Below are 281,908 nucleotides of genomic sequence, written 5' to 3'. Positions count from 1 at the left end.
CATCTGCCAGTATGCTTCCTGGGAGGTCATTCCATCTCACCATCTGACACCTGGGCAGCGGCAGGTAATTTGGAGAACAGACATATTCGGACAGGCCACAGAGCAAAAGCTCGGCCGTTGATTGAGGATCCCTTTAGCCATGTCTCCCTAAGTTACTGAGGTCCAGAAAAATTCCACCCTCAGCTCTTATAGAGAGGTCCTTGGCCGATCGTGGCCGATCAGGGTCGGGGGTGGGGGGACTGCACACTGCCTCACCTTTTCACTGCTTTCTACAGCGGTAATGCTTTTGCAGAAGGGGCCTGTACAAGTGATTTTGTCTGCGCTGTGGGAAAGTGACATTTATCCACTGACATTAACCAAATTACTTGCGCTGTTCAACGCACATACATGCATAGAAATCATGTTATGTTTTTTGGGGAAGGTCTAGAGGGTCCTGCTGATGATTTATTAAGCTGTCTGCTACTCTTGCTTTTACATAGTCTTCCCTGCCCAGGCATGTTTAAGGCATACTGCATGTCCCTCCATTACAATGAAAACTCTGTTGAAAGCACAGAGGTACATAGGAATGGATCTGTTAAGAACTGAAACAAAAAGCCTGGAAAAATGTCGAAACGCGTAGGATTTGGACTTACAATTAACTGACTCACATTCAGATGTGCTATCCCTTGCCCCCCTGACCCCCTTTCCTTTTGTGTAATCCTTTTGTTCTCAGTAGGGTTTTCCAAAGTGGCTTTCAAATAAAAGATCATAGACCTGCATTTTGTGGCACACATGCCTCATATCCCGTTGCTCTTGATAAACTCACATCATCTCCCACCAATACAAGCTGTAAAAGATTTTCAGGGCTTAGCCAAGCAAACTAGACGCGGGTCGAAGGTTGAGCAATCCTTTAATCAGCAGCAAAGTTAACATTGAAATAAGCCTCAGAATCTCTTAAAGGATGGTCCAACATCTGTTGCTGGCAGTGCGCAATGGGGCAGCCTGGGTCCTGACACCTTAAGCCATCTCCTATTCTTGCCTTGTCCTTGATCCAGCCATGGGCCCACATGCACTCAGAGGTACAGAGTGTTTCTCATGTCTCTGGGTCTGCTGTGATGCTCTCACTCTTGCATCACCCAGCCATCGTGATGGGGAGAGGGGTGTCGATTTGCAAGCACCGTTGAGCATGAATCTTTTTATCTTTAAATATAATTGGCATTAAACCAAACCCTTTAGGACCAGATCAATAAAGCAGCAAAGAATGCTGATGTATTGCTGTTTGCCGCTTAATTCCATACCATCCGACATCTAAATGGTGTTTGGTCAAACGTTTGCCATATCAAATGTCCTTATGTTAAAGAGCAGAAAGTCCAGAGGTCCTAATCAATGGTTTGGTTGGCTCTCCCTTTGCGCTTGCCTTAAGGCGTCAGCCCGATTGCGCCCTGCAAGCAACCAGTGTTGGCCCATCCTTTAAGAGATTCTGAAGCTGATTTCAATGTTATTTTTGCAGCTGATTTAAGGATTGCTCAACCTTCGGCCCACGTCTAATTTCCTTGGCTATGCCCTTGACATCTTTTACAGCTTGTATTGGTGGGAGATGATGTGAGTTTATCAAGAGCAACGGGATATGAGGCATGTGGGCCATAAAAAACATGTCTAGGATCTTTTTTTATAAGAAAGTCTCTTTAAGTAGGGAACTTTGGACAACACTGCTGAGAGCAAAAGGATTACACAAAAGGTAAGCGGGTCAGTGGGTCAAGGGATAGCACATCTGACTGTGAGTCCGTTTATTGTAAGTCCAAATCCTACCTGTTTCAACATTTTTCCAGGCTTTTGGTTTCATTTCTTAACAGATCCATTCCTATGTACCTCAGCAAAACATGTACTAATATTGGAATGAAAATGGGAAAATAGAATTGGCCCCTGCTTCAAAGGATGACACGCACATTCGTAAAGCATTCACTATTTTTGGCACACGACGGGACAGAAACTTTCTTAATCTGCAAGTATTTATTTTTTAATACATCTTTTTTTAATGAAGATTGAAATTGTATTTTCATACATAATACACGACAACACAATACATTTTGGGCCAAATTCAACACTAATGCCTCGGGAGACTTTTACTTGTGAGTCCTATTGAATGAATGAACAGCCCCATCTCCTTCAATTTCTTGACTTGTACTTTTAGAAGTGGCACGCTGCTTTTGTTTTTTATCCCATTCTACCAAACTCAGTATTATCACTTTTCCTCTTGTTGTGCACTCCAGCGTCAACTGCTTTAAGGAGCTATTTGCAAACATCGCTCTGAACTACAGCTTTACTTGCTTCTAGGCCTTAATCTTTAATTGTGGCTTAGCAGTGTACTCCGGATTTGGCTGCTTTTAGTTGGTTAATTCTTTTTTTATTTCTGTAACTTTCAAACAGTCCCATTGTGAAATACCATTGTCACAATGTGCTGCAGTGCAGGAAAACTTAAAATGAATGGTAGGGAGGGGGGGGGTTATGGGGGATGGGAAGGAGGGAGGGAGGGAGGGAGGAGAGAGAGACAGAGAGAGAGAAAACAAAGAAAATATGGTTTTCGGTGGCTATGTGTTTGCATGGAAAAGATTTTAGGCTTTTAATCATGTGGAAAGGGGCTCTGTGGCTGGCATGGCAGCCTGTTGATGCTTTGTTGAGTTGCTTGGAACATGCAAGGAAGGAGACCTGAAGCACTCCCGACCAGGTCGCATGTCTCCAAGTTACTGAAATCCCACAGACCTTCTCCCCGTGCCACAAAGTTCTGGGAGATGAGCTCTGCAGTTGTTCCCCACAAGTCGCCAAGCTCCCCAGATTTACTTTCTCAGAGTTGCTAGTTACTGCTACCCTACCTCGACCACTATATTTTGCCCAGATACTTGCTACTGTGGAGTAAGCAGGGGTAAGAAAGAGAGCGAGGGGGTTTGCCTATGCAAATCATCTGCCAGGATCCTACCTGGGAGGTCATTCCATCTCACCAGCTGACACCTGGGCAGCGGCAGGTAATTTGGAGAACAGATATATACGGACAGGCCACAAAGCAAAGGCTGAGCTGTTGATTGAGGATCCCTTTTGCCATGTCTCCCTAAGTTACAGAGGTCCAGAAAATTCCACCCTCAGCTCTCATAGAGAGGTCCTTGGCCGATCGTGGCCGATCAGAGGAGGGAAGTGTCGGAGGTGACTGCACACTGCCTCACCTTCACTGCTTTCTACAGTGGTAATGCTTTTGCAGAAGGGGCCTGTACAAGTGATTTTGTTCTGCGCTGTGGGAAAGTGACATTTATCCACTGACATTAACCAAACTACTTGCGCTGTTCAACGCACATGCATGCAGAGAAATAATGTTATGTTTTTTGGGGAAGGTCTAGAGGGTCCTGCTGATGATTCTTTTAAGCTGTCTGCTACTCTTGCTTTTACATAGAGTCTTCCCTGCCCAGGAATGTTTAAGGTATACTGTATGTCCCTCCCTTACAATGAAAACTCTGTTGAAAGCACAGAGGTACATAGGAATGGATCTGTTAAGAAATGAGACAAAAAGCCTGGAAAATGTAGAAACAGGTAGTATTTGGACTTAGCACATTTGACTGTGAGTTAGTTTATTGTATCAGTTGACCCACTGACCCCCTTACCTTTTGTGTAATACTTTTGCTCTCAGTGGGGTTGCCCAAAGTTCCCTTCTTAAAGCGGCTTTCTTATAAAAAAATCCTAGACCTGCTTTTTGTGGCACACATGCCTCATATCCCGTTGCAGTTGATAAAGTCACATCATCTCCCACCAGTACAAGCTGTAAAAGATTTCCAGGGCTTATCCAAGCAAACTAGACGTGGGTCGAAGGTTGAGCAATCCTTAAATCAGCAGCAAAGTTAAAATTGAAATCAGCCTCAGAATCCTTTATAGGATGGTCCAACATCTGTTGCTTACAGGGCTCAATCGGACAGCCTCTGGTGCTGACTCCTTAAGCCACCTCCTGTTTTTGCCTTGTCCTTGATACAGCCATGGGCCCACATACACTCAGAGGTACCGAGTTTTTCTCATGTCTATTGGGTCTATTGTGATGCTCTCAGGCTTGTATGACCCAGCCATTGTGATGGGGAGGGGGTTTTCATTTTGCAAGCACCCTGGACCATTAATCTTTATATCTTTAAATATAATTGGCATTAAACTAAAACCCTTTAGGGCCAGATCAATACAGCAGCAAAGAATGCTTATTCGTTGTTGTTTGCCTCTTCATTTCATACCACCCGATATCTAAATGGTGTTTGGACTTTCTGCCCTCTGAAATAAGGACATTTGGTATGGCAAACCTTTGACCAGAGGTCCTAATCAATGGTTTGATTGACTCTCCCTTTGCGCTTGCTTCTGCAACACATGTACTAATATTGGAATGATAATGGGAAATTTAAATCGGCCCCTGCTCTAAAGGATGACACGCACATTCGTAAAGCATTCACTATTTTTGGAACATGACTGGACAGAAACTTTCTTAATTTGCAAGTGTTGATTTTTTAATAGATCTTTCTTTATTGAAGATTGAAATTGTATGTTCATTCATATTACACGACAACACAATGCATTTTGCGCCAAATTCAACACTAATGCCTCAGGAGCCTTTTACTTGTGAGTCCTCTTGACTGAATGAACAGCCCCGTCCCCTTCAATTTCTTGACTTGTACTTTTACAAGTGGCACGCTTCTTTTGTTTTTTTTTATCCCATTCTACCAAACTCAGTATTATCACTTTCCCCCTTGTTGTGCACTCCAGCGTAAACTGCTTTAAGGTGCTATTTGCAAATATCGCTCTGAACTACAGCTTTACTTGCTTCTGGGCCTTAATCTTTAAATGGGGCTGAGCAGAGTACTCCGGGTTTGGCTGCTTTTAGTTGGTTGATTTCTTTTTTGATTTCTGTAACTTTCAAACAGTCCCATTGTGAAATACCATTGCCACAATGTGCTGCAGTGCATGAAAACTTAAAATTAATGGTAGGGAGAGGGAGAGGGGCTGGGGGGAAGAGAGAGTGCGGGAGGGTGGGAGGGAGCGAGGGAAGGAGACAGGGAGGAGAGAGAGAGAAAACAAAGAAAATATGGTATTTGGGGGCTATGTATTTGCATGGAAAAGATTTTAGCCTTTTAATCAAGTGGAAAGGGGCTCTGTGGTTGGTATCTCAGCCTGTTGATGCTTTGTTGAGTTGCTTGGAACATGCAAGGAAGGAGACCTGAAGCACTCCCGACCAGGTTGCATGTCTCCAAGTTACTGAAATCCAACAGACCTCCTCCCTGTGCCACAAACTTCTGGGCACTGAGCTCTGCAGTTGTTCCCCACAGGTCGCCAAGTGTCCCAGATTTACTTTCTCAGAGTTGCTAGTTACTGCTACCCCACCTCGACCACTATATTTTGCCCAGATACTTGCTACTGTGGAGTAAGCAGGGGTAAGAAAGAGAGCGAGGGGGTTTGCCTATGCAAATCATCTGCCAGGATCCTACCTGGGAGGTCATTCCATCTCACCAGCTGACACCTGGGCAGCGGCAGGTAATTTGGAGAACAGATATATACGGACAGGCCACAAAGCAAAGGCTGAGCTGTTGATTGAGGATCCCTTTTGCCATGTCTCCCCAAGTTACAGAGGTCCAGAAAATTCCACCCTCAGCTCTCATAGAGAGGTCCTTGGCCGATCGTGGCCGATCAGAGGAGGGAAGTGTCGGAGGTGACTGCACACTGCCTCACCTTCACTGCTTTCTACAGTGGTAATGCTTTTGCAGAAGGGGCCTGTACAAGTGATTTTGTTCTGCGCTGTGGGAAAGTGACATTTATCCACTGACATTAACCAAACTACTTGCGCTGTTCAACGCACATGCATGCAGAGAAATAATGTTATGTTTTTTGGGGAAGATCTAGAGGGTCCTGCTGATGATTCTTTTAAGCTGTCTGCTACTCTTGCTTTTACATAGAGTCTTCCCTGCCCAGGAATGTTTAAGGTATACTGTATGTCCCTCTCTTACAATGAAAACTCTGTTGAAAGCACAGAGGTACATAGGAATGGATCTGTTAAGAAATGAGACAAAAAGCCTGGAAAATGTAGAAACAGGTAGTATTTGGATTTAGCACATTTGACTGTGAGTTAGTTTATTGTATCAGTTGACCCACTGACCCCCTTACCTTTTGTGTAATACTTTTGCTCTCAGTGGGGTTGCCCAAAGTTCCCTTCTTAAAGCGGCTTTCTTATAAAAAAATCCTAGACCTGCTTTTTGTGGCACACATGCCTCATATCCCGTTGCAGTTGATAAAGTCACATCATCTCCCACCAGTACAAGCTGTAAAAGATTTCCAGGGCTTATCCAAGCAAACTAGACGTGGGTCGAAGGTTGAGCAATCCTTAAATCAGCAGCAAAGTTAAAATTGAAATCAGCCTCAGAATCCTTTATAGGATGGTCCAACATCTGTTGCTTACAGGGCTCAATCGGACAGCCTCTGGTGCTGACTCCTTAAGCCACCTCCTGTTTTTGCCTTGTCCTTGATACAGCCATGGGCCCACATACACTCAGAGGTACCGAGTTTTTCTCATGTCTATTGGGTCTATTGTGATGCTCTCAGGCTTGTATGACCCAGCCATTGTGATGGGGAGGGGGTTTTCATTTTGCAAGCACCCTGGACCATTAATCTTTATATCTTTAAATATAATTGGCATTAAACTAAAACCCTTTAGGGCCAGATCAATACAGCAGCAAAGAATGCTTATTCGTTGTTGTTTGCCTCTTCATTTCATACCACCCGATATCTAAATGGTGTTTGGACTTTCTGCCCTCTGAAATAAGGACATTTGGTATGGCAAACCTTTGACCAGAGGTCCTAATCAATGGTTTGATTGACTCTCCCTTTGCGCTTGCTTCTGCAACACATGTACTAATATTGGAATGATAATGGGAAATTTAAATCGGCCCCTGCTCTAAAGGATGACACGCACATTCGTAAAGCATTCACTATTTTTGGAACATGACTGGACAGAAACTTTCTTAATTTGCAAGTGTTGATTTTTTAATAGATCTTTCTTTATTGAAGATTGAAATTGTATGTTCATTCATATTACACGACAACACAATGCATTTTGCGCCAAATTCAACACTAATGCCTCAGGAGCCTTTTACTTGTGAGTCCTCTTGACTGAATGAACAGCCCCGTCCCCTTCAATTTCTTGACTTGTACTTTTACAAGTGGCACGCTTCTTTTGTTTTTTTTTATCCCATTCTACCAAACTCAGTATTATCACTTTCCCCCTTGTTGTGCACTCCAGCGTAAACTGCTTTAAGGTGCTATTTGCAAATATCGCTCTGAACTACAGCTTTACTTGCTTCTGGGCCTTAATCTTTAAATGGGGCTGAGCAGAGTACTCCGGGTTTGGCTGCTTTTAGTTGGTTGATTTCTTTTTTGATTTCTGTAACTTTCAAACAGTCCCATTGTGAAATACCATTGCCACAATGTGCTGCAGTGCATGAAAACTTAAAATTAATGGTAGGGAGAGGGAGAGGGGCTGGGGGGAAGAGAGAGTGCGGGAGGGTGGGAGGGAGCGAGGGAAGGAGACAGGGAGGAGAGAGAGAGAAAACAAAGAAAATATGGTATTTGGGGGCTATGTATTTGCATGGAAAAGATTTTAGCCTTTTAATCAAGTGGAAAGGGGCTCTGTGGTTGGTATCTCAGCCTGTTGATGCTTTGTTGAGTTGCTTGGAACATGCAAGGAAGGAGACCTGAAGCACTCCCGACCAGGTTGCATGTCTCCAAGTTACTGAAATCCAACAGACCTCCTCCCTGTGCCACAAACTTCTGGGCACTGAGCTCTGCAGTTGTTCCCCACAGGTCGCCAAGTGTCCCAGATTTACTTTCTCAGAGTTGCTAGTTACTGCTACCCCACCTCGACCACTATATTTTCCCCAGATACTTGCTACTGTGGAGTAAGCAGGGCTAAGAGAGAGGGAGAGGGGGTGTGCCTATGCAAATCATCTGCCAGTATGCTTCCTGGGAGGTCATTCCATCTCACCATCTGACACCTGGGCAGCGGCAGGTAATTTGGAGAACAGACATATTCGGACAGGCCACAGAGCAAAAGCTCGGCCGTTGATTGAGGATCCCTTTAGCCATGTCTCCCTAAGTTACTGAGGTCCAGAAAAATTCCACCCTCAGCTCTTATAGAGAGGTCCTTGGCCGATCGTGGCCGATCAGGGTCGGGGGTGGGGGGACTGCACACTGCCTCACCTTTTCACTGCTTTCTACAGCGGTAATGCTTTTGCAGAAGGGGCCTGTACAAGTGATTTTGTCTGCGCTGTGGGAAAGTGACATTTATCCACTGACATTAACCAAATTACTTGCGCTGTTCAACGCACATACATGCATAGAAATCATGTTATGTTTTTTGGGGAAGGTCTAGAGGGTCCTGCTGATGATTTATTAAGCTGTCTGCTACTCTTGCTTTTACATAGTCTTCCCTGCCCAGGCATGTTTAAGGCATACTGCATGTCCCTCCATTACAATGAAAACTCTGTTGAAAGCACAGAGGTACATAGGAATGGATCTGTTAAGAACTGAAACAAAAAGCCTGGAAAAATGTCGAAACGCGTAGGATTTGGACTTACAATTAACTGACTCACATTCAGATGTGCTATCCCTTGCCCCCCTGACCCCCTTTCCTTTTGTGTAATCCTTTTGTTCTCAGTAGGGTTTTCCAAAGTGGCTTTCAAATAAAAGATCATAGACCTGCATTTTGTGGCACACATGCCTCATATCCCGTTGCTCTTGATAAACTCACATCATCTCCCACCAATACAAGCTGTAAAAGATTTTCAGGGCTTAGCCAAGCAAACTAGACGCGGGTCGAAGGTTGAGCAATCCTTTAATCAGCAGCAAAGTTAACATTGAAATAAGCCTCAGAATCTCTTAAAGGATGGTCCAACATCTGTTGCTGGCAGTGCGCAATGGGGCAGCCTGGGTCCTGACACCTTAAGCCATCTCCTATTCTTGCCTTGTCCTTGATCCAGCCATGGGCCCACATGCACTCAGAGGTACAGAGTGTTTCTCATGTCTCTGGGTCTGCTGTGATGCTCTCACTCTTGCATCACCCAGCCATCGTGATGGGGAGAGGGGTGTCGATTTGCAAGCACCGTTGAGCATGAATCTTTTTATCTTTAAATATAATTGGCATTAAACCAAACCCTTTAGGACCAGATCAATAAAGCAGCAAAGAATGCTGATGTATTGCTGTTTGCCGCTTAATTCCATACCATCCGACATCTAAATGGTGTTTGGTCAAACGTTTGCCATATCAAATGTCCTTATGTTAAAGAGCAGAAAGTCCAGAGGTCCTAATCAATGGTTTGGTTGGCTCTCCCTTTGCGCTTGCCTTAAGGCGTCAGCCCGATTGCGCCCTGCAAGCAACCAGTGTTGGCCCATCCTTTAAGAGATTCTGAAGCTGATTTCAATGTTATTTTTGCAGCTGATTTAAGGATTGCTCAACCTTCGGCCCACGTCTAATTTCCTTGGCTATGCCCTTGACATCTTTTACAGCTTGTATTGGTGGGAGATGATGTGAGTTTATCAAGAGCAACGGGATATGAGGCATGTGGGCCATAAAAAACATGTCTAGGATCTTTTTTTATAAGAAAGTCTCTTTAAGTAGGGAACTTTGGACAACACTGCTGAGAGCAAAAGGATTACACAAAAGGTAAGCGGGTCAGTGGGTCAAGGGATAGCACATCTGACTGTGAGTCCGTTTATTGTAAGTCCAAATCCTACCTGTTTCAACATTTTTCCAGGCTTTTGGTTTCATTTCTTAACAGATCCATTCCTATGTACCTCAGCAAAACATGTACTAATATTGGAATGAAAATGGGAAAATAGAATTGGCCCCTGCTTCAAAGGATGACACGCACATTCGTAAAGCATTCACTATTTTTGGCACACGACGGGACAGAAACTTTCTTAATCTGCAAGTATTTATTTTTTAATACATCTTTTTTTAATGAAGATTGAAATTGTATTTTCATACATAATACACGACAACACAATACATTTTGGGCCAAATTCAACACTAATGCCTCGGGAGACTTTTACTTGTGAGTCCTATTGACTGAATGAACAGCCCCATCTCCTTCAATTTCTTGACTTGTACTTTTAGAAGTGGCACGCTGCTTTTGTTTTTTATCCCATTCTACCAAACTCAGTATTATCACTTTTCCTCTTGTTGTGCACTCCAGCGTCAACTGCTTTAAGGAGCTATTTGCAAACATCGCTCTGAACTACAGCTTTACTTGCTTCTAGGCCTTAATCTTTAATTGTGGCTTAGCAGTGTACTCCGGATTTGGCTGCTTTTAGTTGGTTAATTCTTTTTTTATTTCTGTAACTTTCAAACAGTCCCATTGTGAAATACCATTGTCACAATGTGCTGCAGTGCAGGAAAACTTAAAATGAATGGTAGGGAGGGGGGGGTTATGGGGGATGGGAAGGAGGGAGGGAGGGAGGGAGGAGAGAGAGACAGAGAGAGAGAAAACAAAGAAAATATGGTTTTCGGTGGCTATGTGTTTGCATGGAAAAGATTTTAGGCTTTTAATCATGTGGAAAGGGGCTCTGTGGCTGGCATGGCAGCCTGTTGATGCTTTGTTGAGTTGCTTGGAACATGCAAGGAAGGAGACCTGAAGCACTCCCGACCAGGTCGCATGTCTCCAAGTTACTGAAATCCCACAGACCTTCTCCCCGTGCCACAAAGTTCTGGGAGATGAGCTCTGCAGTTGTTCCCCACAAGTCGCCAAGCTCCCCAGATTTACTTTCTCAGAGTTGCTAGTTACTGCTACCCTACCTCGACCACTATATTTTGCCCAGATACTTGCTACTGTGGAGTAAGCAGGGGTAAGAAAGAGAGCGAGGGGGTTTGCCTATGCAAATCATCTGCCAGGATCCTACCTGGGAGGTCATTCCATCTCACCAGCTGACACCTGGGCAGCGGCAGGTAATTTGGAGAACAGATATATACGGACAGGCCACAAAGCAAAGGCTGAGCTGTTGATTGAGGATCCCTTTTGCCATGTCTCCCTAAGTTACAGAGGTCCAGAAAATTCCACCCTCAGCTCTCATAGAGAGGTCCTTGGCCGATCGTGGCCGATCAGAGGAGGGAAGTGTCGGAGGTGACTGCACACTGCCTCACCTTCACTGCTTTCTACAGTGGTAATGCTTTTGCAGAAGGGGCCTGTACAAGTGATTTTGTTCTGCGCTGTGGGAAAGTGACATTTATCCACTGACATTAACCAAACTACTTGCGCTGTTCAACGCACATGCATGCAGAGAAATAATGTTATGTTTTTTGGGGAAGGTCTAGAGGGTCCTGCTGATGATTCTTTTAAGCTGTCTGCTACTCTTGCTTTTACATAGAGTCTTCCCTGCCCAGGAATGTTTAAGGTATACTGTATGTCCCTCCCTTACAATGAAAACTCTGTTGAAAGCACAGAGGTACATAGGAATGGATCTGTTAAGAAATGAGACAAAAAGCCTGGAAAATGTAGAAACAGGTAGTATTTGGACTTAGCACATTTGACTGTGAGTTAGTTTATTGTATCAGTTGACCCACTGACCCCCTTACCTTTTGTGTAATACTTTTGCTCTCAGTGGGGTTGCCCAAAGTTCCCTTCTTAAAGCGGCTTTCTTATAAAAAAATCCTAGACCTGCTTTTTGTGGCACACATGCCTCATATCCCGTTGCAGTTGATAAAGTCACATCATCTCCCACCAGTACAAGCTGTAAAAGATTTCCAGGGCTTATCCAAGCAAACTAGACGTGGGTCGAAGGTTGAGCAATCCTTAAATCAGCAGCAAAGTTAAAATTGAAATCAGCCTCAGAATCCTTTATAGGATGGTCCAACATCTGTTGCTTACAGGGCTCAATCGGACAGCCTCTGGTGCTGACTCCTTAAGCCACCTCCTGTTTTTGCCTTGTCCTTGATACAGCCATGGGCCCACATACACTCAGAGGTACCAAGTTTTTCTCATGTCTATTGGGTCTATTGTGATGCTCTCAGGCTTGTATGACCCAGCCATTGTGATGGGGAGGGGGTTTTCATTTTGCAAGCACCCTGGACCATTAATCTTTATATCTTTAAATATAATTGGCATTAAACTAAAACCCTTTAGGGCCAGATCAATACAGCAGCAAAGAATGCTTATTCGTTGTTGTTTGCCTCTTCATTTCATACCACCCGATATCTAAATGGTGTTTGGACTTTCTGCCCTCTGAAATAAGGACATTTGGTATGGCAAACCTTTGACCAGAGGTCCTAATCAATGGTTTGATTGACTCTCCCTTTGCGCTTGCTTCTGCAACACATGTACTAATATTGGAATGATAATGGGAAATTTAAATCGGCCCCTGCTCTAAAGGATGACACGCACATTCGTAAAGCATTCACTATTTTTGGAACATGACTGGACAGAAACTTTCTTAATTTGCAAGTGTTGATTTTTTAATAGATCTTTCTTTATTGAAGATTGAAATTGTATGTTCATTCATATTACACGACAACACAATGCATTTTGCGCCAAATTCAACACTAATGCCTCAGGAGCCTTTTACTTGTGAGTCCTCTTGACTGAATGAACAGCCCCGTCCCCTTCAATTTCTTGACTTGTACTTTTACAAGTGGCACGCTTCTTTTGTTTTTTTTTATCCCATTCTACCAAACTCAGTATTATCACTTTCCCCCTTGTTGTGCACTCCAGCGTAAACTGCTTTAAGGTGCTATTTGCAAATATCGCTCTGAACTACAGCTTTACTTGCTTCTGGGCCTTAATCTTTAAATGGGGCTGAGCAGAGTACTCCGGGTTTGGCTGCTTTTAGTTGGTTGATTTCTTTTTTGATTTCTGTAACTTTCAAACAGTCCCATTGTGAAATACCATTGCCACAATGTGCTGCAGTGCATGAAAACTTAAAATTAATGGTAGGGAGAGGGAGAGGGGCTGGGGGGAAGAGAGAGTGCGGGAGGGTGGGAGGGAGCGAGGGAAGGAGACAGGGAGGAGAGAGAGAGAGAAAACAAAGAAAATATGGTATTTGGGGGCTATGTATTTGCATGGAAAAGATTTTAGCCTTTTAATCAAGTGGAAAGGGGCTCTGTGGTTGGTATCTCAGCCTGTTGATGCTTTGTTGAGTTGCTTGGAACATGCAAGGAAGGAGACCTGAAGCACTCCCGACCAGGTTGCATGTCTCCAAGTTACTGAAATCCAACAGACCTCCTCCCTGTGCCACAAACTTCTGGGCACTGAGCTCTGCAGTTGTTCCCCACAGGTCGCCAAGTGTCCCAGATTTACTTTCTCAGAGTTGCTAGTTACTGCTACCCCACCTCGACCACTATATTTTCCCCAGATACTTGCTACTGTGGAGTAAGCAGGGCTAAGAGAGAGGGAGAGGGGGTGTGCCTATGCAAATCATCTGCCAGTATGCTTCCTGGGAGGTCATTCCATCTCACCATCTGACACCTGGGCAGCGGCAGGTAATTTGGAGAACAGACATATTCGGACAGGCCACAGAGCAAAAGCTGGGCCGTTGATTGAGGATCCCTTTAGCCATGTCTCCCTAAGTTACTGAGGTCCAGAAAAATTCCACCCTCAGCTCTTATAGAGAGGTCCTTGGCCGATCGTGGCCGATCAGGGTCGGGGGTGGGGGGACTGCACACTGCCTCACCTTTTCACTGCTTTCTACAGCGGTAATGCTTTTGCAGAAGGGGCCTGTACAAGTGATTTTGTCTGCGCTGTGGGAAAGTGACATTTATCCACTGACATTAACCAAATTACTTGCGCTGTTCAACGCACATACATGCATAGAAATCATGTTATGTTTTTTGGGGAAGGTCTAGAGGGTCCTGCTGATGATTTATTAAGCTGTCTGCTACTCTTGCTTTTACATAGTCTTCCCTGCCCAGGCATGTTTAAGGCATACTGCATGTCCCTCCATTACAATGAAAACTCTGTTGAAAGCACAGAGGTACATAGGAATGGATCTGTTAAGAACTGAAACAAAAAGCCTGGAAAAATGTCGAAACGCGTAGGATTTGGACTTACAATTAACTGACTCACATTCAGATGTGCTATCCCTTGCCCCCCTGACCCCCTTTCCTTTTGTGTAATCCTTTTGTTCTCAGTAGGGTTTTCCAAAGTGGCTTTCAAATAAAAGATCATAGACCTGCATTTTGTGGCACACATGCCTCATATCCCGTTGCTCTTGATAAACTCACATCATCTCCCACCAATACAAGCTGTAAAAGATTTTCAGGGCTTAGCCAAGCAAACTAGATGCGGGTCGAAGGTTGAGCAATCCTTTAATCAGCAGCAAAGTTAACATTGAAATAAGCCTCAGAATCTCTTAAAGGATGGTCCAACATCTGTTGCTGGCAGTGCGCAATGGGGCAGCCTGGGTCCTGACACCTTAAGCCATCTCCTATTCTTGCCTTGTCCTTGATCCAGCCATGGGCCCACATGCACTCAGAGGTACAGAGTGTTTCTCATGTCTCTGGGTCTGCTGTGATGCTCTCACTCTTGCATCACCCAGCCATCGTGATGGGGAGAGGGGTGTCGATTTGCAAGCACCGTTGAGCATGAATCTTTTTATCTTTAAATATAATTGGCATTAAACCAAACCCTTTAGGACCAGATCAATAAAGCAGCAAAGAATGCTGATGTATTGCTGTTTGCCGCTTAATTCCATACCATCCGACATCTAAATGGTGTTTGGTCAAACGTTTGCCATATCAAATGTCCTTATGTTAAAGAGCAGAAAGTCCAGAGGTCCTAATCAATGGTTTGGTTGGCTCTCCCTTTGCGCTTGCCTTAAGGCGTCAGCCCGATTGCGCCCTGCAAGCAACCAGTGTTGGCCCATCCTTTAAGAGATTCTGAAGCTGATTTCAATGTTATTTTTGCTGCTGATTTAAGGATTGCTCAACCTTCGGCCCACGTCTAATTTCCTTGGCTATGCCCTTGACATCTTTTACAGCTTGTATTGGTGGGAGATGATGTGAGTTTATCAAGAGCAACGGGATATGAGGCATGTGGGCCATAAAAAACATGTCTAGGATCTTTTTTTATAAGAAAGTCTCTTTAAGTAGGGAACTTTGGACAACACTGCTGAGAGCAAAAGGATTACACAAAAGGTAAGCGGGTCAGTGGGTCAAGGGATAGCACATCTGACTGTGAGTCCGTTTATTGTAAGTCCAAATCCTACCTGTTTCAACATTTTTCCAGGCTTTTGGTTTCATTTCTTAACAGATCCATTCCTATGTACCTCAGCAAAACATGTACTAATATTGGAATGAAAATGGGAAAATAGAATTGGCCCCTGCTTCAAAGGATGACACGCACATTCGTAAAGCATTCACTATTTTTGGCACACGACGGGACAGAAACTTTCTTAATCTGCAAGTATTTATTTTTTAATACATCTTTTTTTAATGAAGATTGAAATTGTATTTTCATACATAATACACGACAACACAATACATTTTGGGCCAAATTCAACACTAATGCCTCGGGAGACTTTTACTTGTGAGTCCTATTGACTGAATGAACAGCCCCATCTCCTTCAATTTCTTGACTTGTACTTTTAGAAGTGGCACGCTGCTTTTGTTTTTTATCCCATTCTACCAAACTCAGTATTATCACTTTTCCTCTTGTTGTGCACTCCAGCGTCAACTGCTTTAAGGAGCTATTTGCAAACATCGCTCTGAACTACAGCTTTACTTGCTTCTAGGCCTTAATCTTTAATTGTGGCTTAGCAGTGTACTCCGGATTTGGCTGCTTTTAGTTGGTTAATTCTTTTTTTATTTCTGTAACTTTCAAACAGTCCCATTGTGAAATACCATTGTCACAATGTGCTGCAGTGCAGGAAAACTTAAAATGAATGGTAGGGAGGGGGGGGGGGTTATGGGGGATGGGAAGGAGGGAGGGAGGGAGGGAGGAGAGAGAGACAGAGAGAGAGAAAACAAAGAAAATATGGTTTTCGGTGGCTATGTGTTTGCATGGAAAAGATTTTAGGCTTTTAATCATGTGGAAAGGGGCTCTGTGGCTGGCATGGCAGCCTGTTGATGCTTTGTTGAGTTGCTTGGAACATGCAAGGAAGGAGACCTGAAGCACTCCCGACCAGGTCGCATGTCTCCAAGTTACTGAAATCCCACAGACCTTCTCCCCGTGCCACAAAGTTCTGGGAGATGAGCTCTGCAGTTGTTCCCCACAAGTCGCCAAGCTCCCCAGATTTACTTTCTCAGAGTTGCTAGTTACTGCTACCCTACCTCGACCACTATATTTTGCCCAGATACTTGCTACTGTGGAGTAAGCAGGGGTAAGAAAGAGAGCGAGGGGGTTTGCCTATGCAAATCATCTGCCAGGATCCTACCTGGGAGGTCATTCCATCTCACCAGCTGACACCTGGGCAGCGGCAGGTAATTTGGAGAACAGATATATACGGACAGGCCACAAAGCAAAGGCTGAGCTGTTGATTGAGGATCCCTTTTGCCATGTCTCCCCAAGTTACAGAGGTCCAGAAAATTCCACCCTCAGCTCTCATAGAGAGGTCCTTGGCCGATCGTGGCCGATCAGAGGAGGGAAGTGTCGGAGGTGACTGCACACTGCCTCACCTTCACTGCTTTCTACAGTGGTAATGCTTTTGCAGAAGGGGCCTGTACAAGTGATTTTGTTCTGCGCTGTGGGAAAGTGACATTTATCCACTGACATTAACCAAACTACTTGCGCTGTTCAACGCACATGCATGCAGAGAAATAATGTTATGTTTTTTGGGGAAGGTCTAGAGGGTCCTGCTGATGATTCTTTTAAGCTGTCTGCTACTCTTGCTTTTACATAGAGTCTTCCCTGCCCAGGAATGTTTAAGGTATACTGTATGTCCCTCCCTTACAATGAAAACTCTGTTGAAAGCACAGAGGTACATAGGAATGGATCTGTTAAGAAATGAGACAAAAAGCCTGGAAAATGTAGAAACAGGTAGTATTTGGACTTAGCACATTTGACTGTGAGTTAGTTTATTGTATCAGTTGACCCACTGACCCCCTTACCTTTTGTGTAATACTTTTGCTCTCAGTGGGGTTGCCCAAAGTTCCCTTCTTAAAGCGGCTTTCTTATAAAAAAATCCTAGACCTGCTTTTTGTGGCACACATGCCTCATATCCCGTTGCAGTTGATAAAGTCACATCATCTCCCACCAGTACAAGCTGTAAAAGATTTCCAGGGCTTATCCAAGCAAACTAGACGTGGGTCGAAGGTTGAGCAATCCTTAAATCAGCAGCAAAGTTAAAATTGAAATCAGCCTCAGAATCCTTTATAGGATGGTCCAACATCTGTTGCTTACAGGGCTCAATCGGACAGCCTCTGGTGCTGACTCCTTAAGCCACCTCCTGTTTTTGCCTTGTCCTTGATACAGCCATGGGCCCACATACACTCAGAGGTACCGAGTTTTTCTCATGTCTATTGGGTCTATTGTGATGCTCTCAGGCTTGTATGACCCAGCCATTGTGATGGGGAGGGGGTTTTCATTTTGCAAGCACCCTGGACCATTAATCTTTATATCTTTAAATATAATTGGCATTAAACTAAAACCCTTTAGGGCCAGATCAATACAGCAGCAAAGAATGCTTATTCGTTGTTGTTTGCCTCTTCATTTCATACCACCCGATATCTAAATGGTGTTTGGACTTTCTGCCCTCTGAAATAAGGACATTTGGTATGGCAAACCTTTGACCAGAGGTCCTAATCAATGGTTTGATTGACTCTCCCTTTGCGCTTGCTTCTGCAACACATGTACTAATATTGGAATGATAATGGGAAATTTAAATCGGCCCCTGCTCTAAAGGATGACACGCACATTCGTAAAGCATTCACTATTTTTGGAACATGACTGGACAGAAACTTTCTTAATTTGCAAGTGTTGATTTTTTAATAGATCTTTCTTTATTGAAGATTGAAATTGTATGTTCATTCATATTACACGACAACACAATGCATTTTGCGCCAAATTCAACACTAATGCCTCAGGAGCCTTTTACTTGTGAGTCCTCTTGACTGAATGAACAGCCCCGTCCCCTTCAATTTCTTGACTTGTACTTTTACAAGTGGCACGCTTCTTTTGTTTTTTTTTATCCCATTCTACCAAACTCAGTATTATCACTTTCCCCCTTGTTGTGCACTCCAGCGTAAACTGCTTTAAGGTGCTATTTGCAAATATCGCTCTGAACTACAGCTTTACTTGCTTCTGGGCCTTAATCTTTAAATGGGGCTGAGCAGAGTACTCCGGGTTTGGCTGCTTTTAGTTGGTTGATTTCTTTTTTGATTTCTGTAACTTTCAAACAGTCCCATTGTGAAATACCATTGCCACAATGTGCTGCAGTGCATGAAAACCTAAAATTAATGGTAGGGAGAGGGAGAGGGGCTGGGGGGAAGAGAGAGTGCGGGAGGGTGGGAGGGAGCGAGGGAAGGAGACAGGGAGGAGAGAGAGAGAAAACAAAGAAAATATGGTATTTGGGGGCTATGTATTTGCATGGAAAAGATTTTAGCCTTTTAATCAAGTGGAAAGGGGCTCTGTGGTTGGTATCTCAGCCTGTTGATGCTTTGTTGAGTTGCTTGGAACATGCAAGGAAGGAGACCTGAAGCACTCCCGACCAGGTTGCATGTCTCCAAGTTACTGAAATCCAACAGACCTCCTCCCTGTGCCACAAACTTCTGGGCACTGAGCTCTGCAGTTGTTCCCCACAGGTCGCCAAGTGTCCCAGATTTACTTTCTCAGAGTTGCTAGTTACTGCTACCCCACCTCGACCACTATATTTTCCCCAGATACTTGCTACTGTGGAGTAAGCAGGGCTAAGAGAGAGGGAGAGGGGGTGTGCCTATGCAAATCATCTGCCAGTATGCTTCCTGGGAGGTCATTCCATCTCACCATCTGACACCTGGGCAGCGGCAGGTAATTTGGAGAACAGACATATTCGGACAGGCCACAGAGCAAAAGCTGGGCCGTTGATTGAGGATCCCTTTAGCCATGTCTCCCTAAGTTACTGAGGTCCAGAAAAATTCCACCCTCAGCTCTTATAGAGAGGTCCTTGGCCGATCGTGGCCGATCAGGGTCGGGGGTGGGGGGACTGCACACTGCCTCACCTTTTCACTGCTTTCTACAGCGGTAATGCTTTTGCAGAAGGGGCCTGTACAAGTGATTTTGTCTGCGCTGTGGGAAAGTGACATTTATCCACTGACATTAACCAAATTACTTGCGCTGTTCAACGCACATACATGCATAGAAATCATGTTATGTTTTTTGGGGAAGGTCTAGAGGGTCCTGCTGATGATTTATTAAGCTGTCTGCTACTCTTGCTTTTACATAGTCTTCCCTGCCCAGGCATGTTTAAGGCATACTGCATGTCCCTCCATTACAATGAAAACTCTGTTGAAAGCACAGAGGTACATAGGAATGGATCTGTTAAGAAATGAGACAAAAAGCCTGGAAAATGTAGAAACAGGTAGTATTTGGACTTAGCACATTTGACTGTGAGTTAGTTTATTGTATCAGTTGACCCACTGACCCCCTTACCTTTTGTGTAATACTTTTGCTCTCAGTGGGGTTGCCCAAAGTTCCCTTCTTAAAGCGGCTTTCTTATAAAAAAATCCTAGACCTGCTTTTTGTGGCACACATGCCTCATATCCCGTTGCAGTTGATAAAGTCACATCATCTCCCACCAGTACAAGCTGTAAAAGATTTCCAGGGCTTATCCAAGCAAACTAGACGTGGGTCGAAGGTTGAGCAATCCTTAAATCAGCAGCAAAGTTAAAATTGAAATCAGCCTCAGAATCCTTTATAGGATGGTCCAACATCTGTTGCTTACAGGGCTCAATCGGACAGCCTCTGGTGCTGACTCCTTAAGCCACCTCCTGTTTTTGCCTTGTCCTTGATACAGCCATGGGCCCACATACACTCAGAGGTACCGAGTTTTTCTCATGTCTATTGGGTCTATTGTGATGCTCTCAGGCTTGTATGACCCAGCCATTGTGATGGGGAGGGGGTTTTCATTTTGCAAGCACCCTGGACCATTAATCTTTATATCTTTAAATATAATTGGCATTAAACTAAAACCCTTTAGGGCCAGATCAATACAGCAGCAAAGAATGCTTATTCGTTGTTGTTTGCCTCTTCATTTCATACCACCCGATATCTAAATGGTGTTTGGACTTTCTGCCCTCTGAAATAAGGACATTTGGTATGGCAAACCTTTGACCAGAGGTCCTAATCAATGGTTTGATTGACTCTCCCTTTGCGCTTGCTTCTGCAACACATGTACTAATATTGGAATGATAATGGGAAATTTAAATCGGCCCCTGCTCTAAAGGATGACACGCACATTCGTAAAGCATTCACTATTTTTGGAACATGACTGGACAGAAACTTTCTTAATTTGCAAGTGTTGATTTTTTAATAGATCTTTCTTTATTGAAGATTGAAATTGTATGTTCATTCATATTACACGACAACACAATGCATTTTGCGCCAAATTCAACACTAATGCCTCAGGAGCCTTTTACTTGTGAGTCCTCTTGACTGAATGAACAGCCCCGTCCCCTTCAATTTCTTGACTTGTACTTTTACAAGTGGCACGCTTCTTTTGTTTTTTTTTATCCCATTCTACCAAACTCAGTATTATCACTTTCCCCCTTGTTGTGCACTCCAGCGTAAACTGCTTTAAGGTGCTATTTGCAAATATCGCTCTGAACTACAGCTTTACTTGCTTCTGGGCCTTAATCTTTAAATGGGGCTGAGCAGAGTACTCCGGGTTTGGCTGCTTTTAGTTGGTTGATTTCTTTTTTGATTTCTGTAACTTTCAAACAGTCCCATTGTGAAATACCATTGCCACAATGTGCTGCAGTGCATGAAAACTTAAAATTAATGGTAGGGAGAGGGAGAGGGGCTGGGGGGAAGAGAGAGTGCGGGAGGGTGGGAGGGAGCGAGGGAAGGAGACAGGGAGGAGAGAGAGAGAAAACAAAGAAAATATGGTATTTGGGGGCTATGTATTTGCATGGAAAAGATTTTAGCCTTTTAATCAAGTGGAAAGGGGCTCTGTGGTTGGTATCTCAGCATGTTGATGCTTTGTTGAGTTGCTTGGAACATGCAAGGAAGGAGACCTGAAGCACTCCCGACCAGGTTGCATGTCTCCAAGTTACTGAAATCCAACAGACCTCCTCCCTGTGCCACAAACTTCTGGGCACTGAGCTCTGCAGTTGTTCCCCACAGGTCGCCAAGTGTCCCAGATTTACTTTCTCAGAGTTGCTAGTTACTGCTACCCCACCTCGACCACTATATTTTCCCCAGATACTTGCTACTGTGGAGTAAGCAGGGCTAAGAGAGAGGGGGTGTGCCTATGCAAATCATCTGCCAGTATGCTTCCTGGGAGGTCATTCCATCTCACCATCTGACACCTGGGCAGCGGCAGGTAATTTGGAGAACAGACATATTCGGACAGGCCACAGAGCAAAAGCTGGGCCGTTGATTGAGGATCCCTTTAGCCATGTCTCCCTAAGTTACTGAGGTCCAGAAAAATTCCACCCTCAGCTCTTATAGAGAGGTCCTTGGCCGATCGTGGCCGATCAGGGTCGGGGGTGGGGGGACTGCACACTGCCTCACCTTTTCACTGCTTTCTACAGCGGTAATGCTTTTGCAGAAGGGGCCTGTACAAGTGATTTTGTCTGCGCTGTGGGAAAGTGACATTTATCCACTGACATTAACCAAATTACTTGCGCTGTTCAACGCACATACATGCATAGAAATCATGTTATGTTTTTTGGGGAAGGTCTAGAGGGTCCTGCTGATGATTTATTAAGCTGTCTGCTACTCTTGCTTTTACATAGTCTTCCCTGCCCAGGCATGTTTAAGGCATACTGCATGTCCCTCCATTACAATGAAAACTCTGTTGAAAGCACAGAGGTACATAGGAATGGATCTGTTAAGAAATGAGACAAAAAGCCTGGAAAATGTAGAAACAGGTAGTATTTGGACTTAGCACATTTGACTGTGAGTTAGTTTATTGTATCAGTTGACCCACTGACCCCCTTACCTTTTGTGTAATACTTTTGCTCTCAGTGGGGTTGCCCAAAGTTCCCTTCTTAAAGCGGCTTTCTTATAAAAAAATCCTAGACCTGCTTTTTGTGGCACACATGCCTCATATCCCGTTGCAGTTGATAAAGTCACATCATCTCCCACCAGTACAAGCTGTAAAAGATTTCCAGGGCTTATCCAAGCAAACTAGACGTGGGTCGAAGGTTGAGCAATCCTTAAATCAGCAGCAAAGTTAAAATTGAAATCAGCCTCAGAATCCTTTATAGGATGGTCCAACATCTGTTGCTTACAGGGCTCAATCGGACAGCCTCTGGTGCTGACTCCTTAAGCCACCTCCTGTTTTTGCCTTGTCCTTGATACAGCCATGGGCCCACATACACTCAGAGGTACCGAGTTTTTCTCATGTCTATTGGGTCTATTGTGATGCTCTCAGGCTTGTATGACCCAGCCATTGTGATGGGGAGGGGGTTTTCATTTTGCAAGCACCCTGGACCATTAATCTTTATATCTTTAAATATAATTGGCATTAAACTAAAACCCTTTAGGGCCAGATCAATACAGCAGCAAAGAATGCTTATTCGTTGTTGTTTGCCTCTTCATTTCATACCACCCGATATCTAAATGGTGTTTGGACTTTCTGCCCTCTGAAATAAGGACATTTGGTATGGCAAACCTTTGACCAGAGGTCCTAATCAATGGTTTGATTGACTCTCCCTTTGCGCTTGCTTCTGCAACACATGTACTAATATTGGAATGATAATGGGAAATTTAAATCGGCCCCTGCTCTAAAGGATGACACGCACATTCGTAAAGCATTCACTATTTTTGGAACATGACTGGACAGAAACTTTCTTAATTTGCAAGTGTTGATTTTTTAATAGATCTTTCTTTATTGAAGATTGAAATTGTATGTTCATTCATATTACACGACAACACAATGCATTTTGCGCCAAATTCAACACTAATGCCTCAGGAGCCTTTTACTTGTGAGTCCTCTTGACTGAATGAACAGCCCCGTCCCCTTCAATTTCTTGACTTGTACTTTTACAAGTGGCACGCTTCTTTTGTTTTTTTTTATCCCATTCTACCAAACTCAGTATTATCACTTTCCCCCTTGTTGTGCACTCCAGCGTAAACTGCTTTAAGGTGCTATTTGCAAATATCGCTCTGAACTACAGCTTTACTTGCTTCTGGGCCTTAATCTTTAAATGGGGCTGAGCAGAGTACTCCGGGTTTGGCTGCTTTTAGTTGGTTGATTTCTTTTTTGATTTCTGTAACTTTCAAACAGTCCCATTGTGAAATACCATTGCCACAATGTGCTGCAGTGCATGAAAACTTAAAATTAATGGTAGGGAGAGGGAGAGGGGCTGGGGGGAAGAGAGAGTGCGGGAGGGTGGGAGGGAGCGAGGGAAGGAGACAGGGAGGAGAGAGAGAGAAAACAAAGAAAATATGGTATTTGGGGGCTATGTATTTGCATGGAAAAGATTTTAGCCTTTTAATCAAGTGGAAAGGGGCTCTGTGGTTGGTATCTCAGCCTGTTGATGCTTTGTTGAGTTGCTTGGAACATGCAAGGAAGGAGACCTGAAGCACTCCCGACCAGGTTGCATGTCTCCAAGTTACTGAAATCCAACAGACCTCCTCCCTGTGCCACAAACTTCTGGGCACTGAGCTCTGCAGTTGTTCCCCACAGGTCGCCAAGTGTCCCAGATTTACTTTCTCAGAGTTGCTAGTTACTGCTACCCCACCTCGACCACTATATTTTCCCCAGATACTTGCTACTGTGGAGTAAGCAGGGCTAAGAGAGAGGGAGAGGGGGTGTGCCTATGCAAATCATCTGCCAGTATGCTTCCTGGGAGGTCATTCCATCTCACCATCTGACACCTGGGCAGCGGCAGGTAATTTGGAGAACAGACATATTCGGACAGGCCACAGAGCAAAAGCTGGGCCGTTGATTGAGGATCCCTTTAGCCATGTCTCCCTAAGTTACTGAGGTCCAGAAAAATTCCACCCTCAGCTCTTATAGAGAGGTCCTTGGCCGATCGTGGCCGATCAGGGTCGGGGGTGGGGGGACTGCACACTGCCTCATCTTTTCACTGCTTTCTACAGCGGTAATGATTTTGCAGAAGGGGCCTGTACAAGTGATTTTGTCTGCGCTGTGGGAAAGTGACATTTATCCACTGACATTAACCAAATTACTTGCGCTGTTCAACGCACATATATGCATAGAAATCATGTTATGTTTTTTGGGGAAGGTCTAGAGGGTCCTGCTGATGATTTATTAAGCTGTCTGCTACTCTTGCTTTTACATAGTCTTCCCTGCCCAGGCATGTTTAAGGCATACTGCATGTCCCTCCATTACAATGAAAACTCTGTTGAAAGCACAGAGGTACATAGGAATGGATCTGTTAAGAACTGAAACAAAAAGCCTGGAAAAATGTCGAAACGCGTAGGATTTGGACTTACAATTAACTGACTCACATTCAGATGTGCTATCCCTTGCCCCCCTGACCCCCTTTCCTTTTGTGTAATCCTTTTGTTCTCAGTAGGGTTTTCCAAAGTGGCTTTCAAATAAAAGATCATAGACCTGCATTTTGTGGCACACATGCCTCATATCCCGTTGCTCTTGATAAACTCACATCATCTCCCACCAATACAAGCTGTAAAAGATTTTCAGGGCTTAGCCAAGCAAACTAGACGCGGGTCGAAGGTTGAGCAATCCTTTAATCAGCAGCAAAGTTAACATTGAAATAAGCCTCAGAATCTCTTAAAGGATGGTCCAACATCTGTTGCTGGCAGTGCGCAATGGGGCAGCCTGGGTCCTGACACCTTAAGCCATCTCCTATTCTTGCCTTGTCCTTGATCCAGCCATGGGCCCACATGCACTCAGAGGTATAGAGTGTTTCTCATGTCTCTGGGTCTGCTGTGATGCTCTCACTCTTGCATCACCCAGCCATCGTGATGGGGAGAGGGGTGTCGATTTGCAAGCACCGTTGAGCATGAATCTTTTTATCTTTAAATATAATTGGCATTAAACCAAACCCTTTAGGACCAGATCAATAAAGCAGCAAAGAATGCTGATGTATTGCTGTTTGCCGCTTAATTCCATACCATCCGACATCTAAATGGTGTTTGGTCAAACGTTTGCTATATCAAATGTCCTTATGTTAAAGAGCAGAAAGTCCAGAGGTCCTAATCAATGGTTTGGTTGGCTCTCCCTTTGCGCTTGCCTTAAGGCGTCAGCCCGATTGCGCCCTGCAAGCAACCAGTGTTGGCCCATCCTTTAAGAGATTCTGAAGCTGATTTCAATGTTATTTTTGCTGCTGATTTAAGGATTGCTCAACCTTCGGCCCACGTCTAATTTCCTTGGCTATGCCCTTGACATCTTTTACAGCTTGTATTGGTGGGAGATGATGTGAGTTTATCAAGAGCAACGGGATATGAGGCATGTGGGCCATAAAAAACATGTCTAAGATCTTTTTTTATAAGAAAGTCTCTTTAAGTAGGGAACTTTGGACAACACTGCTGAGAGCAAAAGGATTACACAAAAGGTAAGCGGGTCAGTGGGTCAAGGGATAGCACATCTGACTGTGAGTCCGTTTATTGTAAGTCCAAATCCTACCTGTTTCAACATTTTTCCAGGCTTTTGGTTTCATTTCTTAACAGATCCATTCCTATGTACCTCAGCAAAACATGTACTAATATTGGAATGAAAATGGGAAAATAGAATTGGCCCCTGCTTCAAAGGATGACACGCACATTCGTAAAGCATTCACTATTTTTGGCACACGACGGGACAGAAACTTTCTTAATCTGCAAGTATTTATTTTTTAATACATCTTTTTTTAATGAAGATTGAAATTGTATTTTCATACATAATACACGACAACACAATACATTTTGGGCCAAATTCAACACTAATGCCTCGGGAGACTTTTACTTGTGAGTCCTATTGACTGAATGAACAGCCCCATCTCCTTCAATTTCTTGACTTGTACTTTTAGAAGTGGCACGCTGCTTTTGTTTTTTATCCCATTCTACCAAACTCAGTATTATCACTTTTCCTCTTGTTGTGCACTCCAGCGTCAACTGCTTTAAGGAGCTATTTGCAAACATCGCTCTGAACTACAGCTTTACTTGCTTCTAGGCCTTAATCTTTAATTGTGGCTTAGCAGTGTACTCCGGATTTGGCTGCTTTTAGTTGGTTAATTCTTTTTTTATTTCTGTAACTTTCAAACAGTCCCATTGTGAAATACCATTGTCACAATGTGCTGCAGTGCAGGAAAACTTAAAATGAATGGTAGGGAGGGGGGGGGGTTATGGGGGATGGGAAGGAGGGAGGGAGGGAGGGAGGAGAGAGAGACAGAGAGAGAGAAAACAAAGAAAATATGGTTTTCGGTGGCTATGTGTTTGCATGGAAAAGATTTTAGGCTTTTAATCATGTGGAAAGGGGCTCTGTGGCTGGCATGGCAGCCTGTTGATGCTTTGTTGAGTTGCTTGGAACATGCAAGGAAGGAGACCTGAAGCACTCCCGACCAGGTCGCATGTCTCCAAGTTACTGAAATCCCACAGACCTTCTCCCCGTGCCACAAAGTTCTGGGAGATGAGCTCTGCAGTTGTTCCCCACAAGTCGCCAAGCTCCCCAGATTTACTTTCTCAGAGTTGCTAGTTACTGCTACCCTACCTCGACCACTATATTTTGCCCAGATACTTGCTACTGTGGAGTAAGCAGGGGTAAGAAAGAGAGCGAGGGGGTTTGCCTATGCAAATCATCTGCCAGGATCCTACCTGGGAGGTCATTCCATCTCACCAGCTGACACCTGGGCAGCGGCAGGTAATTTGGAGAACAGATATATACGGACAGGCCACAAAGCAAAGGCTGAGCTGTTGATTGAGGATCCCTTTTGCCATGTCTCCCTAAGTTACAGAGGTCCAGAAAATTCCACCCTCAGCTCTCATAGAGAGGTCCTTGGCCGATCGTGGCCGATCAGAGGAGGGAAGTGTCGGAGGTGACTGCACACTGCCTCACCTTCACTGCTTTCTACAGTGGTAATGCTTTTGCAGAAGGGGCCTGTACAAGTGATTTTGTTCTGCGCTGTGGGAAAGTGACATTTATCCACTGACATTAACCAAACTACTTGCGCTGTTCAACGCACATGCATGCAGAGAAATAATGTTATGTTTTTTGGGGAAGGTCTAGAGGGTCCTGCTGATGATTCTTTTAAGCTGTCTGCTACTCTTGCTTTTACATAGAGTCTTCCCTGCCCAGGAATGTTTAAGGTATACTGTATGTCCCTCCCTTACAATGAAAACTCTGTTGAAAGCACAGAGGTACATAGGAATGGATCTGTTAAGAAATGAGACAAAAAGCCTGGAAAATGTAGAAACAGGTAGTATTTGGACTTAGCACATTTGACTGTGAGTTAGTTTATTGTATCAGTTGACCCACTGACCCCCTTACCTTTTGTGTAATACTTTTGCTCTCAGTGGGGTTGCCCAAAGTTCCCTTCTTAAAGCGGCTTTCTTATAAAAAAATCCTAGACCTGCTTTTTGTGGCACACATGCCTCATATCCCGTTGCAGTTGATAAAGTCACATCATCTCCCACCAGTACAAGCTGTAAAAGATTTCCAGGGCTTATCCAAGCAAACTAGACGTGGGTCGAAGGTTGAGCAATCCTTAAATCAGCAGCAAAGTTAAAATTGAAATCAGCCTCAGAATCCTTTATAGGATGGTCCAACATCTGTTGCTTACAGGGCTCAATCGGACAGCCTCTGGTGCTGACTCCTTAAGCCACCTCCTGTTTTTGCCTTGTCCTTGATACAGCCATGGGCCCACATACACTCAGAGGTACCGAGTTTTTCTCATGTCTATTGGGTCTATTGTGATGCTCTCAGGCTTGTATGACCCAGCCATTGTGATGGGGAGGGGGTTTTCATTTTGCAAGCACCCTGGACCATTAATCTTTATATCTTTAAATATAATTGGCATTAAACTAAAACCCTTTAGGGCCAGATCAATACAGCAGCAAAGAATGCTTATTCGTTGTTGTTTGCCTCTTCATTTCATACCACCCGATATCTAAATGGTGTTTGGACTTTCTGCCCTCTGAAATAAGGACATTTGGTATGGCAAACCTTTGACCAGAGGTCCTAATCAATGGTTTGATTGACTCTCCCTTTGCGCTTGCTTCTGCAACACATGTACTAATATTGGAATGATAATGGGAAATTTAAATCGGCCCCTGCTCTAAAGGATGACACGCACATTCGTAAAGCATTCACTATTTTTGGAACATGACTGGACAGAAACTTTCTTAATTTGCAAGTGTTGATTTTTTAATAGATCTTTCTTTATTGAAGATTGAAATTGTATGTTCATTCATATTACACGACAACACAATGCATTTTGCGCCAAATTCAACACTAATGCCTCAGGAGCCTTTTACTTGTGAGTCCTCTTGACTGAATGAACAGCCCCGTCCCCTTCAATTTCTTGACTTGTACTTTTACAAGTGGCACGCTTCTTTTGTTTTTTTTTATCCCATTCTACCAAACTCAGTATTATCACTTTCCCCCTTGTTGTGCACTCCAGCGTAAACTGCTTTAAGGTGCTATTTGCAAATATCGCTCTGAACTACAGCTTTACTTGCTTCTGGGCCTTAATCTTTAAATGGGGCTGAGCAGAGTACTCCGGGTTTGGCTGCTTTTAGTTGGTTGATTTCTTTTTTGATTTCTGTAACTTTCAAACAGTCCCATTGTGAAATACCATTGCCACAATGTGCTGCAGTGCATGAAAACTTAAAATTAATGGTAGGGAGAGGGAGAGGGGCTGGGGGGAAGAGAGAGTGCGGGAGGGTGGGAGGGAGCGAGGGAAGGAGACAGGGAGGAGAGAGAGAGAAAACAAAGAAAATATGGTATTTGGGGGCTATGTATTTGCATGGAAAAGATTTTAGCCTTTTAATCAAGTGGAAAGGGGCTCTGTGGTTGGTATCTCAGCCTGTTGATGCTTTGTTGAGTTGCTTGGAACATGCAAGGAAGGAGACCTGAAGCACTCCCGACCAGGTTGCATGTCTCCAAGTTACTGAAATCCAACAGACCTCCTCCCTGTGCCACAAACTTCTGGGCACTGAGCTCTGCAGTTGTTCCCCACAGGTCACCAAGTGTCCCAGATTTACTTTCTCAGAGTTGCTAGTTACTGCTACCCCACCTCGACCACTATATTTTCCCCAGATACTTGCTACTGTGGAGTAAGCAGGGCTAAGAGAGAGGGAGAGGGGGTGTGCCTATGCAAATCATCTGCCAGTATGCTTCCTGGGAGGTCATTCCATCTCACCATCTGACACCTGGGCAGCGGCAGGTAATTTGGAGAACAGACATATTCGGACAGGCCACAGAGCAAAAGCTGGGCCGTTGATTGAGGATCCCTTTAGCCATGTCTCCCTAAGTTACTGAGGTCCAGAAAAATTCCACCCTCAGCTCTTATAGAGAGGTCCTTGGCCGATCGTGGCCGATCAGGGTCGGGGGTGGGGGGACTGCACACTGCCTCACCTTTTCACTGCTTTCTACAGCGGTAATGCTTTTGCAGAAGGGGCCTGTACAAGTGATTTTGTCTGCGCTGTGGGAAAGTGACATTTATCCACTGACATTAACCAAATTACTTGCGCTGTTCAACGCACATACATGCATAGAAATCATGTTATGTTTTTTGGGGAAGGTCTAGAGGGTCCTGCTGATGATTTATTAAGCTGTCTGCTACTCTTGCTTTTACATAGTCTTCCCTGCCCAGGCATGTTTAAGGCATACTGCATGTCCCTCCATTACAATGAAAACTCTGTTGAAAGCACAGAGGTACATAGGAATGGATCTGTTAAGAACTGAAACAAAAAGCCTGGAAAAATGTCGAAACGCGTAGGATTTGGACTTACAATTAACTGACTCACATTCAGATGTGCTATCCCTTGCCCCCCTGACCCCCTTTCCTTTTGTGTAATCCTTTTGTTCTCAGTAGGGTTTTCCAAAGTGGCTTTCAAATAAAAGATCATAGACCTGCATTTTGTGGCACACATGCCTCATATCCCGTTGCTCTTGATAAACTCACATCATCTCCCACCAATACAAGCTGTAAAAGATTTTCAGGGCTTAGCCAAGCAAACTAGACGCGGGTCGAAGGTTGAGCAATCCTTTAATCAGCAGCAAAGTTAACATTGAAATAAGCCTCAGAATCTCTTAAAGGATGGTCCAACATCTGTTGCTGGCAGTGCGCAATGGGGCAGCCTGGGTCCTGACACCTTAAGCCATCTCCTATTCTTGCCTTGTCCTTGATCCAGCCATGGGCCCACATGCACTCAGAGGTACAGAGTGTTTCTCATGTCTCTGGGTCTGCTGTGATGCTCTCACTCTTGCATCACCCAGCCATCGTGATGGGGAGAGGGGTGTCGATTTGCAAGCACCGTTGAGCATGAATCTTTTTATCTTTAAATATAATTGGCATTAAACCAAACCCTTTAGGACCAGATCAATAAAGCAGCAAAGAATGCTGATGTATTGCTGTTTGCCGCTTAATTCCATACCATCCGACATCTAAATGGTGTTTGGTCAAACGTTTGCCATATCAAATGTCCTTATGTTAAAGAGCAGAAAGTCCAGAGGTCCTAATCAATGGTTTGGTTGGCTCTCCCTTTGCGCTTGCCTTAAGGCGTCAGCCCGATTGCGCCCTGCAAGCAACCAGTGTTGGCCCATCCTTTAAGAGATTCTGAAGCTGATTTCAATGTTATTTTTGCTGCTGATTTAAGGATTGCTCAACCTTCGGCCCACGTCTAATTTCCTTGGCTATGCCCTTGACATCTTTTACAGCTTGTATTGGTGGGAGATGATGTGAGTTTATCAAGAGCAACGGGATATGAGGCATGTGGGCCATAAAAAACATGTCTAGGATCTTTTTTTATAAGAAAGTCTCTTTAAGTAGGGAACTTTGGACAACACTGCTGAGAGCAAAAGGATTACACAAAAGGTAAGCGGGTCAGTGGGTCAAGGGATAGCACATCTGACTGTGAGTCCGTTTATTGTAAGTCCAAATCCTACCTGTTTCAACATTTTTCCAGGCTTTTGGTTTCATTTCTTAACAGATCCATTCCTATGTACCTCAGCAAAACATGTACTAATATTGGAATGAAAATGGGAAAATAGAATTGGCCCCTGCTTCAAAGGATGACACGCACATTCGTAAAGCATTCACTATTTTTGGCACACGACAGGACAGAAACTTTCTTAATCTGCAAGTATTTATTTTTTAATACATCTTTTTTTAATGAAGATTGAAATTGTATTTTCATACATAATACACGACAACACAATACATTTTGGGCCAAATTCAACACTAATGCCTCGGGAGACTTTTACTTGTGAGTCCTATTGACTGAATGAACAGCCCCATCTCCTTCAATTTCTTGACTTGTACTTTTAGAAGTGGCACGCTGCTTTTGTTTTTTATCCCATTCTACCAAACTCAGTATTATCACTTTTCCTCTTGTTGTGCACTCCAGCGTCAACTGCTTTAAGGAGCTATTTGCAAACATCGCTCTGAACTACAGCTTTACTTGCTTCTAGGCCTTAATCTTTAATTGTGGCTTAGCAGTGTACTCCGGATTTGGCTGCTTTTAGTTGGTTAATTCTTTTTTTATTTCTGTAACTTTCAAACAGTCCCATTGTGAAATACCATTGTCACAATGTGCTGCAGTGCAGGAAAACTTAAAATGAATGGTAGGGAGGGGGGGGTTATGGGGGAGGGAGGGAGGAGAGAGAGACAGAGAGAGAGAAAACAAAGAAAATATGGTTTTCGGTGGCTATGTGTTTGCATGGAAAAGATTTTAGGCTTTTAATCATGTGGAAAGGGGCTCTGTGGCTGGCATGGCAGCCTGTTGATGCTTTGTTGAGTTGCTTGGAACATGCAAGGAAGGAGACCTGAAGCACTCCCGACCAGGTCGCATGTCTCCAAGTTACTGAAATCCCACAGACCTTCTCCCCGTGCCACAAAGTTCTGGGAGATGAGCTCTGCAGTTGTTCCCCACAAGTCGCCAAGCTCCCCAGATTTACTTTCTCAGAGTTGCTAGTTACTGCTACCCTACCTCGACCACTATATTTTGCCCAGATACTTGCTACTGTGGAGTAAGCAGGGGTAAGAAAGAGAGCGAGGGGGTTTGCCTATGCAAATCATCTGCCAGGATCCTACCTGGGAGGTCATTCCATCTCACCAGCTGACACCTGGGCAGCGGCAGGTAATTTGGAGAACAGATATATACGGACAGGCCACAAAGCAAAGGCTGAGCTGTTGATTGAGGATCCCTTTTGCCATGTCTCCCTAAGTTACAGAGGTCCAGAAAATTCCACCCTCAGCTCTCATAGAGAGGTCCTTGGCCGATCGTGGCCGATCAGAGGAGGGAAGTGTCGGAGGTGACTGCACACTGCCTCACCTTCACTGCTTTCTACAGTGGTAATGCTTTTGCAGAAGGGGCCTGTACAAGTGATTTTGTTCTGCGCTGTGGGAAAGTGACATTTATCCACTGACATTAACCAAACTACTTGCGCTGTTCAACGCACATGCATGCAGAGAAATAATGTTATGTTTTTTGGGGAAGGTCTAGAGGGTCCTGCTGATGATTCTTTTAAGCTGTCTGCTACTCTTGCTTTTACATAGAGTCTTCCCTGCCCAGGAATGTTTAAGGTATACTGTATGTCCCTCCCTTACAATGAAAACTCTGTTGAAAGCACAGAGGTACATAGGAATGGATCTGTTAAGAAATGAGACAAAAAGCCTGGAAAATGTAGAAACAGGTAGTATTTGGACTTAGCACATTTGACTGTGAGTTAGTTTATTGTATCAGTTGACCCACTGACCCCCTTACCTTTTGTGTAATACTTTTGCTCTCAGTGGGGTTGCCCAAAGTTCCCTTCTTAAAGCGGCTTTCTTATAAAAAAATCCTAGACCTGCTTTTTGTGGCACACATGCCTCATATCCCGTTGCAGTTGATAAAGTCACATCATCTCCCACCAGTACAAGCTGTAAAAGATTTCCAGGGCTTATCCAAGCAAACTAGACGTGGGTCGAAGGTTGAGCAATCCTTAAATCAGCAGCAAAGTTAAAATTGAAATCAGCCTCAGAATCCTTTATAGGATGGTCCAACATCTGTTGCTTACAGGGCTCAATCGGACAGCCTCTGGTGCTGACTCCTTAAGCCACCTCCTGTTTTTGCCTTGTCCTTGATACAGCCATGGGCCCACATACACTCAGAGGTACCGAGTTTTTCTCATGTCTATTGGGTCTATTGTGATGCTCTCAGGCTTGTATGACCCAGCCATTGTGATGGGGAGGGGGTTTTCATTTTGCAAGCACCCTGGACCATTAATCTTTATATCTTTAAATATAATTGGCATTAAACTAAAACCCTTTAGGGCCAGATCAATACAGCAGCAAAGAATGCTTATTCGTTGTTGTTTGCCTCTTCATTTCATACCACCCGATATCTAAATGGTGTTTGGACTTTCTGCCCTCTGAAATAAGGACATTTGGTATGGCAAACCTTTGACCAGAGGTCCTAATCAATGGTTTGATTGACTCTCCCTTTGCGCTTGCTTCTGCAACACATGTACTAATATTGGAATGATAATGGGAAATTTAAATCGGCCCCTGCTCTAAAGGATGACACGCACATTCGTAAAGCATTCACTATTTTTGGAACATGACTGGACAGAAACTTTCTTAATTTGCAAGTGTTGATTTTTTAATAGATCTTTCTTTATTGAAGATTGAAATTGTATGTTCATTCATATTACACGACAACACAATGCATTTTGCGCCAAATTCAACACTAATGCCTCAGGAGCCTTTTACTTGTGAGTCCTCTTGACTGAATGAACAGCCCCGTCCCCTTCAATTTCTTGACTTGTACTTTTACAAGTGGCACGCTTCTTTTGTTTTTTTTTATCCCATTCTACCAAACTCAGTATTATCACTTTCCCCCTTGTTGTGCACTCCAGCGTAAACTGCTTTAAGGTGCTATTTGCAAATATCGCTCTGAACTACAGCTTTACTTGCTTCTGGGCCTTAATCTTTAAATGGGGCTGAGCAGAGTACTCCGGGTTTGGCTGCTTTTAGTTGGTTGATTTCTTTTTTGATTTCTGTAACTTTCAAACAGTCCCATTGTGAAATACCATTGCCACAATGTGCTGCAGTGCATGAAAACCTAAAATTAATGGTAGGGAGAGGGAGAGGGGCTGGGGGGAAGAGAGAGTGCGGGAGGGTGGGAGGGAGCGAGGGAAGGAGACAGAGAGGAGAGAGAGAGAAAACAAAGAAAATATGGTATTTGGGGGCTATGTATTTGCATGGAAAAGATTTTAGCCTTTTAATCAAGTGGAAAGGGGCTCTGTGGTTGGTATCTCAGCCTGTTGATGCTTTGTTGAGTTGCTTGGAACATGCAAGGAAGGAGACCTGAAGCACTCCCGACCAGGTTGCATGTCTCCAAGTTACTGAAATCCAACAGACCTCCTCCCTGTGCCACAAACTTCTGGGCACTGAGCTCTGCAGTTGTTCCCCACAGGTCGCCAAGTGTCCCAGATTTACTTTCTCAGAGTTGCTAGTTACTGCTACCCCACCTCGACCACTATATTTTCCCCAGATACTTGCTACTGTGGAGTAAGCAGGGCTAAGAGAGAGGGGGTGTGCCTATGCAAATCATCTGCCAGTATGCTTCCTGGGAGGTCATTCCATCTCACCATCTGACACCTGGGCAGCGGCAGGTAATTTGGAGAACAGACATATTCGGACAGGCCACAGAGCAAAAGCTGGGCCGTTGATTGAGGATCCCTTTAGCCATGTCTCCCTAAGTTACTGAGGTCCAGAAAAATTCCACCCTCAGCTCTTATAGAGAGGTCCTTGGCCGATCGTGGCCGATCAGGGTCGGGGGTGGGGGGACTGCACACTGCCTCACCTTTTCACTGCTTTCTACAGCGGTAATGCTTTTGCAGAAGGGGCCTGTACAAGTGATTTTGTCTGCGCTGTGGGAAAGTGACATTTATCCACTGACATTAACCAAATTACTTGCGCTGTTCAACGCACATACATGCATAGAAATCATGTTATGTTTTTTGGGGAAGGTCTAGAGGGTCCTGCTGATGATTTATTAAGCTGTCTGCTACTCTTGCTTTTACATAGTCTTCCCTGCCCAGGCATGTTTAAGGCATACTGCATGTCCCTCCATTACAATGAAAACTCTGTTGAAAGCACAGAGGTACATAGGAATGGATCTGTTAAGAAATGAGACAAAAAGCCTGGAAAATGTAGAAACAGGTAGTATTTGGACTTAGCACATTTGACTGTGAGTTAGTTTATTGTATCAGTTGACCCACTGACCCCCTTACCTTTTGTGTAATACTTTTGCTCTCAGTGGGGTTGCCCAAAGTTCCCTTCTTAAAGCGGCTTTCTTATAAAAAAATCCTAGACCTGCTTTTTGTGGCACACATGCCTCATATCCCGTTGCAGTTGATAAAGTCACATCATCTCCCACCAGTACAAGCTGTAAAAGATTTCCAGGGCTTATCCAAGCAAACTAGACGTGGGTCGAAGGTTGAGCAATCCTTAAATCAGCAGCAAAGTTAAAATTGAAATCAGCCTCAGAATCCTTTATAGGATGGTCCAACATCTGTTGCTTACAGGGCTCAATCGGACAGCCTCTGGTGCTGACTCCTTAAGCCACCTCCTGTTTTTGCCTTGTCCTTGATACAGCCATGGGCCCACATACACTCAGAGGTACCGAGTTTTTCTCATGTCTATTGGGTCTATTGTGATGCTCTCAGGCTTGTATGACCCAGCCATTGTGATGGGGAGGGGGTTTTCATTTTGCAAGCACCCTGGACCATTAATCTTTATATCTTTAAATATAATTGGCATTAAACTAAAACCCTTTAGGGCCAGATCAATACAGCAGCAAAGAATGCTTATTCGTTGTTGTTTGCCTCTTCATTTCATACCACCCGATATCTAAATGGTGTTTGGACTTTCTGCCCTCTGAAATAAGGACATTTGGTATGGCAAACCTTTGACCAGAGGTCCTAATCAATGGTTTGATTGACTCTCCCTTTGCGCTTGCTTCTGCAACACATGTACTAATATTGGAATGATAATGGGAAATTTAAATCGGCCCCTGCTCTAAAGGATGACACGCACATTCGTAAAGCATTCACTATTTTTGGAACATGACTGGACAGAAACTTTCTTAATTTGCAAGTGTTGATTTTTTAATAGATCTTTCTTTATTGAAGATTGAAATTGTATGTTCATTCATATTACACGACAACACAATGCATTTTGCGCCAAATTCAACACTAATGCCTCAGGAGCCTTTTACTTGTGAGTCCTCTTGACTGAATGAACAGCCCCGTCCCCTTCAATTTCTTGACTTGTACTTTTACAAGTGGCACGCTTCTTTTGTTTTTTTTTATCCCATTCTACCAAACTCAGTATTATCACTTTCCCCCTTGTTGTGCACTCCAGCGTAAACTGCTTTAAGGTGCTATTTGCAAATATCGCTCTGAACTACAGCTTTACTTGCTTCTGGGCCTTAATCTTTAAATGGGGCTGAGCAGAGTACTCCGGGTTTGGCTGCTTTTAGTTGGTTGATTTCTTTTTTGATTTCTGTAACTTTCAAACAGTCCCATTGTGAAATACCATTGCCACAATGTGCTGCAGTGCATGAAAACTTAAAATTAATGGTAGGGAGAGGGAGAGGGGCTGGGGGGAAGAGAGAGTGCGGGAGGGTGGGAGGGAGCGAGGGAAGGAGACAGGGAGGAGAGAGAGAGAAAACAAAGAAAATATGGTATTTGGGGGCTATGTATTTGCATGGAAAAGATTTTAGCCTTTTAATCAAGTGGAAAGGGGCTCTGTGGTTGGTATCTCAGCCTGTTGATGCTTTGTTGAGTTGCTTGGAACATGCAAGGAAGGAGACCTGAAGCACTCCCGACCAGGTTGCATGTCTCCAAGTTACTGAAATCCAACAGACCTCCTCCCTGTGCCACAAACTTCTGGGCACTGAGCTCTGCAGTTGTTCCCCACAGGTCGCCAAGTGTCCCAGATTTACTTTCTCAGAGTTGCTAGTTACTGCTACCCCACCTCGACCACTATATTTTCCCCAGATACTTGCTACTGTGGAGTAAGCAGGGCTAAGAGAGAGGGGGTGTGCCTATGCAAATCATCTGCCAGTATGCTTCCTGGGAGGTCATTCCATCTCACCATCTGACACCTGGGCAGCGGCAGGTAATTTGGAGAACAGACATATTCGGACAGGCCACAGAGCAAAAGCTGGGCCGTTGATTGAGGATCCCTTTAGCCATGTCTCCCTAAGTTACTGAGGTCCAGAAAAATTCCACCCTCAGCTCTTATAGAGAGGTCCTTGGCCGATCAGGGTCGGGGGTGGGGGGACTGCACACTGCCTCACCTTTTCACTGCTTTCTACAGCGGTAATGCTTTTGCAGAAGGGGCCTGTACAAGTGATTTTGTCTGCGCTGTGGGAAAGTGACATTTATCCACTGACATTAACCAAATTACTTGCGCTGTTCAACGCACATACATGCATAGAAATCATGTTATGTTTTTTGGGGAAGGTCTAGAGGGTCCTGCTGATGATTTATTAAGCTGTCTGCTACTCTTGCTTTTACATAGTCTTCCCTGCCCAGGCATGTTTAAGGCATACTGCATGTCCCTCCATTACAATGAAAACTCTGTTGAAAGCACAGAGGTACATAGGAATGGATCTGTTAAGAAATGAGACAAAAAGCCTGGAAAATGTAGAAACAGGTAGTATTTGGACTTAGCACATTTGACTGTGAGTTAGTTTATTGTATCAGTTGACCCACTGACCCCCTTACCTTTTGTGTAATACTTTTGCTCTCAGTGGGGTTGCCCAAAGTTCCCTTCTTAAAGCGGCTTTCTTATAAAAAAATCCTAGACCTGCTTTTTGTGGCACACATGCCTCATATCCCGTTGCAGTTGATAAAGTCACATCATCTCCCACCAGTACAAGCTGTAAAAGATTTCCAGGGCTTATCCAAGCAAACTAGACGTGGGTCGAAGGTTGAGCAATCCTTAAATCAGCAGCAAAGTTAAAATTGAAATCAGCCTCAGAATCCTTTATAGGATGGTCCAACATCTGTTGCTTACAGGGCTCAATCGGACAGCCTCTGGTGCTGACTCCTTAAGCCACCTCCTGTTTTTGCCTTGTCCTTGATACAGCCATGGGCCCACATACACTCAGAGGTACCGAGTTTTTCTCATGTCTATTGGGTCTATTGTGATGCTCTCAGGCTTGTATGACCCAGCCATTGTGATGGGGAGGGGGTTTTCATTTTGCAAGCACCCTGGACCATTAATCTTTATATCTTTAAATATAATTGGCATTAAACTAAAACCCTTTAGGGCCAGATCAATACAGCAGCAAAGAATGCTTATTCGTTGTTGTTTGCCTCTTCATTTCATACCACCCGATATCTAAATGGTGTTTGGACTTTCTGCCCTCTGAAATAAGGACATTTGGTATGGCAAACCTTTGACCAGAGGTCCTAATCAATGGTTTGATTGACTCTCCCTTTGCGCTTGCTTCTGCAACACATGTACTAATATTGGAATGATAATGGGAAATTTAAATCGGCCCCTGCTCTAAAGGATGACACGCACATTCGTAAAGCATTCACTATTTTTGGAACATGACTGGACAGAAACTTTCTTAATTTGCAAGTGTTGATTTTTTAATAGATCTTTCTTTATTGAAGATTGAAATTGTATGTTCATTCATATTACACGACAACACAATGCATTTTGCGCCAAATTCAACACTAATGCCTCAGGAGCCTTTTACTTGTGAGTCCTCTTGACTGAATGAACAGCCCCGTCCCCTTCAATTTCTTGACTTGTACTTTTACAAGTGGCACGCTTCTTTTGTTTTTTTTTATCCCATTCTACCAAACTCAGTATTATCACTTTCCCCCTTGTTGTGCACTCCAGCGTAAACTGCTTTAAGGTGCTATTTGCAAATATCGCTCTGAACTACAGCTTTACTTGCTTCTGGGCCTTAATCTTTAAATGGGGCTGAGCAGAGTACTCCGGGTTTGGCTGCTTTTAGTTGGTTGATTTCTTTTTTGATTTCTGTAACTTTCAAACAGTCCCATTGTGAAATACCATTGCCACAATGTGCTGCAGTGCATGAAAACTTAAAATTAATGGTAGGGAGAGGGAGAGGGGCTGGGGGGAAGAGAGAGTGCGGGAGGGTGGGAGGGAGCGAGGGAAGGAGACAGGGAGGAGAGAGAGAGAAAACAAAGAAAATATGGTATTTGGGGGCTATGTATTTGCATGGAAAAGATTTTAGCCTTTTAATCAAGTGGAAAGGGGCTCTGTGGTTGGTATCTCAGCCTGTTGATGCTTTGTTGAGTTGCTTGGAACATGCAAGGAAGGAGACCTGAAGCACTCCCGACCAGGTTGCATGTCTCCAAGTTACTGAAATCCAACAGACCTCCTCCCTGTGCCACAAACTTCTGGGCACTGAGCTCTGCAGTTGTTCCCCACAGGTCGCCAAGTGTCCCAGATTTACTTTCTCAGAGTTGCTAGTTACTGCTACCCCACCTCGACCACTATATTTTCCCCAGATACTTGCTACTGTGGAGTAAGCAGGGCTAAGAGAGAGGGGGTGTGCCTATGCAAATCATCTGCCAGTATGCTTCCTGGGAGGTCATTCCATCTCACCATCTGACACCTGGGCAGCGGCAGGTAATTTGGAGAACAGACATATTCGGACAGGCCACAGAGCAAAAGCTGGGCCGTTGATTGAGGATCCCTTTAGCCATGTCTCCCTAAGTTACTGAGGTCCAGAAAAATTCCACCCTCAGCTCTTATAGAGAGGTCCTTGGCCGATCAGGGTCGGGGGTGGGGGGACTGCACACTGCCTCACCTTTTCACTGCTTTCTACAGCGGTAATGCTTTTGCAGAAGGGGCCTGTACAAGTGATTTTGTCTGCGCTGTGGGAAAGTGACATTTATCCACTGACATTAACCAAATTACTTGCGCTGTTCAACGCACATACATGCATAGAAATCATGTTATGTTTTTTGGGGAAGGTCTAGAGGGTCCTGCTGATGATTTATTAAGCTGTCTGCTACTCTTGCTTTTACATAGTCTTCCCTGCCCAGGCATGTTTAAGGCATACTGCATGTCCCTCCATTACAATGAAAACTCTGTTGAAAGCACAGAGGTACATAGGAATGGATCTGTTAAGAAATGAGACAAAAAGCCTGGAAAATGTAGAAACAGGTAGTATTTGGACTTAGCACATTTGACTGTGAGTTAGTTTATTGTATCAGTTGACCCACTGACCCCCTTACCTTTTGTGTAATACTTTTGCTCTCAGTGGGGTTGCCCAAAGTTCCCTTCTTAAAGCGGCTTTCTTATAAAAAAATCCTAGACCTGCTTTTTGTGGCACACATGCCTCATATCCCGTTGCAGTTGATAAAGTCACATCATCTCCCACCAGTACAAGCTGTAAAAGATTTCCAGGGCTTATCCAAGCAAACTAGACGTGGGTCGAAGGTTGAGCAATCCTTAAATCAGCAGCAAAGTTAAAATTGAAATCAGCCTCAGAATCCTTTATAGGATGGTCCAACATCTGTTGCTTACAGGGCTCAATCGGACAGCCTCTGGTGCTGACTCCTTAAGCCACCTCCTGTTTTTGCCTTGTCCTTGATACAGCCATGGGCCCACATACACTCAGAGGTACCGAGTTTTTCTCATGTCTATTGGGTCTATTGTGATGCTCTCAGGCTTGTATGACCCAGCCATTGTGATGGGGAGGGGGTTTTCATTTTGCAAGCACCCTGGACCATTAATCTTTATATCTTTAAATATAATTGGCATTAAACTAAAACCCTTTAGGGCCAGATCAATACAGCAGCAAAGAATGCTTATTCGTTGTTGTTTGCCTCTTCATTTCATACCACCCGATATCTAAATGGTGTTTGGACTTTCTGCCCTCTGAAATAAGGACATTTGGTATGGCAAACCTTTGACCAGAGGTCCTAATCAATGGTTTGATTGACTCTCCCTTTGCGCTTGCTTCTGCAACACATGTACTAATATTGGAATGATAATGGGAAATTTAAATCGGCCCCTGCTCTAAAGGATGACACGCACATTCGTAAAGCATTCACTATTTTTGGAACATGACTGGACAGAAACTTTCTTAATTTGCAAGTGTTGATTTTTTAATAGATCTTTCTTTATTGAAGATTGAAATTGTATGTTCATTCATATTACACGACAACACAATGCATTTTGCGCCAAATTCAACACTAATGCCTCAGGAGCCTTTTACTTGTGAGTCCTCTTGACTGAATGAACAGCCCCGTCCCCTTCAATTTCTTGACTTGTACTTTTACAAGTGGCACGCTTCTTTTGTTTTTTTTTATCCCATTCTACCAAACTCAGTATTATCACTTTCCCCCTTGTTGTGCACTCCAGCGTAAACTGCTTTAAGGTGCTATTTGCAAATATCGCTCTGAACTACAGCTTTACTTGCTTCTGGGCCTTAATCTTTAAATGGGGCTGAGCAGAGTACTCCGGGTTTGGCTGCTTTTAGTTGGTTGATTTCTTTTTTGATTTCTGTAACTTTCAAACAGTCCCATTGTGAAATACCATTGCCACAATGTGCTGCAGTGCATGAAAACTTAAAATTAATGGTAGGGAGAGGGAGAGGGGCTGGGGGGAAGAGAGAGTGCGGGAGGGTGGGAGGGAGCGAGGGAAGGAGACAGGGAGGAGAGAGAGAGAAAACAAAGAAAATATGGTATTTGGGGGCTATGTATTTGCATGGAAAAGATTTTAGCCTTTTAATCAAGTGGAAAGGGGCTCTGTGGTTGGTATCTCAGCCTGTTGATGCTTTGTTGAGTTGCTTGGAACATGCAAGGAAGGAGACCTGAAGCACTCCCGACCAGGTTGCATGTCTCCAAGTTACTGAAATCCAACAGACCTCCTCCCTGTGCCACAAACTTCTGGGCACTGAGCTCTGCAGTTGTTCCCCACAGGTCGCCAAGTGTCCCAGATTTACTTTCTCAGAGTTGCTAGTTACTGCTACCCCACCTCGACCACTATATTTTCCCCAGATACTTGCTACTGTGGAGTAAGCAGGGCTAAGAGAGAGGGGGTGTGCCTATGCAAATCATCTGCCAGTATGCTTCCTGGGAGGTCATTCCATCTCACCATCTGACACCTGGGCAGCGGCAGGTAATTTGGAGAACAGACATATTCGGACAGGCCACAGAGCAAAAGCTGGGCCGTTGATTGAGGATCCCTTTAGCCATGTCTCCCTAAGTTACTGAGGTCCAGAAAAATTCCACCCTCAGCTCTTATAGAGAGGTCCTTGGCCGATCGTGGCCGATCAGGGTCGGGGGTGGGGGGACTGCACACTGCCTCACCTTTTCACTGCTTTCTACAGCGGTAATGCTTTTGCAGAAGGGGCCTGTACAAGTGATTTTGTCTGCGCTGTGGGAAAGTGACATTTATCCACTGACATTAACCAAATTACTTGCGCTGTTCAACGCACATACATGCATAGAAATCATGTTATGTTTTTTGGGGAAGGTCTAGAGGGTCCTGCTGATGATTTATTAAGCTGTCTGCTACTCTTGCTTTTACATAGTCTTCCCTGCCCAGGCATGTTTAAGGCATACTGCATGTCCCTCCATTACAATGAAAACTCTGTTGAAAGCACAGAGGTACATAGGAATGGATCTGTTAAGAACTGAAACAAAAAGCCTGGAAAAATGTCGAAACGCGTAGGATTTGGACTTACAATTAACTGACTCACATTCAGATGTGCTATCCCTTGCCCCCCTGACCCCCTTTCCTTTTGTGTAATCCTTTTGTTCTCAGTAGGGTTTTCCAAAGTGGCTTTCAAATAAAAGATCATAGACCTGCATTTTGTGGCACACATGCCTCATATCCCGTTGCTCTTGATAAACTCACATCATCTCCCACCAATACAAGCTGTAAAAGATTTTCAGGGCTTAGCCAAGCAAACTAGACGCGGGTCGAAGGTTGAGCAATCCTTTAATCAGCAGCAAAGTTAACATTGAAATAAGCCTCAGAATCTCTTAAAGGATGGTCCAACATCTGTTGCTGGCAGTGCGCAATGGGGCAGCCTGGGTCCTGACACCTTAAGCCATCTCCTATTCTTGCCTTGTCCTTGATCCAGCCATGGGCCCACATGCACTCAGAGGTACAGAGTGTTTCTCATGTCTCTGGGTCTGCTGTGATGCTCTCACTCTTGCATCACCCAGCCATCGTGATGGGGAGAGGGGTGTCGATTTGCAAGCACCGTTGAGCATGAATCTTTTTATCTTTAAATATAATTGGCATTAAACCAAACCCTTTAGGACCAGATCAATAAAGCAGCAAAGAATGCTGATGTATTGCTGTTTGCCGCTTAATTCCATACCATCCGACATCTAAATGGTGTTTGGTCAAACGTTTGCCATATCAAATGTCCTTATGTTAAAGAGCAGAAAGTCCAGAGGTCCTAATCAATGGTTTGGTTGGCTCTCCCTTTGCGCTTGCCTTAAGGCGTCAGCCCGATTGCGCCCTGCAAGCAACCAGTGTTGGCCCATCCTTTAAGAGATTCTGAAGCTGATTTCAATGTTATTTTTGCTGCTGATTTAAGGATTGCTCAACCTTCGGCCCACGTCTAATTTCCTTGGCTATGCCCTTGACATCTTTTACAGCTTGTATTGGTGGGAGATGATGTGAGTTTATCAAGAGCAACGGGATATGAGGCATGTGGGCCATAAAAAACATGTCTAGGATCTTTTTTTATAAGAAAGTCTCTTTAAGTAGGGAACTTTGGACAACACTGCTGAGAGCAAAAGGATTACACAAAAGGTAAGCGGGTCAGTGGGTCAAGGGATAGCACATCTGACTGTGAGTCCGTTTATTGTAAGTCCAAATCCTACCTGTTTCAACATTTTTCCAGGCTTTTGGTTTCATTTCTTAACAGATCCATTCCTATGTACCTCAGCAAAACATGTACTAATATTGGAATGAAAATGGGAAAATAGAATTGGCCCCTGCTTCAAAGGATGACACGCACATTCGTAAAGCATTCACTATTTTTGGCACACGACAGGACAGAAACTTTCTTAATCTGCAAGTATTTATTTTTTAATACATCTTTTTTTAATGAAGATTGAAATTGTATTTTCATACATAATACACGACAACACAATACATTTTGGGCCAAATTCAACACTAATGCCTCGGGAGACTTTTACTTGTGAGTCCTATTGACTGAATGAACAGCCCCATCTCCTTCAATTTCTTGACTTGTACTTTTAGAAGTGGCACGCTGCTTTTGTTTTTTATCCCATTCTACCAAACTCAGTATTATCACTTTTCCTCTTGTTGTGCACTCCAGCGTCAACTGCTTTAAGGAGCTATTTGCAAACATCGCTCTGAACTACAGCTTTACTTGCTTCTAGGCCTTAATCTTTAATTGTGGCTTAGCAGTGTACTCCGGATTTGGCTGCTTTTAGTTGGTTAATTCTTTTTTTATTTCTGTAACTTTCAAACAGTCCCATTGTGAAATACCATTGTCACAATGTGCTGCAGTGCAGGAAAACTTAAAATGAATGGTAGGGAGGGGGGGGTTATGGGGGAGGGAGGGAGGAGAGAGAGACAGAGAGAGAGAAAACAAAGAAAATATGGTTTTCGGTGGCTATGTGTTTGCATGGAAAAGATTTTAGGCTTTTAATCATGTGGAAAGGGGCTCTGTGGCTGGCATGGCAGCCTGTTGATGCTTTGTTGAGTTGCTTGGAACATGCAAGGAAGGAGACCTGAAGCACTCCCGACCAGGTCGCATGTCTCCAAGTTACTGAAATCCCACAGACCTTCTCCCCGTGCCACAAAGTTCTGGGAGATGAGCTCTGCAGTTGTTCCCCACAAGTCGCCAAGCTCCCCAGATTTACTTTCTCAGAGTTGCTAGTTACTGCTACCCTACCTCGACCACTATATTTTGCCCAGATACTTGCTACTGTGGAGTAAGCAGGGGTAAGAAAGAGAGCGAGGGGGTTTGCCTATGCAAATCATCTGCCAGGATCCTACCTGGGAGGTCATTCCATCTCACCAGCTGACACCTGGGCAGCGGCAGGTAATTTGGAGAACAGATATATACGGACAGGCCACAAAGCAAAGGCTGAGCTGTTGATTGAGGATCCCTTTTGCCATGTCTCCCTAAGTTACAGAGGTCCAGAAAATTCCACCCTCAGCTCTCATAGAGAGGTCCTTGGCCGATCGTGGCCGATCAGAGGAGGGAAGTGTCGGAGGTGACTGCACACTGCCTCACCTTCACTGCTTTCTACAGTGGTAATGCTTTTGCAGAAGGGGCCTGTACAAGTGATTTTGTTCTGCGCTGTGGGAAAGTGACATTTATCCACTGACATTAACCAAACTACTTGCGCTGTTCAACGCACATGCATGCAGAGAAATAATGTTATGTTTTTTGGGGAAGGTCTAGAGGGTCCTGCTGATGATTCTTTTAAGCTGTCTGCTACTCTTGCTTTTACATAGAGTCTTCCCTGCCCAGGAATGTTTAAGGTATACTGTATGTCCCTCCCTTACAATGAAAACTCTGTTGAAAGCACAGAGGTACATAGGAATGGATCTGTTAAGAAATGAGACAAAAAGCCTGGAAAATGTAGAAACAGGTAGTATTTGGACTTAGCACATTTGACTGTGAGTTAGTTTATTGTATCAGTTGACCCACTGACCCCCTTACCTTTTGTGTAATACTTTTGCTCTCAGTGGGGTTGCCCAAAGTTCCCTTCTTAAAGCGGCTTTCTTATAAAAAAATCCTAGACCTGCTTTTTGTGGCACACATGCCTCATATCCCGTTGCAGTTGATAAAGTCACATCATCTCCCACCAGTACAAGCTGTAAAAGATTTCCAGGGCTTATCCAAGCAAACTAGACGTGGGTCGAAGGTTGAGCAATCCTTAAATCAGCAGCAAAGTTAAAATTGAAATCAGCCTCAGAATCCTTTATAGGATGGTCCAACATCTGTTGCTTACAGGGCTCAATCGGACAGCCTCTGGTGCTGACTCCTTAAGCCACCTCCTGTTTTTGCCTTGTCCTTGATACAGCCATGGGCCCACATACACTCAGAGGTACCGAGTTTTTCTCATGTCTATTGGGTCTATTGTGATGCTCTCAGGCTTGTATGACCCAGCCATTGTGATGGGGAGGGGGTTTTCATTTTGCAAGCACCCTGGACCATTAATCTTTATATCTTTAAATATAATTGGCATTAAACTAAAACCCTTTAGGGCCAGATCAATACAGCAGCAAAGAATGCTTATTCGTTGTTGTTTGCCTCTTCATTTCATACCACCCGATATCTAAATGGTGTTTGGACTTTCTGCCCTCTGAAATAAGGACATTTGGTATGGCAAACCTTTGACCAGAGGTCCTAATCAATGGTTTGATTGACTCTCCCTTTGCGCTTGCTTCTGCAACACATGTACTAATATTGGAATGATAATGGGAAATTTAAATCGGCCCCTGCTCTAAAGGATGACACGCACATTCGTAAAGCATTCACTATTTTTGGAACATGACTGGACAGAAACTTTCTTAATTTGCAAGTGTTGATTTTTTAATAGATCTTTCTTTATTGAAGATTGAAATTGTATGTTCATTCATATTACACGACAACACAATGCATTTTGCGCCAAATTCAACACTAATGCCTCAGGAGCCTTTTACTTGTGAGTCCTCTTGACTGAATGAACAGCCCCGTCCCCTTCAATTTCTTGACTTGTACTTTTACAAGTGGCACGCTTCTTTTGTTTTTTTTTATCCCATTCTACCAAACTCAGTATTATCACTTTCCCCCTTGTTGTGCACTCCAGCGTAAACTGCTTTAAGGTGCTATTTGCAAATATCGCTCTGAACTACAGCTTTACTTGCTTCTGGGCCTTAATCTTTAAATGGGGCTGAGCAGAGTACTCCGGGTTTGGCTGCTTTTAGTTGGTTGATTTCTTTTTTGATTTCTGTAACTTTCAAACAGTCCCATTGTGAAATACCATTGCCACAATGTGCTGCAGTGCATGAAAACTTAAAATTAATGGTAGGGAGAGGGAGAGGGGCTGGGGGGAAGAGAGAGTGCGGGAGGGTGGGAGGGAGCGAGGGAAGGAGACAGGGAGGAGAGAGAGAGAAAACAAAGAAAATATGGTATTTGGGGGCTATGTATTTGCATGGAAAAGATTTTAGCCTTTTAATCAAGTGGAAAGGGGCTCTGTGGTTGGTATCTCAGCCTGTTGATGCTTTGTTGAGTTGCTTGGAACATGCAAGGAAGGAGACCTGAAGCACTCCCGACCAGGTTGCATGTCTCCAAGTTACTGAAATCCAACAGACCTCCTCCCTGTGCCACAAACTTCTGGGCACTGAGCTCTGCAGTTGTTCCCCACAGGTCGCCAAGTGTCCCAGATTTACTTTCTCAGAGTTGCTAGTTACTGCTACCCCACCTCGACCACTATATTTTCCCCAGATACTTGCTACTGTGGAGTAAGCAGGGCTAAGAGAGAGGGAGAGGGGGTGTGCCTATGCAAATCATCTGCCAGTATGCTTCCTGGGAGGTCATTCCATCTCACCATCTGACACCTGGGCAGCGGCAGGTAATTTGGAGAACAGACATATTCGGACAGGCCACAGAGCAAAAGCTGGGCCGTTGATTGAGGATCCCTTTAGCCATGTCTCCCTAAGTTACTGAGGTCCAGAAAAATTCCACCCTCAGCTCTTATAGAGAGGTCCTTGGCCGATCAGGGTCGGGGGTGGGGGGACTGCACACTGCCTCACCTTTTCACTGCTTTCTACAGCGGTAATGCTTTTGCAGAAGGGGCCTGTACAAGTGATTTTGTCTGCGCTGTGGGAAAGTGACATTTATCCACTGACATTAACCAAATTACTTGCGCTGTTCAACGCACATACATGCATAGAAATCATGTTATGTTTTTTGGGGAAGGTCTAGAGGGTCCTGCTGATGATTTATTAAGCTGTCTGCTACTCTTGCTTTTACATAGTCTTCCCTGCCCAGGCATGTTTAAGGCATACTGCATGTCCCTCCATTACAATGAAAACTCTGTTGAAAGCACAGAGGTACATAGGAATGGATCTGTTAAGAAATGAGACAAAAAGCCTGGAAAATGTAGAAACAGGTAGTATTTGGACTTAGCACATTTGACTGTGAGTTAGTTTATTGTATCAGTTGACCCACTGACCCCCTTACCTTTTGTGTAATACTTTTGCTCTCAGTGGGGTTGCCCAAAGTTCCCTTCTTAAAGCGGCTTTCTTATAAAAAAATCCTAGACCTGCTTTTTGTGGCACACATGCCTCATATCCCGTTGCAGTTGATAAAGTCACATCATCTCCCACCAGTACAAGCTGTAAAAGATTTCCAGGGCTTATCCAAGCAAACTAGACGTGGGTCGAAGGTTGAGCAATCCTTAAATCAGCAGCAAAGTTAAAATTGAAATCAGCCTCAGAATCCTTTATAGGATGGTCCAACATCTGTTGCTTACAGGGCTCAATCGGACAGCCTCTGGTGCTGACTCCTTAAGCCACCTCCTGTTTTTGCCTTGTCCTTGATACAGCCATGGGCCCACATACACTCAGAGGTACCGAGTTTTTCTCATGTCTATTGGGTCTATTGTGATGCTCTCAGGCTTGTATGACCCAGCCATTGTGATGGGGAGGGGGTTTTCATTTTGCAAGCACCCTGGACCATTAATCTTTATATCTTTAAATATAATTGGCATTAAACTAAAACCCTTTAGGGCCAGATCAATACAGCAGCAAAGAATGCTTATTCGTTGTTGTTTGCCTCTTCATTTCATACCACCCGATATCTAAATGGTGTTTGGACTTTCTGCCCTCTGAAATAAGGACATTTGGTATGGCAAACCTTTGACCAGAGGTCCTAATCAATGGTTTGATTGACTCTCCCTTTGCGCTTGCTTCTGCAACACATGTACTAATATTGGAATGATAATGGGAAATTTAAATCGGCCCCTGCTCTAAAGGATGACACGCACATTCGTAAAGCATTCACTATTTTTGGAACATGACTGGACAGAAACTTTCTTAATTTGCAAGTGTTGATTTTTTAATAGATCTTTCTTTATTGAAGATTGAAATTGTATGTTCATTCATATTACACGACAACACAATGCATTTTGCGCCAAATTCAACACTAATGCCTCAGGAGCCTTTTACTTGTGAGTCCTCTTGACTGAATGAACAGCCCCGTCCCCTTCAATTTCTTGACTTGTACTTTTACAAGTGGCACGCTTCTTTTGTTTTTTTTTATCCCATTCTACCAAACTCAGTATTATCACTTTCCCCCTTGTTGTGCACTCCAGCGTAAACTGCTTTAAGGTGCTATTTGCAAATATCGCTCTGAACTACAGCTTTACTTGCTTCTGGGCCTTAATCTTTAAATGGGGCTGAGCAGAGTACTCCGGGTTTGGCTGCTTTTAGTTGGTTGATTTCTTTTTTGATTTCTGTAACTTTCAAACAGTCCCATTGTGAAATACCATTGCCACAATGTGCTGCAGTGCATGAAAACTTAAAATTAATGGTAGGGAGAGGGAGAGGGGCTGGGGGGAAGAGAGAGTGCGGGAGGGTGGGAGGGAGCGAGGGAAGGAGACAGGGAGGAGAGAGAGAGAAAACAAAGAAAATATGGTATTTGGGGGCTATGTATTTGCATGGAAAAGATTTTAGCCTTTTAATCAAGTGGAAAGGGGCTCTGTGGTTGGTATCTCAGCCTGTTGATGCTTTGTTGAGTTGCTTGGAACATGCAAGGAAGGAGACCTGAAGCACTCCCGACCAGGTTGCATGTCTCCAAGTTACTGAAATCCAACAGACCTCCTCCCTGTGCCACAAACTTCTGGGCACTGAGCTCTGCAGTTGTTCCCCACAGGTCGCCAAGTGTCCCAGATTTACTTTCTCAGAGTTGCTAGTTACTGCTACCCCACCTCGACCACTATATTTTCCCCAGATACTTGCTACTGTGGAGTAAGCAGGGCTAAGAGAGAGGGGGTGTGCCTATGCAAATCATCTGCCAGTATGCTTCCTGGGAGGTCATTCCATCTCACCATCTGACACCTGGGCAGCGGCAGGTAATTTGGAGAACAGACATATTCGGACAGGCCACAGAGCAAAAGCTGGGCCGTTGATTGAGGATCCCTTTAGCCATGTCTCCCTAAGTTACTGAGGTCCAGAAAAATTCCACCCTCAGCTCTTATAGAGAGGTCCTTGGCCGATCGTGGCCGATCAGGGTCGGGGGTGGGGGGACTGCACACTGCCTCACCTTTTCACTGCTTTCTACAGCGGTAATGCTTTTGCAGAAGGGGCCTGTACAAGTGATTTTGTCTGCGCTGTGGGAAAGTGACATTTATCCACTGACATTAACCAAATTACTTGCGCTGTTCAACGCACATACATGCATAGAAATCATGTTATGTTTTTTGGGGAAGGTCTAGAGGGTCCTGCTGATGATTTATTAAGCTGTCTGCTACTCTTGCTTTTACATAGTCTTCCCTGCCCAGGCATGTTTAAGGCATACTGCATGTCCCTCCATTACAATGAAAACTCTGTTGAAAGCACAGAGGTACATAGGAATGGATCTGTTAAGAACTGAAACAAAAAGCCTGGAAAAATGTCGAAACGCGTAGGATTTGGACTTACAATTAACTGACTCACATTCAGATGTGCTATCCCTTGCCCCCCTGACCCCCTTTCCTTTTGTGTAATCCTTTTGTTCTCAGTAGGGTTTTCCAAAGTGGCTTTCAAATAAAAGATCATAGACCTGCATTTTGTGGCACACATGCCTCATATCCCGTTGCTCTTGATAAACTCACATCATCTCCCACCAATACAAGCTGTAAAAGATTTTCAGGGCTTAGCCAAGCAAACTAGACGCGGGTCGAAGGTTGAGCAATCCTTTAATCAGCAGCAAAGTTAACATTGAAATAAGCCTCAGAATCTCTTAAAGGATGGTCCAACATCTGTTGCTGGCAGTGCGCAATGGGGCAGCCTGGGTCCTGACACCTTAAGCCATCTCCTATTCTTGCCTTGTCCTTGATCCAGCCATGGGCCCACATGCACTCAGAGGTACAGAGTGTTTCTCATGTCTCTGGGTCTGCTGTGATGCTCTCACTCTTGCATCACCCAGCCATCGTGATGGGGAGAGGGGTGTCGATTTGCAAGCACCGTTGAGCATGAATCTTTTTATCTTTAAATATAATTGGCATTAAACCAAACCCTTTAGGACCAGATCAATAAAGCAGCAAAGAATGCTGATGTATTGCTGTTTGCCGCTTAATTCCATACCATCCGACATCTAAATGGTGTTTGGTCAAACGTTTGCCATATCAAATGTCCTTATGTTAAAGAGCAGAAAGTCCAGAGGTCCTAATCAATGGTTTGGTTGGCTCTCCCTTTGCGCTTGCCTTAAGGCGTCAGCCCGATTGCGCCCTGCAAGCAACCAGTGTTGGCCCATCCTTTAAGAGATTCTGAAGCTGATTTCAATGTTATTTTTGCTGCTGATTTAAGGATTGCTCAACCTTCGGCCCACGTCTAATTTCCTTGGCTATGCCCTTGACATCTTTTACAGCTTGTATTGGTGGGAGATGATGTGAGTTTATCAAGAGCAACGGGATATGAGGCATGTGGGCCATAAAAAACATGTCTAGGATCTTTTTTTATAAGAAAGTCTCTTTAAGTAGGGAACTTTGGACAACACTGCTGAGAGCAAAAGGATTACACAAAAGGTAAGCGGGTCAGTGGGTCAAGGGATAGCACATCTGACTGTGAGTCCGTTTATTGTAAGTCCAAATCCTACCTGTTTCAACATTTTTCCAGGCTTTTGGTTTCATTTCTTAACAGATCCATTCCTATGTACCTCAGCAAAACATGTACTAATATTGGAATGAAAATGGGAAAATAGAATTGGCCCCTGCTTCAAAGGATGACACGCACATTCGTAAAGCATTCACTATTTTTGGCACACGACAGGACAGAAACTTTCTTAATCTGCAAGTATTTATTTTTTAATACATCTTTTTTTAATGAAGATTGAAATTGTATTTTCATACATAATACACGACAACACAATACATTTTGGGCCAAATTCAACACTAATGCCTCGGGAGACTTTTACTTGTGAGTCCTATTGACTGAATGAACAGCCCCATCTCCTTCAATTTCTTGACTTGTACTTTTAGAAGTGGCACGCTGCTTTTGTTTTTTATCCCATTCTACCAAACTCAGTATTATCACTTTTCCTCTTGTTGTGCACTCCAGCGTCAACTGCTTTAAGGAGCTATTTGCAAACATCGCTCTGAACTACAGCTTTACTTGCTTCTAGGCCTTAATCTTTAATTGTGGCTTAGCAGTGTACTCCGGATTTGGCTGCTTTTAGTTGGTTAATTCTTTTTTTATTTCTGTAACTTTCAAACAGTCCCATTGTGAAATACCATTGTCACAATGTGCTGCAGTGCAGGAAAACTTAAAATGAATGGTAGGGAGGGGGGGGTTATGGGGGAGGGAGGGAGGAGAGAGAGACAGAGAGAGAGAAAACAAAGAAAATATGGTTTTCGGTGGCTATGTGTTTGCATGGAAAAGATTTTAGGCTTTTAATCATGTGGAAAGGGGCTCTGTGGCTGGCATGGCAGCCTGTTGATGCTTTGTTGAGTTGCTTGGAACATGCAAGGAAGGAGACCTGAAGCACTCCCGACCAGGTTGCATGTCTCCAAGTTACTGAAATCCCACAGACCTTCTCCCCGTGCCACAAAGTTCTGGGAGATGAGCTCTGCAGTTGTTCCCCACAAGTCGCCAAGCTCCCCAGATTTACTTTCTCAGAGTTGCTAGTTACTGCTACCCTACCTCGACCACTATATTTTGCCCAGATACTTGCTACTGTGGAGTAAGCAGGGGTAAGAAAGAGAGCGAGGGGGTTTGCCTATGCAAATCATCTGCCAGGATCCTACCTGGGAGGTCATTCCATCTCACCAGCTGACACCTGGGCAGCGGCAGGTAATTTGGAGAACAGATATATACGGACAGGCCACAAAGCAAAGGCTGAGCTGTTGATTGAGGATCCCTTTTGCCATGTCTCCCTAAGTTACAGAGGTCCAGAAAATTCCACCCTCAGCGCTCATAGAGAGGTCCTTGGCCGATCGTGGCCGATCAGAGGAGGGAAGTGTCGGAGGTGACTGCACACTGCCTCACCTTCACTGCTTTCTACAGTGGTAATGCTTTTGCAGAAGGGGCCTGTACAAGTGATTTTGTTCTGCGCTGTGGGAAAGTGACATTTATCCACTGACATTAACCAAACTACTTGCGCTGTTCAACGCACATGCATGCAGAGAAATAATGTTATGTTTTTTGGGGAAGGTCTAGAGGGTCCTGCTGATGATTCTTTTAAGCTGTCTGCTACTCTTGCTTTTACATAGAGTCTTCCCTGCCCAGGAATGTTTAAGGTATACTGTATGTCCCTCCCTTACAATGAAAACTCTGTTGAAAGCACAGAGGTACATAGGAATGGATCTGTTAAGAAATGAGACAAAAAGCCTGGAAAATGTAGAAACAGGTAGTATTTGGACTTAGCACATTTGACTGTGAGTTAGTTTATTGTATCAGTTGACCCACTGACCCCCTTACCTTTTGTGTAATACTTTTGCTCTCAGTGGGGTTGCCCAAAGTTCCCTTCTTAAAGCGGCTTTCTTATAAAAAAATCCTAGACCTGCTTTTTGTGGCACACATGCCTCATATCCCGTTGCAGTTGATAAAGTCACATCATCTCCCACCAGTACAAGCTGTAAAAGATTTCCAGGGCTTATCCAAGCAAACTAGACGTGGGTCGAAGGTTGAGCAATCCTTAAATCAGCAGCAAAGTTAAAATTGAAATCAGCCTCAGAATCCTTTATAGGATGGTCCAACATCTGTTGCTTACAGGGCTCAATCGGACAGCCTCTGGTGCTGACTCCTTAAGCCACCTCCTGTTTTTGCCTTGTCCTTGATACAGCCATGGGCCCACATACACTCAGAGGTACCGAGTTTTTCTCATGTCTATTGGGTCTATTGTGATGCTCTCAGGCTTGTATGACCCAGCCATTGTGATGGGGAGGGGGTTTTCATTTTGCAAGCACCCTGGACCATTAATCTTTATATCTTTAAATATGATTGGCATTAAACTAAAACCCTTTAGGGCCAGATCAATACAGCAGCAAAGAATGCTTATTCGTTGTTGTTTGCCTCTTCATTTCATACCACCCGATATCTAAATGGTGTTTGGACTTTCTGCCCTCTGAAATAAGGACATTTGGTATGGCAAACCTTTGACCAGAGGTCCTAATCAATGGTTTGATTGACTCTCCCTTTGCGCTTGCTTCTGCAACACATGTACTAATATTGGAATGATAATGGGAAATTTAAATCGGCCCCTGCTCTAAAGGATGACACGCACATTCGTAAAGCATTCACTATTTTTGGAACATGACTGGACAGAAACTTTCTTAATTTGCAAGTGTTGATTTTTTAATAGATCTTTCTTTATTGAAGATTGAAATTGTATGTTCATTCATATTACACGACAACACAATGCATTTTGCGCCAAATTCAACACTAATGCCTCAGGAGCCTTTTACTTGTGAGTCCTCTTGACTGAATGAACAGCCCCGTCCCCTTCAATTTCTTGACTTGTACTTTTACAAGTGGCACGCTTCTTTTGTTTTTTTTTATCCCATTCTACCAAACTCAGTATTATCACTTTCCCCCTTGTTGTGCACTCCAGCGTAAACTGCTTTAAGGTGCTATTTGCAAATATCGCTCTGAACTACAGCTTTACTTGCTTCTGGGCCTTAATCTTTAAATGGGGCTGAGCAGAGTACTCCGGGTTTGGCTGCTTTTAGTTGGTTGATTTCTTTTTTGATTTCTGTAACTTTCAAACAGTCCCATTGTGAAATACCATTGCCACAATGTGCTGCAGTGCATGAAAACTTAAAATTAATGGTAGGGAGAGGGAGAGGGGCTGGGGGGAAGAGAGAGTGCGGGAGGGTGGGAGGGAGCGAGGGAAGGAGACAGGGAGGAGAGAGAGAGAAAACAAAGAAAATATGGTATTTGGGGGCTATGTATTTGCATGGAAAAGATTTTAGCCTTTTAATCAAGTGGAAAGGGGCTCTGTGGTTGGTATCTCAGCCTGTTGATGCTTTGTTGAGTTGCTTGGAACATGCAAGGAAGGAGACCTGAAGCACTCCCGACCAGGTTGCATGTCTCCAAGTTACTGAAATCCAACAGACCTCCTCCCTGTGCCACAAACTTCTGGGCACTGAGCTCTGCAGTTGTTCCCCACAGGTCGCCAAGTGTCCCAGATTTACTTTCTCAGAGTTGCTAGTTACTGCTACCCCACCTCGACCACTATATTTTCCCCAGATACTTGCTACTGTGGAGTAAGCAGGGCTAAGAGAGAGGGGGTGTGCCTATGCAAATCATCTGCCAGTATGCTTCCTGGGAGGTCATTCCATCTCACCATCTGACACCTGGGCAGCGGCAGGTAATTTGGAGAACAGACATATTCGGACAGGCCACAGAGCAAAAGCTGGGCCGTTGATTGAGGATCCCTTTAGCCATGTCTCCCTAAGTTACTGAGGTCCAGAAAAATTCCACCCTCAGCTCTTATAGAGAGGTCCTTGGCCGATCGTGGCCGATCAGGGTCGGGGGTGGGGGGACTGCACACTGCCTCACCTTTTCACTGCTTTCTACAGCGGTAATGCTTTTGCAGAAGGGGCCTGTACAAGTGATTTTGTCTGCGCTGTGGGAAAGTGACATTTATCCACTGACATTAACCAAATTACTTGCGCTGTTCAACGCACATACATGCATAGAAATCATGTTATGTTTTTTGGGGAAGGTCTAGAGGGTCCTGCTGATGATTTATTAAGCTGTCTGCTACTCTTGCTTTTACATAGTCTTCCCTGCCCAGGCATGTTTAAGGCATACTGCATGTCCCTCCATTACAATGAAAACTCTGTTGAAAGCACAGAGGTACATAGGAATGGATCTGTTAAGAAATGAGACAAAAAGCCTGGAAAATGTAGAAACAGGTAGTATTTGGACTTAGCACATTTGACTGTGAGTTAGTTTATTGTATCAGTTGACCCACTGACCCCCTTACCTTTTGTGTAATACTTTTGCTCTCAGTGGGGTTGCCCAAAGTTCCCTTCTTAAAGCGGCTTTCTTATAAAAAAATCCTAGACCTGCTTTTTGTGGCACACATGCCTCATATCCCGTTGCAGTTGATAAAGTCACATCATCTCCCACCAGTACAAGCTGTAAAAGATTTCCAGGGCTTATCCAAGCAAACTAGACGTGGGTCGAAGGTTGAGCAATCCTTAAATCAGCAGCAAAGTTAAAATTGAAATCAGCCTCAGAATCCTTTATAGGATGGTCCAACATCTGTTGCTTACAGGGCTCAATCGGACAGCCTCTGGTGCTGACTCCTTAAGCCACCTCCTGTTTTTGCCTTGTCCTTGATACAGCCATGGGCCCACATACACTCAGAGGTACCGAGTTTTTCTCATGTCTATTGGGTCTATTGTGATGCTCTCAGGCTTGTATGACCCAGCCATTGTGATGGGGAGGGGGTTTTCATTTTGCAAGCACCCTGGACCATTAATCTTTATATCTTTAAATATAATTGGCATTAAACTAAAACCCTCTAGGGCCAGATCAATACAGCAGCAAAGAATGCTTATTCGTTGTTGTTTGCCTCTTCATTTCATACCACCCGATATCTAAATGGTGTTTGGACTTTCTGCCCTCTGAAATAAGGACATTTGGTATGGCAAACCTTTGACCAGAGGTCCTAATCAATGGTTTGATTGACTCTCCCTTTGCGCTTGCTTCTGCAACACATGTACTAATATTGGAATGATAATGGGAAATTTAAATCGGCCCCTGCTCTAAAGGATGACACGCACATTCGTAAAGCATTCACTATTTTTGGAACATGACTGGACAGAAACTTTCTTAATTTGCAAGTGTTGATTTTTTAATAGATCTTTCTTTATTGAAGATTGAAATTGTATGTTCATTCATATTACACGACAACACAATGCATTTTGCGCCAAATTCAACACTAATGCCTCAGGAGCCTTTTACTTGTGAGTCCTCTTGACTGAATGAACAGCCCCGTCCCCTTCAATTTCTTGACTTGTACTTTTACAAGTGGCACGCTTCTTTTGTTTTTTTTTATCCCATTCTACCAAACTCAGTATTATCACTTTCCCCCTTGTTGTGCACTCCAGCGTAAACTGCTTTAAGGTGCTATTTGCAAATATCGCTCTGAACTACAGCTTTACTTGCTTCTGGGCCTTAATCTTTAAATGGGGCTGAGCAGAGTACTCCGGGTTTGGCTGCTTTTAGTTGGTTGATTTCTTTTTTGATTTCTGTAACTTTCAAACAGTCCCATTGTGAAATACCATTGCCACAATGTGCTGCAGTGCATGAAAACCTAAAATTAATGGTAGGGAGAGGGAGAGGGGCTGGGGGGAAGAGAGAGTGCGGGAGGGTGGGAGGGAGCGAGGGAAGGAGACAGGGAGGAGAGAGAGAGAAAACAAAGAAAATATGGTATTTGGGGGCTATGTATTTGCATGGAAAAGATTTTAGCCTTTTAATCAAGTGGAAAGGGGCTCTGTGGTTGGTATCTCAGCCTGTTGATGCTTTGTTGAGTTGCTTGGAACATGCAAGGAAGCAGACCTGAAGCACTCCCGACCAGGTTGCATGTCTCCAAGTTACTGAAATCCAACAGACCTCCTCCCTGTGCCACAAACTTCTGGGCACTGAGCTCTGCAGTTGTTCCCCACAGGTCGCCAAGTGTCCCAGATTTACTTTCTCAGAGTTGCTAGTTACTGCTACCCCACCTCGACCACTATATTTTCCCCAGATACTTGCTACTGTGGAGTAAGCAGGGCTAAGAGAGAGGGGGTGTGCCTATGCAAATCATCTGCCAGTATGCTTCCTGGGAGGTCATTCCATCTCACCATCTGACACCTGGGCAGCGGCAGGTAATTTGGAGAACAGACATATTCGGACAGGCCACAGAGCAAAAGCTGGGCCGTTGATTGAGGATCCCTTTAGCCATGTCTCCCTAAGTTACTGAGGTCCAGAAAAATTCCACCCTCAGCTCTTATAGAGAGGTCCTTGGCCGATCGTGGCCGATCAGGGTCGGGGGTGGGGGGACTGCACACTGCCTCACCTTTTCACTGCTTTCTACAGCGGTAATGCTTTTGCAGAAGGGGCCTGTACAAGTGATTTTGTCTGCGCTGTGGGAAAGTGACATTTATCCACTGACATTAACCAAATTACTTGCGCTGTTCAACGCACATACATGCATAGAAATCATGTTATGTTTTTTGGGGAAGGTCTAGAGGGTCCTGCTGATGATTTATTAAGCTGTCTGCTACTCTTGCTTTTACATAGTCTTCCCTGCCCAGGCATGTTTAAGGCATACTGCATGTCCCTCCATTACAATGAAAACTCTGTTGAAAGCACAGAGGTACATAGGAATGGATCTGTTAAGAAATGAGACAAAAAGCCTGGAAAATGTAGAAACAGGTAGTATTTGGACTTAGCACATTTGACTGTGAGTTAGTTTATTGTATCAGTTGACCCACTGACCCCCTTACCTTTTGTGTAATACTTTTGCTCTCAGTGGGGTTGCCCAAAGTTCCCTTCTTAAAGCGGCTTTCTTATAAAAAAATCCTAGACCTGCTTTTTGTGGCACACATGCCTCATATCCCGTTGCAGTTGATAAAGTCACATCATCTCCCACCAGTACAAGCTGTAAAAGATTTCCAGGGCTTATCCAAGCAAACTAGACGTGGGTCGAAGGTTGAGCAATCCTTAAATCAGCAGCAAAGTTAAAATTGAAATCAGCCTCAGAATCCTTTATAGGATGGTCCAACATCTGTTGCTTACAGGGCTCAATCGGACAGCCTCTGGTGCTGACTCCTTAAGCCACCTCCTGTTTTTGCCTTGTCCTTGATACAGCCATGGGCCCACATACACTCAGAGGTACCGAGTTTTTCTCATGTCTATTGGGTCTATTGTGATGCTCTCAGGCTTGTATGACCCAGCCATTGTGATGGGGAGGGGGTTTTCATTTTGCAAGCACCCTGGACCATTAATCTTTATATCTTTAAATATAATTGGCATTAAACTAAAACCCTTTAGGGCCAGATCAATACAGCAGCAAAGAATGCTTATTCGTTGTTGTTTGCCTCTTCATTTCATACCACCCGATATCTAAATGGTGTTTGGACTTTCTGCCCTCTGAAATAAGGACATTTGGTATGGCAAACCTTTGACCAGAGGTCCTAATCAATGGTTTGATTGACTCTCCCTTTGCGCTTGCTTCTGCAACACATGTACTAATATTGGAATGATAATGGGAAATTTAAATCGGCCCCTGCTCTAAAGGATGACACGCACATTCGTAAAGCATTCACTATTTTTGGAACATGACTGGACAGAAACTTTCTTAATTTGCAAGTGTTGATTTTTTAATAGATCTTTCTTTATTGAAGATTGAAATTGTATGTTCATTCATATTACACGACAACACAATGCATTTTGCGCCAAATTCAACACTAATGCCTCAGGAGCCTTTTACTTGTGAGTCCTCTTGACTGAATGAACAGCCCCGTCCCCTTCAATTTCTTGACTTGTACTTTTACAAGTGGCACGCTTCTTTTGTTTTTTTTTATCCCATTCTACCAAACTCAGTATTATCACTTTCCCCCTTGTTGTGCACTCCAGCGTAAACTGCTTTAAGGTGCTATTTGCAAATATCGCTCTGAACTACAGCTTTACTTGCTTCTGGGCCTTAATCTTTAAATGGGGCTGAGCAGAGTACTCCGGGTTTGGCTGCTTTTAGTTGGTTGATTTCTTTTTTGATTTCTGTAACTTTCAAACAGTCCCATTGTGAAATACCATTGCCACAATGTGCTGCAGTGCATGAAAACCTAAAATTAATGGTAGGGAGAGGGAGAGGGGCTGGGGGGAAGAGAGAGTGCGGGAGGGTGGGAGGGAGCGAGGGAAGGAGACAGGGAGGAGAGAGAGAGAAAACAAAGAAAATATGGTATTTGGGGGCTATGTATTTGCATGGAAAAGATTTTAGCCTTTTAATCAAGTGGAAAGGGGCTCTGTGGTTGGTATCTCAGCCTGTTGATGCTTTGTTGAGTTGCTTGGAACATGCAAGGAAGGAGACCTGAAGCACTCCCGACCAGGTTGCATGTCTCCAAGTTACTGAAATCCAACAGACCTCCTCCCTGTGCCACAAACTTCTGGGCACTGAGCTCTGCAGTTGTTCCCCACAGGTCGCCAAGTGTCCCAGATTTACTTTCTCAGAGTTGCTAGTTACTGCTACCCCACCTCGACCACTATATTTTCCCCAGATACTTGCTACTGTGGAGTAAGCAGGGCTAAGAGAGAGGGGGTGTGCCTATGCAAATCATCTGCCAGTATGCTTCCTGGGAGGTCATTCCATCTCACCATCTGACACCTGGGCAGCGGCAGGTAATTTGGAGAACAGACATATTCGGACAGGCCACAGAGCAAAAGCTGGGCCGTTGATTGAGGATCCCTTTAGCCATGTCTCCCTAAGTTACTGAGGTCCAGAAAAATTCCACCCTCAGCTCTTATAGAGAGGTCCTTGGCCGATCGTGGCCGATCAGGGTCGGGGGTGGGGGGACTGCACACTGCCTCACCTTTTCACTGCTTTCTACAGCGGTAATGCTTTTGCAGAAGGGGCCTGTACAAGTGATTTTGTCTGCGCTGTGGGAAAGTGACATTTATCCACTGACATTAACCAAATTACTTGCGCTGTTCAACGCACATACATGCATAGAAATCATGTTATGTTTTTTGGGGAAGGTCTAGAGGGTCCTGCTGATGATTTATTAAGCTGTCTGCTACTCTTGCTTTTACATAGTCTTCCCTGCCCAGGCATGTTTAAGGCATACTGCATGTCCCTCCATTACAATGAAAACTCTGTTGAAAGCACAGAGGTACATAGGAATGGATCTGTTAAGAAATGAGACAAAAAGCCTGGAAAATGTAGAAACAGGTAGTATTTGGACTTAGCACATTTGACTGTGAGTTAGTTTATTGTATCAGTTGACCCACTGACCCCCTTACCTTTTGTGTAATACTTTTGCTCTCAGTGGGGTTGCCCAAAGTTCCCTTCTTAAAGCGGCTTTCTTATAAAAAAATCCTAGACCTGCTTTTTGTGGCACACATGCCTCATATCCCGTTGCAGTTGATAAAGTCACATCATCTCCCACCAGTACAAGCTGTAAAAGATTTCCAGGGCTTATCCAAGCAAACTAGACGTGGGTCGAAGGTTGAGCAATCCTTAAATCAGCAGCAAAGTTAAAATTGAAATCAGCCTCAGAATCCTTTATAGGATGGTCCAACATCTGTTGCTTACAGGGCTCAATCGGACAGCCTCTGGTGCTGACTCCTTAAGCCACCTCCTGTTTTTGCCTTGTCCTTGATACAGCCATGGGCCCACATACACTCAGAGGTACCGAGTTTTTCTCATGTCTATTGGGTCTATTGTGATGCTCTCAGGCTTGTATGACCCAGCCATTGTGATGGGGAGGGGGTTTTCATTTTGCAAGCACCCTGGACCATTAATCTTTATATCTTTAAATATAATTGGCATTAAACTAAAACCCTCTAGGGCCAGATCAATACAGCAGCAAAGAATGCTTATTCGTTGTTGTTTGCCTCTTCATTTCATACCACCCGATATCTAAATGGTGTTTGGACTTTCTGCCCTCTGAAATAAGGACATTTGGTATGGCAAACCTTTGACCAGAGGTCCTAATCAATGGTTTGATTGACTCTCCCTTTGCGCTTGCTTCTGCAACACATGTACTAATATTGGAATGATAATGGGAAATTTAAATCGGCCCCTGCTCTAAAGGATGACACGCACATTCGTAAAGCATTCACTATTTTTGGAACATGACTGGACAGAAACTTTCTTAATTTGCAAGTGTTGATTTTTTAATAGATCTTTCTTTATTGAAGATTGAAATTGTATGTTCATTCATATTACACGACAACACAATGCATTTTGCGCCAAATTCAACACTAATGCCTCAGGAGCCTTTTACTTGTGAGTCCTCTTGACTGAATGAACAGCCCCGTCCCCTTCAATTTCTTGACTTGTACTTTTACAAGTGGCACGCTTCTTTTGTTTTTTTTTATCCCATTCTACCAAACTCAGTATTATCACTTTCCCCCTTGTTGTGCACTCCAGCGTAAACTGCTTTAAGGTGCTATTTGCAAATATCGCTCTGAACTACAGCTTTACTTGCTTCTGGGCCTTAATCTTTAAATGGGGCTGAGCAGAGTACTCCGGGTTTGGCTGCTTTTAGTTGGTTGATTTCTTTTTTGATTTCTGTAACTTTCAAACAGTCCCATTGTGAAATACCATTGCCACAATGTGCTGCAGTGCATGAAAACCTAAAATTAATGGTAGGGAGAGGGAGAGGGGCTGGGGGGAAGAGAGAGTGCGGGAGGGTGGGAGGGAGCGAGGGAAGGAGACAGGGAGGAGAGAGAGAGAAAACAAAGAAAATATGGTATTTGGGGGCTATGTATTTGCATGGAAAAGATTTTAGCCTTTTAATCAAGTGGAAAGGGGCTCTGTGGTTGGTATCTCAGCCTGTTGATGCTTTGTTGAGTTGCTTGGAACATGCAAGGAAGCAGACCTGAAGCACTCCCGACCAGGTTGCATGTCTCCAAGTTACTGAAATCCAACAGACCTCCTCCCTGTGCCACAAACTTCTGGGCACTGAGCTCTGCAGTTGTTCCCCACAGGTCGCCAAGTGTCCCAGATTTACTTTCTCAGAGTTGCTAGTTACTGCTACCCCACCTCGACCACTATATTTTCCCCAGATACTTGCTACTGTGGAGTAAGCAGGGCTAAGAGAGAGGGAGAGGGGGTGTGCCTATGCAAATCATCTGCCAGTATGCTTCCTGGGAGGTCATTCCATCTCACCATCTGACACCTGGGCAGCGGCAGGTAATTTGGAGAACAGACATATTCGGACAGGCCACAGAGCAAAAGCTGGGCCGTTGATTGAGGATCCCTTTAGCCATGTCTCCCTAAGTTACTGAGGTCCAGAAAAATTCCACCCTCAGCTCTTATAGAGAGGTCCTTGGCCGATCGTGGCCGATCAGGGTCGGGGGTGGGGGGACTGCACACTGCCTCACCTTTTCACTGCTTTCTACAGCGGTAATGCTTTTGCAGAAGGGGCCTGTACAAGTGATTTTGTCTGCGCTGTGGGAAAGTGACATTTATCCACTGACATTAACCAAATTACTTGTGCTGTTCAACGCACATACATGCATAGAAATCATGTTATGTTTTTTGGGGAAGGTCTAGAGGGTCCTGCTGATGATTTATTAAGCTGTCTGCTACTCTTGCTTTTACATAGTCTTCCCTGCCCAGGCATGTTTAAGGCATACTGTATGTCCCTCCATTACAATGAAAACTCTGTTGAAAGCACAGAGGTACATAGGAGTGGATCTGTTAAGAACTGAAACAAAAAGCCTGGAAAAATGTCGAAACGCGTAGGATTTGGACTTACAATTAAATGACTCACATTCAGATGTGCTATCCCTTGCCCCCCTGACCCCCTTTCCTTTTGTGTAATCCTTTTGTTCTCAGTAGGGTTTTCCAAAGTGGCTTTCAAATAAAAGATCATAGACCTGCATTTTGTGGCACACATGCCTCATATCCCGTTGCTCTTGATAAACTCACATCATCTCCCACCAATACAAGCTGTAAAAGATTTTCAGGGCTTAGCCAAGCAAACTAGACGCGGGTCGAAGGTTGAGCAATCCTTTAATCAGCAGCAAAGTTAACATTGAAATAAGCCTCAGAATCTCTTAAAGGATGGTCCAACATCTGTTGCTGGCAGTGCGCAATGGGGCAGCCTGGGTGCTGACACCTTAAGCCATCTCCTATTCTTGCCTTGTCCTTGATCCAGCCATGGGCCCACATGCACTCAGAGGTACAGAGTGTTTCTCATGTCTCTGGGTCTGCTGTGATGCTCTCACTCTTGCATCACCCAGCCATCGTGATGGGGAGAGGGGTGTCGATTTGCAAGCACCGTTGAGCATGAATCTTTTTATCTTTAAATATAATTGGCATTAAACCAAACCCTTTAGGACCAGATCAATAAAGCAGCAAAGAATGCTGATGTATTGCTGTTTGCCGCTTAATTCCATACCATCCGACATCTAAATGGTGTTTGGTCAAACGTTTGCCATATCAAATGTCCTTATGTTAAAGAGCAGAAAGTCCAGAGGTCCTAATCAATGGTTTGGTTGGCTCTCCCTTTGCGCTTGCCTTAAGGCGTCAGCCCGATTGCGCCCTGCAAGCAACCAGTGTTGGCCCATCCTTTAAGAGATTCTGAAGCTGATTTCAATGTTATTTTTGCTGCTGATTTAAGGATTGCTCAACCTTCGGCCCACGTCTAATTTCCTTGGCTATGCCCTTGACATCTTTTACAGCTTGTATTGGTGGGAGATGATGTGAGTTTATCAAGAGCAACGGGATATGAGGCATGTGGGCCATAAAAAACATGTCTAGGATCTTTTTTTATAAGAAAGTCTCTTTAAGTAGGGAACTTTGGACAACACTGCTGAGAGCAAAAGGATTACACAAAAGGTAAGCGGGTCAGTGGGTCAAGGGATAGCACATCTGACTGTGAGTCCGTTTATTGTAAGTCCAAATCCTACCTGTTTCAACATTTTTCCAGGCTTTTTGTTTCATTTCTTAACAGATCCATTCCTATGTACCTCAGCAAAACATGTACTAATATTGGAATGAAAATGGGAAAATAGAATTGGCCCCTGCTTCAAAGGAGGACACGCACATTCGTAAAGCATTCACTATTTTTGGCACACGACAGGACAGAAACTTTCTTAATCTGCAAGTATTTATTTTTTAATACATCTTTTTTTAATGAAGATTGAAATTGTATTTTCATACATAATACACGACAACACAATACATTTTGGGCCAAATTCAACACTAATGCCTCGGGAGACTTTTACTTGTGAGTCCTATTGACTGAATGAACAGCCCCATCTCCTTCAATTTCTTGACTTGTACTTTTAGAAGTGGCACGCTGCTTTTGTTTTTTATCCCATTCTACCAAACTGAGTATTATCACTTTTCCTCTTGTTGTGCACTCCAGCGTCAACTGCTTTAAGGAGCTATTTGCAAACATCGCTCTGAACTACAGCTTTACTTGCTTCTAGGCCTTAATCTTTAATTGTGGCTTAGCAGTGTACTCCGGATTTGGCTGCTTTTAGTTGGTTAATTCTTTTTTTATTTCTGTAACTTTCAAACAGTCCGATTGTGAAATACCATTGTCACAATGTGCTGCAGTGCAGGAAAACTTAAAATGAATGGTAGGGAGAGGAAGAGGGAGGGGGGGTTATGGGGGATGGGAAGGAGGGAGGGAGGGAGGGAGGAGAGAGAGACAGAGAGAGAGAAAACAAAGAAAATATGGTTTTCGGTGGCTATGTGTTTGCATGGAAAAGATTTTAGGCTTTTAATCATGTGGAAAGGGGCTCTGTGGCTGGCATGGCAGCCTGTTGATGCTTTGTTGAGTTGCTTGGAACATGCAAGGAAGGAGACCTGAAGCACTCCCGACCAGGTCGCATGTCTCCAAGTTACTGAAATCCCACAGACCTTCTCCCCGTGCCACAAAGTTCTGGGAGATGAGCTCTGCAGTTGTTCCCCACAAGTCGCCAAGCTCCCCAGATTTACTTTCTCAGAGTTGCTAGTTTCTGCTACCCTACCTCGACCACTATATTTTGCCCAGATACTTGCTACTGTGGAGTAAGCAGGGGTAAGAAAGAGAGCGAGGGGGTTTGCCTATGCAAATCATCTGCCAGGATCCTACCTGGGAGGTCATTCCATCTCACCAGCTGACACCTGGGCAGCGGCAGGTAATTTGGAGAACAGATATATACGGACAGGCCACAAAGCAAAGGCTGAGCTGTTGATTGAGGATCCCTTTTGCCATGTCTCCCTAAGTTACAGAGGTCCAGAAAATTCCACCCTCAGCTCTCATAGAGAGGTCCTTGGCCGATCGTGGCCGATCAGAGGAGGGAAGTGTCGGAGGTGACTGCACACTGCCTCACCTTCACTGCTTTCTACAGTGGTAATGCTTTTGCAGAAGGGGCCTGTACAAGTGATTTTGTTCTGCGCTGTGGGAAAGTGACATTTATCCACTGACATTAACCAAACTACTTGCGCTGTTCAACGCACATGCATGCAGAGAAATAATGTTATGTTTTTTGGGGAAGGTCTAGAGGGTCCTGCTGATGATTCTTTTAAGCTGTCTGCTACTCTTGCTTTTACATAGAGTCTTCCCTGCCCAGGAATGTTTAAGGTATACTGTATGTCCCTCCCTTACAATGAAAACTCTGTTGAAAGCACAGAGGTACATAGGAATGGATCTGTTAAGAAATGAGACAAAAAGCCTGGAAAATGTAGAAACAGGTAGTATTTGGACTTAGCACATTTGACTGTGAGTTAGTTTATTGTATCAGTTGACCCACTGACCCCCTTACCTTTTGTGTAATACTTTTGCTCTCAGTGGGGTTGCCCAAAGTTCCCTTCTTAAAGCGGCTTTCTTATAAAAAAATCCTAGACCTGCTTTTTGTGGCACACATGCCTCATATCCCGTTGCAGTTGATAAAGTCACATCATCTCCCACCAGTACAAGCTGTAAAAGATTTCCAGGGCTTATCCAAGCAAACTAGACGTGGGTCGAAGGTTGAGCAATCCTTAAATCAGCAGCAAAGTTAAAATTGAAATCAGCCTCAGAATCCTTTATAGGATGGTCCAACATCTGTTGCTTACAGGGCTCAATCGGACAGCCTCTGGTGCTGACTCCTTAAGCCACCTCCTGTTTTTGCCTTGTCCTTGATACAGCCATGGGCCCACATACACTCAGAGGTACCGAGTTTTTCTCATGTCTATTGGGTCTATTGTGATGCTCTCAGGCTTGTATGACCCAGCCATTGTGATGGGGAGGGGGTTTTCATTTTGCAAGCACCCTGGACCATTAATCTTTATATCTTTAAATATAATTGGCATTAAACTAAAACCCTTTAGGGCCAGATCAATACAGCAGCAAAGAATGCTTATTCGTTGTTGTTTGCCTCTTCATTTCATACCACCCGATATCTAAATGGTGTTTGGACTTTCTGCCCTCTGAAATAAGGACATTTGGTATGGCAAACCTTTGACCAGAGGTCCTAATCAATGGTTTGATTGACTCTCCCTTTGCGCTTGCTTCTGCAACACATGTACTAATATTGGAATGATAATGGGAAATTTAAATCGGCCCCTGCTCTAAAGGATGACACGCACATTCGTAAAGCATTCACTATTTTTGGAACATGACTGGACAGAAACTTTCTTAATTTGCAAGTGTTGATTTTTTAATAGATCTTTCTTTATTGAAGATTGAAATTGTATGTTCATTCATATTACACGACAACACAATGCATTTTGCGCCAAATTCAACACTAATGCCTCAGGAGCCTTTTACTTGTGAGTCCTCTTGACTGAATGAACAGCCCCGTCCCCTTCAATTTCTTGACTTGTACTTTTACAAGTGGCACGCTTCTTTTGTTTTTTTTTATCCCATTCTACCAAACTCAGTATTATCACTTTCCCCCTTGTTGTGCACTCCAGCGTAAACTGCTTTAAGGTGCTATTTGCAAATATCGCTCTGAACTACAGCTTTACTTGCTTCTGGGCCTTAATCTTTAAATGGGGCTGAGCAGAGTACTCCGGGTTTGGCTGCTTTTAGTTGGTTGATTTCTTTTTTGATTTCTGTAACTTTCAAACAGTCCCATTGTGAAATACCATTGCCACAATGTGCTGCAGTGCATGAAAACCTAAAATTAATGGTAGGGAGAGGGAGAGGGGCTGGGGGGAAGAGAGAGTGCGGGAGGGTGGGAGGGAGCGAGGGAAGGAGACAGGGAGGAGAGAGAGAGAAAACAAAGAAAATATGGTATTTGGGGGCTATGTATTTGCATGGAAAAGATTTTAGCCTTTTAATCAAGTGGAAAGGGGCTCTGTGGTTGGTATCTCAGCCTGTTGATGCTTTGTTGAGTTGCTTGGAACATGCAAGGAAGGAGACCTGAAGCACTCCCGACCAGGTTGCATGTCTCCAAGTTACTGAAATCCAACAGACCTCCTCCCTGTGCCACAAACTTCTGGGCACTGAGCTCTGCAGTTGTTCCCCACAGGTCGCCAAGTGTCCCAGATTTACTTTCTCAGAGTTGCTAGTTACTGCTACCCCACCTCGACCACTATATTTTCCCCAGATACTTGCTACTGTGGAGTAAGCAGGGCTAAGAGAGAGGGAGAGGGGGTGTGCCTATGCAAATCATCTGCCAGTATGCTTCCTGGGAGGTCATTCCATCTCACCATCTGACACCTGGGCAGCGGCAGGTAATTTGGAGAACAGACATATTCGGACAGGCCACAGAGCAAAAGCTGGGCCGTTGATTGAGGATCCCTTTAGCCATGTCTCCCTAAGTTACTGAGGTCCAGAAAAATTCCACCCTCAGCTCTTATAGAGAGGTCCTTGGCCGATCGTGGCCGATCAGGGTCGGGGGTGGGGGGACTGCACACTGCCTCACCTTTTCACTGCTTTCTACAGCGGTAATGCTTTTGCAGAAGGGGCCTGTACAAGTGATTTTGTCTGCGCTGTGGGAAAGTGACATTTATCCACTGACATTAACCAAATTACTTGCGCTGTTCAACGCACATACATGCATAGAAATCATGTTATGTTTTTTGGGGAAGGTCTAGAGGGTCCTGCTGATGATTTATTAAGCTGTCTGCTACTCTTGCTTTTACATAGTCTTCCCTGCCCAGGCATGTTTAAGGCATACTGCATGTCCCTCCATTACAATGAAAACTCTGTTGAAAGCACAGAGGTACATAGGAATGGATCTGTTAAGAACTGAAACAAAAAGCCTGGAAAAATGTCGAAACGCGTAGGATTTGGACTTACAATTAACTGACTCACATTCAGATGTGCTATCCCTTGCCCCCCTGACCCCCTTTCCTTTTGTGTAATCCTTTTGTTCTCAGTAGGGTTTTCCAAAGTGGCTTTCAAATAAAAGATCATAGACCTGCATTTTGTGGCACACATGCCTCATATCCCGTTGCTCTTGATAAACTCACATCATCTCCCACCAATACAAGCTGTAAAAGATTTTCAGGGCTTAGCCAAGCAAACTAGACGCGGGTCGAAGGTTGAGCAATCCTTTAATCAGCAGCAAAGTTAACATTGAAATAAGCCTCAGAATCTCTTAAAGGATGGTCCAACATCTGTTGCTGGCAGTGCGCAATGGGGCAGCCTGGGTCCTGACACCTTAAGCCATCTCCTATTCTTGCCTTGTCCTTGATCCAGCCATGGGCCCACATGCACTCAGAGGTACAGAGTGTTTCTCATGTCTCTGGGTCTGCTGTGATGCTCTCACTCTTGCATCACCCAGCCATCGTGATGGGGAGAGGGGTGTCGATTTGCAAGCACCGTTGAGCATGAATCTTTTTATCTTTAAATATAATTGGCATTAAACCAAACCCTTTAGGACCAGATCAATAAAGCAGCAAAGAATGCTGATGTATTGCTGTTTGCCGCTTAATTCCATACCATCCGACATCTAAATGGTGTTTGGTCAAACGTTTGCCATATCAAATGTCCTTATGTTAAAGAGCAGAAAGTCCAGAGGTCCTAATCAATGGTTTGGTTGGCTCTCCCTTTGCGCTTGCCTTAAGGCGTCAGCCCGATTGCGCCCTGCAAGCAACCAGTGTTGGCCCATCCTTTAAGAGATTCTGAAGCTGATTTCAATGTTATTTTTGCTGCTGATTTAAGGATTGCTCAACCTTCGGCCCACGTCTAATTTCCTTGGCTATGCCCTTGACATCTTTTACAGCTTGTATTGGTGGGAGATGATGTGAGTTTATCAAGAGCAACGGGATATGAGGCATGTGGGCCATAAAAAACATGTCTAGGATCTTTTTTTATAAGAAAGTCTCTTTAAGTAGGGAACTTTGGACAACACTGCTGAGAGCAAAAGGATTACACAAAAGGTAAGCGGGTCAGTGGGTCAAGGGATAGCACATCTGACTGTGAGTCCGTTTATTGTAAGTCCAAATCCTACCTGTTTCAACATTTTTCCAGGCTTTTGGTTTCATTTCTTAACAGATCCATTCCTATGTACCTCAGCAAAACATGTACTAATATTGGAATGAAAATGGGAAAATAGAATTGGCCCCTGCTTCAAAGGATGACACGCACATTCGTAAAGCATTCACTATTTTTGGCACACGACAGGACAGAAACTTTCTTAATCTGCAAGTATTTATTTTTTAATACATCTTTTTTTAATGAAGATTGAAATTGTATTTTCATACATAATACACGACAACACAATACATTTTGGGCCAAATTCAACACTAATGCCTCGGGAGACTTTTACTTGTGAGTCCTATTGACTGAATGAACAGCCCCATCTCCTTCAATTTCTTGACTTGTACTTTTAGAAGTGGCACGCTGCTTTTGTTTTTTATCCCATTCTACCAAACTCAGTATTATCACTTTTCCTCTTGTTGTGCACTCCAGCGTCAACTGCTTTAAGGAGCTATTTGCAAACATCGCTCTGAACTACAGCTTTACTTGCTTCTAGGCCTTAATCTTTAATTGTGGCTTAGCAGTGTACTCCGGATTTGGCTGCTTTTAGTTGGTTAATTCTTTTTTTATTTCTGTAACTTTCAAACAGTCCCATTGTGAAATACCATTGTCACAATGTGCTGCAGTGCAGGAAAACTTAAAATGAATGGTAGGGAGGGGGGGGTTATGGGGGAGGGAGGGAGGAGAGAGAGACAGAGAGAGAGAAAACAAAGAAAATATGGTTTTCGGTGGCTATGTGTTTGCATGGAAAAGATTTTAGGCTTTTAATCATGTGGAAAGGGGCTCTGTGGCTGGCATGGCAGCCTGTTGATGCTTTGTTGAGTTGCTTGGAACATGCAAGGAAGGAGACCTGAAGCACTCCCGACCAGGTCGCATGTCTCCAAGTTACTGAAATCCCACAGACCTTCTCCCCGTGCCACAAAGTTCTGGGAGATGAGCTCTGCAGTTGTTCCCCACAAGTCGCCAAGCTCCCCAGATTTACTTTCTCAGAGTTGCTAGTTACTGCTACCCTACCTCGACCACTATATTTTGCCCAGATACTTGCTACTGTGGAGTAAGCAGGGGTAAGAAAGAGAGCGAGGGGGTTTGCCTATGCAAATCATCTGCCAGGATCCTACCTGGGAGGTCATTCCATCTCACCAGCTGACACCTGGGCAGCGGCAGGTAATTTGGAGAACAGATATATACGGACAGGCCACAAAGCAAAGGCTGAGCTGTTGATTGAGGATCCCTTTTGCCATGTCTCCCTAAGTTACAGAGGTCCAGAAAATTCCACCCTCAGCTCTCATAGAGAGGTCCTTGGCCGATCGTGGCCGATCAGAGGAGGGAAGTGTCGGAGGTGACTGCACACTGCCTCACCTTCACTGCTTTCTACAGTGGTAATGCTTTTGCAGAAGGGGCCTGTACAAGTGATTTTGTTCTGCGCTGTGGGAAAGTGACATTTATCCACTGACATTAACCAAACTACTTGCGCTGTTCAACGCACATGCATGCAGAGAAATAATGTTATGTTTTTTGGGGAAGGTCTAGAGGGTCCTGCTGATGATTCTTTTAAGCTGTCTGCTACTCTTGCTTTTACATAGAGTCTTCCCTGCCCAGGAATGTTTAAGGTATACTGTATGTCCCTCCCTTACAATGAAAACTCTGTTGAAAGCACAGAGGTACATAGGAATGGATCTGTTAAGAAATGAGACAAAAAGCCTGGAAAATGTAGAAACAGGTAGTATTTGGACTTAGCACATTTGACTGTGAGTTAGTTTATTGTATCAGTTGACCCACTGACCCCCTTACCTTTTGTGTAATACTTTTGCTCTCAGTGGGGTTGCCCAAAGTTCCCTTCTTAAAGCGGCTTTCTTATAAAAAAATCCTAGACCTGCTTTTTGTGGCACACATGCCTCATATCCCGTTGCAGTTGATAAAGTCACATCATCTCCCACCAGTACAAGCTGTAAAAGATTTCCAGGGCTTATCCAAGCAAACTAGACGTGGGTCGAAGGTTGAGCAATCCTTAAATCAGCAGCAAAGTTAAAATTGAAATCAGCCTCAGAATCCTTTATAGGATGGTCCAACATCTGTTGCTTACAGGGCTCAATCGGACAGCCTCTGGTGCTGACTCCTTAAGCCACCTCCTGTTTTTGCCTTGTCCTTGATACAGCCATGGGCCCACATACACTCAGAGGTACCGAGTTTTTCTCATGTCTATTGGGTCTATTGTGATGCTCTCAGGCTTGTATGACCCAGCCATTGTGATGGGGAGGGGGTTTTCATTTTGCAAGCACCCTGGACCATTAATCTTTATATCTTTAAATATAATTGGCATTAAACTAAAACCCTTTAGGGCCAGATCAATACAGCAGCAAAGAATGCTTATTCGTTGTTGTTTGCCTCTTCATTTCATACCACCCGATATCTAAATGGTGTTTGGACTTTCTGCCCTCTGAAATAAGGACATTTGGTATGGCAAACCTTTGACCAGAGGTCCTAATCAATGGTTTGATTGACTCTCCCTTTGCGCTTGCTTCTGCAACACATGTACTAATATTGGAATGATAATGGGAAATTTAAATCGGCCCCTGCTCTAAAGGATGACACGCACATTCGTAAAGCATTCACTATTTTTGGAACATGACTGGACAGAAACTTTCTTAATTTGCAAGTGTTGATTTTTTAATAGATCTTTCTTTATTGAAGATTGAAATTGTATGTTCATTCATATTACACGACAACACAATGCATTTTGCGCCAAATTCAACACTAATGCCTCAGGAGCCTTTTACTTGTGAGTCCTCTTGACTGAATGAACAGCCCCGTCCCCTTCAATTTCTTGACTTGTACTTTTACAAGTGGCACGCTTCTTTTGTTTTTTTTTATCCCATTCTACCAAACTCAGTATTATCACTTTCCCCCTTGTTGTGCACTCCAGCGTAAACTGCTTTAAGGTGCTATTTGCAAATATCGCTCTGAACTACAGCTTTACTTGCTTCTGGGCCTTAATCTTTAAATGGGGCTGAGCAGAGTACTCCGGGTTTGGCTGCTTTTAGTTGGTTGATTTCTTTTTTGATTTCTGTAACTTTCAAACAGTCCCATTGTGAAATACCATTGCCACAATGTGCTGCAGTGCATGAAAACCTAAAATTAATGGTAGGGAGAGGGAGAGGGGCTGGGGGGAAGAGAGAGTGCGGGAGGGTGGGAGGGAGCGAGGGAAGGAGACAGGGAGGAGAGAGAGAGAAAACAAAGAAAATATGGTATTTGGGGGCTATGTATTTGCATGGAAAAGATTTTAGCCTTTTAATCAAGTGGAAAGGGGCTCTGTGGTTGGTATCTCAGCCTGTTGATGCTTTGTTGAGTTGCTTGGAACATGCAAGGAAGGAGACCTGAAGCACTCCCGACCAGGTTGCATGTCTCCAAGTTACTGAAATCCAACAGACCTCCTCCCTGTGCCACAAACTTCTGGGCACTGAGCTCTGCAGTTGTTCCCCACAGGTCGCCAAGTGTCCCAGATTTACTTTCTCAGAGTTGCTAGTTACTGCTACCCCACCTCGACCACTATATTTTCCCCAGATACTTGCTACTGTGGAGTAAGCAGGGCTAAGAGAGAGGGAGAGGGGGTGTGCCTATGCAAATCATCTGCCAGTATGCTTCCTGGGAGGTCATTCCATCTCACCATCTGACACCTGGGCAGCGGCAGGTAATTTGGAGAACAGACATATTCGGACAGGCCACAGAGCAAAAGCTGGGCCGTTGATTGAGGATCCCTTTAGCCATGTCTCCCTAAGTTACTGAGGTCCAGAAAAATTCCACCCTCAGCTCTTATAGAGAGGTCCTTGGCCGATCGTGGCCGATCAGGGTCGGGGGTGGGGGGACTGCACACTGCCTCACCTTTTCACTGCTTTCTACAGCGGTAATGCTTTTGCAGAAGGGGCCTGTACAAGTGATTTTGTCTGCGCTGTGGGAAAGTGACATTTATCCACTGACATTAACCAAATTACTTGCGCTGTTCAACGCACATACATGCATAGAAATCATGTTATGTTTTTTGGGGAAGGTCTAGAGGGTCCTGCTGATGATTTATTAAGCTGTCTGCTACTCTTGCTTTTACATAGTCTTCCCTGCCCAGGCATGTTTAAGGCATACTGCATGTCCCTCCATTACAATGAAAACTCTGTTGAAAGCACAGAGGTACATAGGAATGGATCTGTTAAGAAATGAGACAAAAAGCCTGGAAAATGTAGAAACAGGTAGTATTTGGACTTAGCACATTTGACTGTGAGTTAGTTTATTGTATCAGTTGACCCACTGACCCCCTTACCTTTTGTGTAATACTTTTGCTCTCAGTGGGGTTGCCCAAAGTTCCCTTCTTAAAGCGGCTTTCTTATAAAAAAATCCTAGACCTGCTTTTTGTGGCACACATGCCTCATATCCCGTTGCAGTTGATAAAGTCACATCATCTCCCACCAGTACAAGCTGTAAAAGATTTCCAGGGCTTATCCAAGCAAACTAGACATGGGTCGAAGGTTGAGCAATCCTTAAATCAGCAGCAAAGTTAAAATTGAAATCAGCCTCAGAATCCTTTATAGGATGGTCCAACATCTGTTGCTTACAGGGCTCAATCGGACAGCCTCTGGTGCTGACTCCTTAAGCCACCTCCTGTTTTTGCCTTGTCCTTGATACAGCCATGGGCCCACATACACTCAGAGGTACCGAGTTTTTCTCATGTCTATTGGGTCTATTGTGATGCTCTCAGGCTTGTATGACCCAGCCATTGTGATGGGGAGGGGGTTTTCATTTTGCAAGCACCCTGGACCATTAATCTTTATATCTTTAAATATAATTGGCATTAAACTAAAACCCTTTAGGGCCAGATCAATACAGCAGCAAAGAATGCTTATTCGTTGTTGTTTGCCTCTTCATTTCATACCACCCGATATCTAAATGGTGTTTGGACTTTCTGCCCTCTGAAATAAGGACATTTGGTATGGCAAACCTTTGACCAGAGGTCCTAATCAATGGTTTGATTGACTCTCCCTTTGCGCTTGCTTCTGCAACACATGTACTAATATTGGAATGATAATGGGAAATTTAAATCGGCCCCTGCTCTAAAGGATGACACGCACATTCGTAAAGCATTCACTATTTTTGGAACATGACTGGACAGAAACTTTCTTAATTTGCAAGTGTTGATTTTTTAATAGATCTTTCTTTATTGAAGATTGAAATTGTATGTTCATTCATATTACACGACAACACAATGCATTTTGCGCCAAATTCAACACTAATGCCTCAGGAGCCTTTTACTTGTGAGTCCTCTTGACTGAATGAACAGCCCCGTCCCCTTCAATTTCTTGACTTGTACTTTTACAAGTGGCACGCTTCTTTTGTTTTTTTTTATCCCATTCTACCAAACTCAGTATTATCACTTTCCCCCTTGTTGTGCACTCCAGCGTAAACTGCTTTAAGGTGCTATTTGCAAATATCGCTCTGAACTACAGCTTTACTTGCTTCTGGGCCTTAATCTTTAAATGGGGCTGAGCAGAGTACTCCGGGTTTGGCTGCTTTTAGTTGGTTGATTTCTTTTTTGATTTCTGTAACTTTCAAACAGTCCCATTGTGAAATACCATTGCCACAATGTGCTGCAGTGCATGAAAACTTAAAATTAATGGTAGGGAGAGGGAGAGGGGCTGGGGGGAAGAGAGAGTGCGGGAGGGTGGGAGGGAGCGAGGGAAGGAGACAGGGAGGAGAGAGAGAGAAAACAAAGAAAATATGGTATTTGGGGGCTATGTATTTGCATGGAAAAGATTTTAGCCTTTTAATCAAGTGGAAAGGGGCTCTGTGGTTGGTATCTCAGCCTGTTGATGCTTTGTTGAGTTGCTTGGAACATGCAAGGAAGGAGACCTGAAGCACTCCCGACCAGGTTGCATGTCTCCAAGTTACTGAAATCCAACAGACCTCCTCCCTGTGCCACAAACTTCTGGGCACTGAGCTCTGCAGTTGTTCCCCACAGGTCGCCAAGTGTCCCAGATTTACTTTCTCAGAGTTGCTAGTTACTGCTACCCCACCTCGACCACTATATTTTCCCCAGATACTTGCTACTGTGGAGTAAGCAGGGCTAAGAGAGAGGGAGAGGGGGTGTGCCTATGCAAATCATCTGCCAGTATGCTTCCTGGGAGGTCATTCCATCTCACCATCTGACACCTGGGCAGCGGCAGGTAATTTGGAGAACAGACATATTCGGACAGGCCACAGAGCAAAAGCTGGGCCGTTGATTGAGGATCCCTTTAGCCATGTCTCCCTAAGTTACTGAGGTCCAGAAAAATTCCACCCTCAGCTCTTATAGAGAGGTCCTTGGCCGATCGTGGCCGATCAGGGTCGGGGGTGGGGGGACTGCACACTGCCTCACCTTTTCACTGCTTTCTACAGCGGTAATGCTTTTGCAGAAGGGGCCTGTACAAGTGATTTTGTCTGCGCTGTGGGAAAGTGACATTTATCCACTGACATTAACCAAATTACTTGCGCTGTTCAACGCACATACATGCATAGAAATCATGTTATGTTTTTTGGGGAAGGTCTAGAGGGTCCTGCTGATGATTTATTAAGCTGTCTGCTACTCTTGCTTTTACATAGTCTTCCCTGCCCAGGCATGTTTAAGGCATACTGCATGTCCCTCCATTACAATGAAAACTCTGTTGAAAGCACAGAGGTACATAGGAATGGATCTGTTAAGAACTGAAACAAAAAGCCTGGAAAAATGTCGAAACGCGTAGGATTTGGACTTACAATTAACTGACTCACATTCAGATGTGCTATCCCTTGCCCCCCTGACCCCCTTTCCTTTTGTGTAATCCTTTTGTTCTCAGTAGGGTTTTCCAAAGTGGCTTTCAAATAAAAGATCATAGACCTGCATTTTGTGGCACACATGCCTCATATCCCGTTGCTCTTGATAAACTCACATCATCTCCCACCAATACAAGCTGTAAAAGATTTTCAGGGCTTAGCCAAGCAAACTAGACGCGGGTCGAAGGTTGAGCAATCCTTTAATCAGCAGCAAAGTTAACATTGAAATAAGCCTCAGAATCTCTTAAAGGATGGTCCAACATCTGTTGCTGGCAGTGCGCAATGGGGCAGCCTGGGTCCTGACACCTTAAGCCATCTCCTATTCTTGCCTTGTCCTTGATCCAGCCATGGGCCCACATGCACTCAGAGGTACAGAGTGTTTCTCATGTCTCTGGGTCTGCTGTGATGCTCTCACTCTTGCATCACCCAGCCATCGTGATGGGGAGAGGGGTGTCGATTTGCAAGCACCGTTGAGCATGAATCTTTTTATCTTTAAATATAATTGGCATTAAACCAAACCCTTTAGGACCAGATCAATAAAGCAGCAAAGAATGCTGATGTATTGCTGTTTGCCGCTTAATTCCATACCATCCGACATCTAAATGGTGTTTGGTCAAACGTTTGCCATATCAAATGTCCTTATGTTAAAGAGCAGAAAGTCCAGAGGTCCTAATCAATGGTTTGGTTGGCTCTCCCTTTGCGCTTGCCTTAAGGCGTCAGCCCGATTGCGCCCTGCAAGCAACCAGTGTTGGCCCATCCTTTAAGAGATTCTGAAGCTGATTTCAATGTTATTTTTGCTGCTGATTTAAGGATTGCTCAACCTTCGGCCCACGTCTAATTTCCTTGGCTATGCCCTTGACATCTTTTACAGCTTGTATTGGTGGGAGATGATGTGAGTTTATCAAGAGCAACGGGATATGAGGCATGTGGGCCATAAAAAACATGTCTAGGATCTTTTTTTATAAGAAAGTCTCTTTAAGTAGGGAACTTTGGACAACACTGCTGAGAGCAAAAGGATTACACAAAAGGTAAGCGGGTCAGTGGGTCAAGGGATAGCACATCTGACTGTGAGTCCGTTTATTGTAAGTCCAAATCCTACCTGTTTCAACATTTTTCCAGGCTTTTGGTTTCATTTCTTAACAGATCCATTCCTATGTACCTCAGCAAAACATGTACTAATATTGGAATGAAAATGGGAAAATAGAATTGGCCCCTGCTTCAAAGGATGACACGCACATTCGTAAAGCATTCACTATTTTTGGCACACGACAGGACAGAAACTTTCTTAATCTGCAAGTATTTATTTTTTAATACATCTTTTTTTAATGAAGATTGAAATTGTATTTTCATACATAATACACGACAACACAATACATTTTGGGCCAAATTCAACACTAATGCCTCGGGAGACTTTTACTTGTGAGTCCTATTGACTGAATGAACAGCCCCATCTCCTTCAATTTCTTGACTTGTACTTTTAGAAGTGGCACGCTGCTTTTGTTTTTTATCCCATTCTACCAAACTCAGTATTATCACTTTTCCTCTTGTTGTGCACTCCAGCGTCAACTGCTTTAAGGAGCTATTTGCAAACATCGCTCTGAACTACAGCTTTACTTGCTTCTAGGCCTTAATCTTTAATTGTGGCTTAGCAGTGTACTCCGGATTTGGCTGCTTTTAGTTGGTTAATTCTTTTTTTATTTCTGTAACTTTCAAACAGTCCCATTGTGAAATACCATTGTCACAATGTGCTGCAGTGCAGGAAAACTTAAAATGAATGGTAGGGAGGGGGGGGGTTATGGGGGAGGGAGGGAGGAGAGAGAGACAGAGAGAGAGAAAACAAAGAAAATATGGTTTTCGGTGGCTATGTGTTTGCATGGAAAAGATTTTAGGCTTTTAATCATGTGGAAAGGGGCTCTGTGGCTGGCATGGCAGCCTGTTGATGCTTTGTTGAGTTGCTTGGAACATGCAAGGAAGGAGACCTGAAGCACTCCCGACCAGGTCGCATGTCTCCAAGTTACTGAAATCCCACAGACCTTCTCCCCGTGCCACAAAGTTCTGGGAGATGAGCTCTGCAGTTGTTCCCCACAAGTCGCCAAGCTCCCCAGATTTACTTTCTCAGAGTTGCTAGTTACTGCTACCCTACCTCGACCACTATATTTTGCCCAGATACTTGCTACTGTGGAGTAAGCAGGGGTAAGAAAGAGAGCGAGGGGGTTTGCCTATGCAAATCATCTGCCAGGATCCTACCTGGGAGGTCATTCCATCTCACCAGCTGACACCTGGGCAGCGGCAGGTAATTTGGAGAACAGATATATACGGACAGGCCACAAAGCAAAGGCTGAGCTGTTGATTGAGGATCCCTTTTGCCATGTCTCCCTAAGTTACAGAGGTCCAGAAAATTCCACCCTCAGCTCTCATAGAGAGGTCCTTGGCCGATCGTGGCCGATCAGAGGAGGGAAGTGTCGGAGGTGACTGCACACTGCCTCACCTTCACTGCTTTCTACAGTGGTAATGCTTTTGCAGAAGGGGCCTGTACAAGTGATTTTGTTCTGCGCTGTGGGAAAGTGACATTTATCCACTGACATTAACCAAACTACTTGCGCTGTTCAACGCACATGCATGCAGAGAAATAATGTTATGTTTTTTGGGGAAGGTCTAGAGGGTCCTGCTGATGATTCTTTTAAGCTGTCTGCTACTCTTGCTTTTACATAGAGTCTTCCCTGCCCAGGAATGTTTAAGGTATACTGTATGTCCCTCCCTTACAATGAAAACTCTGTTGAAAGCACAGAGGTACATAGGAATGGATCTGTTAAGAAATGAGACAAAAAGCCTGGAAAATGTAGAAACAGGTAGTATTTGGACTTAGCACATTTGACTGTGAGTTAGTTTATTGTATCAGTTGACCCACTGACCCCCTTACCTTTTGTGTAATACTTTTGCTCTCAGTGGGGTTGCCCAAAGTTCCCTTCTTAAAGCGGCTTTCTTATAAAAAAATCCTAGACCTGCTTTTTGTGGCACACATGCCTCATATCCCGTTGCAGTTGATAAAGTCACATCATCTCCCACCAGTACAAGCTGTAAAAGATTTCCAGGGCTTATCCAAGCAAACTAGACGTGGGTCGAAGGTTGAGCAATCCTTAAATCAGCAGCAAAGTTAAAATTGAAATCAGCCTCAGAATCCTTTATAGGATGGTCCAACATCTGTTGCTTACAGGGCTCAATCGGACAGCCTCTGGTGCTGACTCCTTAAGCCACCTCCTGTTTTTGCCTTGTCCTTGATACAGCCATGGGCCCACATACACTCAGAGGTACCGAGTTTTTCTCATGTCTATTGGGTCTATTGTGATGCTCTCAGGCTTGTATGACCCAGCCATTGTGATGGGGAGGGGGTTTTCATTTTGCAAGCACCCTGGACCATTAATCTTTATATCTTTAAATATAATTGGCATTAAACTAAAACCCTTTAGGGCCAGATCAATACAGCAGCAAAGAATGCTTATTCGTTGTTGTTTGCCTCTTCATTTCATACCACCCGATATCTAAATGGTGTTTGGACTTTCTGCCCTCTGAAATAAGGACATTTGGTATGGCAAACCTTTGACCAGAGGTCCTAATCAATGGTTTGATTGACTCTCCCTTTGCGCTTGCTTCTGCAACACATGTACTAATATTGGAATGATAATGGGAAATTTAAATCGGCCCCTGCTCTAAAGGATGACACGCACATTCGTAAAGCATTCACTATTTTTGGAACATGACTGGACAGAAACTTTCTTAATTTGCAAGTGTTGATTTTTTAATAGATCTTTCTTTATTGAAGATTGAAATTGTATGTTCATTCATATTACACGACAACACAATGCATTTTGCGCCAAATTCAACACTAATGCCTCAGGAGCCTTTTACTTGTGAGTCCTCTTGACTGAATGAACAGCCCCGTCCCCTTCAATTTCTTGACTTGTACTTTTACAAGTGGCACGCTTCTTTTGTTTTTTTTTATCCCATTCTACCAAACTCAGTATTATCACTTTCCCCCTTGTTGTGCACTCCAGCGTAAACTGCTTTAAGGTGCTATTTGCAAATATCGCTCTGAACTACAGCTTTACTTGCTTCTGGGCCTTAATCTTTAAATGGGGCTGAGCAGAGTACTCCGGGTTTGGCTGCTTTTAGTTGGTTGATTTCTTTTTTGATTTCTGTAACTTTCAAACAGTCCCATTGTGAAATACCATTGCCACAATGTGCTGCAGTGCATGAAAACCTAAAATTAATGGTAGGGAGAGGGAGAGGGGCTGGGGGGAAGAGAGAGTGCGGGAGGGTGGGAGGGAGCGAGGGAAGGAGACAGGGAGGAGAGAGAGAGAAAACAAAGAAAATATGGTATTTGGGGGCTATGTATTTGCATGGAAAAGATTTTAGCCTTTTAATCAAGTGGAAAGGGGCTCTGTGGTTGGTATCTCAGCCTGTTGATGCTTTGTTGAGTTGCTTGGAACATGCAAGGAAGGAGACCTGAAGCACTCCCGACCAGGTTGCATGTCTCCAAGTTACTGAAATCCAACAGACCTCCTCCCTGTGCCACAAACTTCTGGGCACTGAGCTCTGCAGTTGTTCCCCACAGGTCGCCAAGTGTCCCAGATTTACTTTCTCAGAGTTGCTAGTTACTGCTACCCCACCTCGACCACTATATTTTCCCCAGATACTTGCTACTGTGGAGTAAGCAGGGCTAAGAGAGAGGGAGAGGGGGTGTGCCTATGCAAATCATCTGCCAGTATGCTTCCTGGGAGGTCATTCCATCTCACCATCTGACACCTGGGCAGCGGCAGGTAATTTGGAGAACAGACATATTCGGACAGGCCACAGAGCAAAAGCTGGGCCGTTGATTGAGGATCCCTTTAGCCATGTCTCCCTAAGTTACTGAGGTCCAGAAAAATTCCACCCTCAGCTCTTATAGAGAGGTCCTTGGCCGATCGTGGCCGATCAGGGTCGGGGGTGGGGGGACTGCACACTGCCTCACCTTTTCACTGCTTTCTACAGCGGTAATGCTTTTGCAGAAGGGGCCTGTACAAGTGATTTTGTCTGCGCTGTGGGAAAGTGACATTTATCCACTGACATTAACCAAATTACTTGCGCTGTTCAACGCACATACATGCATAGAAATCATGTTATGTTTTTTGGGGAAGGTCTAGAGGGTCCTGCTGATGATTTATTAAGCTGTCTGCTACTCTTGCTTTTACATAGTCTTCCCTGCCCAGGCATGTTTAAGGCATACTGCATGTCCCTCCATTACAATGAAAACTCTGTTGAAAGCACAGAGGTACATAGGAATGGATCTGTTAAGAACTGAAACAAAAAGCCTGGAAAAATGTCGAAACGCGTAGGATTTGGACTTACAATTAACTGACTCACATTCAGATGTGCTATCCCTTGCCCCCCTGACCCCCTTTCCTTTTGTGTAATCCTTTTGTTCTCAGTAGGGTTTTCCAAAGTGGCTTTCAAATAAAAGATCATAGACCTGCATTTTGTGGCACACATGCCTCATATCCCGTTGCTCTTGATAAACTCACATCATCTCCCACCAATACAAGCTGTAAAAGATTTTCAGGGCTTAGCCAAGCAAACTAGACGCGGGTCGAAGGTTGAGCAATCCTTTAATCAGCAGCAAAGTTAACATTGAAATAAGCCTCAGAATCTCTTAAAGGATGGTCCAACATCTGTTGCTGGCAGTGCGCAATGGGGCAGCCTGGGTCCTGACACCTTAAGCCATCTCCTATTCTTGCCTTGTCCTTGATCCAGCCATGGGCCCACATGCACTCAGAGGTACAGAGTGTTTCTCATGTCTCTGGGTCTGCTGTGATGCTCTCACTCTTGCATCACCCAGCCATCGTGATGGGGAGAGGGGTGTCGATTTGCAAGCACCGTTGAGCATGAATCTTTTTATCTTTAAATATAATTGGCATTAAACCAAACCCTTTAGGACCAGATCAATAAAGCAGCAAAGAATGCTGATGTATTGCTGTTTGCCGCTTAATTCCATACCATCCGACATCTAAATGGTGTTTGGTCAAACGTTTGCCATATCAAATGTCCTTATGTTAAAGAGCAGAAAGTCCAGAGGTCCTAATCAATGGTTTGGTTGGCTCTCCCTTTGCGCTTGCCTTAAGGCGTCAGCCCGATTGCGCCCTGCAAGCAACCAGTGTTGGCCCATCCTTTAAGAGATTCTGAAGCTGATTTCAATGTTATTTTTGCTGCTGATTTAAGGATTGCTCAACCTTCGGCCCACGTCTAATTTCCTTGGCTATGCCCTTGACATCTTTTACAGCTTGTATTGGTGGGAGATGATGTGAGTTTATCAAGAGCAACGGGATATGAGGCATGTGGGCCATAAAAAACATGTCTAGGATCTTTTTTTATAAGAAAGTCTCTTTAAGTAGGGAACTTTGGACAACACTGCTGAGAGCAAAAGGATTACACAAAAGGTAAGCGGGTCAGTGGGTCAAGGGATAGCACATCTGACTGTGAGTCCGTTTATTGTAAGTCCAAATCCTACCTGTTTCAACATTTTTCCAGGCTTTTGGTTTCATTTCTTAACAGATCCATTCCTATGTACCTCAGCAAAACATGTACTAATATTGGAATGAAAATGGGAAAATAGAATTGGCCCCTGCTTCAAAGGATGACACGCACATTCGTAAAGCATTCACTATTTTTGGCACACGACAGGACAGAAACTTTCTTAATCTGCAAGTATTTATTTTTTAATACATCTTTTTTTAATGAAGATTGAAATTGTATTTTCATACATAATACACGACAACACAATACATTTTGGGCCAAATTCAACACTAATGCCTCGGGAGACTTTTACTTGTGAGTCCTATTGACTGAATGAACAGCCCCATCTCCTTCAATTTCTTGACTTGTACTTTTAGAAGTGGCACGCTGCTTTTGTTTTTTATCCCATTCTACCAAACTCAGTATTATCACTTTTCCTCTTGTTGTGCACTCCAGCGTCAACTGCTTTAAGGAGCTATTTGCAAACATCGCTCTGAACTACAGCTTTACTTGCTTCTAGGCCTTAATCTTTAATTGTGGCTTAGCAGTGTACTCCGGATTTGGCTGCTTTTAGTTGGTTAATTCTTTTTTTATTTCTGTAACTTTCAAACAGTCCCATTGTGAAATACCATTGTCACAATGTGCTGCAGTGCAGGAAAACTTAAAATGAATGGTAGGGAGGGGGGGGTTATGGGGGAGGGAGGGAGGAGAGAGAGACAGAGAGAGAGAAAACAAAGAAAATATGGTTTTCGGTGGCTATGTGTTTGCATGGAAAAGATTTTAGGCTTTTAATCATGTGGAAAGGGGCTCTGTGGCTGGCATGGCAGCCTGTTGATGCTTTGTTGAGTTGCTTGGAACATGCAAGGAAGGAGACCTGAAGCACTCCCGACCAGGTCGCATGTCTCCAAGTTACTGAAATCCCACAGACCTTCTCCCCGTGCCACAAAGTTCTGGGAGATGAGCTCTGCAGTTGTTCCCCACAAGTCGCCAAGCTCCCCAGATTTACTTTCTCAGAGTTGCTAGTTACTGCTACCCTACCTCGACCACTATATTTTGCCCAGATACTTGCTACTGTGGAGTAAGCAGGGGTAAGAAAGAGAGCGAGGGGGTTTGCCTATGCAAATCATCTGCCAGGATCCTACCTGGGAGGTCATTCCATCTCACCAGCTGACACCTGGGCAGCGGCAGGTAATTTGGAGAACAGATATATACGGACAGGCCACAAAGCAAAGGCTGAGCTGTTGATTGAGGATCCCTTTTGCCATGTCTCCCTAAGTTACAGAGGTCCAGAAAATTCCACCCTCAGCTCTCATAGAGAGGTCCTTGGCCGATCGTGGCCGATCAGAGGAGGGAAGTGTCGGAGGTGACTGCACACTGCCTCACCTTCACTGCTTTCTACAGTGGTAATGCTTTTGCAGAAGGGGCCTGTACAAGTGATTTTGTTCTGCGCTGTGGGAAAGTGACATTTATCCACTGACATTAACCAAACTACTTGCGCTGTTCAACGCACATGCATGCAGAGAAATAATGTTATGTTTTTTGGGGAAGGTCTAGAGGGTCCTGCTGATGATTCTTTTAAGCTGTCTGCTACTCTTGCTTTTACATAGAGTCTTCCCTGCCCAGGAATGTTTAAGGTATACTGTATGTCCCTCCCTTACAATGAAAACTCTGTTGAAAGCACAGAGGTACATAGGAATGGATCTGTTAAGAAATGAGACAAAAAGCCTGGAAAATGTAGAAACAGGTAGTATTTGGACTTAGCACATTTGACTGTGAGTTAGTTTATTGTATCAGTTGACCCACTGACCCCCTTACCTTTTGTGTAATACTTTTGCTCTCAGTGGGGTTGCCCAAAGTTCCCTTCTTAAAGCGGCTTTCTTATAAAAAAATCCTAGACCTGCTTTTTGTGGCACACATGCCTCATATCCCGTTGCAGTTGATAAAGTCACATCATCTCCCACCAGTACAAGCTGTAAAAGATTTCCAGGGCTTATCCAAGCAAACTAGACGTGGGTCGAAGGTTGAGCAATCCTTAAATCAGCAGCAAAGTTAAAATTGAAATCAGCCTCAGAATCCTTTATAGGATGGTCCAACATCTGTTGCTTACAGGGCTCAATCGGACAGCCTCTGGTGCTGACTCCTTAAGCCACCTCCTGTTTTTGCCTTGTCCTTGATACAGCCATGGGCCCACATACACTCAGAGGTACCGAGTTTTTCTCATGTCTATTGGGTCTATTGTGATGCTCTCAGGCTTGTATGACCCAGCCATTGTGATGGGGAGGGGGTTTTCATTTTGCAAGCACCCTGGACCATTAATCTTTATATCTTTAAATATAATTGGCATTAAACTAAAACCCTTTAGGGCCAGATCAATACAGCAGCAAAGAATGCTTATTCGTTGTTGTTTGCCTCTTCATTTCATACCACCCGATATCTAAATGGTGTTTGGACTTTCTGCCCTCTGAAATAAGGACATTTGGTATGGCAAACCTTTGACCAGAGGTCCTAATCAATGGTTTGATTGACTCTCCCTTTGCGCTTGCTTCTGCAACACATGTACTAATATTGGAATGATAATGGGAAATTTAAATCGGCCCCTGCTCTAAAGGATGACACGCACATTCGTAAAGCATTCACTATTTTTGGAACATGACTGGACAGAAACTTTCTTAATTTGCAAGTGTTGATTTTTTAATAGATCTTTCTTTATTGAAGATTGAAATTGTATGTTCATTCATATTACACGACAACACAATGCATTTTGCGCCAAATTCAACACTAATGCCTCAGGAGCCTTTTACTTGTGAGTCCTCTTGACTGAATGAACAGCCCCGTCCCCTTCAATTTCTTGACTTGTACTTTTACAAGTGGCACGCTTCTTTTGTTTTTTTTTATCCCATTCTACCAAACTCAGTATTATCACTTTCCCCCTTGTTGTGCACTCCAGCGTAAACTGCTTTAAGGTGCTATTTGCAAATATCGCTCTGAACTACAGCTTTACTTGCTTCTGGGCCTTAATCTTTAAATGGGGCTGAGCAGAGTACTCCGGGTTTGGCTGCTTTTAGTTGGTTGATTTCTTTTTTGATTTCTGTAACTTTCAAACAGTCCCATTGTGAAATACCATTGCCACAATGTGCTGCAGTGCATGAAAACCTAAAATTAATGGTAGGGAGAGGGAGAGGGGCTGGGGGGAAGAGAGAGTGCGGGAGGGTGGGAGGGAGCGAGGGAAGGAGACAGGGAGGAGAGAGAGAGAAAACAAAGAAAATATGGTATTTGGGGGCTATGTATTTGCATGGAAAAGATTTTAGCCTTTTAATCAAGTGGAAAGGGGCTCTGTGGTTGGTATCTCAGCCTGTTGATGCTTTGTTGAGTTGCTTGGAACATGCAAGGAAGGAGACCTGAAGCACTCCCGACCAGGTTGCATGTCTCCAAGTTACTGAAATCCAACAGACCTCCTCCCTGTGCCACAAACTTCTGGGCACTGAGCTCTGCAGTTGTTCCCCACAGGTCGCCAAGTGTCCCAGATTTACTTTCTCAGAGTTGCTAGTTACTGCTACCCCACCTCGACCACTATATTTTCCCCAGATACTTGCTACTGTGGAGTAAGCAGGGCTAAGAGAGAGGGAGAGGGGGTGTGCCTATGCAAATCATCTGCCAGTATGCTTCCTGGGAGGTCATTCCATCTCACCATCTGACACCTGGGCAGCGGCAGGTAATTTGGAGAACAGACATATTCGGACAGGCCACAGAGCAAAAGCTGGGCCGTTGATTGAGGATCCCTTTAGCCATGTCTCCCTAAGTTACTGAGGTCCAGAAAAATTCCACCCTCAGCTCTTATAGAGAGGTCCTTGGCCGATCGTGGCCGATCAGGGTCGGGGGTGGGGGGACTGCACACTGCCTCACCTTTTCACTGCTTTCTACAGCGGTAATGCTTTTGCAGAAGGGGCCTGTACAAGTGATTTTGTCTGCGCTGTGGGAAAGTGACATTTATCCACTGACATTAACCAAATTACTTGCGCTGTTCAACGCACATACATGCATAGAAATCATGTTATGTTTTTTGGGGAAGGTCTAGAGGGTCCTGCTGATGATTTATTAAGCTGTCTGCTACTCTTGCTTTTACATAGTCTTCCCTGCCCAGGCATGTTTAAGGCATACTGCATGTCCCTCCATTACAATGAAAACTCTGTTGAAAGCACAGAGGTACATAGGAATGGATCTGTTAAGAAATGAGACAAAAAGCCTGGAAAATGTAGAAACAGGTAGTATTTGGACTTAGCACATTTGACTGTGAGTTAGTTTATTGTATCAGTTGACCCACTGACCCCCTTACCTTTTGTGTAATACTTTTGCTCTCAGTGGGGTTGCCCAAAGTTCCCTTCTTAAAGCGGCTTTCTTATAAAAAAATCCTAGACCTGCTTTTTGTGGCACACATGCCTCATATCCCGTTGCAGTTGATAAAGTCACATCATCTCCCACCAGTACAAGCTGTAAAAGATTTCCAGGGCTTATCCAAGCAAACTAGACATGGGTCGAAGGTTGAGCAATCCTTAAATCAGCAGCAAAGTTAAAATTGAAATCAGCCTCAGAATCCTTTATAGGATGGTCCAACATCTGTTGCTTACAGGGCTCAATCGGACAGCCTCTGGTGCTGACTCCTTAAGCCACCTCCTGTTTTTGCCTTGTCCTTGATACAGCCATGGGCCCACATACACTCAGAGGTACCGAGTTTTTCTCATGTCTATTGGGTCTATTGTGATGCTCTCAGGCTTGTATGACCCAGCCATTGTGATGGGGAGGGGGTTTTCATTTTGCAAGCACCCTGGACCATTAATCTTTATATCTTTAAATATAATTGGCATTAAACTAAAACCCTTTAGGGCCAGATCAATACAGCAGCAAAGAATGCTTATTCGTTGTTGTTTGCCTCTTCATTTCATACCACCCGATATCTAAATGGTGTTTGGACTTTCTGCCCTCTGAAATAAGGACATTTGGTATGGCAAACCTTTGACCAGAGGTCCTAATCAATGGTTTGATTGACTCTCCCTTTGCGCTTGCTTCTGCAACACATGTACTAATATTGGAATGATAATGGGAAATTTAAATCGGCCCCTGCTCTAAAGGATGACACGCACATTCGTAAAGCATTCACTATTTTTGGAACATGACTGGACAGAAACTTTCTTAATTTGCAAGTGTTGATTTTTTAATAGATCTTTCTTTATTGAAGATTGAAATTGTATGTTCATTCATATTACACGACAACACAATGCATTTTGCGCCAAATTCAACACTAATGCCTCAGGAGCCTTTTACTTGTGAGTCCTCTTGACTGAATGAACAGCCCCGTCCCCTTCAATTTCTTGACTTGTACTTTTACAAGTGGCACGCTTCTTTTGTTTTTTTTTATCCCATTCTACCAAACTCAGTATTATCACTTTCCCCCTTGTTGTGCACTCCAGCGTAAACTGCTTTAAGGTGCTATTTGCAAATATCGCTCTGAACTACAGCTTTACTTGCTTCTGGGCCTTAATCTTTAAATGGGGCTGAGCAGAGTACTCCGGGTTTGGCTGCTTTTAGTTGGTTGATTTCTTTTTTGATTTCTGTAACTTTCAAACAGTCCCATTGTGAAATACCATTGCCACAATGTGCTGCAGTGCATGAAAACTTAAAATTAATGGTAGGGAGAGGGAGAGGGGCTGGGGGGAAGAGAGAGTGCGGGAGGGTGGGAGGGAGCGAGGGAAGGAGACAGGGAGGAGAGAGAGAGAAAACAAAGAAAATATGGTATTTGGGGGCTATGTATTTGCATGGAAAAGATTTTAGCCTTTTAATCAAGTGGAAAGGGGCTCTGTGGTTGGTATCTCAGCCTGTTGATGCTTTGTTGAGTTGCTTGGAACATGCAAGGAAGGAGACCTGAAGCACTCCCGACCAGGTTGCATGTCTCCAAGTTACTGAAATCCAACAGACCTCCTCCCTGTGCCACAAACTTCTGGGCACTGAGCTCTGCAGTTGTTCCCCACAGGTCGCCAAGTGTCCCAGATTTACTTTCTCAGAGTTGCTAGTTACTGCTACCCCACCTCGACCACTATATTTTCCCCAGATACTTGCTACTGTGGAGTAAGCAGGGCTAAGAGAGAGGGAGAGGGGGTGTGCCTATGCAAATCATCTGCCAGTATGCTTCCTGGGAGGTCATTCCATCTCACCATCTGACACCTGGGCAGCGGCAGGTAATTTGGAGAACAGACATATTCGGACAGGCCACAGAGCAAAAGCTGGGCCGTTGATTGAGGATCCCTTTAGCCATGTCTCCCTAAGTTACTGAGGTCCAGAAAAATTCCACCCTCAGCTCTTATAGAGAGGTCCTTGGCCGATCGTGGCCGATCAGGGTCGGGGGTGGGGGGACTGCACACTGCCTCACCTTTTCACTGCTTTCTACAGCGGTAATGCTTTTGCAGAAGGGGCCTGTACAAGTGATTTTGTCTGCGCTGTGGGAAAGTGACATTTATCCACTGACATTAACCAAATTACTTGCGCTGTTCAACGCACATACATGCATAGAAATCATGTTATGTTTTTTGGGGAAGGTCTAGAGGGTCCTGCTGATGATTTATTAAGCTGTCTGCTACTCTTGCTTTTACATAGTCTTCCCTGCCCAGGCATGTTTAAGGCATACTGCATGTCCCTCCATTACAATGAAAACTCTGTTGAAAGCACAGAGGTACATAGGAATGGATCTGTTAAGAACTGAAACAAAAAGCCTGGAAAAATGTCGAAACGCGTAGGATTTGGACTTACAATTAACTGACTCACATTCAGATGTGCTATCCCTTGCCCCCCTGACCCCCTTTCCTTTTGTGTAATCCTTTTGTTCTCAGTAGGGTTTTCCAAAGTGGCTTTCAAATAAAAGATCATAGACCTGCATTTTGTGGCACACATGCCTCATATCCCGTTGCTCTTGATAAACTCACATCATCTCCCACCAATACAAGCTGTAAAAGATTTTCAGGGCTTAGCCAAGCAAACTAGACGCGGGTCGAAGGTTGAGCAATCCTTTAATCAGCAGCAAAGTTAACATTGAAATAAGCCTCAGAATCTCTTAAAGGATGGTCCAACATCTGTTGCTGGCAGTGCGCAATGGGGCAGCCTGGGTCCTGACACCTTAAGCCATCTCCTATTCTTGCCTTGTCCTTGATCCAGCCATGGGCCCACATGCACTCAGAGGTACAGAGTGTTTCTCATGTCTCTGGGTCTGCTGTGATGCTCTCACTCTTGCATCACCCAGCCATCGTGATGGGGAGAGGGGTGTCGATTTGCAAGCACCGTTGAGCATGAATCTTTTTATCTTTAAATATAATTGGCATTAAACCAAACCCTTTAGGACCAGATCAATAAAGCAGCAAAGAATGCTGATGTATTGCTGTTTGCCGCTTAATTCCATACCATCCGACATCTAAATGGTGTTTGGTCAAACGTTTGCCATATCAAATGTCCTTATGTTAAAGAGCAGAAAGTCCAGAGGTCCTAATCAATGGTTTGGTTGGCTCTCCCTTTGCGCTTGCCTTAAGGCGTCAGCCCGATTGCGCCCTGCAAGCAACCAGTGTTGGCCCATCCTTTAAGAGATTCTGAAGCTGATTTCAATGTTATTTTTGCTGCTGATTTAAGGATTGCTCAACCTTCGGCCCACGTCTAATTTCCTTGGCTATGCCCTTGACATCTTTTACAGCTTGTATTGGTGGGAGATGATGTGAGTTTATCAAGAGCAACGGGATATGAGGCATGTGGGCCATAAAAAACATGTCTAGGATCTTTTTTTATAAGAAAGTCTCTTTAAGTAGGGAACTTTGGACAACACTGCTGAGAGCAAAAGGATTACACAAAAGGTAAGCGGGTCAGTGGGTCAAGGGATAGCACATCTGACTGTGAGTCCGTTTATTGTAAGTCCAAATCCTACCTGTTTCAACATTTTTCCAGGCTTTTGGTTTCATTTCTTAACAGATCCATTCCTATGTACCTCAGCAAAACATGTACTAATATTGGAATGAAAATGGGAAAATAGAATTGGCCCCTGCTTCAAAGGATGACACGCACATTCGTAAAGCATTCACTATTTTTGGCACACGACAGGACAGAAACTTTCTTAATCTGCAAGTATTTATTTTTTAATACATCTTTTTTTAATGAAGATTGAAATTGTATTTTCATACATAATACACGACAACACAATACATTTTGGGCCAAATTCAACACTAATGCCTCGGGAGACTTTTACTTGTGAGTCCTATTGACTGAATGAACAGCCCCATCTCCTTCAATTTCTTGACTTGTACTTTTAGAAGTGGCACGCTGCTTTTGTTTTTTATCCCATTCTACCAAACTCAGTATTATCACTTTTCCTCTTGTTGTGCACTCCAGCGTCAACTGCTTTAAGGAGCTATTTGCAAACATCGCTCTGAACTACAGCTTTACTTGCTTCTAGGCCTTAATCTTTAATTGTGGCTTAGCAGTGTACTCCGGATTTGGCTGCTTTTAGTTGGTTAATTCTTTTTTTATTTCTGTAACTTTCAAACAGTCCCATTGTGAAATACCATTGTCACAATGTGCTGCAGTGCAGGAAAACTTAAAATGAATGGTAGGGAGGGGGGGGGTTATGGGGGAGGGAGGGAGGAGAGAGAGACAGAGAGAGAGAAAACAAAGAAAATATGGTTTTCGGTGGCTATGTGTTTGCATGGAAAAGATTTTAGGCTTTTAATCATGTGGAAAGGGGCTCTGTGGCTGGCATGGCAGCCTGTTGATGCTTTGTTGAGTTGCTTGGAACATGCAAGGAAGGAGACCTGAAGCACTCCCGACCAGGTCGCATGTCTCCAAGTTACTGAAATCCCACAGACCTTCTCCCCGTGCCACAAAGTTCTGGGAGATGAGCTCTGCAGTTGTTCCCCACAAGTCGCCAAGCTCCCCAGATTTACTTTCTCAGAGTTGCTAGTTACTGCTACCCTACCTCGACCACTATATTTTGCCCAGATACTTGCTACTGTGGAGTAAGCAGGGGTAAGAAAGAGAGCGAGGGGGTTTGCCTATGCAAATCATCTGCCAGGATCCTACCTGGGAGGTCATTCCATCTCACCAGCTGACACCTGGGCAGCGGCAGGTAATTTGGAGAACAGATATATACGGACAGGCCACAAAGCAAAGGCTGAGCTGTTGATTGAGGATCCCTTTTGCCATGTCTCCCTAAGTTACAGAGGTCCAGAAAATTCCACCCTCAGCTCTCATAGAGAGGTCCTTGGCCGATCGTGGCCGATCAGAGGAGGGAAGTGTCGGAGGTGACTGCACACTGCCTCACCTTCACTGCTTTCTACAGTGGTAATGCTTTTGCAGAAGGGGCCTGTACAAGTGATTTTGTTCTGCGCTGTGGGAAAGTGACATTTATCCACTGACATTAACCAAACTACTTGCGCTGTTCAACGCACATGCATGCAGAGAAATAATGTTATGTTTTTTGGGGAAGGTCTAGAGGGTCCTGCTGATGATTCTTTTAAGCTGTCTGCTACTCTTGCTTTTACATAGAGTCTTCCCTGCCCAGGAATGTTTAAGGTATACTGTATGTCCCTCCCTTACAATGAAAACTCTGTTGAAAGCACAGAGGTACATAGGAATGGATCTGTTAAGAAATGAGACAAAAAGCCTGGAAAATGTAGAAACAGGTAGTATTTGGACTTAGCACATTTGACTGTGAGTTAGTTTATTGTATCAGTTGACCCACTGACCCCCTTACCTTTTGTGTAATACTTTTGCTCTCAGTGGGGTTGCCCAAAGTTCCCTTCTTAAAGCGGCTTTCTTATAAAAAAATCCTAGACCTGCTTTTTGTGGCACACATGCCTCATATCCCGTTGCAGTTGATAAAGTCACATCATCTCCCACCAGTACAAGCTGTAAAAGATTTCCAGGGCTTATCCAAGCAAACTAGACGTGGGTCGAAGGTTGAGCAATCCTTAAATCAGCAGCAAAGTTAAAATTGAAATCAGCCTCAGAATCCTTTATAGGATGGTCCAACATCTGTTGCTTACAGGGCTCAATCGGACAGCCTCTGGTGCTGACTCCTTAAGCCACCTCCTGTTTTTGCCTTGTCCTTGATACAGCCATGGGCCCACATACACTCAGAGGTACCGAGTTTTTCTCATGTCTATTGGGTCTATTGTGATGCTCTCAGGCTTGTATGACCCAGCCATTGTGATGGGGAGGGGGTTTTCATTTTGCAAGCACCCTGGACCATTAATCTTTATATCTTTAAATATAATTGGCATTAAACTAAAACCCTTTAGGGCCAGATCAATACAGCAGCAAAGAATGCTTATTCGTTGTTGTTTGCCTCTTCATTTCATACCACCCGATATCTAAATGGTGTTTGGACTTTCTGCCCTCTGAAATAAGGACATTTGGTATGGCAAACCTTTGACCAGAGGTCCTAATCAATGGTTTGATTGACTCTCCCTTTGCGCTTGCTTCTGCAACACATGTACTAATATTGGAATGATAATGGGAAATTTAAATCGGCCCCTGCTCTAAAGGATGACACGCACATTCGTAAAGCATTCACTATTTTTGGAACATGACTGGACAGAAACTTTCTTAATTTGCAAGTGTTGATTTTTTAATAGATCTTTCTTTATTGAAGATTGAAATTGTATGTTCATTCATATTACACGACAACACAATGCATTTTGCGCCAAATTCAACACTAATGCCTCAGGAGCCTTTTACTTGTGAGTCCTCTTGACTGAATGAACAGCCCCGTCCCCTTCAATTTCTTGACTTGTACTTTTACAAGTGGCACGCTTCTTTTGTTTTTTTTTATCCCATTCTACCAAACTCAGTATTATCACTTTCCCCCTTGTTGTGCACTCCAGCGTAAACTGCTTTAAGGTGCTATTTGCAAATATCGCTCTGAACTACAGCTTTACTTGCTTCTGGGCCTTAATCTTTAAATGGGGCTGAGCAGAGTACTCCGGGTTTGGCTGCTTTTAGTTGGTTGATTTCTTTTTTGATTTCTGTAACTTTCAAACAGTCCCATTGTGAAATACCATTGCCACAATGTGCTGCAGTGCATGAAAACCTAAAATTAATGGTAGGGAGAGGGAGAGGGGCTGGGGGGAAGAGAGAGTGCGGGAGGGTGGGAGGGAGCGAGGGAAGGAGACAGGGAGGAGAGAGAGAGAAAACAAAGAAAATATGGTATTTGGGGGCTATGTATTTGCATGGAAAAGATTTTAGCCTTTTAATCAAGTGGAAAGGGGCTCTGTGGTTGGTATCTCAGCCTGTTGATGCTTTGTTGAGTTGCTTGGAACATGCAAGGAAGGAGACCTGAAGCACTCCCGACCAGGTTGCATGTCTCCAAGTTACTGAAATCCAACAGACCTCCTCCCTGTGCCACAAACTTCTGGGCACTGAGCTCTGCAGTTGTTCCCCACAGGTCGCCAAGTGTCCCAGATTTACTTTCTCAGAGTTGCTAGTTACTGCTACCCCACCTCGACCACTATATTTTCCCCAGATACTTGCTACTGTGGAGTAAGCAGGGCTAAGAGAGAGGGAGAGGGGGTGTGCCTATGCAAATCATCTGCCAGTATGCTTCCTGGGAGGTCATTCCATCTCACCATCTGACACCTGGGCAGCGGCAGGTAATTTGGAGAACAGACATATTCGGACAGGCCACAGAGCAAAAGCTGGGCCGTTGATTGAGGATCCCTTTAGCCATGTCTCCCTAAGTTACTGAGGTCCAGAAAAATTCCACCCTCAGCTCTTATAGAGAGGTCCTTGGCCGATCGTGGCCGATCAGGGTCGGGGGTGGGGGGACTGCACACTGCCTCACCTTTTCACTGCTTTCTACAGCGGTAATGCTTTTGCAGAAGGGGCCTGTACAAGTGATTTTGTCTGCGCTGTGGGAAAGTGACATTTATCCACTGACATTAACCAAATTACTTGCGCTGTTCAACGCACATACATGCATAGAAATCATGTTATGTTTTTTGGGGAAGGTCTAGAGGGTCCTGCTGATGATTTATTAAGCTGTCTGCTACTCTTGCTTTTACATAGTCTTCCCTGCCCAGGCATGTTTAAGGCATACTGTATGTCCCTCCATTACAATGAAAACTCTGTTGAAAGCACAGAGGTACATAGGAATGGATCTGTTAAGAACTGAAACAAAAAGCCTGGAAAAATGTCGAAACGCGTAGGATTTGGACTTACAATTAACTGACTCACATTCAGATGTGCTATCCCTTGCCCCCCTGACCCCCTTTCCTTTTGTGTAATCCTTTTGTTCTCAGTAGGGTTTTCCAAAGTGGCTTTCAAATAAAAGATCATAGACCTGCATTTTGTGGCACACATGCCTCATATCCCGTTGCTCTTGATAAACTCACATCATCTCCCACCAATACAAGCTGTAAAAGATTTTCAGGGCTTAGCCAAGCAAACTAGACGCGGGTCGAAGGTTGAGCAATCCTTTAATCAGCAGCAAAGTTAACATTGAAATAAGCCTCAGAATCTCTTAAAGGATGGTCCAACATCTGTTGCTGGCAGTGCGCAATGGGGCAGCCTGGGTCCTGACACCTTAAGCCATCTCCTATTCTTGCCTTGTCCTTGATCCAGCCATGGGCCCACATGCACTCAGAGGTACAGAGTGTTTCTCATGTCTCTGGGTCTGCTGTGATGCTCTCACTCTTGCATCACCCAGCCATCGTGATGGGGAGAGGGGTGTCGATTTGCAAGCACCGTTGAGCATGAATCTTTTTATCTTTAAATATAATTGGCATTAAACCAAACCCTTTAGGACCAGATCAATAAAGCAGCAAAGAATGCTGATGTATTGCTGTTTGCCGCTTAATTCCATACCATCCGACATCTAAATGGTGTTTGGTCAAACGTTTGCCATATCAAATGTCCTTATGTTAAAGAGCAGAAAGTCCAGAGGTCCTAATCAATGGTTTGGTTGGCTCTCCCTTTGCGCTTGCCTTAAGGCGTCAGCCCGATTGCGCCCTGCAAGCAACCAGTGTTGGCCCATCCTTTAAGAGATTCTGAAGCTGATTTCAATGTTATTTTTGCTGCTGATTTAAGGATTGCTCAACCTTCGGCCCACGTCTAATTTCCTTGGCTATGCCCTTGACATCTTTTACAGCTTGTATTGGTGGGAGATGATGTGAGTTTATCAAGAGCAACGGGATATGAGGCATGTGGGCCATAAAAAACATGTCTAGGATCTTTTTTTATAAGAAAGTCTCTTTAAGTAGGGAACTTTGGACAACACTGCTGAGAGCAAAAGGATTACACAAAAGGTAAGCGGGTCAGTGGGTCAAGGGATAGCACATCTGACTGTGAGTCCGTTTATTGTAAGTCCAAATCCTACCTGTTTCAACATTTTTCCAGGCTTTTGGTTTCATTTCTTAACAGATCCATTCCTATGTACCTCAGCAAAACATGTACTAATATTGGAATGAAAATGGGAAAATAGAATTGGCCCCTGCTTCAAAGGATGACACGCACATTCGTAAAGCATTCACTATTTTTGGCACACGACAGGACAGAAACTTTCTTAATCTGCAAGTATTTATTTTTTAATACATCTTTTTTTAATGAAGATTGAAATTGTATTTTCATACATAATACACGACAACACAATACATTTTGGGCCAAATTCAACACTAATGCCTCGGGAGACTTTTACTTGTGAGTCCTATTGACTGAATGAACAGCCCCATCTCCTTCAATTTCTTGACTTGTACTTTTAGAAGTGGCACGCTGCTTTTGTTTTTTATCCCATTCTACCAAACTCAGTATTATCACTTTTCCTCTTGTTGTGCACTCCAGCGTCAACTGCTTTAAGGAGCTATTTGCAAACATCGCTCTGAACTACAGCTTTACTTGCTTCTAGGCCTTAATCTTTAATTGTGGCTTAGCAGTGTACTCCGGATTTGGCTGCTTTTAGTTGGTTAATTCTTTTTTTATTTCTGTAACTTTCAAACAGTCCCATTGTGAAATACCATTGTCACAATGTGCTGCAGTGCAGGAAAACTTAAAATGAATGGTAGGGAGGGGGGGGTTATGGGGGAGGGAGGGAGGAGAGAGAGACAGAGAGAGAGAAAACAAAGAAAATATGGTTTTCGGTGGCTATGTGTTTGCATGGAAAAGATTTTAGGCTTTTAATCATGTGGAAAGGGGCTCTGTGGCTGGCATGGCAGCCTGTTGATGCTTTGTTGAGTTGCTTGGAACATGCAAGGAAGGAGACCTGAAGCACTCCCGACCAGGTCGCATGTCTCCAAGTTACTGAAATCCCACAGACCTTCTCCCCGTGCCACAAAGTTCTGGGAGATGAGCTCTGCAGTTGTTCCCCACAAGTCGCCAAGCTCCCCAGATTTACTTTCTCAGAGTTGCTAGTTACTGCTACCCTACCTCGACCACTATATTTTGCCCAGATACTTGCTACTGTGGAGTAAGCAGGGGTAAGAAAGAGAGCGAGGGGGTTTGCCTATGCAAATCATCTGCCAGGATCCTACCTGGGAGGTCATTCCATCTCACCAGCTGACACCTGGGCAGCGGCAGGTAATTTGGAGAACAGATATATACGGACAGGCCACAAAGCAAAGGCTGAGCTGTTGATTGAGGATCCCTTTTGCCATGTCTCCCTAAGTTACAGAGGTCCAGAAAATTCCACCCTCAGCTCTCATAGAGAGGTCCTTGGCCGATCGTGGCCGATCAGAGGAGGGAAGTGTCGGAGGTGACTGCACACTGCCTCACCTTCACTGCTTTCTACAGTGGTAATGCTTTTGCAGAAGGGGCCTGTACAAGTGATTTTGTTCTGCGCTGTGGGAAAGTGACATTTATCCACTGACATTAACCAAACTACTTGCGCTGTTCAACGCACATGCATGCAGAGAAATAATGTTATGTTTTTTGGGGAAGGTCTAGAGGGTCCTGCTGATGATTCTTTTAAGCTGTCTGCTACTCTTGCTTTTACATAGAGTCTTCCCTGCCCAGGAATGTTTAAGGTATACTGTATGTCCCTCCCTTACAATGAAAACTCTGTTGAAAGCACAGAGGTACATAGGAATGGATCTGTTAAGAAATGAGACAAAAAGCCTGGAAAATGTAGAAACAGGTAGTATTTGGACTTAGCACATTTGACTGTGAGTTAGTTTATTGTATCAGTTGACCCACTGACCCCCTTACCTTTTGTGTAATACTTTTGCTCTCAGTGGGGTTGCCCAAAGTTCCCTTCTTAAAGCGGCTTTCTTATAAAAAAATCCTAGACCTGCTTTTTGTGGCACACATGCCTCATATCCCGTTGCAGTTGATAAAGTCACATCATCTCCCACCAGTACAAGCTGTAAAAGATTTCCAGGGCTTATCCAAGCAAACTAGACGTGGGTCGAAGGTTGAGCAATCCTTAAATCAGCAGCAAAGTTAAAATTGAAATCAGCCTCAGAATCCTTTATAGGATGGTCCAACATCTGTTGCTTACAGGGCTCAATCGGACAGCCTCTGGTGCTGACTCCTTAAGCCACCTCCTGTTTTTGCCTTGTCCTTGATACAGCCATGGGCCCACATACACTCAGAGGTACCGAGTTTTTCTCATGTCTATTGGGTCTATTGTGATGCTCTCAGGCTTGTATGACCCAGCCATTGTGATGGGGAGGGGGTTTTCATTTTGCAAGCACCCTGGACCATTAATCTTTATATCTTTAAATATAATTGGCATTAAACTAAAACCCTTTAGGGCCAGATCAATACAGCAGCAAAGAATGCTTATTCGTTGTTGTTTGCCTCTTCATTTCATACCACCCGATATCTAAATGGTGTTTGGACTTTCTGCCCTCTGAAATAAGGACATTTGGTATGGCAAACCTTTGACCAGAGGTCCTAATCAATGGTTTGATTGACTCTCCCTTTGCGCTTGCTTCTGCAACACATGTACTAATATTGGAATGATAATGGGAAATTTAAATCGGCCCCTGCTCTAAAGGATGACACGCACATTCGTAAAGCATTCACTATTTTTGGAACATGACTGGACAGAAACTTTCTTAATTTGCAAGTGTTGATTTTTTAATAGATCTTTCTTTATTGAAGATTGAAATTGTATGTTCATTCATATTACACGACAACACAATGCATTTTGCGCCAAATTCAACACTAATGCCTCAGGAGCCTTTTACTTGTGAGTCCTCTTGACTGAATGAACAGCCCCGTCCCCTTCAATTTCTTGACTTGTACTTTTACAAGTGGCACGCTTCTTTTGTTTTTTTTTATCCCATTCTACCAAACTCAGTATTATCACTTTCCCCCTTGTTGTGCACTCCAGCGTAAACTGCTTTAAGGTGCTATTTGCAAATATCGCTCTGAACTACAGCTTTACTTGCTTCTGGGCCTTAATCTTTAAATGGGGCTGAGCAGAGTACTCCGGGTTTGGCTGCTTTTAGTTGGTTGATTTCTTTTTTGATTTCTGTAACTTTCAAACAGTCCCATTGTGAAATACCATTGCCACAATGTGCTGCAGTGCATGAAAACCTAAAATTAATGGTAGGGAGAGGGAGAGGGGCTGGGGGGAAGAGAGAGTGCGGGAGGGTGGGAGGGAGCGAGGGAAGGAGACAGGGAGGAGAGAGAGAGAAAACAAAGAAAATATGGTATTTGGGGGCTATGTATTTGCATGGAAAAGATTTTAGCCTTTTAATCAAGTGGAAAGGGGCTCTGTGGTTGGTATCTCAGCCTGTTGATGCTTTGTTGAGTTGCTTGGAACATGCAAGGAAGGAGACCTGAAGCACTCCCGACCAGGTTGCATGTCTCCAAGTTACTGAAATCCAACAGACCTCCTCCCTGTGCCACAAACTTCTGGGCACTGAGCTCTGCAGTTGTTCCCCACAGGTCGCCAAGTGTCCCAGATTTACTTTCTCAGAGTTGCTAGTTACTGCTACCCCACCTCGACCACTATATTTTCCCCAGATACTTGCTACTGTGGAGTAAGCAGGGCTAAGAGAGAGGGAGAGGGGGTGTGCCTATGCAAATCATCTGCCAGTATGCTTCCTGGGAGGTCATTCCATCTCACCATCTGACACCTGGGCAGCGGCAGGTAATTTGGAGAACAGACATATTCGGACAGGCCACAGAGCAAAAGCTGGGCCGTTGATTGAGGATCCCTTTAGCCATGTCTCCCTAAGTTACTGAGGTCCAGAAAAATTCCACCCTCAGCTCTTATAGAGAGGTCCTTGGCCGATCGTGGCCGATCAGGGTCGGGGGTGGGGGGACTGCACACTGCCTCACCTTTTCACTGCTTTCTACAGCGGTAATGCTTTTGCAGAAGGGGCCTGTACAAGTGATTTTGTCTGCGCTGTGGGAAAGTGACATTTATCCACTGACATTAACCAAATTACTTGCGCTGTTCAACGCACATACATGCATAGAAATCATGTTATGTTTTTTGGGGAAGGTCTAGAGGGTCCTGCTGATGATTTATTAAGCTGTCTGCTACTCTTGCTTTTACATAGTCTTCCCTGCCCAGGCATGTTTAAGGCATACTGCATGTCCCTCCATTACAATGAAAACTCTGTTGAAAGCACAGAGGTACATAGGAATGGATCTGTTAAGAAATGAGACAAAAAGCCTGGAAAATGTAGAAACAGGTAGTATTTGGACTTAGCACATTTGACTGTGAGTTAGTTTATTGTATCAGTTGACCCACTGACCCCCTTACCTTTTGTGTAATACTTTTGCTCTCAGTGGGGTTGCCCAAAGTTCCCTTCTTAAAGCGGCTTTCTTATAAAAAAATCCTAGACCTGCTTTTTGTGGCACACATGCCTCATATCCCGTTGCAGTTGATAAAGTCACATCATCTCCCACCAGTACAAGCTGTAAAAGATTTCCAGGGCTTATCCAAGCAAACTAGACATGGGTCGAAGGTTGAGCAATCCTTAAATCAGCAGCAAAGTTAAAATTGAAATCAGCCTCAGAATCCTTTATAGGATGGTCCAACATCTGTTGCTTACAGGGCTCAATCGGACAGCCTCTGGTGCTGACTCCTTAAGCCACCTCCTGTTTTTGCCTTGTCCTTGATACAGCCATGGGCCCACATACACTCAGAGGTACCGAGTTTTTCTCATGTCTATTGGGTCTATTGTGATGCTCTCAGGCTTGTATGACCCAGCCATTGTGATGGGGAGGGGGTTTTCATTTTGCAAGCACCCTGGACCATTAATCTTTATATCTTTAAATATAATTGGCATTAAACTAAAACCCTTTAGGGCCAGATCAATACAGCAGCAAAGAATGCTTATTCGTTGTTGTTTGCCTCTTCATTTCATACCACCCGATATCTAAATGGTGTTTGGACTTTCTGCCCTCTGAAATAAGGACATTTGGTATGGCAAACCTTTGACCAGAGGTCCTAATCAATGGTTTGATTGACTCTCCCTTTGCGCTTGCTTCTGCAACACATGTACTAATATTGGAATGATAATGGGAAATTTAAATCGGCCCCTGCTCTAAAGGATGACACGCACATTCGTAAAGCATTCACTATTTTTGGAACATGACTGGACAGAAACTTTCTTAATTTGCAAGTGTTGATTTTTTAATAGATCTTTCTTTATTGAAGATTGAAATTGTATGTTCATTCATATTACACGACAACACAATGCATTTTGCGCCAAATTCAACACTAATGCCTCAGGAGCCTTTTACTTGTGAGTCCTCTTGACTGAATGAACAGCCCCGTCCCCTTCAATTTCTTGACTTGTACTTTTACAAGTGGCACGCTTCTTTTGTTTTTTTTTATCCCATTCTACCAAACTCAGTATTATCACTTTCCCCCTTGTTGTGCACTCCAGCGTAAACTGCTTTAAGGTGCTATTTGCAAATATCGCTCTGAACTACAGCTTTACTTGCTTCTGGGCCTTAATCTTTAAATGGGGCTGAGCAGAGTACTCCGGGTTTGGCTGCTTTTAGTTGGTTGATTTCTTTTTTGATTTCTGTAACTTTCAAACAGTCCCATTGTGAAATACCATTGCCACAATGTGCTGCAGTGCATGAAAACTTAAAATTAATGGTAGGGAGAGGGAGAGGGGCTGGGGGGAAGAGAGAGTGCGGGAGGGTGGGAGGGAGCGAGGGAAGGAGACAGGGAGGAGAGAGAGAGAAAACAAAGAAAATATGGTATTTGGGGGCTATGTATTTGCATGGAAAAGATTTTAGCCTTTTAATCAAGTGGAAAGGGGCTCTGTGGTTGGTATCTCAGCCTGTTGATGCTTTGTTGAGTTGCTTGGAACATGCAAGGAAGGAGACCTGAAGCACTCCCGACCAGGTTGCATGTCTCCAAGTTACTGAAATCCAACAGACCTCCTCCCTGTGCCACAAACTTCTGGGCACTGAGCTCTGCAGTTGTTCCCCACAGGTCGCCAAGTGTCCCAGATTTACTTTCTCAGAGTTGCTAGTTACTGCTACCCCACCTCGACCACTATATTTTCCCCAGATACTTGCTACTGTGGAGTAAGCAGGGCTAAGAGAGAGGGAGAGGGGGTGTGCCTATGCAAATCATCTGCCAGTATGCTTCCTGGGAGGTCATTCCATCTCACCATCTGACACCTGGGCAGCGGCAGGTAATTTGGAGAACAGACATATTCGGACAGGCCACAGAGCAAAAGCTGGGCCGTTGATTGAGGATCCCTTTAGCCATGTCTCCCTAAGTTACTGAGGTCCAGAAAAATTCCACCCTCAGCTCTTATAGAGAGGTCCTTGGCCGATCGTGGCCGATCAGGGTCGGGGGTGGGGGGACTGCACACTGCCTCACCTTTTCACTGCTTTCTACAGCGGTAATGCTTTTGCAGAAGGGGCCTGTACAAGTGATTTTGTCTGCGCTGTGGGAAAGTGACATTTATCCACTGACATTAACCAAATTACTTGCGCTGTTCAACGCACATACATGCATAGAAATCATGTTATGTTTTTTGGGGAAGGTCTAGAGGGTCCTGCTGATGATTTATTAAGCTGTCTGCTACTCTTGCTTTTACATAGTCTTCCCTGCCCAGGCATGTTTAAGGCATACTGCATGTCCCTCCATTACAATGAAAACTCTGTTGAAAGCACAGAGGTACATAGGAATGGATCTGTTAAGAACTGAAACAAAAAGCCTGGAAAAATGTCGAAACGCGTAGGATTTGGACTTACAATTAACTGACTCACATTCAGATGTGCTATCCCTTGCCCCCCTGACCCCCTTTCCTTTTGTGTAATCCTTTTGTTCTCAGTAGGGTTTTCCAAAGTGGCTTTCAAATAAAAGATCATAGACCTGCATTTTGTGGCACACATGCCTCATATCCCGTTGCTCTTGATAAACTCACATCATCTCCCACCAATACAAGCTGTAAAAGATTTTCAGGGCTTAGCCAAGCAAACTAGACGCGGGTCGAAGGTTGAGCAATCCTTTAATCAGCAGCAAAGTTAACATTGAAATAAGCCTCAGAATCTCTTAAAGGATGGTCCAACATCTGTTGCTGGCAGTGCGCAATGGGGCAGCCTGGGTCCTGACACCTTAAGCCATCTCCTATTCTTGCCTTGTCCTTGATCCAGCCATGGGCCCACATGCACTCAGAGGTACAGAGTGTTTCTCATGTCTCTGGGTCTGCTGTGATGCTCTCACTCTTGCATCACCCAGCCATCGTGATGGGGAGAGGGGTGTCGATTTGCAAGCACCGTTGAGCATGAATCTTTTTATCTTTAAATATAATTGGCATTAAACCAAACCCTTTAGGACCAGATCAATAAAGCAGCAAAGAATGCTGATGTATTGCTGTTTGCCGCTTAATTCCATACCATCCGACATCTAAATGGTGTTTGGTCAAACGTTTGCCATATCAAATGTCCTTATGTTAAAGAGCAGAAAGTCCAGAGGTCCTAATCAATGGTTTGGTTGGCTCTCCCTTTGCGCTTGCCTTAAGGCGTCAGCCCGATTGCGCCCTGCAAGCAACCAGTGTTGGCCCATCCTTTAAGAGATTCTGAAGCTGATTTCAATGTTATTTTTGCTGCTGATTTAAGGATTGCTCAACCTTCGGCCCACGTCTAATTTCCTTGGCTATGCCCTTGACATCTTTTACAGCTTGTATTGGTGGGAGATGATGTGAGTTTATCAAGAGCAACGGGATATGAGGCATGTGGGCCATAAAAAACATGTCTAGGATCTTTTTTTATAAGAAAGTCTCTTTAAGTAGGGAACTTTGGACAACACTGCTGAGAGCAAAAGGATTACACAAAAGGTAAGCGGGTCAGTGGGTCAAGGGATAGCACATCTGACTGTGAGTCCGTTTATTGTAAGTCCAAATCCTACCTGTTTCAACATTTTTCCAGGCTTTTGGTTTCATTTCTTAACAGATCCATTCCTATGTACCTCAGCAAAACATGTACTAATATTGGAATGAAAATGGGAAAATAGAATTGGCCCCTGCTTCAAAGGATGACACGCACATTCGTAAAGCATTCACTATTTTTGGCACACGACAGGACAGAAACTTTCTTAATCTGCAAGTATTTATTTTTTAATACATCTTTTTTTAATGAAGATTGAAATTGTATTTTCATACATAATACACGACAACACAATACATTTTGGGCCAAATTCAACACTAATGCCTCGGGAGACTTTTACTTGTGAGTCCTATTGACTGAATGAACAGCCCCATCTCCTTCAATTTCTTGACTTGTACTTTTAGAAGTGGCACGCTGCTTTTGTTTTTTATCCCATTCTACCAAACTCAGTATTATCACTTTTCCTCTTGTTGTGCACTCCAGCGTCAACTGCTTTAAGGAGCTATTTGCAAACATCGCTCTGAACTACAGCTTTACTTGCTTCTAGGCCTTAATCTTTAATTGTGGCTTAGCAGTGTACTCCGGATTTGGCTGCTTTTAGTTGGTTAATTCTTTTTTTATTTCTGTAACTTTCAAACAGTCCCATTGTGAAATACCATTGTCACAATGTGCTGCAGTGCAGGAAAACTTAAAATGAATGGTAGGGAGGGGGGGGTTATGGGGGAGGGAGGGAGGAGAGAGAGACAGAGAGAGAGAAAACAAAGAAAATATGGTTTTCGGTGGCTATGTGTTTGCATGGAAAAGATTTTAGGCTTTTAATCATGTGGAAAGGGGCTCTGTGGCTGGCATGGCAGCCTGTTGATGCTTTGTTGAGTTGCTTGGAACATGCAAGGAAGGAGACCTGAAGCACTCCCGACCAGGTCGCATGTCTCCAAGTTACTGAAATCCCACAGACCTTCTCCCCGTGCCACAAAGTTCTGGGAGATGAGCTCTGCAGTTGTTCCCCACAAGTCGCCAAGCTCCCCAGATTTACTTTCTCAGAGTTGCTAGTTACTGCTACCCTACCTCGACCACTATATTTTGCCCAGATACTTGCTACTGTGGAGTAAGCAGGGGTAAGAAAGAGAGCGAGGGGGTTTGCCTATGCAAATCATCTGCCAGGATCCTACCTGGGAGGTCATTCCATCTCACCAGCTGACACCTGGGCAGCGGCAGGTAATTTGGAGAACAGATATATACGGACAGGCCACAAAGCAAAGGCTGAGCTGTTGATTGAGGATCCCTTTTGCCATGTCTCCCTAAGTTACAGAGGTCCAGAAAATTCCACCCTCAGCTCTCATAGAGAGGTCCTTGGCCGATCGTGGCCGATCAGAGGAGGGAAGTGTCGGAGGTGACTGCACACTGCCTCACCTTCACTGCTTTCTACAGTGGTAATGCTTTTGCAGAAGGGGCCTGTACAAGTGATTTTGTTCTGCGCTGTGGGAAAGTGACATTTATCCACTGACATTAACCAAACTACTTGCGCTGTTCAACGCACATGCATGCAGAGAAATAATGTTATGTTTTTTGGGGAAGGTCTAGAGGGTCCTGCTGATGATTCTTTTAAGCTGTCTGCTACTCTTGCTTTTACATAGAGTCTTCCCTGCCCAGGAATGTTTAAGGTATACTGTATGTCCCTCCCTTACAATGAAAACTCTGTTGAAAGCACAGAGGTACATAGGAATGGATCTGTTAAGAAATGAGACAAAAAGCCTGGAAAATGTAGAAACAGGTAGTATTTGGACTTAGCACATTTGACTGTGAGTTAGTTTATTGTATCAGTTGACCCACTGACCCCCTTACCTTTTGTGTAATACTTTTGCTCTCAGTGGGGTTGCCCAAAGTTCCCTTCTTAAAGCGGCTTTCTTATAAAAAAATCCTAGACCTGCTTTTTGTGGCACACATGCCTCATATCCCGTTGCAGTTGATAAAGTCACATCATCTCCCACCAGTACAAGCTGTAAAAGATTTCCAGGGCTTATCCAAGCAAACTAGACGTGGGTCGAAGGTTGAGCAATCCTTAAATCAGCAGCAAAGTTAAAATTGAAATCAGCCTCAGAATCCTTTATAGGATGGTCCAACATCTGTTGCTTACAGGGCTCAATCGGACAGCCTCTGGTGCTGACTCCTTAAGCCACCTCCTGTTTTTGCCTTGTCCTTGATACAGCCATGGGCCCACATACACTCAGAGGTACCGAGTTTTTCTCATGTCTATTGGGTCTATTGTGATGCTCTCAGGCTTGTATGACCCAGCCATTGTGATGGGGAGGGGGTTTTCATTTTGCAAGCACCCTGGACCATTAATCTTTATATCTTTAAATATAATTGGCATTAAACTAAAACCCTTTAGGGCCAGATCAATACAGCAGCAAAGAATGCTTATTCGTTGTTGTTTGCCTCTTCATTTCATACCACCCGATATCTAAATGGTGTTTGGACTTTCTGCCCTCTGAAATAAGGACATTTGGTATGGCAAACCTTTGACCAGAGGTCCTAATCAATGGTTTGATTGACTCTCCCTTTGCGCTTGCTTCTGCAACACATGTACTAATATTGGAATGATAATGGGAAATTTAAATCGGCCCCTGCTCTAAAGGATGACACGCACATTCGTAAAGCATTCACTATTTTTGGAACATGACTGGACAGAAACTTTCTTAATTTGCAAGTGTTGATTTTTTAATAGATCTTTCTTTATTGAAGATTGAAATTGTATGTTCATTCATATTACACGACAACACAATGCATTTTGCGCCAAATTCAACACTAATGCCTCAGGAGCCTTTTACTTGTGAGTCCTCTTGACTGAATGAACAGCCCCGTCCCCTTCAATTTCTTGACTTGTACTTTTACAAGTGGCACGCTTCTTTTGTTTTTTTTTATCCCATTCTACCAAACTCAGTATTATCACTTTCCCCCTTGTTGTGCACTCCAGCGTAAACTGCTTTAAGGTGCTATTTGCAAATATCGCTCTGAACTACAGCTTTACTTGCTTCTGGGCCTTAATCTTTAAATGGGGCTGAGCAGAGTACTCCGGGTTTGGCTGCTTTTAGTTGGTTGATTTCTTTTTTGATTTCTGTAACTTTCAAACAGTCCCATTGTGAAATACCATTGCCACAATGTGCTGCAGTGCATGAAAACCTAAAATTAATGGTAGGGAGAGGGAGAGGGGCTGGGGGGAAGAGAGAGTGCGGGAGGGTGGGAGGGAGCGAGGGAAGGAGACAGGGAGGAGAGAGAGAGAAAACAAAGAAAATATGGTATTTGGGGGCTATGTATTTGCATGGAAAAGATTTTAGCCTTTTAATCAAGTGGAAAGGGGCTCTGTGGTTGGTATCTCAGCCTGTTGATGCTTTGTTGAGTTGCTTGGAACATGCAAGGAAGGAGACCTGAAGCACTCCCGACCAGGTTGCATGTCTCCAAGTTACTGAAATCCAACAGACCTCCTCCCTGTGCCACAAACTTCTGGGCACTGAGCTCTGCAGTTGTTCCCCACAGGTCGCCAAGTGTCCCAGATTTACTTTCTCAGAGTTGCTAGTTACTGCTACCCCACCTCGACCACTATATTTTCCCCAGATACTTGCTACTGTGGAGTAAGCAGGGCTAAGAGAGAGGGAGAGGGGGTGTGCCTATGCAAATCATCTGCCAGTATGCTTCCTGGGAGGTCATTCCATCTCACCATCTGACACCTGGGCAGCGGCAGGTAATTTGGAGAACAGACATATTCGGACAGGCCACAGAGCAAAAGCTGGGCCGTTGATTGAGGATCCCTTTAGCCATGTCTCCCTAAGTTACTGAGGTCCAGAAAAATTCCACCCTCAGCTCTTATAGAGAGGTCCTTGGCCGATCGTGGCCGATCAGGGTCGGGGGTGGGGGGACTGCACACTGCCTCACCTTTTCACTGCTTTCTACAGCGGTAATGCTTTTGCAGAAGGGGCCTGTACAAGTGATTTTGTCTGCGCTGTGGGAAAGTGACATTTATCCACTGACATTAACCAAATTACTTGCGCTGTTCAACGCACATACATGCATAGAAATCATGTTATGTTTTTTGGGGAAGGTCTAGAGGGTCCTGCTGATGATTTATTAAGCTGTCTGCTACTCTTGCTTTTACATAGTCTTCCCTGCCCAGGCATGTTTAAGGCATACTGCATGTCCCTCCATTACAATGAAAACTCTGTTGAAAGCACAGAGGTACATAGGAATGGATCTGTTAAGAAATGAGACAAAAAGCCTGGAAAATGTAGAAACAGGTAGTATTTGGACTTAGCACATTTGACTGTGAGTTAGTTTATTGTATCAGTTGACCCACTGACCCCCTTACCTTTTGTGTAATACTTTTGCTCTCAGTGGGGTTGCCCAAAGTTCCCTTCTTAAAGCGGCTTTCTTATAAAAAAATCCTAGACCTGCTTTTTGTGGCACACATGCCTCATATCCCGTTGCAGTTGATAAAGTCACATCATCTCCCACCAGTACAAGCTGTAAAAGATTTCCAGGGCTTATCCAAGCAAACTAGACGTGGGTCGAAGGTTGAGCAATCCTTAAATCAGCAGCAAAGTTAAAATTGAAATCAAGCCTCAGAATCCTTTATAGGATGGTCCAACATCTGTTGCTTACAGGGCTCAATCGGACAGCCTCTGGTGCTGACTCCTTAAGCCACCTCCTGTTTTTGCCTTGTCCTTGATACAGCCATGGGCCCACATACACTCAGAGGTACCGAGTTTTTCTCATGTCTATTGGGTCTATTGTGATGCTCTCAGGCTTGTATGACCCAGCCATTGTGATGGGGAGGGGGTTTTCATTTTGCAAGCACCCTGGACCATTAATCTTTATATCTTTAAATATAATTGGCATTAAACTAAAACCCTTTAGGGCCAGATCAATACAGCAGCAAAGAATGCTTATTCGTTGTTGTTTGCCTCTTCATTTCATACCACCCGATATCTAAATGGTGTTTGGACTTTCTGCCCTCTGAAATAAGGACATTTGGTATGGCAAACCTTTGACCAGAGGTCCTAATCAATGGTTTGATTGACTCTCCCTTTGCGCTTGCTTCTGCAACACATGTACTAATATTGGAATGATAATGGGAAATTTAAATCGGCCCCTGCTCTAAAGGATGACACGCACATTCGTAAAGCATTCACTATTTTTGGAACATGACTGGACAGAAACTTTCTTAATTTGCAAGTGTTGATTTTTTAATAGATCTTTCTTTATTGAAGATTGAAATTGTATGTTCATTCATATTACACGACAACACAATGCATTTTGCGCCAAATTCAACACTAATGCCTCAGGAGCCTTTTACTTGTGAGTCCTCTTGACTGAATGAACAGCCCCGTCCCCTTCAATTTCTTGACTTGTACTTTTACAAGTGGCACGCTTCTTTTGTTTTTTTTTTATCCCATTCTACCAAACTCAGTATTATCACTTTCCCCCTTGTTGTGCACTCCAGCGTAAACTGCTTTAAGGTGCTATTTGCAAATATCGCTCTGAACTACAGCTTTACTTGCTTCTGGGCCTTAATCTTTAAATGGGGCTGAGCAGAGTACTCCGGGTTTGGCTGCTTTTAGTTGGTTGATTTCTTTTTTGATTTCTGTAACTTTCAAACAGTCCCATTGTGAAATACCATTGCCACAATGTGCTGCAGTGCATGAAAACTTAAAATTAATGGTAGGGAGAGGGAGAGGGGCTGGGGGGAAGAGAGAGTGCGGGAGGGTGGGAGGGAGCGAGGGAAGGAGACAGGGAGGAGAGAGAGAGAAAACAAAGAAAATATGGTATTTGGGGGCTATGTATTTGCATGGAAAAGATTTTAGCCTTTTAATCAAGTGGAAAGGGGCTCTGTGGTTGGTATCTCAGCCTGTTGATGCTTTGTTGAGTTGCTTGGAACATGCAAGGAAGGAGACCTGAAGCACTCCCGACCAGGTTGCATGTCTCCAAGTTACTGAAATCCAACAGACCTCCTCCCTGTGCCACAAACTTCTGGGCACTGAGCTCTGCAGTTGTTCCCCACAGGTCGCCAAGTGTCCCAGATTTACTTTCTCAGAGTTGCTAGTTACTGCTACCCCACCTCGACCACTATATTTTCCCCAGATACTTGCTACTGTGGAGTAAGCAGGGCTAAGAGAGAGGGGGTGTGCCTATGCAAATCATCTGCCAGTATGCTTCCTGGGAGGTCATTCCATCTCACCATCTGACACCTGGGCAGCGGCAGGTAATTTGGAGAACAGACATATTCGGACAGGCCACAGAGCAAAAGCTGGGCCGTTGATTGAGGATCCCTTTAGCCATGTCTCCCTAAGTTACTGAGGTCCAGAAAAATTCCACCCTCAGCTCTTATAGAGAGGTCCTTGGCCGATCGTGGCCGATCAGGGTCGGGGGTGGGGGGACTGCACACTGCCTCACCTTTTCACTGCTTTCTACAGCGGTAATGCTTTTGCAGAAGGGGCCTGTACAAGTGATTTTGTCTGCGCTGTGGGAAAGTGACATTTATCCACTGACATTAACCAAATTACTTGCGCTGTTCAACGCACATACATGCATAGAAATCATGTTATGTTTTTTGGGGAAGGTCTAGAGGGTCCTGCTGATGATTTATTAAGCTGTCTGCTACTCTTGCTTTTACATAGTCTTCCCTGCCCAGGCATGTTTAAGGCATACTGCATGTCCCTCCATTACAATGAAAACTCTGTTGAAAGCACAGAGGTACATAGGAATGGATCTGTTAAGAAATGAGACAAAAAGCCTGGAAAATGTAGAAACAGGTAGTATTTGGACTTAGCACATTTGACTGTGAGTTAGTTTATTGTATCAGTTGACCCACTGACCCCCTTACCTTTTGTGTAATACTTTTGCTCTCAGTGGGGTTGCCCAAAGTTCCCTTCTTAAAGCGGCTTTCTTATAAAAAAATCCTAGACCTGCTTTTTGTGGCACACATGCCTCATATCCCGTTGCAGTTGATAAAGTCACATCATCTCCCACCAGTACAAGCTGTAAAAGATTTCCAGGGCTTATCCAAGCAAACTAGACGTGGGTCGAAGGTTGAGCAATCCTTAAATCAGCAGCAAAGTTAAAATTGAAATCAGCCTCAGAATCCTTTATAGGATGGTCCAACATCTGTTGCTTACAGGGCTCAATCGGACAGCCTCTGGTGCTGACTCCTTAAGCCACCTCCTGTTTTTGCCTTGTCCTTGATACAGCCATGGGCCCACATACACTCAGAGGTACCGAGTTTTTCTCATGTCTATTGGGTCTATTGTGATGCTCTCAGGCTTGTATGACCCAGCCATTGTGATGGGGAGGGGGTTTTCATTTTGCAAGCACCCTGGACCATTAATCTTTATATCTTTAAATATAATTGGCATTAAACTAAAACCCTTTAGGGCCAGATCAATACAGCAGCAAAGAATGCTTATTCGTTGTTGTTTGCCTCTTCATTTCATACCACCCGATATCTAAATGGTGTTTGGACTTTCTGCCCTCTGAAATAAGGACATTTGGTATGGCAAACCTTTGACCAGAGGTCCTAATCAATGGTTTGATTGACTCTCCCTTTGCGCTTGCTTCTGCAACACATGTACTAATATTGGAATGATAATGGGAAATTTAAATCGGCCCCTGCTCTAAAGGATGACACGCACATTCGTAAAGCATTCACTATTTTTGGAACATGACTGGACAGAAACTTTCTTAATTTGCAAGTGTTGATTTTTTAATAGATCTTTCTTTATTGAAGATTGAAATTGTATGTTCATTCATATTACACGACAACACAATGCATTTTGCGCCAAATTCAACACTAATGCCTCAGGAGCCTTTTACTTGTGAGTCCTCTTGACTGAATGAACAGCCCCGTCCCCTTCAATTTCTTGACTTGTACTTTTACAAGTGGCACGCTTCTTTTGTTTTTTTTTATCCCATTCTACCAAACTCAGTATTATCACTTTCCCCCTTGTTGTGCACTCCAGCGTAAACTGCTTTAAGGTGCTATTTGCAAATATCGCTCTGAACTACAGCTTTACTTGCTTCTGGGCCTTAATCTTTAAATGGGGCTGAGCAGAGTACTCCGGGTTTGGCTGCTTTTAGTTGGTTGATTTCTTTTTTGATTTCTGTAACTTTCAAACAGTCCCATTGTGAAATACCATTGCCACAATGTGCTGCAGTGCATGAAAACTTAAAATTAATGGTAGGGAGAGGGAGAGGGGCTGGGGGGAAGAGAGAGTGCGGGAGGGTGGGAGGGAGCGAGGGAAGGAGACAGGGAGGAGAGAGAGAGAAAACAAAGAAAATATGGTATTTGGGGGCTATGTATTTGCATGGAAAAGATTTTAGCCTTTTAATCAAGTGGAAAGGGGCTCTGTGGTTGGTATCTCAGCCTGTTGATGCTTTGTTGAGTTGCTTGGAACATGCAAGGAAGGAGACCTGAAGCACTCCCGACCAGTTTGCATGTCTCCAAGTTACTGAAATCCAACAGACCTCCTCCCTGTGCCACAAACTTCTGGGCACTGAGCTCTGCAGTTGTTCCCCACAGGTCGCCAAGTGTCCCAGATTTACTTTCTCAGAGTTGCTAGTTACTGCTACCCCACCTCGACCACTATATTTTCCCCAGATACTTGCTACTGTGGAGTAAGCAGGGCTAAGAGAGAGGGGGTGTGCCTATGCAAATCATCTGCCAGTATGCTTCCTGGGAGGTCATTCCATCTCACCATCTGACACCTGGGCAGCGGCAGGTAATTTGGAGAACAGACATATTCGGACAGGCCACAGAGCAAAAGCTGGGCCGTTGATTGAGGATCCCTTTAGCCATGTCTCCCTAAGTTACTGAGGTCCAGAAAAATTCCACCCTCAGCTCTTATAGAGAGGTCCTTGGCCGATCGTGGCCGATCAGGGTCGGGGGTGGGGGGACTGCACACTGCCTCACCTTTTCACTGCTTTCTACAGCGGTAATGCTTTTGCAGAAGGGGCCTGTACAAGTGATTTTGTCTGCGCTGTGGGAAAGTGACATTTATCCACTGACATTAACCAAATTACTTGCGCTGTTCAACGCACATACATGCATAGAAATCATGTTATGTTTTTTGGGGAAGGTCTAGAGGGTCCTGCTGATGATTTATTAAGCTGTCTGCTACTCTTGCTTTTACATAGTCTTCCCTGCCCAGGCATGTTTAAGGCATACTGCATGTCCCTCCATTACAATGAAAACTCTGTTGAAAGCACAGAGGTACATAGGAATGGATCTGTTAAGAACTGAAACAAAAAGCCTGGAAAAATGTCGAAACGCGTAGGATTTGGACTTACAATTAACTGACTCACATTCAGATGTGCTATCCCTTGCCCCCCTGACCCCCTTTCCTTTTGTGTAATCCTTTTGTTCTCAGTAGGGTTTTCCAAAGTGGCTTTCAAATAAAAGATCATAGACCTGCATTTTGTGGCACACATGCCTCATATCCCGTTGCTCTTGATAAACTCACATCATCTCCCACCAATACAAGCTGTAAAAGATTTTCAGGGCTTAGCCAAGCAAACTAGACGCGGGTCGAAGGTTGAGCAATCCTTTAATCAGCAGCAAAGTTAACATTGAAATAAGCCTCAGAATCTCTTAAAGGATGGTCCAACATCTGTTGCTGGCAGTGCGCAATGGGGCAGCCTGGGTCCTGACACCTTAAGCCATCTCCTATTCTTGCCTTGTCCTTGATCCAGCCATGGGCCCACATGCACTCAGAGGTACAGAGTGTTTCTCATGTCTCTGGGTCTGCTGTGATGCTCTCACTCTTGCATCACCCAGCCATCGTGATGGGGAGAGGGGTGTCGATTTGCAAGCACCGTTGAGCATGAATCTTTTTATCTTTAAATATAATTGGCATTAAACCAAACCCTTTAGGACCAGATCAATAAAGCAGCAAAGAATGCTGATGTATTGCTGTTTGCCGCTTAATTCCATACCATCCGACATCTAAATGGTGTTTGGTCAAACGTTTGCCATATCAAATGTCCTTATGTTAAAGAGCAGAAAGTCCAGAGGTCCTAATCAATGGTTTGGTTGGCTCTCCCTTTGCGCTTGCCTTAAGGCGTCAGCCCGATTGCGCCCTGCAAGCAACCAGTGTTGGCCCATCCTTTAAGAGATTCTGAAGCTGATTTCAATGTTATTTTTGCTGCTGATTTAAGGATTGCTCAACCTTCGGCCCACGTCTAATTTCCTTGGCTATGCCCTTGACATCTTTTACAGCTTGTATTGGTGGGAGATGATGTGAGTTTATCAAGAGCAACGGGATATGAGGCATGTGGGCCATAAAAAACATGTCTAGGATCTTTTTTTATAAGAAAGTCTCTTTAAGTAGGGAACTTTGGACAACACTGCTGAGAGCAAAAGGATTACACAAAAGGTAAGCGGGTCAGTGGGTCAAGGGATAGCACATCTGACTGTGAGTCCGTTTATTGTAAGTCCAAATCCTACCTGTTTCAACATTTTTCCAGGCTTTTGGTTTCATTTCTTAACAGATCCATTCCTATGTACCTCAGCAAAACATGTACTAATATTGGAATGAAAATGGGAAAATAGAATTGGCCCCTGCTTCAAAGGATGACACGCACATTCGTAAAGCATTCACTATTTTTGGCACACGACAGGACAGAAACTTTCTTAATCTGCAAGTATTTATTTTTTAATACATCTTTTTTTAATGAAGATTGAAATTGTATTTTCATACATAATACACGACAACACAATACATTTTGGGCCAAATTCAACACTAATGCCTCGGGAGACTTTTACTTGTGAGTCCTATTGACTGAATGAACAGCCCCATCTCCTTCAATTTCTTGACTTGTACTTTTAGAAGTGGCACGCTGCTTTTGTTTTTTATCCCATTCTACCAAACTCAGTATTATCACTTTTCCTCTTGTTGTGCACTCCAGCGTCAACTGCTTTAAGGAGCTATTTGCAAACATCGCTCTGAACTACAGCTTTACTTGCTTCTAGGCCTTAATCTTTAATTGTGGCTTAGCAGTGTACTCCGGATTTGGCTGCTTTTAGTTGGTTAATTCTTTTTTTATTTCTGTAACTTTCAAACAGTCCCATTGTGAAATACCATTGTCACAATGTGCTGCAGTGCAGGAAAACTTAAAATGAATGGTAGGGAGGGGGGGGTTATGGGGGAGGGAGGGAGGAGAGAGAGACAGAGAGAGAGAAAACAAAGAAAATATGGTTTTCGGTGGCTATGTGTTTGCATGGAAAAGATTTTAGGCTTTTAATCATGTGGAAAGGGGCTCTGTGGCTGGCATGGCAGCCTGTTGATGCTTTGTTGAGTTGCTTGGAACATGCAAGGAAGGAGACCTGAAGCACTCCCGACCAGGTCGCATGTCTCCAAGTTACTGAAATCCCACAGACCTTCTCCCCGTGCCACAAAGTTCTGGGAGATGAGCTCTGCAGTTGTTCCCCACAAGTCGCCAAGCTCCCCAGATTTACTTTCTCAGAGTTGCTAGTTACTGCTACCCTACCTCGACCACTATATTTTGCCCAGATACTTGCTACTGTGGAGTAAGCAGGGGTAAGAAAGAGAGCGAGGGGGTTTGCCTATGCAAATCATCTGCCAGGATCCTACCTGGGAGGTCATTCCATCTCACCAGCTGACACCTGGGCAGCGGCAGGTAATTTGGAGAACAGATATATACGGACAGGCCACAAAGCAAAGGCTGAGCTGTTGATTGAGGATCCCTTTTGCCATGTCTCCCTAAGTTACAGAGGTCCAGAAAATTCCACCCTCAGCTCTCATAGAGAGGTCCTTGGCCGATCGTGGCCGATCAGAGGAGGGAAGTGTCGGAGGTGACTGCACACTGCCTCACCTTCACTGCTTTCTACAGTGGTAATGCTTTTGCAGAAGGGGCCTGTACAAGTGATTTTGTTCTGCGCTGTGGGAAAGTGACATTTATCCACTGACATTAACCAAACTACTTGCGCTGTTCAACGCACATGCATGCAGAGAAATAATGTTATGTTTTTTGGGGAAGGTCTAGAGGGTCCTGCTGATGATTCTTTTAAGCTGTCTGCTACTCTTGCTTTTACATAGAGTCTTCCCTGCCCAGGAATGTTTAAGGTATACTGTATGTCCCTCCCTTACAATGAAAACTCTGTTGAAAGCACAGAGGTACATAGGAATGGATCTGTTAAGAAATGAGACAAAAAGCCTGGAAAATGTAGAAACAGGTAGTATTTGGACTTAGCACATTTGACTGTGAGTTAGTTTATTGTATCAGTTGACCCACTGACCCCCTTACCTTTTGTGTAATACTTTTGCTCTCAGTGGGGTTGCCCAAAGTTCCCTTCTTAAAGCGGCTTTCTTATAAAAAAATCCTAGACCTGCTTTTTGTGGCACACATGCCTCATATCCCGTTGCAGTTGATAAAGTCACATCATCTCCCACCAGTACAAGCTGTAAAAGATTTCCAGGGCTTATCCAAGCAAACTAGACGTGGGTCGAAGGTTGAGCAATCCTTAAATCAGCAGCAAAGTTAAAATTGAAATCAGCCTCAGAATCCTTTATAGGATGGTCCAACATCTGTTGCTTACAGGGCTCAATCGGACAGCCTCTGGTGCTGACTCCTTAAGCCACCTCCTGTTTTTGCCTTGTCCTTGATACAGCCATGGGCCCACATACACTCAGAGGTACCGAGTTTTTCTCATGTCTATTGGGTCTATTGTGATGCTCTCAGGCTTGTATGACCCAGCCATTGTGATGGGGAGGGGGTTTTCATTTTGCAAGCACCCTGGACCATTAATCTTTATATCTTTAAATATAATTGGCATTAAACTAAAACCCTTTAGGGCCAGATCAATACAGCAGCAAAGAATGCTTATTCGTTGTTGTTTGCCTCTTCATTTCATACCACCCGATATCTAAATGGTGTTTGGACTTTCTGCCCTCTGAAATAAGGACATTTGGTATGGCAAACCTTTGACCAGAGGTCCTAATCAATGGTTTGATTGACTCTCCCTTTGCGCTTGCTTCTGCAACACATGTACTAATATTGGAATGATAATGGGAAATTTAAATCGGCCCCTGCTCTAAAGGATGACACGCACATTCGTAAAGCATTCACTATTTTTGGAACATGACTGGACAGAAACTTTCTTAATTTGCAAGTGTTGATTTTTTAATAGATCTTTCTTTATTGAAGATTGAAATTGTATGTTCATTCATATTACACGACAACACAATGCATTTTGCGCCAAATTCAACACTAATGCCTCAGGAGCCTTTTACTTGTGAGTCCTCTTGACTGAATGAACAGCCCCGTCCCCTTCAATTTCTTGACTTGTACTTTTACAAGTGGCACGCTTCTTTTGTTTTTTTTTATCCCATTCTACCAAACTCAGTATTATCACTTTCCCCCTTGTTGTGCACTCCAGCGTAAACTGCTTTAAGGTGCTATTTGCAAATATCGCTCTGAACTACAGCTTTACTTGCTTCTGGGCCTTAATCTTTAAATGGGGCTGAGCAGAGTACTCCGGGTTTGGCTGCTTTTAGTTGGTTGATTTCTTTTTTGATTTCTGTAACTTTCAAACAGTCCCATTGTGAAATACCATTGCCACAATGTGCTGCAGTGCATGAAAACCTAAAATTAATGGTAGGGAGAGGGAGAGGGGCTGGGGGGAAGAGAGAGTGCGGGAGGGTGGGAGGGAGCGAGGGAAGGAGACAGGGAGGAGAGAGAGAGAAAACAAAGAAAATATGGTATTTGGGGGCTATGTATTTGCATGGAAAAGATTTTAGCCTTTTAATCAAGTGGAAAGGGGCTCTGTGGTTGGTATCTCAGCCTGTTGATGCTTTGTTGAGTTGCTTGGAACATGCAAGGAAGGAGACCTGAAGCACTCCCGACCAGGTTGCATGTCTCCAAGTTACTGAAATCCAACAGACCTCCTCCCTGTGCCACAAACTTCTGGGCACTGAGCTCTGCAGTTGTTCCCCACAGGTCGCCAAGTGTCCCAGATTTACTTTCTCAGAGTTGCTAGTTACTGCTACCCCACCTCGACCACTATATTTTCCCCAGATACTTGCTACTGTGGAGTAAGCAGGGCTAAGAGAGAGGGAGAGGGGGTGTGCCTATGCAAATCATCTGCCAGTATGCTTCCTGGGAGGTCATTCCATCTCACCATCTGACACCTGGGCAGCGGCAGGTAATTTGGAGAACAGACATATTCGGACAGGCCACAGAGCAAAAGCTGGGCCGTTGATTGAGGATCCCTTTAGCCATGTCTCCCTAAGTTACTGAGGTCCAGAAAAATTCCACCCTCAGCTCTTATAGAGAGGTCCTTGGCCGATCGTGGCCGATCAGGGTCGGGGGTGGGGGGACTGCACACTGCCTCACCTTTTCACTGCTTTCTACAGCGGTAATGCTTTTGCAGAAGGGGCCTGTACAAGTGATTTTGTCTGCGCTGTGGGAAAGTGACATTTATCCACTGACATTAACCAAATTACTTGCGCTGTTCAACGCACATACATGCATAGAAATCATGTTATGTTTTTTGGGGAAGGTCTAGAGGGTCCTGCTGATGATTTATTAAGCTGTCTGCTACTCTTGCTTTTACATAGTCTTCCCTGCCCAGGCATGTTTAAGGCATACTGCATGTCCCTCCATTACAATGAAAACTCTGTTGAAAGCACAGAGGTACATAGGAATGGATCTGTTAAGAAATGAGACAAAAAGCCTGGAAAATGTAGAAACAGGTAGTATTTGGACTTAGCACATTTGACTGTGAGTTAGTTTATTGTATCAGTTGACCCACTGACCCCCTTACCTTTTGTGTAATACTTTTGCTCTCAGTGGGGTTGCCCAAAGTTCCCTTCTTAAAGCGGCTTTCTTATAAAAAAATCCTAGACCTGCTTTTTGTGGCACACATGCCTCATATCCCGTTGCAGTTGATAAAGTCACATCATCTCCCACCAGTACAAGCTGTAAAAGATTTCCAGGGCTTATCCAAGCAAACTAGACGTGGGTCGAAGGTTGAGCAATCCTTAAATCAGCAGCAAAGTTAAAATTGAAATCAGCCTCAGAATCCTTTATAGGATGGTCCAACATCTGTTGCTTACAGGGCTCAATCGGACAGCCTCTGGTGCTGACTCCTTAAGCCACCTCCTGTTTTTGCCTTGTCCTTGATACAGCCATGGGCCCACATACACTCAGAGGTACCGAGTTTTTCTCATGTCTATTGGGTCTATTGTGATGCTCTCAGGCTTGTATGACCCAGCCATTGTGATGGGGAGGGGGTTTTCATTTTGCAAGCACCCTGGACCATTAATCTTTATATCTTTAAATATAATTGGCATTAAACTAAAACCCTTTAGGGCCAGATCAATACAGCAGCAAAGAATGCTTATTCGTTGTTGTTTGCCTCTTCATTTCATACCACCCGATATCTAAATGGTGTTTGGACTTTCTGCCCTCTGAAATAAGGACATTTGGTATGGCAAACCTTTGACCAGAGGTCCTAATCAATGGTTTGATTGACTCTCCCTTTGCGCTTGCTTCTGCAACACATGTACTAATATTGGAATGATAATGGGAAATTTAAATCGGCCCCTGCTCTAAAGGATGACACGCACATTCGTAAAGCATTCACTATTTTTGGAACATGACTGGACAGAAACTTTCTTAATTTGCAAGTGTTGATTTTTTAATAGATCTTTCTTTATTGAAGATTGAAATTGTATGTTCATTCATATTACACGACAACACAATGCATTTTGCGCCAAATTCAACACTAATGCCTCAGGAGCCTTTTACTTGTGAGTCCTCTTGACTGAATGAACAGCCCCGTCCCCTTCAATTTCTTGACTTGTACTTTTACAAGTGGCACGCTTCTTTTGTTTTTTTTTATCCCATTCTACCAAACTCAGTATTATCACTTTCCCCCTTGTTGTGCACTCCAGCGTAAACTGCTTTAAGGTGCTATTTGCAAATATCGCTCTGAACTACAGCTTTACTTGCTTCTGGGCCTTAATCTTTAAATGGGGCTGAGCAGAGTACTCCGGGTTTGGCTGCTTTTAGTTGGTTGATTTCTTTTTTGATTTCTGTAACTTTCAAACAGTCCCATTGTGAAATACCATTGCCACAATGTGCTGCAGTGCATGAAAACTTAAAATTAATGGTAGGGAGAGGGAGAGGGGCTGGGGGGAAGAGAGAGTGCGGGAGGGTGGGAGGGAGCGAGGGAAGGAGACAGGGAGGAGAGAGAGAGAAAACAAAGAAAATATGGTATTTGGGGGCTATGTATTTGCATGGAAAAGATTTTAGCCTTTTAATCAAGTGGAAAGGGGCTCTGTGGTTGGTATCTCAGCCTGTTGATGCTTTGTTGAGTTGCTTGGAACATGCAAGGAAGGAGACCTGAAGCACTCCCGACCAGGTTGCATGTCTCCAAGTTACTGAAATCCAACAGACCTCCTCCCTGTGCCACAAACTTCTGGGCACTGAGCTCTGCAGTTGTTCCCCACAGGTCGCCAAGTGTCCCAGATTTACTTTCTCAGAGTTGCTAGTTACTGCTACCCCACCTCGACCACTATATTTTCCCCAGATACTTGCTACTGTGGAGTAAGCAGGGCTAAGAGAGAGGGGGTGTGCCTATGCAAATCATCTGCCAGTATGCTTCCTGGGAGGTCATTCCATCTCACCATCTGACACCTGGGCAGCGGCAGGTAATTTGGAGAACAGACATATTCGGACAGGCCACAGAGCAAAAGCTGGGCCGTTGATTGAGGATCCATTTAGCCATGTCTCCCTAAGTTACTGAGGTCCAGAAAAATTCCACCCTCAGCTCTTATAGAGAGGTCCTTGGCCGATCGTGGCCGATCAGGGTCGGGGGTGGGGGGACTGCACACTGCCTCACCTTTTCACTGCTTTCTACAGCGGTAATGCTTTTGCAGAAGGGGCCTGTACAAGTGATTTTGTCTGCGCTGTGGGAAAGTGACATTTATCCACTGACATTAACCAAATTACTTGCGCTGTTCAACGCACATACATGCATAGAAATCATGTTATGTTTTTTGGGGAAGGTCTAGAGGGTCCTGCTGATGATTTATTAAGCTGTCTGCTACTCTTGCTTTTACATAGTCTTCCCTGCCCAGGCATGTTTAAGGCATACTGCATGTCCCTCCATTACAATGAAAACTCTGTTGAAAGCACAGAGGTACATAGGAATGGATCTGTTAAGAAATGAGACAAAAAGCCTGGAAAATGTAGAAACAGGTAGTATTTGGACTTAGCACATTTGACTGTGAGTTAGTTTATTGTATCAGTTGACCCACTGACCCCCTTACCTTTTGTGTAATACTTTTGCTCTCAGTGGGGTTGCCCAAAGTTCCCTTCTTAAAGCGGCTTTCTTATAAAAAAATCCTAGACCTGCTTTTTGTGGCACACATGCCTCATATCCCGTTGCAGTTGATAAAGTCACATCATCTCCCACCAGTACAAGCTGTAAAAGATTTCCAGGGCTTATCCAAGCAAACTAGACGTGGGTCGAAGGTTGAGCAATCCTTAAATCAGCAGCAAAGTTAAAATTGAAATCAGCCTCAGAATCCTTTATAGGATGGTCCAACATCTGTTGCTTACAGGGCTCAATCGGACAGCCTCTGGTGCTGACTCCTTAAGCCACCTCCTGTTTTTGCCTTGTCCTTGATACAGCCATGGGCCCACATACACTCAGAGGTACCGAGTTTTTCTCATGTCTATTGGGTCTATTGTGATGCTCTCAGGCTTGTATGACCCAGCCATTGTGATGGGGAGGGGGTTTTCATTTTGCAAGCACCCTGGACCATTAATCTTTATATCTTTAAATATAATTGGCATTAAACTAAAACCCTTTAGGGCCAGATCAATACAGCAGCAAAGAATGCTTATTCGTTGTTGTTTGCCTCTTCATTTCATACCACCCGATATCTAAATGGTGTTTGGACTTTCTGCCCTCTGAAATAAGGACATTTGGTATGGCAAACCTTTGACCAGAGGTCCTAATCAATGGTTTGATTGACTCTCCCTTTGCGCTTGCTTCTGCAACACATGTACTAATATTGGAATGATAATGGGAAATTTAAATCGGCCCCTGCTCTAAAGGATGACACGCACATTCGTAAAGCATTCACTATTTTTGGAACATGACTGGACAGAAACTTTCTTAATTTGCAAGTGTTGATTTTTTAATAGATCTTTCTTTATTGAAGATTGAAATTGTATGTTCATTCATATTACACGACAACACAATGCATTTTGCGCCAAATTCAACACTAATGCCTCAGGAGCCTTTTACTTGTGAGTCCTCTTGACTGAATGAACAGCCCCGTCCCCTTCAATTTCTTGACTTGTACTTTTACAAGTGGCACGCTTCTTTTGTTTTTTTTTATCCCATTCTACCAAACTCAGTATTATCACTTTCCCCCTTGTTGTGCACTCCAGCGTAAACTGCTTTAAGGTGCTATTTGCAAATATCGCTCTGAACTACAGCTTTACTTGCTTCTGGGCCTTAATCTTTAAATGGGGCTGAGCAGAGTACTCCGGGTTTGGCTGCTTTTAGTTGGTTGATTTCTTTTTTGATTTCTGTAACTTTCAAACAGTCCCATTGTGAAATACCATTGCCACAATGTGCTGCAGTGCATGAAAACTTAAAATTAATGGTAGGGAGAGGGAGAGGGGCTGGGGGGAAGAGAGAGTGCGGGAGGGTGGGAGGGAGCGAGGGAAGGAGACAGGGAGGAGAGAGAGAGAAAACAAAGAAAATATGGTATTTGGGGGCTATGTATTTGCATGGAAAAGATTTTAGCCTTTTAATCAAGTGGAAAGGGGCTCTGTGGTTGGTATCTCAGCCTGTTGATGCTTTGTTGAGTTGCTTGGAACATGCAAGGAAGGAGACCTGAAGCACTCCCGACCAGGTTGCATGTCTCCAAGTTACTGAAATCCAACAGACCTCCTCCCTGTGCCACAAACTTCTGGGCACTGAGCTCTGCAGTTGTTCCCCACAGGTCGCCAAGTGTCCCAGATTTACTTTCTCAGAGTTGCTAGTTACTGCTACCCCACCTCGACCACTATATTTTCCCCAGATACTTGCTACTGTGGAGTAAGCAGGGCTAAGAGAGAGGGGGTGTGCCTATGCAAATCATCTGCCAGTATGCTTCCTGGGAGGTCATTCCATCTCACCATCTGACACCTGGGCAGCGGCAGGTAATTTGGAGAACAGACATATTCGGACAGGCCACAGAGCAAAAGCTGGGCCGTTGATTGAGGATCCCTTTAGCCATGTCTCCCTAAGTTACTGAGGTCCAGAAAAATTCCACCCTCAGCTCTTATAGAGAGGTCCTTGGCCGATCGTGGCCGATCAGGGTCGGGGGTGGGGGGACTGCACACTGCCTCACCTTTTCACTGCTTTCTACAGCGGTAATGCTTTTGCAGAAGGGGCCTGTACAAGTGATTTTGTCTGCGCTGTGGGAAAGTGACATTTATCCACTGACATTAACCAAATTACTTGCGCTGTTCAACGCACATACATGCATAGAAATCATGTTATGTTTTTTGGGGAAGGTCTAGAGGGTCCTGCTGATGATTTATTAAGCTGTCTGCTACTCTTGCTTTTACATAGTCTTCCCTGCCCAGGCATGTTTAAGGCATACTGCATGTCCCTCCATTACAATGAAAACTCTGTTGAAAGCACAGAGGTACATAGGAATGGATCTGTTAAGAACTGAAACAAAAAGCCTGGAAAAATGTCGAAACGCGTAGGATTTGGACTTACAATTAACTGACTCACATTCAGATGTGCTATCCCTTGCCCCCCTGACCCCCTTTCCTTTTGTGTAATCCTTTTGTTCTCAGTAGGGTTTTCCAAAGTGGCTTTCAAATAAAAGATCATAGACCTGCATTTTGTGGCACACATGCCTCATATCCCGTTGCTCTTGATAAACTCACATCATCTCCCACCAATACAAGCTGTAAAAGATTTTCAGGGCTTAGCCAAGCAAACTAGACGCGGGTCGAAGGTTGAGCAATCCTTTAATCAGCAGCAAAGTTAACATTGAAATAAGCCTCAGAATCTCTTAAAGGATGGTCCAACATCTGTTGCTGGCAGTGCGCAATGGGGCAGCCTGGGTCCTGACACCTTAAGCCATCTCCTATTCTTGCCTTGTCCTTGATCCAGCCATGGGCCCACATGCACTCAGAGGTACAGAGTGTTTCTCATGTCTCTGGGTCTGCTGTGATGCTCTCACTCTTGCATCACCCAGCCATCGTGATGGGGAGAGGGGTGTCGATTTGCAAGCACCGTTGAGCATGAATCTTTTTATCTTTAAATATAATTGGCATTAAACCAAACCCTTTAGGACCAGATCAATAAAGCAGCAAAGAATGCTGATGTATTGCTGTTTGCCGCTTAATTCCATACCATCCGACATCTAAATGGTGTTTGGTCAAACGTTTGCCATATCAAATGTCCTTATGTTAAAGAGCAGAAAGTCCAGAGGTCCTAATCAATGGTTTGGTTGGCTCTCCCTTTGCGCTTGCCTTAAGGCGTCAGCCCGATTGCGCCCTGCAAGCAACCAGTGTTGGCCCATCCTTTAAGAGATTCTGAAGCTGATTTCAATGTTATTTTTGCTGCTGATTTAAGGATTGCTCAACCTTCGGCCCACGTCTAATTTCCTTGGCTATGCCCTTGACATCTTTTACAGCTTGTATTGGTGGGAGATGATGTGAGTTTATCAAGAGCAACGGGATATGAGGCATGTGGGCCATAAAAAACATGTCTAGGATCTTTTTTTATAAGAAAGTCTCTTTAAGTAGGGAACTTTGGACAACACTGCTGAGAGCAAAAGGATTACACAAAAGGTAAGCGGGTCAGTGGGTCAAGGGATAGCACATCTGACTGTGAGTCCGTTTATTGTAAGTCCAAATCCTACCTGTTTCAACATTTTTCCAGGCTTTTGGTTTCATTTCTTAACAGATCCATTCCTATGTACCTCAGCAAAACATGTACTAATATTGGAATGAAAATGGGAAAATAGAATTGGCCCCTGCTTCAAAGGATGACACGCACATTCGTAAAGCATTCACTATTTTTGGCACACGACAGGACAGAAACTTTCTTAATCTGCAAGTATTTATTTTTTAATACATCTTTTTTTAATGAAGATTGAAATTGTATTTTCATACATAATACACGACAACACAATACATTTTGGGCCAAATTCAACACTAATGCCTCGGGAGACTTTTACTTGTGAGTCCTATTGACTGAATGAACAGCCCCATCTCCTTCAATTTCTTGACTTGTACTTTTAGAAGTGGCACGCTGCTTTTGTTTTTTATCCCATTCTACCAAACTCAGTATTATCACTTTTCCTCTTGTTGTGCACTCCAGCGTCAACTGCTTTAAGGAGCTATTTGCAAACATCGCTCTGAACTACAGCTTTACTTGCTTCTAGGCCTTAATCTTTAATTGTGGCTTAGCAGTGTACTCCGGATTTGGCTGCTTTTAGTTGGTTAATTCTTTTTTTATTTCTGTAACTTTCAAACAGTCCCATTGTGAAATACCATTGTCACAATGTGCTGCAGTGCAGGAAAACTTAAAATGAATGGTAGGGAGGGGGGGGTTATGGGGGAGGGAGGGAGGAGAGAGAGACAGAGAGAGAGAAAACAAAGAAAATATGGTTTTCGGTGGCTATGTGTTTGCATGGAAAAGATTTTAGGCTTTTAATCATGTGGAAAGGGGCTCTGTGGCTGGCATGGCAGCCTGTTGATGCTTTGTTGAGTTGCTTGGAACATGCAAGGAAGGAGACCTGAAGCACTCCCGACCAGGTCGCATGTCTCCAAGTTACTGAAATCCCACAGACCTTCTCCCCGTGCCACAAAGTTCTGGGAGATGAGCTCTGCAGTTGTTCCCCACAAGTCGCCAAGCTCCCCAGATTTACTTTCTCAGAGTTGCTAGTTACTGCTACCCTACCTCGACCACTATATTTTGCCCAGATACTTGCTACTGTGGAGTAAGCAGGGGTAAGAAAGAGAGCGAGGGGGTTTGCCTATGCAAATCATCTGCCAGGATCCTACCTGGGAGGTCATTCCATCTCACCAGCTGACACCTGGGCAGCGGCAGGTAATTTGGAGAACAGATATATACGGACAGGCCACAAAGCAAAGGCTGAGCTGTTGATTGAGGATCCCTTTTGCCATGTCTCCCTAAGTTACAGAGGTCCAGAAAATTCCACCCTCAGCTCTCATAGAGAGGTCCTTGGCCGATCGTGGCCGATCAGAGGAGGGAAGTGTCGGAGGTGACTGCACACTGCCTCACCTTCACTGCTTTCTACAGTGGTAATGCTTTTGCAGAAGGGGCCTGTACAAGTGATTTTGTTCTGCGCTGTGGGAAAGTGACATTTATCCACTGACATTAACCAAACTACTTGCGCTGTTCAACGCACATGCATGCAGAGAAATAATGTTATGTTTTTTGGGGAAGGTCTAGAGGGTCCTGCTGATGATTCTTTTAAGCTGTCTGCTACTCTTGCTTTTACATAGAGTCTTCCCTGCCCAGGAATGTTTAAGGTATACTGTATGTCCCTCCCTTACAATGAAAACTCTGTTGAAAGCACAGAGGTACATAGGAATGGATCTGTTAAGAAATGAGACAAAAAGCCTGGAAAATGTAGAAACAGGTAGTATTTGGACTTAGCACATTTGACTGTGAGTTAGTTTATTGTATCAGTTGACCCACTGACCCCCTTACCTTTTGTGTAATACTTTTGCTCTCAGTGGGGTTGCCCAAAGTTCCCTTCTTAAAGCGGCTTTCTTATAAAAAAATCCTAGACCTGCTTTTTGTGGCACACATGCCTCATATCCCGTTGCAGTTGATAAAGTCACATCATCTCCCACCAGTACAAGCTGTAAAAGATTTCCAGGGCTTATCCAAGCAAACTAGACGTGGGTCGAAGGTTGAGCAATCCTTAAATCAGCAGCAAAGTTAAAATTGAAATCAGCCTCAGAATCCTTTATAGGATGGTCCAACATCTGTTGCTTACAGGGCTCAATCGGACAGCCTCTGGTGCTGACTCCTTAAGCCACCTCCTGTTTTTGCCTTGTCCTTGATACAGCCATGGGCCCACATACACTCAGAGGTACCGAGTTTTTCTCATGTCTATTGGGTCTATTGTGATGCTCTCAGGCTTGTATGACCCAGCCATTGTGATGGGGAGGGGGTTTTCATTTTGCAAGCACCCTGGACCATTAATCTTTATATCTTTAAATATAATTGGCATTAAACTAAAACCCTTTAGGGCCAGATCAATACAGCAGCAAAGAATGCTTATTCGTTGTTGTTTGCCTCTTCATTTCATACCACCCGATATCTAAATGGTGTTTGGACTTTCTGCCCTCTGAAATAAGGACATTTGGTATGGCAAACCTTTGACCAGAGGTCCTAATCAATGGTTTGATTGACTCTCCCTTTGCGCTTGCTTCTGCAACACATGTACTAATATTGGAATGATAATGGGAAATTTAAATCGGCCCCTGCTCTAAAGGATGACACGCACATTCGTAAAGCATTCACTATTTTTGGAACATGACTGGACAGAAACTTTCTTAATTTGCAAGTGTTGATTTTTTAATAGATCTTTCTTTATTGAAGATTGAAATTGTATGTTCATTCATATTACACGACAACACAATGCATTTTGCGCCAAATTCAACACTAATGCCTCAGGAGCCTTTTACTTGTGAGTCCTCTTGACTGAATGAACAGCCCCGTCCCCTTCAATTTCTTGACTTGTACTTTTACAAGTGGCACGCTTCTTTTGTTTTTTTTTATCCCATTCTACCAAACTCAGTATTATCACTTTCCCCCTTGTTGTGCACTCCAGCGTAAACTGCTTTAAGGTGCTATTTGCAAATATCGCTCTGAACTACAGCTTTACTTGCTTCTGGGCCTTAATCTTTAAATGGGGCTGAGCAGAGTACTCCGGGTTTGGCTGCTTTTAGTTGGTTGATTTCTTTTTTGATTTCTGTAACTTTCAAACAGTCCCATTGTGAAATACCATTGCCACAATGTGCTGCAGTGCATGAAAACCTAAAATTAATGGTAGGGAGAGGGAGAGGGGCTGGGGGGAAGAGAGAGTGCGGGAGGGTGGGAGGGAGCGAGGGAAGGAGACAGGGAGGAGAGAGAGAGAAAACAAAGAAAATATGGTATTTGGGGGCTATGTATTTGCATGGAAAAGATTTTAGCCTTTTAATCAAGTGGAAAGGGGCTCTGTGGTTGGTATCTCAGCCTGTTGATGCTTTGTTGAGTTGCTTGGAACATGCAAGGAAGGAGACCTGAAGCACTCCCGACCAGGTTGCATGTCTCCAAGTTACTGAAATCCAACAGACCTCCTCCCTGTGCCACAAACTTCTGGGCACTGAGCTCTGCAGTTGTTCCCCACAGGTCGCCAAGTGTCCCAGATTTACTTTCTCAGAGTTGCTAGTTACTGCTACCCCACCTCGACCACTATATTTTCCCCAGATACTTGCTACTGTGGAGTAAGCAGGGCTAAGAGAGAGGGAGAGGGGGTGTGCCTATGCAAATCATCTGCCAGTATGCTTCCTGGGAGGTCATTCCATCTCACCATCTGACACCTGGGCAGCGGCAGGTAATTTGGAGAACAGACATATTCGGACAGGCCACAGAGCAAAAGCTGGGCCGTTGATTGAGGATCCCTTTAGCCATGTCTCCCTAAGTTACTGAGGTCCAGAAAAATTCCACCCTCAGCTCTTATAGAGAGGTCCTTGGCCGATCGTGGCCGATCAGGGTCGGGGGTGGGGGGACTGCACACTGCCTCACCTTTTCACTGCTTTCTACAGCGGTAATGCTTTTGCAGAAGGGGCCTGTACAAGTGATTTTGTCTGCGCTGTGGGAAAGTGACATTTATCCACTGACATTAACCAAATTACTTGCGCTGTTCAACGCACATACATGCATAGAAATCATGTTATGTTTTTTGGGGAAGGTCTAGAGGGTCCTGCTGATGATTTATTAAGCTGTCTGCTACTCTTGCTTTTACATAGTCTTCCCTGCCCAGGCATGTTTAAGGCATACTGCATGTCCCTCCATTACAATGAAAACTCTGTTGAAAGCACAGAGGTACATAGGAATGGATCTGTTAAGAAATGAGACAAAAAGCCTGGAAAATGTAGAAACAGGTAGTATTTGGACTTAGCACATTTGACTGTGAGTTAGTTTATTGTATCAGTTGACCCACTGACCCCCTTACCTTTTGTGTAATACTTTTGCTCTCAGTGGGGTTGCCCAAAGTTCCCTTCTTAAAGCGGCTTTCTTATAAAAAAATCCTAGACCTGCTTTTTGTGGCACACATGCCTCATATCCCGTTGCAGTTGATAAAGTCACATCATCTCCCACCAGTACAAGCTGTAAAAGATTTCCAGGGCTTATCCAAGCAAACTAGACGTGGGTCGAAGGTTGAGCAATCCTTAAATCAGCAGCAAAGTTAAAATTGAAATCAGCCTCAGAATCCTTTATAGGATGGTCCAACATCTGTTGCTTACAGGGCTCAATCGGACAGCCTCTGGTGCTGACTCCTTAAGCCACCTCCTGTTTTTGCCTTGTCCTTGATACAGCCATGGGCCCACATACACTCAGAGGTACCGAGTTTTTCTCATGTCTATTGGGTCTATTGTGATGCTCTCAGGCTTGTATGACCCAGCCATTGTGATGGGGAGGGGGTTTTCATTTTGCAAGCACCCTGGACCATTAATCTTTATATCTTTAAATATAATTGGCATTAAACTAAAACCCTTTAGGGCCAGATCAATACAGCAGCAAAGAATGCTTATTCGTTGTTGTTTGCCTCTTCATTTCATACCACCCGATATCTAAATGGTGTTTGGACTTTCTGCCCTCTGAAATAAGGACATTTGGTATGGCAAACCTTTGACCAGAGGTCCTAATCAATGGTTTGATTGACTCTCCCTTTGCGCTTGCTTCTGCAACACATGTACTAATATTGGAATGATAATGGGAAATTTAAATCGGCCCCTGCTCTAAAGGATGACACGCACATTCGTAAAGCATTCACTATTTTTGGAACATGACTGGACAGAAACTTTCTTAATTTGCAAGTGTTGATTTTTTAATAGATCTTTCTTTATTGAAGATTGAAATTGTATGTTCATTCATATTACACGACAACACAATGCATTTTGCGCCAAATTCAACACTAATGCCTCAGGAGCCTTTTACTTGTGAGTCCTCTTGACTGAATGAACAGCCCCGTCCCCTTCAATTTCTTGACTTGTACTTTTACAAGTGGCACGCTTCTTTTGTTTTTTTTTATCCCATTCTACCAAACTCAGTATTATCACTTTCCCCCTTGTTGTGCACTCCAGCGTAAACTGCTTTAAGGTGCTATTTGCAAATATCGCTCTGAACTACAGCTTTACTTGCTTCTGGGCCTTAATCTTTAAATGGGGCTGAGCAGAGTACTCCGGGTTTGGCTGCTTTTAGTTGGTTGATTTCTTTTTTGATTTCTGTAACTTTCAAACAGTCCCATTGTGAAATACCATTGCCACAATGTGCTGCAGTGCATGAAAACTTAAAATTAATGGTAGGGAGAGGGAGAGGGGCTGGGGGGAAGAGAGAGTGCGGGAGGGTGGGAGGGAGCGAGGGAAGGAGACAGGGAGGAGAGAGAGAGAAAACAAAGAAAATATGGTATTTGGGGGCTATGTATTTGCATGGAAAAGATTTTAGCCTTTTAATCAAGTGGAAAGGGGCTCTGTGGTTGGTATCTCAGCCTGTTGATGCTTTGTTGAGTTGCTTGGAACATGCAAGGAAGGAGACCTGAAGCACTCCCGACCAGGTTGCATGTCTCCAAGTTACTGAAATCCAACAGACCTCCTCCCTGTGCCACAAACTTCTGGGCACTGAGCTCTGCAGTTGTTCCCCACAGGTCGCCAAGTGTCCCAGATTTACTTTCTCAGAGTTGCTAGTTACTGCTACCCCACCTCGACCACTATATTTTCCCCAGATACTTGCTACTGTGGAGTAAGCAGGGCTAAGAGAGAGGGGGTGTGCCTATGCAAATCATCTGCCAGTATGCTTCCTGGGAGGTCATTCCATCTCACCATCTGACACCTGGGCAGCGGCAGGTAATTTGGAGAACAGACATATTCGGACAGGCCACAGAGCAAAAGCTGGGCCGTTGATTGAGGATCCATTTAGCCATGTCTCCCTAAGTTACTGAGGTCCAGAAAAATTCCACCCTCAGCTCTTATAGAGAGGTCCTTGGCCGATCGTGGCCGATCAGGGTCGGGGGTGGGGGGACTGCACACTGCCTCACCTTTTCACTGCTTTCTACAGCGGTAATGCTTTTGCAGAAGGGGCCTGTACAAGTGATTTTGTCTGCGCTGTGGGAAAGTGACATTTATCCACTGACATTAACCAAATTACTTGCGCTGTTCAACGCACATACATGCATAGAAATCATGTTATGTTTTTTGGGGAAGGTCTAGAGGGTCCTGCTGATGATTTATTAAGCTGTCTGCTACTCTTGCTTTTACATAGTCTTCCCTGCCCAGGCATGTTTAAGGCATACTGCATGTCCCTCCATTACAATGAAAACTCTGTTGAAAGCACAGAGGTACATAGGAATGGATCTGTTAAGAAATGAGACAAAAAGCCTGGAAAATGTAGAAACAGGTAGTATTTGGACTTAGCACATTTGACTGTGAGTTAGTTTATTGTATCAGTTGACCCACTGACCCCCTTACCTTTTGTGTAATACTTTTGCTCTCAGTGGGGTTGCCCAAAGTTCCCTTCTTAAAGCGGCTTTCTTATAAAAAAATCCTAGACCTGCTTTTTGTGGCACACATGCCTCATATCCCGTTGCAGTTGATAAAGTCACATCATCTCCCACCAGTACAAGCTGTAAAAGATTTCCAGGGCTTATCCAAGCAAACTAGACGTGGGTCGAAGGTTGAGCAATCCTTAAATCAGCAGCAAAGTTAAAATTGAAATCAGCCTCAGAATCCTTTATAGGATGGTCCAACATCTGTTGCTTACAGGGCTCAATCGGACAGCCTCTGGTGCTGACTCCTTAAGCCACCTCCTGTTTTTGCCTTGTCCTTGATACAGCCATGGGCCCACATACACTCAGAGGTACCGAGTTTTTCTCATGTCTATTGGGTCTATTGTGATGCTCTCAGGCTTGTATGACCCAGCCATTGTGATGGGGAGGGGGTTTTCATTTTGCAAGCACCCTGGACCATTAATCTTTATATCTTTAAATATAATTGGCATTAAACTAAAACCCTTTAGGGCCAGATCAATACAGCAGCAAAGAATGCTTATTCGTTGTTGTTTGCCTCTTCATTTCATACCACCCGATATCTAAATGGTGTTTGGACTTTCTGCCCTCTGAAATAAGGACATTTGGTATGGCAAACCTTTGACCAGAGGTCCTAATCAATGGTTTGATTGACTCTCCCTTTGCGCTTGCTTCTGCAACACATGTACTAATATTGGAATGATAATGGGAAATTTAAATCGGCCCCTGCTCTAAAGGATGACACGCACATTCGTAAAGCATTCACTATTTTTGGAACATGACTGGACAGAAACTTTCTTAATTTGCAAGTGTTGATTTTTTAATAGATCTTTCTTTATTGAAGATTGAAATTGTATGTTCATTCATATTACACGACAACACAATGCATTTTGCGCCAAATTCAACACTAATGCCTCAGGAGCCTTTTACTTGTGAGTCCTCTTGACTGAATGAACAGCCCCGTCCCCTTCAATTTCTTGACTTGTACTTTTACAAGTGGCACGCTTCTTTTGTTTTTTTTTATCCCATTCTACCAAACTCAGTATTATCACTTTCCCCCTTGTTGTGCACTCCAGCGTAAACTGCTTTAAGGTGCTATTTGCAAATATCGCTCTGAACTACAGCTTTACTTGCTTCTGGGCCTTAATCTTTAAATGGGGCTGAGCAGAGTACTCCGGGTTTGGCTGCTTTTAGTTGGTTGATTTCTTTTTTGATTTCTGTAACTTTCAAACAGTCCCATTGTGAAATACCATTGCCACAATGTGCTGCAGTGCATGAAAACTTAAAATTAATGGTAGGGAGAGGGAGAGGGGCTGGGGGGAAGAGAGAGTGCGGGAGGGTGGGAGGGAGCGAGGGAAGGAGACAGGGAGGAGAGAGAGAGAAAACAAAGAAAATATGGTATTTGGGGGCTATGTATTTGCATGGAAAAGATTTTAGCCTTTTAATCAAGTGGAAAGGGGCTCTGTGGTTGGTATCTCAGCCTGTTGATGCTTTGTTGAGTTGCTTGGAACATGCAAGGAAGGAGACCTGAAGCACTCCCGACCAGGTTGCATGTCTCCAAGTTACTGAAATCCAACAGACCTCCTCCCTGTGCCACAAACTTCTGGGCACTGAGCTCTGCAGTTGTTCCCCACAGGTCGCCAAGTGTCCCAGATTTACTTTCTCAGAGTTGCTAGTTACTGCTACCCCACCTCGACCACTATATTTTCCCCAGATACTTGCTACTGTGGAGTAAGCAGGGCTAAGAGAGAGGGGGTGTGCCTATGCAAATCATCTGCCAGTATGCTTCCTGGGAGGTCATTCCATCTCACCATCTGACACCTGGGCAGCGGCAGGTAATTTGGAGAACAGACATATTCGGACAGGCCACAGAGCAAAAGCTGGGCCGTTGATTGAGGATCCATTTAGCCATGTCTCCCTAAGTTACTGAGGTCCAGAAAAATTCCACCCTCAGCTCTTATAGAGAGGTCCTTGGCCGATCGTGGCCGATCAGGGTCGGGGGTGGGGGGACTGCACACTGCCTCACCTTTTCACTGCTTTCTACAGCGGTAATGCTTTTGCAGAAGGGGCCTGTACAAGTGATTTTGTCTGCGCTGTGGGAAAGTGACATTTATCCACTGACATTAACCAAATTACTTGCGCTGTTCAACGCACATACATGCATAGAAATCATGTTATGTTTTTTGGGGAAGGTCTAGAGGGTCCTGCTGATGATTTATTAAGCTGTCTGCTACTCTTGCTTTTACATAGTCTTCCCTGCCCAGGCATGTTTAAGGCATACTGCATGTCCCTCCATTACAATGAAAACTCTGTTGAAAGCACAGAGGTACATAGGAATGGATCTGTTAAGAAATGAGACAAAAAGCCTGGAAAATGTAGAAACAGGTAGTATTTGGACTTAGCACATTTGACTGTGAGTTAGTTTATTGTATCAGTTGACCCACTGACCCCCTTACCTTTTGTGTAATACTTTTGCTCTCAGTGGGGTTGCCCAAAGTTCCCTTCTTAAAGCGGCTTTCTTATAAAAAAATCCTAGACCTGCTTTTTGTGGCACACATGCCTCATATCCCGTTGCAGTTGATAAAGTCACATCATCTCCCACCAGTACAAGCTGTAAAAGATTTCCAGGGCTTATCCAAGCAAACTAGACGTGGGTCGAAGGTTGAGCAATCCTTAAATCAGCAGCAAAGTTAAAATTGAAATCAGCCTCAGAATCCTTTATAGGATGGTCCAACATCTGTTGCTTACAGGGCTCAATCGGACAGCCTCTGGTGCTGACTCCTTAAGCCACCTCCTGTTTTTGCCTTGTCCTTGATACAGCCATGGGCCCACATACACTCAGAGGTACCGAGTTTTTCTCATGTCTATTGGGTCTATTGTGATGCTCTCAGGCTTGTATGACCCAGCCATTGTGATGGGGAGGGGGTTTTCATTTTGCAAGCACCCTGGACCATTAATCTTTATATCTTTAAATATAATTGGCATTAAACTAAAACCCTTTAGGGCCAGATCAATACAGCAGCAAAGAATGCTTATTCGTTGTTGTTTGCCTCTTCATTTCATACCACCCGATATCTAAATGGTGTTTGGACTTTCTGCCCTCTGAAATAAGGACATTTGGTATGGCAAACCTTTGACCAGAGGTCCTAATCAATGGTTTGATTGACTCTCCCTTTGCGCTTGCTTCTGCAACACATGTACTAATATTGGAATGATAATGGGAAATTTAAATCGGCCCCTGCTCTAAAGGATGACACGCACATTCGTAAAGCATTCACTATTTTTGGAACATGACTGGACAGAAACTTTCTTAATTTGCAAGTGTTGATTTTTTAATAGATCTTTCTTTATTGAAGATTGAAATTGTATGTTCATTCATATTACACGACAACACAATGCATTTTGCGCCAAATTCAACACTAATGCCTCAGGAGCCTTTTACTTGTGAGTCCTCTTGACTGAATGAACAGCCCCGTCCCCTTCAATTTCTTGACTTGTACTTTTACAAGTGGCACGCTTCTTTTGTTTTTTTTTATCCCATTCTACCAAACTCAGTATTATCACTTTCCCCCTTGTTGTGCACTCCAGCGTAAACTGCTTTAAGGTGCTATTTGCAAATATCGCTCTGAACTACAGCTTTACTTGCTTCTGGGCCTTAATCTTTAAATGGGGCTGAGCAGAGTACTCCGGGTTTGGCTGCTTTTAGTTGGTTGATTTCTTTTTTGATTTCTGTAACTTTCAAACAGTCCCATTGTGAAATACCATTGCCACAATGTGCTGCAGTGCATGAAAACTTAAAATTAATGGTAGGGAGAGGGAGAGGGGCTGGGGGGAAGAGAGAGTGCGGGAGGGTGGGAGGGAGCGAGGGAAGGAGACAGGGAGGAGAGAGAGAGAAAACAAAGAAAATATGGTATTTGGGGGCTATGTATTTGCATGGAAAAGATTTTAGCCTTTTAATCAAGTGGAAAGGGGCTCTGTGGTTGGTATCTCAGCCTGTTGATGCTTTGTTGAGTTGCTTGGAACATGCAAGGAAGGAGACCTGAAGCACTCCCGACCAGGTTGCATGTCTCCAAGTTACTGAAATCCAACAGACCTCCTCCCTGTGCCACAAACTTCTGGGCACTGAGCTCTGCAGTTGTTCCCCACAGGTCGCCAAGTGTCCCAGATTTACTTTCTCAGAGTTGCTAGTTACTGCTACCCCACCTCGACCACTATATTTTCCCCAGATACTTGCTACTGTGGAGTAAGCAGGGCTAAGAGAGAGGGGGTGTGCCTATGCAAATCATCTGCCAGTATGCTTCCTGGGAGGTCATTCCATCTCACCATCTGACACCTGGGCAGCGGCAGGTAATTTGGAGAACAGACATATTCGGACAGGCCACAGAGCAAAAGCTGGGCCGTTGATTGAGGATCCCTTTAGCCATGTCTCCCTAAGTTACTGAGGTCCAGAAAAATTCCACCCTCAGCTCTTATAGAGAGGTCCTTGGCCGATCGTGGCCGATCAGGGTCGGGGGTGGGGGGACTGCACACTGCCTCACCTTTTCACTGCTTTCTACAGCGGTAATGCTTTTGCAGAAGGGGCCTGTACAAGTGATTTTGTCTGCGCTGTGGGAAAGTGACATTTATCCACTGACATTAACCAAATTACTTGCGCTGTTCAACGCACATACATGCATAGAAATCATGTTATGTTTTTTGGGGAAGGTCTAGAGGGTCCTGCTGATGATTTATTAAGCTGTCTGCTACTCTTGCTTTTACATAGTCTTCCCTGCCCAGGCATGTTTAAGGCATACTGCATGTCCCTCCATTACAATGAAAACTCTGTTGAAAGCACAGAGGTACATAGGAATGGATCTGTTAAGAACTGAAACAAAAAGCCTGGAAAAATGTCGAAACGCGTAGGATTTGGACTTACAATTAACTGACTCACATTCAGATGTGCTATCCCTTGCCCCCCTGACCCCCTTTCCTTTTGTGTAATCCTTTTGTTCTCAGTAGGGTTTTCCAAAGTGGCTTTCAAATAAAAGATCATAGACCTGCATTTTGTGGCACACATGCCTCATATCCCGTTGCTCTTGATAAACTCACATCATCTCCCACCAATACAAGCTGTAAAAGATTTTCAGGGCTTAGCCAAGCAAACTAGACGCGGGTCGAAGGTTGAGCAATCCTTTAATCAGCAGCAAAGTTAACATTGAAATAAGCCTCAGAATCTCTTAAAGGATGGTCCAACATCTGTTGCTGGCAGTGCGCAATGGGGCAGCCTGGGTCCTGACACCTTAAGCCATCTCCTATTCTTGCCTTGTCCTTGATCCAGCCATGGGCCCACATGCACTCAGAGGTACAGAGTGTTTCTCATGTCTCTGGGTCTGCTGTGATGCTCTCACTCTTGCATCACCCAGCCATCGTGATGGGGAGAGGGGTGTCGATTTGCAAGCACCGTTGAGCATGAATCTTTTTATCTTTAAATATAATTGGCATTAAACCAAACCCTTTAGGACCAGATCAATAAAGCAGCAAAGAATGCTGATGTATTGCTGTTTGCCGCTTAATTCCATACCATCCGACATCTAAATGGTGTTTGGTCAAACGTTTGCCATATCAAATGTCCTTATGTTAAAGAGCAGAAAGTCCAGAGGTCCTAATCAATGGTTTGGTTGGCTCTCCCTTTGCGCTTGCCTTAAGGCGTCAGCCCGATTGCGCCCTGCAAGCAACCAGTGTTGGCCCATCCTTTAAGAGATTCTGAAGCTGATTTCAATGTTATTTTTGCTGCTGATTTAAGGATTGCTCAACCTTCGGCCCACGTCTAATTTCCTTGGCTATGCCCTTGACATCTTTTACAGCTTGTATTGGTGGGAGATGATGTGAGTTTATCAAGAGCAACGGGATATGAGGCATGTGGGCCATAAAAAACATGTCTAGGATCTTTTTTTATAAGAAAGTCTCTTTAAGTAGGGAACTTTGGACAACACTGCTGAGAGCAAAAGGATTACACAAAAGGTAAGCGGGTCAGTGGGTCAAGGGATAGCACATCTGACTGTGAGTCCGTTTATTGTAAGTCCAAATCCTACCTGTTTCAACATTTTTCCAGGCTTTTGGTTTCATTTCTTAACAGATCCATTCCTATGTACCTCAGCAAAACATGTACTAATATTGGAATGAAAATGGGAAAATAGAATTGGCCCCTGCTTCAAAGGATGACACGCACATTCGTAAAGCATTCACTATTTTTGGCACACGACAGGACAGAAACTTTCTTAATCTGCAAGTATTTATTTTTTAATACATCTTTTTTTAATGAAGATTGAAATTGTATTTTCATACATAATACACGACAACACAATACATTTTGGGCCAAATTCAACACTAATGCCTCGGGAGACTTTTACTTGTGAGTCCTATTGACTGAATGAACAGCCCCATCTCCTTCAATTTCTTGACTTGTACTTTTAGAAGTGGCACGCTGCTTTTGTTTTTTATCCCATTCTACCAAACTCAGTATTATCACTTTTCCTCTTGTTGTGCACTCCAGCGTCAACTGCTTTAAGGAGCTATTTGCAAACATCGCTCTGAACTACAGCTTTACTTGCTTCTAGGCCTTAATCTTTAATTGTGGCTTAGCAGTGTACTCCGGATTTGGCTGCTTTTAGTTGGTTAATTCTTTTTTTATTTCTGTAACTTTCAAACAGTCCCATTGTGAAATACCATTGTCACAATGTGCTGCAGTGCAGGAAAACTTAAAATGAATGGTAGGGAGGGGGGGGTTATGGGGGAGGGAGGGAGGAGAGAGAGACAGAGAGAGAGAAAACAAAGAAAATATGGTTTTCGGTGGCTATGTGTTTGCATGGAAAAGATTTTAGGCTTTTAATCATGTGGAAAGGGGCTCTGTGGCTGGCATGGCAGCCTGTTGATGCTTTGTTGAGTTGCTTGGAACATGCAAGGAAGGAGACCTGAAGCACTCCCGACCAGGTCGCATGTCTCCAAGTTACTGAAATCCCACAGACCTTCTCCCCGTGCCACAAAGTTCTGGGAGATGAGCTCTGCAGTTGTTCCCCACAAGTCGCCAAGCTCCCCAGATTTACTTTCTCAGAGTTGCTAGTTACTGCTACCCTACCTCGACCACTATATTTTGCCCAGATACTTGCTACTGTGGAGTAAGCAGGGGTAAGAAAGAGAGCGAGGGGGTTTGCCTATGCAAATCATCTGCCAGGATCCTACCTGGGAGGTCATTCCATCTCACCAGCTGACACCTGGGCAGCGGCAGGTAATTTGGAGAACAGATATATACGGACAGGCCACAAAGCAAAGGCTGAGCTGTTGATTGAGGATCCCTTTTGCCATGTCTCCCTAAGTTACAGAGGTCCAGAAAATTCCACCCTCAGCTCTCACAGAGAGGTCCTTGGCCGATCGTGGCCGATCAGAGGAGGGAAGTGTCGGAGGTGACTGCACACTGCCTCACCTTCACTGCTTTCTACAGTGGTAATGCTTTTGCAGAAGGGGCCTGTACAAGTGATTTTGTTCTGCGCTGTGGGAAAGTGACATTTATCCACTGACATTAACCAAACTACTTGCGCTGTTCAACGCACATGCATGCAGAGAAATAATGTTATGTTTTTTGGGGAAGGTCTAGAGGGTCCTGCTGATGATTCTTTTAAGCTGTCTGCTACTCTTGCTTTTACATAGAGTCTTCCCTGCCCAGGAATGTTTAAGGTATACTGTATGTCCCTCCCTTACAATGAAAACTCTGTTGAAAGCACAGAGGTACATAGGAATGGATCTGTTAAGAAATGAGACAAAAAGCCTGGAAAATGTAGAAACAGGTAGTATTTGGACTTAGCACATTTGACTGTGAGTTAGTTTATTGTATCAGTTGACCCACTGACCCCCTTACCTTTTGTGTAATACTTTTGCTCTCAGTGGGGTTGCCCAAAGTTCCCTTCTTAAAGCGGCTTTCTTATAAAAAAATCCTAGACCTGCTTTTTGTGGCACACATGCCTCATATCCCGTTGCAGTTGATAAAGTCACATCATCTCCCACCAGTACAAGCTGTAAAAGATTTCCAGGGCTTATCCAAGCAAACTAGACGTGGGTCGAAGGTTGAGCAATCCTTAAATCAGCAGCAAAGTTAAAATTGAAATCAGCCTCAGAATCCTTTATAGGATGGTCCAACATCTGTTGCTTACAGGGCTCAATCGGACAGCCTCTGGTGCTGACTCCTTAAGCCACCTCCTGTTTTTGCCTTGTCCTTGATACAGCCATGGGCCCACATACACTCAGAGGTACCGAGTTTTTCTCATGTCTATTGGGTCTATTGTGATGCTCTCAGGCTTGTATGACCCAGCCATTGTGATGGGGAGGGGGTTTTCATTTTGCAAGCACCCTGGACCATTAATCTTTATATCTTTAAATATAATTGGCATTAAACTAAAACCCTTTAGGGCCAGATCAATACAGCAGCAAAGAATGCTTATTTGTTGTTGTTTGCCTCTTCATTTCATACCACCCGATATCTAAATGGTGTTTGGACTTTCTGCCCTCTGAAATAAGGACATTTGGTATGGCAAACCTTTGACCAGAGGTCCTAATCAATGGTTTGATTGACTCTCCCTTTGCGCTTGCTTCTGCAACACATGTACTAATATTGGAATGATAATGGGAAATTTAAATCGGCCCCTGCTCTAAAGGATGACACGCACATTCGTAAAGCATTCACTATTTTTGGAACATGACTGGACAGAAACTTTCTTAATTTGCAAGTGTTGATTTTTTAATAGATCTTTCTTTATTGAAGATTGAAATTGTATGTTCATTCATATTACACGACAACACAATGCATTTTGCGCCAAATTCAACACTAATGCCTCAGGAGCCTTTTACTTGTGAGTCCTCTTGACTGAATGAACAGCCCCGTCCCCTTCAATTTCTTGACTTGTACTTTTACAAGTGGCACGCTTCTTTTGTTTTTTTTTATCCCATTCTACCAAACTCAGTATTATCACTTTCCCCCTTGTTGTGCACTCCAGCGTAAACTGCTTTAAGGTGCTATTTGCAAATATCGCTCTGAACTACAGCTTTACTTGCTTCTGGGCCTTAATCTTTAAATGGGGCTGAGCAGAGTACTCCGGGTTTGGCTGCTTTTAGTTGGTTGATTTCTTTTTTGATTTCTGTAACTTTCAAACAGTCCCATTGTGAAATACCATTGCCACAATGTGCTGCAGTGCATGAAAACCTAAAATTAATGGTAGGGAGAGGGAGAGGGGCTGGGGGGAAGAGAGAGTGCGGGAGGGTGGGAGGGAGCGAGGGAAGGAGACAGGGAGGAGAGAGAGAGAAAACAAAGAAAATATGGTATTTGGGGGCTATGTATTTGCATGGAAAAGATTTTAGCCTTTTAATCAAGTGGAAAGGGGCTCTGTGGTTGGTATCTCAGCCTGTTGATGCTTTGTTGAGTTGCTTGGAACATGCAAGGAAGGAGACCTGAAGCACTCCCGACCAGGTTGCATGTCTCCAAGTTACTGAAATCCAACAGACCTCCTCCCTGTGCCACAAACTTCTGGGCACTGAGCTCTGCAGTTGTTCCCCACAGGTCGCCAAGTGTCCCAGATTTACTTTCTCAGAGTTGCTAGTTACTGCTACCCCACCTCGACCACTATATTTTCCCCAGATACTTGCTACTGTGGAGTAAGCAGGGCTAAGAGAGAGGGAGAGGGGGTGTGCCTATGCAAATCATCTGCCAGTATGCTTCCTGGGAGGTCATTCCATCTCACCATCTGACACCTGGGCAGCGGCAGGTAATTTGGAGAACAGACATATTCGGACAGGCCACAGAGCAAAAGCTGGGCCGTTGATTGAGGATCCCTTTAGCCATGTCTCCCTAAGTTACTGAGGTCCAGAAAAATTCCACCCTCAGCTCTTATAGAGAGGTCCTTGGCCGATCGTGGCCGATCAGGGTCGGGGGTGGGGGGACTGCACACTGCCTCACCTTTTCACTGCTTTCTACAGCGGTAATGCTTTTGCAGAAGGGGCCTGTACAAGTGATTTTGTCTGCGCTGTGGGAAAGTGACATTTATCCACTGACATTAACCAAATTACTTGCGCTGTTCAACGCACATACATGCATAGAAATCATGTTATGTTTTTTGGGGAAGGTCTAGAGGGTCCTGCTGATGATTTATTAAGCTGTCTGCTACTCTTGCTTTTACATAGTCTTCCCTGCCCAGGCATGTTTAAGGCATACTGCATGTCCCTCCATTACAATGAAAACTCTGTTGAAAGCACAGAGGTACATAGGAATGGATCTGTTAAGAAATGAGACAAAAAGCCTGGAAAATGTAGAAACAGGTAGTATTTGGACTTAGCACATTTGACTGTGAGTTAGTTTATTGTATCAGTTGACCCACTGACCCCCTTACCTTTTGTGTAATACTTTTGCTCTCAGTGGGGTTGCCCAAAGTTCCCTTCTTAAAGCGGCTTTCTTATAAAAAAATCCTAGACCTGCTTTTTGTGGCACACATGCCTCATATCCCGTTGCAGTTGATAAAGTCACATCATCTCCCACCAGTACAAGCTGTAAAAGATTTCCAGGGCTTATCCAAGCAAACTAGACGTGGGTCGAAGGTTGAGCAATCCTTAAATCAGCAGCAAAGTTAAAATTGAAATCAGCCTCAGAATCCTTTATAGGATGGTCCAACATCTGTTGCTTACAGGGCTCAATCGGACAGCCTCTGGTGCTGACTCCTTAAGCCACCTCCTGTTTTTGCCTTGTCCTTGATACAGCCATGGGCCCACATACACTCAGAGGTACCGAGTTTTTCTCATGTCTATTGGGTCTATTGTGATGCTCTCAGGCTTGTATGACCCAGCCATTGTGATGGGGAGGGGGTTTTCATTTTGCAAGCACCCTGGACCATTAATCTTTATATCTTTAAATATAATTGGCATTAAACTAAAACCCTTTAGGGCCAGATCAATACAGCAGCAAAGAATGCTTATTCGTTGTTGTTTGCCTCTTCATTTCATACCACCCGATATCTAAATGGTGTTTGGACTTTCTGCCCTCTGAAATAAGGACATTTGGTATGGCAAACCTTTGACCAGAGGTCCTAATCAATGGTTTGATTGACTCTCCCTTTGCGCTTGCTTCTGCAACACATGTACTAATATTGGAATGATAATGGGAAATTTAAATCGGCCCCTGCTCTAAAGGATGACACGCACATTCGTAAAGCATTCACTATTTTTGGAACATGACTGGACAGAAACTTTCTTAATTTGCAAGTGTTGATTTTTTAATAGATCTTTCTTTATTGAAGATTGAAATTGTATGTTCATTCATATTACACGACAACACAATGCATTTTGCGCCAAATTCAACACTAATGCCTCAGGAGCCTTTTACTTGTGAGTCCTCTTGACTGAATGAACAGCCCCGTCCCCTTCAATTTCTTGACTTGTACTTTTACAAGTGGCACGCTTCTTTTGTTTTTTTTTATCCCATTCTACCAAACTCAGTATTATCACTTTCCCCCTTGTTGTGCACTCCAGCGTAAACTGCTTTAAGGTGCTATTTGCAAATATCGCTCTGAACTACAGCTTTACTTGCTTCTGGGCCTTAATCTTTAAATGGGGCTGAGCAGAGTACTCCGGGTTTGGCTGCTTTTAGTTGGTTGATTTCTTTTTTGATTTCTGTAACTTTCAAACAGTCCCATTGTGAAATACCATTGCCACAATGTGCTGCAGTGCATGAAAACTTAAAATTAATGGTAGGGAGAGGGAGAGGGGCTGGGGGGAAGAGAGAGTGCGGGAGGGTGGGAGGGAGCGAGGGAAGGAGACAGGGAGGAGAGAGAGAGAAAACAAAGAAAATATGGTATTTGGGGGCTATGTATTTGCATGGAAAAGATTTTAGCCTTTTAATCAAGTGGAAAGGGGCTCTGTGGTTGGTATCTCAGCCTGTTGATGCTTTGTTGAGTTGCTTGGAACATGCAAGGAAGGAGACCTGAAGCACTCCCGACCAGGTTGCATGTCTCCAAGTTACTGAAATCCAACAGACCTCCTCCCTGTGCCACAAACTTCTGGGCACTGAGCTCTGCAGTTGTTCCCCACAGGTCGCCAAGTGTCCCAGATTTACTTTCTCAGAGTTGCTAGTTACTGCTACCCCACCTCGACCACTATATTTTCCCCAGATACTTGCTACTGTGGAGTAAGCAGGGCTAAGAGAGAGGGGGTGTGCCTATGCAAATCATCTGCCAGTATGCTTCCTGGGAGGTCATTCCATCTCACCATCTGACACCTGGGCAGCGGCAGGTAATTTGGAGAACAGACATATTCGGACAGGCCACAGAGCAAAAGCTGGGCCGTTGATTGAGGATCCCTTTAGCCATGTCTCCCTAAGTTACTGAGGTCCAGAAAAATTCCACCCTCAGCTCTTATAGAGAGGTCCTTGGCCGATCGTGGCCGATCAGGGTCGGGGGTGGGGGGACTGCACACTGCCTCACCTTTTCACTGCTTTCTACAGCGGTAATGCTTTTGCAGAAGGGGCCTGTACAAGTGATTTTGTCTGCGCTGTGGGAAAGTGACATTTATCCACTGACATTAACCAAATTACTTGCGCTGTTCAACGCACATACATGCATAGAAATCATGTTATGTTTTTTGGGGAAGGTCTAGAGGGTCCTGCTGATGATTTATTAAGCTGTCTGCTACTCTTGCTTTTACATAGTCTTCCCTGCCCAGGCATGTTTAAGGCATACTGCATGTCCCTCCATTACAATGAAAACTCTGTTGAAAGCACAGAGGTACATAGGAATGGATCTGTTAAGAACTGAAACAAAAAGCCTGGAAAAATGTCGAAACGCGTAGGATTTGGACTTACAATTAACTGACTCACATTCAGATGTGCTATCCCTTGCCCCCCTGACCCCCTTTCCTTTTGTGTAATCCTTTTGTTCTCAGTAGGGTTTTCCAAAGTGGCTTTCAAATAAAAGATCATAGACCTGCATTTTGTGGCACACATGCCTCATATCCCGTTGCTCTTGATAAACTCACATCATCTCCCACCAATACAAGCTGTAAAAGATTTTCAGGGCTTAGCCAAGCAAACTAGACGCGGGTCGAAGGTTGAGCAATCCTTTAATCAGCAGCAAAGTTAACATTGAAATAAGCCTCAGAATCTCTTAAAGGATGGTCCAACATCTGTTGCTGGCAGTGCGCAATGGGGCAGCCTGGGTCCTGACACCTTAAGCCATCTCCTATTCTTGCCTTGTCCTTGATCCAGCCATGGGCCCACATGCACTCAGAGGTACAGAGTGTTTCTCATGTCTCTGGGTCTGCTGTGATGCTCTCACTCTTGCATCACCCAGCCATCGTGATGGGGAGAGGGGTGTCGATTTGCAAGCACCGTTGAGCATGAATCTTTTTATCTTTAAATATAATTGGCATTAAACCAAACCCTTTAGGACCAGATCAATAAAGCAGCAAAGAATGCTGATGTATTGCTGTTTGCCGCTTAATTCCATACCATCCGACATCTAAATGGTGTTTGGTCAAACGTTTGCCATATCAAATGTCCTTATGTTAAAGAGCAGAAAGTCCAGAGGTCCTAATCAATGGTTTGGTTGGCTCTCCCTTTGCGCTTGCCTTAAGGCGTCAGCCCGATTGCGCCCTGCAAGCAACCAGTGTTGGCCCATCCTTTAAGAGATTCTGAAGCTGATTTCAATGTTATTTTTGCTGCTGATTTAAGGATTGCTCAACCTTCGGCCCACGTCTAATTTCCTTGGCTATGCCCTTGACATCTTTTACAGCTTGTATTGGTGGGAGATGATGTGAGTTTATCAAGAGCAACGGGATATGAGGCATGTGGGCCATAAAAAACATGTCTAGGATCTTTTTTTATAAGAAAGTCTCTTTAAGTAGGGAACTTTGGACAACACTGCTGAGAGCAAAAGGATTACACAAAAGGTAAGCGGGTCAGTGGGTCAAGGGATAGCACATCTGACTGTGAGTCCGTTTATTGTAAGTCCAAATCCTACCTGTTTCAACATTTTTCCAGGCTTTTGGTTTCATTTCTTAACAGATCCATTCCTATGTACCTCAGCAAAACATGTACTAATATTGGAATGAAAATGGGAAAATAGAATTGGCCCCTGCTTCAAAGGATGACACGCACATTCGTAAAGCATTCACTATTTTTGGCACACGACAGGACAGAAACTTTCTTAATCTGCAAGTATTTATTTTTTAATACATCTTTTTTTAATGAAGATTGAAATTGTATTTTCATACATAATACACGACAACACAATACATTTTGGGCCAAATTCAACACTAATGCCTCGGGAGACTTTTACTTGTGAGTCCTATTGACTGAATGAACAGCCCCATCTCCTTCAATTTCTTGACTTGTACTTTTAGAAGTGGCACGCTGCTTTTGTTTTTTATCCCATTCTACCAAACTCAGTATTATCACTTTTCCTCTTGTTGTGCACTCCAGCGTCAACTGCTTTAAGGAGCTATTTGCAAACATCGCTCTGAACTACAGCTTTACTTGCTTCTAGGCCTTAATCTTTAATTGTGGCTTAGCAGTGTACTCCGGATTTGGCTGCTTTTAGTTGGTTAATTCTTTTTTTATTTCTGTAACTTTCAAACAGTCCCATTGTGAAATACCATTGTCACAATGTGCTGCAGTGCAGGAAAACTTAAAATGAATGGTAGGGAGGGGGGGGTTATGGGGGAGGGAGGGAGGAGAGAGAGACAGAGAGAGAGAAAACAAAGAAAATATGGTTTTCGGTGGCTATGTGTTTGCATGGAAAAGATTTTAGGCTTTTAATCATGTGGAAAGGGGCTCTGTGGCTGGCATGGCAGCCTGTTGATGCTTTGTTGAGTTGCTTGGAACATGCAAGGAAGGAGACCTGAAGCACTCCCGACCAGGTCGCATGTCTCCAAGTTACTGAAATCCCACAGACCTTCTCCCCGTGCCACAAAGTTCTGGGAGATGAGCTCTGCAGTTGTTCCCCACAAGTCGCCAAGCTCCCCAGATTTACTTTCTCAGAGTTGCTAGTTACTGCTACCCTACCTCGACCACTATATTTTGCCCAGATACTTGCTACTGTGGAGTAAGCAGGGGTAAGAAAGAGAGCGAGGGGGTTTGCCTATGCAAATCATCTGCCAGGATCCTACCTGGGAGGTCATTCCATCTCACCAGCTGACACCTGGGCAGCGGCAGGTAATTTGGAGAACAGATATATACGGACAGGCCACAAAGCAAAGGCTGAGCTGTTGATTGAGGATCCCTTTTGCCATGTCTCCCTAAGTTACAGAGGTCCAGAAAATTCCACCCTCAGCTCTCATAGAGAGGTCCTTGGCCGATCGTGGCCGATCAGAGGAGGGAAGTGTCGGAGGTGACTGCACACTGCCTCACCTTCACTGCTTTCTACAGTGGTAATGCTTTTGCAGAAGGGGCCTGTACAAGTGATTTTGTTCTGCGCTGTGGGAAAGTGACATTTATCCACTGACATTAACCAAACTACTTGCGCTGTTCAACGCACATGCATGCAGAGAAATAATGTTATGTTTTTTGGGGAAGGTCTAGAGGGTCCTGCTGATGATTCTTTTAAGCTGTCTGCTACTCTTGCTTTTACATAGAGTCTTCCCTGCCCAGGAATGTTTAAGGTATACTGTATGTCCCTCCCTTACAATGAAAACTCTGTTGAAAGCACAGAGGTACATAGGAATGGATCTGTTAAGAAATGAGACAAAAAGCCTGGAAAATGTAGAAACAGGTAGTATTTGGACTTAGCACATTTGACTGTGAGTTAGTTTATTGTATCAGTTGACCCACTGACCCCCTTACCTTTTGTGTAATACTTTTGCTCTCAGTGGGGTTGCCCAAAGTTCCCTTCTTAAAGCGGCTTTCTTATAAAAAAATCCTAGACCTGCTTTTTGTGGCACACATGCCTCATATCCCGTTGCAGTTGATAAAGTCACATCATCTCCCACCAGTACAAGCTGTAAAAGATTTCCAGGGCTTATCCAAGCAAACTAGACGTGGGTCGAAGGTTGAGCAATCCTTAAATCAGCAGCAAAGTTAAAATTGAAATCAGCCTCAGAATCCTTTATAGGATGGTCCAACATCTGTTGCTTACAGGGCTCAATCGGACAGCCTCTGGTGCTGACTCCTTAAGCCACCTCCTGTTTTTGCCTTGTCCTTGATACAGCCATGGGCCCACATACACTCAGAGGTACCGAGTTTTTCTCATGTCTATTGGGTCTATTGTGATGCTCTCAGGCTTGTATGACCCAGCCATTGTGATGGGGAGGGGGTTTTCATTTTGCAAGCACCCTGGACCATTAATCTTTATATCTTTAAATATAATTGGCATTAAACTAAAACCCTTTAGGGCCAGATCAATACAGCAGCAAAGAATGCTTATTCGTTGTTGTTTGCCTCTTCATTTCATACCACCCGATATCTAAATGGTGTTTGGACTTTCTGCCCTCTGAAATAAGGACATTTGGTATGGCAAACCTTTGACCAGAGGTCCTAATCAATGGTTTGATTGACTCTCCCTTTGCGCTTGCTTCTGCAACACATGTACTAATATTGGAATGATAATGGGAAATTTAAATCGGCCCCTGCTCTAAAGGATGACACGCACATTCGTAAAGCATTCACTATTTTTGGAACATGACTGGACAGAAACTTTCTTAATTTGCAAGTGTTGATTTTTTAATAGATCTTTCTTTATTGAAGATTGAAATTGTATGTTCATTCATATTACACGACAACACAATGCATTTTGCGCCAAATTCAACACTAATGCCTCAGGAGCCTTTTACTTGTGAGTCCTCTTGACTGAATGAACAGCCCCGTCCCCTTCAATTTCTTGACTTGTACTTTTACAAGTGGCACGCTTCTTTTGTTTTTTTTTATCCCATTCTACCAAACTCAGTATTATCACTTTCCCCCTTGTTGTGCACTCCAGCGTAAACTGCTTTAAGGTGCTATTTGCAAATATCGCTCTGAACTACAGCTTTACTTGCTTCTGGGCCTTAATCTTTAAATGGGGCTGAGCAGAGTACTCCGGGTTTGGCTGCTTTTAGTTGGTTGATTTCTTTTTTGATTTCTGTAACTTTCAAACAGTCCCATTGTGAAATACCATTGCCACAATGTGCTGCAGTGCATGAAAACCTAAAATTAATGGTAGGGAGAGGGAGAGGGGCTGGGGGGAAGAGAGAGTGCGGGAGGGTGGGAGGGAGCGAGGGAAGGAGACAGGGAGGAGAGAGAGAGAAAACAAAGAAAATATGGTATTTGGGGGCTATGTATTTGCATGGAAAAGATTTTAGCCTTTTAATCAAGTGGAAAGGGGCTCTGTGGTTGGTATCTCAGCCTGTTGATGCTTTGTTGAGTTGCTTGGAACATGCAAGGAAGGAGACCTGAAGCACTCCCGACCAGGTTGCATGTCTCCAAGTTACTGAAATCCAACAGACCTCCTCCCTGTGCCACAAACTTCTGGGCACTGAGCTCTGCAGTTGTTCCCCACAGGTCGCCAAGTGTCCCAGATTTACTTTCTCAGAGTTGCTAGTTACTGCTACCCCACCTCGACCACTATATTTTCCCCAGATACTTGCTACTGTGGAGTAAGCAGGGCTAAGAGAGAGGGAGAGGGGGTGTGCCTATGCAAATCATCTGCCAGTATGCTTCCTGGGAGGTCATTCCATCTCACCATCTGACACCTGGGCAGCGGCAGGTAATTTGGAGAACAGACATATTCGGACAGGCCACAGAGCAAAAGCTGGGCCGTTGATTGAGGATCCCTTTAGCCATGTCTCCCTAAGTTACTGAGGTCCAGAAAAATTCCACCCTCAGCTCTTATAGAGAGGTCCTTGGCCGATCGTGGCCGATCAGGGTCGGGGGTGGGGGGACTGCACACTGCCTCACCTTTTCACTGCTTTCTACAGCGGTAATGCTTTTGCAGAAGGGGCCTGTACAAGTGATTTTGTCTGCGCTGTGGGAAAGTGACATTTATCCACTGACATTAACCAAATTACTTGCGCTGTTCAACGCACATACATGCATAGAAATCATGTTATGTTTTTTGGGGAAGGTCTAGAGGGTCCTGCTGATGATTTATTAAGCTGTCTGCTACTCTTGCTTTTACATAGTCTTCCCTGCCCAGGCATGTTTAAGGCATACTGCATGTCCCTCCATTACAATGAAAACTCTGTTGAAAGCACAGAGGTACATAGGAATGGATCTGTTAAGAAATGAGACAAAAAGCCTGGAAAATGTAGAAACAGGTAGTATTTGGACTTAGCACATTTGACTGTGAGTTAGTTTATTGTATCAGTTGACCCACTGACCCCCTTACCTTTTGTGTAATACTTTTGCTCTCAGTGGGGTTGCCCAAAGTTCCCTTCTTAAAGCGGCTTTCTTATAAAAAAATCCTAGACCTGCTTTTTGTGGCACACATGCCTCATATCCCGTTGCAGTTGATAAAGTCACATCATCTCCCACCAGTACAAGCTGTAAAAGATTTCCAGGGCTTATCCAAGCAAACTAGACGTGGGTCGAAGGTTGAGCAATCCTTAAATCAGCAGCAAAGTTAAAATTGAAATCAGCCTCAGAATCCTTTATAGGATGGTCCAACATCTGTTGCTTACAGGGCTCAATCGGACAGCCTCTGGTGCTGACTCCTTAAGCCACCTCCTGTTTTTGCCTTGTCCTTGATACAGCCATGGGCCCACATACACTCAGAGGTACCGAGTTTTTCTCATGTCTATTGGGTCTATTGTGATGCTCTCAGGCTTGTATGACCCAGCCATTGTGATGGGGAGGGGGTTTTCATTTTGCAAGCACCCTGGACCATTAATCTTTATATCTTTAAATATAATTGGCATTAAACTAAAACCCTTTAGGGCCAGATCAATACAGCAGCAAAGAATGCTTATTCGTTGTTGTTTGCCTCTTCATTTCATACCACCCGATATCTAAATGGTGTTTGGACTTTCTGCCCTCTGAAATAAGGACATTTGGTATGGCAAACCTTTGACCAGAGGTCCTAATCAATGGTTTGATTGACTCTCCCTTTGCGCTTGCTTCTGCAACACATGTACTAATATTGGAATGATAATGGGAAATTTAAATCGGCCCCTGCTCTAAAGGATGACACGCACATTCGTAAAGCATTCACTATTTTTGGAACATGACTGGACAGAAACTTTCTTAATTTGCAAGTGTTGATTTTTTAATAGATCTTTCTTTATTGAAGATTGAAATTGTATGTTCATTCATATTACACGACAACACAATGCATTTTGCGCCAAATTCAACACTAATGCCTCAGGAGCCTTTTACTTGTGAGTCCTCTTGACTGAATGAACAGCCCCGTCCCCTTCAATTTCTTGACTTGTACTTTTACAAGTGGCACGCTTCTTTTGTTTTTTTTTTATCCCATTCTACCAAACTCAGTATTATCACTTTCCCCCTTGTTGTGCACTCCAGCGTAAACTGCTTTAAGGTGCTATTTGCAAATATCGCTCTGAACTACAGCTTTACTTGCTTCTGGGCCTTAATCTTTAAATGGGGCTGAGCAGAGTACTCCGGGTTTGGCTGCTTTTAGTTGGTTGATTTCTTTTTTGATTTCTGTAACTTTCAAACAGTCCCATTGTGAAATACCATTGCCACAATGTGCTGCAGTGCATGAAAACTTAAAATTAATGGTAGGGAGAGGGAGAGGGGCTGGGGGGAAGAGAGAGTGCGGGAGGGTGGGAGGGAGCGAGGGAAGGAGACAGGGAGGAGAGAGAGAGAAAACAAAGAAAATATGGTATTTGGGGGCTATGTATTTGCATGGAAAAGATTTTAGCCTTTTAATCAAGTGGAAAGGGGCTCTGTGGTTGGTATCTCAGCCTGTTGATGCTTTGTTGAGTTGCTTGGAACATGCAAGGAAGGAGACCTGAAGCACTCCCGACCAGGTTGCATGTCTCCAAGTTACTGAAATCCAACAGACCTCCTCCCTGTGCCACAAACTTCTGGGCACTGAGCTCTGCAGTTGTTCCCCACAGGTCGCCAAGTGTCCCAGATTTACTTTCTCAGAGTTGCTAGTTACTGCTACCCCACCTCGACCACTATATTTTCCCCAGATACTTGCTACTGTGGAGTAAGCAGGGCTAAGAGAGAGGGAGAGGGGGTGTGCCTATGCAAATCATCTGCCAGTATGCTTCCTGGGAGGTCATTCCATCTCACCATCTGACACCTGGGCAGCGGCAGGTAATTTGGAGAACAGACATATTCGGACAGGCCACAGAGCAAAAGCTGGGCCGTTGATTGAGGATCCCTTTAGCCATGTCTCCCTAAGTTACTGAGGTCCAGAAAAATTCCACCCTCAGCTCTTATAGAGAGGTCCTTGGCCGATCGTGGCCGATCAGGGTCGGGGGTGGGGGGACTGCACACTGCCTCACCTTTTCACTGCTTTCTACAGCGGTAATGCTTTTGCAGAAGGGGCCTGTACAAGTGATTTTGTCTGCGCTGTGGGAAAGTGACATTTATCCACTGACATTAACCAAATTACTTGCGCTGTTCAACGCACATACATGCATAGAAATCATGTTATGTTTTTTGGGGAAGGTCTAGAGGGTCCTGCTGATGATTTATTAAGCTGTCTGCTACTCTTGCTTTTACATAGTCTTCCCTGCCCAGGCATGTTTAAGGCATACTGCATGTCCCTCCATTACAATGAAAACTCTGTTGAAAGCACAGAGGTACATAGGAATGGATCTGTTAAGAAATGAGACAAAAAGCCTGGAAAATGTAGAAACAGGTAGTATTTGGACTTAGCACATTTGACTGTGAGTTAGTTTATTGTATCAGTTGACCCACTGACCCCCTTACCTTTTGTGTAATACTTTTGCTCTCAGTGGGGTTGCCCAAAGTTCCCTTCTTAAAGCGGCTTTCTTATAAAAAAATCCTAGACCTGCTTTTTGTGGCACACATGCCTCATATCCCGTTGCAGTTGATAAAGTCACATCATCTCCCACCAGTACAAGCTGTAAAAGATTTCCAGGGCTTATCCAAGCAAACTAGACGTGGGTCGAAGGTTGAGCAATCCTTAAATCAGCAGCAAAGTTAAAATTGAAATCAGCCTCAGAATCCTTTATAGGATGGTCCAACATCTGTTGCTTACAGGGCTCAATCGGACAGCCTCTGGTGCTGACTCCTTAAGCCACCTCCTGTTTTTGCCTTGTCCTTGATACAGCCATGGGCCCACATACACTCAGAGGTACCGAGTTTTTCTCATGTCTATTGGGTCTATTGTGATGCTCTCAGGCTTGTATGACCCAGCCATTGTGATGGGGAGGGGGTTTTCATTTTGCAAGCACCCTGGACCATTAATCTTTATATCTTTAAATATAATTGGCATTAAACTAAAACCCTTTAGGGCCAGATCAATACAGCAGCAAAGAATGCTTATTCGTTGTTGTTTGCCTCTTCATTTCATACCACCCGATATCTAAATGGTGTTTGGACTTTCTGCCCTCTGAAATAAGGACATTTGGTATGGCAAACCTTTGACCAGAGGTCCTAATCAATGGTTTGATTGACTCTCCCTTTGCGCTTGCTTCTGCAACACATGTACTAATATTGGAATGATAATGGGAAATTTAAATCGGCCCCTGCTCTAAAGGATGACACGCACATTCGTAAAGCATTCACTATTTTTGGAACATGACTGGACAGAAACTTTCTTAATTTGCAAGTGTTGATTTTTTAATAGATCTTTCTTTATTGAAGATTGAAATTGTATGTTCATTCATATTACACGACAACACAATGCATTTTGCGCCAAATTCAACACTAATGCCTCAGGAGCCTTTTACTTGTGAGTCCTCTTGACTGAATGAACAGCCCCGTCCCCTTCAATTTCTTGACTTGTACTTTTACAAGTGGCACGCTTCTTTTGTTTTTTTTTATCCCATTCTACCAAACTCAGTATTATCACTTTCCCCCTTGTTGTGCACTCCAGCGTAAACTGCTTTAAGGTGCTATTTGCAAATATCGCTCTGAACTACAGCTTTACTTGCTTCTGGGCCTTAATCTTTAAATGGGGCTGAGCAGAGTACTCCGGGTTTGGCTGCTTTTAGTTGGTTGATTTCTTTTTTGATTTCTGTAACTTTCAAACAGTCCCATTGTGAAATACCATTGCCACAATGTGCTGCAGTGCATGAAAACTTAAAATTAATGGTAGGGAGAGGGAGAGGGGCTGGGGGGAAGAGAGAGTGCGGGAGGGTGGGAGGGAGCGAGGGAAGGAGACAGGGAGGAGAGAGAGAGAAAACAAAGAAAATATGGTATTTGGGGGCTATGTATTTGCATGGAAAAGATTTTAGCCTTTTAATCAAGTGGAAAGGGGCTCTGTGGTTGGTATCTCAGCCTGTTGATGCTTTGTTGAGTTGCTTGGAACATGCAAGGAAGGAGACCTGAAGCACTCCCGACCAGGTTGCATGTCTCCAAGTTACTGAAATCCAACAGACCTCCTCCCTGTGCCACAAACTTCTGGGCACTGAGCTCTGCAGTTGTTCCCCACAGGTCGCCAAGTGTCCCAGATTTACTTTCTCAGAGTTGCTAGTTACTGCTACCCCACCTCGACCACTATATTTTCCCCAGATACTTGCTACTGTGGAGTAAGCAGGGCTAAGAGAGAGGGGGTGTGCCTATGCAAATCATCTGCCAGTATGCTTCCTGGGAGGTCATTCCATCTCACCATCTGACACCTGGGCAGCGGCAGGTAATTTGGAGAACAGACATATTCGGACAGGCCACAGAGCAAAAGCTGGGCCGTTGATTGAGGATCCCTTTAGCCATGTCTCCCTAAGTTACTGAGGTCCAGAAAAATTCCACCCTCAGCTCTTATAGAGAGGTCCTTGGCCGATCGTGGCCGATCAGGGTCGGGGGTGGGGGGACTGCACACTGCCTCACCTTTTCACTGCTTTCTACAGCGGTAATGCTTTTGCAGAAGGGGCCTGTACAAGTGATTTTGTCTGCGCTGTGGGAAAGTGACATTTATCCACTGACATTAACCAAATTACTTGCGCTGTTCAACGCACATACATGCATAGAAATCATGTTATGTTTTTTGGGGAAGGTCTAGAGGGTCCTGCTGATGATTTATTAAGCTGTCTGCTACTCTTGCTTTTACATAGTCTTCCCTGCCCAGGCATGTTTAAGGCATACTGCATGTCCCTCCATTACAATGAAAACTCTGTTGAAAGCACAGAGGTACATAGGAATGGATCTGTTAAGAACTGAAACAAAAAGCCTGGAAAAATGTCGAAACGCGTAGGATTTGGACTTACAATTAACTGACTCACATTCAGATGTGCTATCCCTTGCCCCCCTGACCCCCTTTCCTTTTGTGTAATCCTTTTGTTCTCAGTAGGGTTTTCCAAAGTGGCTTTCAAATAAAAGATCATAGACCTGCATTTTGTGGCACACATGCCTCATATCCCGTTGCTCTTGATAAACTCACATCATCTCCCACCAATACAAGCTGTAAAAGATTTTCAGGGCTTAGCCAAGCAAACTAGACGCGGGTCGAAGGTTGAGCAATCCTTTAATCAGCAGCAAAGTTAACATTGAAATAAGCCTCAGAATCTCTTAAAGGATGGTCCAACATCTGTTGCTGGCAGTGCGCAATGGGGCAGCCTGGGTCCTGACACCTTAAGCCATCTCCTATTCTTGCCTTGTCCTTGATCCAGCCATGGGCCCACATGCACTCAGAGGTACAGAGTGTTTCTCATGTCTCTGGGTCTGCTGTGATGCTCTCACTCTTGCATCACCCAGCCATCGTGATGGGGAGAGGGGTGTCGATTTGCAAGCACCGTTGAGCATGAATCTTTTTATCTTTAAATATAATTGGCATTAAACCAAACCCTTTAGGACCAGATCAATAAAGCAGCAAAGAATGCTGATGTATTGCTGTTTGCCGCTTAATTCCATACCATCCGACATCTAAATGGTGTTTGGTCAAACGTTTGCCATATCAAATGTCCTTATGTTAAAGAGCAGAAAGTCCAGAGGTCCTAATCAATGGTTTGGTTGGCTCTCCCTTTGCGCTTGCCTTAAGGCGTCAGCCCGATTGCGCCCTGCAAGCAACCAGTGTTGGCCCATCCTTTAAGAGATTCTGAAGCTGATTTCAATGTTATTTTTGCTGCTGATTTAAGGATTGCTCAACCTTCGGCCCACGTCTAATTTCCTTGGCTATGCCCTTGACATCTTTTACAGCTTGTATTGGTGGGAGATGATGTGAGTTTATCAAGAGCAACGGGATATGAGGCATGTGGGCCATAAAAAACATGTCTAGGATCTTTTTTTATAAGAAAGTCTCTTTAAGTAGGGAACTTTGGACAACACTGCTGAGAGCAAAAGGATTACACAAAAGGTAAGCGGGTCAGTGGGTCAAGGGATAGCACATCTGACTGTGAGTCCGTTTATTGTAAGTCCAAATCCTACCTGTTTCAACATTTTTCCAGGCTTTTGGTTTCATTTCTTAACAGATCCATTCCTATGTACCTCAGCAAAACATGTACTAATATTGGAATGAAAATGGGAAAATAGAATTGGCCCCTGCTTCAAAGGATGACACGCACATTCGTAAAGCATTCACTATTTTTGGCACACGACAGGACAGAAACTTTCTTAATCTGCAAGTATTTATTTTTTAATACATCTTTTTTTAATGAAGATTGAAATTGTATTTTCATACATAATACACGACAACACAATACATTTTGGGCCAAATTCAACACTAATGCCTCGGGAGACTTTTACTTGTGAGTCCTATTGACTGAATGAACAGCCCCATCTCCTTCAATTTCTTGACTTGTACTTTTAGAAGTGGCACGCTGCTTTTGTTTTTTATCCCATTCTACCAAACTCAGTATTATCACTTTTCCTCTTGTTGTGCACTCCAGCGTCAACTGCTTTAAGGAGCTATTTGCAAACATCGCTCTGAACTACAGCTTTACTTGCTTCTAGGCCTTAATCTTTAATTGTGGCTTAGCAGTGTACTCCGGATTTGGCTGCTTTTAGTTGGTTAATTCTTTTTTTATTTCTGTAACTTTCAAACAGTCCCATTGTGAAATACCATTGTCACAATGTGCTGCAGTGCAGGAAAACTTAAAATGAATGGTAGGGAGGGGGGGGTTATGGGGGAGGGAGGGAGGAGAGAGAGACAGAGAGAGAGAAAACAAAGAAAATATGGTTTTCGGTGGCTATGTGTTTGCATGGAAAAGATTTTAGGCTTTTAATCATGTGGAAAGGGGCTCTGTGGCTGGCATGGCAGCCTGTTGATGCTTTGTTGAGTTGCTTGGAACATGCAAGGAAGGAGACCTGAAGCACTCCCGACCAGGTCGCATGTCTCCAAGTTACTGAAATCCCACAGACCTTCTCCCCGTGCCACAAAGTTCTGGGAGATGAGCTCTGCAGTTGTTCCCCACAAGTCGCCAAGCTCCCCAGATTTACTTTCTCAGAGTTGCTAGTTACTGCTACCCTACCTCGACCACTATATTTTGCCCAGATACTTGCTACTGTGGAGTAAGCAGGGGTAAGAAAGAGAGCGAGGGGGTTTGCCTATGCAAATCATCTGCCAGGATCCTACCTGGGAGGTCATTCCATCTCACCAGCTGACACCTGGGCAGCGGCAGGTAATTTGGAGAACAGATATATACGGACAGGCCACAAAGCAAAGGCTGAGCTGTTGATTGAGGATCCCTTTTGCCATGTCTCCCTAAGTTACAGAGGTCCAGAAAATTCCACCCTCAGCTCTCATAGAGAGGTCCTTGGCCGATCGTGGCCGATCAGAGGAGGGAAGTGTCGGAGGTGACTGCACACTGCCTCACCTTCACTGCTTTCTACAGTGGTAATGCTTTTGCAGAAGGGGCCTGTACAAGTGATTTTGTTCTGCGCTGTGGGAAAGTGACATTTATCCACTGACATTAACCAAACTACTTGCGCTGTTCAACGCACATGCATGCAGAGAAATAATGTTATGTTTTTTGGGGAAGGTCTAGAGGGTCCTGCTGATGATTCTTTTAAGCTGTCTGCTACTCTTGCTTTTACATAGAGTCTTCCCTGCCCAGGAATGTTTAAGGTATACTGTATGTCCCTCCCTTACAATGAAAACTCTGTTGAAAGCACAGAGGTACATAGGAATGGATCTGTTAAGAAATGAGACAAAAAGCCTGGAAAATGTAGAAACAGGTAGTATTTGGACTTAGCACATTTGACTGTGAGTTAGTTTATTGTATCAGTTGACCCACTGACCCCCTTACCTTTTGTGTAATACTTTTGCTCTCAGTGGGGTTGCCCAAAGTTCCCTTCTTAAAGCGGCTTTCTTATAAAAAAATCCTAGACCTGCTTTTTGTGGCACACATGCCTCATATCCCGTTGCAGTTGATAAAGTCACATCATCTCCCACCAGTACAAGCTGTAAAAGATTTCCAGGGCTTATCCAAGCAAACTAGACGTGGGTCGAAGGTTGAGCAATCCTTAAATCAGCAGCAAAGTTAAAATTGAAATCAGCCTCAGAATCCTTTATAGGATGGTCCAACATCTGTTGCTTACAGGGCTCAATCGGACAGCCTCTGGTGCTGACTCCTTAAGCCACCTCCTGTTTTTGCCTTGTCCTTGATACAGCCATGGGCCCACATACACTCAGAGGTACCGAGTTTTTCTCATGTCTATTGGGTCTATTGTGATGCTCTCAGGCTTGTATGACCCAGCCATTGTGATGGGGAGGGGGTTTTCATTTTGCAAGCACCCTGGACCATTAATCTTTATATCTTTAAATATAATTGGCATTAAACTAAAACCCTTTAGGGCCAGATCAATACAGCAGCAAAGAATGCTTATTCGTTGTTGTTTGCCTCTTCATTTCATACCACCCGATATCTAAATGGTGTTTGGACTTTCTGCCCTCTGAAATAAGGACATTTGGTATGGCAAACCTTTGACCAGAGGTCCTAATCAATGGTTTGATTGACTCTCCCTTTGCGCTTGCTTCTGCAACACATGTACTAATATTGGAATGATAATGGGAAATTTAAATCGGCCCCTGCTCTAAAGGATGACACGCACATTCGTAAAGCATTCACTATTTTTGGAACATGACTGGACAGAAACTTTCTTAATTTGCAAGTGTTGATTTTTTAATAGATCTTTCTTTATTGAAGATTGAAATTGTATGTTCATTCATATTACACGACAACACAATGCATTTTGCGCCAAATTCAACACTAATGCCTCAGGAGCCTTTTACTTGTGAGTCCTCTTGACTGAATGAACAGCCCCGTCCCCTTCAATTTCTTGACTTGTACTTTTACAAGTGGCACGCTTCTTTTGTTTTTTTTTATCCCATTCTACCAAACTCAGTATTATCACTTTCCCCCTTGTTGTGCACTCCAGCGTAAACTGCTTTAAGGTGCTATTTGCAAATATCGCTCTGAACTACAGCTTTACTTGCTTCTGGGCCTTAATCTTTAAATGGGGCTGAGCAGAGTACTCCGGGTTTGGCTGCTTTTAGTTGGTTGATTTCTTTTTTGATTTCTGTAACTTTCAAACAGTCCCATTGTGAAATACCATTGCCACAATGTGCTGCAGTGCATGAAAACCTAAAATTAATGGTAGGGAGAGGGAGAGGGGCTGGGGGGAAGAGAGAGTGCGGGAGGGTGGGAGGGAGCGAGGGAAGGAGACAGGGAGGAGAGAGAGAGAAAACAAAGAAAATATGGTATTTGGGGGCTATGTATTTGCATGGAAAAGATTTTAGCCTTTTAATCAAGTGGAAAGGGGCTCTGTGGTTGGTATCTCAGCCTGTTGATGCTTTGTTGAGTTGCTTGGAACATGCAAGGAAGGAGACCTGAAGCACTCCCGACCAGGTTGCATGTCTCCAAGTTACTGAAATCCAACAGACCTCCTCCCTGTGCCACAAACTTCTGGGCACTGAGCTCTGCAGTTGTTCCCCACAGGTCGCCAAGTGTCCCAGATTTACTTTCTCAGAGTTGCTAGTTACTGCTACCCCACCTCGACCACTATATTTTCCCCAGATACTTGCTACTGTGGAGTAAGCAGGGCTAAGAGAGAGGGGGTGTGCCTATGCAAATCATCTGCCAGTATGCTTCCTGGGAGGTCATTCCATCTCACCATCTGACACCTGGGCAGCGGCAGGTAATTTGGAGAACAGACATATTCGGACAGGCCACAGAGCAAAAGCTGGGCCGTTGATTGAGGATCCCTTTAGCCATGTCTCCCTAAGTTACTGAGGTCCAGAAAAATTCCACCCTCAGCTCTTATAGAGAGGTCCTTGGCCGATCGTGGCCGATCAGGGTCGGGGGTGGGGGGACTGCACACTGCCTCACCTTTTCACTGCTTTCTACAGCGGTAATGCTTTTGCAGAAGGGGCCTGTACAAGTGATTTTGTCTGCGCTGTGGGAAAGTGACATTTATCCACTGACATTAACCAAATTACTTGCGCTGTTCAACGCACATACATGCATAGAAATCATGTTATGTTTTTTGGGGAAGGTCTAGAGGGTCCTGCTGATGATTTATTAAGCTGTCTGCTACTCTTGCTTTTACATAGTCTTCCCTGCCCAGGCATGTTTAAGGCATACTGCATGTCCCTCCATTACAATGAAAACTCTGTTGAAAGCACAGAGGTACATAGGAATGGATCTGTTAAGAAATGAGACAAAAAGCCTGGAAAATGTAGAAACAGGTAGTATTTGGACTTAGCACATTTGACTGTGAGTTAGTTTATTGTATCAGTTGACCCACTGACCCCCTTACCTTTTGTGTAATACTTTTGCTCTCAGTGGGGTTGCCCAAAGTTCCCTTCTTAAAGCGGCTTTCTTATAAAAAAATCCTAGACCTGCTTTTTGTGGCACACATGCCTCATATCCCGTTGCAGTTGATAAAGTCACATCATCTCCCACCAGTACAAGCTGTAAAAGATTTCCAGGGCTTATCCAAGCAAACTAGACGTGGGTCGAAGGTTGAGCAATCCTTAAATCAGCAGCAAAGTTAAAATTGAAATCAGCCTCAGAATCCTTTATAGGATGGTCCAACATCTGTTGCTTACAGGGCTCAATCGGACAGCCTCTGGTGCTGACTCCTTAAGCCACCTCCTGTTTTTGCCTTGTCCTTGATACAGCCATGGGCCCACATACACTCAGAGGTACCGAGTTTTTCTCATGTCTATTGGGTCTATTGTGATGCTCTCAGGCTTGTATGACCCAGCCATTGTGATGGGGAGGGGGTTTTCATTTTGCAAGCACCCTGGACCATTAATCTTTATATCTTTAAATATAATTGGCATTAAACTAAAACCCTTTAGGGCCAGATCAATACAGCAGCAAAGAATGCTTATTCGTTGTTGTTTGCCTCTTCATTTCATACCACCCGATATCTAAATGGTGTTTGGACTTTCTGCCCTCTGAAATAAGGACATTTGGTATGGCAAACCTTTGACCAGAGGTCCTAATCAATGGTTTGATTGACTCTCCCTTTGCGCTTGCTTCTGCAACACATGTACTAATATTGGAATGATAATGGGAAATTTAAATCGGCCCCTGCTCTAAAGGATGACACGCACATTCGTAAAGCATTCACTATTTTTGGAACATGACTGGACAGAAACTTTCTTAATTTGCAAGTGTTGATTTTTTAATAGATCTTTCTTTATTGAAGATTGAAATTGTATGTTCATTCATATTACACGACAACACAATGCATTTTGCGCCAAATTCAACACTAATGCCTCAGGAGCCTTTTACTTGTGAGTCCTCTTGACTGAATGAACAGCCCCGTCCCCTTCAATTTCTTGACTTGTACTTTTACAAGTGGCACGCTTCTTTTGTTTTTTTTTTATCCCATTCTACCAAACTCAGTATTATCACTTTCCCCCTTGTTGTGCACTCCAGCGTAAACTGCTTTAAGGTGCTATTTGCAAATATCGCTCTGAACTACAGCTTTACTTGCTTCTGGGCCTTAATCTTTAAATGGGGCTGAGCAGAGTACTCCGGGTTTGGCTGCTTTTAGTTGGTTGATTTCTTTTTTGATTTCTGTAACTTTCAAACAGTCCCATTGTGAAATACCATTGCCACAATGTGCTGCAGTGCATGAAAACTTAAAATTAATGGTAGGGAGAGGGAGAGGGGCTGGGGGGAAGAGAGAGTGCGGGAGGGTGGGAGGGAGCGAGGGAAGGAGACAGGGAGGAGAGAGAGAGAAAACAAAGAAAATATGGTATTTGGGGGCTATGTATTTGCATGGAAAAGATTTTAGCCTTTTAATCAAGTGGAAAGGGGCTCTGTGGTTGGTATCTCAGCCTGTTGATGCTTTGTTGAGTTGCTTGGAACATGCAAGGAAGGAGACCTGAAGCACTCCCGACCAGGTTGCATGTCTCCAAGTTACTGAAATCCAACAGACCTCCTCCCTGTGCCACAAACTTCTGGGCACTGAGCTCTGCAGTTGTTCCCCACAGGTCGCCAAGTGTCCCAGATTTACTTTCTCAGAGTTGCTAGTTACTGCTACCCCACCTCGACCACTATATTTTCCCCAGATACTTGCTACTGTGGAGTAAGCAGGGCTAAGAGAGAGGGAGAGGGGGTGTGCCTATGCAAATCATCTGCCAGTATGCTTCCTGGGAGGTCATTCCATCTCACCATCTGACACCTGGGCAGCGGCAGGTAATTTGGAGAACAGACATATTCGGACAGGCCACAGAGCAAAAGCTGGGCCGTTGATTGAGGATCCCTTTAGCCATGTCTCCCTAAGTTACTGAGGTCCAGAAAAATTCCACCCTCAGCTCTTATAGAGAGGTCCTTGGCCGATCGTGGCCGATCAGGGTCGGGGGTGGGGGGACTGCACACTGCCTCACCTTTTCACTGCTTTCTACAGCGGTAATGCTTTTGCAGAAGGGGCCTGTACAAGTGATTTTGTCTGCGCTGTGGGAAAGTGACATTTATCCACTGACATTAACCAAATTACTTGCGCTGTTCAACGCACATACATGCATAGAAATCATGTTATGTTTTTTGGGGAAGGTCTAGAGGGTCCTGCTGATGATTTATTAAGCTGTCTGCTACTCTTGCTTTTACATAGTCTTCCCTGCCCAGGCATGTTTAAGGCATACTGCATGTCCCTCCATTACAATGAAAACTCTGTTGAAAGCACAGAGGTACATAGGAATGGATCTGTTAAGAACTGAAACAAAAAGCCTGGAAAAATGTCGAAACGCGTAGGATTTGGACTTACAATTAACTGACTCACATTCAGATGTGCTATCCCTTGCCCCCCTGACCCCCTTTCCTTTTGTGTAATCCTTTTGTTCTCAGTAGGGTTTTCCAAAGTGGCTTTCAAATAAAAGATCATAGACCTGCATTTTGTGGCACACATGCCTCATATCCCGTTGCTCTTGATAAACTCACATCATCTCCCACCAATACAAGCTGTAAAAGATTTTCAGGGCTTAGCCAAGCAAACTAGACGCGGGTCGAAGGTTGAGCAATCCTTTAATCAGCAGCAAAGTTAACATTGAAATAAGCCTCAGAATCTCTTAAAGGATGGTCCAACATCTGTTGCTGGCAGTGCGCAATGGGGCAGCCTGGGTCCTGACACCTTAAGCCATCTCCTATTCTTGCCTTGTCCTTGATCCAGCCATGGGCCCACATGCACTCAGAGGTACAGAGTGTTTCTCATGTCTCTGGGTCTGCTGTGATGCTCTCACTCTTGCATCACCCAGCCATCGTGATGGGGAGAGGGGTGTCGATTTGCAAGCACCGTTGAGCATGAATCTTTTTATCTTTAAATATAATTGGCATTAAACCAAACCCTTTAGGACCAGATCAATAAAGCAGCAAAGAATGCTGATGTATTGCTGTTTGCCGCTTAATTCCATACCATCCGACATCTAAATGGTGTTTGGTCAAACGTTTGCCATATCAAATGTCCTTATGTTAAAGAGCAGAAAGTCCAGAGGTCCTAATCAATGGTTTGGTTGGCTCTCCCTTTGCGCTTGCCTTAAGGCGTCAGCCCGATTGCGCCCTGCAAGCAACCAGTGTTGGCCCATCCTTTAAGAGATTCTGAAGCTGATTTCAATGTTATTTTTGCTGCTGATTTAAGGATTGCTCAACCTTCGGCCCACGTCTAATTTCCTTGGCTATGCCCTTGACATCTTTTACAGCTTGTATTGGTGGGAGATGATGTGAGTTTATCAAGAGCAACGGGATATGAGGCATGTGGGCCATAAAAAACATGTCTAGGATCTTTTTTTATAAGAAAGTCTCTTTAAGTAGGGAACTTTGGACAACACTGCTGAGAGCAAAAGGATTACACAAAAGGTAAGCGGGTCAGTGGGTCAAGGGATAGCACATCTGACTGTGAGTCCGTTTATTGTAAGTCCAAATCCTACCTGTTTCAACATTTTTCCAGGCTTTTGGTTTCATTTCTTAACAGATCCATTCCTATGTACCTCAGCAAAACATGTACTAATATTGGAATGAAAATGGGAAAATAGAATTGGCCCCTGCTTCAAAGGATGACACGCACATTCGTAAAGCATTCACTATTTTTGGCACACGACAGGACAGAAACTTTCTTAATCTGCAAGTATTTATTTTTTAATACATCTTTTTTTAATGAAGATTGAAATTGTATTTTCATACATAATACACGACAACACAATACATTTTGGGCCAAATTCAACACTAATGCCTCGGGAGACTTTTACTTGTGAGTCCTATTGACTGAATGAACAGCCCCATCTCCTTCAATTTCTTGACTTGTACTTTTAGAAGTGGCACGCTGCTTTTGTTTTTTATCCCATTCTACCAAACTCAGTATTATCACTTTTCCTCTTGTTGTGCACTCCAGCGTCAACTGCTTTAAGGAGCTATTTGCAAACATCGCTCTGAACTACAGCTTTACTTGCTTCTAGGCCTTAATCTTTAATTGTGGCTTAGCAGTGTACTCCGGATTTGGCTGCTTTTAGTTGGTTAATTCTTTTTTTATTTCTGTAACTTTCAAACAGTCCCATTGTGAAATACCATTGTCACAATGTGCTGCAGTGCAGGAAAACTTAAAATGAATGGTAGGGAGGGGGGGGTTATGGGGGAGGGAGGGAGGAGAGAGAGACAGAGAGAGAGAAAACAAAGAAAATATGGTTTTCGGTGGCTATGTGTTTGCATGGAAAAGATTTTAGGCTTTTAATCATGTGGAAAGGGGCTCTGTGGCTGGCATGGCAGCCTGTTGATGCTTTGTTGAGTTGCTTGGAACATGCAAGGAAGGAGACCTGAAGCACTCCCGACCAGGTCGCATGTCTCCAAGTTACTGAAATCCCACAGACCTTCTCCCCGTGCCACAAAGTTCTGGGAGATGAGCTCTGCAGTTGTTCCCCACAAGTCGCCAAGCTCCCCAGATTTACTTTCTCAGAGTTGCTAGTTACTGCTACCCTACCTCGACCACTATATTTTGCCCAGATACTTGCTACTGTGGAGTAAGCAGGGGTAAGAAAGAGAGCGAGGGGGTTTGCCTATGCAAATCATCTGCCAGGATCCTACCTGGGAGGTCATTCCATCTCACCAGCTGACACCTGGGCAGCGGCAGGTAATTTGGAGAACAGATATATACGGACAGGCCACAAAGCAAAGGCTGAGCTGTTGATTGAGGATCCCTTTTGCCATGTCTCCCTAAGTTACAGAGGTCCAGAAAATTCCACCCTCAGCTCTCATAGAGAGGTCCTTGGCCGATCGTGGCCGATCAGAGGAGGGAAGTGTCGGAGGTGACTGCACACTGCCTCACCTTCACTGCTTTCTACAGTGGTAATGCTTTTGCAGAAGGGGCCTGTACAAGTGATTTTGTTCTGCGCTGTGGGAAAGTGACATTTATCCACTGACATTAACCAAACTACTTGCGCTGTTCAACGCACATGCATGCAGAGAAATAATGTTATGTTTTTTGGGGAAGGTCTAGAGGGTCCTGCTGATGATTCTTTTAAGCTGTCTGCTACTCTTGCTTTTACATAGAGTCTTCCCTGCCCAGGAATGTTTAAGGTATACTGTATGTCCCTCCCTTACAATGAAAACTCTGTTGAAAGCACAGAGGTACATAGGAATGGATCTGTTAAGAAATGAGACAAAAAGCCTGGAAAATGTAGAAACAGGTAGTATTTGGACTTAGCACATTTGACTGTGAGTTAGTTTATTGTATCAGTTGACCCACTGACCCCCTTACCTTTTGTGTAATACTTTTGCTCTCAGTGGGGTTGCCCAAAGTTCCCTTCTTAAAGCGGCTTTCTTATAAAAAAATCCTAGACCTGCTTTTTGTGGCACACATGCCTCATATCCCGTTGCAGTTGATAAAGTCACATCATCTCCCACCAGTACAAGCTGTAAAAGATTTCCAGGGCTTATCCAAGCAAACTAGACGTGGGTCGAAGGTTGAGCAATCCTTAAATCAGCAGCAAAGTTAAAATTGAAATCAGCCTCAGAATCCTTTATAGGATGGTCCAACATCTGTTGCTTACAGGGCTCAATCGGACAGCCTCTGGTGCTGACTCCTTAAGCCACCTCCTGTTTTTGCCTTGTCCTTGATACAGCCATGGGCCCACATACACTCAGAGGTACCGAGTTTTTCTCATGTCTATTGGGTCTATTGTGATGCTCTCAGGCTTGTATGACCCAGCCATTGTGATGGGGAGGGGGTTTTCATTTTGCAAGCACCCTGGACCATTAATCTTTATATCTTTAAATATAATTGGCATTAAACTAAAACCCTTTAGGGCCAGATCAATACAGCAGCAAAGAATGCTTATTCGTTGTTGTTTGCCTCTTCATTTCATACCACCCGATATCTAAATGGTGTTTGGACTTTCTGCCCTCTGAAATAAGGACATTTGGTATGGCAAACCTTTGACCAGAGGTCCTAATCAATGGTTTGATTGACTCTCCCTTTGCGCTTGCTTCTGCAACACATGTACTAATATTGGAATGATAATGGGAAATTTAAATCGGCCCCTGCTCTAAAGGATGACACGCACATTCGTAAAGCATTCACTATTTTTGGAACATGACTGGACAGAAACTTTCTTAATTTGCAAGTGTTGATTTTTTAATAGATCTTTCTTTATTGAAGATTGAAATTGTATGTTCATTCATATTACACGACAACACAATGCATTTTGCGCCAAATTCAACACTAATGCCTCAGGAGCCTTTTACTTGTGAGTCCTCTTGACTGAATGAACAGCCCCGTCCCCTTCAATTTCTTGACTTGTACTTTTACAAGTGGCACGCTTCTTTTGTTTTTTTTTATCCCATTCTACCAAACTCAGTATTATCACTTTCCCCCTTGTTGTGCACTCCAGCGTAAACTGCTTTAAGGTGCTATTTGCAAATATCGCTCTGAACTACAGCTTTACTTGCTTCTGGGCCTTAATCTTTAAATGGGGCTGAGCAGAGTACTCCGGGTTTGGCTGCTTTTAGTTGGTTGATTTCTTTTTTGATTTCTGTAACTTTCAAACAGTCCCATTGTGAAATACCATTGCCACAATGTGCTGCAGTGCATGAAAACCTAAAATTAATGGTAGGGAGAGGGAGAGGGGCTGGGGGGAAGAGAGAGTGCGGGAGGGTGGGAGGGAGCGAGGGAAGGAGACAGGGAGGAGAGAGAGAGAAAACAAAGAAAATATGGTATTTGGGGGCTATGTATTTGCATGGAAAAGATTTTAGCCTTTTAATCAAGTGGAAAGGGGCTCTGTGGTTGGTATCTCAGCCTGTTGATGCTTTGTTGAGTTGCTTGGAACATGCAAGGAAGGAGACCTGAAGCACTCCCGACCAGGTTGCATGTCTCCAAGTTACTGAAATCCAACAGACCTCCTCCCTGTGCCACAAACTTCTGGGCACTGAGCTCTGCAGTTGTTCCCCACAGGTCGCCAAGTGTCCCAGATTTACTTTCTCAGAGTTGCTAGTTACTGCTACCCCACCTCGACCACTATATTTTCCCCAGATACTTGCTACTGTGGAGTAAGCAGGGCTAAGAGAGAGGGAGAGGGGGTGTGCCTATGCAAATCATCTGCCAGTATGCTTCCTGGGAGGTCATTCCATCTCACCATCTGACACCTGGGCAGCGGCAGGTAATTTGGAGAACAGACATATTCGGACAGGCCACAGAGCAAAAGCTGGGCCGTTGATTGAGGATCCCTTTAGCCATGTCTCCCTAAGTTACTGAGGTCCAGAAAAATTCCACCCTCAGCTCTTATAGAGAGGTCCTTGGCCGATCGTGGCCGATCAGGGTCGGGGGTGGGGGGACTGCACACTGCCTCACCTTTTCACTGCTTTCTACAGCGGTAATGCTTTTGCAGAAGGGGCCTGTACAAGTGATTTTGTCTGCGCTGTGGGAAAGTGACATTTATCCACTGACATTAACCAAATTACTTGCGCTGTTCAACGCACATACATGCATAGAAATCATGTTATGTTTTTTGGGGAAGGTCTAGAGGGTCCTGCTGATGATTTATTAAGCTGTCTGCTACTCTTGCTTTTACATAGTCTTCCCTGCCCAGGCATGTTTAAGGCATACTGCATGTCCCTCCATTACAATGAAAACTCTGTTGAAAGCACAGAGGTACATAGGAATGGATCTGTTAAGAAATGAGACAAAAAGCCTGGAAAATGTAGAAACAGGTAGTATTTGGACTTAGCACATTTGACTGTGAGTTAGTTTATTGTATCAGTTGACCCACTGACCCCCTTACCTTTTGTGTAATACTTTTGCTCTCAGTGGGGTTGCCCAAAGTTCCCTTCTTAAAGCGGCTTTCTTATAAAAAAATCCTAGACCTGCTTTTTGTGGCACACATGCCTCATATCCCGTTGCAGTTGATAAAGTCACATCATCTCCCACCAGTACAAGCTGTAAAAGATTTCCAGGGCTTATCCAAGCAAACTAGACGTGGGTCGAAGGTTGAGCAATCCTTAAATCAGCAGCAAAGTTAAAATTGAAATCAGCCTCAGAATCCTTTATAGGATGGTCCAACATCTGTTGCTTACAGGGCTCAATCGGACAGCCTCTGGTGCTGACTCCTTAAGCCACCTCCTGTTTTTGCCTTGTCCTTGATACAGCCATGGGCCCACATACACTCAGAGGTACCGAGTTTTTCTCATGTCTATTGGGTCTATTGTGATGCTCTCAGGCTTGTATGACCCAGCCATTGTGATGGGGAGGGGGTTTTCATTTTGCAAGCACCCTGGACCATTAATCTTTATATCTTTAAATATAATTGGCATTAAACTAAAACCCTTTAGGGCCAGATCAATACAGCAGCAAAGAATGCTTATTCGTTGTTGTTTGCCTCTTCATTTCATACCACCCGATATCTAAATGGTGTTTGGACTTTCTGCCCTCTGAAATAAGGACATTTGGTATGGCAAACCTTTGACCAGAGGTCCTAATCAATGGTTTGATTGACTCTCCCTTTGCGCTTGCTTCTGCAACACATGTACTAATATTGGAATGATAATGGGAAATTTAAATCGGCCCCTGCTCTAAAGGATGACACGCACATTCGTAAAGCATTCACTATTTTTGGAACATGACTGGACAGAAACTTTCTTAATTTGCAAGTGTTGATTTTTTAATAGATCTTTCTTTATTGAAGATTGAAATTGTATGTTCATTCATATTACACGACAACACAATGCATTTTGCGCCAAATTCAACACTAATGCCTCAGGAGCCTTTTACTTGTGAGTCCTCTTGACTGAATGAACAGCCCCGTCCCCTTCAATTTCTTGACTTGTACTTTTACAAGTGGCACGCTTCTTTTGTTTTTTTTTTATCCCATTCTACCAAACTCAGTATTATCACTTTCCCCCTTGTTGTGCACTCCAGCGTAAACTGCTTTAAGGTGCTATTTGCAAATATCGCTCTGAACTACAGCTTTACTTGCTTCTGGGCCTTAATCTTTAAATGGGGCTGAGCAGAGTACTCCGGGTTTGGCTGCTTTTAGTTGGTTGATTTCTTTTTTGATTTCTGTAACTTTCAAACAGTCCCATTGTGAAATACCATTGCCACAATGTGCTGCAGTGCATGAAAACTTAAAATTAATGGTAGGGAGAGGGAGAGGGGCTGGGGGGAAGAGAGAGTGCGGGAGGGTGGGAGGGAGCGAGGGAAGGAGACAGGGAGGAGAGAGAGAGAAAACAAAGAAAATATGGTATTTGGGGGCTATGTATTTGCATGGAAAAGATTTTAGCCTTTTAATCAAGTGGAAAGGGGCTCTGTGGTTGGTATCTCAGCCTGTTGATGCTTTGTTGAGTTGCTTGGAACATGCAAGGAAGGAGACCTGAAGCACTCCCGACCAGGTTGCATGTCTCCAAGTTACTGAAATCCAACAGACCTCCTCCCTGTGCCACAAACTTCTGGGCACTGAGCTCTGCAGTTGTTCCCCACAGGTCGCCAAGTGTCCCAGATTTACTTTCTCAGAGTTGCTAGTTACTGCTACCCCACCTCGACCACTATATTTTCCCCAGATACTTGCTACTGTGGAGTAAGCAGGGCTAAGAGAGAGGGGGTGTGCCTATGCAAATCATCTGCCAGTATGCTTCCTGGGAGGTCATTCCATCTCACCATCTGACACCTGGGCAGCGGCAGGTAATTTGGAGAACAGACATATTCGGACAGGCCACAGAGCAAAAGCTGGGCCGTTGATTGAGGATCCCTTTAGCCATGTCTCCCTAAGTTACTGAGGTCCAGAAAAATTCCACCCTCAGCTCTTATAGAGAGGTCCTTGGCCGATCGTGGCCGATCAGGGTCGGGGGTGGGGGGACTGCACACTGCCTCACCTTTTCACTGCTTTCTACAGCGGTAATGCTTTTGCAGAAGGGGCCTGTACAAGTGATTTTGTCTGCGCTGTGGGAAAGTGACATTTATCCACTGACATTAACCAAATTACTTGCGCTGTTCAACGCACATACATGCATAGAAATCATGTTATGTTTTTTGGGGAAGGTCTAGAGGGTCCTGCTGATGATTTATTAAGCTGTCTGCTACTCTTGCTTTTACATAGTCTTCCCTGCCCAGGCATGTTTAAGGCATACTGCATGTCCCTCCATTACAATGAAAACTCTGTTGAAAGCACAGAGGTACATAGGAATGGATCTGTTAAGAACTGAAACAAAAAGCCTGGAAAAATGTCGAAACGCGTAGGATTTGGACTTACAATTAACTGACTCACATTCAGATGTGCTATCCCTTGCCCCCCTGACCCCCTTTCCTTTTGTGTAATCCTTTTGTTCTCAGTAGGGTTTTCCAAAGTGGCTTTCAAATAAAAGATCATAGACCTGCATTTTGTGGCACACATGCCTCATATCCCGTTGCTCTTGATAAACTCACATCATCTCCCACCAATACAAGCTGTAAAAGATTTTCAGGGCTTAGCCAAGCAAACTAGACGCGGGTCGAAGGTTGAGCAATCCTTTAATCAGCAGCAAAGTTAACATTGAAATAAGCCTCAGAATCTCTTAAAGGATGGTCCAACATCTGTTGCTGGCAGTGCGCAATGGGGCAGCCTGGGTCCTGACACCTTAAGCCATCTCCTATTCTTGCCTTGTCCTTGATCCAGCCATGGGCCCACATGCACTCAGAGGTACAGAGTGTTTCTCATGTCTCTGGGTCTGCTGTGATGCTCTCACTCTTGCATCACCCAGCCATCGTGATGGGGAGAGGGGTGTCGATTTGCAAGCACCGTTGAGCATGAATCTTTTTATCTTTAAATATAATTGGCATTAAACCAAACCCTTTAGGACCAGATCAATAAAGCAGCAAAGAATGCTGATGTATTGCTGTTTGCCGCTTAATTCCATACCATCCGACATCTAAATGGTGTTTGGTCAAACGTTTGCCATATCAAATGTCCTTATGTTAAAGAGCAGAAAGTCCAGAGGTCCTAATCAATGGTTTGGTTGGCTCTCCCTTTGCGCTTGCCTTAAGGCGTCAGCCCGATTGCGCCCTGCAAGCAACCAGTGTTGGCCCATCCTTTAAGAGATTCTGAAGCTGATTTCAATGTTATTTTTGCTGCTGATTTAAGGATTGCTCAACCTTCGGCCCACGTCTAATTTCCTTGGCTATGCCCTTGACATCTTTTACAGCTTGTATTGGTGGGAGATGATGTGAGTTTATCAAGAGCAACGGGATATGAGGCATGTGGGCCATAAAAAACATGTCTAGGATCTTTTTTTATAAGAAAGTCTCTTTAAGTAGGGAACTTTGGACAACACTGCTGAGAGCAAAAGGATTACACAAAAGGTAAGCGGGTCAGTGGGTCAAGGGATAGCACATCTGACTGTGAGTCCGTTTATTGTAAGTCCAAATCCTACCTGTTTCAACATTTTTCCAGGCTTTTGGTTTCATTTCTTAACAGATCCATTCCTATGTACCTCAGCAAAACATGTACTAATATTGGAATGAAAATGGGAAAATAGAATTGGCCCCTGCTTCAAAGGATGACACGCACATTCGTAAAGCATTCACTATTTTTGGCACACGACAGGACAGAAACTTTCTTAATCTGCAAGTATTTATTTTTTAATACATCTTTTTTTAATGAAGATTGAAATTGTATTTTCATACATAATACACGACAACACAATACATTTTGGGCCAAATTCAACACTAATGCCTCGGGAGACTTTTACTTGTGAGTCCTATTGACTGAATGAACAGCCCCATCTCCTTCAATTTCTTGACTTGTACTTTTAGAAGTGGCACGCTGCTTTTGTTTTTTATCCCATTCTACCAAACTCAGTATTATCACTTTTCCTCTTGTTGTGCACTCCAGCGTCAACTGCTTTAAGGAGCTATTTGCAAACATCGCTCTGAACTACAGCTTTACTTGCTTCTAGGCCTTAATCTTTAATTGTGGCTTAGCAGTGTACTCCGGATTTGGCTGCTTTTAGTTGGTTAATTCTTTTTTTATTTCTGTAACTTTCAAACAGTCCCATTGTGAAATACCATTGTCACAATGTGCTGCAGTGCAGGAAAACTTAAAATGAATGGTAGGGAGGGGGGGGTTATGGGGGAGGGAGGGAGGAGAGAGAGACAGAGAGAGAGAAAACAAAGAAAATATGGTTTTCGGTGGCTATGTGTTTGCATGGAAAAGATTTTAGGCTTTTAATCATGTGGAAAGGGGCTCTGTGGCTGGCATGGCAGCCTGTTGATGCTTTGTTGAGTTGCTTGGAACATGCAAGGAAGGAGACCTGAAGCACTCCCGACCAGGTCGCATGTCTCCAAGTTACTGAAATCCCACAGACCTTCTCCCCGTGCCACAAAGTTCTGGGAGATGAGCTCTGCAGTTGTTCCCCACAAGTCGCCAAGCTCCCCAGATTTACTTTCTCAGAGTTGCTAGTTACTGCTACCCTACCTCGACCACTATATTTTGCCCAGATACTTGCTACTGTGGAGTAAGCAGGGGTAAGAAAGAGAGCGAGGGGGTTTGCCTATGCAAATCATCTGCCAGGATCCTACCTGGGAGGTCATTCCATCTCACCAGCTGACACCTGGGCAGCGGCAGGTAATTTGGAGAACAGATATATACGGACAGGCCACAAAGCAAAGGCTGAGCTGTTGATTGAGGATCCCTTTTGCCATGTCTCCCTAAGTTACAGAGGTCCAGAAAATTCCACCCTCAGCTCTCATAGAGAGGTCCTTGGCCGATCGTGGCCGATCAGAGGAGGGAAGTGTCGGAGGTGACTGCACACTGCCTCACCTTCACTGCTTTCTACAGTGGTAATGCTTTTGCAGAAGGGGCCTGTACAAGTGATTTTGTTCTGCGCTGTGGGAAAGTGACATTTATCCACTGACATTAACCAAACTACTTGCGCTGTTCAACGCACATGCATGCAGAGAAATAATGTTATGTTTTTTGGGGAAGGTCTAGAGGGTCCTGCTGATGATTCTTTTAAGCTGTCTGCTACTCTTGCTTTTACATAGAGTCTTCCCTGCCCAGGAATGTTTAAGGTATACTGTATGTCCCTCCCTTACAATGAAAACTCTGTTGAAAGCACAGAGGTACATAGGAATGGATCTGTTAAGAAATGAGACAAAAAGCCTGGAAAATGTAGAAACAGGTAGTATTTGGACTTAGCACATTTGACTGTGAGTTAGTTTATTGTATCAGTTGACCCACTGACCCCCTTACCTTTTGTGTAATACTTTTGCTCTCAGTGGGGTTGCCCAAAGTTCCCTTCTTAAAGCGGCTTTCTTATAAAAAAATCCTAGACCTGCTTTTTGTGGCACACATGCCTCATATCCCGTTGCAGTTGATAAAGTCACATCATCTCCCACCAGTACAAGCTGTAAAAGATTTCCAGGGCTTATCCAAGCAAACTAGACGTGGGTCGAAGGTTGAGCAATCCTTAAATCAGCAGCAAAGTTAAAATTGAAATCAGCCTCAGAATCCTTTATAGGATGGTCCAACATCTGTTGCTTACAGGGCTCAATCGGACAGCCTCTGGTGCTGACTCCTTAAGCCACCTCCTGTTTTTGCCTTGTCCTTGATACAGCCATGGGCCCACATACACTCAGAGGTACCGAGTTTTTCTCATGTCTATTGGGTCTATTGTGATGCTCTCAGGCTTGTATGACCCAGCCATTGTGATGGGGAGGGGGTTTTCATTTTGCAAGCACCCTGGACCATTAATCTTTATATCTTTAAATATAATTGGCATTAAACTAAAACCCTTTAGGGCCAGATCAATACAGCAGCAAAGAATGCTTATTCGTTGTTGTTTGCCTCTTCATTTCATACCACCCGATATCTAAATGGTGTTTGGACTTTCTGCCCTCTGAAATAAGGACATTTGGTATGGCAAACCTTTGACCAGAGGTCCTAATCAATGGTTTGATTGACTCTCCCTTTGCGCTTGCTTCTGCAACACATGTACTAATATTGGAATGATAATGGGAAATTTAAATCGGCCCCTGCTCTAAAGGATGACACGCACATTCGTAAAGCATTCACTATTTTTGGAACATGACTGGACAGAAACTTTCTTAATTTGCAAGTGTTGATTTTTTAATAGATCTTTCTTTATTGAAGATTGAAATTGTATGTTCATTCATATTACACGACAACACAATGCATTTTGCGCCAAATTCAACACTAATGCCTCAGGAGCCTTTTACTTGTGAGTCCTCTTGACTGAATGAACAGCCCCGTCCCCTTCAATTTCTTGACTTGTACTTTTACAAGTGGCACGCTTCTTTTGTTTTTTTTTATCCCATTCTACCAAACTCAGTATTATCACTTTCCCCCTTGTTGTGCACTCCAGCGTAAACTGCTTTAAGGTGCTATTTGCAAATATCGCTCTGAACTACAGCTTTACTTGCTTCTGGGCCTTAATCTTTAAATGGGGCTGAGCAGAGTACTCCGGGTTTGGCTGCTTTTAGTTGGTTGATTTCTTTTTTGATTTCTGTAACTTTCAAACAGTCCCATTGTGAAATACCATTGCCACAATGTGCTGCAGTGCATGAAAACCTAAAATTAATGGTAGGGAGAGGGAGAGGGGCTGGGGGGAAGAGAGAGTGCGGGAGGGTGGGAGGGAGCGAGGGAAGGAGACAGGGAGGAGAGAGAGAGAAAACAAAGAAAATATGGTATTTGGGGGCTATGTATTTGCATGGAAAAGATTTTAGCCTTTTAATCAAGTGGAAAGGGGCTCTGTGGTTGGTATCTCAGCCTGTTGATGCTTTGTTGAGTTGCTTGGAACATGCAAGGAAGGAGACCTGAAGCACTCCCGACCAGGTTGCATGTCTCCAAGTTACTGAAATCCAACAGACCTCCTCCCTGTGCCACAAACTTCTGGGCACTGAGCTCTGCAGTTGTTCCCCACAGGTCGCCAAGTGTCCCAGATTTACTTTCTCAGAGTTGCTAGTTACTGCTACCCCACCTCGACCACTATATTTTCCCCAGATACTTTCTACTGTGGAGTAAGCAGGGCTAAGAGAGAGGGAGAGGGGGTGTGCCTATGCAAATCATCTGCCAGTATGCTTCCTGGGAGGTCATTCCATCTCACCATCTGACACCTGGGCAGCGGCAGGTAATTTGGAGAACAGACATATTCGGACAGGCCACAGAGCAAAAGCTGGGCCGTTGATTGAGGATCCCTTTAGCCATGTCTCCCTAAGTTACTGAGGTCCAGAAAAATTCCACCCTCAGCTCTTATAGAGAGGTCCTTGGCCGATCGTGGCCGATCAGGGTCGGGGGTGGGGGGACTGCACACTGCCTCACCTTTTCACTGCTTTCTACAGCGGTAATGCTTTTGCAGAAGGGGCCTGTACAAGTGATTTTGTCTGCGCTGTGGGAAAGTGACATTTATCCACTGACATTAACCAAATTACTTGCGCTGTTCAACGCACATACATGCATAGAAATCATGTTATGTTTTTTGGGGAAGGTCTAGAGGGTCCTGCTGATGATTTATTAAGCTGTCTGCTACTCTTGCTTTTACATAGTCTTCCCTGCCCAGGCATGTTTAAGGCATACTGCATGTCCCTCCATTACAATGAAAACTCTGTTGAAAGCACAGAGGTACATAGGAATGGATCTGTTAAGAAATGAGACAAAAAGCCTGGAAAATGTAGAAACAGGTAGTATTTGGACTTAGCACATTTGACTGTGAGTTAGTTTATTGTATCAGTTGACCCACTGACCCCCTTACCTTTTGTGTAATACTTTTGCTCTCAGTGGGGTTGCCCAAAGTTCCCTTCTTAAAGCGGCTTTCTTATAAAAAAATCCTAGACCTGCTTTTTGTGGCACACATGCCTCATATCCCGTTGCAGTTGATAAAGTCACATCATCTCCCACCAGTACAAGCTGTAAAAGATTTCCAGGGCTTATCCAAGCAAACTAGACGTGGGTCGAAGGTTGAGCAATCCTTAAATCAGCAGCAAAGTTAAAATTGAAATCAGCCTCAGAATCCTTTATAGGATGGTCCAACATCTGTTGCTTACAGGGCTCAATCGGACAGCCTCTGGTGCTGACTCCTTAAGCCACCTCCTGTTTTTGCCTTGTCCTTGATACAGCCATGGGCCCACATACACTCAGAGGTACCGAGTTTTTCTCATGTCTATTGGGTCTATTGTGATGCTCTCAGGCTTGTATGACCCAGCCATTGTGATGGGGAGGGGGTTTTCATTTTGCAAGCACCCTGGACCATTAATCTTTATATCTTTAAATATAATTGGCATTAAACTAAAACCCTTTAGGGCCAGATCAATACAGCAGCAAAGAATGCTTATTCGTTGTTGTTTGCCTCTTCATTTCATACCACCCGATATCTAAATGGTGTTTGGACTTTCTGCCCTCTGAAATAAGGACATTTGGTATGGCAAACCTTTGACCAGAGGTCCTAATCAATGGTTTGATTGACTCTCCCTTTGCGCTTGCTTCTGCAACACATGTACTAATATTGGAATGATAATGGGAAATTTAAATCGGCCCCTGCTCTAAAGGATGACACGCACATTCGTAAAGCATTCACTATTTTTGGAACATGACTGGACAGAAACTTTCTTAATTTGCAAGTGTTGATTTTTTAATAGATCTTTCTTTATTGAAGATTGAAATTGTATGTTCATTCATATTACACGACAACACAATGCATTTTGCGCCAAATTCAACACTAATGCCTCAGGAGCCTTTTACTTGTGAGTCCTCTTGACTGAATGAACAGCCCCGTCCCCTTCAATTTCTTGACTTGTACTTTTACAAGTGGCACGCTTCTTTTGTTTTTTTTTATCCCATTCTACCAAACTCAGTATTATCACTTTCCCCCTTGTTGTGCACTCCAGCGTAAACTGCTTTAAGGTGCTATTTGCAAATATCGCTCTGAACTACAGCTTTACTTGCTTCTGGGCCTTAATCTTTAAATGGGGCTGAGCAGAGTACTCCGGGTTTGGCTGCTTTTAGTTGGTTGATTTCTTTTTTGATTTCTGTAACTTTCAAACAGTCCCATTGTGAAATACCATTGCCACAATGTGCTGCAGTGCATGAAAACTTAAAATTAATGGTAGGGAGAGGGAGAGGGGCTGGGGGGAAGAGAGAGTGCGGGAGGGTGGGAGGGAGCGAGGGAAGGAGACAGGGAGGAGAGAGAGAGAAAACAAAGAAAATATGGTATTTGGGGGCTATGTATTTGCATGGAAAAGATTTTAGCCTTTTAATCAAGTGGAAAGGGGCTCTGTGGTTGGTATCTCAGCCTGTTGATGCTTTGTTGAGTTGCTTGGAACATGCAAGGAAGGAGACCTGAAGCACTCCCGACCAGGTTGCATGTCTCCAAGTTACTGAAATCCAACAGACCTCCTCCCTGTGCCACAAACTTCTGGGCACTGAGCTCTGCAGTTGTTCCCCACAGGTCGCCAAGTGTCCCAGATTTACTTTCTCAGAGTTGCTAGTTACTGCTACCCCACCTCGACCACTATATTTTCCCCAGATACTTGCTACTGTGGAGTAAGCAGGGCTAAGAGAGAGGGAGAGGGGGTGTGCCTATGCAAATCATCTGCCAGTATGCTTCCTGGGAGGTCATTCCATCTCACCATCTGACACCTGGGCAGCGGCAGGTAATTTGGAGAACAGACATATTCGGACAGGCCACAGAGCAAAAGCTGGGCCGTTGATTGAGGATCCCTTTAGCCATGTCTCCCTAAGTTACTGAGGTCCAGAAAAATTCCACCCTCAGCTCTTATAGAGAGGTCCTTGGCCGATCGTGGCCGATCAGGGTCGGGGGTGGGGGGACTGCACACTGCCTCACCTTTTCACTGCTTTCTACAGCGGTAATGCTTTTGCAGAAGGGGCCTGTACAAGTGATTTTGTCTGCGCTGTGGGAAAGTGACATTTATCCACTGACATTAACCAAATTACTTGCGCTGTTCAACGCACATACATGCATAGAAATCATGTTATGTTTTTTGGGGAAGGTCTAGAGGGTCCTGCTGATGATTTATTAAGCTGTCTGCTACTCTTGCTTTTACATAGTCTTCCCTGCCCAGGCATGTTTAAGGCATACTGCATGTCCCTCCATTACAATGAAAACTCTGTTGAAAGCACAGAGGTACATAGGAATGGATCTGTTAAGAACTGAAACAAAAAGCCTGGAAAAATGTCGAAACGCGTAGGATTTGGACTTACAATTAACTGACTCACATTCAGATGTGCTATCCCTTGCCCCCCTGACCCCCTTTCCTTTTGTGTAATCCTTTTGTTCTCAGTAGGGTTTTCCAAAGTGGCTTTCAAATAAAAGATCATAGACCTGCATTTTGTGGCACACATGCCTCATATCCCGTTGCTCTTGATAAACTCACATCATCTCCCACCAATACAAGCTGTAAAAGATTTTCAGGGCTTAGCCAAGCAAACTAGACGCGGGTCGAAGGTTGAGCAATCCTTTAATCAGCAGCAAAGTTAACATTGAAATAAGCCTCAGAATCTCTTAAAGGATGGTCCAACATCTGTTGCTGGCAGTGCGCAATGGGGCAGCCTGGGTCCTGACACCTTAAGCCATCTCCTATTCTTGCCTTGTCCTTGATCCAGCCATGGGCCCACATGCACTCAGAGGTACAGAGTGTTTCTCATGTCTCTGGGTCTGCTGTGATGCTCTCACTCTTGCATCACCCAGCCATCGTGATGGGGAGAGGGGTGTCGATTTGCAAGCACCGTTGAGCATGAATCTTTTTATCTTTAAATATAATTGGCATTAAACCAAACCCTTTAGGACCAGATCAATAAAGCAGCAAAGAATGCTGATGTATTGCTGTTTGCCGCTTAATTCCATACCATCCGACATCTAAATGGTGTTTGGTCAAACGTTTGCCATATCAAATGTCCTTATGTTAAAGAGCAGAAAGTCCAGAGGTCCTAATCAATGGTTTGGTTGGCTCTCCCTTTGCGCTTGCCTTAAGGCGTCAGCCCGATTGCGCCCTGCAAGCTACCAGTGTTGGCCCATCCTTTAAGAGATTCTGAAGCTGATTTCAATGTTATTTTTGCTGCTGATTTAAGGATTGCTCAACCTTCGGCCCACGTCTAATTTCCTTGGCTATGCCCTTGACATCTTTTACAGCTTGTATTGGTGGGAGATGATGTGAGTTTATCAAGAGCAACGGGATATGAGGCATGTGGGCCATAAAAAACATGTCTAGGATCTTTTTTTATAAGAAAGTCTCTTTAAGTAGGGAACTTTGGACAACACTGCTGAGAGCAAAAGGATTACACAAAAGGTAAGCGGGTCAGTGGGTCAAGGGATAGCACATCTGACTGTGAGTCCGTTTATTGTAAGTCCAAATCCTACCTGTTTCAACATTTTTCCAGGCTTTTGGTTTCATTTCTTAACAGATCCATTCCTATGTACCTCAGCAAAACATGTACTAATATTGGAATGAAAATGGGAAAATAGAATTGGCCCCTGCTTCAAAGGATGACACGCACATTCGTAAAGCATTCACTATTTTTGGCACACGACAGGACAGAAACTTTCTTAATCTGCAAGTATTTATTTTTTAATACATCTTTTTTTAATGAAGATTGAAATTGTATTTTCATACATAATACACGACAACACAATACATTTTGGGCCAAATTCAACACTAATGCCTCGGGAGACTTTTACTTGTGAGTCCTATTGACTGAATGAACAGCCCCATCTCCTTCAATTTCTTGACTTGTACTTTTAGAAGTGGCACGCTGCTTTTGTTTTTTATCCCATTCTACCAAACTCAGTATTATCACTTTTCCTCTTGTTGTGCACTCCAGCGTCAACTGCTTTAAGGAGCTATTTGCAAACATCGCTCTGAACTACAGCTTTACTTGCTTCTGGGCCTTAATCTTTAAATGGGGCTGAGCAGAGTACTCCGGGTTTGGCTGCTTTTAGTTGGTTGATTTCTTTTTTGATTTCTGTAACTTTCAAACAGTCCCATTGTGAAATACCATTGCCACAATGTGCTGCAGTGCATGAAAACTTAAAATTAATGGTAGGGAGAGGGAGAGGGGCTGGGGGGAAGAGAGAGTGCGGGAGGGTGGGAGGGAGCGAGGGAAGGAGACAGGGAGGAGAGAGAGAGAAAACAAAGAAAATATGGTATTTGGGGGCTATGTATTTGCATGGAAAAGATTTTAGCCTTTTAATCAAGTGGAAAGGGGCTCTGTGGTTGGTATCTCAGCCTGTTGATGCTTTGTTGAGTTGCTTGGAACATGCAAGGAAGGAGACCTGAAGCACTCCCGACCAGGTTGCATGTCTCCAAGTTACTGAAATCCAACAGACCTCCTCCCTGTGCCACAAACTTCTGGGCACTGAGCTCTGCAGTTGTTCCCCACAGGTCGCCAAGTGTCCCAGATTTACTTTCTCAGAGTTGCTAGTTACTGCTACCCCACCTCGACCACTATATTTTCCCCAGATACTTGCTACTGTGGAGTAAGCAGGGCTAAGAGAGAGGGGGTGTGCCTATGCAAATCATCTGCCAGTATGCTTCCTGGGAGGTCATTCCATCTCACCATCTGACACCTGGGCAGCGGCAGGTAATTTGGAGAACAGACATATTCGGACAGGCCACAGAGCAAAAGCTGGGCCGTTGATTGAGGATCCCTTTAGCCATGTCTCCCTAAGTTACTGAGGTCCAGAAAAATTCCACCCTCAGCTCTTATAGAGAGGTCCTTGGCCGATCGTGGCCGATCAGGGTCGGGGGTGGGGGGACTGCACACTGCCTCACCTTTTCACTGCTTTCTACAGCGGTAATGCTTTTGCAGAAGGGGCCTGTACAAGTGATTTTGTCTGCGCTGTGGGAAAGTGACATTTATCCACTGACATTAACCAAATTACTTGTGCTGTTCAACGCACATACATGCATAGAAATCATGTTATGTTTTTTGGGGAAGGTCTAGAGGGTCCTGCTGATGATTTATTAAGCTGTCTGCTACTCTTGCTTTTACATAGTCTTCCCTGCCCAGGCATGTTTAAGGCATACTGTATGTCCCTCCATTACAATGAAAACTCTGTTGAAAGCACAGAGGTACATAGGAGTGGATCTGTTAAGAACTGAAACAAAAAGCCTGGAAAAATGTCGAAACGCGTAGGATTTGGACTTACAATTAAATGACTCACATTCAGATGTGCTATCCCTTGCCCCCCTGACCCCCTTTCCTTTTGTGTAATCCTTTTGTTCTCAGTAGGGTTTTCCAAAGTGGCTTTCAAATAAAAGATCATAGACCTGCATTTTGTGGCACACATGCCTCATATCCCGTTGCTCTTGATAAACTCACATCATCTCCCACCAATACAAGCTGTAAAAGATTTTCAGGGCTTAGCCAAGCAAACTAGACGCGGGTCGAAGGTTGAGCAATCCTTTAATCAGCAGCAAAGTTAACATTGAAATAAGCCTCAGAATCTCTTAAAGGATGGTCCAACATCTGTTGCTGGCAGTGCGCAATGGGGCAGCCTGGGTCCTGACACCTTAAGCCATCTCCTATTCTTGCCTTGTCCTTGATCCAGCCATGGGCCCACATGCACTCAGAGGTACAGAGTGTTTCTCATGTCTCTGGGTCTGCTGTGATGCTCTCACTCTTGCATCACCCAGCCATCGTGATGGGGAGAGGGGTGTCGATTTGCAAGCACCGTTGAGCATGAATCTTTTTATCTTTAAATATAATTGGCATTAAACCAAACCCTTTAGGACCAGATCAATAAAGCAGCAAAGAATGCTGATGTATTGCTGTTTGCCGCTTAATTCCATACCATCCGACATCTAAATGGTGTTTGGTCAAACGTTTGCCATATCAAATGTCCTTATGTTAAAGAGCAGAAAGTCCAGAGGTCCTAATCAATGGTTTGGTTGGCTCTCCCTTTGCGCTTGCCTTAAGGCGTCAGCCCGATTGCGCCCTGCAAGCAACCAGTGTTGGCCCATCCTTTAAGAGATTCTGAAGCTGATTTCAATGTTATTTTTGCTGCTGATTTAAGGATTGCTCAACCTTCGGCCCACGTCTAATTTCCTTGGCTATGCCCTTGACATCTTTTACAGCTTGTATTGGTGGGAGATGATGTGAGTTTATCAAGAGCAACGGGATATGAGGCATGTGGGCCATAAAAAACATGTCTAGGATCTTTTTTTATAAGAAAGTCTCTTTAAGTAGGGAACTTTGGACAACACTGCTGAGAGCAAAAGGATTACACAAAAGGTAAGCGGGTCAGTGGGTCAAGGGATAGCACATCTGACTGTGAGTCCGTTTATTGTAAGTCCAAATCCTACCTGTTTCAACATTTTTCCAGGCTTTTGGTTTCATTTCTTAACAGATCCATTCCTATGTACCTCAGCAAAACATGTACTAATATTGGAATGAAAATGGGAAAATAGAATTGGCCCCTGCTTCAAAGGATGACACGCACATTCGTAAAGCATTCACTATTTTTGGCACACGACAGGACAGAAACTTTCTTAATCTGCAAGTATTTATTTTTTAATACATCTTTTTTTAATGAAGATTGAAATTGTATTTTCATACATAATACACGACAACACAATACATTTTGGGCCAAATTCAACACTAATGCCTCGGGAGACTTTTACTTGTGAGTCCTATTGACTGAATGAACAGCCCCATCTCCTTCAATTTCTTGACTTGTACTTTTAGAAGTGGCACGCTGCTTTTGTTTTTTATCCCATTCTACCAAACTCAGTATTATCACTTTTCCTCTTGTTGTGCACTCCAGCGTCAACTGCTTTAAGGAGCTATTTGCAAACATCGCTCTGAACTACAGCTTTACTTGCTTCTAGGCCTTAATCTTTAATTGTGGCTTAGCAGTGTACTCCGGATTTGGCTGCTTTTAGTTGGTTAATTCTTTTTTTATTTCTGTAACTTTCAAACAGTCCCATTGTGAAATACCATTGTCACAATGTGCTGCAGTGCAGGAAAACTTAAAATGAATGGTAGGGAGGGGGGGGTTATGGGGGAGGGAGGGAGGAGAGAGAGACAGAGAGAGAGAAAACAAAGAAAATATGGTTTTCGGTGGCTATGTGTTTGCATGGAAAAGATTTTAGGCTTTTAATCATGTGGAAAGGGGCTCTGTGGCTGGCATGGCAGCCTGTTGATGCTTTGTTGAGTTGCTTGGAACATGCAAGGAAGGAGACCTGAAGCACTCCCGACCAGGTCGCATGTCTCCAAGTTACTGAAATCCCACAGACCTTCTCCCCGTGCCACAAAGTTCTGGGAGATGAGCTCTGCAGTTGTTCCCCACAAGTCGCCAAGCTCCCCAGATTTACTTTCTCAGAGTTGCTAGTTACTGCTACCCTACCTCGACCACTATATTTTGCCCAGATACTTGCTACTGTGGAGTAAGCAGGGGTAAGAAAGAGAGCGAGGGGGTTTGCCTATGCAAATCATCTGCCAGGATCCTACCTGGGAGGTCATTCCATCTCACCAGCTGACACCTGGGCAGCGGCAGGTAATTTGGAGAACAGATATATACGGACAGGCCACAAAGCAAAGGCTGAGCTGTTGATTGAGGATCCCTTTTGCCATGTCTCCCTAAGTTACAGAGGTCCAGAAAATTCCACCCTCAGCTCTCATAGAGAGGTCCTTGGCCGATCGTGGCCGATCAGAGGAGGGAAGTGTCGGAGGTGACTGCACACTGCCTCACCTTCACTGCTTTCTACAGTGGTAATGCTTTTGCAGAAGGGGCCTGTACAAGTGATTTTGTTCTGCGCTGTGGGAAAGTGACATTTATCCACTGACATTAACCAAACTACTTGCGCTGTTCAACGCACATGCATGCAGAGAAATAATGTTATGTTTTTTGGGGAAGGTCTAGAGGGTCCTGCTGATGATTCTTTTAAGCTGTCTGCTACTCTTGCTTTTACATAGAGTCTTCCCTGCCCAGGAATGTTTAAGGTATACTGTATGTCCCTCCCTTACAATGAAAACTCTGTTGAAAGCACAGAGGTACATAGGAATGGATCTGTTAAGAAATGAGACAAAAAGCCTGGAAAATGTAGAAACAGGTAGTATTTGGACTTAGCACATTTGACTGTGAGTTAGTTTATTGTATCAGTTGACCCACTGACCCCCTTACCTTTTGTGTAATACTTTTGCTCTCAGTGGGGTTGCCCAAAGTTCCCTTCTTAAAGCGGCTTTCTTATAAAAAAATCCTAGACCTGCTTTTTGTGGCACACATGCCTCATATCCCGTTGCAGTTGATAAAGTCACATCATCTCCCACCAGTACAAGCTGTAAAAGATTTCCAGGGCTTATCCAAGCAAACTAGACGTGGGTCGAAGGTTGAGCAATCCTTAAATCAGCAGCAAAGTTAAAATTGAAATCAGCCTCAGAATCCTTTATAGGATGGTCCAACATCTGTTGCTTACAGGGCTCAATCGGACAGCCTCTGGTGCTGACTCCTTAAGCCACCTCCTGTTTTTGCCTTGTCCTTGATACAGCCATGGGCCCACATACACTCAGAGGTACCGAGTTTTTCTCATGTCTATTGGGTCTATTGTGATGCTCTCAGGCTTGTATGACCCAGCCATTGTGATGGGGAGGGGGTTTTCATTTTGCAAGCACCCTGGACCATTAATCTTTATATCTTTAAATATAATTGGCATTAAACTAAAACCCTTTAGGGCCAGATCAATACAGCAGCAAAGAATGCTTATTCGTTGTTGTTTGCCTCTTCATTTCATACCACCCGATATCTAAATGGTGTTTGGACTTTCTGCCCTCTGAAATAAGGACATTTGGTATGGCAAACCTTTGACCAGAGGTCCTAATCAATGGTTTGATTGACTCTCCCTTTGCGCTTGCTTCTGCAACACATGTACTAATATTGGAATGATAATGGGAAATTTAAATCGGCCCCTGCTCTAAAGGATGACACGCACATTCGTAAAGCATTCACTATTTTTGGAACATGACTGGACAGAAACTTTCTTAATTTGCAAGTGTTGATTTTTTAATAGATCTTTCTTTATTGAAGATTGAAATTGTATGTTCATTCATATTACACGACAACACAATGCATTTTGCGCCAAATTCAACACTAATGCCTCAGGAGCCTTTTACTTGTGAGTCCTCTTGACTGAATGAACAGCCCCGTCCCCTTCAATTTCTTGACTTGTACTTTTACAAGTGGCACGCTTCTTTTGTTTTTTTTTATCCCATTCTACCAAACTCAGTATTATCACTTTCCCCCTTGTTGTGCACTCCAGCGTAAACTGCTTTAAGGTGCTATTTGCAAATATCGCTCTGAACTACAGCTTTACTTGCTTCTGGGCCTTAATCTTTAAATGGGGCTGAGCAGAGTACTCCGGGTTTGGCTGCTTTTAGTTGGTTGATTTCTTTTTTGATTTCTGTAACTTTCAAACAGTCCCATTGTGAAATACCATTGCCACAATGTGCTGCAGTGCATGAAAACCTAAAATTAATGGTAGGGAGAGGGAGAGGGGCTGGGGGGAAGAGAGAGTGCGGGAGGGTGGGAGGGAGCGAGGGAAGGAGACAGGGAGGAGAGAGAGAGAAAACAAAGAAAATATGGTATTTGGGGGCTATGTATTTGCATGGAAAAGATTTTAGCCTTTTAATCAAGTGGAAAGGGGCTCTGTGGTTGGTATCTCAGCCTGTTGATGCTTTGTTGAGTTGCTTGGAACATGCAAGGAAGGAGACCTGAAGCACTCCCGACCAGGTTGCATGTCTCCAAGTTACTGAAATCCAACAGACCTCCTCCCTGTGCCACAAACTTCTGGGCACTGAGCTCTGCAGTTGTTCCCCACAGGTCGCCAAGTGTCCCAGATTTACTTTCTCAGAGTTGCTAGTTACTGCTACCCCACCTCGACCACTATATTTTCCCCAGATACTTGCTACTGTGGAGTAAGCAGGGCTAAGAGAGAGGGAGAGGGGGTGTGCCTATGCAAATCATCTGCCAGTATGCTTCCTGGGAGGTCATTCCATCTCACCATCTGACACCTGGGCAGCGGCAGGTAATTTGGAGAACAGACATATTCGGACAGGCCACAGAGCAAAAGCTGGGCCGTTGATTGAGGATCCCTTTAGCCATGTCTCCCTAAGTTACTGAGGTCCAGAAAAATTCCACCCTCAGCTCTTATAGAGAGGTCCTTGGCCGATCGTGGCCGATCGTGGCCGATCAGGGTCGGGGGTGGGGGGACTGCACACTGCCTCACCTTTTCACTGCTTTCTACAGCGGTAATGCTTTTGCAGAAGGGGCCTGTACAAGTGATTTTGTCTGCGCTGTGGGAAAGTGACATTTATCCACTGACATTAACCAAATTACTTGCGCTGTTCAACGCACATACATGCATAGAAATCATGTTATGTTTTTTGGGGAAGGTCTAGAGGGTCCTGCTGATGATTTATTAAGCTGTCTGCTACTCTTGCTTTTACATAGTCTTCCCTGCCCAGGCATGTTTAAGGCATACTGCATGTCCCTCCATTACAATGAAAACTCTGTTGAAAGCACAGAGGTACATAGGAATGGATCTGTTAAGAAATGAGACAAAAAGCCTGGAAAATGTAGAAACAGGTAGTATTTGGACTTAGCACATTTGACTGTGAGTTAGTTTATTGTATCAGTTGACCCACTGACCCCCTTACCTTTTGTGTAATACTTTTGCTCTCAGTGGGGTTGCCCAAAGTTCCCTTCTTAAAGCGGCTTTCTTATAAAAAAATCCTAGACCTGCTTTTTGTGGCACACATGCCTCATATCCCGTTGCAGTTGATAAAGTCACATCATCTCCCACCAGTACAAGCTGTAAAAGATTTCCAGGGCTTATCCAAGCAAACTAGACGTGGGTCGAAGGTTGAGCAATCCTTAAATCAGCAGCAAAGTTAAAATTGAAATCAGCCTCAGAATCCTTTATAGGATGGTCCAACATCTGTTGCTTACAGGGCTCAATCGGACAGCCTCTGGTGCTGACTCCTTAAGCCACCTCCTGTTTTTGCCTTGTCCTTGATACAGCCATGGGCCCACATACACTCAGAGGTACCGAGTTTTTCTCATGTCTATTGGGTCTATTGTGATGCTCTCAGGCTTGTATGACCCAGCCATTGTGATGGGGAGGGGGTTTTCATTTTGCAAGCACCCTGGACCATTAATCTTTATATCTTTAAATATAATTGGCATTAAACTAAAACCCTTTAGGGCCAGATCAATACAGCAGCAAAGAATGCTTATTCGTTGTTGTTTGCCTCTTCATTTCATACCACCCGATATCTAAATGGTGTTTGGACTTTCTGCCCTCTGAAATAAGGACATTTGGTATGGCAAACCTTTGACCAGAGGTCCTAATCAATGGTTTGATTGACTCTCCCTTTGCGCTTGCTTCTGCAACACATGTACTAATATTGGAATGATAATGGGAAATTTAAATCGGCCCCTGCTCTAAAGGATGACACGCACATTCGTAAAGCATTCACTATTTTTGGAACATGACTGGACAGAAACTTTCTTAATTTGCAAGTGTTGATTTTTTAATAGATCTTTCTTTATTGAAGATTGAAATTGTATGTTCATTCATATTACACGACAACACAATGCATTTTGCGCCAAATTCAACACTAATGCCTCAGGAGCCTTTTACTTGTGAGTCCTCTTGACTGAATGAACAGCCCCGTCCCCTTCAATTTCTTGACTTGTACTTTTACAAGTGGCACGCTTCTTTTGTTTTTTTTTATCCCATTCTACCAAACTCAGTATTATCACTTTCCCCCTTGTTGTGCACTCCAGCGTAAACTGCTTTAAGGTGCTATTTGCAAATATCGCTCTGAACTACAGCTTTACTTGCTTCTGGGCCTTAATCTTTAAATGGGGCTGAGCAGAGTACTCCGGGTTTGGCTGCTTTTAGTTGGTTGATTTCTTTTTTGATTTCTGTAACTTTCAAACAGTCCCATTGTGAAATACCATTGCCACAATGTGCTGCAGTGCATGAAAACTTAAAATTAATGGTAGGGAGAGGGAGAGGGGCTGGGGGGAAGAGAGAGTGCGGGAGGGTGGGAGGGAGCGAGGGAAGGAGACAGGGAGGAGAGAGAGAGAAAACAAAGAAAATATGGTATTTGGGGGCTATGTATTTGCATGGAAAAGATTTTAGCCTTTTAATCAAGTGGAAAGGGGCTCTGTGGTTGGTATCTCAGCCTGTTGATGCTTTGTTGAGTTGCTTGGAACATGCAAGGAAGGAGACCTGAAGCACTCCCGACCAGGTTGCATGTCTCCAAGTTACTGAAATCCAACAGACCTCCTCCCTGTGCCACAAACTTCTGGGCACTGAGCTCTGCAGTTGTTCCCCACAGGTCGCCAAGTGTCCCAGATTTACTTTCTCAGAGTTGCTAGTTACTGCTACCCCACCTCGACCACTATATTTTCCCCAGATACTTGCTACTGTGGAGTAAGCAGGGCTAAGAGAGAGGGAGAGGGGGTGTGCCTATGCAAATCATCTGCCAGTATGCTTCCTGGGAGGTCATTCCATCTCACCATCTGACACCTGGGCAGCGGCAGGTAATTTGGAGAACAGACATATTCGGACAGGCCACAGAGCAAAAGCTGGGCCGTTGATTGAGGATCCCTTTAGCCATGTCTCCCTAAGTTACTGAGGTCCAGAAAAATTCCACCCTCAGCTCTTATAGAGAGGTCCTTGGCCGATCGTGGCCGATCAGGGTCGGGGGTGGGGGGACTGCACACTGCCTCACCTTTTCACTGCTTTCTACAGCGGTAATGCTTTTGCAGAAGGGGCCTGTACAAGTGATTTTGTCTGCGCTGTGGGAAAGTGACATTTATCCACTGACATTAACCAAATTACTTGCGCTGTTCAACGCACATACATGCATAGAAATCATGTTATGTTTTTTGGGGAAGGTCTAGAGGGTCCTGCTGATGATTTATTAAGCTGTCTGCTACTCTTGCTTTTACATAGTCTTCCCTGCCCAGGCATGTTTAAGGCATACTGCATGTCCCTCCATTACAATGAAAACTCTGTTGAAAGCACAGAGGTACATAGGAATGGATCTGTTAAGAACTGAAACAAAAAGCCTGGAAAAATGTCGAAACGCGTAGGATTTGGACTTACAATTAACTGACTCACATTCAGATGTGCTATCCCTTGCCCCCCTGACCCCCTTTCCTTTTGTGTAATCCTTTTGTTCTCAGTAGGGTTTTCCAAAGTGGCTTTCAAATAAAAGATCATAGACCTGCATTTTGTGGCACACATGCCTCATATCCCGTTGCTCTTGATAAACTCACATCATCTCCCACCAATACAAGCTGTAAAAGATTTTCAGGGCTTAGCCAAGCAAACTAGACGCGGGTCGAAGGTTGAGCAATCCTTTAATCAGCAGCAAAGTTAACATTGAAATAAGCCTCAGAATCTCTTAAAGGATGGTCCAACATCTGTTGCTGGCAGTGCGCAATGGGGCAGCCTGGGTCCTGACACCTTAAGCCATCTCCTATTCTTGCCTTGTCCTTGATCCAGCCATGGGCCCACATGCACTCAGAGGTACAGAGTGTTTCTCATGTCTCTGGGTCTGCTGTGATGCTCTCACTCTTGCATCACCCAGCCATCGTGATGGGGAGAGGGGTGTCGATTTGCAAGCACCGTTGAGCATGAATCTTTTTATCTTTAAATATAATTGGCATTAAACCAAACCCTTTAGGACCAGATCAATAAAGCAGCAAAGAATGCTGATGTATTGCTGTTTGCCGCTTAATTCCATACCATCCGACATCTAAATGGTGTTTGGTCAAACGTTTGCCATATCAAATGTCCTTATGTTAAAGAGCAGAAAGTCCAGAGGTCCTAATCAATGGTTTGGTTGGCTCTCCCTTTGCGCTTGCCTTAAGGCGTCAGCCCGATTGCGCCCTGCAAGCAACCAGTGTTGGCCCATCCTTTAAGAGATTCTGAAGCTGATTTCAATGTTATTTTTGCTGCTGATTTAAGGATTGCTCAACCTTCGGCCCACGTCTAATTTCCTTGGCTATGCCCTTGACATCTTTTACAGCTTGTATTGGTGGGAGATGATGTGAGTTTATCAAGAGCAACGGGATATGAGGCATGTGGGCCATAAAAAACATGTCTAGGATCTTTTTTTATAAGAAAGTCTCTTTAAGTAGGGAACTTTGGACAACACTGCTGAGAGCAAAAGGATTACACAAAAGGTAAGCGGGTCAGTGGGTCAAGGGATAGCACATCTGACTGTGAGTCCGTTTATTGTAAGTCCAAATCCTACCTGTTTCAACATTTTTCCAGGCTTTTGGTTTCATTTCTTAACAGATCCATTCCTATGTACCTCAGCAAAACATGTACTAATATTGGAATGAAAATGGGAAAATAGAATTGGCCCCTGCTTCAAAGGATGACACGCACATTCGTAAAGCATTCACTATTTTTGGCACACGACAGGACAGAAACTTTCTTAATCTGCAAGTATTTATTTTTTAATACATCTTTTTTTAATGAAGATTGAAATTGTATTTTCATACATAATACACGACAACACAATACATTTTGGGCCAAATTCAACACTAATGCCTCGGGAGACTTTTACTTGTGAGTCCTATTGACTGAATGAACAGCCCCATCTCCTTCAATTTCTTGACTTGTACTTTTAGAAGTGGCACGCTGCTTTTGTTTTTTATCCCATTCTACCAAACTCAGTATTATCACTTTTCCTCTTGTTGTGCACTCCAGCGTCAACTGCTTTAAGGAGCTATTTGCAAACATCGCTCTGAACTACAGCTTTACTTGCTTCTAGGCCTTAATCTTTAATTGTGGCTTAGCAGTGTACTCCGGATTTGGCTGCTTTTAGTTGGTTAATTCTTTTTTTATTTCTGTAACTTTCAAACAGTCCCATTGTGAAATACCATTGTCACAATGTGCTGCAGTGCAGGAAAACTTAAAATGAATGGTAGGGAGGGGGGGGTTATGGGGGAGGGAGGGAGGAGAGAGAGACAGAGAGAGAGAAAACAAAGAAAATATGGTTTTCGGTGGCTATGTGTTTGCATGGAAAAGATTTTAGGCTTTTAATCATGTGGAAAGGGGCTCTGTGGCTGGCATGGCAGCCTGTTGATGCTTTGTTGAGTTGCTTGGAACATGCAAGGAAGGAGACCTGAAGCACTCCCGACCAGGTCGCATGTCTCCAAGTTACTGAAATCCCACAGACCTTCTCCCCGTGCCACAAAGTTCTGGGAGATGAGCTCTGCAGTTGTTCCCCACAAGTCGCCAAGCTCCCCAGATTTACTTTCTCAGAGTTGCTAGTTACTGCTACCCTACCTCGACCACTATATTTTGCCCAGATACTTGCTACTGTGGAGTAAGCAGGGGTAAGAAAGAGAGCGAGGGGGTTTGCCTATGCAAATCATCTGCCAGGATCCTACCTGGGAGGTCATTCCATCTCACCAGCTGACACCTGGGCAGCGGCAGGTAATTTGGAGAACAGATATATACGGACAGGCCACAAAGCAAAGGCTGAGCTGTTGATTGAGGATCCCTTTTGCCATGTCTCCCTAAGTTACAGAGGTCCAGAAAATTCCACCCTCAGCTCTCATAGAGAGGTCCTTGGCCGATCGTGGCCGATCAGAGGAGGGAAGTGTCGGAGGTGACTGCACACTGCCTCACCTTCACTGCTTTCTACAGTGGTAATGCTTTTGCAGAAGGGGCCTGTACAAGTGATTTTGTTCTGCGCTGTGGGAAAGTGACATTTATCCACTGACATTAACCAAACTACTTGCGCTGTTCAACGCACATGCATGCAGAGAAATAATGTTATGTTTTTTGGGGAAGGTCTAGAGGGTCCTGCTGATGATTCTTTTAAGCTGTCTGCTACTCTTGCTTTTACATAGAGTCTTCCCTGCCCAGGAATGTTTAAGGTATACTGTATGTCCCTCCCTTACAATGAAAACTCTGTTGAAAGCACAGAGGTACATAGGAATGGATCTGTTAAGAAATGAGACAAAAAGCCTGGAAAATGTAGAAACAGGTAGTATTTGGACTTAGCACATTTGACTGTGAGTTAGTTTATTGTATCAGTTGACCCACTGACCCCCTTACCTTTTGTGTAATACTTTTGCTCTCAGTGGGGTTGCCCAAAGTTCCCTTCTTAAAGCGGCTTTCTTATAAAAAAATCCTAGACCTGCTTTTTGTGGCACACATGCCTCATATCCCGTTGCAGTTGATAAAGTCACATCATCTCCCACCAGTACAAGCTGTAAAAGATTTCCAGGGCTTATCCAAGCAAACTAGACGTGGGTCGAAGGTTGAGCAATCCTTAAATCAGCAGCAAAGTTAAAATTGAAATCAGCCTCAGAATCCTTTATAGGATGGTCCAACATCTGTTGCTTACAGGGCTCAATCGGACAGCCTCTGGTGCTGACTCCTTAAGCCACCTCCTGTTTTTGCCTTGTCCTTGATACAGCCATGGGCCCACATACACTCAGAGGTACCGAGTTTTTCTCATGTCTATTGGGTCTATTGTGATGCTCTCAGGCTTGTATGACCCAGCCATTGTGATGGGGAGGGGGTTTTCATTTTGCAAGCACCCTGGACCATTAATCTTTATATCTTTAAATATAATTGGCATTAAACTAAAACCCTTTAGGGCCAGATCAATACAGCAGCAAAGAATGCTTATTCGTTGTTGTTTGCCTCTTCATTTCATACCACCCGATATCTAAATGGTGTTTGGACTTTCTGCCCTCTGAAATAAGGACATTTGGTATGGCAAACCTTTGACCAGAGGTCCTAATCAATGGTTTGATTGACTCTCCCTTTGCGCTTGCTTCTGCAACACATGTACTAATATTGGAATGATAATGGGAAATTTAAATCGGCCCCTGCTCTAAAGGATGACACGCACATTCGTAAAGCATTCACTATTTTTGGAACATGACTGGACAGAAACTTTCTTAATTTGCAAGTGTTGATTTTTTAATAGATCTTTCTTTATTGAAGATTGAAATTGTATGTTCATTCATATTACACGACAACACAATGCATTTTGCGCCAAATTCAACACTAATGCCTCAGGAGCCTTTTACTTGTGAGTCCTCTTGACTGAATGAACAGCCCCGTCCCCTTCAATTTCTTGACTTGTACTTTTACAAGTGGCACGCTTCTTTTGTTTTTTTTTATCCCATTCTACCAAACTCAGTATTATCACTTTCCCCCTTGTTGTGCACTCCAGCGTAAACTGCTTTAAGGTGCTATTTGCAAATATCGCTCTGAACTACAGCTTTACTTGCTTCTGGGCCTTAATCTTTAAATGGGGCTGAGCAGAGTACTCCGGGTTTGGCTGCTTTTAGTTGGTTGATTTCTTTTTTGATTTCTGTAACTTTCAAACAGTCCCATTGTGAAATACCATTGCCACAATGTGCTGCAGTGCATGAAAACCTAAAATTAATGGTAGGGAGAGGGAGAGGGGCTGGGGGGAAGAGAGAGTGCGGGAGGGTGGGAGGGAGCGAGGGAAGGAGACAGGGAGGAGAGAGAGAGAAAACAAAGAAAATATGGTATTTGGGGGCTATGTATTTGCATGGAAAAGATTTTAGCCTTTTAATCAAGTGGAAAGGGGCTCTGTGGTTGGTATCTCAGCCTGTTGATGCTTTGTTGAGTTGCTTGGAACATGCAAGGAAGGAGACCTGAAGCACTCCCGACCAGGTTGCATGTCTCCAAGTTACTGAAATCCAACAGACCTCCTCCCTGTGCCACAAACTTCTGGGCACTGAGCTCTGCAGTTGTTCCCCACAGGTCGCCAAGTGTCCCAGATTTACTTTCTCAGAGTTGCTAGTTACTGCTACCCCACCTCGACCACTATATTTTCCCCAGATACTTGCTACTGTGGAGTAAGCAGGGCTAAGAGAGAGGGAGAGGGGGTGTGCCTATGCAAATCATCTGCCAGTATGCTTCCTGGGAGGTCATTCCATCTCACCATCTGACACCTGGGCAGCGGCAGGTAATTTGGAGAACAGACATATTCGGACAGGCCACAGAGCAAAAGCTGGGCCGTTGATTGAGGATCCCTTTAGCCATGTCTCCCTAAGTTACTGAGGTCCAGAAAAATTCCACCCTCAGCTCTTATAGAGAGGTCCTTGGCCGATCGTGGCCGATCGTGGCCGATCAGGGTCGGGGGTGGGGGGACTGCACACTGCCTCACCTTTTCACTGCTTTCTACAGCGGTAATGCTTTTGCAGAAGGGGCCTGTACAAGTGATTTTGTCTGCGCTGTGGGAAAGTGACATTTATCCACTGACATTAACCAAATTACTTGCGCTGTTCAACGCACATACATGCATAGAAATCATGTTATGTTTTTTGGGGAAGGTCTAGAGGGTCCTGCTGATGATTTATTAAGCTGTCTGCTACTCTTGCTTTTACATAGTCTTCCCTGCCCAGGCATGTTTAAGGCATACTGCATGTCCCTCCATTACAATGAAAACTCTGTTGAAAGCACAGAGGTACATAGGAATGGATCTGTTAAGAAATGAGACAAAAAGCCTGGAAAATGTAGAAACAGGTAGTATTTGGACTTAGCACATTTGACTGTGAGTTAGTTTATTGTATCAGTTGACCCACTGACCCCCTTACCTTTTGTGTAATACTTTTGCTCTCAGTGGGGTTGCCCAAAGTTCCCTTCTTAAAGCGGCTTTCTTATAAAAAAATCCTAGACCTGCTTTTTGTGGCACACATGCCTCATATCCCGTTGCAGTTGATAAAGTCACATCATCTCCCACCAGTACAAGCTGTAAAAGATTTCCAGGGCTTATCCAAGCAAACTAGACGTGGGTCGAAGGTTGAGCAATCCTTAAATCAGCAGCAAAGTTAAAATTGAAATCAGCCTCAGAATCCTTTATAGGATGGTCCAACATCTGTTGCTTACAGGGCTCAATCGGACAGCCTCTGGTGCTGACTCCTTAAGCCACCTCCTGTTTTTGCCTTGTCCTTGATACAGCCATGGGCCCACATACACTCAGAGGTACCGAGTTTTTCTCATGTCTATTGGGTCTATTGTGATGCTCTCAGGCTTGTATGACCCAGCCATTGTGATGGGGAGGGGGTTTTCATTTTGCAAGCACCCTGGACCATTAATCTTTATATCTTTAAATATAATTGGCATTAAACTAAAACCCTTTAGGGCCAGATCAATACAGCAGCAAAGAATGCTTATTCGTTGTTGTTTGCCTCTTCATTTCATACCACCCGATATCTAAATGGTGTTTGGACTTTCTGCCCTCTGAAATAAGGACATTTGGTATGGCAAACCTTTGACCAGAGGTCCTAATCAATGGTTTGATTGACTCTCCCTTTGCGCTTGCTTCTGCAACACATGTACTAATATTGGAATGATAATGGGAAATTTAAATCGGCCCCTGCTCTAAAGGATGACACGCACATTCGTAAAGCATTCACTATTTTTGGAACATGACTGGACAGAAACTTTCTTAATTTGCAAGTGTTGATTTTTTAATAGATCTTTCTTTATTGAAGATTGAAATTGTATGTTCATTCATATTACACGACAACACAATGCATTTTGCGCCAAATTCAACACTAATGCCTCAGGAGCCTTTTACTTGTGAGTCCTCTTGACTGAATGAACAGCCCCGTCCCCTTCAATTTCTTGACTTGTACTTTTACAAGTGGCACGCTTCTTTTGTTTTTTTTTATCCCATTCTACCAAACTCAGTATTATCACTTTCCCCCTTGTTGTGCACTCCAGCGTAAACTGCTTTAAGGTGCTATTTGCAAATATCGCTCTGAACTACAGCTTTACTTGCTTCTGGGCCTTAATCTTTAAATGGGGCTGAGCAGAGTACTCCGGGTTTGGCTGCTTTTAGTTGGTTGATTTCTTTTTTGATTTCTGTAACTTTCAAACAGTCCCATTGTGAAATACCATTGCCACAATGTGCTGCAGTGCATGAAAACCTAAAATTAATGGTAGGGAGAGGGAGAGGGGCTGGGGGGAAGAGAGAGTGCGGGAGGGTGGGAGGGAGCGAGGGAAGGAGACAGGGAGGAGAGAGAGAGAAAACAAAGAAAATATGGTATTTGGGGGCTATGTATTTGCATGGAAAAGATTTTAGCCTTTTAATCAAGTGGAAAGGGGCTCTGTGGTTGGTATCTCAGCCTGTTGATGCTTTGTTGAGTTGCTTGGAACATGCAAGGAAGGAGACCTGAAGCACTCCCGACCAGGTTGCATGTCTCCAAGTTACTGAAATCCAACAGACCTCCTCCCTGTGCCACAAACTTCTGGGCACTGAGCTCTGCAGTTGTTCCCCACAGGTCGCCAAGTGTCCCAGATTTACTTTCTCAGAGTTGCTAGTTACTGCTACCCCACCTCGACCACTATATTTTCCCCAGATACTTGCTACTGTGGAGTAAGCAGGGCTAAGAGAGAGGGAGAGGGGGTGTGCCTATGCAAATCATCTGCCAGTATGCTTCCTGGGAGGTCATTCCATCTCACCATCTGACACCTGGGCAGCGGCAGGTAATTTGGAGAACAGACATATTCGGACAGGCCACAGAGCAAAAGCTGGGCCGTTGATTGAGGATCCCTTTAGCCATGTCTCCCTAAGTTACTGAGGTCCAGAAAAATTCCACCCTCAGCTCTTATAGAGAGGTCCTTGGCCGATCGTGGCCGATCAGGGTCGGGGGTGGGGGGACTGCACACTGCCTCACCTTTTCACTGCTTTCTACAGCGGTAATGCTTTTGCAGAAGGGGCCTGTACAAGTGATTTTGTCTGCGCTGTGGGAAAGTGACATTTATCCACTGACATTAACCAAATTACTTGCGCTGTTCAACGCACATACATGCATAGAAATCATGTTATGTTTTTTGGGGAAGGTCTAGAGGGTCCTGCTGATGATTTATTAAGCTGTCTGCTACTCTTGCTTTTACATAGTCTTCCCTGCCCAGGCATGTTTAAGGCATACTGCATGTCCCTCCATTACAATGAAAACTCTGTTGAAAGCACAGAGGTACATAGGAATGGATCTGTTAAGAAATGAGACAAAAAGCCTGGAAAATGTAGAAACAGGTAGTATTTGGACTTAGCACATTTGACTGTGAGTTAGTTTATTGTATCAGTTGACCCACTGACCCCCTTACCTTTTGTGTAATACTTTTGCTCTCAGTGGGGTTGCCCAAAGTTCCCTTCTTAAAGCGGCTTTCTTATAAAAAAATCCTAGACCTGCTTTTTGTGGCACACATGCCTCATATCCCGTTGCAGTTGATAAAGTCACATCATCTCCCACCAGTACAAGCTGTAAAAGATTTCCAGGGCTTATCCAAGCAAACTAGACGTGGGTCGAAGGTTGAGCAATCCTTAAATCAGCAGCAAAGTTAAAATTGAAATCAGCCTCAGAATCCTTTATAGGATGGTCCAACATCTGTTGCTTACAGGGCTCAATCGGACAGCCTCTGGTGCTGACTCCTTAAGCCACCTCCTGTTTTTGCCTTGTCCTTGATACAGCCATGGGCCCACATACACTCAGAGGTACCGAGTTTTTCTCATGTCTATTGGGTCTATTGTGATGCTCTCAGGCTTGTATGACCCAGCCATTGTGATGGGGAGGGGGTTTTCATTTTGCAAGCACCCTGGACCATTAATCTTTATATCTTTAAATATAATTGGCATTAAACTAAAACCCTTTAGGGCCAGATCAATACAGCAGCAAAGAATGCTTATTCGTTGTTGTTTGCCTCTTCATTTCATACCACCCGATATCTAAATGGTGTTTGGACTTTCTGCCCTCTGAAATAAGGACATTTGGTATGGCAAACCTTTGACCAGAGGTCCTAATCAATGGTTTGATTGACTCTCCCTTTGCGCTTGCTTCTGCAACACATGTACTAATATTGGAATGATAATGGGAAATTTAAATCGGCCCCTGCTCTAAAGGATGACACGCACATTCGTAAAGCATTCACTATTTTTGGAACATGACTGGACAGAAACTTTCTTAATTTGCAAGTGTTGATTTTTTAATAGATCTTTCTTTATTGAAGATTGAAATTGTATGTTCATTCATATTACACGACAACACAATGCATTTTGCGCCAAATTCAACACTAATGCCTCAGGAGCCTTTTACTTGTGAGTCCTCTTGACTGAATGAACAGCCCCGTCCCCTTCAATTTCTTGACTTGTACTTTTACAAGTGGCACGCTTCTTTTGTTTTTTTTTATCCCATTCTACCAAACTCAGTATTATCACTTTCCCCCTTGTTGTGCACTCCAGCGTAAACTGCTTTAAGGTGCTATTTGCAAATATCGCTCTGAACTACAGCTTTACTTGCTTCTGGGCCTTAATCTTTAAATGGGGCTGAGCAGAGTACTCCGGGTTTGGCTGCTTTTAGTTGGTTGATTTCTTTTTTGATTTCTGTAACTTTCAAACAGTCCCATTGTGAAATACCATTGCCACAATGTGCTGCAGTGCATGAAAACCTAAAATTAATGGTAGGGAGAGGGAGAGGGGCTGGGGGGAAGAGAGAGTGCGGGAGGGTGGGAGGGAGCGAGGGAAGGAGACAGGGAGGAGAGAGAGAGAAAACAAAGAAAATATGGTATTTGGGGGCTATGTATTTGCATGGAAAAGATTTTAGCCTTTTAATCAAGTGGAAAGGGGCTCTGTGGTTGGTATCTCAGCCTGTTGATGCTTTGTTGAGTTGCTTGGAACATGCAAGGAAGGAGACCTGAAGCACTCCCGACCAGGTTGCATGTCTCCAAGTTACTGAAATCCAACAGACCTCCTCCCTGTGCCACAAACTTCTGGGCACTGAGCTCTGCAGTTGTTCCCCACAGGTCGCCAAGTGTCCCAGATTTACTTTCTCAGAGTTGCTAGTTACTGCTACCCCACCTCGACCACTATATTTTCCCCAGATACTTGCTACTGTGGAGTAAGCAGGGCTAAGAGAGAGGGAGAGGGGGTGTGCCTATGCAAATCATCTGCCAGTATGCTTCCTGGGAGGTCATTCCATCTCACCATCTGACACCTGGGCAGCGGCAGGTAATTTGGAGAACAGACATATTCGGACAGGCCACAGAGCAAAAGCTGGGCCGTTGATTGAGGATCCCTTTAGCCATGTCTCCCTAAGTTACTGAGGTCCAGAAAAATTCCACCCTCAGCTCTTATAGAGAGGTCCTTGGCCGATCGTGGCCGATCAGGGTCGGGGGTGGGGGGACTGCACACTGCCTCACCTTTTCACTGCTTTCTACAGCGGTAATGCTTTTGCAGAAGGGGCCTGTACAAGTGATTTTGTCTGCGCTGTGGGAAAGTGACATTTATCCACTGACATTAACCAAATTACTTGCGCTGTTCAACGCACATACATGCATAGAAATCATGTTATGTTTTTTGGGGAAGGTCTAGAGGGTCCTGCTGATGATTTATTAAGCTGTCTGCTACTCTTGCTTTTACATAGTCTTCCCTGCCCAGGCATGTTTAAGGCATACTGCATGTCCCTCCATTACAATGAAAACTCTGTTGAAAGCACAGAGGTACATAGGAATGGATCTGTTAAGAAATGAGACAAAAAGCCTGGAAAATGTAGAAACAGGTAGTATTTGGACTTAGCACATTTGACTGTGAGTTAGTTTATTGTATCAGTTGACCCACTGACCCCCTTACCTTTTGTGTAATACTTTTGCTCTCAGTGGGGTTGCCCAAAGTTCCCTTCTTAAAGCGGCTTTCTTATAAAAAAATCCTAGACCTGCTTTTTGTGGCACACATGCCTCATATCCCGTTGCAGTTGATAAAGTCACATCATCTCCCACCAGTACAAGCTGTAAAAGATTTCCAGGGCTTATCCAAGCAAACTAGACGTGGGTCGAAGGTTGAGCAATCCTTAAATCAGCAGCAAAGTTAAAATTGAAATCAGCCTCAGAATCCTTTATAGGATGGTCCAACATCTGTTGCTTACAGGGCTCAATCGGACAGCCTCTGGTGCTGACTCCTTAAGCCACCTCCTGTTTTTGCCTTGTCCTTGATACAGCCATGGGCCCACATACACTCAGAGGTACCGAGTTTTTCTCATGTCTATTGGGTCTATTGTGATGCTCTCAGGCTTGTATGACCCAGCCATTGTGATGGGGAGGGGGTTTTCATTTTGCAAGCACCCTGGACCATTAATCTTTATATCTTTAAATATAATTGGCATTAAACTAAAACCCTTTAGGGCCAGATCAATACAGCAGCAAAGAATGCTTATTCGTTGTTGTTTGCCTCTTCATTTCATACCACCCGATATCTAAATGGTGTTTGGACTTTCTGCCCTCTGAAATAAGGACATTTGGTATGGCAAACCTTTGACCAGAGGTCCTAATCAATGGTTTGATTGACTCTCCCTTTGCGCTTGCTTCTGCAACACATGTACTAATATTGGAATGATAATGGGAAATTTAAATCGGCCCCTGCTCTAAAGGATGACACGCACATTCGTAAAGCATTCACTATTTTTGGAACATGACTGGACAGAAACTTTCTTAATTTGCAAGTGTTGATTTTTTAATAGATCTTTCTTTATTGAAGATTGAAATTGTATGTTCATTCATATTACACGACAACACAATGCATTTTGCGCCAAATTCAACACTAATGCCTCAGGAGCCTTTTACTTGTGAGTCCTCTTGACTGAATGAACAGCCCCGTCCCCTTCAATTTCTTGACTTGTACTTTTACAAGTGGCACGCTTCTTTTGTTTTTTTTTATCCCATTCTACCAAACTCAGTATTATCACTTTCCCCCTTGTTGTGCACTCCAGCGTAAACTGCTTTAAGGTGCTATTTGCAAATATCGCTCTGAACTACAGCTTTACTTGCTTCTGGGCCTTAATCTTTAAATGGGGCTGAGCAGAGTACTCCGGGTTTGGCTGCTTTTAGTTGGTTGATTTCTTTTTTGATTTCTGTAACTTTCAAACAGTCCCATTGTGAAATACCATTGCCACAATGTGCTGCAGTGCATGAAAACTTAAAATTAATGGTAGGGAGAGGGAGAGGGGCTGGGGGGAAGAGAGAGTGCGGGAGGGTGGGAGGGAGCGAGGGAAGGAGACAGGGAGGAGAGAGAGAGAAAACAAAGAAAATATGGTATTTGGGGGCTATGTATTTGCATGGAAAAGATTTTAGCCTTTTAATCAAGTGGAAAGGGGCTCTGTGGTTGGTATCTCAGCCTGTTGATGCTTTGTTGAGTTGCTTGGAACATGCAAGGAAGGAGACCTGAAGCACTCCCGACCAGGTTGCATGTCTCCAAGTTACTGAAATCCAACAGACCTCCTCCCTGTGCCACAAACTTCTGGGCACTGAGCTCTGCAGTTGTTCCCCACAGGTCGCCAAGTGTCCCAGATTTACTTTCTCAGAGTTGCTAGTTACTGCTACCCCACCTCGACCACTATATTTTCCCCAGATACTTGCTACTGTGGAGTAAGCAGGGCTAAGAGAGAGGGAGAGGGGGTGTGCCTATGCAAATCATCTGCCAGTATGCTTCCTGGGAGGTCATTCCATCTCACCATCTGACACCTGGGCAGCGGCAGGTAATTTGGAGAACAGACATATTCGGACAGGCCACAGAGCAAAAGCTGGGCCGTTGATTGAGGATCCCTTTAGCCATGTCTCCCTAAGTTACTGAGGTCCAGAAAAATTCCACCCTCAGCTCTTATAGAGAGGTCCTTGGCCGATCGTGGCCGATCAGGGTCGGGGGTGGGGGGACTGCACACTGCCTCACCTTTTCACTGCTTTCTACAGCGGTAATGCTTTTGCAGAAGGGGCCTGTACAAGTGATTTTGTCTGCGCTGTGGGAAAGTGACATTTATCCACTGACATTAACCAAATTACTTGCGCTGTTCAACGCACATACATGCATAGAAATCATGTTATGTTTTTTGGGGAAGGTCTAGAGGGTCCTGCTGATGATTTATTAAGCTGTCTGCTACTCTTGCTTTTACATAGTCTTCCCTGCCCAGGCATGTTTAAGGCATACTGCATGTCCCTCCATTACAATGAAAACTCTGTTGAAAGCACAGAGGTACATAGGAATGGATCTGTTAAGAACTGAAACAAAAAGCCTGGAAAAATGTCGAAACGCGTAGGATTTGGACTTACAATTAACTGACTCACATTCAGATGTGCTATCCCTTGCCCCCCTGACCCCCTTTCCTTTTGTGTAATCCTTTTGTTCTCAGTAGGGTTTTCCAAAGTGGCTTTCAAATAAAAGATCATAGACCTGCATTTTGTGGCACACATGCCTCATATCCCGTTGCTCTTGATAAACTCACATCATCTCCCACCAATACAAGCTGTAAAAGATTTTCAGGGCTTAGCCAAGCAAACTAGACGCGGGTCGAAGGTTGAGCAATCCTTTAATCAGCAGCAAAGTTAACATTGAAATAAGCCTCAGAATCTCTTAAAGGATGGTCCAACATCTGTTGCTGGCAGTGCGCAATGGGGCAGCCTGGGTCCTGACACCTTAAGCCATCTCCTATTCTTGCCTTGTCCTTGATCCAGCCATGGGCCCACATGCACTCAGAGGTACAGAGTGTTTCTCATGTCTCTGGGTCTGCTGTGATGCTCTCACTCTTGCATCACCCAGCCATCGTGATGGGGAGAGGGGTGTCGATTTGCAAGCACCGTTGAGCATGAATCTTTTTATCTTTAAATATAATTGGCATTAAACCAAACCCTTTAGGACCAGATCAATAAAGCAGCAAAGAATGCTGATGTATTGCTGTTTGCCGCTTAATTCCATACCATCCGACATCTAAATGGTGTTTGGTCAAACGTTTGCCATATCAAATGTCCTTATGTTAAAGAGCAGAAAGTCCAGAGGTCCTAATCAATGGTTTGGTTGGCTCTCCCTTTGCGCTTGCCTTAAGGCGTCAGCCCGATTGCGCCCTGCAAGCAACCAGTGTTGGCCCATCCTTTAAGAGATTCTGAAGCTGATTTCAATGTTATTTTTGCTGCTGATTTAAGGATTGCTCAACCTTCGGCCCACGTCTAATTTCCTTGGCTATGCCCTTGACATCTTTTACAGCTTGTATTGGTGGGAGATGATGTGAGTTTATCAAGAGCAACGGGATATGAGGCATGTGGGCCATAAAAAACATGTCTAGGATCTTTTTTTATAAGAAAGTCTCTTTAAGTAGGGAACTTTGGACAACACTGCTGAGAGCAAAAGGATTACACAAAAGGTAAGCGGGTCAGTGGGTCAAGGGATAGCACATCTGACTGTGAGTCCGTTTATTGTAAGTCCAAATCCTACCTGTTTCAACATTTTTCCAGGCTTTTGGTTTCATTTCTTAACAGATCCATTCCTATGTACCTCAGCAAAACATGTACTAATATTGGAATGAAAATGGGAAAATAGAATTGGCCCCTGCTTCAAAGGATGACACGCACATTCGTAAAGCATTCACTATTTTTGGCACACGACAGGACAGAAACTTTCTTAATCTGCAAGTATTTATTTTTTAATACATCTTTTTTTAATGAAGATTGAAATTGTATTTTCATACATAATACACGACAACACAATACATTTTGGGCCAAATTCAACACTAATGCCTCGGGAGACTTTTACTTGTGAGTCCTATTGACTGAATGAACAGCCCCATCTCCTTCAATTTCTTGACTTGTACTTTTAGAAGTGGCACGCTGCTTTTGTTTTTTATCCCATTCTACCAAACTCAGTATTATCACTTTTCCTCTTGTTGTGCACTCCAGCGTCAACTGCTTTAAGGAGCTATTTGCAAACATCGCTCTGAACTACAGCTTTACTTGCTTCTAGGCCTTAATCTTTAATTGTGGCTTAGCAGTGTACTCCGGATTTGGCTGCTTTTAGTTGGTTAATTCTTTTTTTATTTCTGTAACTTTCAAACAGTCCCATTGTGAAATACCATTGTCACAATGTGCTGCAGTGCAGGAAAACTTAAAATGAATGGTAGGGAGGGGGGGGTTATGGGGGAGGGAGGGAGGAGAGAGAGACAGAGAGAGAGAAAACAAAGAAAATATGGTTTTCGGTGGCTATGTGTTTGCATGGAAAAGATTTTAGGCTTTTAATCATGTGGAAAGGGGCTCTGTGGCTGGCATGGCAGCCTGTTGATGCTTTGTTGAGTTGCTTGGAACATGCAAGGAAGGAGACCTGAAGCACTCCCGACCAGGTCGCATGTCTCCAAGTTACTGAAATCCCACAGACCTTCTCCCCGTGCCACAAAGTTCTGGGAGATGAGCTCTGCAGTTGTTCCCCACAAGTCGCCAAGCTCCCCAGATTTACTTTCTCAGAGTTGCTAGTTACTGCTACCCTACCTCGACCACTATATTTTGCCCAGATACTTGCTACTGTGGAGTAAGCAGGGGTAAGAAAGAGAGCGAGGGGGTTTGCCTATGCAAATCATCTGCCAGGATCCTACCTGGGAGGTCATTCCATCTCACCAGCTGACACCTGGGCAGCGGCAGGTAATTTGGAGAACAGATATATACGGACAGGCCACAAAGCAAAGGCTGAGCTGTTGATTGAGGATCCCTTTTGCCATGTCTCCCTAAGTTACAGAGGTCCAGAAAATTCCACCCTCAGCTCTCATAGAGAGGTCCTTGGCCGATCGTGGCCGATCAGAGGAGGGAAGTGTCGGAGGTGACTGCACACTGCCTCACCTTCACTGCTTTCTACAGTGGTAATGCTTTTGCAGAAGGGGCCTGTACAAGTGATTTTGTTCTGCGCTGTGGGAAAGTGACATTTATCCACTGACATTAACCAAACTACTTGCGCTGTTCAACGCACATGCATGCAGAGAAATAATGTTATGTTTTTTGGGGAAGGTCTAGAGGGTCCTGCTGATGATTCTTTTAAGCTGTCTGCTACTCTTGCTTTTACATAGAGTCTTCCCTGCCCAGGAATGTTTAAGGTATACTGTATGTCCCTCCCTTACAATGAAAACTCTGTTGAAAGCACAGAGGTACATAGGAATGGATCTGTTAAGAAATGAGACAAAAAGCCTGGAAAATGTAGAAACAGGTAGTATTTGGACTTAGCACATTTGACTGTGAGTTAGTTTATTGTATCAGTTGACCCACTGACCCCCTTACCTTTTGTGTAATACTTTTGCTCTCAGTGGGGTTGCCCAAAGTTCCCTTCTTAAAGCGGCTTTCTTATAAAAAAATCCTAGACCTGCTTTTTGTGGCACACATGCCTCATATCCCGTTGCAGTTGATAAAGTCACATCATCTCCCACCAGTACAAGCTGTAAAAGATTTCCAGGGCTTATCCAAGCAAACTAGACGTGGGTCGAAGGTTGAGCAATCCTTAAATCAGCAGCAAAGTTAAAATTGAAATCAGCCTCAGAATCCTTTATAGGATGGTCCAACATCTGTTGCTTACAGGGCTCAATCGGACAGCCTCTGGTGCTGACTCCTTAAGCCACCTCCTGTTTTTGCCTTGTCCTTGATACAGCCATGGGCCCACATACACTCAGAGGTACCGAGTTTTTCTCATGTCTATTGGGTCTATTGTGATGCTCTCAGGCTTGTATGACCCAGCCATTGTGATGGGGAGGGGGTTTTCATTTTGCAAGCACCCTGGACCATTAATCTTTATATCTTTAAATATAATTGGCATTAAACTAAAACCCTTTAGGGCCAGATCAATACAGCAGCAAAGAATGCTTATTCGTTGTTGTTTGCCTCTTCATTTCATACCACCCGATATCTAAATGGTGTTTGGACTTTCTGCCCTCTGAAATAAGGACATTTGGTATGGCAAACCTTTGACCAGAGGTCCTAATCAATGGTTTGATTGACTCTCCCTTTGCGCTTGCTTCTGCAACACATGTACTAATATTGGAATGATAATGGGAAATTTAAATCGGCCCCTGCTCTAAAGGATGACACGCACATTCGTAAAGCATTCACTATTTTTGGAACATGACTGGACAGAAACTTTCTTAATTTGCAAGTGTTGATTTTTTAATAGATCTTTCTTTATTGAAGATTGAAATTGTATGTTCATTCATATTACACGACAACACAATGCATTTTGCGCCAAATTCAACACTAATGCCTCAGGAGCCTTTTACTTGTGAGTCCTCTTGACTGAATGAACAGCCCCGTCCCCTTCAATTTCTTGACTTGTACTTTTACAAGTGGCACGCTTCTTTTGTTTTTTTTTATCCCATTCTACCAAACTCAGTATTATCACTTTCCCCCTTGTTGTGCACTCCAGCGTAAACTGCTTTAAGGTGCTATTTGCAAATATCGCTCTGAACTACAGCTTTACTTGCTTCTGGGCCTTAATCTTTAAATGGGGCTGAGCAGAGTACTCCGGGTTTGGCTGCTTTTAGTTGGTTGATTTCTTTTTTGATTTCTGTAACTTTCAAACAGTCCCATTGTGAAATACCATTGCCACAATGTGCTGCAGTGCATGAAAACCTAAAATTAATGGTAGGGAGAGGGAGAGGGGCTGGGGGGAAGAGAGAGTGCGGGAGGGTGGGAGGGAGCGAGGGAAGGAGACAGGGAGGAGAGAGAGAGAAAACAAAGAAAATATGGTATTTGGGGGCTATGTATTTGCATGGAAAAGATTTTAGCCTTTTAATCAAGTGGAAAGGGGCTCTGTGGTTGGTATCTCAGCCTGTTGATGCTTTGTTGAGTTGCTTGGAACATGCAAGGAAGGAGACCTGAAGCACTCCCGACCAGGTTGCATGTCTCCAAGTTACTGAAATCCAACAGACCTCCTCCCTGTGCCACAAACTTCTGGGCACTGAGCTCTGCAGTTGTTCCCCACAGGTCGCCAAGTGTCCCAGATTTACTTTCTCAGAGTTGCTAGTTACTGCTACCCCACCTCGACCACTATATTTTCCCCAGATACTTGCTACTGTGGAGTAAGCAGGGCTAAGAGAGAGGGAGAGGGGGTGTGCCTATGCAAATCATCTGCCAGTATGCTTCCTGGGAGGTCATTCCATCTCACCATCTGACACCTGGGCAGCGGCAGGTAATTTGGAGAACAGACATATTCGGACAGGCCACAGAGCAAAAGCTGGGCCGTTGATTGAGGATCCCTTTAGCCATGTCTCCCTAAGTTACTGAGGTCCAGAAAAATTCCACCCTCAGCTCTTATAGAGAGGTCCTTGGCCGATCGTGGCCGATCAGGGTCGGGGGTGGGGGGACTGCACACTGCCTCACCTTTTCACTGCTTTCTACAGCGGTAATGCTTTTGCAGAAGGGGCCTGTACAAGTGATTTTGTCTGCGCTGTGGGAAAGTGACATTTATCCACTGACATTAACCAAATTACTTGCGCTGTTCAACGCACATACATGCATAGAAATCATGTTATGTTTTTTGGGGAAGGTCTAGAGGGTCCTGCTGATGATTTATTAAGCTGTCTGCTACTCTTGCTTTTACATAGTCTTCCCTGCCCAGGCATGTTTAAGGCATACTGCATGTCCCTCCATTACAATGAAAACTCTGTTGAAAGCACAGAGGTACATAGGAATGGATCTGTTAAGAAATGAGACAAAAAGCCTGGAAAATGTAGAAACAGGTAGTATTTGGACTTAGCACATTTGACTGTGAGTTAGTTTATTGTATCAGTTGACCCACTGACCCCCTTACCTTTTGTGTAATACTTTTGCTCTCAGTGGGGTTGCCCAAAGTTCCCTTCTTAAAGCGGCTTTCTTATAAAAAAATCCTAGACCTGCTTTTTGTGGCACACATGCCTCATATCCCGTTGCAGTTGATAAAGTCACATCATCTCCCACCAGTACAAGCTGTAAAAGATTTCCAGGGCTTATCCAAGCAAACTAGACGTGGGTCGAAGGTTGAGCAATCCTTAAATCAGCAGCAAAGTTAAAATTGAAATCAGCCTCAGAATCCTTTATAGGATGGTCCAACATCTGTTGCTTACAGGGCTCAATCGGACAGCCTCTGGTGCTGACTCCTTAAGCCACCTCCTGTTTTTGCCTTGTCCTTGATACAGCCATGGGCCCACATACACTCAGAGGTACCGAGTTTTTCTCATGTCTATTGGGTCTATTGTGATGCTCTCAGGCTTGTATGACCCAGCCATTGTGATGGGGAGGGGGTTTTCATTTTGCAAGCACCCTGGACCATTAATCTTTATATCTTTAAATATAATTGGCATTAAACTAAAACCCTTTAGGGCCAGATCAATACAGCAGCAAAGAATGCTTATTCGTTGTTGTTTGCCTCTTCATTTCATACCACCCGATATCTAAATGGTGTTTGGACTTTCTGCCCTCTGAAATAAGGACATTTGGTATGGCAAACCTTTGACCAGAGGTCCTAATCAATGGTTTGATTGACTCTCCCTTTGCGCTTGCTTCTGCAACACATGTACTAATATTGGAATGATAATGGGAAATTTAAATCGGCCCCTGCTCTAAAGGATGACACGCACATTCGTAAAGCATTCACTATTTTTGGAACATGACTGGACAGAAACTTTCTTAATTTGCAAGTGTTGATTTTTTAATAGATCTTTCTTTATTGAAGATTGAAATTGTATGTTCATTCATATTACACGACAACACAATGCATTTTGCGCCAAATTCAACACTAATGCCTCAGGAGCCTTTTACTTGTGAGTCCTCTTGACTGAATGAACAGCCCCGTCCCCTTCAATTTCTTGACTTGTACTTTTACAAGTGGCACGCTTCTTTTGTTTTTTTTTATCCCATTCTACCAAACTCAGTATTATCACTTTCCCCCTTGTTGTGCACTCCAGCGTAAACTGCTTTAAGGTGCTATTTGCAAATATCGCTCTGAACTACAGCTTTACTTGCTTCTGGGCCTTAATCTTTAAATGGGGCTGAGCAGAGTACTCCGGGTTTGGCTGCTTTTAGTTGGTTGATTTCTTTTTTGATTTCTGTAACTTTCAAACAGTCCCATTGTGAAATACCATTGCCACAATGTGCTGCAGTGCATGAAAACTTAAAATTAATGGTAGGGAGAGGGAGAGGGGCTGGGGGGAAGAGAGAGTGCGGGAGGGTGGGAGGGAGCGAGGGAAGGAGACAGGGAGGAGAGAGAGAGAAAACAAAGAAAATATGGTATTTGGGGGCTATGTATTTGCATGGAAAAGATTTTAGCCTTTTAATCAAGTGGAAAGAGGCTCTGTGGTTGGTATCTCAGCCTGTTGATGCTTTGTTGAGTTGCTTGGAACATGCAAGGAAGGAGACCTGAAGCACTCCCGACCAGGTTGCATGTCTCCAAGTTACTGAAATCCAACAGACCTCCTCCCTGTGCCACAAACTTCTGGGCACTGAGCTCTGCAGTTGTTCCCCACAGGTCGCCAAGTGTCCCAGATTTACTTTCTCAGAGTTGCTAGTTACTGCTACCCCACCTCGACCACTATATTTTCCCCAGATACTTGCTACTGTGGAGTAAGCAGGGCTAAGAGAGAGGGAGAGGGGGTGTGCCTATGCAAATCATCTGCCAGTATGCTTCCTGGGAGGTCATTCCATCTCACCATCTGACACCTGGGCAGCGGCAGGTAATTTGGAGAACAGACATATTCGGACAGGCCACAGAGCAAAAGCTGGGCCGTTGATTGAGGATCCCTTTAGCCATGTCTCCCTAAGTTACTGAGGTCCAGAAAAATTCCACCCTCAGCTCTTATAGAGAGGTCCTTGGCCGATCGTGGCCGATCGTGGCCGATCAGGGTCGGGGGTGGGGGGACTGCACACTGCCTCACCTTTTCACTGCTTTCTACAGCGGTAATGCTTTTGCAGAAGGGGCCTGTACAAGTGATTTTGTCTGCGCTGTGGGAAAGTGACATTTATCCACTGACATTAACCAAATTACTTGCGCTGTTCAACGCACATACATGCATAGAAATCATGTTATGTTTTTTGGGGAAGGTCTAGAGGGTCCTGCTGATGATTTATTAAGCTGTCTGCTACTCTTGCTTTTACATAGTCTTCCCTGCCCAGGCATGTTTAAGGCATACTGCATGTCCCTCCATTACAATGAAAACTCTGTTGAAAGCACAGAGGTACATAGGAATGGATCTGTTAAGAAATGAGACAAAAAGCCTGGAAAATGTAGAAACAGGTAGTATTTGGACTTAGCACATTTGACTGTGAGTTAGTTTATTGTATCAGTTGACCCACTGACCCCCTTACCTTTTGTGTAATACTTTTGCTCTCAGTGGGGTTGCCCAAAGTTCCCTTCTTAAAGCGGCTTTCTTATAAAAAAATCCTAGACCTGCTTTTTGTGGCACACATGCCTCATATCCCGTTGCAGTTGATAAAGTCACATCATCTCCCACCAGTACAAGCTGTAAAAGATTTCCAGGGCTTATCCAAGCAAACTAGACGTGGGTCGAAGGTTGAGCAATCCTTAAATCAGCAGCAAAGTTAAAATTGAAATCAGCCTCAGAATCCTTTATAGGATGGTCCAACATCTGTTGCTTACAGGGCTCAATCGGACAGCCTCTGGTGCTGACTCCTTAAGCCACCTCCTGTTTTTGCCTTGTCCTTGATACAGCCATGGGCCCACATACACTCAGAGGTACCGAGTTTTTCTCATGTCTATTGGGTCTATTGTGATGCTCTCAGGCTTGTATGACCCAGCCATTGTGATGGGGAGGGGGTTTTCATTTTGCAAGCACCCTGGACCATTAATCTTTATATCTTTAAATATAATTGGCATTAAACTAAAACCCTTTAGGGCCAGATCAATACAGCAGCAAAGAATGCTTATTCGTTGTTGTTTGCCTCTTCATTTCATACCACCCGATATCTAAATGGTGTTTGGACTTTCTGCCCTCTGAAATAAGGACATTTGGTATGGCAAACCTTTGACCAGAGGTCCTAATCAATGGTTTGATTGACTCTCCCTTTGCGCTTGCTTCTGCAACACATGTACTAATATTGGAATGATAATGGGAAATTTAAATCGGCCCCTGCTCTAAAGGATGACACGCACATTCGTAAAGCATTCACTATTTTTGGAACATGACTGGACAGAAACTTTCTTAATTTGCAAGTGTTGATTTTTTAATAGATCTTTCTTTATTGAAGATTGAAATTGTATGTTCATTCATATTACACGACAACACAATGCATTTTGCGCCAAATTCAACACTAATGCCTCAGGAGCCTTTTACTTGTGAGTCCTCTTGACTGAATGAACAGCCCCGTCCCCTTCAATTTCTTGACTTGTACTTTTACAAGTGGCACGCTTCTTTTGTTTTTTTTTATCCCATTCTACCAAACTCAGTATTATCACTTTCCCCCTTGTTGTGCACTCCAGCGTAAACTGCTTTAAGGTGCTATTTGCAAATATCGCTCTGAACTACAGCTTTACTTGCTTCTGGGCCTTAATCTTTAAATGGGGCTGAGCAGAGTACTCCGGGTTTGGCTGCTTTTAGTTGGTTGATTTCTTTTTTGATTTCTGTAACTTTCAAACAGTCCCATTGTGAAATACCATTGCCACAATGTGCTGCAGTGCATGAAAACTTAAAATTAATGGTAGGGAGAGGGAGAGGGGCTGGGGGGAAGAGAGAGTGCGGGAGGGTGGGAGGGAGCGAGGGAAGGAGACAGGGAGGAGAGAGAGAGAAAACAAAGAAAATATGGTATTTGGGGGCTATGTATTTGCATGGAAAAGATTTTAGCCTTTTAATCAAGTGGAAAGGGGCTCTGTGGTTGGTATCTCAGCCTGTTGATGCTTTGTTGAGTTGCTTGGAACATGCAAGGAAGGAGACCTGAAGCACTCCCGACCAGGTTGCATGTCTCCAAGTTACTGAAATCCAACAGACCTCCTCCCTGTGCCACAAACTTCTGGGCACTGAGCTCTGCAGTTGTTCCCCACAGGTCGCCAAGTGTCCCAGATTTACTTTCTCAGAGTTGCTAGTTACTGCTACCCCACCTCGACCACTATATTTTCCCCAGATACTTGCTACTGTGGAGTAAGCAGGGCTAAGAGAGAGGGAGAGGGGGTGTGCCTATGCAAATCATCTGCCAGTATGCTTCCTGGGAGGTCATTCCATCTCACCATCTGACACCTGGGCAGCGGCAGGTAATTTGGAGAACAGACATATTCGGACAGGCCACAGAGCAAAAGCTGGGCCGTTGATTGAGGATCCCTTTAGCCATGTCTCCCTAAGTTACTGAGGTCCAGAAAAATTCCACCCTCAGCTCTTATAGAGAGGTCCTTGGCCGATCGTGGCCGATCAGGGTCGGGGGTGGGGGGACTGCACACTGCCTCACCTTTTCACTGCTTTCTACAGCGGTAATGCTTTTGCAGAAGGGGCCTGTACAAGTGATTTTGTCTGCGCTGTGGGAAAGTGACATTTATCCACTGACATTAACCAAATTACTTGCGCTGTTCAACGCACATACATGCATAGAAATCATGTTATGTTTTTTGGGGAAGGTCTAGAGGGTCCTGCTGATGATTTATTAAGCTGTCTGCTACTCTTGCTTTTACATAGTCTTCCCTGCCCAGGCATGTTTAAGGCATACTGCATGTCCCTCCATTACAATGAAAACTCTGTTGAAAGCACAGAGGTACATAGGAATGGATCTGTTAAGAAATGAGACAAAAAGCCTGGAAAATGTAGAAACAGGTAGTATTTGGACTTAGCACATTTGACTGTGAGTTAGTTTATTGTATCAGTTGACCCACTGACCCCCTTACCTTTTGTGTAATACTTTTGCTCTCAGTGGGGTTGCCCAAAGTTCCCTTCTTAAAGCGGCTTTCTTATAAAAAAATCCTAGACCTGCTTTTTGTGGCACACATGCCTCATATCCCGTTGCAGTTGATAAAGTCACATCATCTCCCACCAGTACAAGCTGTAAAAGATTTCCAGGGCTTATCCAAGCAAACTAGACGTGGGTCGAAGGTTGAGCAATCCTTAAATCAGCAGCAAAGTTAAAATTGAAATCAGCCTCAGAATCCTTTATAGGATGGTCCAACATCTGTTGCTTACAGGGCTCAATCGGACAGCCTCTGGTGCTGACTCCTTAAGCCACCTCCTGTTTTTGCCTTGTCCTTGATACAGCCATGGGCCCACATACACTCAGAGGTACCGAGTTTTTCTCATGTCTATTGGGTCTATTGTGATGCTCTCAGGCTTGTATGACCCAGCCATTGTGATGGGGAGGGGGTTTTCATTTTGCAAGCACCCTGGACCATTAATCTTTATATCTTTAAATATAATTGGCATTAAACTAAAACCCTTTAGGGCCAGATCAATACAGCAGCAAAGAATGCTTATTCGTTGTTGTTTGCCTCTTCATTTCATACCACCCGATATCTAAATGGTGTTTGGACTTTCTGCCCTCTGAAATAAGGACATTTGGTATGGCAAACCTTTGACCAGAGGTCCTAATCAATGGTTTGATTGACTCTCCCTTTGCGCTTGCTTCTGCAACACATGTACTAATATTGGAATGATAATGGGAAATTTAAATCGGCCCCTGCTCTAAAGGATGACACGCACATTCGTAAAGCATTCACTATTTTTGGAACATGACTGGACAGAAACTTTCTTAATTTGCAAGTGTTGATTTTTTAATAGATCTTTCTTTATTGAAGATTGAAATTGTATGTTCATTCATATTACACGACAACACAATGCATTTTGCGCCAAATTCAACACTAATGCCTCAGGAGCCTTTTACTTGTGAGTCCTCTTGACTGAATGAACAGCCCCGTCCCCTTCAATTTCTTGACTTGTACTTTTACAAGTGGCACGCTTCTTTTGTTTTTTTTTATCCCATTCTACCAAACTCAGTATTATCACTTTCCCCCTTGTTGTGCACTCCAGCGTAAACTGCTTTAAGGTGCTATTTGCAAATATCGCTCTGAACTACAGCTTTACTTGCTTCTGGGCCTTAATCTTTAAATGGGGCTGAGCAGAGTACTCCGGGTTTGGCTGCTTTTAGTTGGTTGATTTCTTTTTTGATTTCTGTAACTTTCAAACAGTCCCATTGTGAAATACCATTGCCACAATGTGCTGCAGTGCATGAAAACCTAAAATTAATGGTAGGGAGAGGGAGAGGGGCTGGGGGGAAGAGAGAGTGCGGGAGGGTGGGAGGGAGCGAGGGAAGGAGACAGGGAGGAGAGAGAGAGAAAACAAAGAAAATATGGTATTTGGGGGCTATGTATTTGCATGGAAAAGATTTTAGCCTTTTAATCAAGTGGAAAGGGGCTCTGTGGTTGGTATCTCAGCCTGTTGATGCTTTGTTGAGTTGCTTGGAACATGCAAGGAAGGAGACCTGAAGCACTCCCGACCAGGTTGCATGTCTCCAAGTTACTGAAATCCAACAGACCTCCTCCCTGTGCCACAAACTTCTGGGCACTGAGCTCTGCAGTTGTTCCCCACAGGTCGCCAAGTGTCCCAGATTTACTTTCTCAGAGTTGCTAGTTACTGCTACCCCACCTCGACCACTATATTTTCCCCAGATACTTGCTACTGTGGAGTAAGCAGGGCTAAGAGAGAGGGAGAGGGGGTGTGCCTATGCAAATCATCTGCCAGTATGCTTCCTGGGAGGTCATTCCATCTCACCATCTGACACCTGGGCAGCGGCAGGTAATTTGGAGAACAGACATATTCGGACAGGCCACAGAGCAAAAGCTGGGCCGTTGATTGAGGATCCCTTTAGCCATGTCTCCCTAAGTTACTGAGGTCCAGAAAAATTCCACCCTCAGCTCTTATAGAGAGGTCCTTGGCCGATCGTGGCCGATCAGGGTCGGGGGTGGGGGGACTGCACACTGCCTCACCTTTTCACTGCTTTCTACAGCGGTAATGCTTTTGCAGAAGGGGCCTGTACAAGTGATTTTGTCTGCGCTGTGGGAAAGTGACATTTATCCACTGACATTAACCAAATTACTTGCGCTGTTCAACGCACATACATGCATAGAAATCATGTTATGTTTTTTGGGGAAGGTCTAGAGGGTCCTGCTGATGATTTATTAAGCTGTCTGCTACTCTTGCTTTTACATAGTCTTCCCTGCCCAGGCATGTTTAAGGCATACTGCATGTCCCTCCATTACAATGAAAACTCTGTTGAAAGCACAGAGGTACATAGGAATGGATCTGTTAAGAAATGAGACAAAAAGCCTGGAAAATGTAGAAACAGGTAGTATTTGGACTTAGCACATTTGACTGTGAGTTAGTTTATTGTATCAGTTGACCCACTGACCCCCTTACCTTTTGTGTAATACTTTTGCTCTCAGTGGGGTTGCCCAAAGTTCCCTTCTTAAAGCGGCTTTCTTATAAAAAAATCCTAGACCTGCTTTTTGTGGCACACATGCCTCATATCCCGTTGCAGTTGATAAAGTCACATCATCTCCCACCAGTACAAGCTGTAAAAGATTTCCAGGGCTTATCCAAGCAAACTAGACGTGGGTCGAAGGTTGAGCAATCCTTAAATCAGCAGCAAAGTTAAAATTGAAATCAGCCTCAGAATCCTTTATAGGATGGTCCAACATCTGTTGCTTACAGGGCTCAATCGGACAGCCTCTGGTGCTGACTCCTTAAGCCACCTCCTGTTTTTGCCTTGTCCTTGATACAGCCATGGGCCCACATACACTCAGAGGTACCGAGTTTTTCTCATGTCTATTGGGTCTATTGTGATGCTCTCAGGCTTGTATGACCCAGCCATTGTGATGGGGAGGGGGTTTTCATTTTGCAAGCACCCTGGACCATTAATCTTTATATCTTTAAATATAATTGGCATTAAACTAAAACCCTTTAGGGCCAGATCAATACAGCAGCAAAGAATGCTTATTCGTTGTTGTTTGCCTCTTCATTTCATACCACCCGATATCTAAATGGTGTTTGGACTTTCTGCCCTCTGAAATAAGGACATTTGGTATGGCAAACCTTTGACCAGAGGTCCTAATCAATGGTTTGATTGACTCTCCCTTTGCGCTTGCTTCTGCAACACATGTACTAATATTGGAATGATAATGGGAAATTTAAATCGGCCCCTGCTCTAAAGGATGACACGCACATTCGTAAAGCATTCACTATTTTTGGAACATGACTGGACAGAAACTTTCTTAATTTGCAAGTGTTGATTTTTTAATAGATCTTTCTTTATTGAAGATTGAAATTGTATGTTCATTCATATTACACGACAACACAATGCATTTTGCGCCAAATTCAACACTAATGCCTCAGGAGCCTTTTACTTGTGAGTCCTCTTGACTGAATGAACAGCCCCGTCCCCTTCAATTTCTTGACTTGTACTTTTACAAGTGGCACGCTTCTTTTGTTTTTTTTTATCCCATTCTACCAAACTCAGTATTATCACTTTCCCCCTTGTTGTGCACTCCAGCGTAAACTGCTTTAAGGTGCTATTTGCAAATATCGCTCTGAACTACAGCTTTACTTGCTTCTGGGCCTTAATCTTTAAATGGGGCTGAGCAGAGTACTCCGGGTTTGGCTGCTTTTAGTTGGTTGATTTCTTTTTTGATTTCTGTAACTTTCAAACAGTCCCATTGTGAAATACCATTGCCACAATGTGCTGCAGTGCATGAAAACCTAAAATTAATGGTAGGGAGAGGGAGAGGGGCTGGGGGGAAGAGAGAGTGCGGGAGGGTGGGAGGGAGCGAGGGAAGGAGACAGGGAGGAGAGAGAGAGAAAACAAAGAAAATATGGTATTTGGGGGCTATGTATTTGCATGGAAAAGATTTTAGCCTTTTAATCAAGTGGAAAGGGGCTCTGTGGTTGGTATCTCAGCCTGTTGATGCTTTGTTGAGTTGCTTGGAACATGCAAGGAAGGAGACCTGAAGCACTCCCGACCAGGTTGCATGTCTCCAAGTTACTGAAATCCAACAGACCTCCTCCCTGTGCCACAAACTTCTGGGCACTGAGCTCTGCAGTTGTTCCCCACAGGTCGCCAAGTGTCCCAGATTTACTTTCTCAGAGTTGCTAGTTACTGCTACCCCACCTCGACCACTATATTTTCCCCAGATACTTGCTACTGTGGAGTAAGCAGGGCTAAGAGAGAGGGAGAGGGGGTGTGCCTATGCAAATCATCTGCCAGTATGCTTCCTGGGAGGTCATTCCATCTCACCATCTGACACCTGGGCAGCGGCAGGTAATTTGGAGAACAGACATATTCGGACAGGCCACAGAGCAAAAGCTGGGCCGTTGATTGAGGATCCCTTTAGCCATGTCTCCCTAAGTTACTGAGGTCCAGAAAAATTCCACCCTCAGCTCTTATAGAGAGGTCCTTGGCCGATCGTGGCCGATCAGGGTCGGGGGTGGGGGGACTGCACACTGCCTCACCTTTTCACTGCTTTCTACAGCGGTAATGCTTTTGCAGAAGGGGCCTGTACAAGTGATTTTGTCTGCGCTGTGGGAAAGTGACATTTATCCACTGACATTAACCAAATTACTTGCGCTGTTCAACGCACATACATGCATAGAAATCATGTTATGTTTTTTGGGGAAGGTCTAGAGGGTCCTGCTGATGATTTATTAAGCTGTCTGCTACTCTTGCTTTTACATAGTCTTCCCTGCCCAGGCATGTTTAAGGCATACTGCATGTCCCTCCATTACAATGAAAACTCTGTTGAAAGCACAGAGGTACATAGGAATGGATCTGTTAAGAAATGAGACAAAAAGCCTGGAAAATGTAGAAACAGGTAGTATTTGGACTTAGCACATTTGACTGTGAGTTAGTTTATTGTATCAGTTGACCCACTGACCCCCTTACCTTTTGTGTAATACTTTTGCTCTCAGTGGGGTTGCCCAAAGTTCCCTTCTTAAAGCGGCTTTCTTATAAAAAAATCCTAGACCTGCTTTTTGTGGCACACATGCCTCATATCCCGTTGCAGTTGATAAAGTCACATCATCTCCCACCAGTACAAGCTGTAAAAGATTTCCAGGGCTTATCCAAGCAAACTAGACGTGGGTCGAAGGTTGAGCAATCCTTAAATCAGCAGCAAAGTTAAAATTGAAATCAGCCTCAGAATCCTTTATAGGATGGTCCAACATCTGTTGCTTACAGGGCTCAATCGGACAGCCTCTGGTGCTGACTCCTTAAGCCACCTCCTGTTTTTGCCTTGTCCTTGATACAGCCATGGGCCCACATACACTCAGAGGTACCGAGTTTTTCTCATGTCTATTGGGTCTATTGTGATGCTCTCAGGCTTGTATGACCCAGCCATTGTGATGGGGAGGGGGTTTTCATTTTGCAAGCACCCTGGACCATTAATCTTTATATCTTTAAATATAATTGGCATTAAACTAAAACCCTTTAGGGCCAGATCAATACAGCAGCAAAGAATGCTTATTCGTTGTTGTTTGCCTCTTCATTTCATACCACCCGATATCTAAATGGTGTTTGGACTTTCTGCCCTCTGAAATAAGGACATTTGGTATGGCAAACCTTTGACCAGAGGTCCTAATCAATGGTTTGATTGACTCTCCCTTTGCGCTTGCTTCTGCAACACATGTACTAATATTGGAATGATAATGGGAAATTTAAATCGGCCCCTGCTCTAAAGGATGACACGCACATTCGTAAAGCATTCACTATTTTTGGAACATGACTGGACAGAAACTTTCTTAATTTGCAAGTGTTGATTTTTTAATAGATCTTTCTTTATTGAAGATTGAAATTGTATGTTCATTCATATTACACGACAACACAATGCATTTTGCGCCAAATTCAACACTAATGCCTCAGGAGCCTTTTACTTGTGAGTCCTCTTGACTGAATGAACAGCCCCGTCCCCTTCAATTTCTTGACTTGTACTTTTACAAGTGGCACGCTTCTTTTGTTTTTTTTTATCCCATTCTACCAAACTCAGTATTATCACTTTCCCCCTTGTTGTGCACTCCAGCGTAAACTGCTTTAAGGTGCTATTTGCAAATATCGCTCTGAACTACAGCTTTACTTGCTTCTGGGCCTTAATCTTTAAATGGGGCTGAGCAGAGTACTCCGGGTTTGGCTGCTTTTAGTTGGTTGATTTCTTTTTTGATTTCTGTAACTTTCAAACAGTCCCATTGTGAAATACCATTGCCACAATGTGCTGCAGTGCATGAAAACCTAAAATTAATGGTAGGGAGAGGGAGAGGGGCTGGGGGGAAGAGAGAGTGCGGGAGGGTGGGAGGGAGCGAGGGAAGGAGACAGGGAGGAGAGAGAGAGAAAACAAAGAAAATATGGTATTTGGGGGCTATGTATTTGCATGGAAAAGATTTTAGCCTTTTAATCAAGTGGAAAGGGGCTCTGTGGTTGGTATCTCAGCCTGTTGATGCTTTGTTGAGTTGCTTGGAACATGCAAGGAAGGAGACCTGAAGCACTCCCGACCAGGTTGCATGTCTCCAAGTTACTGAAATCCAACAGACCTCCTCCCTGTGCCACAAACTTCTGGGCACTGAGCTCTGCAGTTGTTCCCCACAGGTCGCCAAGTGTCCCAGATTTACTTTCTCAGAGTTGCTAGTTACTGCTACCCCACCTCGACCACTATATTTTCCCCAGATACTTGCTACTGTGGAGTAAGCAGGGCTAAGAGAGAGGGAGAGGGGGTGTGCCTATGCAAATCATCTGCCAGTATGCTTCCTGGGAGGTCATTCCATCTCACCATCTGACACCTGGGCAGCGGCAGGTAATTTGGAGAACAGACATATTCGGACAGGCCACAGAGCAAAAGCTGGGCCGTTGATTGAGGATCCCTTTAGCCATGTCTCCCTAAGTTACTGAGGTCCAGAAAAATTCCACCCTCAGCTCTTATAGAGAGGTCCTTGGCCGATCGTGGCCGATCAGGGTCGGGGGTGGGGGGACTGCACACTGCCTCACCTTTTCACTGCTTTCTACAGCGGTAATGCTTTTGCAGAAGGGGCCTGTACAAGTGATTTTGTCTGCGCTGTGGGAAAGTGACATTTATCCACTGACATTAACCAAATTACTTGCGCTGTTCAACGCACATACATGCATAGAAATCATGTTATGTTTTTTGGGGAAGGTCTAGAGGGTCCTGCTGATGATTTATTAAGCTGTCTGCTACTCTTGCTTTTACATAGTCTTCCCTGCCCAGGCATGTTTAAGGCATACTGCATGTCCCTCCATTACAATGAAAACTCTGTTGAAAGCACAGAGGTACATAGGAATGGATCTGTTAAGAAATGAGACAAAAAGCCTGGAAAATGTAGAAACAGGTAGTATTTGGACTTAGCACATTTGACTGTGAGTTAGTTTATTGTATCAGTTGACCCACTGACCCCCTTACCTTTTGTGTAATACTTTTGCTCTCAGTGGGGTTGCCCAAAGTTCCCTTCTTAAAGCGGCTTTCTTATAAAAAAATCCTAGACCTGCTTTTTGTGGCACACATGCCTCATATCCCGTTGCAGTTGATAAAGTCACATCATCTCCCACCAGTACAAGCTGTAAAAGATTTCCAGGGCTTATCCAAGCAAACTAGACGTGGGTCGAAGGTTGAGCAATCCTTAAATCAGCAGCAAAGTTAAAATTGAAATCAGCCTCAGAATCCTTTATAGGATGGTCCAACATCTGTTGCTTACAGGGCTCAATCGGACAGCCTCTGGTGCTGACTCCTTAAGCCACCTCCTGTTTTTGCCTTGTCCTTGATACAGCCATGGGCCCACATACACTCAGAGGTACCGAGTTTTTCTCATGTCTATTGGGTCTATTGTGATGCTCTCAGGCTTGTATGACCCAGCCATTGTGATGGGGAGGGGGTTTTCATTTTGCAAGCACCCTGGACCATTAATCTTTATATCTTTAAATATAATTGGCATTAAACTAAAACCCTTTAGGGCCAGATCAATACAGCAGCAAAGAATGCTTATTCGTTGTTGTTTGCCTCTTCATTTCATACCACCCGATATCTAAATGGTGTTTGGACTTTCTGCCCTCTGAAATAAGGACATTTGGTATGGCAAACCTTTGACCAGAGGTCCTAATCAATGGTTTGATTGACTCTCCCTTTGCGCTTGCTTCTGCAACACATGTACTAATATTGGAATGATAATGGGAAATTTAAATCGGCCCCTGCTCTAAAGGATGACACGCACATTCGTAAAGCATTCACTATTTTTGGAACATGACTGGACAGAAACTTTCTTAATTTGCAAGTGTTGATTTTTTAATAGATCTTTCTTTATTGAAGATTGAAATTGTATGTTCATTCATATTACACGACAACACAATGCATTTTGCGCCAAATTCAACACTAATGCCTCAGGAGCCTTTTACTTGTGAGTCCTCTTGACTGAATGAACAGCCCCGTCCCCTTCAATTTCTTGACTTGTACTTTTACAAGTGGCACGCTTCTTTTGTTTTTTTTTATCCCATTCTACCAAACTCAGTATTATCACTTTCCCCCTTGTTGTGCACTCCAGCGTAAACTGCTTTAAGGTGCTATTTGCAAATATCGCTCTGAACTACAGCTTTACTTGCTTCTGGGCCTTAATCTTTAAATGGGGCTGAGCAGAGTACTCCGGGTTTGGCTGCTTTTAGTTGGTTGATTTCTTTTTTGATTTCTGTAACTTTCAAACAGTCCCATTGTGAAATACCATTGCCACAATGTGCTGCAGTGCATGAAAACTTAAAATTAATGGTAGGGAGAGGGAGAGGGGCTGGGGGGAAGAGAGAGTGCGGGAGGGTGGGAGGGAGCGAGGGAAGGAGACAGGGAGGAGAGAGAGAGAAAACAAAGAAAATATGGTATTTGGGGGCTATGTATTTGCATGGAAAAGATTTTAGCCTTTTAATCAAGTGGAAAGGGGCTCTGTGGTTGGTATCTCAGCCTGTTGATGCTTTGTTGAGTTGCTTGGAACATGCAAGGAAGGAGACCTGAAGCACTCCCGACCAGGTTGCATGTCTCCAAGTTACTGAAATCCAACAGACCTCCTCCCTGTGCCACAAACTTCTGGGCACTGAGCTCTGCAGTTGTTCCCCACAGGTCGCCAAGTGTCCCAGATTTACTTTCTCAGAGTTGCTAGTTACTGCTACCCCACCTCGACCACTATATTTTCCCCAGATACTTGCTACTGTGGAGTAAGCAGGGCTAAGAGAGAGGGAGAGGGGGTGTGCCTATGCAAATCATCTGCCAGTATGCTTCCTGGGAGGTCATTCCATCTCACCATCTGACACCTGGGCAGCGGCAGGTAATTTGGAGAACAGACATATTCGGACAGGCCACAGAGCAAAAGCTGGGCCGTTGATTGAGGATCCCTTTAGCCATGTCTCCCTAAGTTACTGAGGTCCAGAAAAATTCCACCCTCAGCTCTTATAGAGAGGTCCTTGGCCGATCGTGGCCGATCAGGGTCGGGGGTGGGGGGACTGCACACTGCCTCACCTTTTCACTGCTTTCTACAGCGGTAATGCTTTTGCAGAAGGGGCCTGTACAAGTGATTTTGTCTGCGCTGTGGGAAAGTGACATTTATCCACTGACATTAACCAAATTACTTGCGCTGTTCAACGCACATACATGCATAGAAATCATGTTATGTTTTTTGGGGAAGGTCTAGAGGGTCCTGCTGATGATTTATTAAGCTGTCTGCTACTCTTGCTTTTACATAGTCTTCCCTGCCCAGGCATGTTTAAGGCATACTGCATGTCCCTCCATTACAATGAAAACTCTGTTGAAAGCACAGAGGTACATAGGAATGGATCTGTTAAGAACTGAAACAAAAAGCCTGGAAAAATGTCGAAACGCGTAGGATTTGGACTTACAATTAACTGACTCACATTCAGATGTGCTATCCCTTGCCCCCCTGACCCCCTTTCCTTTTGTGTAATCCTTTTGTTCTCAGTAGGGTTTTCCAAAGTGGCTTTCAAATAAAAGATCATAGACCTGCATTTTGTGGCACACATGCCTCATATCCCGTTGCTCTTGATAAACTCACATCATCTCCCACCAATACAAGCTGTAAAAGATTTTCAGGGCTTAGCCAAGCAAACTAGACGCGGGTCGAAGGTTGAGCAATCCTTTAATCAGCAGCAAAGTTAACATTGAAATAAGCCTCAGAATCTCTTAAAGGATGGTCCAACATCTGTTGCTGGCAGTGCGCAATGGGGCAGCCTGGGTCCTGACACCTTAAGCCATCTCCTATTCTTGCCTTGTCCTTGATCCAGCCATGGGCCCACATGCACTCAGAGGTACAGAGTGTTTCTCATGTCTCTGGGTCTGCTGTGATGCTCTCACTCTTGCATCACCCAGCCATCGTGATGGGGAGAGGGGTGTCGATTTGCAAGCACCGTTGAGCATGAATCTTTTTATCTTTAAATATAATTGGCATTAAACCAAACCCTTTAGGACCAGATCAATAAAGCAGCAAAGAATGCTGATGTATTGCTGTTTGCCGCTTAATTCCATACCATCCGACATCTAAATGGTGTTTGGTCAAACGTTTGCCATATCAAATGTCCTTATGTTAAAGAGCAGAAAGTCCAGAGGTCCTAATCAATGGTTTGGTTGGCTCTCCCTTTGCGCTTGCCTTAAGGCGTCAGCCCGATTGCGCCCTGCAAGCAACCAGTGTTGGCCCATCCTTTAAGAGATTCTGAAGCTGATTTCAATGTTATTTTTGCTGCTGATTTAAGGATTGCTCAACCTTCGGCCCACGTCTAATTTCCTTGGCTATGCCCTTGACATCTTTTACAGCTTGTATTGGTGGGAGATGATGTGAGTTTATCAAGAGCAACGGGATATGAGGCATGTGGGCCATAAAAAACATGTCTAGGATCTTTTTTTATAAGAAAGTCTCTTTAAGTAGGGAACTTTGGACAACACTGCTGAGAGCAAAAGGATTACACAAAAGGTAAGCGGGTCAGTGGGTCAAGGGATAGCACATCTGACTGTGAGTCCGTTTATTGTAAGTCCAAATCCTACCTGTTTCAACATTTTTCCAGGCTTTTGGTTTCATTTCTTAACAGATCCATTCCTATGTACCTCAGCAAAACATGTACTAATATTGGAATGAAAATGGGAAAATAGAATTGGCCCCTGCTTCAAAGGATGACACGCACATTCGTAAAGCATTCACTATTTTTGGCACACGACAGGACAGAAACTTTCTTAATCTGCAAGTATTTATTTTTTAATACATCTTTTTTTTTTTTTTTTTTAATAACATATTTTATTTATTTTATAAACGTAAACATATACATACAAGTTAATAACAAGTCATCGCTCGGGCATACAGGCAATCACTAAGCATAGCTCTTCATGCACATTGCAAGTTTCAGAGTTTTAGGTCCTTCATGAAATGGGTTACTAGGCGTCCAAATTATACATTGTGCAGATGAGTCTTCGCAGGACTCCAAACGTTTATCAAGTCTATTCATGGGTTCGCAGATCCCTACGTGTCTTCCCATTTTTGCCAGATCTTGCGTGCTTTCCCTGTCAAGTCTATTCATGAGTTCGCAGAGCCCTACGTGTCTTCCCATTTTTGCCAGATCTTGCGTGCTTTCCCTGGGCACCCTCTGGTAGTGTATATTCTCATTTCCATTTGCACACAGATATCCACGTCTGTTATCCATTGGTCACATTGAGGGGATAAGGGTGAGCCCCACAATTGGGCCAGATTCCTCTTTATGAGTCCCGTGGTTGTTGCCAGCATGAGTTTCTCATATCGGAGGATGTCTAGGTCGTCATCCATCCCTAGTAATAGCAATTTGGGGTCCATGGGTATTCGTCGGCCGATGACTGCCGATAACCTGTCACAACATTTCTGCCAGAAAATTTGGATTCGTGGGCATTCCCACAAGATGTGAAAAAAGGTCCCCCTCGCCTGTTGGCACCTTAGACAGTTGGGATCAGTTGCTCTCCCCCATTGATGTAAAGCTTCTCTCGGATAGTATACCCTGTGTAGAATTTTGAGTTGGATCAATCTGATTCTAGCCGAGATGGCAATTTCCCTCGGATACATGAGTGCTTTGATCCATTCTTCCGGTTGTATTGGTCCCACATCTCTTTCCCATTTTGCTTTCAGATCTGTAAGTTCCGTTGTGGCGAAAGAGGCTATTGCATTGTACATTGTGGAGGTTATTTTATTATCGATACGATCTACCACGATGTTTCTCTCAATTGGTGTGCAATCTGGAATGTTCGGTGGGTCGATCTCACATGTGATAAGTGCGTGATGTATTTGTCTGTAATGGAAGTGTTCTGTGGGGGGTAGGTTGAATTTGTCCTGCAGGGTCTGGAATGGTATTATTGCTCCATCTTGTATTATGTCTGCTAGCCTTGTTATCCCAGCTGATTCCCAGGTCGCCCATTTTGGGATTTTACTTAGCTCCGGCAGACGTTTGTTACGCCATAGGGGCTGTGCCAGCGTGAGTTTCCCATCCCATCCCAGGTGCTTGTGTGCATCTAGCCATATTTGCGTTCTATGTGCTCTAATCGTGTTGGGGATCATGCGTACCCTACTATTGTAGAGGGTCTCTAATGGGGTGAGCCCGGCACTCATCTGGCTATCCGCTTTAATATGTGGTAGTTCAGGGTTGTTATGCAGGATATCATTTATCACCGGCATCTGGGCTGCCCAATAATATGTTTGTAGGTGGGGCAGTCCTATACCTCCTTCCCATGCGGAACGTTGTAGGGTTTTGAGCGCGATCCGTGGATGCCCTCCACCCCAGAGGAGCTTTCTGAGAGTCTCATCTATTTTTAGGAATTCTATCTTGGGTACATACAGTGGGGCGTTTTGGAGGATGTACACGAATCGTGGCAGAGTGAGCATTTTAAACATTGCCGCCCTTCCTAGCAGGGTGAGGGGTAGGGTCATCCAGTGTTTCACATCATTCGCGAATCTATCTCTGATTGGATGGAGATTTTGGGGAACATATTGCGTGAGGTCCGTCGCAACCTGTACCCCAAGATATCTGAAATGCTCGGTTTCTACTCTATATGGGCAATTGTGTAGAGCTGTCGTATCAGTTCCTTGGATCGGAAAAAGGATGGATTTGTTATAGTTTACCCGTAGACCACTAAATGCTCCGTATCTATTTAGTATTTGGGTGACGATGGGGTATGATACTAGTGGATCACTCATGTAGATCAGTAAATCGTCGGCATAGAGGGAAACCCTATCCTCCCAATCTCGGGCCCACCGGAACCCCTTCCACAACTGTGATTCTCTCAGCATTATTGCCAGGGGCTCGATTGCCAGTGCAAATAGCATTGCCGAAAGGGGACAGCCCTGCCTGGTCCCTTTACCCAGGTTAATACTACGTGATGTCCACCCGTTTACCCTTATCTCAGCTGTCGGTGTGTTGTAGAGCAGCTTGACCCAGCCTATGAATTGCTCACCCAACCCCATTTTACCCATAATGCTCCACAAGGCCTCCCAGTGGACTGAATCGAAGGCTTTTTCGAAATCAATCGCGAGGAGTGCTAGTGCATCCCGCAGCGATGGAGACTTCTCAATGGCGGCATGTAGCCTGTGGATATTCATTCGTGTGGATCTCCGTGGCATAAAGCCACATTGGTCTGGATGGATAAGGGTGTGTATGACTGTCTGGAGCCTGTTAGCCAGTGTCTTGGCCAGTATCTTAGCTTCTATGTTTATAAGTGAGATCGGCCTGTAGGAGCTGCATATGTTTGCTGGTTTGCCTTCCTTATGTATCACCACTATAGTGGCCTTTCTCAGATCCGGGGGCAGAATTCCTTTACCTTTGGCATATAGGAACATTTTATGCATCTGTGGTACTATGTGCTCATTGCCGATCTTTTTCCAAGCTTCCACTGGGAAGCCGTTAGGCCCTGGGGTTTTCCCATTTTGGAGTTGGGATAGGGCTGTCGACAGTTCTTCCTCTGTAATCCCTGTTTCCAAACTCGCTCTTTGCGTATCGCTTAGGTGTGGAATGGTGAGTGTGTCCAGGATGCTGGGATCCAGTGCAGTCGTCGGGGGAGCGTACAATGCCTCATAGTACTCTGCAAAGGTTTCAGCAATGCTTGAGTCGGTATAGGTCTGTTCTGCATTCCTGGTAGTGATACATCTTATCTGGTGTTGACCCTCCTCTCTTTTTTCCAGCCACGCCAGCATTTTGCCGGCCTTGTCTCCAGTCTCGTATAGCCTGGTACGCATTGTCCTGTGTGCCTGTTTCGCACAGGTAAGTGTGACATCATGCAGCTTCTTTTGTGTCGCTTGTAGGGCTCTGTTGTCATCTGATGCGCCTGTGTTTATATATCGCACTTCAGCGTTTCTGACCTCTGTTTCAGCGTCTTCAACCTCCTTCCTGTGCGCTTTTTTGTGTGCAGCAGTCCAGCTCAGTACTACCCCTCTCAGGGTTGCTTTGTACGCCTCCCATATGGTTCCTAGGTCCTCTATCGAGTCCTGGTTTGTTTCGAAATATGAGACAGTGGCTTCCTGCATCTTTTCTACTAACTCTTTGAACCCTAAATAATACGAGTTCAGGCGCCAAGTCAGTGGAGGCCTGGGTCGTTCTGTTTCGAGTAGGATCTTCAGCGGTGAGTGGTCCGAGATCCCCCTGGGCTGGAGTGTTGCCTCCGTTACTTTATGTATGTCTACACCAGGGAGGAAGAAGTAGTCTAGTCTAGACAACGATGCATGCGCGCCTGAATGGAAAGAGTATTGTTTCTCCATCTGGTGCAGATCCCTCCATGCATCCTTCAGTCCCAATGCTGTGGCAAAGATGGCTAATTTCGTCGGTATCATCGGATTTCTCCCCCTGATATGTGTACGATCTAGATTAATGTCCATTACATCATTGAAGTCTCCACCTACAACTAGTATATCCGCGGTGTTGTTGGCTATGATCGGTGTGATGTCGTCGAGTAAGGTATTTGTGAGCGCCGGGGGAGCATAGACCGCCAGTATGGCAATGGTTTGATTCCATAGCGTTCCATTTATGTGGACAAATCTCCCTCCGGTGTCCTGGGTTATGTTGGATATCTCTATAGTGATTCTTTTGTGTATTAATATAAGCACACCTCTCGAGCCCATCGAGAAACCTGCATGTATTGCTGTACGGTATTTGGTTCTTTTGAAAAATTGGCATCTTGTGCCGGCCAAATGTGTCTCAGTAAGCAGTATTAGGTCCGGGTTATTTCGATTCAGGTATTGTGTTACTAGTCTTCTCTTGATACTGCTTCCCAGGCCATTGACATTCCATGTCATGATGTTAAGTTTTTTGGTGTCTGTCCCTTTCGCACTCATTTCTTATCTTGTTCGTATGTCTGTGCCATTGGTAGCAGTTTAGACGAGAGGAGTCCTGCTCTATCGGTGTTTGGACTGCCCTGTTGTCTTCCCATTTCAGCGTGCTTGTCTAAGCCGTGCTTTCCTTGTTGCCAGCATAGAACGTGAACAAATCCCAACTTACCCCCCTCCCTATACTCCTTCCCCAACTGAAGCATCTGTCGCCCACACAACCAAACTTAATCAAACCGTTGAACTTGGGGTATCTCTTGTCACTGTGGCGGTGGAGGTGCCGTAGTGAAGAGTCCGTAACTTGCTTAGGCCGCCGTGGGTTGGTGGTACCACGGCGGGTGATTGCAGGGTCTGTTCTATACCGATTGCAATCGGGGGGGTGGCTTGCGTGATGTGTCTTAACGCAGCCGCCAGCCGTTCTGAGTAGTGTTCTTTCCTGCTCGTGCCTCCGTATGTTTGTCGGTTGTGTTTAGGCGTCGGCATTCTGTGCTATTTCTTCCATCGGTTGCTGTGGCGGCTCATTTGGTGGCCTGTTTGGTCGGGGTCTATTTCTACGGTTTTCCTGTCTTCTCCATGGGCCCCATTCACCTTCTAGGTTGCGTTCTGCCCAGCTCCATGCCTCTCTTGGATCAGTGAAATGCACAGTAGTGCCCTTATGAAAGATTTTTAGCTGGGCTGGGAATAGCAGACCATATTTCACATTCAGCCCTTGTAATCTCTTTTTGAGAGTGTCAAAGGATTGCCTTGCTCTTTGTACCTCTTTGGTGAAGTCGGGGAAGAAGGCTATCCTGGAGCCGTTATAGGTCATGGCTCCATTCGTCCTTGCCATGTGGAGTATCGCGTCGCGATCTCTGTAATTTAGGATCTTGGCTATTATCGCTCGTGGCGGTGCTCCGGGAGTTGGTCTGCCAGTTGGTATCCGGTGTGCCCGTTCAATTGAGAAGAAGTTTGAGAGAGATTTAGGAGCGAATAAATCGGCGAGCCATTGTTCGAGGAACAGCTCCATGCTGGGTCCTTCTTCTTTCTCTGGCAGGCCGAGGATGCGGATATTATTTCTTCTCGATCGGCCCTCTCCCTCTTCCACCCTCTCCTCCAGTAGTTTAATGCGACCTAGTGCTGCATTCATTTGCTGGCCCATGCCTCTCACATTGTCTTCTGCCACTGATATGCGCGCCTCCGCCTCCCCTGTACGAGATGATAATTTCTGCAGGTCATGGCGCAGCAGAGAGACCTCCGTACAGATGCTATCCATTTTGACTTCCATGGCAGATCGAGAATTGGAGATAGCATTCATCACGTCCCTAAGGGATATGTCGGCCTCAGGGTCTGGTGATTCATCGGTTCTATTCTGGGCCGTGGAAGATGTCGGGGCAGGCGTTGTGTATTGTTCCATTGTGTTCTGGGTTCCAGTTCTTCTAAGCCTATCTTTGCCCATGTCCGGTGTGTGGGGGGGTGCTGCTCTTGTGTTTCCCCCCGTTATTCTTGGCAGAGGTCGGGGAAGCGTAGGCGGGCTGGCGGACGGTAAGCCCGGGGTGCCGTTTACTAAGTTTCGGTGTCTCAGGATCGCGTCTCCCCTCCTCCCCTTCCTCCTTACCGGCTCCGCCGTATACCGCTCACCAGGCTTCGTTCGGCACCGCAGCGGCCGTTGCTGCTGTCGAAGGATCGGAGCGCCCGCTCTGCTTGGTCTGTCGTGCTGGTCCCGCAAAGTCCGTTGTTGTTGCAGGCCTCGGCGAAGCCGGGGGTCATTCCGATAGATGGGCGTCCCAGCAAGGACCGCGGGGAGTGGGGGGGGTCAGCACTGATAGCTTGGGCGGCTGAGTCCCCCAGCGATGGTTGGCGTCGAATCTGCTGGATGGGCCCCTCCCAATTTCAGACGAGTTTCTTTCGATTTCCACGAGAGGCAGCGCCTGTGGGTCTAGATTGTGTCTCTGTCGGCCATTTTGATTTCCGTTTGGCGCCGATTGCTTCTCCTTCTAAATGCCGATATCTCGGGATTGGCGCTTCGGAATCAGCTCCAGTTGCAGATATCGTTCCTACTAGGGTTCCGCCACCCTGTAGGAACCTTTTTTGGGGCTGGATTAGCCCAAATTCGCAGGATATTGCAGGATGTAGCTGGCGGCTTCGGGAGCTCTACGGGCTCACGTCTTCATCGGTCGCCAGTTTTTTTGTACTTTAATACATCTTTTTTTAATGAAGATTGAAATTGTATTTTCATACATAATACACGACAACACAATACATTTTGGGCCAAATTCAACACTAATGCCTCGGGAGACTTTTACTTGTGAGTCCTATTGACTGAATGAACAGCCCCATCTCCTTCAATTTCTTGACTTGTACTTTTAGAAGTGGCACGCTGCTTTTGTTTTTTATCCCATTCTACCAAACTCAGTATTATCACTTTTCCTCTTGTTGTGCACTCCAGCGTCAACTGCTTTAAGGAGCTATTTGCAAACATCGCTCTGAACTACAGCTTTACTTGCTTCTAGGCCTTAATCTTTAATTGTGGCTTAGCAGTGTACTCCGGATTTGGCTGCTTTTAGTTGGTTAATTCTTTTTTTATTTCTGTAACTTTCAAACAGTCCCATTGTGAAATACCATTGTCACAATGTGCTGCAGTGCAGGAAAACTTAAAATGAATGGTAGGGAGGGGGGGGTTATGGGGGAGGGAGGGAGGAGAGAGAGACAGAGAGAGAGAAAACAAAGAAAATATGGTTTTCGGTGGCTATGTGTTTGCATGGAAAAGATTTTAGGCTTTTAATCATGTGGAAAGGGGCTCTGTGGCTGGCATGGCAGCCTGTTGATGCTTTGTTGAGTTGCTTGGAACATGCAAGGAAGGAGACCTGAAGCACTCCCGACCAGGTCGCATGTCTCCAAGTTACTGAAATCCCACAGACCTTCTCCCCGTGCCACAAAGTTCTGGGAGATGAGCTCTGCAGTTGTTCCCCACAAGTCGCCAAGCTCCCCAGATTTACTTTCTCAGAGTTGCTAGTTACTGCTACCCTACCTCGACCACTATATTTTGCCCAGATACTTGCTACTGTGGAGTAAGCAGGGGTAAGAAAGAGAGCGAGGGGGTTTGCCTATGCAAATCATCTGCCAGGATCCTACCTGGGAGGTCATTCCATCTCACCAGCTGACACCTGGGCAGCGGCAGGTAATTTGGAGAACAGATATATACGGACAGGCCACAAAGCAAAGGCTGAGCTGTTGATTGAGGATCCCTTTTGCCATGTCTCCCTAAGTTACAGAGGTCCAGAAAATTCCACCCTCAGCTCTCATAGAGAGGTCCTTGGCCGATCGTGGCCGATCAGAGGAGGGAAGTGTCGGAGGTGACTGCACACTGCCTCACCTTCACTGCTTTCTACAGTGGTAATGCTTTTGCAGAAGGGGCCTGTACAAGTGATTTTGTTCTGCGCTGTGGGAAAGTGACATTTATCCACTGACATTAACCAAACTACTTGCGCTGTTCAACGCACATGCATGCAGAGAAATAATGTTATGTTTTTTGGGGAAGGTCTAGAGGGTCCTGCTGATGATTCTTTTAAGCTGTCTGCTACTCTTGCTTTTACATAGAGTCTTCCCTGCCCAGGAATGTTTAAGGTATACTGTATGTCCCTCCCTTACAATGAAAACTCTGTTGAAAGCACAGAGGTACATAGGAATGGATCTGTTAAGAAATGAGACAAAAAGCCTGGAAAATGTAGAAACAGGTAGTATTTGGACTTAGCACATTTGACTGTGAGTTAGTTTATTGTATCAGTTGACCCACTGACCCCCTTACCTTTTGTGTAATACTTTTGCTCTCAGTGGGGTTGCCCAAAGTTCCCTTCTTAAAGCGGCTTTCTTATAAAAAAATCCTAGACCTGCTTTTTGTGGCACACATGCCTCATATCCCGTTGCAGTTGATAAAGTCACATCATCTCCCACCAGTACAAGCTGTAAAAGATTTCCAGGGCTTATCCAAGCAAACTAGACGTGGGTCGAAGGTTGAGCAATCCTTAAATCAGCAGCAAAGTTAAAATTGAAATCAGCCTCAGAATCCTTTATAGGATGGTCCAACATCTGTTGCTTACAGGGCTCAATCGGACAGCCTCTGGTGCTGACTCCTTAAGCCACCTCCTGTTTTTGCCTTGTCCTTGATACAGCCATGGGCCCACATACACTCAGAGGTACCGAGTTTTTCTCATGTCTATTGGGTCTATTGTGATGCTCTCAGGCTTGTATGACCCAGCCATTGTGATGGGGAGGGGGTTTTCATTTTGCAAGCACCCTGGACCATTAATCTTTATATCTTTAAATATAATTGGCATTAAACTAAAACCCTTTAGGGCCAGATCAATACAGCAGCAAAGAATGCTTATTCGTTGTTGTTTGCCTCTTCATTTCATACCACCCGATATCTAAATGGTGTTTGGACTTTCTGCCCTCTGAAATAAGGACATTTGGTATGGCAAACCTTTGACCAGAGGTCCTAATCAATGGTTTGATTGACTCTCCCTTTGCGCTTGCTTCTGCAACACATGTACTAATATTGGAATGATAATGGGAAATTTAAATCGGCCCCTGCTCTAAAGGATGACACGCACATTCGTAAAGCATTCACTATTTTTGGAACATGACTGGACAGAAACTTTCTTAATTTGCAAGTGTTGATTTTTTAATAGATCTTTCTTTATTGAAGATTGAAATTGTATGTTCATTCATATTACACGACAACACAATGCATTTTGCGCCAAATTCAACACTAATGCCTCAGGAGCCTTTTACTTGTGAGTCCTCTTGACTGAATGAACAGCCCCGTCCCCTTCAATTTCTTGACTTGTACTTTTACAAGTGGCACGCTTCTTTTGTTTTTTTTTATCCCATTCTACCAAACTCAGTATTATCACTTTCCCCCTTGTTGTGCACTCCAGCGTAAACTGCTTTAAGGTGCTATTTGCAAATATCGCTCTGAACTACAGCTTTACTTGCTTCTGGGCCTTAATCTTTAAATGGGGCTGAGCAGAGTACTCCGGGTTTGGCTGCTTTTAGTTGGTTGATTTCTTTTTTGATTTCTGTAACTTTCAAACAGTCCCATTGTGAAATACCATTGCCACAATGTGCTGCAGTGCATGAAAACCTAAAATTAATGGTAGGGAGAGGGAGAGGGGCTGGGGGGAAGAGAGAGTGCGGGAGGGTGGGAGGGAGCGAGGGAAGGAGACAGGGAGGAGAGAGAGAGAAAACAAAGAAAATATGGTATTTGGGGGCTATGTATTTGCATGGAAAAGATTTTAGCCTTTTAATCAAGTGGAAAGGGGCTCTGTGGTTGGTATCTCAGCCTGTTGATGCTTTGTTGAGTTGCTTGGAACATGCAAGGAAGGAGACCTGAAGCACTCCCGACCAGGTTGCATGTCTCCAAGTTACTGAAATCCAACAGACCTCCTCCCTGTGCCACAAACTTCTGGGCACTGAGCTCTGCAGTTGTTCCCCACAGGTCGCCAAGTGTCCCAGATTTACTTTCTCAGAGTTGCTAGTTACTGCTACCCCACCTCGACCACTATATTTTCCCCAGATACTTGCTACTGTGGAGTAAGCAGGGCTAAGAGAGAGGGAGAGGGGGTGTGCCTATGCAAATCATCTGCCAGTATGCTTCCTGGGAGGTCATTCCATCTCACCATCTGACACCTGGGCAGCGGCAGGTAATTTGGAGAACAGACATATTCGGACAGGCCACAGAGCAAAAGCTGGGCCGTTGATTGAGGATCCCTTTAGCCATGTCTCCCTAAGTTACTGAGGTCCAGAAAAATTCCACCCTCAGCTCTTATAGAGAGGTCCTTGGCCGATCGTGGCCGATCAGGGTCGGGGGTGGGGGGACTGCACACTGCCTCACCTTTTCACTGCTTTCTACAGCGGTAATGCTTTTGCAGAAGGGGCCTGTACAAGTGATTTTGTCTGCGCTGTGGGAAAGTGACATTTATCCACTGACATTAACCAAATTACTTGCGCTGTTCAACGCACATACATGCATAGAAATCATGTTATGTTTTTTGGGGAAGGTCTAGAGGGTCCTGCTGATGATTTATTAAGCTGTCTGCTACTCTTGCTTTTACATAGTCTTCCCTGCCCAGGCATGTTTAAGGCATACTGCATGTCCCTCCATTACAATGAAAACTCTGTTGAAAGCACAGAGGTACATAGGAATGGATCTGTTAAGAAATGAGACAAAAAGCCTGGAAAATGTAGAAACAGGTAGTATTTGGACTTAGCACATTTGACTGTGAGTTAGTTTATTGTATCAGTTGACCCACTGACCCCCTTACCTTTTGTGTAATACTTTTGCTCTCAGTGGGGTTGCCCAAAGTTCCCTTCTTAAAGCGGCTTTCTTATAAAAAAATCCTAGACCTGCTTTTTGTGGCACACATGCCTCATATCCCGTTGCAGTTGATAAAGTCACATCATCTCCCACCAGTACAAGCTGTAAAAGATTTCCAGGGCTTATCCAAGCAAACTAGACGTGGGTCGAAGGTTGAGCAATCCTTAAATCAGCAGCAAAGTTAAAATTGAAATCAGCCTCAGAATCCTTTATAGGATGGTCCAACATCTGTTGCTTACAGGGCTCAATCGGACAGCCTCTGGTGCTGACTCCTTAAGCCACCTCCTGTTTTTGCCTTGTCCTTGATACAGCCATGGGCCCACATACACTCAGAGGTACCGAGTTTTTCTCATGTCTATTGGGTCTATTGTGATGCTCTCAGGCTTGTATGACCCAGCCATTGTGATGGGGAGGGGGTTTTCATTTTGCAAGCACCCTGGACCATTAATCTTTATATCTTTAAATATAATTGGCATTAAACTAAAACCCTTTAGGGCCAGATCAATACAGCAGCAAAGAATGCTTATTCGTTGTTGTTTGCCTCTTCATTTCATACCACCCGATATCTAAATGGTGTTTGGACTTTCTGCCCTCTGAAATAAGGACATTTGGTATGGCAAACCTTTGACCAGAGGTCCTAATCAATGGTTTGATTGACTCTCCCTTTGCGCTTGCTTCTGCAACACATGTACTAATATTGGAATGATAATGGGAAATTTAAATCGGCCCCTGCTCTAAAGGATGACACGCACATTCGTAAAGCATTCACTATTTTTGGAACATGACTGGACAGAAACTTTCTTAATTTGCAAGTGTTGATTTTTTAATAGATCTTTCTTTATTGAAGATTGAAATTGTATGTTCATTCATATTACACGACAACACAATGCATTTTGCGCCAAATTCAACACTAATGCCTCAGGAGCCTTTTACTTGTGAGTCCTCTTGACTGAATGAACAGCCCCGTCCCCTTCAATTTCTTGACTTGTACTTTTACAAGTGGCACGCTTCTTTTGTTTTTTTTTATCCCATTCTACCAAACTCAGTATTATCACTTTCCCCCTTGTTGTGCACTCCAGCGTAAACTGCTTTAAGGTGCTATTTGCAAATATCGCTCTGAACTACAGCTTTACTTGCTTCTGGGCCTTAATCTTTAAATGGGGCTGAGCAGAGTACTCCGGGTTTGGCTGCTTTTAGTTGGTTGATTTCTTTTTTGATTTCTGTAACTTTCAAACAGTCCCATTGTGAAATACCATTGCCACAATGTGCTGCAGTGCATGAAAACTTAAAATTAATGGTAGGGAGAGGGAGAGGGGCTGGGGGGAAGAGAGAGTGCGGGAGGGTGGGAGGGAGCGAGGGAAGGAGACAGGGAGGAGAGAGAGAGAAAACAAAGAAAATATGGTATTTGGGGGCTATGTATTTGCATGGAAAAGATTTTAGCCTTTTAATCAAGTGGAAAGGGGCTCTGTGGTTGGTATCTCAGCCTGTTGATGCTTTGTTGAGTTGCTTGGAACATGCAAGGAAGGAGACCTGAAGCACTCCCGACCAGGTTGCATGTCTCCAAGTTACTGAAATCCAACAGACCTCCTCCCTGTGCCACAAACTTCTGGGCACTGAGCTCTGCAGTTGTTCCCCACAGGTCGCCAAGTGTCCCAGATTTACTTTCTCAGAGTTGCTAGTTACTGCTACCCCACCTCGACCACTATATTTTCCCCAGATACTTGCTACTGTGGAGTAAGCAGGGCTAAGAGAGAGGGGGTGTGCCTATGCAAATCATCTGCCAGTATGCTTCCTGGGAGGTCATTCCATCTCACCATCTGACACCTGGGCAGCGGCAGGTAATTTGGAGAACAGACATATTCGGACAGGCCACAGAGCAAAAGCTGGGCCGTTGATTGAGGATCCCTTTAGCCATGTCTCCCTAAGTTACTGAGGTCCAGAAAAATTCCACCCTCAGCTCTTATAGAGAGGTCCTTGGCCGATCGTGGCCGATCAGGGTCGGGGGTGGGGGGACTGCACACTGCCTCACCTTTTCACTGCTTTCTACAGCGGTAATGCTTTTGCAGAAGGGGCCTGTACAAGTGATTTTGTCTGCGCTGTGGGAAAGTGACATTTATCCACTGACATTAACCAAATTACTTGCGCTGTTCAACGCACATACATGCATAGAAATCATGTTATGTTTTTTGGGGAAGGTCTAGAGGGTCCTGCTGATGATTTATTAAGCTGTCTGCTACTCTTGCTTTTACATAGTCTTCCCTGCCCAGGCATGTTTAAGGCATACTGCATGTCCCTCCATTACAATGAAAACTCTGTTGAAAGCACAGAGGTACATAGGAATGGATCTGTTAAGAAATGAGACAAAAAGCCTGGAAAATGTAGAAACAGGTAGTATTTGGACTTAGCACATTTGACTGTGAGTTAGTTTATTGTATCAGTTGACCCACTGACCCCCTTACCTTTTGTGTAATACTTTTGCTCTCAGTGGGGTTGCCCAAAGTTCCCTTCTTAAAGCGGCTTTCTTATAAAAAAATCCTAGACCTGCTTTTTGTGGCACACATGCCTCATATCCCGTTGCAGTTGATAAAGTCACATCATCTCCCACCAGTACAAGCTGTAAAAGATTTCCAGGGCTTATCCAAGCAAACTAGACGTGGGTCGAAGGTTGAGCAATCCTTAAATCAGCAGCAAAGTTAAAATTGAAATCAGCCTCAGAATCCTTTATAGGATGGTCCAACATCTGTTGCTTACAGGGCTCAATCGGACAGCCTCTGGTGCTGACTCCTTAAGCCACCTCCTGTTTTTGCCTTGTCCTTGATACAGCCATGGGCCCACATACACTCAGAGGTACCGAGTTTTTCTCATGTCTATTGGGTCTATTGTGATGCTCTCAGGCTTGTATGACCCAGCCATTGTGATGGGGAGGGGGTTTTCATTTTGCAAGCACCCTGGACCATTAATCTTTATATCTTTAAATATAATTGGCATTAAACTAAAACCCTTTAGGGCCAGATCAATACAGCAGCAAAGAATGCTTATTCGTTGTTGTTTGCCTCTTCATTTCATACCACCCGATATCTAAATGGTGTTTGGACTTTCTGCCCTCTGAAATAAGGACATTTGGTATGGCAAACCTTTGACCAGAGGTCCTAATCAATGGTTTGATTGACTCTCCCTTTGCGCTTGCTTCTGCAACACATGTACTAATATTGGAATGATAATGGGAAATTTAAATCGGCCCCTGCTCTAAAGGATGACACGCACATTCGTAAAGCATTCACTATTTTTGGAACATGACTGGACAGAAACTTTCTTAATTTGCAAGTGTTGATTTTTTAATAGATCTTTCTTTATTGAAGATTGAAATTGTATGTTCATTCATATTACACGACAACACAATGCATTTTGCGCCAAATTCAACACTAATGCCTCAGGAGCCTTTTACTTGTGAGTCCTCTTGACTGAATGAACAGCCCCGTCCCCTTCAATTTCTTGACTTGTACTTTTACAAGTGGCACGCTTCTTTTGTTTTTTTTTATCCCATTCTACCAAACTCAGTATTATCACTTTCCCCCTTGTTGTGCACTCCAGCGTAAACTGCTTTAAGGTGCTATTTGCAAATATCGCTCTGAACTACAGCTTTACTTGCTTCTGGGCCTTAATCTTTAAATGGGGCTGAGCAGAGTACTCCGGGTTTGGCTGCTTTTAGTTGGTTGATTTCTTTTTTGATTTCTGTAACTTTCAAACAGTCCCATTGTGAAATACCATTGCCACAATGTGCTGCAGTGCATGAAAACTTAAAATTAATGGTAGGGAGAGGGAGAGGGGCTGGGGGGAAGAGAGAGTGCGGGAGGGTGGGAGGGAGCGAGGGAAGGAGACAGGGAGGAGAGAGAGAGAAAACAAAGAAAATATGGTATTTGGGGGCTATGTATTTGCATGGAAAAGATTTTAGCCTTTTAATCAAGTGGAAAGGGGCTCTGTGGTTGGTATCTCAGCCTGTTGATGCTTTGTTGAGTTGCTTGGAACATGCAAGGAAGGAGACCTGAAGCACTCCCGACCAGGTTGCATGTCTCCAAGTTACTGAAATCCAACAGACCTCCTCCCTGTGCCACAAACTTCTGGGCACTGAGCTCTGCAGTTGTTCCCCACAGGTCGCCAAGTGTCCCAGATTTACTTTCTCAGAGTTGCTAGTTACTGCTACCCCACCTCGACCACTATATTTTCCCCAGATACTTGCTACTGTGGAGTAAGCAGGGCTAAGAGAGAGGGGGTGTGCCTATGCAAATCATCTGCCAGTATGCTTCCTGGGAGGTCATTCCATCTCACCATCTGACACCTGGGCAGCGGCAGGTAATTTGGAGAACAGACATATTCGGACAGGCCACAGAGCAAAAGCTGGGCCGTTGATTGAGGATCCCTTTAGCCATGTCTCCCTAAGTTACTGAGGTCCAGAAAAATTCCACCCTCAGCTCTTATAGAGAGGTCCTTGGCCGATCGTGGCCGATCAGGGTCGGGGGTGGGGGGACTGCACACTGCCTCACCTTTTCACTGCTTTCTACAGCGGTAATGCTTTTGCAGAAGGGGCCTGTACAAGTGATTTTGTCTGCGCTGTGGGAAAGTGACATTTATCCACTGACATTAACCAAATTACTTGCGCTGTTCAACGCACATACATGCATAGAAATCATGTTATGTTTTTTGGGGAAGGTCTAGAGGGTCCTGCTGATGATTTATTAAGCTGTCTGCTACTCTTGCTTTTACATAGTCTTCCCTGCCCAGGCATGTTTAAGGCATACTGCATGTCCCTCCATTACAATGAAAACTCTGTTGAAAGCACAGAGGTACATAGGAATGGATCTGTTAAGAAATGAGACAAAAAGCCTGGAAAATGTAGAAACAGGTAGTATTTGGACTTAGCACATTTGACTGTGAGTTAGTTTATTGTATCAGTTGACCCACTGACCCCCTTACCTTTTGTGTAATACTTTTGCTCTCAGTGGGGTTGCCCAAAGTTCCCTTCTTAAAGCGGCTTTCTTATAAAAAAATCCTAGACCTGCTTTTTGTGGCACACATGCCTCATATCCCGTTGCAGTTGATAAAGTCACATCATCTCCCACCAGTACAAGCTGTAAAAGATTTCCAGGGCTTATCCAAGCAAACTAGACGTGGGTCGAAGGTTGAGCAATCCTTAAATCAGCAGCAAAGTTAAAATTGAAATCAGCCTCAGAATCCTTTATAGGATGGTCCAACATCTGTTGCTTACAGGGCTCAATCGGACAGCCTCTGGTGCTGACTCCTTAAGCCACCTCCTGTTTTTGCCTTGTCCTTGATACAGCCATGGGCCCACATACACTCAGAGGTACCGAGTTTTTCTCATGTCTATTGGGTCTATTGTGATGCTCTCAGGCTTGTATGACCCAGCCATTGTGATGGGGAGGGGGTTTTCATTTTGCAAGCACCCTGGACCATTAATCTTTATATCTTTAAATATAATTGGCATTAAACTAAAACCCTTTAGGGCCAGATCAATACAGCAGCAAAGAATGCTTATTCGTTGTTGTTTGCCTCTTCATTTCATACCACCCGATATCTAAATGGTGTTTGGACTTTCTGCCCTCTGAAATAAGGACATTTGGTATGGCAAACCTTTGACCAGAGGTCCTAATCAATGGTTTGATTGACTCTCCCTTTGCGCTTGCTTCTGCAACACATGTACTAATATTGGAATGATAATGGGAAATTTAAATCGGCCCCTGCTCTAAAGGATGACACGCACATTCGTAAAGCATTCACTATTTTTGGAACATGACTGGACAGAAACTTTCTTAATTTGCAAGTGTTGATTTTTTAATAGATCTTTCTTTATTGAAGATTGAAATTGTATGTTCATTCATATTATACGACAACACAATGCATTTTGCGCCAAATTCAACACTAATGCCTCAGGAGCCTTTTACTTGTGAGTCCTCTTGACTGAATGAACAGCCCCGTCCCCTTCAATTTCTTGACTTGTACTTTTACAAGTGGCACGCTTCTTTTGTTTTTTTTTATCCCATTCTACCAAACTCAGTATTATCACTTTCCCCCTTGTTGTGCACTCCAGCGTAAACTGCTTTAAGGTGCTATTTGCAAATATCGCTCTGAACTACAGCTTTACTTGCTTCTGGGCCTTAATCTTTAAATGGGGCTGAGCAGTGTACTCCGGGTTTGGCTGCTTTTAGTTGGTTGATTTCTTTTTTGATTTCTGTAACTTTCAAACAGTCCCATTGTGAAATACCATTGCCACAATGTGCTGCAGTGCATGAAAACTTAAAATTAATGGTAGGGAGAGGGAGAGGGGCTGGGGGGAAGAGAGAGTGCGGGAGGGTGGGAGGGAGACAGGGAGGAGAGAGAGAGAAAACAAAGAAAATATGGTATTTGGGGGCTATGTATTTGCATGGAAAAGATTTTAGCCTTTTAATCAAGTGGAAAGGGGCTCTGTGGTTGGTATCTCAGCCTGTTGATGCTTTGTTGAGTTGCTTGGAACATGCAAGGAAGGAGACCTGAAGCACTCCCGACCAGGTTGCATGCCTCCAAGTTACTGAAATCCAACAGACCTCCTCCCTGTGCCACAAACTTCTGGGCACTGAGCTCTGCAGTTGTTCCCCACAGGTCGCCAAGTGTCCCAGATTTACTTTCTCAGAGTTGCTAGTTACTGCTACCCCACCTCGACCACTATATTTTCCCCAGATACTTGCTACTGTGGAGTAAGCAGGGCTAAGAGAGAGGGAGAGGGGGTGTGCCTATGCAAATCATCTGCCAGTATGCTTCCTGGGAGGTCATTCCATCTCACCATCTGACACCTGGGCAGCGGCAGGTAATTTGGAGAACAGACATATTCGGACAGGCCACAGAGCAAAAGCTGGGCCGTTGATTGAGGATCCCTTTAGCCATGTCTCCCTAAGTTACTGAGGTCCAGAAAAATTCCACCCTCAGCTCTTATAGAGAGGTCCTTGGCCGATCGTGGCCGATCAGGGTCGGGGGTGGGGGGACTGCACACTGCCTCACCTTTTCACTGCTTTCTACAGCGGTAATGCTTTTGCAGAAGGGGCCTGTACAAGTGATTTTGTCTGCGCTGTGGGAAAGTGACATTTATCCACTGACATTAACCAAATTACTTGCGCTGTTCAACGCACATACATGCATAGAAATCATGTTATGTTTTTTGGGGAAGGTCTAGAGGGTCCTGCTGATGATTTATTAAGCTGTCTGCTACTCTTGCTTTTACATAGTCTTCCCTGCCCAGGCATGTTTAAGGCATACTGCATGTCCCTCCATTACAATGAAAACTCTGTTGAAAGCACAGAGGTACATAGGAATGGATCTGTTAAGAACTGAAACAAAAAGCCTGGAAAAATGTCGAAACGCGTAGGATTTGGACTTACAATTAACTGACTCACATTCAGATGTGCTATCCCTTGCCCCCCTGACCCCCTTTCCTTTTGTGTAATCCTTTTGTTCTCAGTAGGGTTTTCCAAAGTGGCTTTCAAATAAAAGATCATAGACCTGCATTTTGTGGCACACATGCCTCATATCCCGTTGCTCTTGATAAACTCACATCATCTCCCACCAATACAAGCTGTAAAAGATTTTCAGGGCTTAGCCAAGCAAACTAGACGCGGGTCGAAGGTTGAGCAATCCTTTAATCAGCAGCAAAGTTAACATTGAAATAAGCCTCAGAATCTCTTAAAGGATGGTCCAACATCTGTTGCTGGCAGTGCGCAATGGGGCAGCCTGGGTCCTGACACCTTAAGCCATCTCCTATTCTTGCCTTGTCCTTGATCCAGCCATGGGCCCACATGCACTCAGAGGTACAGAGTGTTTCTCATGTCTCTGGGTCTGCTGTGATGCTCTCACTCTTGCATCACCCAGCCATCGTGATGGGGAGAGGGGTGTCGATTTGCAAGCACCGTTGAGCATGAATCTTTTTATCTTTAAATATAATTGGCATTAAACCAAACCCTTTAGGACCAGATCAATAAAGCAGCAAAGAATGCTGATGTATTGCTGTTTGCCGCTTAATTCCATACCATCCGACATCTAAATGGTGTTTGGTCAAACGTTTGCCATATCAAATGTCCTTATGTTAAAGAGCAGAAAGTCCAGAGGTCCTAATCAATGGTTTGGTTGGCTCTCCCTTTGCGCTTGCCTTAAGGCGTCAGCCCGATTGCGCCCTGCAAGCAACCAGTGTTGGCCCATCCTTTAAGAGATTCTGAAGCTGATTTCAATGTTATTTTTGCTGCTGATTTAAGGATTGCTCAACCTTCGGCCCACGTCTAATTTCCTTGGCTATGCCCTTGACATCTTTTACAGCTTGTATTGGTGGGAGATGATGTGAGTTTATCAAGAGCAACGGGATATGAGGCATGTGGGCCATAAAAAACATGTCTAGGATCTTTTTTTATAAGAAAGTCTCTTTAAGTAGGGAACTTTGGACAACACTGCTGAGAGCAAAAGGATTACACAAAAGGTAAGCGGGTCAGTGGGTCAAGGGATAGCACATCTGACTGTGAGTCCGTTTATTGTAAGTCCAAATCCTACCTGTTTCAACATTTTTCCAGGCTTTTGGTTTCATTTCTTAACAGATCCATTCCTATGTACCTCAGCAAAACATGTACTAATATTGGAATGAAAATGGGAAAATAGAATTGGCCCCTGCTTCAAAGGATGACACGCACATTCGTAAAGCATTCACTATTTTTGGCACACGACAGGACAGAAACTTTCTTAATCTGCAAGTATTTATTTTTTAATACATCTTTTTTTAATGAAGATTGAAATTGTATTTTCATACATAATACACGACAACACAATACATTTTGGGCCAAATTCAACACTAATGCCTCGGGAGACTTTTACTTGTGAGTCCTATTGACTGAATGAACAGCCCCATCTCCTTCAATTTCTTGACTTGTACTTTTAGAAGTGGCACGCTGCTTTTGTTTTTTATCCCATTCTACCAAACTCAGTATTATCACTTTTCCTCTTGTTGTGCACTCCAGCGTCAACTGCTTTAAGGAGCTATTTGCAAACATCGCTCTGAACTACAGCTTTACTTGCTTCTAGGCCTTAATCTTTAATTGTGGCTTAGCAGTGTACTCCGGATTTGGCTGCTTTTAGTTGGTTAATTCTTTTTTTATTTCTGTAACTTTCAAACAGTCCCATTGTGAAATACCATTGTCACAATGTGCTGCAGTGCAGGAAAACTTAAAATGAATGGTAGGGAGGGGGGGGTTATGGGGGAGGGAGGGAGGAGAGAGAGACAGAGAGAGAGAAAACAAAGAAAATATGGTTTTCGGTGGCTATGTGTTTGCATGGAAAAGATTTTAGGCTTTTAATCATGTGGAAAGGGGCTCTGTGGCTGGCATGGCAGCCTGTTGATGCTTTGTTGAGTTGCTTGGAACATGCAAGGAAGGAGACCTGAAGCACTCCCGACCAGGTCGCATGTCTCCAAGTTACTGAAATCCCACAGACCTTCTCCCCGTGCCACAAAGTTCTGGGAGATGAGCTCTGCAGTTGTTCCCCACAAGTCGCCAAGCTCCCCAGATTTACTTTCTCAGAGTTGCTAGTTACTGCTACCCTACCTCGACCACTATATTTTGCCCAGATACTTGCTACTGTGGAGTAAGCAGGGGTAAGAAAGAGAGCGAGGGGGTTTGCCTATGCAAATCATCTGCCAGGATCCTACCTGGGAGGTCATTCCATCTCACCAGCTGACACCTGGGCAGCGGCAGGTAATTTGGAGAACAGATATATACGGACAGGCCACAAAGCAAAGGCTGAGCTGTTGATTGAGGATCCCTTTTGCCATGTCTCCCTAAGTTACAGAGGTCCAGAAAATTCCACCCTCAGCTCTCATAGAGAGGTCCTTGGCCGATCGTGGCCGATCAGAGGAGGGAAGTGTCGGAGGTGACTGCACACTGCCTCACCTTCACTGCTTTCTACAGTGGTAATGCTTTTGCAGAAGGGGCCTGTACAAGTGATTTTGTTCTGCGCTGTGGGAAAGTGACATTTATCCACTGACATTAACCAAACTACTTGCGCTGTTCAACGCACATGCATGCAGAGAAATAATGTTATGTTTTTTGGGGAAGGTCTAGAGGGTCCTGCTGATGATTCTTTTAAGCTGTCTGCTACTCTTGCTTTTACATAGAGTCTTCCCTGCCCAGGAATGTTTAAGGTATACTGTATGTCCCTCCCTTACAATGAAAACTCTGTTGAAAGCACAGAGGTACATAGGAATGGATCTGTTAAGAAATGAGACAAAAAGCCTGGAAAATGTAGAAACAGGTAGTATTTGGACTTAGCACATTTGACTGTGAGTTAGTTTATTGTATCAGTTGACCCACTGACCCCCTTACCTTTTGTGTAATACTTTTGCTCTCAGTGGGGTTGCCCAAAGTTCCCTTCTTAAAGCGGCTTTCTTATAAAAAAATCCTAGACCTGCTTTTTGTGGCACACATGCCTCATATCCCGTTGCAGTTGATAAAGTCACATCATCTCCCACCAGTACAAGCTGTAAAAGATTTCCAGGGCTTATCCAAGCAAACTAGACGTGGGTCGAAGGTTGAGCAATCCTTAAATCAGCAGCAAAGTTAAAATTGAAATCAGCCTCAGAATCCTTTATAGGATGGTCCAACATCTGTTGCTTACAGGGCTCAATCGGACAGCCTCTGGTGCTGACTCCTTAAGCCACCTCCTGTTTTTGCCTTGTCCTTGATACAGCCATGGGCCCACATACACTCAGAGGTACCGAGTTTTTCTCATGTCTATTGGGTCTATTGTGATGCTCTCAGGCTTGTATGACCCAGCCATTGTGATGGGGAGGGGGTTTTCATTTTGCAAGCACCCTGGACCATTAATCTTTATATCTTTAAATATAATTGGCATTAAACTAAAACCCTTTAGGGCCAGATCAATACAGCAGCAAAGAATGCTTATTCGTTGTTGTTTGCCTCTTCATTTCATACCACCCGATATCTAAATGGTGTTTGGACTTTCTGCCCTCTGAAATAAGGACATTTGGTATGGCAAACCTTTGACCAGAGGTCCTAATCAATGGTTTGATTGACTCTCCCTTTGCGCTTGCTTCTGCAACACATGTACTAATATTGGAATGATAATGGGAAATTTAAATCGGCCCCTGCTCTAAAGGATGACACGCACATTCGTAAAGCATTCACTATTTTTGGAACATGACTGGACAGAAACTTTCTTAATTTGCAAGTGTTGATTTTTTAATAGATCTTTCTTTATTGAAGATTGAAATTGTATGTTCATTCATATTACACGACAACACAATGCATTTTGCGCCAAATTCAACACTAATGCCTCAGGAGCCTTTTACTTGTGAGTCCTCTTGACTGAATGAACAGCCCCGTCCCCTTCAATTTCTTGACTTGTACTTTTACAAGTGGCACGCTTCTTTTGTTTTTTTTTATCCCATTCTACCAAACTCAGTATTATCACTTTCCCCCTTGTTGTGCACTCCAGCGTAAACTGCTTTAAGGTGCTATTTGCAAATATCGCTCTGAACTACAGCTTTACTTGCTTCTGGGCCTTAATCTTTAAATGGGGCTGAGCAGAGTACTCCGGGTTTGGCTGCTTTTAGTTGGTTGATTTCTTTTTTGATTTCTGTAACTTTCAAACAGTCCCATTGTGAAATACCATTGCCACAATGTGCTGCAGTGCATGAAAACCTAAAATTAATGGTAGGGAGAGGGAGAGGGGCTGGGGGGAAGAGAGAGTGCGGGAGGGTGGGAGGGAGCGAGGGAAGGAGACAGGGAGGAGAGAGAGAGAAAACAAAGAAAATATGGTATTTGGGGGCTATGTATTTGCATGGAAAAGATTTTAGCCTTTTAATCAAGTGGAAAGGGGCTCTGTGGTTGGTATCTCAGCCTGTTGATGCTTTGTTGAGTTGCTTGGAACATGCAAGGAAGGAGACCTGAAGCACTCCCGACCAGGTTGCATGTCTCCAAGTTACTGAAATCCAACAGACCTCCTCCCTGTGCCACAAACTTCTGGGCACTGAGCTCTGCAGTTGTTCCCCACAGGTCGCCAAGTGTCCCAGATTTACTTTCTCAGAGTTGCTAGTTACTGCTACCCCACCTCGACCACTATATTTTCCCCAGATACTTGCTACTGTGGAGTAAGCAGGGCTAAGAGAGAGGGAGAGGGGGTGTGCCTATGCAAATCATCTGCCAGTATGCTTCCTGGGAGGTCATTCCATCTCACCATCTGACACCTGGGCAGCGGCAGGTAATTTGGAGAACAGACATATTCGGACAGGCCACAGAGCAAAAGCTGGGCCGTTGATTGAGGATCCCTTTAGCCATGTCTCCCTAAGTTACTGAGGTCCAGAAAAATTCCACCCTCAGCTCTTATAGAGAGGTCCTTGGCCGATCGTGGCCGATCAGGGTCGGGGGTGGGGGGACTGCACACTGCCTCACCTTTTCACTGCTTTCTACAGCGGTAATGCTTTTGCAGAAGGGGCCTGTACAAGTGATTTTGTCTGCGCTGTGGGAAAGTGACATTTATCCACTGACATTAACCAAATTACTTGCGCTGTTCAACGCACATACATGCATAGAAATCATGTTATGTTTTTTGGGGAAGGTCTAGAGGGTCCTGCTGATGATTTATTAAGCTGTCTGCTACTCTTGCTTTTACATAGTCTTCCCTGCCCAGGCATGTTTAAGGCATACTGCATGTCCCTCCATTACAATGAAAACTCTGTTGAAAGCACAGAGGTACATAGGAATGGATCTGTTAAGAAATGAGACAAAAAGCCTGGAAAATGTAGAAACAGGTAGTATTTGGACTTAGCACATTTGACTGTGAGTTAGTTTATTGTATCAGTTGACCCACTGACCCCCTTACCTTTTGTGTAATACTTTTGCTCTCAGTGGGGTTGCCCAAAGTTCCCTTCTTAAAGCGGCTTTCTTATAAAAAAATCCTAGACCTGCTTTTTGTGGCACACATGCCTCATATCCCGTTGCAGTTGATAAAGTCACATCATCTCCCACCAGTACAAGCTGTAAAAGATTTCCAGGGCTTATCCAAGCAAACTAGACGTGGGTCGAAGGTTGAGCAATCCTTAAATCAGCAGCAAAGTTAAAATTGAAATCAGCCTCAGAATCCTTTATAGGATGGTCCAACATCTGTTGCTTACAGGGCTCAATCGGACAGCCTCTGGTGCTGACTCCTTAAGCCACCTCCTGTTTTTGCCTTGTCCTTGATACAGCCATGGGCCCACATACACTCAGAGGTACCGAGTTTTTCTCATGTCTATTGGGTCTATTGTGATGCTCTCAGGCTTGTATGACCCAGCCATTGTGATGGGGAGGGGGTTTTCATTTTGCAAGCACCCTGGACCATTAATCTTTATATCTTTAAATATAATTGGCATTAAACTAAAACCCTTTAGGGCCAGATCAATACAGCAGCAAAGAATGCTTATTCGTTGTTGTTTGCCTCTTCATTTCATACCACCCGATATCTAAATGGTGTTTGGACTTTCTGCCCTCTGAAATAAGGACATTTGGTATGGCAAACCTTTGACCAGAGGTCCTAATCAATGGTTTGATTGACTCTCCCTTTGCGCTTGCTTCTGCAACACATGTACTAATATTGGAATGATAATGGGAAATTTAAATCGGCCCCTGCTCTAAAGGATGACACGCACATTCGTAAAGCATTCACTATTTTTGGAACATGACTGGACAGAAACTTTCTTAATTTGCAAGTGTTGATTTTTTAATAGATCTTTCTTTATTGAAGATTGAAATTGTATGTTCATTCATATTACACGACAACACAATGCATTTTGCGCCAAATTCAACACTAATGCCTCAGGAGCCTTTTACTTGTGAGTCCTCTTGACTGAATGAACAGCCCCGTCCCCTTCAATTTCTTGACTTGTACTTTTACAAGTGGCACGCTTCTTTTGTTTTTTTTTATCCCATTCTACCAAACTCAGTATTATCACTTTCCCCCTTGTTGTGCACTCCAGCGTAAACTGCTTTAAGGTGCTATTTGCAAATATCGCTCTGAACTACAGCTTTACTTGCTTCTGGGCCTTAATCTTTAAATGGGGCTGAGCAGAGTACTCCGGGTTTGGCTGCTTTTAGTTGGTTGATTTCTTTTTTGATTTCTGTAACTTTCAAACAGTCCCATTGTGAAATACCATTGCCACAATGTGCTGCAGTGCATGAAAACCTAAAATTAATGGTAGGGAGAGGGAGAGGGGCTGGGGGGAAGAGAGAGTGCGGGAGGGTGGGAGGGAGCGAGGGAAGGAGACAGGGAGGAGAGAGAGAGAAAACAAAGAAAATATGGTATTTGGGGGCTATGTATTTGCATGGAAAAGATTTTAGCCTTTTAATCAAGTGGAAAGGGGCTCTGTGGTTGGTATCTCAGCCTGTTGATGCTTTGTTGAGTTGCTTGGAACATGCAAGGAAGGAGACCTGAAGCACTCCCGACCAGGTTGCATGTCTCCAAGTTACTGAAATCCAACAGACCTCCTCCCTGTGCCACAAACTTCTGGGCACTGAGCTCTGCAGTTGTTCCCCACAGGTCGCCAAGTGTCCCAGATTTACTTTCTCAGAGTTGCTAGTTACTGCTACCCCACCTCGACCACTATATTTTCCCCAGATACTTGCTACTGTGGAGTAAGCAGGGCTAAGAGAGAGGGAGAGGGGGTGTGCCTATGCAAATCATCTGCCAGTATGCTTCCTGGGAGGTCATTCCATCTCACCATCTGACACCTGGGCAGCGGCAGGTAATTTGGAGAACAGACATATTCGGACAGGCCACAGAGCAAAAGCTGGGCCGTTGATTGAGGATCCCTTTAGCCATGTCTCCCTAAGTTACTGAGGTCCAGAAAAATTCCACCCTCAGCTCTTATAGAGAGGTCCTTGGCCGATCGTGGCCGATCAGGGTCGGGGGTGGGGGGACTGCACACTGCCTCACCTTTTCACTGCTTTCTACAGCGGTAATGCTTTTGCAGAAGGGGCCTGTACAAGTGATTTTGTCTGCGCTGTGGGAAAGTGACATTTATCCACTGACATTAACCAAATTACTTGCGCTGTTCAACGCACATACATGCATAGAAATCATGTTATGTTTTTTGGGGAAGGTCTAGAGGGTCCTGCTGATGATTTATTAAGCTGTCTGCTACTCTTGCTTTTACATAGTCTTCCCTGCCCAGGCATGTTTAAGGCATACTGCATGTCCCTCCATTACAATGAAAACTCTGTTGAAAGCACAGAGGTACATAGGAATGGATCTGTTAAGAAATGAGACAAAAAGCCTGGAAAATGTAGAAACAGGTAGTATTTGGACTTAGCACATTTGACTGTGAGTTAGTTTATTGTATCAGTTGACCCACTGACCCCCTTACCTTTTGTGTAATACTTTTGCTCTCAGTGGGGTTGCCCAAAGTTCCCTTCTTAAAGCGGCTTTCTTATAAAAAAATCCTAGACCTGCTTTTTGTGGCACACATGCCTCATATCCCGTTGCAGTTGATAAAGTCACATCATCTCCCACCAGTACAAGCTGTAAAAGATTTCCAGGGCTTATCCAAGCAAACTAGACGTGGGTCGAAGGTTGAGCAATCCTTAAATCAGCAGCAAAGTTAAAATTGAAATCAGCCTCAGAATCCTTTATAGGATGGTCCAACATCTGTTGCTTACAGGGCTCAATCGGACAGCCTCTGGTGCTGACTCCTTAAGCCACCTCCTGTTTTTGCCTTGTCCTTGATACAGCCATGGGCCCACATACACTCAGAGGTACCGAGTTTTTCTCATGTCTATTGGGTCTATTGTGATGCTCTCAGGCTTGTATGACCCAGCCATTGTGATGGGGAGGGGGTTTTCATTTTGCAAGCACCCTGGACCATTAATCTTTATATCTTTAAATATAATTGGCATTAAACTAAAACCCTTTAGGGCCAGATCAATACAGCAGCAAAGAATGCTTATTCGTTGTTGTTTGCCTCTTCATTTCATACCACCCGATATCTAAATGGTGTTTGGACTTTCTGCCCTCTGAAATAAGGACATTTGGTATGGCAAACCTTTGACCAGAGGTCCTAATCAATGGTTTGATTGACTCTCCCTTTGCGCTTGCTTCTGCAACACATGTACTAATATTGGAATGATAATGGGAAATTTAAATCGGCCCCTGCTCTAAAGGATGACACGCACATTCGTAAAGCATTCACTATTTTTGGAACATGACTGGACAGAAACTTTCTTAATTTGCAAGTGTTGATTTTTTAATAGATCTTTCTTTATTGAAGATTGAAATTGTATGTTCATTCATATTACACGACAACACAATGCATTTTGCGCCAAATTCAACACTAATGCCTCAGGAGCCTTTTACTTGTGAGTCCTCTTGACTGAATGAACAGCCCCGTCCCCTTCAATTTCTTGACTTGTACTTTTACAAGTGGCACGCTTCTTTTGTTTTTTTTTATCCCATTCTACCAAACTCAGTATTATCACTTTCCCCCTTGTTGTGCACTCCAGCGTAAACTGCTTTAAGGTGCTATTTGCAAATATCGCTCTGAACTACAGCTTTACTTGCTTCTGGGCCTTAATCTTTAAATGGGGCTGAGCAGAGTACTCCGGGTTTGGCTGCTTTTAGTTGGTTGATTTCTTTTTTGATTTCTGTAACTTTCAAACAGTCCCATTGTGAAATACCATTGCCACAATGTGCTGCAGTGCATGAAAACCTAAAATTAATGGTAGGGAGAGGGAGAGGGGCTGGGGGGAAGAGAGAGTGCGGGAGGGTGGGAGGGAGCGAGGGAAGGAGACAGGGAGGAGAGAGAGAGAAAACAAAGAAAATATGGTATTTGGGGGCTATGTATTTGCATGGAAAAGATTTTAGCCTTTTAATCAAGTGGAAAGGGGCTCTGTGGTTGGTATCTCAGCCTGTTGATGCTTTGTTGAGTTGCTTGGAACATGCAAGGAAGGAGACCTGAAGCACTCCCGACCAGGTTGCATGTCTCCAAGTTACTGAAATCCAACAGACCTCCTCCCTGTGCCACAAACTTCTGGGCACTGAGCTCTGCAGTTGTTCCCCACAGGTCGCCAAGTGTCCCAGATTTACTTTCTCAGAGTTGCTAGTTACTGCTACCCCACCTCGACCACTATATTTTCCCCAGATACTTGCTACTGTGGAGTAAGCAGGGCTAAGAGAGAGGGAGAGGGGGTGTGCCTATGCAAATCATCTGCCAGTATGCTTCCTGGGAGGTCATTCCATCTCACCATCTGACACCTGGGCAGCGGCAGGTAATTTGGAGAACAGACATATTCGGACAGGCCACAGAGCAAAAGCTGGGCCGTTGATTGAGGATCCCTTTAGCCATGTCTCCCTAAGTTACTGAGGTCCAGAAAAATTCCACCCTCAGCTCTTATAGAGAGGTCCTTGGCCGATCGTGGCCGATCAGGGTCGGGGGTGGGGGGACTGCACACTGCCTCACCTTTTCACTGCTTTCTACAGCGGTAATGCTTTTGCAGAAGGGGCCTGTACAAGTGATTTTGTCTGCGCTGTGGGAAAGTGACATTTATCCACTGACATTAACCAAATTACTTGCGCTGTTCAACGCACATACATGCATAGAAATCATGTTATGTTTTTTGGGGAAGGTCTAGAGGGTCCTGCTGATGATTTATTAAGCTGTCTGCTACTCTTGCTTTTACATAGTCTTCCCTGCCCAGGCATGTTTAAGGCATACTGCATGTCCCTCCATTACAATGAAAACTCTGTTGAAAGCACAGAGGTACATAGGAATGGATCTGTTAAGAAATGAGACAAAAAGCCTGGAAAATGTAGAAACAGGTAGTATTTGGACTTAGCACATTTGACTGTGAGTTAGTTTATTGTATCAGTTGACCCACTGACCCCCTTACCTTTTGTGTAATACTTTTGCTCTCAGTGGGGTTGCCCAAAGTTCCCTTCTTAAAGCGGCTTTCTTATAAAAAAATCCTAGACCTGCTTTTTGTGGCACACATGCCTCATATCCCGTTGCAGTTGATAAAGTCACATCATCTCCCACCAGTACAAGCTGTAAAAGATTTCCAGGGCTTATCCAAGCAAACTAGACGTGGGTCGAAGGTTGAGCAATCCTTAAATCAGCAGCAAAGTTAAAATTGAAATCAGCCTCAGAATCCTTTATAGGATGGTCCAACATCTGTTGCTTACAGGGCTCAATCGGACAGCCTCTGGTGCTGACTCCTTAAGCCACCTCCTGTTTTTGCCTTGTCCTTGATACAGCCATGGGCCCACATACACTCAGAGGTACCGAGTTTTTCTCATGTCTATTGGGTCTATTGTGATGCTCTCAGGCTTGTATGACCCAGCCATTGTGATGGGGAGGGGGTTTTCATTTTGCAAGCACCCTGGACCATTAATCTTTATATCTTTAAATATAATTGGCATTAAACTAAAACCCTTTAGGGCCAGATCAATACAGCAGCAAAGAATGCTTATTCGTTGTTGTTTGCCTCTTCATTTCATACCACCCGATATCTAAATGGTGTTTGGACTTTCTGCCCTCTGAAATAAGGACATTTGGTATGGCAAACCTTTGACCAGAGGTCCTAATCAATGGTTTGATTGACTCTCCCTTTGCGCTTGCTTCTGCAACACATGTACTAATATTGGAATGATAATGGGAAATTTAAATCGGCCCCTGCTCTAAAGGATGACACGCACATTCGTAAAGCATTCACTATTTTTGGAACATGACTGGACAGAAACTTTCTTAATTTGCAAGTGTTGATTTTTTAATAGATCTTTCTTTATTGAAGATTGAAATTGTATGTTCATTCATATTACACGACAACACAATGCATTTTGCGCCAAATTCAACACTAATGCCTCAGGAGCCTTTTACTTGTGAGTCCTCTTGACTGAATGAACAGCCCCGTCCCCTTCAATTTCTTGACTTGTACTTTTACAAGTGGCACGCTTCTTTTGTTTTTTTTTATCCCATTCTACCAAACTCAGTATTATCACTTTCCCCCTTGTTGTGCACTCCAGCGTAAACTGCTTTAAGGTGCTATTTGCAAATATCGCTCTGAACTACAGCTTTACTTGCTTCTGGGCCTTAATCTTTAAATGGGGCTGAGCAGAGTACTCCGGGTTTGGCTGCTTTTAGTTGGTTGATTTCTTTTTTGATTTCTGTAACTTTCAAACAGTCCCATTGTGAAATACCATTGCCACAATGTGCTGCAGTGCATGAAAACTTAAAATTAATGGTAGGGAGAGGGAGAGGGGCTGGGGGGAAGAGAGAGTGCGGGAGGGTGGGAGGGAGCGAGGGAAGGAGACAGGGAGGAGAGAGAGAGAAAACAAAGAAAATATGGTATTTGGGGGCTATGTATTTGCATGGAAAAGATTTTAGCCTTTTAATCAAGTGGAAAGGGGCTCTGTGGTTGGTATCTCAGCCTGTTGATGCTTTGTTGAGTTGCTTGGAACATGCAAGGAAGGAGACCTGAAGCACTCCCGACCAGGTTGCATGTCTCCAAGTTACTGAAATCCAACAGACCTCCTCCCTGTGCCACAAACTTCTGGGCACTGAGCTCTGCAGTTGTTCCCCACAGGTCGCCAAGTGTCCCAGATTTACTTTCTCAGAGTTGCTAGTTACTGCTACCCCACCTCGACCACTATATTTTCCCCAGATACTTGCTACTGTGGAGTAAGCAGGGCTAAGAGAGAGGGAGAGGGGGTGTGCCTATGCAAATCATCTGCCAGTATGCTTCCTGGGAGGTCATTCCATCTCACCATCTGACACCTGGGCAGCGGCAGGTAATTTGGAGAACAGACATATTCGGACAGGCCACAGAGCAAAAGCTGGGCCGTTGATTGAGGATCCCTTTAGCCATGTCTCCCTAAGTTACTGAGGTCCAGAAAAATTCCACCCTCAGCTCTTATAGAGAGGTCCTTGGCCGATCGTGGCCGATCAGGGTCGGGGGTGGGGGGACTGCACACTGCCTCACCTTTTCACTGCTTTCTACAGCGGTAATGCTTTTGCAGAAGGGGCCTGTACAAGTGATTTTGTCTGCGCTGTGGGAAAGTGACATTTATCCACTGACATTAACCAAATTACTTGCGCTGTTCAACGCACATACATGCATAGAAATCATGTTATGTTTTTTGGGGAAGGTCTAGAGGGTCCTGCTGATGATTTATTAAGCTGTCTGCTACTCTTGCTTTTACATAGTCTTCCCTGCCCAGGCATGTTTAAGGCATACTGCATGTCCCTCCATTACAATGAAAACTCTGTTGAAAGCACAGAGGTACATAGGAATGGATCTGTTAAGAACTGAAACAAAAAGCCTGGAAAAATGTCGAAACGCGTAGGATTTGGACTTACAATTAACTGACTCACATTCAGATGTGCTATCCCTTGCCCCCCTGACCCCCTTTCCTTTTGTGTAATCCTTTTGTTCTCAGTAGGGTTTTCCAAAGTGGCTTTCAAATAAAAGATCATAGACCTGCATTTTGTGGCACACATGCCTCATATCCCGTTGCTCTTGATAAACTCACATCATCTCCCACCAATACAAGCTGTAAAAGATTTTCAGGGCTTAGCCAAGCAAACTAGACGCGGGTCGAAGGTTGAGCAATCCTTTAATCAGCAGCAAAGTTAACATTGAAATAAGCCTCAGAATCTCTTAAAGGATGGTCCAACATCTGTTGCTGGCAGTGCGCAATGGGGCAGCCTGGGTCCTGACACCTTAAGCCATCTCCTATTCTTGCCTTGTCCTTGATCCAGCCATGGGCCCACATGCACTCAGAGGTACAGAGTGTTTCTCATGTCTCTGGGTCTGCTGTGATGCTCTCACTCTTGCATCACCCAGCCATCGTGATGGGGAGAGGGGTGTCGATTTGCAAGCACCGTTGAGCATGAATCTTTTTATCTTTAAATATAATTGGCATTAAACCAAACCCTTTAGGACCAGATCAATAAAGCAGCAAAGAATGCTGATGTATTGCTGTTTGCCGCTTAATTCCATACCATCCGACATCTAAATGGTGTTTGGTCAAACGTTTGCCATATCAAATGTCCTTATGTTAAAGAGCAGAAAGTCCAGAGGTCCTAATCAATGGTTTGGTTGGCTCTCCCTTTGCGCTTGCCTTAAGGCGTCAGCCCGATTGCGCCCTGCAAGCAACCAGTGTTGGCCCATCCTTTAAGAGATTCTGAAGCTGATTTCAATGTTATTTTTGCTGCTGATTTAAGGATTGCTCAACCTTCGGCCCACGTCTAATTTCCTTGGCTATGCCCTTGACATCTTTTACAGCTTGTATTGGTGGGAGATGATGTGAGTTTATCAAGAGCAACGGGATATGAGGCATGTGGGCCATAAAAAACATGTCTAGGATCTTTTTTTATAAGAAAGTCTCTTTAAGTAGGGAACTTTGGACAACACTGCTGAGAGCAAAAGGATTACACAAAAGGTAAGCGGGTCAGTGGGTCAAGGGATAGCACATCTGACTGTGAGTCCGTTTATTGTAAGTCCAAATCCTACCTGTTTCAACATTTTTCCAGGCTTTTGGTTTCATTTCTTAACAGATCCATTCCTATGTACCTCAGCAAAACATGTACTAATATTGGAATGAAAATGGGAAAATAGAATTGGCCCCTGCTTCAAAGGATGACACGCACATTCGTAAAGCATTCACTATTTTTGGCACACGACAGGACAGAAACTTTCTTAATCTGCAAGTATTTATTTTTTAATACATCTTTTTTTTTTTTTTTTTTAATAACATATTTTATTTATTTTATAAACGTAAACATATACATACAAGTTAATAACAAGTCATCGCTCGGGCATACAGGCAATCACTAAGCATAGCTCTTCATGCACATTGCAAGTTTCAGAGTTTTAGGTCCTTCATGAAATGGGTTACTAGGCGTCCAAATTATACATTGTGCAGATGAGTCTTCGCAGGACTCCAAACGTTTATCAAGTCTATTCATGGGTTCGCAGATCCCTACGTGTCTTCCCATTTTTGCCAGATCTTGCGTGCTTTCCCTGTCAAGTCTATTCATGAGTTCGCAGAGCCCTACGTGTCTTCCCATTTTTGCCAGATCTTGCGTGCTTTCCCTGGGCACCCTCTGGTAGTGTATATTCTCATTTCCATTTGCACACAGATATCCACGTCTGTTATCCATTGGTCACATTGAGGGGATAAGGGTGAGCCCCACAATTGGGCCAGATTCCTCTTTATGAGTCCCGTGGTTGTTGCCAGCATGAGTTTCTCATATCGGAGGATGTCTAGGTCGTCATCCATCCCTAGTAATAGCAATTTGGGGTCCATGGGTATTCGTCGGCCGATGACTGCCGATAACCTGTCACAACATTTCTGCCAGAAAATTTGGATTCGTGGGCATTCCCACAAGATGTGAAAAAAGGTCCCCCTCGCCTGTTGGCACCTTAGACAGTTGGGATCAGTTGCTCTCCCCCATTGATGTAAAGCTTCTCTCGGATAGTATACCCTGTGTAGAATTTTGAGTTGGATCAATCTGATTCTAGCCGAGATGGCAATTTCCCTCGGATACATGAGTGCTTTGATCCATTCTTCCGGTTGTATTGGTCCCACATCTCTTTCCCATTTTGCTTTCAGATCTGTAAGTTCCGTTGTGGCGAAAGAGGCTATTGCATTGTACATTGTGGAGGTTATTTTATTATCGATACGATCTACCACGATGTTTCTCTCAATTGGTGTGCAATCTGGAATGTTCGGTGGGTCGATCTCACATGTGATAAGTGCGTGATGTATTTGTCTGTAATGGAAGTGTTCTGTGGGGGGTAGGTTGAATTTGTCCTGCAGGGTCTGGAATGGTATTATTGCTCCATCTTGTATTATGTCTGCTAGCCTTGTTATCCCAGCTGATTCCCAGGTCGCCCATTTTGGGATTTTACTTAGCTCCGGCAGACGTTTGTTACGCCATAGGGGCTGTGCCAGCGTGAGTTTCCCATCCCATCCCAGGTGCTTGTGTGCATCTAGCCATATTTGCGTTCTATGTGCTCTAATCGTGTTGGGGATCATGCGTACCCTACTATTGTAGAGGGTCTCTAATGGGGTGAGCCCGGCACTCATCTGGCTATCCGCTTTAATATGTGGTAGTTCAGGGTTGTTATGCAGGATATCATTTATCACCGGCATCTGGGCTGCCCAATAATATGTTTGTAGGTGGGGCAGTCCTATACCTCCTTCCCATGCGGAACGTTGTAGGGTTTTGAGCGCGATCCGTGGATGCCCTCCACCCCAGAGGAGCTTTCTGAGAGTCTCATCTATTTTTAGGAATTCTATCTTGGGTACATACAGTGGGGCGTTTTGGAGGATGTACACGAATCGTGGCAGAGTGAGCATTTTAAACATTGCCGCCCTTCCTAGCAGGGTGAGGGGTAGGGTCATCCAGTGTTTCACATCATTCGCGAATCTATCTCTGATTGGATGGAGATTTTGGGGAACATATTGCGTGAGGTCCGTCGCAACCTGTACCCCAAGATATCTGAAATGCTCGGTTTCTACTCTATATGGGCAATTGTGTAGAGCTGTCGTATCAGTTCCTTGGATCGGAAAAAGGATGGATTTGTTATAGTTTACCCGTAGACCACTAAATGCTCCGTATCTATTTAGTATTTGGGTGACGATGGGGTATGATACTAGTGGATCACTCATGTAGATCAGTAAATCGTCGGCATAGAGGGAAACCCTATCCTCCCAATCTCGGGCCCACCGGAACCCCTTCCACAACTGTGATTCTCTCAGCATTATTGCCAGGGGCTCGATTGCCAGTGCAAATAGCATTGCCGAAAGGGGACAGCCCTGCCTGGTCCCTTTACCCAGGTTAATACTACGTGATGTCCACCCGTTTACCCTTATCTCAGCTGTCGGTGTGTTGTAGAGCAGCTTGACCCAGCCTATGAATTGCTCACCCAACCCCATTTTACCCATAATGCTCCACAAGGCCTCCCAGTGGACTGAATCGAAGGCTTTTTCGAAATCAATCGCGAGGAGTGCTAGTGCATCCCGCAGCGATGGAGACTTCTCAATGGCGGCATGTAGCCTGTGGATATTCATTCGTGTGGATCTCCGTGGCATAAAGCCACATTGGTCTGGATGGATAAGGGTGTGTATGACTGTCTGGAGCCTGTTAGCCAGTGTCTTGGCCAGTATCTTAGCTTCTATGTTTATAAGTGAGATCGGCCTGTAGGAGCTGCATATGTTTGCTGGTTTGCCTTCCTTATGTATCACCACTATAGTGGCCTTTCTCAGATCCGGGGGCAGAATTCCTTTACCTTTGGCATATAGGAACATTTTATGCATCTGTGGTACTATGTGCTCATTGCCGATCTTTTTCCAAGCTTCCACTGGGAAGCCGTTAGGCCCTGGGGTTTTCCCATTTTGGAGTTGGGATAGGGCTGTCGACAGTTCTTCCTCTGTAATCCCTGTTTCCAAACTCGCTCTTTGCGTATCGCTTAGGTGTGGAATGGTGAGTGTGTCCAGGATGCTGGGATCCAGTGCAGTCGTCGGGGGAGCGTACAATGCCTCATAGTACTCTGCAAAGGTTTCAGCAATGCTTGAGTCGGTATAGGTCTGTTCTGCATTCCTGGTAGTGATACATCTTATCTGGTGTTGACCCTCCTCTCTTTTTTCCAGCCACGCCAGCATTTTGCCGGCCTTGTCTCCAGTCTCGTATAGCCTGGTACGCATTGTCCTGTGTGCCTGTTTCGCACAGGTAAGTGTGACATCATGCAGCTTCTTTTGTGTCGCTTGTAGGGCTCTGTTGTCATCTGATGCGCCTGTGTTTATATATCGCACTTCAGCGTTTCTGACCTCTGTTTCAGCGTCTTCAACCTCCTTCCTGTGCGCTTTTTTGTGTGCAGCAGTCCAGCTCAGTACTACCCCTCTCAGGGTTGCTTTGTACGCCTCCCATATGGTTCCTAGGTCCTCTATCGAGTCCTGGTTTGTTTCGAAATATGAGACAGTGGCTTCCTGCATCTTTTCTACTAACTCTTTGAACCCTAAATAATACGAGTTCAGGCGCCAAGTCAGTGGAGGCCTGGGTCGTTCTGTTTCGAGTAGGATCTTCAGCGGTGAGTGGTCCGAGATCCCCCTGGGCTGGAGTGTTGCCTCCGTTACTTTATGTATGTCTACACCAGGGAGGAAGAAGTAGTCTAGTCTAGACAACGATGCATGCGCGCCTGAATGGAAAGAGTATTGTTTCTCCATCTGGTGCAGATCCCTCCATGCATCCTTCAGTCCCAATGCTGTGGCAAAGATGGCTAATTTCGTCGGTATCATCGGATTTCTCCCCCTGATATGTGTACGATCTAGATTAATGTCCATTACATCATTGAAGTCTCCACCTACAACTAGTATATCCGCGGTGTTGTTGGCTATGATCGGTGTGATGTCGTCGAGTAAGGTATTTGTGAGCGCCGGGGGAGCATAGACCGCCAGTATGGCAATGGTTTGATTCCATAGCGTTCCATTTATGTGGACAAATCTCCCTCCGGTGTCCTGGGTTATGTTGGATATCTCTATAGGGATTCTTTTGTGTATTAATATAAGCACACCTCTCGAGCCCATCGAGAAACCTGCATGTATTGCTGTACGGTATTTGGTTCTTTTGAAAAATTGGCATCTTGTGCCGGCCAAATGTGTCTCAGTAAGCAGTATTAGGTCCGGGTTATTTCGATTCAGGTATTGTGTTACTAGTCTTCTCTTGATACTGCTTCCCAGGCCATTGACATTCCATGTCATGATGTTAAGTTTTTTGGTGTCTGTCCCTTTCGCACTCATTTCTTATCTTGTTCGTATGTCTGTGCCATTGGTAGCAGTTTAGACGAGAGGAGTCCTGCTCTATCGGTGTTTGGACTGCCCTGTTGTCTTCCCATTTCAGCGTGCTTGTCTAAGCCGTGCTTTCCTTGTTGCCAGCATAGAACGTGAACAAATCCCAACTTACCCCCCTCCCTATACTCCTTCCCCAACTGAAGCATCTGTCGCCCACACAACCAAACTTAATCAAACCGTTGAACTTGGGGTATCTCTTGTCACTGTGGCGGTGGAGGTGCCGTAGTGAAGAGTCCGTAACTTGCTTAGGCCGCCGTGGGTTGGTGGTACCACGGCGGGTGATTGCAGGGTCTGTTCTATACCGATTGCAATCGGGGGGGTGGCTTGCGTGATGTGTCTTAACGCAGCCGCCAGCCGTTCTGAGTAGTGTTCTTTCCTGCTCGTGCCTCCGTATGTTTGTCGGTTGTGTTTAGGCGTCGGCATTCTGTGCTATTTCTTCCATCGGTTGCTGTGGCGGCTCATTTGGTGGCCTGTTTGGTCGGGGTCTATTTCTACGGTTTTCCTGTCTTCTCCATGGGCCCCATTCACCTTCTAGGTTGCGTTCTGCCCAGCTCCATGCCTCTCTTGGATCAGTGAAATGCACAGTAGTGCCCTTATGAAAGATTTTTAGCTGGGCTGGGAATAGCAGACCATATTTCACATTCAGCCCTTGTAATCTCTTTTTGAGAGTGTCAAAGGATTGCCTTGCTCTTTGTACCTCTTTGGTGAAGTCGGGGAAGAAGGCTATCCTGGAGCCGTTATAGGTCATGGCTCCATTCGTCCTTGCCATGTGGAGTATCGCGTCGCGATCTCTGTAATTTAGGATCTTGGCTATTATCGCTCGTGGCGGTGCTCCGGGAGTTGGTCTGCCAGTTGGTATCCGGTGTGCCCGTTCAATTGAGAAGAAGTTTGAGAGAGATTTAGGAGCGAATAAATCGGCGAGCCATTGTTCGAGGAACAGCTCCATGCTGGGTCCTTCTTCTTTCTCTGGCAGGCCGAGGATGCGGATATTATTTCTTCTCGATCGGCCCTCTCCCTCTTCCACCCTCTCCTCCAGTAGTTTAATGCGACCTAGTGCTGCATTCATTTGCTGGCCCATGCCTCTCACATTGTCTTCTGCCACTGATATGCGCGCCTCCGCCTCCCCTGTACGAGATGATAATTTCTGCAGGTCATGGCGCAGCAGAGAGACCTCCGTACAGATGCTATCCATTTTGACTTCCATGGCAGATCGAGAATTGGAGATAGCATTCATCACGTCCCTAAGGGATATGTCGGCCTCAGGGTCTGGTGATTCATCGGTTCTATTCTGGGCCGTGGAAGATGTCGGGGCAGGCGTTGTGTATTGTTCCATTGTGTTCTGGGTTCCAGTTCTTCTAAGCCTATCTTTGCCCATGTCCGGTGTGTGGGGGGGTGCTGCTCTTGTGTTTCCCCCCGTTATTCTTGGCAGAGGTCGGGGAAGCGTAGGCGGGCTGGCGGACGGTAAGCCCGGGGTGCCGTTTACTAAGTTTCGGTGTCTCAGGATCGCGTCTCCCCTCCTCCCCTTCCTCCTTACCGGCTCCGCCGTATACCGCTCACCAGGCTTCGTTCGGCACCGCAGCGGCCGTTGCTGCTGTCGAAGGATCGGAGCGCCCGCTCTGCTTGGTCTGTCGTGCTGGTCCCGCAAAGTCCGTTGTTGTTGCAGGCCTCGGCGAAGCCGGGGGTCATTCCGATAGATGGGCGTCCCAGCAAGGACCGCGGGGAGTGGGGGGGGTCAGCACTGATAGCTTGGGCGGCTGAGTCCCCCAGCGATGGTTGGCGTCGAATCTGCTGGATGGGCCCCTCCCAATTTCAGACGAGTTTCTTTCGATTTCCACGAGAGGCAGCGCCTGTGGGTCTAGATTGTGTCTCTGTCGGCCATTTTGATTTCCGTTTGGCGCCGATTGCTTCTCCTTCTAAATGCCGATATCTCGGGATTGGCGCTTCGGAATCAGCTCCAGTTGCAGATATCGTTCCTACTAGGGTTCCGCCACCCTGTAGGAACCTTTTTTGGGGCTGGATTAGCCCAAATTCGCAGGATATTGCAGGATGTAGCTGGCGGCTTCGGGAGCTCTACGGGCTCACGTCTTCATCGGTCGCCAGTTTTTTTGTACTTTAATACATCTTTTTTTAATGAAGATTGAAATTGTATTTTCATACATAATACACGACAACACAATACATTTTGGGCCAAATTCAACACTAATGCCTCGGGAGACTTTTACTTGTGAGTCCTATTGACTGAATGAACAGCCCCATCTCCTTCAATTTCTTGACTTGTACTTTTAGAAGTGGCACGCTGCTTTTGTTTTTTATCCCATTCTACCAAACTCAGTATTATCACTTTTCCTCTTGTTGTGCACTCCAGCGTCAACTGCTTTAAGGAGCTATTTGCAAACATCGCTCTGAACTACAGCTTTACTTGCTTCTAGGCCTTAATCTTTAATTGTGGCTTAGCAGTGTACTCCGGATTTGGCTGCTTTTAGTTGGTTAATTCTTTTTTTATTTCTGTAACTTTCAAACAGTCCCATTGTGAAATACCATTGTCACAATGTGCTGCAGTGCAGGAAAACTTAAAATGAATGGTAGGGAGGGGGGGGTTATGGGGGAGGGAGGGAGGAGAGAGAGACAGAGAGAGAGAAAACAAAGAAAATATGGTTTTCGGTGGCTATGTGTTTGCATGGAAAAGATTTTAGGCTTTTAATCATGTGGAAAGGGGCTCTGTGGCTGGCATGGCAGCCTGTTGATGCTTTGTTGAGTTGCTTGGAACATGCAAGGAAGGAGACCTGAAGCACTCCCGACCAGGTCGCATGTCTCCAAGTTACTGAAATCCCACAGACCTTCTCCCCGTGCCACAAAGTTCTGGGAGATGAGCTCTGCAGTTGTTCCCCACAAGTCGCCAAGCTCCCCAGATTTACTTTCTCAGAGTTGCTAGTTACTGCTACCCTACCTCGACCACTATATTTTGCCCAGATACTTGCTACTGTGGAGTAAGCAGGGGTAAGAAAGAGAGCGAGGGGGTTTGCCTATGCAAATCATCTGCCAGGATCCTACCTGGGAGGTCATTCCATCTCACCAGCTGACACCTGGGCAGCGGCAGGTAATTTGGAGAACAGATATATACGGACAGGCCACAAAGCAAAGGCTGAGCTGTTGATTGAGGATCCCTTTTGCCATGTCTCCCTAAGTTACAGAGGTCCAGAAAATTCCACCCTCAGCTCTCATAGAGAGGTCCTTGGCCGATCGTGGCCGATCAGAGGAGGGAAGTGTCGGAGGTGACTGCACACTGCCTCACCTTCACTGCTTTCTACAGTGGTAATGCTTTTGCAGAAGGGGCCTGTACAAGTGATTTTGTTCTGCGCTGTGGGAAAGTGACATTTATCCACTGACATTAACCAAACTACTTGCGCTGTTCAACGCACATGCATGCAGAGAAATAATGTTATGTTTTTTGGGGAAGGTCTAGAGGGTCCTGCTGATGATTCTTTTAAGCTGTCTGCTACTCTTGCTTTTACATAGAGTCTTCCCTGCCCAGGAATGTTTAAGGTATACTGTATGTCCCTCCCTTACAATGAAAACTCTGTTGAAAGCACAGAGGTACATAGGAATGGATCTGTTAAGAAATGAGACAAAAAGCCTGGAAAATGTAGAAACAGGTAGTATTTGGACTTAGCACATTTGACTGTGAGTTAGTTTATTGTATCAGTTGACCCACTGACCCCCTTACCTTTTGTGTAATACTTTTGCTCTCAGTGGGGTTGCCCAAAGTTCCCTTCTTAAAGCGGCTTTCTTATAAAAAAATCCTAGACCTGCTTTTTGTGGCACACATGCCTCATATCCCGTTGCAGTTGATAAAGTCACATCATCTCCCACCAGTACAAGCTGTAAAAGATTTCCAGGGCTTATCCAAGCAAACTAGACGTGGGTCGAAGGTTGAGCAATCCTTAAATCAGCAGCAAAGTTAAAATTGAAATCAGCCTCAGAATCCTTTATAGGATGGTCCAACATCTGTTGCTTACAGGGCTCAATCGGACAGCCTCTGGTGCTGACTCCTTAAGCCACCTCCTGTTTTTGCCTTGTCCTTGATACAGCCATGGGCCCACATACACTCAGAGGTACCGAGTTTTTCTCATGTCTATTGGGTCTATTGTGATGCTCTCAGGCTTGTATGACCCAGCCATTGTGATGGGGAGGGGGTTTTCATTTTGCAAGCACCCTGGACCATTAATCTTTATATCTTTAAATATAATTGGCATTAAACTAAAACCCTTTAGGGCCAGATCAATACAGCAGCAAAGAATGCTTATTCGTTGTTGTTTGCCTCTTCATTTCATACCACCCGATATCTAAATGGTGTTTGGACTTTCTGCCCTCTGAAATAAGGACATTTGGTATGGCAAACCTTTGACCAGAGGTCCTAATCAATGGTTTGATTGACTCTCCCTTTGCGCTTGCTTCTGCAACACATGTACTAATATTGGAATGATAATGGGAAATTTAAATCGGCCCCTGCTCTAAAGGATGACACGCACATTCGTAAAGCATTCACTATTTTTGGAACATGACTGGACAGAAACTTTCTTAATTTGCAAGTGTTGATTTTTTAATAGATCTTTCTTTATTGAAGATTGAAATTGTATGTTCATTCATATTACACGACAACACAATGCATTTTGCGCCAAATTCAACACTAATGCCTCAGGAGCCTTTTACTTGTGAGTCCTCTTGACTGAATGAACAGCCCCGTCCCCTTCAATTTCTTGACTTGTACTTTTACAAGTGGCACGCTTCTTTTGTTTTTTTTTATCCCATTCTACCAAACTCAGTATTATCACTTTCCCCCTTGTTGTGCACTCCAGCGTAAACTGCTTTAAGGTGCTATTTGCAAATATCGCTCTGAACTACAGCTTTACTTGCTTCTGGGCCTTAATCTTTAAATGGGGCTGAGCAGAGTACTCCGGGTTTGGCTGCTTTTAGTTGGTTGATTTCTTTTTTGATTTCTGTAACTTTCAAACAGTCCCATTGTGAAATACCATTGCCACAATGTGCTGCAGTGCATGAAAACCTAAAATTAATGGTAGGGAGAGGGAGAGGGGCTGGGGGGAAGAGAGAGTGCGGGAGGGTGGGAGGGAGCGAGGGAAGGAGACAGGGAGGAGAGAGAGAGAAAACAAAGAAAATATGGTATTTGGGGGCTATGTATTTGCATGGAAAAGATTTTAGCCTTTTAATCAAGTGGAAAGGGGCTCTGTGGTTGGTATCTCAGCCTGTTGATGCTTTGTTGAGTTGCTTGGAACATGCAAGGAAGGAGACCTGAAGCACTCCCGACCAGGTTGCATGTCTCCAAGTTACTGAAATCCAACAGACCTCCTCCCTGTGCCACAAACTTCTGGGCACTGAGCTCTGCAGTTGTTCCCCACAGGTCGCCAAGTGTCCCAGATTTACTTTCTCAGAGTTGCTAGTTACTGCTACCCCACCTCGACCACTATATTTTCCCCAGATACTTGCTACTGTGGAGTAAGCAGGGCTAAGAGAGAGGGAGAGGGGGTGTGCCTATGCAAATCATCTGCCAGTATGCTTCCTGGGAGGTCATTCCATCTCACCATCTGACACCTGGGCAGCGGCAGGTAATTTGGAGAACAGACATATTCGGACAGGCCACAGAGCAAAAGCTGGGCCGTTGATTGAGGATCCCTTTAGCCATGTCTCCCTAAGTTACTGAGGTCCAGAAAAATTCCACCCTCAGCTCTTATAGAGAGGTCCTTGGCCGATCGTGGCCGATCAGGGTCGGGGGTGGGGGGACTGCACACTGCCTCACCTTTTCACTGCTTTCTACAGCGGTAATGCTTTTGCAGAAGGGGCCTGTACAAGTGATTTTGTCTGCGCTGTGGGAAAGTGACATTTATCCACTGACATTAACCAAATTACTTGCGCTGTTCAACGCACATACATGCATAGAAATCATGTTATGTTTTTTGGGGAAGGTCTAGAGGGTCCTGCTGATGATTTATTAAGCTGTCTGCTACTCTTGCTTTTACATAGTCTTCCCTGCCCAGGCATGTTTAAGGCATACTGCATGTCCCTCCATTACAATGAAAACTCTGTTGAAAGCACAGAGGTACATAGGAATGGATCTGTTAAGAAATGAGACAAAAAGCCTGGAAAATGTAGAAACAGGTAGTATTTGGACTTAGCACATTTGACTGTGAGTTAGTTTATTGTATCAGTTGACCCACTGACCCCCTTACCTTTTGTGTAATACTTTTGCTCTCAGTGGGGTTGCCCAAAGTTCCCTTCTTAAAGCGGCTTTCTTATAAAAAAATCCTAGACCTGCTTTTTGTGGCACACATGCCTCATATCCCGTTGCAGTTGATAAAGTCACATCATCTCCCACCAGTACAAGCTGTAAAAGATTTCCAGGGCTTATCCAAGCAAACTAGACGTGGGTCGAAGGTTGAGCAATCCTTAAATCAGCAGCAAAGTTAAAATTGAAATCAGCCTCAGAATCCTTTATAGGATGGTCCAACATCTGTTGCTTACAGGGCTCAATCGGACAGCCTCTGGTGCTGACTCCTTAAGCCACCTCCTGTTTTTGCCTTGTCCTTGATACAGCCATGGGCCCACATACACTCAGAGGTACCGAGTTTTTCTCATGTCTATTGGGTCTATTGTGATGCTCTCAGGCTTGTATGACCCAGCCATTGTGATGGGGAGGGGGTTTTCATTTTGCAAGCACCCTGGACCATTAATCTTTATATCTTTAAATATAATTGGCATTAAACTAAAACCCTTTAGGGCCAGATCAATACAGCAGCAAAGAATGCTTATTCGTTGTTGTTTGCCTCTTCATTTCATACCACCCGATATCTAAATGGTGTTTGGACTTTCTGCCCTCTGAAATAAGGACATTTGGTATGGCAAACCTTTGACCAGAGGTCCTAATCAATGGTTTGATTGACTCTCCCTTTGCGCTTGCTTCTGCAACACATGTACTAATATTGGAATGATAATGGGAAATTTAAATCGGCCCCTGCTCTAAAGGATGACACGCACATTCGTAAAGCATTCACTATTTTTGGAACATGACTGGACAGAAACTTTCTTAATTTGCAAGTGTTGATTTTTTAATAGATCTTTCTTTATTGAAGATTGAAATTGTATGTTCATTCATATTACACGACAACACAATGCATTTTGCGCCAAATTCAACACTAATGCCTCAGGAGCCTTTTACTTGTGAGTCCTCTTGACTGAATGAACAGCCCCGTCCCCTTCAATTTCTTGACTTGTACTTTTACAAGTGGCACGCTTCTTTTGTTTTTTTTTATCCCATTCTACCAAACTCAGTATTATCACTTTCCCCCTTGTTGTGCACTCCAGCGTAAACTGCTTTAAGGTGCTATTTGCAAATATCGCTCTGAACTACAGCTTTACTTGCTTCTGGGCCTTAATCTTTAAATGGGGCTGAGCAGAGTACTCCGGGTTTGGCTGCTTTTAGTTGGTTGATTTCTTTTTTGATTTCTGTAACTTTCAAACAGTCCCATTGTGAAATACCATTGCCACAATGTGCTGCAGTGCATGAAAACTTAAAATTAATGGTAGGGAGAGGGAGAGGGGCTGGGGGGAAGAGAGAGTGCGGGAGGGTGGGAGGGAGCGAGGGAAGGAGACAGGGAGGAGAGAGAGAGAAAACAAAGAAAATATGGTATTTGGGGGCTATGTATTTGCATGGAAAAGATTTTAGCCTTTTAATCAAGTGGAAAGGGGCTCTGTGGTTGGTATCTCAGCCTGTTGATGCTTTGTTGAGTTGCTTGGAACATGCAAGGAAGGAGACCTGAAGCACTCCCGACCAGGTTGCATGTCTCCAAGTTACTGAAATCCAACAGACCTCCTCCCTGTGCCACAAACTTCTGGGCACTGAGCTCTGCAGTTGTTCCCCACAGGTCGCCAAGTGTCCCAGATTTACTTTCTCAGAGTTGCTAGTTACTGCTACCCCACCTCGACCACTATATTTTCCCCAGATACTTGCTACTGTGGAGTAAGCAGGGCTAAGAGAGAGGGGGTGTGCCTATGCAAATCATCTGCCAGTATGCTTCCTGGGAGGTCATTCCATCTCACCATCTGACACCTGGGCAGCGGCAGGTAATTTGGAGAACAGACATATTCGGACAGGCCACAGAGCAAAAGCTGGGCCGTTGATTGAGGATCCCTTTAGCCATGTCTCCCTAAGTTACTGAGGTCCAGAAAAATTCCACCCTCAGCTCTTATAGAGAGGTCCTTGGCCGATCGTGGCCGATCAGGGTCGGGGGTGGGGGGACTGCACACTGCCTCACCTTTTCACTGCTTTCTACAGCGGTAATGCTTTTGCAGAAGGGGCCTGTACAAGTGATTTTGTCTGCGCTGTGGGAAAGTGACATTTATCCACTGACATTAACCAAATTACTTGCGCTGTTCAACGCACATACATGCATAGAAATCATGTTATGTTTTTTGGGGAAGGTCTAGAGGGTCCTGCTGATGATTTATTAAGCTGTCTGCTACTCTTGCTTTTACATAGTCTTCCCTGCCCAGGCATGTTTAAGGCATACTGCATGTCCCTCCATTACAATGAAAACTCTGTTGAAAGCACAGAGGTACATAGGAATGGATCTGTTAAGAAATGAGACAAAAAGCCTGGAAAATGTAGAAACAGGTAGTATTTGGACTTAGCACATTTGACTGTGAGTTAGTTTATTGTATCAGTTGACCCACTGACCCCCTTACCTTTTGTGTAATACTTTTGCTCTCAGTGGGGTTGCCCAAAGTTCCCTTCTTAAAGCGGCTTTCTTATAAAAAAATCCTAGACCTGCTTTTTGTGGCACACATGCCTCATATCCCGTTGCAGTTGATAAAGTCACATCATCTCCCACCAGTACAAGCTGTAAAAGATTTCCAGGGCTTATCCAAGCAAACTAGACGTGGGTCGAAGGTTGAGCAATCCTTAAATCAGCAGCAAAGTTAAAATTGAAATCAGCCTCAGAATCCTTTATAGGATGGTCCAACATCTGTTGCTTACAGGGCTCAATCGGACAGCCTCTGGTGCTGACTCCTTAAGCCACCTCCTGTTTTTGCCTTGTCCTTGATACAGCCATGGGCCCACATACACTCAGAGGTACCGAGTTTTTCTCATGTCTATTGGGTCTATTGTGATGCTCTCAGGCTTGTATGACCCAGCCATTGTGATGGGGAGGGGGTTTTCATTTTGCAAGCACCCTGGACCATTAATCTTTATATCTTTAAATATAATTGGCATTAAACTAAAACCCTTTAGGGCCAGATCAATACAGCAGCAAAGAATGCTTATTCGTTGTTGTTTGCCTCTTCATTTCATACCACCCGATATCTAAATGGTGTTTGGACTTTCTGCCCTCTGAAATAAGGACATTTGGTATGGCAAACCTTTGACCAGAGGTCCTAATCAATGGTTTGATTGACTCTCCCTTTGCGCTTGCTTCTGCAACACATGTACTAATATTGGAATGATAATGGGAAATTTAAATCGGCCCCTGCTCTAAAGGATGACACGCACATTCGTAAAGCATTCACTATTTTTGGAACATGACTGGACAGAAACTTTCTTAATTTGCAAGTGTTGATTTTTTAATAGATCTTTCTTTATTGAAGATTGAAATTGTATGTTCATTCATATTACACGACAACACAATGCATTTTGCGCCAAATTCAACACTAATGCCTCAGGAGCCTTTTACTTGTGAGTCCTCTTGACTGAATGAACAGCCCCGTCCCCTTCAATTTCTTGACTTGTACTTTTAGAAGTGGCACGCTTCTTTTGTTTTTTTTTATCCCATTCTACCAAACTCAGTATTATCACTTTCCCCCTTGTTGTGCACTCCAGCGTAAACTGCTTTAAGGTGCTATTTGCAAATATCGCTCTGAACTACAGCTTTACTTGCTTCTGGGCCTTAATCTTTAAATGGGGCTGAGCAGAGTACTCCGGGTTTGGCTGCTTTTAGTTGGTTGATTTCTTTTTTGATTTCTGTAACTTTCAAACAGTCCCATTGTGAAATACCATTGCCACAATGTGCTGCAGTGCATGAAAACTTAAAATTAATGGTAGGGAGAGGGAGAGGGGCTGGGGGGAAGAGAGAGTGCGGGAGGGTGGGAGGGAGCGAGGGAAGGAGACAGGGAGGAGAGAGAGAGAAAACAAAGAAAATATGGTATTTGGGGGCTATGTATTTGCATGGAAAAGATTTTAGCCTTTTAATCAAGTGGAAAGGGGCTCTGTGGTTGGTATCTCAGCCTGTTGATGCTTTGTTGAGTTGCTTGGAACATGCAAGGAAGGAGACCTGAAGCACTCCCGACCAGGTTGCATGTCTCCAAGTTACTGAAATCCAACAGACCTCCTCCCTGTGCCACAAACTTCTGGGCACTGAGCTCTGCAGTTGTTCCCCACAGGTCGCCAAGTGTCCCAGATTTACTTTCTCAGAGTTGCTAGTTACTGCTACCCCACCTCGACCACTATATTTTCCCCAGATACTTGCTACTGTGGAGTAAGCAGGGCTAAGAGAGAGGGAGAGGGGGTGTGCCTATGCAAATCATCTGCCAGTATGCTTCCTGGGAGGTCATTCCATCTCACCATCTGACACCTGGGCAGCGGCAGGTAATTTGGAGAACAGACATATTCGGACAGGCCACAGAGCAAAAGCTGGGCCGTTGATTGAGGATCCCTTTAGCCATGTCTCCCTAAGTTACTGAGGTCCAGAAAAATTCCACCCTCAGCTCTTATAGAGAGGTCCTTGGCCGATCGTGGCCGATCAGGGTCGGGGGTGGGGGGACTGCACACTGCCTCACCTTTTCACTGCTTTCTACAGCGGTAATGCTTTTGCAGAAGGGGCCTGTACAAGTGATTTTGTCTGCGCTGTGGGAAAGTGACATTTATCCACTGACATTAACCAAATTACTTGCGCTGTTCAACGCACATACATGCATAGAAATCATGTTATGTTTTTTGGGGAAGGTCTAGAGGGTCCTGCTGATGATTTATTAAGCTGTCTGCTACTCTTGCTTTTACATAGTCTTCCCTGCCCAGGCATGTTTAAGGCATACTGCATGTCCCTCCATTACAATGAAAACTCTGTTGAAAGCACAGAGGTACATAGGAATGGATCTGTTAAGAAATGAGACAAAAAGCCTGGAAAATGTAGAAACAGGTAGTATTTGGACTTAGCACATTTGACTGTGAGTTAGTTTATTGTATCAGTTGACCCACTGACCCCCTTACCTTTTGTGTAATACTTTTGCTCTCAGTGGGGTTGCCCAAAGTTCCCTTCTTAAAGCGGCTTTCTTATAAAAAAATCCTAGACCTGCTTTTTGTGGCACACATGCCTCATATCCCGTTGCAGTTGATAAAGTCACATCATCTCCCACCAGTACAAGCTGTAAAAGATTTCCAGGGCTTATCCAAGCAAACTAGACGTGGGTCGAAGGTTGAGCAATCCTTAAATCAGCAGCAAAGTTAAAATTGAAATCAGCCTCAGAATCCTTTATAGGATGGTCCAACATCTGTTGCTTACAGGGCTCAATCGGACAGCCTCTGGTGCTGACTCCTTAAGCCACCTCCTGTTTTTGCCTTGTCCTTGATACAGCCATGGGCCCACATACACTCAGAGGTACCGAGTTTTTCTCATGTCTATTGGGTCTATTGTGATGCTCTCAGGCTTGTATGACCCAGCCATTGTGATGGGGAGGGGGTTTTCATTTTGCAAGCACCCTGGACCATTAATCTTTATATCTTTAAATATAATTGGCATTAAACTAAAACCCTTTAGGGCCAGATCAATACAGCAGCAAAGAATGCTTATTCGTTGTTGTTTGCCTCTTCATTTCATACCACCCGATATCTAAATGGTGTTTGGACTTTCTGCCCTCTGAAATAAGGACATTTGGTATGGCAAACCTTTGACCAGAGGTCCTAATCAATGGTTTGATTGACTCTCCCTTTGCGCTTGCTTCTGCAACACATGTACTAATATTGGAATGATAATGGGAAATTTAAATCGGCCCCTGCTCTAAAGGATGACACGCACATTCGTAAAGCATTCACTATTTTTGGAACATGACTGGACAGAAACTTTCTTAATTTGCAAGTGTTGATTTTTTAATAGATCTTTCTTTATTGAAGATTGAAATTGTATGTTCATTCATATTACACGACAACACAATGCATTTTGCGCCAAATTCAACACTAATGCCTCAGGAGCCTTTTACTTGTGAGTCCTCTTGACTGAATGAACAGCCCCGTCCCCTTCAATTTCTTGACTTGTACTTTTACAAGTGGCACGCTTCTTTTGTTTTTTTTTTATCCCATTCTACCAAACTCAGTATTATCACTTTCCCCCTTGTTGTGCACTCCAGCGTAAACTGCTTTAAGGTGCTATTTGCAAATATCGCTCTGAACTACAGCTTTACTTGCTTCTGGGCCTTAATCTTTAAATGGGGCTGAGCAGAGTACTCCGGGTTTGGCTGCTTTTAGTTGGTTGATTTCTTTTTTGATTTCTGTAACTTTCAAACAGTCCCATTGTGAAATACCATTGCCACAATGTGCTGCAGTGCATGAAAACTTAAAATTAATGGTAGGGAGAGGGAGAGGGGCTGGGGGGAAGAGAGAGTGCGGGAGGGTGGGAGGGAGCGAGGGAAGGAGACAGGGAGGAGAGAGAGAGAAAACAAAGAAAATATGGTATTTGGGGGCTATGTATTTGCATGGAAAAGATTTTAGCCTTTTAATCAAGTGGAAAGGGGCTCTGTGGTTGGTATCTCAGCCTGTTGATGCTTTGTTGAGTTGCTTGGAACATGCAAGGAAGGAGACCTGAAGCACTCCCGACCAGGTTGCATGTCTCCAAGTTACTGAAATCCAACAGACCTCCTCCCTGTGCCACAAACTTCTGGGCACTGAGCTCTGCAGTTGTTCCCCACAGGTCGCCAAGTGTCCCAGATTTACTTTCTCAGAGTTGCTAGTTACTGCTACCCCACCTCGACCACTATATTTTCCCCAGATACTTGCTACTGTGGAGTAAGCAGGGCTAAGAGAGAGGGGGTGTGCCTATGCAAATCATCTGCCAGTATGCTTCCTGGGAGGTCATTCCATCTCACCATCTGACACCTGGGCAGCGGCAGGTAATTTGGAGAACAGACATATTCGGACAGGCCACAGAGCAAAAGCTGGGCCGTTGATTGAGGATCCCTTTAGCCATGTCTCCCTAAGTTACTGAGGTCCAGAAAAATTCCACCCTCAGCTCTTATAGAGAGGTCCTTGGCCGATCGTGGCCGATCAGGGTCGGGGGTGGGGGGACTGCACACTGCCTCACCTTTTCACTGCTTTCTACAGCGGTAATGCTTTTGCAGAAGGGGCCTGTACAAGTGATTTTGTCTGCGCTGTGGGAAAGTGACATTTATCCACTGACATTAACCAAATTACTTGCGCTGTTCAACGCACATACATGCATAGAAATCATGTTATGTTTTTTGGGGAAGGTCTAGAGGGTCCTGCTGATGATTTATTAAGCTGTCTGCTACTCTTGCTTTTACATAGTCTTCCCTGCCCAGGCATGTTTAAGGCATACTGCATGTCCCTCCATTACAATGAAAACTCTGTTGAAAGCACAGAGGTACATAGGAATGGATCTGTTAAGAAATGAGACAAAAAGCCTGGAAAATGTAGAAACAGGTAGTATTTGGACTTAGCACATTTGACTGTGAGTTAGTTTATTGTATCAGTTGACCCACTGACCCCCTTACCTTTTGTGTAATACTTTTGCTCTCAGTGGGGTTGCCCAAAGTTCCCTTCTTAAAGCGGCTTTCTTATAAAAAAATCCTAGACCTGCTTTTTGTGGCACACATGCCTCATATCCCGTTGCAGTTGATAAAGTCACATCATCTCCCACCAGTACAAGCTGTAAAAGATTTCCAGGGCTTATCCAAGCAAACTAGACGTGGGTCGAAGGTTGAGCAATCCTTAAATCAGCAGCAAAGTTAAAATTGAAATCAGCCTCAGAATCCTTTATAGGATGGTCCAACATCTGTTGCTTACAGGGCTCAATCGGACAGCCTCTGGTGCTGACTCCTTAAGCCACCTCCTGTTTTTGCCTTGTCCTTGATACAGCCATGGGCCCACATACACTCAGAGGTACCGAGTTTTTCTCATGTCTATTGGGTCTATTGTGATGCTCTCAGGCTTGTATGACCCAGCCATTGTGATGGGGAGGGGGTTTTCATTTTGCAAGCACCCTGGACCATTAATCTTTATATCTTTAAATATAATTGGCATTAAACTAAAACCCTTTAGGGCCAGATCAATACAGCAGCAAAGAATGCTTATTCGTTGTTGTTTGCCTCTTCATTTCATACCACCCGATATCTAAATGGTGTTTGGACTTTCTGCCCTCTGAAATAAGGACATTTGGTATGGCAAACCTTTGACCAGAGGTCCTAATCAATGGTTTGATTGACTCTCCCTTTGCGCTTGCTTCTGCAACACATGTACTAATATTGGAATGATAATGGGAAATTTAAATCGGCCCCTGCTCTAAAGGATGACACGCACATTCGTAAAGCATTCACTATTTTTGGAACATGACTGGACAGAAACTTTCTTAATTTGCAAGTGTTGATTTTTTAATAGATCTTTCTTTATTGAAGATTGAAATTGTATGTTCATTCATATTACACGACAACACAATGCATTTTGCGCCAAATTCAACACTAATGCCTCAGGAGCCTTTTACTTGTGAGTCCTCTTGACTGAATGAACAGCCCCGTCCCCTTCAATTTCTTGACTTGTACTTTTACAAGTGGCACGCTTCTTTTGTTTTTTTTTATCCCATTCTACCAAACTCAGTATTATCACTTTCCCCCTTGTTGTGCACTCCAGCGTAAACTGCTTTAAGGTGCTATTTGCAAATATCGCTCTGAACTACAGCTTTACTTGCTTCTGGGCCTTAATCTTTAAATGGGGCTGAGCAGAGTACTCCGGGTTTGGCTGCTTTTAGTTGGTTGATTTCTTTTTTGATTTCTGTAACTTTCAAACAGTCCCATTGTGAAATACCATTGCCACAATGTGCTGCAGTGCATGAAAACTTAAAATTAATGGTAGGGAGAGGGAGAGGGGCTGGGGGGAAGAGAGAGTGCGGGAGGGTGGGAGGGAGCGAGGGAAGGAGACAGGGAGGAGAGAGAGAGAAAACAAAGAAAATATGGTATTTGGGGGCTATGTATTTGCATGGAAAAGATTTTAGCCTTTTAATCAAGTGGAAAGGGGCTCTGTGGTTGGTATCTCAGCCTGTTGATGCTTTGTTGAGTTGCTTGGAACATGCAAGGAAGGAGACCTGAAGCACTCCCGACCAGGTTGCATGTCTCCAAGTTACTGAAATCCAACAGACCTCCTCCCTGTGCCACAAACTTCTGGGCACTGAGCTCTGCAGTTGTTCCCCACAGGTCGCCAAGTGTCCCAGATTTACTTTCTCAGAGTTGCTAGTTACTGCTACCCCACCTCGACCACTATATTTTCCCCAGATACTTGCTACTGTGGAGTAAGCAGGGCTAAGAGAGAGGGGGTGTGCCTATGCAAATCATCTGCCAGTATGCTTCCTGGGAGGTCATTCCATCTCACCATCTGACACCTGGGCAGCGGCAGGTAATTTGGAGAACAGACATATTCGGACAGGCCACAGAGCAAAAGCTGGGCCGTTGATTGAGGATCCCTTTAGCCATGTCTCCCTAAGTTACTGAGGTCCAGAAAAATTCCACCCTCAGCTCTTATAGAGAGGTCCTTGGCCGATCGTGGCCGATCAGGGTCGGGGGTGGGGGGACTGCACACTGCCTCACCTTTTCACTGCTTTCTACAGCGGTAATGCTTTTGCAGAAGGGGCCTGTACAAGTGATTTTGTCTGCGCTGTGGGAAAGTGACATTTATCCACTGACATTAACCAAATTACTTGCGCTGTTCAACGCACATACATGCATAGAAATCATGTTATGTTTTTTGGGGAAGGTCTAGAGGGTCCTGCTGATGATTTATTAAGCTGTCTGCTACTCTTGCTTTTACATAGTCTTCCCTGCCCAGGCATGTTTAAGGCATACTGCATGTCCCTCCATTACAATGAAAACTCTGTTGAAAGCACAGAGGTACATAGGAATGGATCTGTTAAGAACTGAAACAAAAAGCCTGGAAAAATGTCGAAACGCGTAGGATTTGGACTTACAATTAACTGACTCACATTCAGATGTGCTATCCCTTGCCCCCCTGACCCCCTTTCCTTTTGTGTAATCCTTTTGTTCTCAGTAGGGTTTTCCAAAGTGGCTTTCAAATAAAAGATCATAGACCTGCATTTTGTGGCACACATGCCTCATATCCCGTTGCTCTTGATAAACTCACATCATCTCCCACCAATACAAGCTGTAAAAGATTTTCAGGGCTTAGCCAAGCAAACTAGACGCGGGTCGAAGGTTGAGCAATCCTTTAATCAGCAGCAAAGTTAACATTGGAATAAGCCTCAGAATCTCTTAAAGGATGGTCCAACATCTGTTGCTGGCAGTGCGCAATGGGGCAGCCTGGGTCCTGACACCTTAAGCCATCTCCTATTCTTGCCTTGTCCTTGATCCAGCCATGGGCCCACATGCACTCAGAGGTACAGAGTGTTTCTCATGTCTCTGGGTCTGCTGTGATGCTCTCACTCTTGCATCACCCAGCCATCGTGATGGGGAGAGGGGTGTCGATTTGCAAGCACCGTTGAGCATGAATCTTTTTATCTTTAAATATAATTGGCATTAAACCAAACCCTTTAGGACCAGATCAATAAAGCAGCAAAGAATGCTGATGTATTGCTGTTTGCCGCTTAATTCCATTCCATCCGACATCTAAATGGTGTTTGGTCAAACGTTTGCCATATCAAATGTCCTTATGTTAAAGAGCAGAAAGTCCAGAGGTCCTAATCAATGGTTTGGTTGGCTCTCCCTTTGCGCTTGCCTTAAGGCGTCAGCCCGATTGCGCCCTGCAAGCAACCAGTGTTGGCCCATCCTTTAAGAGATTCTGAAGCTGATTTCAATGTTATTTTTGCTGCTGATTTAAGGATTGCTCAACCTTCGGCCCACGTCTAATTTCCTTGGCTATGCCCTTGACATCTTTTACAGCTTGTATTGGTGGGAGATGATGTGAGTTTATCAAGAGCAACGGGATATGAGGCATGTGGGCCATAAAAAACATGTCTAGGATCTTTTTTTATAAGAAAGTCTCTTTAAGTAGGGAACTTTGGACAACACTGCTGAGAGCAAAAGGATTACACAAAAGGTAAGCGGGTCAGTGGGTCAAGGGATAGCACATCTGACTGTGAGTCCGTTTATTGTAAGTCCAAATCCTACCTGTTTCAACATTTTTCCAGGCTTTTGGTTTCATTTCTTAACAGATCCATTCCTATGTACCTCAGCAAAACATGTACTAATATTGGAATGAAAATGGGAAAATAGAATTGGCCCCTGCTTCAAAGGATGACACGCACATTCGTAAAGCATTCACTATTTTTGGCACACGACAGGACAGAAACTTTCTTAATCTGCAAGTATTTATTTTTTAATACATCTTTTTTTAATGAAGATTGAAATTGTATTTTCATACATAATACACGACAACACAATACATTTTGGGCCAAATTCAACACTAATGCCTCGGGAGACTTTTACTTGTGAGTCCTATTGACTGAATGAACAGCCCCATCTCCTTCAATTTCTTGACTTGTACTTTTAGAAGTGGCACGCTGCTTTTGTTTTTTATCCCATTCTACCAAACTCAGTATTATCACTTTTCCTCTTGTTGTGCACTCCAGCGTCAACTGCTTTAAGGAGCTATTTGCAAACATCGCTCTGAACTACAGCTTTACTTGCTTCTAGGCCTTAATCTTTAATTGTGGCTTAGCAGTGTACTCCGGATTTGGCTGCTTTTAGTTGGTTAATTCTTTTTTTATTTCTGTAACTTTCAAACAGTCCCATTGTGAAATACCATTGTCACAATGTGCTGCAGTGCAGGAAAACTTAAAATGAATGGTAGGGAGGGGGGGGTTATGGGGGAGGGAGGGAGGAGAGAGAGACAGAGAGAGAGAAAACAAAGAAAATATGGTTTTCGGTGGCTATGTGTTTGCATGGAAAAGATTTTAGGCTTTTAATCATGTGGAAAGGGGCTCTGTGGCTGGCATGGCAGCCTGTTGATGCTTTGTTGAGTTGCTTGGAACATGCAAGGAAGGAGACCTGAAGCACTCCCGACCAGGTCGCATGTCTCCAAGTTACTGAAATCCCACAGACCTTCTCCCCGTGCCACAAAGTTCTGGGAGATGAGCTCTGCAGTTGTTCCCCACAAGTCGCCAAGCTCCCCAGATTTACTTTCTCAGAGTTGCTAGTTACTGCTACCCTACCTCGACCACTATATTTTGCCCAGATACTTGCTACTGTGGAGTAAGCAGGGGTAAGAAAGAGAGCGAGGGGGTTTGCCTATGCAAATCATCTGCCAGGATCCTACCTGGGAGGTCATTCCATCTCACCAGCTGACACCTGGGCAGCGGCAGGTAATTTGGAGAACAGATATATACGGACAGGCCACAAAGCAAAGGCTGAGCTGTTGATTGAGGATCCCTTTTGCCATGTCTCCCTAAGTTACAGAGGTCCAGAAAATTCCACCCTCAGCTCTCATAGAGAGGTCCTTGGCCGATCGTGGCCGATCAGAGGAGGGAAGTGTCGGAGGTGACTGCACACTGCCTCACCTTCACTGCTTTCTACAGTGGTAATGCTTTTGCAGAAGGGGCCTGTACAAGTGATTTTGTTCTGCGCTGTGGGAAAGTGACATTTATCCACTGACATTAACCAAACTACTTGCGCTGTTCAACGCACATGCATGCAGAGAAATAATGTTATGTTTTTTGGGGAAGGTCTAGAGGGTCCTGCTGATGATTCTTTTAAGCTGTCTGCTACTCTTGCTTTTACATAGAGTCTTCCCTGCCCAGGAATGTTTAAGGTATACTGTATGTCCCTCCCTTACAATGAAAACTCTGTTGAAAGCACAGAGGTACATAGGAATGGATCTGTTAAGAAATGAGACAAAAAGCCTGGAAAATGTAGAAACAGGTAGTATTTGGACTTAGCACATTTGACTGTGAGTTAGTTTATTGTATCAGTTGACCCACTGACCCCCTTACCTTTTGTGTAATACTTTTGCTCTCAGTGGGGTTGCCCAAAGTTCCCTTCTTAAAGCGGCTTTCTTATAAAAAAATCCTAGACCTGCTTTTTGTGGCACACATGCCTCATATCCCGTTGCAGTTGATAAAGTCACATCATCTCCCACCAGTACAAGCTGTAAAAGATTTCCAGG

At 44.4% G+C, this 281,908-nt stretch overlaps 73 non-coding genes across 73 annotated transcripts; all 73 read left to right on the top strand.

Moving 5' to 3' along the window:
• The first annotated feature begins 4,348 nt into the window (after positions 1 to 4,348).
• LOC138565355 (U6 spliceosomal RNA) lies at positions 4,349 to 4,455 on the top strand. The gene has a single exon (XR_011301243.1). It is a non-coding gene; the product is annotated as a U6 spliceosomal RNA (small nuclear RNA).
• Positions 4,456 to 6,872: 2,417 nt separating this feature from the next.
• On the top strand, positions 6,873 to 6,979 carry LOC138565354 (U6 spliceosomal RNA). Its single transcript, XR_011301242.1, has one exon. It is a non-coding gene; the product is annotated as a U6 spliceosomal RNA (small nuclear RNA).
• A 5,351-nt stretch (positions 6,980 to 12,330) lies between these two features.
• LOC138565353 (U6 spliceosomal RNA) lies at positions 12,331 to 12,437 on the top strand. The gene has a single exon (XR_011301241.1). It is a non-coding gene; the product is annotated as a U6 spliceosomal RNA (small nuclear RNA).
• A 5,356-nt stretch (positions 12,438 to 17,793) lies between these two features.
• LOC138565352 (U6 spliceosomal RNA) lies at positions 17,794 to 17,900 on the top strand. The gene has a single exon (XR_011301240.1). It is a non-coding gene; the product is annotated as a U6 spliceosomal RNA (small nuclear RNA).
• A 2,411-nt stretch (positions 17,901 to 20,311) lies between these two features.
• Positions 20,312 to 20,418, top strand: LOC138565350 (U6 spliceosomal RNA). The gene has a single exon (XR_011301239.1). It is a non-coding gene; the product is annotated as a U6 spliceosomal RNA (small nuclear RNA).
• A 2,405-nt stretch (positions 20,419 to 22,823) lies between these two features.
• On the top strand, positions 22,824 to 22,930 carry LOC138565349 (U6 spliceosomal RNA). The gene has a single exon (XR_011301238.1). It is a non-coding gene; the product is annotated as a U6 spliceosomal RNA (small nuclear RNA).
• A 5,353-nt stretch (positions 22,931 to 28,283) lies between these two features.
• Positions 28,284 to 28,390, top strand: LOC138565348 (U6 spliceosomal RNA). The gene has a single exon (XR_011301237.1). It is a non-coding gene; the product is annotated as a U6 spliceosomal RNA (small nuclear RNA).
• Positions 28,391 to 33,724: 5,334 nt separating this feature from the next.
• LOC138565347 (U6 spliceosomal RNA) lies at positions 33,725 to 33,831 on the top strand. Its single transcript, XR_011301236.1, has one exon. It is a non-coding gene; the product is annotated as a U6 spliceosomal RNA (small nuclear RNA).
• Positions 33,832 to 36,236: 2,405 nt separating this feature from the next.
• Positions 36,237 to 36,343, top strand: LOC138565346 (U6 spliceosomal RNA). Its single transcript, XR_011301235.1, has one exon. It is a non-coding gene; the product is annotated as a U6 spliceosomal RNA (small nuclear RNA).
• A 2,395-nt stretch (positions 36,344 to 38,738) lies between these two features.
• Positions 38,739 to 38,845, top strand: LOC138565345 (U6 spliceosomal RNA). The gene has a single exon (XR_011301234.1). It is a non-coding gene; the product is annotated as a U6 spliceosomal RNA (small nuclear RNA).
• Positions 38,846 to 41,240: 2,395 nt separating this feature from the next.
• On the top strand, positions 41,241 to 41,347 carry LOC138565344 (U6 spliceosomal RNA). The gene has a single exon (XR_011301233.1). It is a non-coding gene; the product is annotated as a U6 spliceosomal RNA (small nuclear RNA).
• Positions 41,348 to 46,675: 5,328 nt separating this feature from the next.
• Positions 46,676 to 46,782, top strand: LOC138565343 (U6 spliceosomal RNA). Its single transcript, XR_011301232.1, has one exon. It is a non-coding gene; the product is annotated as a U6 spliceosomal RNA (small nuclear RNA).
• Positions 46,783 to 49,183: 2,401 nt separating this feature from the next.
• Positions 49,184 to 49,290, top strand: LOC138565342 (U6 spliceosomal RNA). The gene has a single exon (XR_011301231.1). It is a non-coding gene; the product is annotated as a U6 spliceosomal RNA (small nuclear RNA).
• A 5,328-nt stretch (positions 49,291 to 54,618) lies between these two features.
• Positions 54,619 to 54,725, top strand: LOC138565341 (U6 spliceosomal RNA). The gene has a single exon (XR_011301230.1). It is a non-coding gene; the product is annotated as a U6 spliceosomal RNA (small nuclear RNA).
• A 2,405-nt stretch (positions 54,726 to 57,130) lies between these two features.
• Positions 57,131 to 57,237, top strand: LOC138565340 (U6 spliceosomal RNA). The gene has a single exon (XR_011301229.1). It is a non-coding gene; the product is annotated as a U6 spliceosomal RNA (small nuclear RNA).
• Positions 57,238 to 59,642: 2,405 nt separating this feature from the next.
• LOC138565339 (U6 spliceosomal RNA) lies at positions 59,643 to 59,749 on the top strand. The gene has a single exon (XR_011301228.1). It is a non-coding gene; the product is annotated as a U6 spliceosomal RNA (small nuclear RNA).
• Positions 59,750 to 62,154: 2,405 nt separating this feature from the next.
• Positions 62,155 to 62,261, top strand: LOC138565338 (U6 spliceosomal RNA). The gene has a single exon (XR_011301227.1). It is a non-coding gene; the product is annotated as a U6 spliceosomal RNA (small nuclear RNA).
• A 5,362-nt stretch (positions 62,262 to 67,623) lies between these two features.
• Positions 67,624 to 67,730, top strand: LOC138565337 (U6 spliceosomal RNA). Its single transcript, XR_011301226.1, has one exon. It is a non-coding gene; the product is annotated as a U6 spliceosomal RNA (small nuclear RNA).
• Positions 67,731 to 73,064: 5,334 nt separating this feature from the next.
• Positions 73,065 to 73,171, top strand: LOC138565336 (U6 spliceosomal RNA). Its single transcript, XR_011301225.1, has one exon. It is a non-coding gene; the product is annotated as a U6 spliceosomal RNA (small nuclear RNA).
• A 2,411-nt stretch (positions 73,172 to 75,582) lies between these two features.
• LOC138565334 (U6 spliceosomal RNA) lies at positions 75,583 to 75,689 on the top strand. The gene has a single exon (XR_011301224.1). It is a non-coding gene; the product is annotated as a U6 spliceosomal RNA (small nuclear RNA).
• A 5,335-nt stretch (positions 75,690 to 81,024) lies between these two features.
• LOC138565333 (U6 spliceosomal RNA) lies at positions 81,025 to 81,131 on the top strand. The gene has a single exon (XR_011301223.1). It is a non-coding gene; the product is annotated as a U6 spliceosomal RNA (small nuclear RNA).
• A 5,334-nt stretch (positions 81,132 to 86,465) lies between these two features.
• LOC138565332 (U6 spliceosomal RNA) lies at positions 86,466 to 86,572 on the top strand. The gene has a single exon (XR_011301222.1). It is a non-coding gene; the product is annotated as a U6 spliceosomal RNA (small nuclear RNA).
• A 2,411-nt stretch (positions 86,573 to 88,983) lies between these two features.
• LOC138565331 (U6 spliceosomal RNA) lies at positions 88,984 to 89,090 on the top strand. The gene has a single exon (XR_011301221.1). It is a non-coding gene; the product is annotated as a U6 spliceosomal RNA (small nuclear RNA).
• Positions 89,091 to 94,425: 5,335 nt separating this feature from the next.
• On the top strand, positions 94,426 to 94,532 carry LOC138565330 (U6 spliceosomal RNA). Its single transcript, XR_011301220.1, has one exon. It is a non-coding gene; the product is annotated as a U6 spliceosomal RNA (small nuclear RNA).
• A 5,334-nt stretch (positions 94,533 to 99,866) lies between these two features.
• On the top strand, positions 99,867 to 99,973 carry LOC138565329 (U6 spliceosomal RNA). The gene has a single exon (XR_011301219.1). It is a non-coding gene; the product is annotated as a U6 spliceosomal RNA (small nuclear RNA).
• Positions 99,974 to 102,384: 2,411 nt separating this feature from the next.
• Positions 102,385 to 102,491, top strand: LOC138565328 (U6 spliceosomal RNA). Its single transcript, XR_011301218.1, has one exon. It is a non-coding gene; the product is annotated as a U6 spliceosomal RNA (small nuclear RNA).
• Positions 102,492 to 107,825: 5,334 nt separating this feature from the next.
• Positions 107,826 to 107,932, top strand: LOC138565327 (U6 spliceosomal RNA). The gene has a single exon (XR_011301217.1). It is a non-coding gene; the product is annotated as a U6 spliceosomal RNA (small nuclear RNA).
• A 2,412-nt stretch (positions 107,933 to 110,344) lies between these two features.
• On the top strand, positions 110,345 to 110,451 carry LOC138565326 (U6 spliceosomal RNA). Its single transcript, XR_011301216.1, has one exon. It is a non-coding gene; the product is annotated as a U6 spliceosomal RNA (small nuclear RNA).
• Positions 110,452 to 112,857: 2,406 nt separating this feature from the next.
• On the top strand, positions 112,858 to 112,964 carry LOC138565325 (U6 spliceosomal RNA). Its single transcript, XR_011301215.1, has one exon. It is a non-coding gene; the product is annotated as a U6 spliceosomal RNA (small nuclear RNA).
• A 5,328-nt stretch (positions 112,965 to 118,292) lies between these two features.
• LOC138565324 (U6 spliceosomal RNA) lies at positions 118,293 to 118,399 on the top strand. Its single transcript, XR_011301214.1, has one exon. It is a non-coding gene; the product is annotated as a U6 spliceosomal RNA (small nuclear RNA).
• A 2,411-nt stretch (positions 118,400 to 120,810) lies between these two features.
• LOC138565323 (U6 spliceosomal RNA) lies at positions 120,811 to 120,917 on the top strand. The gene has a single exon (XR_011301213.1). It is a non-coding gene; the product is annotated as a U6 spliceosomal RNA (small nuclear RNA).
• A 2,405-nt stretch (positions 120,918 to 123,322) lies between these two features.
• Positions 123,323 to 123,429, top strand: LOC138565322 (U6 spliceosomal RNA). Its single transcript, XR_011301212.1, has one exon. It is a non-coding gene; the product is annotated as a U6 spliceosomal RNA (small nuclear RNA).
• Positions 123,430 to 128,757: 5,328 nt separating this feature from the next.
• LOC138565321 (U6 spliceosomal RNA) lies at positions 128,758 to 128,864 on the top strand. The gene has a single exon (XR_011301211.1). It is a non-coding gene; the product is annotated as a U6 spliceosomal RNA (small nuclear RNA).
• A 2,411-nt stretch (positions 128,865 to 131,275) lies between these two features.
• Positions 131,276 to 131,382, top strand: LOC138565320 (U6 spliceosomal RNA). Its single transcript, XR_011301210.1, has one exon. It is a non-coding gene; the product is annotated as a U6 spliceosomal RNA (small nuclear RNA).
• Positions 131,383 to 133,787: 2,405 nt separating this feature from the next.
• On the top strand, positions 133,788 to 133,894 carry LOC138565318 (U6 spliceosomal RNA). Its single transcript, XR_011301209.1, has one exon. It is a non-coding gene; the product is annotated as a U6 spliceosomal RNA (small nuclear RNA).
• A 2,405-nt stretch (positions 133,895 to 136,299) lies between these two features.
• LOC138565317 (U6 spliceosomal RNA) lies at positions 136,300 to 136,406 on the top strand. Its single transcript, XR_011301208.1, has one exon. It is a non-coding gene; the product is annotated as a U6 spliceosomal RNA (small nuclear RNA).
• Positions 136,407 to 141,734: 5,328 nt separating this feature from the next.
• LOC138565316 (U6 spliceosomal RNA) lies at positions 141,735 to 141,841 on the top strand. Its single transcript, XR_011301207.1, has one exon. It is a non-coding gene; the product is annotated as a U6 spliceosomal RNA (small nuclear RNA).
• Positions 141,842 to 144,252: 2,411 nt separating this feature from the next.
• On the top strand, positions 144,253 to 144,359 carry LOC138565315 (U6 spliceosomal RNA). The gene has a single exon (XR_011301206.1). It is a non-coding gene; the product is annotated as a U6 spliceosomal RNA (small nuclear RNA).
• Positions 144,360 to 149,687: 5,328 nt separating this feature from the next.
• On the top strand, positions 149,688 to 149,794 carry LOC138565314 (U6 spliceosomal RNA). The gene has a single exon (XR_011301205.1). It is a non-coding gene; the product is annotated as a U6 spliceosomal RNA (small nuclear RNA).
• Positions 149,795 to 152,205: 2,411 nt separating this feature from the next.
• On the top strand, positions 152,206 to 152,312 carry LOC138565313 (U6 spliceosomal RNA). The gene has a single exon (XR_011301204.1). It is a non-coding gene; the product is annotated as a U6 spliceosomal RNA (small nuclear RNA).
• A 2,412-nt stretch (positions 152,313 to 154,724) lies between these two features.
• LOC138565312 (U6 spliceosomal RNA) lies at positions 154,725 to 154,831 on the top strand. Its single transcript, XR_011301203.1, has one exon. It is a non-coding gene; the product is annotated as a U6 spliceosomal RNA (small nuclear RNA).
• A 5,328-nt stretch (positions 154,832 to 160,159) lies between these two features.
• On the top strand, positions 160,160 to 160,266 carry LOC138565311 (U6 spliceosomal RNA). Its single transcript, XR_011301202.1, has one exon. It is a non-coding gene; the product is annotated as a U6 spliceosomal RNA (small nuclear RNA).
• A 2,405-nt stretch (positions 160,267 to 162,671) lies between these two features.
• LOC138565310 (U6 spliceosomal RNA) lies at positions 162,672 to 162,778 on the top strand. Its single transcript, XR_011301201.1, has one exon. It is a non-coding gene; the product is annotated as a U6 spliceosomal RNA (small nuclear RNA).
• A 5,335-nt stretch (positions 162,779 to 168,113) lies between these two features.
• LOC138565309 (U6 spliceosomal RNA) lies at positions 168,114 to 168,220 on the top strand. The gene has a single exon (XR_011301200.1). It is a non-coding gene; the product is annotated as a U6 spliceosomal RNA (small nuclear RNA).
• Positions 168,221 to 170,631: 2,411 nt separating this feature from the next.
• On the top strand, positions 170,632 to 170,738 carry LOC138565308 (U6 spliceosomal RNA). Its single transcript, XR_011301199.1, has one exon. It is a non-coding gene; the product is annotated as a U6 spliceosomal RNA (small nuclear RNA).
• Positions 170,739 to 176,067: 5,329 nt separating this feature from the next.
• Positions 176,068 to 176,174, top strand: LOC138565307 (U6 spliceosomal RNA). The gene has a single exon (XR_011301198.1). It is a non-coding gene; the product is annotated as a U6 spliceosomal RNA (small nuclear RNA).
• Positions 176,175 to 178,585: 2,411 nt separating this feature from the next.
• On the top strand, positions 178,586 to 178,692 carry LOC138565306 (U6 spliceosomal RNA). The gene has a single exon (XR_011301197.1). It is a non-coding gene; the product is annotated as a U6 spliceosomal RNA (small nuclear RNA).
• An 8,278-nt stretch (positions 178,693 to 186,970) lies between these two features.
• Positions 186,971 to 187,077, top strand: LOC138565305 (U6 spliceosomal RNA). Its single transcript, XR_011301196.1, has one exon. It is a non-coding gene; the product is annotated as a U6 spliceosomal RNA (small nuclear RNA).
• Positions 187,078 to 189,498: 2,421 nt separating this feature from the next.
• LOC138565304 (U6 spliceosomal RNA) lies at positions 189,499 to 189,605 on the top strand. Its single transcript, XR_011301195.1, has one exon. It is a non-coding gene; the product is annotated as a U6 spliceosomal RNA (small nuclear RNA).
• A 5,334-nt stretch (positions 189,606 to 194,939) lies between these two features.
• On the top strand, positions 194,940 to 195,046 carry LOC138565302 (U6 spliceosomal RNA). The gene has a single exon (XR_011301194.1). It is a non-coding gene; the product is annotated as a U6 spliceosomal RNA (small nuclear RNA).
• A 2,421-nt stretch (positions 195,047 to 197,467) lies between these two features.
• On the top strand, positions 197,468 to 197,574 carry LOC138565301 (U6 spliceosomal RNA). The gene has a single exon (XR_011301193.1). It is a non-coding gene; the product is annotated as a U6 spliceosomal RNA (small nuclear RNA).
• Positions 197,575 to 199,985: 2,411 nt separating this feature from the next.
• Positions 199,986 to 200,092, top strand: LOC138565300 (U6 spliceosomal RNA). The gene has a single exon (XR_011301192.1). It is a non-coding gene; the product is annotated as a U6 spliceosomal RNA (small nuclear RNA).
• A 2,411-nt stretch (positions 200,093 to 202,503) lies between these two features.
• LOC138565299 (U6 spliceosomal RNA) lies at positions 202,504 to 202,610 on the top strand. Its single transcript, XR_011301191.1, has one exon. It is a non-coding gene; the product is annotated as a U6 spliceosomal RNA (small nuclear RNA).
• Positions 202,611 to 207,944: 5,334 nt separating this feature from the next.
• On the top strand, positions 207,945 to 208,051 carry LOC138565297 (U6 spliceosomal RNA). Its single transcript, XR_011301189.1, has one exon. It is a non-coding gene; the product is annotated as a U6 spliceosomal RNA (small nuclear RNA).
• A 2,411-nt stretch (positions 208,052 to 210,462) lies between these two features.
• LOC138565296 (U6 spliceosomal RNA) lies at positions 210,463 to 210,569 on the top strand. The gene has a single exon (XR_011301188.1). It is a non-coding gene; the product is annotated as a U6 spliceosomal RNA (small nuclear RNA).
• Positions 210,570 to 212,990: 2,421 nt separating this feature from the next.
• On the top strand, positions 212,991 to 213,097 carry LOC138565295 (U6 spliceosomal RNA). The gene has a single exon (XR_011301187.1). It is a non-coding gene; the product is annotated as a U6 spliceosomal RNA (small nuclear RNA).
• Positions 213,098 to 215,508: 2,411 nt separating this feature from the next.
• On the top strand, positions 215,509 to 215,615 carry LOC138565294 (U6 spliceosomal RNA). The gene has a single exon (XR_011301186.1). It is a non-coding gene; the product is annotated as a U6 spliceosomal RNA (small nuclear RNA).
• A 2,411-nt stretch (positions 215,616 to 218,026) lies between these two features.
• On the top strand, positions 218,027 to 218,133 carry LOC138565293 (U6 spliceosomal RNA). Its single transcript, XR_011301185.1, has one exon. It is a non-coding gene; the product is annotated as a U6 spliceosomal RNA (small nuclear RNA).
• Positions 218,134 to 220,544: 2,411 nt separating this feature from the next.
• LOC138565292 (U6 spliceosomal RNA) lies at positions 220,545 to 220,651 on the top strand. Its single transcript, XR_011301184.1, has one exon. It is a non-coding gene; the product is annotated as a U6 spliceosomal RNA (small nuclear RNA).
• Positions 220,652 to 223,062: 2,411 nt separating this feature from the next.
• LOC138565291 (U6 spliceosomal RNA) lies at positions 223,063 to 223,169 on the top strand. The gene has a single exon (XR_011301183.1). It is a non-coding gene; the product is annotated as a U6 spliceosomal RNA (small nuclear RNA).
• Positions 223,170 to 234,749: 11,580 nt separating this feature from the next.
• LOC138565290 (U6 spliceosomal RNA) lies at positions 234,750 to 234,856 on the top strand. Its single transcript, XR_011301182.1, has one exon. It is a non-coding gene; the product is annotated as a U6 spliceosomal RNA (small nuclear RNA).
• Positions 234,857 to 237,267: 2,411 nt separating this feature from the next.
• LOC138565289 (U6 spliceosomal RNA) lies at positions 237,268 to 237,374 on the top strand. The gene has a single exon (XR_011301181.1). It is a non-coding gene; the product is annotated as a U6 spliceosomal RNA (small nuclear RNA).
• Positions 237,375 to 239,779: 2,405 nt separating this feature from the next.
• Positions 239,780 to 239,886, top strand: LOC138565288 (U6 spliceosomal RNA). Its single transcript, XR_011301180.1, has one exon. It is a non-coding gene; the product is annotated as a U6 spliceosomal RNA (small nuclear RNA).
• A 2,405-nt stretch (positions 239,887 to 242,291) lies between these two features.
• Positions 242,292 to 242,398, top strand: LOC138565286 (U6 spliceosomal RNA). The gene has a single exon (XR_011301179.1). It is a non-coding gene; the product is annotated as a U6 spliceosomal RNA (small nuclear RNA).
• Positions 242,399 to 247,720: 5,322 nt separating this feature from the next.
• Positions 247,721 to 247,827, top strand: LOC138565285 (U6 spliceosomal RNA). The gene has a single exon (XR_011301178.1). It is a non-coding gene; the product is annotated as a U6 spliceosomal RNA (small nuclear RNA).
• Positions 247,828 to 250,238: 2,411 nt separating this feature from the next.
• Positions 250,239 to 250,345, top strand: LOC138565284 (U6 spliceosomal RNA). The gene has a single exon (XR_011301177.1). It is a non-coding gene; the product is annotated as a U6 spliceosomal RNA (small nuclear RNA).
• A 2,411-nt stretch (positions 250,346 to 252,756) lies between these two features.
• LOC138565283 (U6 spliceosomal RNA) lies at positions 252,757 to 252,863 on the top strand. Its single transcript, XR_011301176.1, has one exon. It is a non-coding gene; the product is annotated as a U6 spliceosomal RNA (small nuclear RNA).
• Positions 252,864 to 255,274: 2,411 nt separating this feature from the next.
• On the top strand, positions 255,275 to 255,381 carry LOC138565282 (U6 spliceosomal RNA). Its single transcript, XR_011301175.1, has one exon. It is a non-coding gene; the product is annotated as a U6 spliceosomal RNA (small nuclear RNA).
• An 11,580-nt stretch (positions 255,382 to 266,961) lies between these two features.
• LOC138565281 (U6 spliceosomal RNA) lies at positions 266,962 to 267,068 on the top strand. The gene has a single exon (XR_011301174.1). It is a non-coding gene; the product is annotated as a U6 spliceosomal RNA (small nuclear RNA).
• A 2,411-nt stretch (positions 267,069 to 269,479) lies between these two features.
• Positions 269,480 to 269,586, top strand: LOC138565280 (U6 spliceosomal RNA). Its single transcript, XR_011301173.1, has one exon. It is a non-coding gene; the product is annotated as a U6 spliceosomal RNA (small nuclear RNA).
• Positions 269,587 to 271,991: 2,405 nt separating this feature from the next.
• Positions 271,992 to 272,098, top strand: LOC138565279 (U6 spliceosomal RNA). Its single transcript, XR_011301172.1, has one exon. It is a non-coding gene; the product is annotated as a U6 spliceosomal RNA (small nuclear RNA).
• A 2,411-nt stretch (positions 272,099 to 274,509) lies between these two features.
• On the top strand, positions 274,510 to 274,616 carry LOC138565278 (U6 spliceosomal RNA). Its single transcript, XR_011301171.1, has one exon. It is a non-coding gene; the product is annotated as a U6 spliceosomal RNA (small nuclear RNA).
• A 2,406-nt stretch (positions 274,617 to 277,022) lies between these two features.
• LOC138565277 (U6 spliceosomal RNA) lies at positions 277,023 to 277,129 on the top strand. Its single transcript, XR_011301170.1, has one exon. It is a non-coding gene; the product is annotated as a U6 spliceosomal RNA (small nuclear RNA).
• The last annotated feature ends 4,779 nt before the right edge of the window (positions 277,130 to 281,908 follow it).

The sequence above is a fragment of the Ambystoma mexicanum genome, chromosome 1q (genome assembly GCF_040938575.1).
Source record: "Ambystoma mexicanum isolate Mex_15411 chromosome 1q, UKY_AmexF1_1, whole genome shotgun sequence".
NCBI classification, from domain to species: domain Eukaryota; kingdom Metazoa; phylum Chordata; class Amphibia; order Caudata; family Ambystomatidae; genus Ambystoma; species Ambystoma mexicanum.
This window is presented reverse-complemented; position numbering and strand designations above follow the sequence as displayed.